General features: G+C 36.9%; 1 protein-coding gene across 1 annotated transcript; it reads right to left on the minus strand.

Annotated features, from left to right (window-relative positions):
• Positions 1–13,344: 13,344 nt before the first annotated feature.
• On the minus strand, positions 13,345–208,157 carry Ptprq (protein tyrosine phosphatase receptor type Q). Its single transcript, XM_052752881.1, is given in 45 exon segments — positions 13,345–14,594; positions 14,937–15,060; positions 19,555–19,690; positions 20,261–20,409; positions 21,967–22,092; positions 22,288–22,422; positions 39,538–39,614; positions 44,807–44,897; positions 48,395–48,476; positions 61,471–61,599; positions 64,538–64,637; positions 72,309–72,382; positions 74,757–74,979; positions 75,668–75,826; positions 79,810–79,876; positions 82,185–82,429; positions 86,294–86,480; positions 91,142–91,263; positions 109,620–109,943; positions 131,841–132,110; positions 134,648–134,789; positions 138,349–138,500; positions 138,873–139,148; positions 139,401–139,691; positions 141,986–142,154; positions 147,459–147,604; positions 148,279–148,439; positions 154,488–154,608; positions 159,078–159,120; positions 159,122–159,180; positions 159,909–160,091; positions 175,980–176,261; positions 176,447–176,554; positions 177,180–177,359; positions 177,462–177,623; positions 178,996–179,176; positions 189,190–189,362; positions 194,907–195,053; positions 197,659–197,787; positions 199,337–199,586; positions 200,632–200,831; positions 203,839–203,908; positions 206,177–206,403; positions 207,049–207,160; positions 208,032–208,157. Coding segments are annotated over 45 exon segments (6,948 nt in total). The 3' UTR covers positions 13,345–14,556.
• Between the last annotated feature and the right edge of the window lie 29,169 nt (positions 208,158–237,326).

The following is a 237,326-nucleotide window of genomic DNA, read 5'->3' on the forward strand; positions in this document are numbered from 1 at the left end:
TTTCGTTTCAGTGGGACTATTCTCTCAGGGGTTGTGGCAATTTAAGGTTTTACAAACTTTTGATAGGTCTCTTCGTTGGAAATTCTTTCTGCCTTCAGAGGACTAGGCAGCAGCAGCAGCAGCATATCACAGAGTCATTAGCACAGTTTACATCTAGTTCCACCCTACACTTTCACAAAGGGAAACTTTGGATGGACTTCCTAAGAAGTGAAAAGAGAAAAACCAGTTTGTTGTCTGGATAAGGGGCCATGGCTTATGAGAGCAGTAAATACATGCAAGAGCTTTGTTTTTAACCTGTAGCCATCTACATGCCTGACCTGAGTGCATCCAACAGAATGTGATTATAGTCTGTTTATAGATTTTATTTCTTCCAATGGAAGCCATGGGTGACCGAGTCAGTGCAAGTGAGCTCGATTCACAGTGATGGCTGGGGGCTAATGATTTTATTCCCTGTGAAATATGGTCAATGTTACTATGTTTTATATGAAATCAGAAAATTGTCTCATTTTAAGGTATTTAATAGGTATTTAATAAGGGCTGCAGATGCATATGGTATTTAGCAAAGAAATGAAGTCATACTATCAAGTAGTTGGCCTTTCCCATGACACAATAAGCATTTTTTCTTGTTCGTTTTTGTTTTCAGTTACCGAGACTCATTACATCACAAAGAAGGAATGCAAGAATAAAGGGTTGCTTTGCACTTTATCAATTTGTCGTGGTATTCCTGGAAAAGTTTATGTTTGAGCTTTGCCAAAAAGCAGCAATTATTTTATGGTTGGTACATTGAAAAATGATTGCAGTTGTGATGTTTGGCTGTTTTGACACTCTTTGGCCATTTTGTACAGATGAATTAATATAGCCTAGTCTTTCAGAATATTTGTTATGATTGAATAGCACTAAGAAAATATTCTGCCTTAAAAAACTCCATCCTTTCTAGATATTAATTCTATAATCTTACATATATGATTGAAAATAACTAGACCTCTCGTGTTTCCAAACCGTATCTTTGAGGATTTGATATTTTTAATATTTTTCTAAAACTTTAATAACAGATTTTTTCTTTAGTCTGATCCATGTCAATTTACCAAAACGCTTGTTTGTTTTTTTTCTGACTTTGAAGAAAATCCCAGGTTTTTCAATGGAATAAGCATCTTTTGAAGATTAAAGTCATGATTAGAATCAGCATGGGGAGTGTATGATAATACTGTAAGGCTAATTTTGGCCATGTGACTTACTTTAAGTTATATATAGAGTTGGTTTTTGTTTTTGTTTTTGTTTGTTTTTTGTTTTGTTTTGTTTTGTTTTTTGAGACAGGGTTTCTCTGTGTAGTTTTGGTGTCTGTCCTGGATCTCGTTCTGTAGAGCAGGCTGGCCTCAAACTCACAGAGGTCCCCCTGGCTCTGCTTCCTGAGTGCTGGGATTAAAGGAGTGTGCCACCACCGCCCAGTGTGTTTTATATTTTATAAACACATTTTCATAGTAAGAATCTTAACCAGAATAAAAATGAAGTATGATTGTAGAAGAGTTTATAAGATTAGCATAAAATTTTGTGAGGAAGCAGAAATCTAAATCTAGCTTCATAAGTGGACAGCAGGACTGTGTTGGGACTCAGAGTTTCAGATGACCTGCTAGAGCAAAGACAAATAATACGGATGGAAACAAGGAGAGAAAGGAGGAGGTGGGAGAAGAGAGGCCAGAAGGGGAAAAGGAAAGTTGCAAGGTCATTTTGAGTCCAAAATAGACTACTATTAGGCTAATATAAGAATCAACCCTTTAAAAAAGATGGTAAGATTCTAAAAATCCAAACATAATTCACAATTGACTTGAATATATACTATTTGTAGCTTAACATAAAATGGCTTCAAGGTTCAGTATCTCTATCTATTTATCTATCTATCTATCTATCTATCTATCTATCTATCTATCTACCTACCTACCTACCTGGCTTTAGGGTTCAGTATCTATCTTTCTATCTATCATCTATCTATCTATCTATCTATCTATCTATCTATCTATCTATCTATCTATCTATCTTTATCTATCTATCTATCTATCTATCATCTATCTGTCTATTTATCTATCTATCTATCTATCTATCTATCTATCTATCTATCTACCTACCTACCTAGCTTAGCATAAAAAGGCTTTAGGGTTCAGTATCAATTTATCTATCATCTATCATCTATCTATCTATCTATCTATCTATCTATCTATCTATCTATCTATCTATCTATCCATCCATCCATCCATCCATCCATCCATCCATCCATCCATTCATCCATCCATCCATCCACCCACCCACCTACCCACCCACCCACCTACCTACCTACCTAATTGATTTATGGTATAAGGATTGAATATAAGATCTCTCATATTGAGCCAGCTTCCCAGTAGGAAACATCTTTTAAATGGTTTGCTTCCTTGAACTAAAATTGCTGAAAACATGAGCCCATGAATCACAAAAATCTGGGATATACTTATTTGTCCTCGCTCCAGAGTACATGCAAGGAGACAACAATGGCATGTGGATCATCACAGCCTACCCAGTTGTCTTAATTGTCACTTCTCACAGTTGTCTTCTCACAGGGCTCACACAAGCATCAGTTTCTGGTTCTATGGTTATTTATATTCTACCACTGACCCATCACCATTTAATGCTTATTTGTCCATAGTACCTACATAGGGTAAGATGAGTAGAATCATTCATTTAGATTGGGAAAACTAGTAAATCTAAAACTGATACTATATAATCTTTGGAAGGAATGGATAAGAGTGATACTTGTCAAAAAGTTTATTTTCTCAGAGCTAAAGTATCAATATTCCTGATTAAATATAAGTATTTATTTCAATTTTATATTTGTTTAAACTGTACTGGTGCTTTGCCTTCAAAACTAATATCTAAATCAGTGAAAGACGTAATGCTTATTTACTCTCTGTGAAAAAGAGTTTCTGTTTCAGTAAAAGTCCCTGGAACTTTCATGGGACCTTTGTAAATTGCCACCTGAAAAGGTACTTTAAAATAAGACTTCTCGCCGGGCGGTGGTGGTGCACGCCTTTAATCCCAGCACTCGGGAGGCAGAGCCAGGTGGATCTCTGTGAGTTCGAGGCCAGCCTGGACTACCAAGTGAGTCCCAGGAAAGGCGCAAAGCTACACAGAGAAACCCTGTCTCAAAAAACCAAAAAAAAAAAAAAAAAAAAGACTTCTCTTTTTGTTGATGAGATAGCAAAACTTTAGACACAAGTGTGGCTGTCAAGATTCAATCAGAGAACATCACTTAGAGTTCCCAATGCATGTTTATTGACGGCTTGTCCTAAAAGCACAGTGGCGGAGTTTCTTATTCCTGGTCAGTCACCCACCTCCTGAGTTTTCATCATCACTAATGTCTCTCATCTCTATATAAGTTATTTTGTTTGGCTAGCCCAGAACCCAGGATGTGTTGTTGCTGTCCCACTTTCCACAACAATTTCCAAGTCAACTCTGTTGCTACCTTCTCACCTCCTGAGCCCTGTTGGCTCCCAAGGAAAAAGAAAAGTCCACGTGGGAAACATTCATTCCTACCCCTTAGAACAAAAAAATTCAATGTTTGTATTCACAAAGTCTTGGATTGATTGCCACAACATATTTTAATTTACCTTAAAACAACTCAAAAATATTTTAATGGGTCCATTAACTCTGTGAAATAACAAGGGAATTGTGTTCTACAAAACTACTATACAATTATAAAACAGGTTTCAATGACTAAAAATAGTATTTAAAATTTTGTCCAATATGCAATTTTCTTCAGAAATGATCCATAAGCTTAATACCTTGTGTTTTATATTTTGGATGTTGTCAGTAAATTAACTTTTCTTTCTTTGACAGACAGTTGCTCATGGATGAAATATATTTATTTTGCAGCCTGAAATATTTGCATGGTTTTTCAGTTTATTCATTTTCATCTTCTAGTCAGAAAACGTTTTCATAGTAACTCATGGCGATTTTGCCTCTTGCTGTTCTGTTTATCATTGTATTGGCTAGTTTAGTCCTAACACTAGATCTCTCAAGTACTCTGAATCTCTTGAGTACACTTCAATATCCAACTGTTTATTTATTCATTCACTCTCTCACATTTATTTGATGCCCAGGCACTAGGAAGGATATATGAATATACCTATATGCAAATATATAAGTATTCAGAAGGCAAGGGGATATTGAACTCTGCCTGGGTATCTGTTTTGTGTACATTCCTGAGAAGAAGAGCTACTACTCAGCCTAGCTGGTGGGCAGAGTCCGGCTGTCTGTTGACGCAGTTCCCTGCCTCTGGCTCCACTCGGATCAGCGTAGTGCCAGTTCCCAGACTCCTGTGAGCCTTGCTTCACCTGTCTGTTATGATACACTACCTCTTACCAAGCTCCTCTCAAGTGACCCGCTACCCTGGTTTTCCACCTGTTGCTCATTACTGTAATCTCTGGACCCGGTGTGGGCCTCTATGCATGTGCACGCTGGCAGCTCATTCCAGACCCGCCTCTCAATCTCCTGCACCTGTCTGACACCCGGGGATATCTTGTTTGGGGATAACTTGACACGGCCTCATCCTGTTTTTGAGTCAAGTTAGTTTTGACCAGGCCTTTTTAAAAATAATAGACTAAATCCCAGTTCATTTCTGTCTCCTTAAAGTTAAAATTAAAAGAAAAAAAATATTGCCTTTAGGACACAGATATATTGATGAGTATATATATTTTTTATTCTGTCCAGTTGGTATTGAAATGTGTTTGTGTATGTGTGTTTTATACATTCATAAGATAGCTCAGCAGTTAAGAGGGCCTGCTTGCTGTTGCAGAGGGCCCAGGATGGATTCCCAGCATGCACATGGCAGCTCACAAAAGTCTGTAAGTCCACTCCGGGGATCTGACCTCTTTTGGCCTCTGCAACTATTACACACATGAGGTGCTCAGCCATACGTGCAGGCAAAAATACCCATATACATAAAATAAAAATAGTTTAAAATTTTTTAAATGAATATAGCTGTTAGATTTGAGGTATCCACATGTCTGCCAACTGGGAAATTACTTTTTTGAAATGGCTACAATGTAAAACAACAACAAAACAACTCAGAACATTATGGACCTATAAATTGCCCAATCGTACAGAATTCCTTGTCAGCTTCAGTTGTTAAAGGTTCTCAACCTGTGGGTCATGACCCCCAACCCTTTCATAGGAGTTGCCTAAGACCACCAGAAAACACAGACATTGACATTATGATTCATAACAGCAGCAAAATTACTGTTATGAAGTAGCAATGAAAATAATTTTATGGTTGGGAGTCACCAAAACATGAGGAACTGTATTAAGGGTCACAGCATGAGGAAAGTAGAGAACACCTGATCTAGATAAACAGGGGTGATATAGCAGGAAAAGTATCTTTTGTAATTCAATTTTAATTCAATGTGCCATGAAGGGTTACTGAACAGATCAGTGAAATAATCAGAGGTATGAATGAGGGGCATAAATATGACAACAAACCACAGAATTTACAAAGTAAACAATATGGTTTGGTTAGGACCAAACATTTTTGGAAGAGGCAGCAAACAATGGACAGGATAACGAACTAGATATCTGAAGGCAAAGGCTGGCATTGACCACATGATGCAATCTAATTACATAGATTAGCACAGACAATACCCAGGAGCATCTGTTTTGAGAATGGGTTTAGTGTTCATGTGGATGTACTAAGTCCAAGCTGGTCATCTACCTGATGGTCTCAGGGTAATACAGCAGGATGTGGTGGAAAACGTGGCCTCCTGTGACACAAGGCTAGGTTTTTGGGAGTCTGTAAAAGGCCAATAATAGTACCTCATTCAAAGAGCTGTCACAAAACAAGTGAATTCCTACAAATGCCTTGGAAAACATCTTGGGACTTGCTATTGGTTCAATAAGGTTATTTAAAAGCAAGTAAAACCAAAATAGTCTATTTTATACATAGATTCTTACCATCATTTAAGTATATTCTTTAAAATTACATAATTTCTGATTTAATAGAGCAGGGCATCAGTAATAATAATCTTCCTACTGTCCATTATCTTTATGAGCAAACTACACTCTGATGAAAATTGTGTTTGTGAGAGTCCAGTGAGTGAAGTGTACCATCTCAGCCATGGAAACTCAGATGCTATAAATATTCTGTAGCAGTTGAATGCTCTCTCTGGAAAGTACTTGGAAAGTACTATGTCAAGTACTATATTTAATATTTAAAATATCAGTTGTTCATCAGAAATTCCCATGGAATGGAATAAGTAAATAACAAATGGAAGTTAATAATCATCTCCAAATTTAGCTTGTGCAAGCAGAAGTTATGTGAAACTATAATAAGTTTGTGAAAACAATTCATAGATATTTCATACAATTTATTATAATAAGTCAGTAAGGTAGAAAATTTATTCATTTTTAATAATTATGAGATACTTACATTACTTCAAAATTTTTAAAATGATACCTTTATTAATTAAAAACTAAAATTGCAGGCAATTGTCATACACACAATGTTCTGGGATACATGTACACTGTGGAATGGTTAAATAGAATTAATTACCAAATACTTTTGTGGCGCTAATAACAAATATCCACTCTCTGTATTTTTCAAGAATCAGATACATTATTATTATCTAGAGTCACGATGCTGTTCTCCTAAATCTAATTGTGCACCTTTGGAAGAAATCTTTCCCTCTTCCATTATCCCACAAAGCACCTCATCCTTTCAGAACCCCCTTCCCACTCTTTCTTCTCTGAGATTGACCCTGGATAAGTAAGCTTGTGCTTAAGCACATTAGGAAATATTGAAATTCAAAAGAAACCCATAAAGAATAAACTCCTTTATTAATCTAGCAGGTCTGACAATATAGCCAACTATGCTCCAAAAAAAAAAAAAAAAAAAAAAAAAAAATTGGAAACCGTTGTATATTGCCCGGATTATATCCTATGCATTCTCCCAATCCCCACTCCTCCTTCATAGTGGAAGCTATAACTTTTCCCATTCAAGGTTTTATGTCTGTATTAGGTTGGCACATTCATAAATACATAGGGCTTATTGTATCTTAAGTTGCTATATAAGTGACAAAATTTAAACATCTTGCGAATATTTCATCATTATTCTGCTTCCTCAATCTATTTTATTGTATTTATTTACACAATTTACACGAAGTAAAGTGCACTAATTGTGTGCCTCTTGTTGAACACATTTTGCACGTGGATCTGCCTATGTAAAACATCACTCCATCCAAGAAAAAAAAAGTTTTCGTCATCCTTCAAATTTTGTTGTTTGCCCATTTATTCTCCACATTACTCCACTCACAGAAACATTTATTTCTCACACTATAGATTAGTTTGACCTGTTCCAAAACTGCATACAATTTGTATGTAAGTACTCTTATTTTTTTATTTTTGTTCCCTTGGGATGTTTTTGGAAATTCTTTATTCCTAGAGGTACCAATAGTTCATTAGTATTTTAATGCCATTACATTTCATTGCCCAAATAAACCACAATTTGTCTATTCCCAGTGATGAGCACTCGACTTCTTCATTTTTAGCAACTATAAATAGAGCTACCAAGATCAATTATCCAGGTCCTTTCCTGTAAGTATATTTTAATTTCCCTTGGATCAAAGATAGGACTTAGGATTATGTGTGTGTTTTTATTCCTATAGGTCTCAGAGAGGTTCTTGAACCTGTAAATATAAATATGTTCTGAATATCTGGGGCATGTTTGGACATTTTTTTTCAAATATATTTTCTGACTTGCCTCTGAATTCTGTAATTCTGATTATAGTTGTGTTATGCCATTTGACATGAGGTCTAAGTTAACTGAGGACCTCTGACTTTTCCAAACTTTGGTTTGTTCATTTTGATTTTTGATTTTTGATTTTTTTTCTCCATGACTTTGAGTTTACTACACCTTCTGCAATGTGTAATGTACTCTTAATTTCATAAATTCTGACACTGACTATTATGGTTTTCATCATTAAAGCTTTTTTTTCTTTCTTGTATCTCCTTTTTCTTTTTCTTCTTCTCTCCTCCTCTACCTCCTCTTCCTCTTTCTCCTTCGTGTGTGCATGTGTGTGTGTGTGTGTGTGTGTGTGTGTGTGTGTGTGTGTGCAACTAATTTTAGCCAGGATTGTCTTTCTGTGAGAATTAGTACAGAGCTATCCACTGCAGCCCAGAGGGCTTACCCACTGGTTCTCATTGAAGGCAAAGACTGCCTCTCCTGTAAGAATCCATCCACATCCAATATTCAGTGTTGTGTGATATTAATTTAAGATGTGTTGTATTCATTTGTGCTATGGAATATTTGTTTAATGATGTAAAGATATGTTGTTCTTTTTATGCTGTGTTTGTTTAACTCTGCAAAGCTGTGTTACTTTGCCTGTCTAAAAAACTTGATTGGTCTAATAAAGAGCTGAACAGCCAATAGCTAGGCAGGAGAGGGATAGGCAGGGCTGCCAGGCACAAAGAATAAATAGAAGGAGAAAAAGGGAAGGGAGGGGAGCAAGAAAATGAGAAAGAGTGGAGGATGCCAGGGGTCCAGCCACCCAGTCAGACATGGAATAAGAAGGAAAGAAAAGATATACAGAAATAGAAACAGGTAAAAGCCCAGAGGCAAAAAGCAGATGGAATAATTTAAGAAAAGCTGACTTGAAATAAGCCAAGATAAGGCTGGGTATTAATAAGTAATAATAAATCTCCATGTGATTATTTGGGAGCTGGGTGGAGCCTCCCCCACCCCCCCAAGGAGCAAAGAGAAAAGAGTGAAAAAAAAAAACCTATAATTCAGTAAGAAGTGGTAGGGCCCCATTAGGTCTTCCCAAATCCAGGAATGGCTCTTAACAGGCCCAGTGTGGTGCAGGGCCAAGTGTAGACAACCAGCCACACCTGCTACAAGATTGTGATTACAATGGCTGTATCACACCCTTATCTATAAGGAGGAAATGGATATAATAGGAGAGGAGGGGTAAGAGTAATCAGAATTCACTCTATACACATATAAATTGACAAAGAACAAATTAAATCAATAAAAAAGAAAGTAACTGCACAAAAAGTTTCTTTATAGTATTTTTGTATTTTCCAGTTATGAACTGTTATGTTCCCTCACATTTAAACAGTTATATCAAAATATTTTTATTTCTCTTAATTATACATCTCTTTGTTGGTTAGCATTATTAACTTTACAGGATCTAAAATCACCTAGAAACAAGCTTCTGGCCACTGTCTTAGTCAGTGTTCTATACCTGTGAAGAGACACCATGACCACGACAACTGTTATAAAGGAAAGCATTTAATTGGGGTGGTTTGCTTACAGTTCAGAGGCTTAGTCCATTATCATCATGGTGGGGCATGGCAGCATGCAAGCAGACATGGTGCTAGAGAGGTAGCTGAGAGTTCTACATCTGGATCCACAAACAGTTGAAAGTGGCCGAACTATTAGGCCTAGCTTGAGCTTCTGAGACCTCATACCTCCCCACCCCCAGTAATCCACTTCCTCCAGCAGAGCCACACCTACCCCAGCAAGGCCACACCTCCTAATAGTGCCACTCCCTGAGCCTATAAGGGGCCATCTTCTTTCAAATCACTACAGCCATACTTTTGAGAGATTGTCTTGATTAAGTTCATTGAGACAGGAAGATTAGCCCTAAAAGTGGGCATTATCATCCTCTGAACTTAGGCCCTGGACTGAATACAAAAGAGAAAGCCAGCTGAGCACCAACATTCACCATTCTTTGCTTTCTGTGGATGCAATGTGACCCACTGGCTTCTTCAGTTCTTACTGCCATGATTTAAGTCATTGAGATGGACTGGACCCTCAAAATGTGAGCCAAAGTAAGCTCTTTCTCTCTAAAGTTGTGTGTCATGGCATTTTATCACAGCAAGAGGAGAAGTTACTAATACAGCATCTGAGCTTTAAGGTTTATTTTTATTATTTTTATGTATGTGTATGCATGTTTGTCTGTCTGTAGACGCATGCACACAAATGCAGGTGTCTACAAAGGCCTGAGACATTGGGTTTCTAGAGCTGAAGTTATGAAGGGTTGTGAGTCTCCTGATAATGGGTTCTAGGAATCAAACTCAGGCCCTCTGCAAGACAAGCAAGCATTGTTATTAAGAAAGCTCAGCCATATAAGCAGGCCTACAGCATCTGTTTTATTAATGTGTCATGATTCTGGTTATGGGTCACATGCATTTTCATATGTTCAGTAATTCATTGTTAGATGTTGTGTGTTGTGAATTTGAAAGTGTGTTTCATTGGCATCTTAATTTAAATAGAATTGAGGGGTTTTTCAGTGTAATGTGTTTTGATATTTCAAACCTTATGGTTTTGTTGGATAAGTCTAGTTTACTGGAGTCTCTGAAGATTTTGATTCAAACCTCAGGTAATTTCTACTCTTTAATTTAAGAAACAATCTTGGAATTTTGAATTTAGAAAGCAACTATAATACTTTACAATTAATTCAGAAGAAATTGATATATTTCTAATATAATCTTGTCCCCTAGAATGTGGTATGATTTTTCATTAACATGGATGTTATATTTTATTACTAGAGTGATCCATTTCCTCAAAAAATATGACTCATGATTGCAATTATCCTTGTGTTACTTTATTGTGATTAGCAGAAAGTCTCTAATTAGCTAATTGGAAATTGGGATGCAGCATAATTATGGTTTTCCTATAAAGGACATTTCGCATCATTCAAAGCATCCCATCTACGTGACGTAAGGAGATACTTGTACAGGGCAATAAGATTTTTTCAGCTGTGAGAGAAACTTAGTTTTAAATTTAACAGTCACTCTTATTTGTGAATTAAAGCATAGCAATTAATATTTTATTATCTTTAACTATTGCATAGGACCTGGGAACATTTAAATGATTTTGTAAGGATTAAGTCGAACAATAATATTAATATTGTAAAAAGTCCTATGAACCATCCAAATGACTTTTCAATCTACAAATAACTTCAGTGAATAAGAAACTATACTAAAATAGTTTATAAACATAAACTTGTTAATAGAGGACATTAATATATTTTTAGACTTTCTACTACATTAGTTTTATTTTCAAAGGACAATATTTCAGGCATTATTCAACATGTCAAGTTGAGTAATCTAAACTGAAAATCTTCTCAACTTGTTATGCTAATCACATTTTATGTTGTGTATTTGTCTATATATCCATTTAAACCCAAACATTCCGTTAGCATGTTTTTGACTTCTCATTTATAAAGTTATCCTTGTTCTAATTTAGCAGAAATCAATATCTCAGATAACATCTCTTCTTTGTTCTGTCCATATGAAACATACAAGCAAATATGAAACCACTATCATAACATTCAATGCAATCCTAAAATAGGATATTTAGCTTTATTGATCACATTTGCAGTTTCTATTAATGGATAATTTTCCTGGATATGGGTCACACAAACTTTTCACATGTTCAGCATTTTGTAGTTCTACATTAGATATTGTCAATGTGACATTGTTAAACTTTTTCTTGGCTTATTATTTAAAATAAATGTTGAAAGTTTTATTTTGTTCACTGTACCATATAAAATTTTACTCAAAGCCATCGTGGGTAGAAGACTGCTCTAACTTCATAAGGTTTATATTACTTTTCAAATCGTTTTCATGTGTGTAATCATCAGTGTTTCTTAGAATATCTCCAGTAGTAGCTTTACTAGACTGGAAGCTCTGTCCATATTTATGAAATCATTTATCCTGAAATATTATTTATTCTAAGAAGACAAGCTGTTTTGCTGAGGTTATGCTTAATAACTTTCAATTTTCAAATATTATATCATTCAGTAGAGTAATTCAAGTCATTTTGTGTTTCAATTCTCTTAAAAATATTTACTATGAATTTTCTGATAGACCTTGTAAATAGACTTAGTTATCCCCCAGTGACTGAATGGTTTATAGACTATTCGGCTGAACATAAATTCCATTTTAAAATTCAAGTGTTTGGTATAGCGTGTAGAGTATGATTCACTCTTGCAGAGGTCAAAGTTTAATTAGTGTTTTTGCCAAGGACTTACACACATTTCCTACAAAGCAACAGAAGAAACGTATGCATTTAAGTGCAGCATGAAAGAAGAGCCACTACCTCCAGCTGCTCAGGTCTCTGGCGAGCTAGTCAGAGAGGCTCCAGTTACATTTGGTTCCTGCGGAACACATGTTGCTCATTTATTGTACATGTGCTGCAATGAACTTGGACAAATTGGATCCAAAAAGCTACAGGTGCTCTTCATTTTAATTCACACTTAGTAGACACCCGTAGAACTTAAATATGCATGGGTCCTTTCATAATCTAATTAGGAGACCATTTATCTATCATTAGTGTGTGAGTTTCTATCCCCTTTTGGTTAAGGTTTCTTGATATGTCACTATGCTGTGCATATTTAACAACTTACATGTTGTTTTCTGGTAAAGAACTCAAGTCCTTTTGAAAAATTGTCTTCATTAGTTTCTGGTAGATCTAAAGCTGTTCTGACCCCAATGCCTTCTATAAATTAATTATTATTTAGCATATAGTTTGATATCAGACAGTGATACACTTGGAGTATATGCACAAGTGCTTCTCAAGGCTATCCTATTTTCACCGAAGCGGCTTTTTATTTTAAAATAATTTATAGGCGATTTAATTAAAAAAGTGTTACTATTCTTTTGCATTATGGACATTTACATGGAAGCATACAGGGCGACCCTGAAAAACTATTTCCCATGCATGTAATTTGCAGATATTAGAGACAATGGTCTGCCTTTGAATCAAACTCTATTTTTCTCTTTATTATCATTTACTATATTAAAAAGTAAATCCAATCAGTTCTTTCCAGAGACGATTTTCTGTCTTTCACGAACACAAAAACTGCTGGCTGCCATCCATTTTCAATATGAGTGTTTAAGTAACACTGAAACCTCTCAGACTTCTCATCTATTGTTATTGTTTTTTGTACTCTCAGTAGCACAAACATGTTGATTGGAGTTGTAGATGGTATTTGTTTATATTTCCTTCCCATAAAAAATGGTATGCAAATTTCCCACTTTTCCTGAAACTGCTTTTAAGAATCAACAATTTAATTTCTTGGCGAGTGCATTCCATATGAATACTAATTTTTGAGGATGCCTTTGGAAATAATCTTGCATGAATCATATATAACATATAAATTATAATTATGTTACACTTTAATAAAGAAAAGGTTTTATATGAATATGTCTTACCTATGATATAATGAATATATTTATTGATATTGTAATATATAAAGCAGCTAATTAATATTCAAATTAGGCTTCAAGTAACTCAATTCCTTAATATTCACTTTTATTAGCCATCACATTTTCTATATGTGTATTTCAGCAAAAATAAGCACAATATTTAGTTCCTATCTTAGAAGTAGAATCATGAATACCATTTCTTTATTATGACTTTGTGAAAAAAACAATTTCATACAGTTCAATTAAGTACATTATTACTCAGAGAAAAAGGGGTTAAAGTGATTTTATTTAAAAAAAAATCTTATTTGCTTTCACTTTGTTTATTTCTTTAAATTCTACCATTTACTCTCTTGTATAATCGGCTCCTGGGAATGAAGCAAAGGCAGTCCAATGTCATCTACACAGAATTTCTGTTGGCACCACAGCAGCATGTCACTCATCAGTTTACAAGCTTGCAACACACTATATGGTTTTATTGCCATTTTTATACATTTCTATTCAGAAACTCTTTAAAACTGTTGGTGTTGAGTGTAAACCTAGTGGGCAAATACTCTGACTCACTTGATTCTCTGTGTATTTCAAATCAAAAGAGGGGCACAACCTGTGCCTGGTGGTATGCGAATGTAGGCAGGCCAGAAAGATTCTCTATAACTTCGTATGTGAACTTGCACTTTGAAATTTTCCTTTCATTTTTTGCAAACTGAAGATCACAGTACAATTTAAATAGCCTTAAGTTTTCTCAGAGTGCTACTGTGTGCTGAATAAAGGCTGAACGATCATTGCAGTGTCAGGGGGTTACTGTTCAGCTGTTCAGGATCATGAGATGATATCTCAACACTCATAAAACAGAGGATTCAAAACACAGGGGCGTGCATGGAAGTACGGATCATTATGACAGTCTTGGAAGTCATCCACAAGAAACATCAGAACCCTGGAGGCCAAAATAACACTACCAAATTAACATTTACAGCTTTTGTTCAAAATGAAATCCAATACGTAGGGAAAATGCACACTGAAACACCTAACGCTAATATAATAATAATTTTATATTTGGCTTATTCCAAAAAGTATTGAGGACCTCAAATAACTTGCATGATGTATTTCCTTAAACATTTTAGATACATAATATTTAATTCTATACAAAACAAATAACTATCTTATACGAGCATGTCCTACAACTGTCCAAAAAGTGAAACCAGTTAGTGAGGCAGAGCATGGGAAGCATGATGATTTCCTTTGCCCAGTTCAATTCAGAAGCGAGAGGGGTAATTTTGGCTCCTGGGATCTGAAAATTCTGTCTTCCAATTGCGATCTTCGGTCCAAATTTTACATGGTAGTTTCTTCCCACTCAAGCTCAACATCACCTAGAGAAGATAGTAAGATTCCAAACACTATTGAAGTTAACAGTTTAAAAGGCTTTAATCCTTTTTTTAATTTTTGAGATTTTAATATACTTACATCATTTCCTTTTTATCTATCATCCCTCTTTATTCACCCCCCCCCATTAATTATTGCTGAATTTTTAATGGAAAAGTGTGATCAAGGCAGGAAGGCTAGTATCTCAACTTAGATAATAGAGAAATGAAATACATGACACCGGCACTACAGTAGCTTCTAAGGCATTTTGAAATTATAGTTATTATGACGTTAATAGTCCTGCAGTAGACAGTAAGCTAGTGAATGGGGTGTGCATTGTGTCTCCTTACCTTCCATGGCATCCAAAGAGTCCATCTTCTGGAGTGTGGAGTAGTTAACAAAGCAGACGGGTTGATGGTTTCCTTTATTTGATAAAAGATCCAGAATGCACTGGTGTAAGAAGATGTATTGTGCCTGGACAGCAAAGGAAGAAAGTTTCAACAAAGGGCAGAGTGGGGATGTTTCTTATAAAGAGGGTTATTTTGTTACTGTGAAAGATGGCCTGAATCTGACAAGTGTGAATTATCTAAGTGAGAAGCAGAATATGCTGTCGTTTATAAATGATTTTCTCCCATTTCCATTGTAAGATTTACTAAACTCTCAAGGCTTCTTACTGGTTTAATAGGCTGTTTTATAAAACATTTGCCATTAAGTGACAAGTATGAATATAGTCTTTCTTGCTGTATGAAAAGTAGTAAATATTACGGAACCTAGATGTGAGTTTCCTTTTTTATGTAAGACATACTTCAGTAATTCCTACTCATTTAAAGATAACCTTCTTGGAAAAACACAGATGCTGTATTTATGTGTGAAATTTATGAGTGAGCACCTTCATATAACAAGTAGCATTTTTAAATATATTTAGTAATTTTGCTAATCACTGGGACATGTGGCTAGCCCAATGTCAAAGACCTGTTCTCAGTTTGTGAATAGAAGTTAGTTGCTATTGAAGTATCTTAACATGTAAATTCTGGGCAAAGATTTCTAATGTTCCATTGCATGTCGATTGATCTAGGACCATCTGCATTTCAAATGCTAATGCCAACCTGTTTCCCTTACTGGCAAGTTTCTTCAGACTATGAAAATGTATATTTTAGACCATCTTTTTTCATGCCTGTGGAACACACCTGGCCTTAAAGGAATAGCATTGAATGTTTTATTTAAACATATGTATGTAATTGATATTGAGAAAATTCTTAAGAATGGCCATTTTAAGTGATTATATTTATACATATTAGTATAATGCTTTTAAATCCCTTTGGGAATTTTTCAATTGAAATTGTCTTCTAGGATAGCTTGTCATTATTAGCAATGCTTATTTCTTTTTGGGCTCTAAAACCTTTCCAATAATGCTTCGTCACTTGAACGTCATCTCCATGAGAACAGAACTCTTTGATATTCGGTGCTAAATTCCAATTGGCAATAACAGTGCCTGGCACACAGCAATTGCAAAATACACATTTGTTTACTTCATCTCATTTAATTTTCACAACTACCCAATCTTTACCATTTAAGGGAAGATGTAATTTAGACAGCACGCAAAAGTCATTAGAGATCAAGTTTTGTATTCAAGTTTTGTACTCACAGGTAATCAAATTACAGCATTTGAGTTTGTTAAGACATGAAGTTGAGGTCAGGAAATAATTTCCTGTATGTTCCTTGTCACAATAACCGTATTTTCCTCAAATTCCCAGTATGCAGTGAATAACATTATTAATAGAAATCAATGATTTCAAAAGAATTCACACTTAGAAATTTTGGTATCTTTCAAAAGCACATTTGAACTTGAAGTCACATTTGTTATTTGAGACTTTGGACTGTTGGGATCTCCTCCTCTCTCTGGAAAGAATGAGGAGTGGAAAACTCTGCCAGGAGCGCAAGCCAAGCTGGGTAAGATTCTTCTGTGGGCTCCAAGAGCCTTCTGGCATCAACAGTTATTGCCAAACAGGCTGTGGGATGTCATGAAAACAGGAGTTTCTCCCTTAGACAGCCACACTACCTTAAGAATTCATTTCTTTTTCCGATGCTTAATTCCCTGGTCCCAGAAATCATAAAACTTGTGCTGGGAGATTTAAAGGACATAACATACATAAAATATGTGGCAAAAGGATAATTAGTCATTTTCTTCTACCACATTGAGTTTATGCCAGCTAACTTCCAGGAGAACCCAGAGCAGGACTGAGACACATCCAGATCAACCCTTAATCAAAGCATCAATAGTATTCCAGGATGTAATAATACTTCAGAACCTTCTCTCAGAATGGCTATCGGATCTCTCTTTCTCCTAGTGATGATCTGTGTCCCTTGGGTGTCTTTCGGCGGCTGGATGATGCTGGGCTTCCTGCCTTCCCACTCGTGTTGTTACTATAGTATGTGCTGAGACAGGAACATCCCTCATAGAAACTGAAATCACTCCTCAGTGCAACAGAAGAAAATAAGCCATGACTCTTCAGCAATACAACAGCGGTTTATAAGGACTGGAACCAGGATATAGTCATTTTTTCTGTTTTTTTATTATAGAGAACATCTAGATAGAGCATAATGTCAGGGAACTAAGACAGATGAAAGGGCTTCAGAGCACTTGTTTTTCTTCAAAGAGGGGATGCAGGGAAACCTTACGGGATGCGTACAGCATCCTGGACGTGATACTCAGTACTTTAGACATTTGCTTTATTTAACATGGTTAACACACTTGTGTAAATGATAGAGTTCACTAAAGAAAAATAGCTCCAAGTCTCAGAGCCCAAAATCAGCACAGCTCAATTCTGAACTCAGTTCTGACTTTGAAACATGCCATTCCCCTATCCAACCTGAAAGATTTTGCTCCAGCTGGCTAGCATATATGCTACAAGAAGTTTATAACATATATCAAGTACTAAGCTGGGCATATTTATTAACTGGTGTTCTTGAACACACTCTATAAAGGTCACTTCCACAAAGTTGAAAATCCTAGCAAGTGATTCAACTTTTATTACTTGAAGATAGACTCTGGACTCTAGGAAACCATCAGTTTCACTCTGTCTTAGACGAGAGAGCCAACCACTAATTCTGTGAATGCTATTGGAAGTCAGCGTTTATCCTTAAGAATTTGAGAAGAAAATGTTAGCTTTCCTTTTACCCTTGTTTCTACTTTTAACTAAAATTAAGAAGGAAATTGAATTTTTATACTGGCTAAGAGTTGGAGTGATATTGGGGTCCTTCCAAGACCCCAGGATAAGGAGCAGCCATCTAATTTGCAGGGCCTACTACAGAAGATAGATGTAGTCTTTTATCATGCCAACATGGATGGGGGAAAGGCTCAGAAGGCCCCACCACTAGTTCAAAAGCTACAGACAGTCCATGGCTGCAGAGGCAGCAAGAGCCAGTTTTCTTTAGGATTGCCAGAGTTTACGCCCTAAACCCAATCCCATGTACATACAGCCAAACTACTTGGACTCAGTATTGTGTGTGTGTGTGTGTATGTGTGTGTGTGTGTGTGTGTGTGTGTGTGTGTGTGTGTGTGTGTGTGAATAATATTTATATAAATAGGACATAAATTTAAGAGGAGGATATGGCTGTGGGAATTTTGTATATTTTATATATTAAAATTTGTAATAATGGTGACTTTAGATTAAACTTGTCAAAAGTTTCTTTATCAAAAATAATTAAATGAGTGACGTAAAAATTAAACCAAATGCAGGGTGCTTTTGAGTCTGGGGATCTGTAGACTACTGAGGTTGTATGTCCATGAAGGTTGCCCTTGTCACATGTCAGATTCCATTTCTGAAGCAGCTTGTGGGAAGAGTGATGCTTCACCCACTTGTTCCCTGTCAGCTCATGAAGGAATGGACATGGACATGATCTAGTTTTAACTAGCTAATGCTTCCAGAATTGGAGTGTCTGTGAAAGATTCCTACAAAGACACTGGATTAAAATTCTACATGCAAGCTTCAGTGAATGAGAAGAAATTGTTATGCTTAGCAATCTTCATGCTTCTTAAAGTAAAGTTGCATCAGATCACAAGATTGTAATATAACAGCATCATTAACAATGATGCTACAATAAGACATGACAAAAACATATCACTCCTTTTTAAAAAAAACCTTTATTTTATTTGATATATATATATATGTATGTATGTATACATATATGTATATATAATTGGCCTGACTGAATGTCTGCACAGCAAGGGTGTACAGTGCTTGTGGAAGCCAGAAGAAGGTGTTGACTCCTCTGGGACTGGAGCTGCAAAAGATTGTGGGTGCTTGGAACTGAGTCGCTGTCTTCTGATAAAGTAGAGCCAGTACTACCTAGATTGTTGCTTGGTTTCCTGGCCCCTGATCTACCAATTTTACCAATAAGAATTATATTAGGACTAAACAAGACAATATATGTAAAGGATCTGATATGTGCTTTATTAACAAAGAAAAATTATATATAATCCAAAGTAATAAATAAAAATTCCAAGCTATTTAGCTAATAACATGCTGCAATAATCACTAATACTAATATGCAACAGACATAAATTCAGACAAATTAAATGCACAGCAATTCATTAAAGTCAACATTTTAGTCAGTTTTTTTCCAACTACAGCTTTTAGCACATTTTAAAGAGATTGCTTTTAATTTATTTTCTACACTTTTCAAAGTTGTTAAATATTAAATGCTAATCTGTGTTGTAAATTGCTTTCTACATGCCGACAAGTAACAATTAATTTGAATGAACAGTCAGTGGTGGTACTCAGTCATATCTTTAGCTCTCCCATAATCTGCACTCGCTCCCCCCACCCCCACCCCACCCCCACCCTGCTCAGCACTTATAGTACAGGAAAACAGGTTATCACAATGCAGGCTGCTGCAGGAAGCTGCTCCCATGTAGCAATTCTAGAGCTGACAACCACGAATTGAATGTGAGCTCAGATATCTTACCAGGTTCTGCACCATGCACATTCTTTCACTCCTTAGTTCAGCCACTAGTCCATAGATGTCCACAAAGTCATGGTCATTTATATGTTGTGTTAAGTGGTCCAGAGCAATAAAAACTCCGGTTCTTCCAACCCCAGCGCTGCAAAAAGGATGAAATTACAGGGACAGTTTTCAGCAACGGCTAAGTCGTGTTGAGGGTGATGTTGATGGTTAAGTACAGTACAGCTACATTTTGAGTTTCTTTGTTCAAGCTGGAGAGAGGTTTTTTTTTTTTTTTTTTTTTTTAATTTGGAGATTCTCTGGATATTGATTTTTTTAATCAAAACTGTGTTTAGGCATAGAAAGATGCTTTGCCCTATTACTTTTTAATCAGAAATACACACACATGCCAAGTGATGGGCTAGCATTTTTTAATGATTTAGGGGCCTCTGAGAAGTATCACACAGCCAATAGACTAAAAAAGTAAATCCTGTACTGGTTGAGATTTAACTTTGCTTTGTGACACCTTAACTCTGCACTTACCTTACCTCTGCCATTTAGACTTTTAGAAAGCTACATTCTGGTTTATCATAACCAATAAAATTATAGGCTGAAGTGAATCTAAATTCACCTTCTATAAGAAACAAAACACTATCATGATTCTAACAAGACCTCATCGGATTGAAGACCATACCAAGCACATACTGGGCTCTACAGACATCTTCCTCACCTGCAATGTACAACCATGGGGGTAGTGTCATGTGCTCTGCTTGTTCTCACCAACTTCACAAAGTGAATCAGAGGGGTGGTGTTTTCAGGAACCCCATGCTCAGGCCAACCAGTAAAGTTACATTGTCGAACAGTCATGCAATCTCCATGCTAGTCAAGGTGGAAGATTAAAAGTGGTAACATTAGACAGACATGCTGGACAAAGTTGACTGAAGTCTTAGCTTTCACAGGTGCTTCATCAAGATGACCCTTTACTAAACAGAACAAATTCTGCTTATGTAATTTCTAATGAGATCTTTTACTGTTACAACTAACAGGATTAAGGCCACCGATGGAGCTCAGTGGCAGAGTTTTTGCTTAGCTTACAGAAGACTGGGGTCAATGCCCAGCACAAAACAAAAGAAGGAAAAGGAAAACTGTGTGTTATCATAAATGGTATCAGTAAAAAATAGATCCTCAAATAGATCTGAAGGTAAATCATAAAATATATTGTAATACAGCATGACATTCTGCAGAGCTTAGATTTTGAAACCATTTGATATGAAACAAGGTATTTAAATTTATTATCTATATAAAACAAGGGTGTTGAGTGTGTAGTATGTTAGAAAGGGAAAAGACCTTACATAAAGAGTCAGTTAAATAATAATACAGTGGTAGCCAATACTGCCTCTTCTGTGGTAGTTCTGGATTTAATAGAAAATGCAGGGGCTGGAGAGACAGCTGCCATGAGGGGGGGAGGCAGGGTCAAAGACAAGTGGACCATTGAAGCTCATTGGCCACCCAGCCTAAATAATATATTGAGCCTGAACCTAGATGCTTCAGGTTTAGTGTGAGTCTCTGTCGGGGAATGAAAAGGTGACAGGCAATCAAATAAAGATTTCCAACATTGATCATTGGCCTCCACATGTATGTATATACCCACATGTACAGGTGAACCTGTGCACACACCACACAAAAATTTGTACATAAATACATGAACCACACATGACACACACACATACACATCAAGTCTTTAGGACTCAGGGATGAATGGTGTTGAAGAAAACTGTTATCTTAAATAATATAGTTTAAACCCAGTGTTTACTGTGTGATATTTTGACCCATTCTGACAATAAAGTTTGCTTTGAATCAGAGGACAGAGCTAGCTACTAGCTGTCCAAAATTAACCATAGAGGATTTGGAGGAGTGAGGACAGATGGAGAGATAGGAAGTAGTAGGGCGGGGATTAGAGAGGATCTTGGCCCTTTTGGATGGAGGAATGAAAGAGATAGAAGGTCACTGGTTGCTTCTCTGCTGTCTCTCTGATCATTCAGGTTCTTACCCCAATATCTGACTCCTGAGTTTATTTTTTTAATTTTAATTTTTATTTTGCAATACAATTCAGTTCGTTTTTATTGAGAAAGAATAATTAGATAAACAGATCAAGTGCTCTAGTAATTTCTTCCTTCTATTTATTTTTCAACTCATGAGTTTGATGCTAATTGGTTGATACAGACTGTAATCACATGATTTGGAATGTGACAGTTACAACAGTTACATACATACCTCAGTGCATGTATCAAAACATTTACAAAACAGTGGGAAAGCATGGTTAAATTCATAGCTATATGGACAAGGGATAATTCTGGTATTCATTTCATTTTGCATATTTAAGTCAGTCATATTTTATACCATATCCATTTCCCTCTTTTTAAAATTTTATTTTACCCTTTCAATTTTCAGATCCCTGATGGTCCAATCGATCTGAATGTCCTCCATAAGTTTTGTAATCACTATGTCTCCAAAGACTGTCACAGGCTTGTTGTCCTCTGGCCAATACTGATGGCATCTGATCTGCATCCAGAGAAAATCAGCAGTCGTGATCCAGCATCATGCTACTCTTTACAACCATCAATGTCACTAAGGCAAAGCTACTTTATAGATTGCAAAGACTTTGATGATCATACACAGCACTAGCTGGAACATTCACAAATATTAATATAATATATAAAGCATCACACTGTAGAGGATATTTCATATATAACTCACCCGTCCTTTCTCAAAACACTGTGTGAGCATTACTAATGTTTTCGCTCTGGTTTCCCATACCATTCTCCAAAAATCTCCAACTGTTCCTGGTAATGGGCCTTGGGTAGCAATAAACTCATTTGGACATAAGTATCCCTAGAAGGATGCAATTCCACACACAGCATCAGTATTTATATTGAAGCAGCATATTTTTAGTTCTGATCAATACCAGAAATATGTTAGTTGCAAAATGACATGATTATTTAAAAATATCGTCTACTTTTGAATGGCAAATAATCTTAGATACTCCAAACTTCCAATATCAACTAGAAACCTCACAATCCAATGTAGTGCAAGGAATTTGATAATAGGGGACACATAATAAATGTGTATGGAGCATGTAATAAACATATGAACCAAATAATGGCTCTGAAGAAAGAAGAGGAAGACTTAAAGATAAGGGAATTTGTGTAGAAAATCAGGGATTCAAATTGTGTGTATTGAATGTGAACTATTAGCTGTTCACATTGAAATGTTATACAACTAGGCATACACATTTGGAATAAAGGAAGAATCTCTAAGTAGAAAGATAATTTGACTTAAAGTCATCAGAACACCAGGAACATGAATTTAGGAGAAGAGAGTAAATTCAAGGATTGTTATCTAGATCATTACAAGGCTTGCAGGTCAAGCTGACGAGAGACAAACAGTGTGATATAGATGAAAGAATTGGAACTTCTGACATATCCAATGGAAGGGTGAAGGTGCTGACATTTGATTTAAGTTTCCTGAGTGGTTAGCCAGTGATCTCATAAGAAGCAGTTTTTGTGTCATGCTTCCTTGGCATCAAAGCATCATTTGAACAGTCTGAATAATAGATAAGGAAGAAGAAGAAGAAGAAGAAGAAGAAGAAGAAGAAGAAGAAGAAGAAGAAGGAGGAGGAGGAGGAGGAGGAGGAGGAGGAGGAGGAGGAGGAGGAGGAGGAGGAGAGGAAGAGGAAGAGGAAGAGGAAGAAGAAGAAGAGGAAGAAGAAGAGGAAGAAGAAGAAGAAGAAGAAGAAGAAGAAGAAGAAGAAGAAGAAGAAGAAGAAGAAGAAGAAGAAGAAGAAGAAGAAGAAGAAGGACGAAGAGGAGGAGGAGGAAGAGAATGGGATGTGAGCACACATAATTCTGTAAGGAACTCTAGTGTGAGTGGAGCACAGTACTGCAGGGAAAAGATGGGCGTGTTGGTGTAGGTATGTAATCCCAGCACTTGAGGTGTAGAGACAGGAGGATCAGGAGTTCAAGGTCCGCCTTAGTTACACAGGTAGTTCCAGGACCTCCTGAAGTTCAAGAAACCTTGTCTCAAAAAAAAAGGGATGGTAAGGAAGGCTGGAGAGACGTCTCAACAGTTAAGAGAGCTTTTAACTCTCCCAAAGGGCCAGATTTTGTTTCTAACACTTACATCAGGTTGTTCACAAGCATCTGTAACCCTAGCTCTAGGGTATTTTACACTCCTTCTGGCTACCATGGGCAGCTCCCCACTCCACCCCAACTCAGGTATACATATAAATACATATGGACATACATGCATTCACATAAAATTAAAAAACCTTTAACAAAAGAAGAAAGCTACAATGGGAAGAACATGGAGGTAATTAGTAATCTCTGTGAGTTCAAGGCCAGCCTGGTCTACAGAGTGAGATCCAGGATGGCACCAAAACTACACAGAGAAACCCTGTCTCAAAAAAACAAAACAAAACAAAACAAAAAAGAAAAGAAAAGAAATCTCTAATGTAATATTATGATGTTTATTTTTGTAAGATGAAGGAAATCACAATATGTTTGCTTGGTTTCTCAAAGAATAACACTAATGTGGCAGAGGAGAGAAAGAAAATCCCTAGCCTATGTTGTTAGAGAGGAGGGCTTGGCTAATTAGAGACCAGGAGAGTTTGTCTTGGCCACAGAAGAAAGAGTGCATCGGTCTATGGGTGCAGATAAAGATGATCAGGAGTTCTTTTCACTGTATGCATTGTATCAGTAAGAAAGTACAGTCATCAGACATAGGTGGACATGTGGGATAGGCCTTGGAACTGGGAGAAATAATAAAATAATATAGAGAGCTGGAACTCAAATAGTTAGGGGATTATGACATGATTAACAATCTCTGGTTAGGTGTAGAAATTGTGGGAGTTGCCAACCAATGATTGGTTCATCTTGAGACCCATACCGTGACAGGGAGCCCACTTCTGACTCTGCCTGGAGGGCCAGGACCCAGAGAGCCCAGAGACCTAAGATAGAACCAAACATGACTGACAATAAAAAAAAAGTCAACGAAATGATTCCTAATTATATTCTGCTATACTCATTGATTGTTGCCTAGCCCAATTATCATCAGAGCAGCAGCATCCAGCAACTGATGGAAACAAATGTAGAGACCCACAGCCAAACACTAGGCAGAGTTCGGGGAATCCTGTGGAAGAGGACGAGGAAGGATTGTGGAAGCCAGAGGGGTCAAGGACACCATAAGAAAACCCACAGAATCAAATAACCTGGGCTTATAGGGGCTCACAGAGACCGAACCACCAACCAGGGAGCCTGCATGGGGCTGAGGGAGGGAGGGAGGGAGAGGAAGTGATCAGGCGGGGAAAAAATAAATTAATTTCAAAAATTCTGGTTAGTTAACCCGAGTTTAAATTGGCACACGTTGGTGTGGTCATGAGTATTTCTCCAATCACATCTAGTGGAACAGAGAATTCATCGAATTTCCTATAAACAAGATAGGATCATCATCAAGGCTACAGACTCAGGAAAAACAATCATTGAAGAAATAGAAAATGAAACAAACCAAAAAAAAATGGACTATGAAACATAAACTTTGGAAGAAGGTGAAGTATCGATTTGTTAAGATTTACGGGCTACAGGTTACAGTAGAGAGGAAGAATTATCAAAATTCAGTGATTTGGGGGAAAAAAGATTTTGAAGGCTGCACTGCACATGGCAATGAGGTCTGTGTTGTGAGCACCTGATGACGCCAAGCAGAGGGCAAGTTAAGAGATCAAGAAAATGATGACTGTGACAATGAATCCACATTCTAAACGGATTTTGACATCACCAAGAATTAGGAGAGAGGTAGTGTTGAGAGCAGTAGTGATCCTGGAGCTAAACCTACGAAGTTTTGAGATAGTAGTTAAAACAAAAAGAGACATAGTATGTCCTGTACTTGATACTGTGAACACAAGCTGGTGGCTTCAGCCAGGAGGGAGAGAGATGAACAATGGGGATGAGGAAGGAGGAAGCAACAGCTTTGCCCTTCCTAATGTTTAGTGTCTATGGGTGAGGATGCAGGCTCGCTGGTGAGCCAGGTTTGGAAGGAGGCATCCTTAGAGAGGAACCGGGTTGGGTGCTAATACCACACGCTATCAACTATATTCCATGATACAAAAACTTGAGCATGCACACATATATGGTGATATTTTATTTGTATTAAAATGTTATTTGTATGTTAATAAATAAAGTTGCCCGGGGGTCAGAGCTATTAGCAAGCCATAGGAAAGCAGGGCAGTGGTAGCGTACGCTTGTAATTCCAGCACTTAGTAGGCAGAGCTGGGTAAGTCTCTGTGTGTTCAGGGATACAGCCATTATTGGATACACATGCCTTTAATCTTAATACCAATCATGGAAAATCTGGAGGCCTATACAGACAGGCTGTGAGGAGGCGGTCATGTGGTTGGGTTTACAACCAATGAGAAGGCAGGACAGGAACTCTATATAAAGACTTTAACACAGGGGTAGCTCTGGTTCGGAGAGGTAGGACCACTGCAGGAGGAAGGGTAAGGTTTTGGCTCTTGGCTCTGACCTCTTGGCTTTCTTCTTTGCATTGGTTCTGTGTTTATTGTTTGATGGGAAGGTTGGATACATCTACATTTGGCGCCCAACGTGACAAGAATTCATTAAAAACCGATTGGCTTGGCTTGGCGGCAGGTCTGGTTTCCAGCCTGGGCAGCCCGGCTGCCTAGCTTGGGCCCAGGCCTGACTGACCCGCAGCTGGAACTGCTACAAACAACTCAGACCTGCCCCGCTGAACAGGGCCCCTGCCTGTAAAGCCAAGGCTTGACTCGGCTCAAGTGGCTACACTTTCTCTCTCTCTCTCTCTCTCTCTCTCTCTCTCTCTCTCTCTCTCTCTCTGGATTCACACCTTGAACACCAGGTGGCTGTGAAATTCCCTGGGATTCTACTGTTCTACCCAGACTTGGTAAGTCAATTAACATATCTATTTAAAAGAGAATTTTTTTCTACATTAAAAAAAAAAATGGGCTTTATGTGTACATTGGAAGAAAATTGGGCTTTGTTTGAAATTTTAGGCACTCTGACAATGGAACAACTATATGAAAAGATTAATATTGATCGAATTATTCAGTTTATTACTTTTCTTATCCTCATTTTACTATTTAAAAAGATCGTCAACTTAAGTGCCAGGATAACAGTCTTAGAAAAACTTGTTAAACCGGTAAAAATGAATTATACAGAAATTCAAATTCAGACAGAAGAAATAAATAGTGAAGTTGTTTCAAAATTGGATCGTAAGGTTACAGAAAGAAAGCCAGTTTTCACACAATCACCCTTAATTTATCCAGTAGCCATACAGCAGCTACCTGATGAAGAGAATGAACAAAATACTTGGGTTCCAGTTGAAATGTTAGACTTAGGAAGATTTAAGGAGGCAATAGCATCTTATGGCATGCACTCCCCATATGTAAAGCAAATGTTAAACACCTGGTCAACTTGTAATAGGATTATACCAAAGGACTGGCGGGAATTGGCACAGGCTGTTCTTGAACTCGGACAAAATCTCCAGTGGAAAATGTGGTTCAGTAATGAGGCTAAAAATATAGAAAGACAATGGAGGGATAGCGGAATACAAGTCTGCCAGGATCAGCTTATTGGCGAAGGCCAATATGCTTCAGTACAAACACAATGTTCATATGATGTCCAAACCCTACTTCTATGTAAAACGGCAGCTTTGAATGCATGGGACAGAGTTGAAGAACCAGGAAAAAAAACTGAGTCATTTACAAAGGTTATACAGGGCCCCAAAGAATCTTTCACAGACTTCTTACAAAGATTGACTTCAGCAGTACAAAAAATGGTCCCGAATTCAGAGGCTAGTCAGATAATAATTGAATCTTTAGCCTTTGAGAATGCAAATGCAGCGTGCAAAAGAATAATTAGGCCGTTAAAGGCAAGATCTGCACCTTTGGAAGATTGGATTAGAGATACAGTTAATGTAGAGGCTTATGACCATGATGATATGTGGGTAGGAAAAGCAATTTCAAAAGGTTTGAGCAATGTTAGATGTTTTGGATGTGGAAAGCAAGGACATTTGAAAAGGGATTGTAAACAGGTCATTCCTAGAAATAATGTTTATTCAAGGAACACTGGCAACAGAATGCCCCTTCCTTCTGGAGTATGCAGAAGGTGTGGTAAGGGAAAACACTGGACCAACGAATGTAGATCAACAAGGGACAGACAGGGTAACCCTCTGCCTCGAGCTTCGGGAAACTCCCAGAGGGGCCTCAGGCAGGCCCCCACAGTAAATCCAGTTCAAACCTTTCCTGCAGTTGTAGAGGAAACCCCTACTCAAAGCAACTAAATAACCAAATGTCTATTGGAATAAATCATGTTAGTCGAGATGATGAAACAGAGAAAATAGGAAATACAGGAAAAAACATAAAGAAAATTTTTTGGCAAACTTCTATTAATGAACAAAGACCAAAACTAACAATAAAAATAAATGGTGTTTTGTTGTCTGGTTTGGTAGACACAGGTGCTGACATTACCATAATTGCACCAGAATTTTGGCATCCAACTTGGCCTCTTCAGGAGGTAAACATTCAACTCTTAGGAATTGGGACATTATCTACAGTGAAACAAAGTGTAAGATGGCTTGAATGTATAGGTCCAGAAGGACAGAAAGGAAAATTAAAACCATATATGGCTAACATAGCTATGAACCTGTGGGGTCGAGACTTATTACAACAGTGGAATACTCAGATTAATATCCCTCCAATCTCAGAAACAAATCATAAATTAGTACATGTTTCTGAGAGAAATATTAAAAGATATTATTCTAATGAGTGCTCACCAGCCATCCATGTCATACAAGAACAGGGCACAACAACTGATAATCTTCCAAAAACATTAACAGCTCTACCTTTAAAATGGTCAACAGACAAGCCTGTATGGGTTCAGCAATGGCCTTTAACAACAGAGAAACTCCAGGCTTTACAAGAGCTGGTGGAAGAACAGTTAAATGCTCATCATATTGAAGAATCAACCAGCCCTTGGAATTCTCCTGTATTTGTTATAAAAAAAAAAAAATCTGGTAAATGGAGAATGGTAACAGACCTTAGAGCAATTAACAAAGTAATTCAGCCAATGGGCTCTTTACAATCTGGAATTCCTTTACCTACTCTGTTACCAAAAGGCTGGCCTCTCATAGTTATTGATTTAAAAGACTGTTTCTTTTCAATACCCTTACAAGAAAAAGACAGAGAAAGATTTGCTTTCACAGTGCCTACTTATAATAATTCTCAACCGGTTAAAAGATTTCAATGGAGGGTTCTCCCACAGGGAATGTTGAATAGCCCAACTTTGTGCCAATATTTTGTAAAACAGCCATTAGAAGTGGTACGTAAAAAATTTCCTAAATCTATAATTTATCATTATATGGATGACATTTTATTAGCTGATTCAAATGCAGATACTTTAGAAAGAATGTTTGAAAAAGTAAAGAAAATTTTGCCTTGCTGGGGATTACAAATTGCTTTAGAAAAGGTACAAAGAGGAGATTCTATTAATTATTTAGGATATAAAATAGAACTTCAAAAAATTAGACCTCAAAAAGTGCAAATTAGGAGAGATCGACTACAGACTCTTAATGACTTTCAAAGATTATTTGGAGACATTTCTCATCTAAGAACTATTGTTGGGGTAAAAAATGATGAACTGAATAATTTGTTTAAAACCTTAGAAGGTGATAAGGACTTAAATAGTCCAAGAGAATTATCACCTGAAGCTGAGAAAGAATTGGCCTTGGTAGAAAAGAAAGTACATGAAGGGCACGTAGATCGTATTGATCCAAAGCTGGATTGCATTTTGGTTATTTTACCTTCTAGGCATTCCCCAACAGGAATATTAATGCAAAGGGAAGATATTATATTGGAATGGATATTTTTACCAAATAAACCAAATAAAAAATTAAAAACTTATGTGGAAAAAATCTCTGACTTGATTTGGAAAGGAAAATTGAGACTTCGTCAATTAGCAGGAATAGACCCAGCAGAAATTGTCGTACCTTTAACTAAGGAGGACATTGAAAAATTATGGATAGAAAATGAAGCTTGGCAAAAAGCTTGTAGTAATTTTTTGGGAGAAATTAACAGCAAATATCCCAAAAGCAATAGAATTGATCTTATAAAGAGAGCTGATTGGATCTTGCCTCAAATTGTGAGGAAAAAACCCATATCTGGAGTTCGTACATTTTATACAGATGCCAACAAACAAGGAAAGGCAGGTTACAAATCAGAAAATTTAAGTAAAGTGGTTCAAAGTCCTTATAATTCAGTTCAAAAATCAGAATTGTATGCTATTCTGTTGGTATTAATGGATTTTTCAGAACCTCTCAATATAGTAACTGACTCTCAGTATGCTGAAAGAGTAGTATTACATATTGAGACTGCAGAATTTATCCACGATGCTTCAAAATTAACTTCATTATTTATTCAATTACAAGATACAATCAGAAAAAGGAGTCATCCTTTATATATAACTCACATCCGATCCCATACTGGTCTGCCAGGCCCTCTAGCACAAGGCAATGATGAGATTGATAAATTATTGATAGGAAATGTGCTGGAGGCCTCAGAATTTCATAAAAAACATCATGTAAATAGTAAAGGTTTAAAAAAGGATTTTTCCATAACCTGGCAACAAGCCAAAGAAATAGTAAAGAAATGTCCTACTTGTTCCTTCTACAATCAAACACCATTACCAGCAGGATGTAACCCAAAGGGTACTCAGAGGAATGAAATCTGGCAGATGGACGTGTTTCACTTTGCAGAATTTGGAAAACTGAAATATGTACACCACACTATCGATACTTATTCAGGATTTCAATGGGCAACTGCTTTGAGTTCTGAAAAAGCTGATTCTGTAATCACTCATTTGCTAGAAGTTATGGCCATTATGGGTATACCTGCACAAATCAAAACTGATAATGCTCCATCATATGCCTCTGTTAAAATGAAACAGTTTTTTTTTTTTGTTTTTTTTTTTTTGTTTTTTTTTTTTTTTTTCCCGAGACAGGGTTTCTCTGTGTAGCTTTGCGCCTCTCCTGGAACTCACTTGGTAGCCCAGGCTGGCCTCGAACTCACAGAGATCCGCCTGGCTCTGCCTCCCGAGTGCTGGGATTAAAGGCGTGCGCCACCACCGCCCGGCCGAAACAGTTTTTTGCTTATTATAATATAAACCATGTTACAGGTATACCACATAATCCTACAGGTCAAGCAGTTATAGAAAGATCAAACAGAACTCTAAAGGATATGCTAAATAAACAAAAAGGAGTAACAAAAAACCCCAGAAATAGACTACATAATGCTCTATTAACTTTGAATTTTCTCAATGCCAATGAGAAAGGAACAACAGCTGTAGAGAGACATTGGATAATAGAAAAAACTACAGAATTAAATCAACCTATATACTTTAAGGATGTGCTGACCTCAGAATGGAAACCAGGATATGTGTTACGTTGGGGACGAGGTTTTGCTTTTATTTCTACAGGAGAAGATAAGCTGTGGGTACCATCAAAATTGATAAAGGTTCGATTTGAACAAGAGAGACCTCTTAATTAGAGGAGGTGATAGTTCATCAACTATCGTAAACATCCAATTTAAACTAACTTACACCAGTAACACATGCCTTTTCATTTAATCAGATAACTTGTCAAAAAGGAACATCCCCAAAAAACCTTGGGGAAAGGTTTTTGTTTTTGTCTTTTAGGAGAATGAAGGTTAACGAATTTGAAGAACACTGGACAAATGAGACAACTGAAGAAAAGGAACAAATCATCTATTCTAAGAAACAGAGTGAAATGGCGTATGGGTATGTTATCTAAAAAAATTTTATGTCTTCCTAAATGTTTGTTTCTGCTTTTCTTTAAAGATTTAACACTATTTAACTTCTAATAGTCCCAGTTCAATTAAAATTTAAAGCTGACTTTGGAGTTGGAGAATGGCTCTCTCCTTCTTTAAACTCAAGCATGTTGTTAAAAGGAAAATGCAAACTCCCTGTATCATGCCAGAGGAAAAGAGCCATCTTCTGCTATGGGACAGGAGAAAAGCCAAATTAATTAAGGGACTATTCTATTACGAATCTCAACTCTTTGATTCTATTCTGATTCTTTAAACTTTTCTTAAAGTATGAATTTTATATCAAAATTTACAAGATCAATATATATAGATATATATACATTTTAAACTTTGTTAAGATATAAATGGTCATATAGAGTACTAACTAATTCTAAAAAGTAGCATATATAGTCTTTGTGTTCAAGTCTCTTATCAGTTTTTTGCAGGAAATCACGGTTAGGCCTAACATCAACTGAAGTCTCCAGGAAGAAGATGGGGCCCCACAACAACAACAATTCCACGTGGACAATAATAACATCACTAAGCTGACAAACATCATCTACAGATCAGCTTTGAACTACAAAGTGCTCAGAGCAATTTTGAGAAGAGCTAGCTGAGATGATCCAGTCTCAAAGACTACTTGAATAAGGATTTGAGATAAACCCTGAATTTTGGCATTATACACAGACTGGATAACGAAGGATATATTTACCTTTCCTAGAATTTGACAATTAACCTAAAATTTTTCTTTCAGGATAAAGATACCTTCGCCCATACCCAGCAGGAAGCAATTTCAAGAATATGACGCCCACATTCCCAAAGAGGTGGTGTGGGGTGGTTGTTTTTTTTGGTCTTTTAATGGGTTTTGGGTCTGGGATAATTTTCATTGATTAGGGGGACTGGTTACAAGTTGTTGTCAAGGGTTAGGAAAAAGGCTAAGCAAAGGAGATTAGATTTAAGGTTCTTATTAAAAAAAAAAGAAAGAAAGAAAAGAAAAATGTAAATACTTTACATTGGATTGGATTGTTTTATATTGTATACAAATTATATATATTGAAATTGATATTGTTAGAAAATGTTATATATATTTTTCTAATTGTACCGTTCATCTAACAATGTAATGCAATTTTCTGATCCTTGAATGTTATTACCAGCTATTAGGATATAAAGAAATGAAAGTTAGTAGTTAGATATTATAATAGAACTTGTAGTTATATTAGGTATGTTTTCAAGATTGAGTAGATATATTTAGATAGACAGGTTATCTTCAAACCCTTCAGAGATCTACAGAATATGGCATTTAAAATGTTTTAATAACTTAGAAAATTTTTCTTTTTTGTTATGACTATGAGACATGTCGGCTCCTGGCAGTACCAATCTACTTCAGAGAAAATATGGGCATTGAAGAAACTGCATATGGAGTTAACTTTCATTGTGGCAAAAGTTAGCCACTGGACAACAAAGTATCCTCGAATCAACAGGACAAAATGGACAAACAGGACATAAAACAAAGGATTACTGATTCTTGCCAAAACAAGTGTGGTTATGGCTTTATCAAAAGGCATCTTCAGGGCCGGGCGGTGGTGGCGCACGCCTTTAATCCCAGCACTCGGGAGGCAGAGCCAGGTGGATCTCTGTGAGTTCGAGGCCAGCCTGGACTACCAAGTGAGTTCCAGGAAAGGCGCAAAGCTACACAGAGAAACCCTGTCTCGAAAAAAAAAAAAAAAAAAAAAAGGCATCTTCAGAGGCCAGGACAATATGGCACCATCCCTGAAGTGGCCTTCGCAATTCGAAAAAGGTACAGTGCCCTTTTCTTCGAAGGCAGCTGAACAGGCAGTGGGCCGATGGCCTCTGATGTGCAATGGAACAGCAGCTGAAACAGTTATTCTTGAAGAGTAACTAAGCTCACGCCTCTCAATAGTAGACTGGCATTTGATGGAGGGATATGGAGAAGAATGGGATGCTGAGATGAAGCCATATATACACAGCCAGGAAGAATGGACAGCTGAGTTGGAAAACCATCAGCAATTTCCAGAATTTGAAATCCTGAATCATGACATGACACTGGTGGAATTCAGGTGTTTCTGGTACATGGACTACTCTCACTCAATGTGAGGTTGAACTGTTGACCTTGTGTACATCCTGCTTCACAAATGAGTCTGTTGGATATGCTGGGCCTATAGGCTGAAGATGATGCCCCAGCACTTTGGAGAAACCTCAGGTGACTGTCCAGACAGCTGTCTGTTTCTGTCAACTCACAAATTTTTTGGAGGTTGCTTATGTGCACTTCCTGTTTTTATTTTTGTTAGCTAATATTATTTCCTTCTTGGGTCTCTGAGGGAGTTGAAGATTAGTTAGTTATAGTTGAAGGTTAGTTAGTTATAGTTGAAGATTAATTAGGATACATTTTGGACTTACCAAAATAGGATAGATAATGAAATTATTTTCTCTGAATTTGTCAAATACAAATGGACTAGACATTGTTTAGGTATTTATTACTTGTATATATTGTATATAGTTATTGTCCTTTTGTATATAGTTTTTCTTATATTAGTTATAAGCTTTTTCTTTTTTTTCCTTTTTATTAAAATAGAAAAGGGGAAATATGGTGATATTTTATTTGTATTAAAATGTTATTTGTATGTTAATAAATAAAGTTGCCCGGGGGTCAGAGCTATTAGCAAGCCATAGGAAAGCAGGGCAGTGGTAGCGTACGCTTGTAATTCCAGCACTTAGTAGGCAGAGCTGGGTAAGTCTCTGTGTGTTCAGGGATACAGCCATTATTGGATACACATGCCTTTAATCTTAATACCAATCATGGAAAATCTGGAGGCCTATACAGACAGGCTGTGAGGAGGCGGTCATGTGGTTGGGTTTACAACCAATGGGAAGGCAGGACAGGAACTCTATATAAAGACTTTAACACAGGGGTAGCTCTGGTTCGGAGAGGTAGGACCACTGCAGGAGGAAGGGTAAGGTTTTGGCTCTTGGCTCTGACCTCTTGGCTTTCTTCTTTGCATTGGTTCTGTGTTTATTGTTTGATGGGAAGGTTGGATACATCTACACACATAAATAATTTCTTTGAAACTTTTAGCAAGTATTTGTAAAAATAGCATTAAATGATCCTTATTTTCCTGGATGGTAAATATGCTTTGTACACTATTATTTTTGTTGTAGTCTTCTTCTTCCTCTTCTTCTCCTTCTCCTCCTCCTTCTCCTCCTCTTCTTCCTCCTCCTCCCCCAATTTTCTTCTTTTTCTTATTCTTCTTTTGGTCAAAGAGTAAATTTAATTAAATTGTCTTAAACAAGAAATGTATTAGAGATGGCAAAGGTCTATGGTGATCCATGAAGGCTTTGTAGTCAAATGATCCGTGTTCTAGTCACCTCTCTTATTTGCCAGGGTGAGTTTTAAATGTATAAATCTTGTTTTTAATTCCTTCTTACTACACCATATATGCAGCCCCATTACACCTTGCTTTTCATATAGAGAGGACAATCAGATTTAAGCTTTTCTCTGACTAAGGCGACTTGATTTTAAAGGAAGGCTAAGGAACCGTGAAATGCTGCACAAGCGGAAATGCTCGAGGCACTTCCTTCATATTTTATTAGAGTTGGGGAAGCATGCCATTTCCTTTTACTACCTAGCCTCTAATTTTGAGTATTGGTGTATAAAATTTGCTTCCTCTGAGAAGAGACCTATTAGCTAGAAAGCTTTCTCTGAATTGGAATATACAGTTTAACTGGTTTTAAAGTTCTATAATAATTAGAAAAAAAAGTGTGAGTTTCATGGCAAGTTTCAACTCTCATCATCATCACTGACCCTACATGGCAGTTTTTACAGCTGCCCTTAAGTTAGTGTCTAAGCTTTGCCTCTGGGTTACTAGTCAAGCAGTGTAAAATCTACTGTAACTAAACACCCACTACAATAAAAGTAGCATACATTCATTAGGTGCTTCTGATGTGGCACACAGTGTCTTTAGCTGCTTGCACATGTTAACCTCTTTAAACCTGCTGCAGCCTTTAGGGAAGTTATTTTTCTTTCTCATTTATAGATATAGAAACTTGGAGCACCAAGGGTCACAGACACAAAAATGACAGAGGAAGTAGGTCCACTCAAGTTCTGAAGTACATGTACAACACTCCCACCTAATACATTAAAAGTTCCTCTTAGTGATTCCATTGGCTCACTGTGTGCTATGTCCCAGGAATTGCAGAACATGTGAAAATGAAAAAAAAAAGAGAGATTTAAATAAGTATTGCCAACAAAGCAGTATTTTTCTCTATCTGCTGGGGATGCTGTGAATGTGTTGCTCTGATTGATTGATAAATAAAATTCTGATTGGCCGGTAGCCAGACAGGAAGTGTAGGCAGGGCAAGCAGAGAAGAGAATTCTGGGAACAGGAAGGCTGAGTAGGAGTCACCAGCCAGACACAGAGGAAGTGAGATGTAAAAGTAACGGTAAGGCACAAGCCACGTGGCAACTTATAGATTAATAGAAATGGGATAATTTAAGATATAAGAACAGATAGCAGGAAGCCTGCCACGGCCATACAGTTTATAAGTAATATAAGTCTCTGTGTGTTTACTTGGGTCCAAGTGGCTGGTCGTAGGGCCACAGGAGCCGAACAAACCAGGAAAACTTTAGCTACATCTATCAGTTTTGAATACATAATTATTTAATCATTCATCCTAGTAACTCCCAGTAACATGTCATTGTTAATAATACACACAAATGCACACAATGCTAAAATCTGTTGACAGAGAATTTCTGGTATCTACCCTTGGCAGCGGAGCCTTCTGCTTGCCCATAAAATCTCATTTTTACTATTGGTCCCATTGAACTGTTTCTAGATGTATTGGTACAACCAGCTACCTGTGAGGCTACAATCTTTCATCTCCTTTTTTTTCTCATGGTACATCCTTTATCAAAATGTTCCAGTCTCTCACTAAGTGCAGGACAAAGAAGCACAATTCCCCAGCCTGGCCCAGGGCAGAGGAACATGGGGATGTACTGTCACATGAGCCTAGTGTTAGGTCCTGGCTTTCAGTATCTCCTGAATGCTACCTGCTGCTCCCCTTTCCCTTTCCTGGAGCCTGGTTTTCTTCACATAGACAAATTAATTTAGTACTCCCTTTAGTCCTCTTCCCTTTGCTCCCAGATCCAAAGAAATAAAAATCCTAAGGCCATATCAAGCTTCTGTCATTTGCTCTTGGGGATACTTCATGAACCTTCCATTGAAAGTGTCAGCTGGGTAGCAGTGGTGCACACCTTTAATCCCAGCACTCTGGAGGCAGATGCAGGTAGATCTCTGAGTTCAAGACCAGGCTGGTCTACAGAGTGAGTTCCAGGACAGCCAGGGTTACACAGAGAAACCTTGTCTCGAAGAAAAAACAAAAATCAAAACAAAATAATGTGTCATATAACAAAACTTGGAAATTGGGGGAAACTGAAGTGTCACATGTGTTTTCTGAGGTAAAGACAGCCCCAGTTGGAGGTACAGAAGTAAGGAACACTATGGTATTGTTGATATGTATTTGTCCCTTGTTTTTAGTACCTCAAGTAATGGATGCTATCCTGGAAAGTATTAGCAATGCAATACACTGCTCACAGTGCTATGCAATCCCACTTCCATATGGAGTTTCTTTACCTATTCCTGCTTACCATGTAAGTCACAGGAACACTTTTTTTTTAAAAAAAATAGGATTTCATATATTTTAACATTATCTTATTGTAACAGAACATATGTCTTCAGGCTTCTTAGTTTATTGATTAAAGTATCTCTTTTAAAAGTATGTGTTTATTTTATGTATGTAAGTGCTTTATCTGAATGCATGTATGGGCACCATGTACATGGCTGGTGCCCTCTGAGCTCAAAAAAGAGTGTCAGATCATTGTGAGCAACCATGTGAGTGCTGGAGCAAAACCCAAGTCTTCCTCAAGAGCCACGGGTGCTCTTAACTACTGAGCCATCTCTCTAACCCCTGCTTAAACCACCTTCTCACTTGCTATTGGCTGTATACTGACAACTATAACATTTAGAGAGAACACTAGAGGTTCATAAATATTACCTTGCTATGTCATCTGTATGCTTGTCATGCTTACTAGAATGCACTGTTTCCTTTTTTTATTGAAAATAGATTCTTCCCTCATACAATACATTCCAACCACAATTTCCCCTCCCTCCATTCCTCCCAGCTCCCCCCGCCTGCCAACCTCCCCTCTCTCCCAGATCCACTCCTTCAGAAAAGAGCAGGCTTCTAAGAGACAACAACCAAACAGGGGGGAAAAAGGATACAATAAGACAAGGCAAGTCCTCATATCAAGGCTGGACAAGGCAACCCAATAGGAGGAAAAGAGTCTCAAGAGCAGGTAAAAGAACCAAAGACATATCCACTTCTACTGTTAGGAGTTCCACAAAAACATCAAGCGAAAAGCCATAAGGCACATGCAGAAGACCATGTGCAGACCGCTGCAGGCCCTGTACTTGCCACTTCAGTCTCTGTGAGCTCACATCATACCATTTGACCATTTGTCCCACATTTGAAATAACATTACAGAAATGAGGTATTGATTTGGATCTACTTGTTGGCAAGTTGAAAATAGTACGATGACTTAGCTTGGTCCTATTCTATAACATTGCAAGACATTTGATCAATAGGACAGTGGTTATTTTTAAAAATCTAGATATCTAGGCATTATTGCATAAAGTGGGACTTCAACAGGCTGTAGGGCCTAGCCTACAATTAGAATTAGTCAGCATAAAAGTTCTGTATAATTTTTAGAGAAGAATTGCATACACCAAAGGCTCGATTATTTGATGAAGGAATAAAACATTACAATAGTAAATTCACATGGTCATTTCAATAGAGACCTAAAGATTTAGTATTAAAACTAGATGAAAACCATATCTTTGCCAATATAATCCCTAATATGATATGCAAAGAAGTCTTCACTTCTCCATTATTTACTCTATTGACAATAAGACCCAATAAAGGATTATAGTTTCAGAGTTAATATTGACTAGTAAGGAATTATTATGAAATCTACACACACACCACTTCACGGAAGTTTGGGAACAATGAATACAATACAGGTATGTTTGATGTAAGGAAAAGGATGAAGTATCATAGAAGGACCTCAAATAAATTGAAAGAAATGGCAGGTCAGTGAGTAGGAAAATACCTAAGAATAGGAAAATAACATAAAACTTGAGAGTGTGCACAGCAGCAGAAATCTTTGAATATCTGTAGGCTCACAAGATGACAATGATTAATCTTCCAGCCTAGCTGAAGCCAGTAGGAAAAAACCATAAAGGGACTACCTTGAAATTGCATAATAGAGTTGTTTAGAGATAAAGCCATCTACCTTAGGAAAAAATTAATGAATTGATGCCTGGAAACACTTAACAAATAATTAGCAGGGATATTTGGAATACATCCCAAGGTGAAAGGCAAATTAAATGACCATAAGAGCTCTTCCCACTATAAAATGCAGTCCTGGATGACCAGAGGTTTCTGAGCACCAACAGAATGGTGATGAATATTGGCAGAACAAAGAACCACAGAGAAAAAGAGGGATGGAGAACAAATTGGCTTCATTCAGTTTTCAGTCCAACTCAGTAAGATTGATTATCTCTGATATGCCAGAGACTATTGTTTCCATGTCGATTCATCTATGTTTACTGAGTGGCTAGATGGAATACACATTTTATATCATCATCATCCCTTCGATGGACTCCATATCTCAAAGGAAAAGGTATATAACAAGGTTTTGCACCATATGAACATGATTGTCAATTTGACTGATACTTCACTGACAAAGTGATTAGCTGACCCTGTGTTCAGAGAATATATTAACAAAGCATGTGAAGTGGTGCAAAGGTCAGGTATAGTGAGAAGAAATGTTCTGTCTGCACAAACTAGTGAAATAAATAACAAATTAAAAGCCTACATAACCCCTGTCTCTCAAACACCTATACATCAAGTTGCTATTAGGAAAACAGCATTTTCCATTCCATGGTGTTTTAATGAATTTGTTGTCTTAAATATTTGGAAATGTATTCATGCTCCATCAAATTATACCATCTATGAAAATAGTAACTTACAGAAACATAGCTGGCATTAATGTAATCTGACCCTGGGATGCTTGCATCAGCAATCAGCTTCACTCTGTTATTATTATCTGAGGGGAAAAAAACATAAGAAATTGTAATAGGATTTTCAAATTGCTAAGACTTCTGTACTACGAAAGTAATATAAAAGTGCATGATCTAATAATCTCCATTCATATATGAGTATAACATTTTAAAAATATTCTCTCATGACCCATATTTCTACTATACAAATTATCAATAAGAGCTTGCACGTATTTGTAGAATTCCTACACGTATCATTACAGAATTAGTTTCAAATGTTGTGCCATATGCTGTGTTCTGAAAATTGTTTTTATTTATCTTTCTACATAATCAAAAGTATATCTGGTTTGTGTTTTTAAGAAGACATATAGCACTTTAATATAGCATACCCTATTTAATTACGACTTAAATTGATCCCAATTATTATTCAAAATACTGGAAAACATAATAGAGTTAATCACATAACTGTAAAACTGTATTTGTTCAACATATTGCCAGAAGCAAAAGTCCCCAAATCACAGGTGTACCTTTTGTATGTGGAAAGATACTGTCTAATGATCTCTTAATTTTATCAGTACACACTCTGAGAATTAGTTGAACATTTTTTAGGGCATTCATTATACTAATATTCTTATTTTTGTACAAGTTCATCGATAGACTTTTCTGAAACTTGAATATATTTTTCTAATTTACATTTCAGTATTTCAGACTTTCCCTTACTCAGATTTTTTTTCTAAAAGTAGTGAGGTGTAGGTTTACCTTTTGCTATTTATTATTATCTGTAACACAATAGTCCCATTTAAAAAATATTCCATTCATTTTTTTCCTTGATTTAAAATATTACTTTTATCATATACTACATTACCCATACATTTAGGTCTAGTTTTAAATTATTCTTTCCCATTACCTATTTTTCCTTTAATGTAAAATTTCTAGTTATTCTTCTTGAGACTCTTTTAAGAAATGCATTCACCAAGTAGATATTCTGTGCCCACTAATTTCTTTTTTTTTTTTTTTCCAAAAAAGGGTGCCAGAGATGTTCTTGGGAGTGTGTACCAAGTTGGTTTTATAACTGTAACATCTACTGATAACTTTAAATACAGGAAATCAGAAAGTATCTTTGAGTAAATAATTCAGAAGTTTGGCTGGATTGTGCGGCTAAGTGGTCCGGTACACGCTTAGCCTTTGCAGGGCTTTGGGTTATCAACACAGGGAACAGAAAAGAAAGGCTTTGTGGAACTCCATGGAAGACACATAAGAGGAGAATTGGTTATGAATATCTACACAGACTTGAGTGAATCATTTAGCTTCTCTGGTTCTTACTGGCCTCAACTGTATCATGCAGTGAAAGTATTTATTTTGTATAACTCTCTTGATGAAATGTAAAAGCTTACAGGAAATATTCAATACTGTTCTCATGTTCTCCAAGTTTAAGCATATACCCATATTAACTATCTAAACTGTTTTAGTTATATTGTGAGAAATTATGATCAATGCATTGAAACTTAGAGATTCCTAATGTTTAAACAAATTTCTGCAAATGGTTTGTGTGCTGGTGTTACTGTGTTACTGCGTTTTTTAAGATCTGCCTAATGACATTGTAGCTAGTCTTGTACTTCAGGAGGGAAAGCCATTGGGGTGCTATTCACTCGATATGCCTGTTTATAACAAGCTGAGTCAACAGCACTCTCCATTTTTTCTCATGGTGTTGGGATATTAAGGTCACAGTGTCCTGTCAGACAGAGATTTGGAAATCATGTCTGCAAGTATTCGCTGCTAATTCTAGTGTCCTAAAGCCCTGTAAGCTAATATCTTCCAAAAGGCACTGTGATATTTGAAATTCTCTTTCACACATTACTCAGGGGAAACACAGCATTACTCAAAGCTGCCTCAAGCAAAACTTCAGATTCTATTGAAATATATTCATTCACTATGGCGAAAGACACACTTTTCCAGTTTTATGAGTCCTGTGCAAGCACAATGACAACACATAGTCACAAAATCTTGGTTGCTTGCCTAGCAACCATTCATGTGTCTATCTCTGTGTGGGTTTGTGTGTGAAAATATGCCATGCCTCATACAGACAAGGCTATGACATTACAGATGGACTTTAGCCCTAGCTAGGGATGGGGTCTTGCTGTCTTCAGAATTCAGTGCCTGGGATGTATCACAGTCTTATCCACTCAGAAAGTTATCAGCATTTAAAAGAGAATGATCTATTGATTACTAACCATGAGGGCTAACATTTGCTGAATGCTTTCTGTGTTCCAGTACTGGGAAAAGTGATTTATGTGACTATTTTACTGAATCCTTCTATTAGCCTTACAAAGAACAGACAGTATGTTGGCAGTCACAAAGAACAGGCAGCTACAATCCAGAACTGTATCTCAGGAAGTCTCATTGTTTTTTGTCTTAGCCTCAGTATGGAGGTTTAAGACATTCATTCTCCTTACTCCTTTTTCTTGTTTTGAGGATGAGCATTTACTTCCACCAACCACTCTTGTTCTCTTCTCAACATAAAAGCAATAAGCTTCAGGAGGGGAACAGGATGGTGGAGCTGGAACAGGGACAGAGTGTGGGAGCGATGGAAGAGATACCATGATAGAGGGAGACATCATGGGGATAGGGAGAAACCTGGTGCTAGGGAAGTTCCCAGGAATCCACAAGGATGACTCTAGCTTAGACTACTAGCAATAGTGGAGAGGGTGCCTGAGCTGGCCTACCCCAGTAGTCAGATTGGTGAATACCCTGTTGTCATAGAGCCTTCATTCAGTAACTGATGGAAACAGATGCTGAGATCCATAACCAAGCACTAGGCCAAGCTCCAGTTGTCCAGTCGAAGAGTGGGAAGAGGGATTCTATGAATAAGGGGGGGTTAAGTTCATGATGGGGAAACCTACAGATATAACTGAACCAAGCTAGTGGGAACTCATGAACTTTTAGATGAACAGCTGTGGAGCCTCCAAGGGACTGGACTAGGCCCTCTGCATTAAGTGAGACAGTTGTGTAGGTTGGTCTGTTTAAGGATCCCCTGGCAGTGGGAATCGAATCTATCCCTGGTGCATGAACTGACTTTTTGGAGCCTATTACGTATGGTGGGACACCTTGCAAAGCCTTGATGCAGGGGGAGGGGATTAAACATGCCTCAACTGAATGTACCAGGCTTTGCTGACTCCCCATGGGAGGCCTTACCTGGAGGGGATGGGGGGTAGAGGTGGGAAAGGCTAGGGGCAGGGGAGCGAAAGGAGGGAAGAGGGGGATCTGTGGTTGGTATGTAAAAAACATAAAAAATTTCTTAAAGAAAAAAATAGTAAGCTGATGGTCTGAATTTTCTTTCAGCCAAAATGGAGACTAGATTATTATCTTCATTACAAAAGAATGAAACATTACAACAAACTATTAAGGAACTCAAATTTTCATGCTTCAAGTCAGAAACTTCTTAGAAATTAGTTAAACTTATTTGAGTTACTTTATATGTGTTGACATACTGCAAATTAGTCCCAACTTTATAATATAGCTAGAACTAACTACTAATGAATTCATGGTAGTTGCCTTTTGATAAGAGTATAATATTTACTGGCACCGAGTGCCACTTGAATAAGCATGCTGCAAGCAGTCTAGAAAAAATTCAGTGCAAACACATCTAACAACATGGACATTACCACTTAAATTGTATCCAATCAAGTAAATTTTCTTAAAGTTAGAATAAAAAGCATGTTACACTACCTATGGTGGGACAACTTGCACAGCCTTGAGGCAGGGGGAGGGGCTTGGACCTGCCTCTACTGAATGGACCAGGCTCTGCTGCCTCCCCATGGGAGGCCTTACCTTCTTGTAGGAGGGGATGGGAGGGATTGGAGGGGAAAGGCTGGAAGGGCAGAAGGAGGGAAGAGGGGGAATCTGTGATTGGTATGTAAAATGAATAAAAAATTACTTGATAATAAACAATGTATTTAAAAGCATGTTAAAAATGGTCAGGCATTTAGAGATTATCAGTCATATTCTTTACTTCTCACATCACAGTTTTGCCGTCTTGCTTCTGAAGTCATTTTCTTCTCATTGGTTTTGTTGCAGAAGGAACCTGCAGTGGATAATGCTATTTATTTTTCATTCTATTCTACTTCCTAGACACGACAGGTTGTGTGGATTATAACCTCTGATACACAGTCCTCTAAATTCAGTTGCCTTCGTGAATAATTTATTCTCTAATACCAGCCTGTGTTCTGCTTCTTCCTATATAAATTCTACATGGGATTATAGTCGCCTTTAAGTTAACACTTCCCTAGCTAAAAGGGCTGTAGGAATTTCCTAAATATGTTTATTTATTTGTTTGTTTATTGAAGTGCTAAGCTTGTGCATGCTGGGAACCCTTCTATCGATGAACTATAATCTCAGTTCTTTGCAAAACCTTTTTAAAGATCGAGGCAGGGTTTCACTACGTTGCTCAGGTGGATCTTGAATTCCTTAGGTAGAGAAAGCTGTTCTTGAACTTTTGGTCTCCATGTTCAAGCCTCCCAATTACTTGAGAGTACAGGGCTGCATTACTTGGCCTGCTTCCCAGTATACATTGGAACAAAGTTTCAGGACATCAAAATTCTTAATATCTTAATATAAAATGCATTGGATCAGAATTCTACTAAGCAGGCACATGCATTCAAAGACTACAAAAACAGACATATTGGTAACACAGGGATATCAAATCTTTCTCTACAAGTAATCATTGATTCTTAAAGCAACAACACTTTTTTTCCTTGAATTGAAAAATGGAGTTGTCCTACAGCAAGGTATAGTACTGCCTCTCTGCAGAAACAATTCCAGTAAACACACATTGACTCTATTCATCAACTAGTATTTTGCAAGGCATTTTAATGTTCCATAAGACTACTATGCTCTTAGGGAAATTTAATACACAAAGCAAAGTGTGAATTTCCCTTCGATTTAAGACATGCTCAATAGGAAGATGTTAAAAGAGTTAAATTACAAAGCTAAGAAGCAGGTCAATCTACAGTTTCTTGCACCTGCATAAATGAACCTTGTGTGAACAAACTGAAAACCATGTCAATTAACTTCAGTAATTAGGAACAAAGCAAACGTGATACAACTTGAAAGTCACCACTAATGCTATGTATTATTGTAATTCAATTAACGCGTAAGGAAGCATTAAACAAATGCTAACAGTTAAGATGGTGGGCATTTGGAAATACTTCATATTTAAAACATAAATGAGACTTGCACATACATGGTTTTATGTTTGGAAAGCGATTTTTTGCTCTGTTCCAAGGGAGATCAGCATCAGTTGAAGAAAGATCTTGAAGAAATTTCGGTAATTCCTGTGAAAAAAAAGTCATTGCCAAGTTTAAACTTGGTAAATATGAAATTCTGCTTAGTAAAACACAATCCCTTATTCTAAACCCTTCGTTTGTTTAGTTTGTATGTATATGCTCACGTGTGTGTGTGTGTGTGTGTGTGTGTGTGTGTGTGTGTGTGCACATCTACATGTTGAAGGGTAGGGAACAACCTTGGGTGTCATTCCTCAGGGGCCATAGGTCCATTTTATTTTATTACTTTAAAGAAAAAATCTCTCATTGGCCTGAGGCTTACCAAGCCGGTTATACTATGTGGCCAACTAGCCTCAGGAATCTTTCTGTGCCCATGTCCTCAAAGCTGAAATTACAAACGATAGGCAGCTTTTACATGAGCTCTAGGTATCCAGTTCATTGGCCTACTGAACTATCATTCCAGTCATAAATGTTTTTGATTTTTATTTATTTTTAATTTTGTGTCACTGATACCGGGGATTGAATCCTGAGCCTTGTGCTTGGCATACAATCTCAGTTGCAGAGCTATTCTCCCAGGCCACAGTTTTTAAATTTTCAAACATCTCTGTCATAGATATGGGAACAAGGTAAAATGAATAGCATTGGCTTTCCCTAAATGTCACCATTACTATTCTGAATGATTTTGATCAACTAGAATATGGCATTCCCTTGTGATAATTTCATTGAACTCTGGAGAGCACTAAGGTGCCACATGCTACCCATGGCTTCATCAGGTGCACACAACTGTTGTTATTTAATATGTTAATGCCTCTTTAGAGGGAAGAAGGGAGTTGAATGATTTATTTTTTGTTTTTTCTCCCCAGACAGTGTGATTTCATGCCTATTAATTGGTACAACCCTGGTCATTTTGAGAAGATGTCAAAGGTCAATACTGCACTCCGTTGGCCTCGTTAAATTGATAGTGGAATGCAAAGGTGAGATTTAGAATGAGCCAATACAGATGATGGGTTGGAAAGATCTACTGTTGACATTTGAAAGAAAAATGCTGCAGTCTGTCTGTCTTTCTCTTTCTAGTGCATCTTTAAGGAAGCTGGTGGAAGAAAATGTATTGATTATTTTCTTGGGCCGATGATTTCCATTCATGAAATTATTCTAATTTCTGTAATAATACACTGTGTTTTCCACTTTAATGTAATTATACATTATTTCTTTTTATTCAACAATTCTCCCTTCTACAAAAAGAAAGATCCTAAAGAGTTCTTTTCATATGGGTATATATCATGGGCAAGACTGGGTATAACCAGCAAGGCTTATTAAAAGTTAACAAAATAAAAAGACCCAAAATATCTTCTCTGTGTCAAGGTTTTAGAAGTATTGAAAGGGGAAGTGGGAGGACAGATGTGTTGGAAATTGACTTGAAAATGATACAGTTTGGAATGATTTCACATCTAAGTTTCCATTTACAGTTTTAAGTGACTGTGGCTCTGGTGGCCCACACTCAGTCACCAAGCTGATAGTTTGAATTAGCATCATGATACTGGGTGGTCTTATTCTTATTAGGATGTAGAACGTCAATGATCTTCCCTAAGTAGGTCTTTCTGCTCCTGTTTGATGTCTTCTCAGTGGGAACAAGATGAGCAGATTATTTTGCCCTCCTCCTGCTTTTGTATTTATTCTCTATCTCTGGAATAGTTCCCCCTTTATCTTCTCATTGGGATTCAGCTCATGCTACCACTTGTCTGAGACATCACCATTTTTATTAGTCTTTCCTAACCAGTGTTCGGCGTTGATCCTCACATCTTTATACACATCTCAATCATGACACATTTGTCCTGTTTGAAACATGTCTCTCATCTCTACAGTTCTTACTCTAATCTGAGTTTATGTGTGGTAGAGAGTATCATCCTAGTAACTGATATTTGTACCAAGCACTTTCCACACATTCTATACATAGTAACTTTAGTATTCCCAATTCAATGAGGCAGATATTATTATATATTTTTTGCAAATGAAGACACTGAGGGGCAGAGGAATTAGGTAACTTGTCTAAAGCCATTTAGCTTGTAAATGCTAAACTGATGAATACCAATGTGTCAAACACATTGCATGCCATAGTACAAACTCTAAAAAAACACTAACTAAAGGACAAGAAAATAGAAAATGAGTTCAAAGATCAGTCAAAATTGTGCATCCAATATATGTTTATTATGTTATAATAATTTTGATTTTAAAAAAATTAATAAAGCATTAGGATAAGAATAATTTGTTTTTTAAAAACAAAAGAATAGCATGGCTCCCCCCAAAAAAGCTAGAATTTTTCTTAACACACGAAAATACATTTGCTAATAAGACTATTCATCTACTTAGTCATGAATAATTCAATTATGTTTGCCCCTATTCTAGTAAAATCACACTTTTGCTCCTGAGAAATGGAAATTTCTTTCTATATAAATGCTAAGGGAACTTCATGGCTCCCTTGATTTTGCGAAGTCCAGACCAGTATTACTTAAGAAGCATAACCAACCAGTGGCAGGGGGCCCCATTCATCTTCTCACGTTCTCGTTATTACTCCCTGAGAAACTGAAATTTTATAATCCTGAATTATTTAAGCCAATTGTCTGACTCTTTGTTTCAGAAGTTCACACACTAAGAAATTCACAGAAAAAAAGTAGAAGTAGACTTTGGGTACACTATAAAATCTACTTCACTTTCGCCATACAAAATAGATTGCCATCTCGATAAGGTACTTACAAATCTCAAAATAGATTATGGCTCTAACCTTTACGTTTCTTAATAATTTCAATTTTATTGATATACAATACTCAGCTAATTAATAAAAATACTGTATCAAAAGAAACATGAGAAAATTGTTAAAAAGTGAAATTATTTTCAACTTTAAAATAACTTAAACAATGAAGTCTTAGTTTTACATATCTCCATGTAGGATAAAGCATTTATTTAATCATAACTTAGAAAGACTGTATTGAATGTAGACATACTTGTCTATATTCTGATAGTCCTAGAAGTTGTAATGATATTTGCAATATCTACAAATATCCAGCTCTGTTCCCTGATCATTTTACACCATAAATGTACATTAAGTAGCACTCATTATATTCGGTATTCAGTGTACTTATAATAAAATGCAACATGTGATCATTAAGGACCTAAATCTGACACAATTATTTCAAAATAAACTACATTTACAGTACTATCTAAAGCTCATACACAAATACAAACTAATGAATCCATCACTCTGCATTTCCACCTCCATCAGGATGAAAGAGAAAGGAGCTGGGGCCAGCCTGCCATTGCGGGGAGGCCTGAAGAAGATCACCTTCTCCTAACACAGTAGGTGAATATTCTGATGAGGTTGCCCCAAAGGCCACCCAGGGTAACATTACTATCTAAACAATCAACCTGGTAATTGGGTATTGATTATCAAGGCCAGAGTCCTTCATGGCCTTGCATGCTTAAAATGGACGTGAAATGTGACACAGGAAACTACTGGAGGTCTTGCAATGTTGTGACAACTGCTGGTAACATACCGAAAATTCCTCTTGAAACTTTAGGTTGTTGTTTGTGCAAAGCTCTTCGACGTGTTGCAGGAAGGATTTCTTGCTTATTGGCCTCCAAGTAAAGAAAGGTATTAAATGGAACCATGTTAGCTTATGTTCTTTCTCTTAAGGGAAACCTTGGGCACTGATTGTACTGTTAACATTCAAGCAACAAGGACACTGTAAAACCCTAGTCACACAGTCCTTTCAAGTCAACCTGTCCTGTTTACAAAAGGAGTTTTTCCTCTTTAAATTCACTTTCTTTGCATTCATCACGCAAAATTCTTTCAATTTTTCAGTGACTTCAAAAGAAAGACTTAGCATTTTAATGAACAAAAGTTTTCAAGTAAATGTGAGGGCATGAAGTTATCATTGACTCTTAAATGCACATAATACCTCTCTGTCATACAGAAGAATTTTACACATTACAAGGTTTTAGAAGATATAAAATATTGCAGTGACCTCATTCTCATAATGATATGGCTTTTAAGCCCAAAGGAGTTTAAATATCCCCATATTACTTCCCAAGTTAAAATACAGACATGCAGGCTTCACCCCAGAGAGAGAGAAAGCATTTCTCCAGTTACCATGCAATTAGTCATGCTTTTATGATTTATATCCAGCTTAAAGGTTTTTCCAACAAACATTCAGAAAGAGAGCCACACATTAAGAGTCATTGAGCCAGTGAATCTAAAAAGTTGATATTCAAAAAGAAGGGGGAAAAGTTCACAAACTTACTTGATGGATTTTCTATAACTAAGTAACCTGCAACAGAACCATGTTAGATGTATTGTGAGTGGGAGTGGATGGCTCATTCTCAAAGAGTTCTAAGTTAAAATCAGAAAATTATTGTAAATCAATAATGTATAAGTACAACATGGCTTCAACTAACATGCAATTCTTAATTTCAAAATTACATTAATTTTGACTAGGTTAACTTCTCTTCCCAGTTATAAAGGTAGCATTATCATTTAAGACAGTGCATTGAAAGAAGGCTACCTTTTAATATATTGTAAAGAATAGAGAGTTAATACAGATTCAAGAAATATTTTATTTATAAAGAGTGTGGAATATGTGAAACAGAAGTTATTCAAAATTACATTACATTGCCCAAATTTTGTTTCATGACTGAGTTTTGGTTAATATACAGCCAAAACAATCACATTTTATCCATTTCAACTACTTTATGTACATTTTGTGACAGGTCATTGACAAAGTTAAACTCTGAAACATGAGATATTTTAACAGAAAAACAGATAATGCAACACACACTTAGAGATATGTTCCCTGTTAAATATCATGCACAACAAATTTGCACTGCAAAAAAAGCACAAAAGGCACAAATATATACACAACCAAAATGCAGAAGGGATATTACAAATTATTTTACAATGACCTTCAAGTAAAATATTTCTTGGAATATGTGTTTTTAAAGTCATGGATGCATGAAACAAAATAATTGGATTGAAGAACAAAGAAGACATGATGACTAATTATGAAAATTATCCCGAAGACTTGTGTCCAATGGAGAAAACAAATAAAAAAAGAATGTATCTTATGACAAATAAAAGAGTTAATGGAACTTGTCGGGATGAAGTAGCAGGTATTATGAAGCTGGATATTAGAATTCTAAGTCAGTGGTGGGTATGTCAAAGAGAAAATAGCCTCCTACTTTCTCCCAGTGTGAGCTGCTAGGGCATCCTAGCATCATCCTAACACAGACAAAGCGGTAAAGGCTGAGCTGAGGATGAGCCAGATGAGGTGAAGAGTTTCCCACTGCAGCCTAAAGCACTTTCAAGAAGGCAATGGAGAGCTCCTTACCATAGCTTCAGGGATTCAGAAATGGCTGAGTGGGTTGTTCAATCAGAAAAACTTTGGTTTAAGTGGAGAATATAAAACAGAGCAGCTGGAAATGTGAGGCACTGGAGGTAATAGACATATGCCATAGAGACAGGTGCAATAATCCATGCCTGTTGGAAATGTGTTAGGCCAGGCAAATCTTGATTACCTGCACATGAGAAATGACGGGGATCTTTGCAATTGAGACATCCATTTTCACACTACTGCATGGAAATGGGAACTCTTGATCTGAATGTAGATGACAGATTCTGTACCTAGCAGAGCCAAGATTAAGGCTGGACTAGAGAAATGTATTTTACTTGTATAATTGAACTCTGAGATGGATGCTACTTTTGGGGAGTTATGAACAAGGAATTAATAAAATCAATTCATGTTTGTGAAGAGATATGAAATATTAATAACATGAAGTATAAATAAGCAAGACCGAGAAAAAAGGTAGTATTATTCACATTCTTGCTTTTTCAGTAATGAACTCTATCCTTCACTTACAACTTATAAATAAGGAAAATATTATTTTTCTAAGGCCATTTTTTCTCAGTGAGAAATTATAAATATCCTTTAATTTTACTCTTTATTTTTCATGAAACATTCCTCTATAGATTCTAATTTTAAATTTCAGCAGCTAACTATGAAATTGGATTGTTGCATTCACGCCTCATTATAAAATATCATCTTACTGACTTCAAATATTGCTCCATCATCAGCTATGCTCTCTTGAACAGGTTTCTTTCTCCCTCCCCCTCCCCCTCTCTCCCTCTTTCCCTCTCTCCCTCTCTCCCTCTCTCTTTATTTGGTTTTTCAAGACAGGGTTTCTCTGTGTAGCCCCAGCTGTCCTGGAACTCACTCTGTAGACCAGTCTGCCCTCGAACTCAGAGATCCACTTGTCTCTGCCTCTCAAGTACTAGAAATAAAGGTATGTGACACCACTACTCCATTAGCAGGTTTTTAACGTTTTGGTACTGACCTTGACTACAGATCCACCTCACATGCTGTTCCTCAGATCCTCATTTTCTTCTAAGGGTCCTTCATCTTAATTCTATGTGCTTTATCCACAACCAAATTCTACTTATTTCTTAATATCTGATTCCAAAATTAGCGCCCAGTGGGCCTCATCTAATGGCAAAGACTAGGAAATAATGTTTTCTTTCTGTGCTATCTGATTTATAAGAACAAATAACTTTATACTGTGTGCGATAGATATTTTAGTCTATGTACTAAGAGTGCATGCATTTATATTCATATATACTTGACAGTTCAGACAGAACTAACACTCAGCTTACTTGATAATCTTCATAATTTATTTATAATACTAATGAACCCATTATTAAATATAAAATCATGACTCCAGACACACTGAAGGCAAGTTAGAAATGCTCTACCTATTGTGAAATGATACTGGAATTGAATGGATTTTTTCACTCAATTCTTAGGAAACTGAATTTTCAGGAGGTCATAAACATTTGAAATAAGTGTAATCATTAGATTTACCAATAACAAATAATGAATTCTTAATAAAGCCCCTATATTTTTTTATATTAGGTCTCCTAACATTAAAATATAGCAGCTGCTAGACACTTAGAAATAGAACAACAAAATTGTGTTTGCCTTCTCAAGTGAGAAGAAAAGAAAAGAAACTTCCTAGATATGGTAGAACACACCTTCCATAGCAGCACTTGGGAGGCTGATGCAGGAGGATCTCAGATACCCTGCTACAGCCCCACAAATGAAAGAGAAGAAAGAAAGAAAGAAAGAAAGAAAGAAAGAAAGAAAGAAAGAAAGAAAGAAAGGGAAGAAGGAAGGAAGGAAGGAAGGAAGGAAGGAAGGAAGGAAGGAAAGAAGGAAGGAAGGAAGAAAGAAAGAAAGAAAGAAAGAAAGAAAGAAAGAAAGAAAGAAAGAAAGAAAGAAAGAAAGAAAGCAGCAGGAGGGAAGGAGGGAGGAAGGAAGTAAAGAAGGAAGAAGGAAAGATGGTTGGCTCAGATATGGCTTTATTTTCTTTCCTATCACTTATTTTATCTAAACTCAATAACCTTTTTGTAATCATTTTCACAATTATCTTTATGTTACATAAGAAATAGGGCTTCTAAACTCCTAAATTTTTGGTAAATTTTAGTCTATGCTTATGCCACAATTATGTATAAATAAAAAACTTGAAATCTTTATATAAGTAGCTGAAATAGAGAAGGTATTTCAGAATATATACCCAGCTATCTCAAATAGAAATTTGGTTTCTCCCTCTTGTTGATGTCTGTACTGCCCACACCATTGCTCTGATTCCTTAGCATCATGTTATGTGGCTGTATTTGATTCCTATGTGCTGCATAGCTATATTTTTACCTTAGATGATTCCATTTACATAATAAATCATAAGCAATATTAATTATATTAATTATTAATAATAAATAATAAAAATAAAATTTCTTTATCTTCAATATCCTGAATTTTTATTTTTACCAGAAAACATTAATTTGGAAAATGTATGGTTAGAAATGAAGGTGTGACCAACTGTTAGAAAAATGCATTGACATGCTTATCACTGATAGAATAGTTGAATTCCTTATAGAGATAGACTGGTTGTATAGGCCTTAAGAAACTCACTGAGATTGTGAGTAAAACCCAACAATATTAGTTCAATAATGATACGTTCAAATAAAGTAACCTAAAGGGGCATCTATACTCAAGTATAGAATTTATTTTAATTAAAAATTTAAAACTTTTAAAAATCATTGAATGAAACTCATTTTCACATTAGGACAGTGCTCATATTCACTTTTGGTAGTGAGGATAACTGTCAAATTATATTAAGTTCATTTAGTGGATAAATCGAGTTTGGAATTGGCCAGATTTTTGTAAGATTACAGACCACTTTTCAATATAAAGGGCTAAATACTTTTATTACATGAATCTTTTCATTACCTAAGTTCTAGCTGCCTTAAATCCTATGTCTTTCAGTAGAAAGAGTATTATTTCACAGCTCAGCTCATTACTTGAAGGTCTATCAAAATCTTAAATTCTGCTCAGATTACTCTTATGGACCCAGAGAGGAACCATTTATTTATGTTGGCAGTGGTGATGAAAGACCATATTGTCAGGGACTCAGCTTTCTCTCAAGGCCAATTAGTTGAAATCTATAGGGAATTAAAATATAGTGTTTATAGAGATAAGTACACAATGAGAGCAGAGAAACAGCTCAAATCAGCATTAACAGTGGTACAGGACAAGTTGAGAAATTTGTTTTTCCCCCTTAAGCAGCTTAATAAGGTTAAAAATAAAATAAGATAAATTACTGATTTGATAAAATATATGGATTGAACACTAAACACGTCCTAACTATTCAAATAACAAATTAGAAAAGAATCTCTCCAGTAAAATATATGTTAAATTTTCTAGGTTTTGAGAAATACTGGTTTTGTGAAATTATAAGTTTTTTAATATGTTTTTAACTTTATGTATTTCACCAATCCTAATTATTCCTAGGGTTTAATCTGCCTCTTTGATGATATTCTGTTACTTGTCCGAAGTATCATCAGTCTTGATTTTAGATAGTTCTTAATTCCTTCCTATCCTAATGTTTTAAATCTGTTTTGGGCTTTTTTCAAATCCTTTTCATTCTTTTGGCAAATCAACCAGTAATTGTTCTGTGGGTCTCAACAAAAATTAAAAAGATTCTGAGCATTGGCTGTTAACACTGATTCTAAAGCATCATTTCCTAAAGGAGGCATAACCTTACTCAGGGAGCAATCAGTGACAGACAGGTTGCTATTCCTCTCCTTCGGGCAAGGGGAATGGCATCTAGATGAGATAAGAAGGCAGCATCCTCCCTGCTGCTAACCAGTTGAGGTGAGACTCCCTACGTGGTAGGCATCACACTTTACTTGTTACAGAGCCACTCTACATTAGCACATTTTAAAACAAATTCTTGACAGATGTTTTATTTCACTAACTGTGGGCCCAGATTATTTATCTCAAAAGCAACTAGAGAGGAGCAGAGAGTCGCGAGAAGAACTGTGCACAGCTGTGTTAAGACATGGGTGAGTGCCCTCAGTGCAGATGTAATGGAAAGGAAGCAGAAGACATCACATCCTGTACAAGAAGTCTTCTGCCCTGAGCTATCTGCAAGGGCTGCAGGTAATCAATGGAAGCCCTGGGTAAGAGCTGAGGAAGCACCACAGAAATCATATGTAGAAGATGAGATCTATTGCCATCATGTATGGGTGGGAAGGAGTCATGTGAAAACTCATTCACCCCAAATACTAAGCTCAGACCCAGTCTTCACCAATTCTGGGAGAACCCCTGAGGTACTAATTGCAAGAAGGGAAAACAACAGAATCGTTCTATTTTATGATGATGCCAAACATTAACTGGAGTTAAATTAACCAACCAATACGCCATGAATCAATTCCCAAAGGTCAGCTTATAATGCTGGTTAGAAATGGATAGTTTATGTGTAACATGATCAATGAAGTCTTTAGTCTAAGAACATCTTACATTGATAAGCATTATGCTATCAGGGAAATTCTTTGAAAATAAAATGTTTCATAGAACTTCTAATTCTGTCTTTGTTAACCTGCTCCCTTGTTAAACTAAAATAGATTAATGCTATTTTTAATTCCAAAATATCAAGTGTGCCTAGAGCAGAAAAGGCCTATTCCCTTTTATTTTAATCACAGTGTGTATTATACATTATCAAGGAGGATGGTGGGTGTCATGGTGTCATATTGCCTTATGGTTTATGGATACTCACTCCTCTCTAATAGGTTTGTGATTTTGAAATCAAATGCCATTTCATCCTCTGCTTCCATCCAAACAATTCACCTCTAGACATTTATTATCTCTAGAACTCTAATTTAGCTGTGTGCCATTCCCTGCTATTATTAATAATATTATTAAATTCACCCTGCTATACTTGTGCCAGGACACAAATTGGATTACCTAGCATTAGGGTAGTTCCTGTAAGTGCATGTGGTTGGTTACCTACAGGTCAGGACAGAAACTAAAGTTTCATAAACGATAGTTAGAGGATAGAGGACAGGAAAAGCCATTGTGTTGGTCCTTACAGATTGACACCTGCGCTTGGAGAAATGGGCTTATGTGAAGTATTCTCCATCATCATATGGGAAATTAAACTCTTACATCCAGAGGTATGGTAGGAGAATGAAAAGCCTGTGAAGAAATCTAGATGATAACCCAATTTACCATCAAAACTATCCCATCATAGGAACACAACATATTCTCATGACATACACATTGTAAGTCAATGTGCATTTTGGTAAGAATTTTACCATAGCAACAGCATGCAGTCTTAGAGAGAACACATCACAAGAAGAACGCGTTTTCTTTTCTTTCTGACCTCGGAAAGAATGGCATATTAAGCAACAAAATGCTCAATATCAAGTATTTTAAAATAGACAGCACACCACCTGGCAAAACCAAAATAATCACAGCAGAACTCTGCATTACCACACGACTTACTGGATGACAAAAATCTCCTTGCGTCTAAAGAAAAATGAAGAGTATCTGGAAGTAAAGATTCATTATTCATTTAGCGCACAATACCACATTATCTTCTATTTGCCATTATGGAAAGATGGGCATTGGTTATCTTACTGTTCATTCTACTTGCAAGGAATTGTATTATGGACTCAGATATTTTTGCCACTGTTTACAAGGAGATCTTAAATTCAGAACAGATGTGAAACTAATGATCAGAATCTGGCAAGCAATGATGGCAATCTATGTGCAAACAATTTTACATTTAGTTCCTTGTGTCTATTACAGTTTATTTTATTTTGAAACAGCACTTCACTATGTAGCTCTGGCTCACCTGGAATGCACTATGTAGACCAGATTATCTTCAAGTTCAGACATCTGCCTGTCCTTGCCTAACAGGTCCCAGGATTAAAGACTTGAACCACCAAACCCAGTAGATACTTGCTAAAGTCAAAATAAAAATTGCTCTTCTACAGTTTTCTAGTTTTCTCGAATTTTTTCTACACTAAAAACTTGCTTATAAAAAAATAGTAGCTATTACGTTGTTCATTTCTATATATGATAGTAGAGTGGAACAGTTTTTAATTTTACAAATACATGTAACAGTAATAATACCAACTGCATTTTGACATATAGTTTGCAAAGCATATTCATACAATTATATTCTTTATTAAATTAAATTATATTTTTTAAGTAGCGGAGATGAGTCTATGGCTTCAAGATAGGTAGATAAGTCCCATTTGACTTAGTTATTTGCCCAGGATTTTTTCTTTTCTTTTCTTTTCCCTTTCTTTCTTTCCTTTTTATTTTGTTGTTGTTTGGTTGGTTGGTTTGGTTTGGTTTTGTATTGTTTTGAGACAGGATTTTAGTAAGTTGTACAATCTGGCCTTGAATTCTGACTAAGGATATAAAACATTTTCTTAGCACATCTCTTAAAGTTCTCATAGATTTAGTGGGTATTAATTTTTTTTTAACTTCTTTGGGGAGAAAAGAGTATAATGTGGAGAATGGATCCTTAAACTCTTTGTGACACAGAGTGGAATATAATTAAATAATAAACATTTATATAATATGACAAGTTTTAAAATATAAGCACATGGTAGAATGCATACACGTTAAATAATTTCATAATATAAACCCTCAAGTCTTCAGCATGATGCACTACTAAGCATCTTGACTTTGTTTATATCAACCACATAACTCCTTAAAATTAATACTGTCCTTACTGACGAGTGCTTTCGCTTGGACAGGTGAAGAGATACAGCACTGAGGATAGATGCAAGCTCACTTAAACAAGAAAACGCTGGCAGTTTGGGAGAGTGCACCCATGACCTGGGTAGAAAACACGTGCAAACTGATAGATTTCAAGGACTCTGTGCTCCTTCTTGCAGATAGTTGGCATTTGGCATAAGGTACCTCGCCGTTTAGGGAGAAAACCTGAACTCCTTGACTCTTCATTTCCGGAATTAAACTTTTATTTCTGACTTAGAACATACTTATATTGTGAAGCACCTCAAAGACTGCCAAGGTTTTCAGCAGTCCACTGATGACCAGCTCCCATGCAAATGTGCCTAATGCACTAATTTTCAGTCATTATTTTTTTTTAAAACTTGTCTTACCTCTCAGTGACTTTACTAGCATGAAAACTTTAATAATTTTCTGTACTAAATCCAGCAGATAATATTTATTATGGGTCATTGGTACATATAATTCTTTTTTTGTATTGTTTCAGAATGGATGGGACCCAGCTCTGTGAAGGACATGCAACAATGGAAAAAAGAGTAGAGAAGGAAAGAGAGAACGTTAACTACAGAAGTTCAGTCGATCCATAGAGATTTTATAACGTAAACTCTGTGGTTCTACACGCAAATGGTAAAGCAAAAATAATGGAAATTAAAGTTTCAATTTCATTACTATTCGAATAATAATTTTCTGTGATGCAGAATTAAAATATTCTTTTGCTCTTTTAGGTTTTAACAAATATCGTGATATATAGATAAAATAACACGAAGCAGGAAAGTCAATAAAGAGCCAAAGCCCTTGAATTATAAATGCCCACTAATAAAGAACTGGTAGAGACCTGGCCTACATTTCTATGACTCGAAACCTCTCTGTAACTGCCAAGACAGTCATTACCAGAATAAAAAGTCAAAAAGAAAACCACACAGTTTCCTAGCTGTGTTGTTGAATGGTAAGAAGTAGAGAATGGTTATGCTCTGAAAACATACCACATTTAGAAAAGCCACCCCAGCACTGATGTTCGCTGTCAGGAAAAGTGACCTCAATGGATGCTTTTTCTCATGTTAACTGCCCCCCTCCACACACACACACTTTACTGTATTGAACTTCTCGAGATCTGCTTACTGTGGATTTCTACTGGGTTCAATAAAGACACTTCAAGACAAAACAAAAATGGTCATAAAGAATTGTTGTGACCTTCCTGTAATTCACATCAGGATGGCAAGATTCCACTATATTTTTCAAGTAGCTCAAATTAATCTCACTGAGAAACTTGAGGTTATTCCCTTATACACATTTAGAAGGACTGTGGCCAGCCTGCCCCTGTGGAGGAGACCCAGGGATTGAGAAAAGAGTGCAAAAAGAAAGGAGTGCTGAAGTTCAGTTGGTCCAGGGAAGAGAAGACATTTCTACTGCAGATCATGACCCTAGAGGATTAGGAGATGAGCTGGAGCTGATGATGCTCTAGAATTCGGTAATATGTTTTACTGTGGAGGCTATGTTGGGAATCTATTGTTCTCTTACATATAGTTTTCTTATATAAAGACAAACTGACTATGTACTAGGTAATATACAGTTCTACACACAATCCTTTACAGTGCCTCTTTTGATTGTAATAGAATATAAATAATTATCAATATGTAAAAGTTAAAAGGTTATCCCACAAACCAAGTATCCTTACAATGTAGTGATACTGAATAACTCTCATTTCCTAGGGTTTGGGAAGACCTCCCTAGGCAGCACATCTTCTAGACGTGAGAACAACATGCTTATGAAGCTGATCTATTAAATGAAGATCAAGTTTGATAGGTAGTATCCACACATTACTTTTGATGCTCAATATTTTAATGCCACCTTGTAAAAATTAATTATAACTTTTAAAATGTCAAGAGGGCTTTGCCAATGCCTTGGAATAGTCATGTGCTTAATAAGAACTACATGTTATTGGAGCTCATGAAAGCGTAAATTAAAGAAAATCTCATTTTCAAGAGGTCCCATTGATTGAAAGGATACGGTCAACAAGGCAAAGCGACAGCCTACAGAATGGGAAAAGATCTTCACCAACCCCACATCTGACAGAGGACTGATATCCAGAATATATAAGGAATTCAAGAAATTAGACATCAAAATGCCCAACAGTCCAATTAAGAAATGGGCTATAGAACTAAACAGAGAATTCTCAACAGAGGAAACTCAAATGGCCGAAAGACATTTAAGGAATTGCTCAACATCCCTAATCATCAGGGAAATGCAAATCAAAACAACTCTGAGATACCACCTTACCCCTGTCAGAATGGCTAAGATCAAAAACACTGAAGACACCTTATGCTGGAGAGGATGTGGAGCTAGGGGAACTCTCCTCCACTGCTGGTGGGAATGCAAGCTTGTACAACCACTTTGGAAATCAATATGGCGCTTTCTTAGAAAATTGGGAATCAATCTCCCCCAAGATCCAGCTATACCACTCTTGGGCATATACCCAAGAAATGCTCAACCACACTATAAGAGCACTTGTTAAGCTATATTCATATCAGCATTGTTTGTAATAGCCAGAACATGGAAACAACCCAGATGCCCTTCAACTGAAGAATGGATAAACAAAATGTGGTACATATACACAATGGAATACTACTCAGCAGAGAAAAACAATGGCATCATGAGGTTTGCAGACAAATGGATGGATCTAGAAAAAATCATCCTGAGTGAGGTAACCCAGACTCAGAAAGACAAACATGGTATGTACTCACTCATAGCAGGATACTAGACATGAAACAAGGATGACTTGTCTGCTACTCACATCACCAGGGAGGCTACCTGGAAAACAGGACCCCAAGAAAGACACAGGGATCGCCCAATGACAGAGAAATGGAATGAGATCTACATGAACAGCCTGGACATGAGTGGGGGTAATGAAAGGCGAGGGTTGAGGGAAAGAGAGCTTGGGGGAGCGGGAGATCCCAGCTGGATCAACAACAGAGAGGGAGAACAAGGAATAGGAGACCATGGTAAATGAAGACCACATGAGAATAGGAAGAAGCAAAGTGCTAGAGAGGCCCACAGAAATCCACAAAGATACCCACACAACAGACTGCTGGCAATGGTCGAGAGACAGCCCGAACTGACCTACTCTGGTGATGGGATGGCCAAACACCCTAATTGTTGTGCTAGAAACCTCATCCAACTACTGAGGGATCTGGATGCAGAGATCCATGACTAGGCCCCGGGTGGGTCTCTGGGAGTCCAATTAGCGAGAATGAGGAGGGTTTATATGAGCGAAAATTGTTGAGACCAAGGTTGGATAAAGCACAGGGACAAATAGCCAAATGAATGGAAACACATGAACTATGAACCAATGGCTGAGGGGTCCCCACTGGATCAGGCCCTCCGAATGGGTGAGACAGTTGATTGGCTTGATCTGTTTGGGAGGCATCCAGGCAGTGGGACCAGATCTTGTGCTCATTGCATGAGTTGGCTGTTTGAAACCTGGGGCCTATGCAGGATTGTTTGGCTCGGCCTGGGAGGAGGGGACTAGACCTACCTGGACTGAGTCTACCAGGTTGACCTCAGTCTGTGGGGAAGGCTTTGCCCTGGAGGAGATGGGAATGGAGGGGGGTTGGGGGGAAGGTGAGGGGGACGGGAGGGGGGAGAACAAGGGAATCCGTGGCTGATATGTAGAACTGAATTGTATTGCAAAATAAATTAAAATAAATTAAAAAAATAAAAAAATTTTAAAAAAAGGAAAAAAAAGGAAAAAAAAAAGAAAATCTCATGACAGCTTTTATTAAGTATTTGGGAGATTATATTGTTACAAGTTTTTAATTGTGCTAATATTATAAACAGAGTAAATGCTTTTGAAAAGATTTAAACTTATTTTTTTAAATGTTATATAGTTTGCTACAATGATGTCACTCATTCAGTACACACATTGATATTTCTCTTTCTAAGTCAATATGCTTTTATTTTGCATTGGTTTCTAAATTCTAAGTAAGTTTATAAATATAAATGCCATATACACTATAGACCTTCATGTAATTTTATGCTGAAATAAGGAACTATGAGCAGAGCTTTTCATAAATGGTAATAAATGGCATAACAACAGCAAGCTTTTATGAGCATGATTAAATTAAACTTAAGATAAATATTTGTGGACATTTCTAGAAAAATCCAAGTTAGAAAATCTACTATATGAGAAGAATTATGAAACAAAATGTTAAATATTTAATGCATAAAAATATTTCATCTCAGGGAAAATGTCTTGTTTGAGTACCATAGTCCGAGATTCATACTGAACTCAAAATATTAGGTAGATTCACTGAGTCTCTGTGCAGCAGTGTGTAGAAGACAGAGGTTACCCTTTGAAAGAAGATCTCTGTGACCCGTGTAAACTGGAGCCCCACAAACACTTCCAACAAGCATAGGTCAGAGGAGGGTCATGGCTCCGGGCCCTCTGTACCTCCGCTTGCCCAGAGGAGTGTGCTCACCGCGTTAATCTCTCGTCCTTCAGTTCCAAGTCTGCCACCGTGATGAGCTGGTCCAGCTTGAATTTAGTATCAATAATCTCTGCCTCCCGAGGAGAGTACGTACCACCTTCTTTCTGCTTCTGTCTAATTCTGAAACAAGGGCAAGGCAATCGGTGTACGGTCATGGAAAGCGTGGCAGATCAGGTGGAGAGTTTTCTTTTTTTTTTAAAGCAAAATCATTTAGACAAATAATTCTTTTGTTCCATGTGAACTACCCTTCCTTACTTTAGCTGCTCCTTTTTTTTTTTAATCACCAAAGGAAAATGAAATGGAAATAACTAAGGACTCTGAATATCGGTGTTAAAAATCAGTGGGTCATTGTTTCTTATAATGGAACATTTTACATGTATCAAATATATAAATTGGTTTTTAAATTGTCTCATTTAATTTTTATGGATATATGAGGTATAAAATATTATCTCTATTTTATAATCAGAAAACTCAGGTTTTAGGTTCAAAATTGGGTAATATGACCTGGAAAACCTAACCAAATCATTGGGATTTTTGTTTGTTTGTTTGTTTGTTTTTATAGACAGAGTTTTATTGTATTTTATAGTTCTGACTAGTTTGAAACTATTTAAATCTGGCTGGCCTTGAACTCATAAAATCTTCCTGTCTCTGCCTCAAGAGTGCTGAGACTAAAGGAATGCGCTCCCACCAGCCCTGTCTTTTTAATTTCAGGCCTTTATCTACTCATTTGTTTAAGGTATGGTATGATATATTACAAGACACTATTTTGATCTGTGTCAGTCATTGATATTTCACATGTGTTGTCTATGATAAATACTGATATCTAGGATAATATCAGGAACATAAAATGACCGGGCAGTGGTGGTGCATGCCTTTAATCCCAGCACTCAAGAGGCAGAGCCAGGTGGATCTCTGTGAGTTCAAGGCCAGCCTGGTCTACAGAGGGAGATCCAGGACAGGCACCAAAACTACACAAAGAAACCCTGTCTTGAAAAAACAAACAAACAAACAAAAACATAAAATGTAGCCCCATCCTCAAAGACATTATATATTTGATCAGTGTATTCAAAATGTATAAAAATCAAAGAAAAATATTGAAACTAAACTCAAGAGGCAGTACTTGACTCATTGATAAAGTATTTTGAGTGATTTCAATTATTAGTATTTGGAGGACATAGAGAAGTCCAGTTTGACTTAGGTGCTCTGGAGCCAGAGGTGGGAAAGAGAACATTTAAGATGAACTGAACTAAAAGGGAGTTTTCAGAAATCGTAACTCTTGATATTCACACAAGAACACATTCCCTTTGGCCAAAAGAAGATCCTGGGAGGCTGTATTGAATAGGAGAATCCTTCCTGCCCATTCAATGGTTTATCTTGCCAGAAAATGGAAGATCAAATGCAATTTTGGTGCCAACAAATCCTTTCAACACTGAAGATGAGTACTTCTTATTAGCAAGGCCTATAACTTGCACAATCTTTTTTCTTCATTTTCTTGTGGTCTGAGAGTCTTCCTTCATGTCAAGGCATTTTGATAATGTGCCAAAACTCTTACTAAAATATAAATTTTTCCTAGTTGACTAGAATAATGACTTTTTCTTGTTATCAGAATCTGCTAACAGTCTGTGTTACAGGTAAGATGTCTTTTAATAGACACTTTCAAATCATATACTTAAATGCTGACTTGAGAGACTCAAAATGAAAAAGATGGCAGGTGGAATCCAAACTACCCAGGCAAGTTTTGGTTAAAAATTAAGCCCATAGAGCTATTCAGAAAACTAGTAGGATAGTTATTTTCATGAATAAAAAAAATTATTTTAGCAATTTCTCTGACAAACCTCCATATCAGGGGATTGGAGAGAGAAATTTCCCCTGAGGTTGTATAAAAAAATGAGAGGGCTGAGACTGAGAATGGGAAGAGAGACTTGAAAAACAAGTACATGCATGATGATTATGAGAAGGAACGATCATGTGAAAAACCCACTAGGAAGTGATGTCTTTAAAGTTGTCTCTTCTGTGGAATAATCCTTCCATACACTATGAAGATGTGTTGCTCTCATTGTTAACAAAAAGCTGATTGGCTGATATCTAGGCAGGATGTTCAGGACAGAGAGAACACTAGGAAGAAGGAGGGTAGAGTCGGAGGAGTTTCGAGGCAGAGGTATATGAAATAACATGGGAAGTTCATATATGAGGTAAATGAGCCTTGGGGTAGCATATAGATTAATAAAAATGGATTAATTTAAGTTATAAGAGCTGGCTGGACACAAGCCTAAGCTATCATCAGCCAAGCATTTATAAGTAATAATAAATCTCTGTGTGTTTATTTGGGGAGCAGCTGGCGGGACAGAGCTGATTGGTGGTCTAGATGGAAAACTCTACATACATTGACTTTCATTTGTCTTCTGTGATAATTAAATGAGCCTTGATTGCATTTCTCCTTTGTCACCTGTCAGAATGCTAAACTTTGTCCAGAGGGACACTACAGTAACGTGACCAGGCAAAGGGGCCAGGGAATTGCTGTCTTTCTGGCTCTGGTACTGAATACTTTATTTCATTTTATTTTATTTTATTTTATTTTTGAGAAAGGGTCTCATGTTTCAGCCCTGGCTGACCTGGAATTCACTACATGGCCTGGAACAAACAGAGATCCACTCGACTCTGCCTTCCAAGTGCTCGGATTAAAGGCATGCACCATATATCCGACTGGTACTGGAATTTTAATGTGCCATGTGGGGGCCCAGCGGCCCACATGAGGACTTTCTCTCAGCTCTGGGTCCCTTTTAGTTTTCTTTTCCTCACTTTCTCTCTAGTATTTACATCAAACATTTTCTATCAAAATAGCAGAACTTACTTCTTTAAGGCTAGTTTTGTTCAATTCATATTGTTTTATATACTTAAAAACATCATAATATATATATTCCAGGCAGGTTGGGTACTTTATAAATTTAAGAAAAATTAAGCATAAGTGTTTCCCATTTGCTTAACTGCTGCGGTTATTGTTTCTTGACTGGACCATGATATATATAATGCCCACAGAGCGTTCTGGGACACATCTTACCTTGCAAAGGCAAAAATAGCTGTTCCAAGGAGTATTATTGAAAGGATACACAAAGTGACTGACAGGATGATCTCTACGGTTCTTTCTGAAAGCCCTTCACCTAAGAAAGACAGAAACATGATCATTAATGCTACCCTGGAGTTCTATCATGACCACATAGACTATTTCTTGGCATATTACTTAAGAACACCATCAATGCCGGGCGGTGGTGGCGCACGCCTTTAATCCCAGCACTCGGGAGGCAGAGCCAGGCGGATCTCTGTGAGTTCGAGGCCAGCCTGGGCTTCCAAGTGAGTTCCAGGAAAAGGTGCAAAGCTACACAGAGAAACCCTGTCTCGTAAAACAAAACAAAAGAATACCATCAAAACAAATTTAATTTGCTGCTTCATCCTCTCTTCTTCCTCCTTCTCCCCTTCCTCTTCTTCCTTTTAATTTGGAGGTTCAGTCCTTAAATTTTTTCCTTACCTTTACAAACTTTATTCCTCCGTGAGCTTACACAGCCTCGTGGTTTTATAATTCCATCTATATGATAATTGCTTAATATTTTTACTAATAAACTCGGGCCTTCTATTTACCTACCATATATTTTTATTGGGACTTATGGTTATAATTTCATAGACAGTATGTCCGAAATATGGTATTTTCTCTTTTTAACTGAATTCTATTCTCAGTTAAAGAAAACTCCATTACTCTAATTGCTCTGGTCAAAAAGAAACCTTAATGTCACATTTGACTCTCTTTCTTTGGTACTTTACTGCCCATTGGTAGTTTAATATAAATCTTTAATATCATATATTTGATATATATGTGACTATATACACATGTAGTCACGCATGTGCTTCTTACTAAGTGAAATCACAGTCTCTTAGAAATGTCATCAATTTAATGTGAGAGAATAAAGAATAAAATAAGTTCCAAGTATCGTTGGGATGGAATTACATGCATTGTAAGCAGCCTGTTGTAGGTGCTGGGTACCTAACTCTTCTCCTCTACAATATAGCAGACTTTTTAAAAACCGTTTAACCTTCTCCACAGCCCCTGGTCATCTCATTTCTTGAAGGGGATTGCTCAATCATATCTCAATGACTTGTTATAGAATAAATACATACGTCTCTCTAACTCATGTGGGAGAGTCTTTACACTCATATACTGTATTTGGAGAAATTTTAATTGATGTGATTTATAATTTTACTATAAAAATGTTTCAGTTCAATGAGAAAATAAGTTCAAGGTCTGTAAATAAGCAAAGATTCATGTTTTATCTTTTTCCTCTAGATCGGTGATTATAAAATGCTACCCAAGTTCCTGTAGCTATTGATCTGAATGGTAGAGTTGAATGAAAACTGAGTGTTAAACATCAGGGTTTCATGGTCCCCTAGTATATCAAGCTCCATTTAAAGGATGCTATAAGACCAAGTATTTCCTATGATATTAGCTACACCTTCTTACTTAATAAAATCCCAGTGCTTTGTTTCATGAATTTTTTTACATGCTACATCTAATCAGATATTCCTGCCAAAGGAAACCCGAAGATGAATAAGGAGTCTTGTTGATCAGGTGATGGGACGCAGAGCCTTAAGACTCGGTTTTCAGAGACCACAAAATGAAATTTCAGACTAGATTACCATTTCAAAGCACTGGACCAAGTGAGGAAATGACATATAATATATTAATAAGCAGCATGTAATCCTCTGAGCACATGTATTACAAAAGTGCCCTCAGGAGGGGACACAATGTACCGTGATTGTCGGACACACTTTCTGATTCACTGCTGTGCATGAATGAGATCATTTCTCCAAATCCTGTCATACAAAGTGGAATTCTTTTGTGTGACTTTCTTCATAATATACACAAGCCATTTCCTCACTAGATTTAGCCTCCGTTAATTAAATTATTTTGTTTGAATAATATATTCTAGCACTGTAATTTAGCAATTTATAATTAAAAAGCACAGATTTTTCATAACTATTATTTTCTGACTGGAATTATGATTACTTAAATTTAGCAGAGGGATCTAACATTTTAAAATGAGAAATTTAAATTGAGTTAAATGAGAGGTATTAATCTCATACTACAATATTGGTCTCCTCATTGTAGTTTCTCCATTCTCTGTATATGCTCTTAGAGTTAATATATGGGGAGACTGTCCTTTTATTAAATTACTAGTCTTTTGGGATATTAAAAAACAACATGAAGAATAACTAAAGTTAATTTTATGATTCCATATTTTTTAAAGTATTTTTTTTTTTTTTTGTGTGTGTGTGTGTGTGTGTGTGTGTGTGTGTGTGTGTTTAGGCATGAGCATGCCAAGGCCAGCCAGGAGAAGTATGAGAACAATTTCTGGGAATTGACCCTACTGTGGCTTGTACATCACACTCAGGTAGTCAGGCTGGCACAGTAAGCTATCTTGCCAACATTAATGTCAATATTTTAGAAATATAGTTCTATAGAAGAGAAGCCTGATAAGGATTTGAGGTGATGCGTGCATTAATTAGCATGATTCAGTATTCTACATTATGTACATATACCATGGCATCATTGTAAAGCTCAAAATAGGTACTGTTCTAAGGGTCAACCAATTCCTTTGAAAATAAGTATACCCTAAAATGTTCCACAAGAACATCCTCCAGTCAGACTGACAAAATTTTAAAAGGAGATAAACAATGCTCACCAGAGTGTGAGAAAAAGTCATGTATTCATTGGTTAAAAAAAAAATTAAAAGCTATCACCAAATCTTTGTTCACAAACCAAGAAAACAAAACACCCATCCAGAACGTGCTTATATATGAAATGGTAACCTTAAAAGACAAGACAAGATGGTAAGACGTGAGAACAGCTAGAAATAATTTAAAATGCTGAGATGAGAAAGGGGCACAGTACAGCAAGCTGAGGCATCCATCCACAGTGAAACTGAAAGCAGCTTCAGAACATAGTGTTGTTTGTATGTTTTATTTTGTTTTGTTTCCCCCTTCCCATAGTGTCTTGCAGTAGTTAGTAGCACAACACTGATCAATCAAACTGCCTGGATCTGAAAACTGATGTGCCAACTACTCCTTTGCTAGGTTACAACACAGTGCTTCAGGTTTCTTGCTTATGATATCCTATTATCTGTAGGAATGCATGGTCCAGAGTTAAGAGTGGACAGAGGGTCTTATTTCTAAAGCTACTTCCCAGTTTTGAATTTATACAACAATGTCAGGTGTCTTTGTTAGTAATCATTTCATAGTCACACATTCATCCCCTAATCTGAACAAATCTCTCAGCTGACTTACAAAGTAGGTATTAGTATTGCCATTGTAGAAATAGGATTTCAGAAGTTAAATACTTTAAGCATTTGCGTAGCTGTCTTGAGGTATCTAAATTCAACGCATACTAAAAGCATATTAAATACACCTGCTTCTCTACTACCTTGGAAGATGTGATCATTGCTGCAGATGAGATAGTAACTCTCTCTCTCTCTCTCTCTCTCTCTCTCTCTCTCTCTCTCTCTCTCTCTCTCTCTCTCTGTGTGTGTGTGTGTTTTTGTGTGTGTGTGTGTGTGTGTTTTTGTGTGTGTGTGTGTGTGTGTGTGTGTGTGTGTGTGTGTGTGTGTGTCTGATCTCCCTCCTTCTCTTTACCGCTTCTTCCTCAGCTTGAATACATTGGGACAAATTTTTTGCACAATTTTAAATGAGAAATGTTATGACAACAGAATGCCATCAGAGTCCCTTTGTCTTGGGCTTTAGGACCTCATCTTGCTCTGCTTTCACAAGGACCCTGCAAGGTCCTGAAAGGGATGTCTGGTTTTCAAGTCCCAGAAAACTTCTCCTCTGAAATCTTACAAACAGCACATTGCCTACATGTGGTCTCCACAAACTCACATGCCTTGGGAAGATTTAAAAAGCTGGAGAGAGTTCATACAAATGATGAAAATGAGGATGCTAAATGTTCAATCTAAAGTTAAAACAAAATCAACTAAGTATAATTAAGGTGTATATCATTTCCCATTTACTACTGTGCCACAAAGATTATTCTCAATGCAAGATTTTCACTCAGCTTTAACCCTTTTAGTTAGTTGGTATGTGATGATTTTTTTTTTGGGGGGGGGCCCTATTTTCAATCCTATTTGCTAACCCCTATGAGAGGGACAATTCCTGATGGCACGATCTCCCGAAACACAGCCTTGGTAAATCTCTCAAGTATTGAAATTTTAATTCATAGGCTACTCAGTTCAGTGCTTGTTGCCAATGGTATGCAGATATTACTAAAGGAAGGCTTATCTGCCTGTGATTGGATAACCTTGATGGGACCTATACTCCCTCCGCTAACGTCTGGGATTACATTCATGCATGTGCCTTAACGGGCTTGTCAGCAGCCCTGGGTTCCACTGGTTGGCTGTAAATGATGTAGATGATGACACGTGGCATAACTGGGACAGAAAATGACTCAGGCTTCCTTTGCCATCATCTGGTTACACAGAGGTATTCCTGCAAATACATGCCCCTTTGCTTGCCCGCAGGTGCACAGCGACCCATTCCATCTGCGGGCCTTTTCTCATTACTGAAGCAGTCAATATTATTTCCTTCTTGAGTTCTTCTGCTTTATCTTCTGGGCAGCGCTCCTCTGCCAAAAGCGCTTTTTCTATTTCATGGCCTCTGTTAATGTCCTCCCCTCTCATCTGTCACTATCTTAAGAGCCATTTGAACATTACAGGGCAAAAGCCAATTACAGAACCACTATCCATCAGGAGGGAGTCCCTGAAAGGTCAGTCTAAGAGAGAGTCCGAAAGGCTTTCCTTACATCGCTGAAATATGAAGATTACACTGAACTTTGAGGAATTCGATAATACATACATGGGACCCTTCTTGGTCACTACCAGCCCACTGGCACTCAGTTGGCTATGTCCAGTCTATGTCCCACTGGTCCTTTCTTTTGTGGCCTCTCTGAGAGCCTGAGCTTCCTCCTTCATTACACATCAGTCACATGCTAAAAGCCCCCCTCCATTTATAGGGTGTGTGGGAATTCGTGTCTGGATGCTTTGGTGGTAGCTGTTACGTTTCCAAACACAATCAGTATGTGTTTCTGAAATGTGTGTTTGTTTAGCCCCTTCCCTTGGTTGCAAGTACAGAGAATGAAGAGGAAGCCATCGTTGACAAGTGGCTTAAGACTGTGTTCTATATTACGCCTTTTGGAAAAGTGTAAGTAACCATGTCCTCAGACTGCATGGTTCCTGATTTTTTATTATCCCCCTTTCTAAGGCAGCTCTCCTCCATAACACCCTAATGTCTTTTCTCTCCCACACAAATGACTGAGCCTGGCTTCCACTGTTCGTCTACACAAAACCACCCATTTAGTAACAAGCACGTGACACCCAGACAACAAACCTAGCTCCCCCATCTCTTCTTTATAGAGAAGGTACTAGAGTTCTGCATCTTGTCTGCCTTCTATCTTCCATCAGTAAATGCACCAGAACAATCATTATTTAGCTGCAGGAGTTGCTGCCAAACTCTGATTGGTTTGCTGACCACAGTGCACACAGTGTGCTGTGGTAATATCAGGGCATGATAAGATCAGCTATCAAATGAAGAGATGTTCCACACCATTTCAAAACCACAAGTCCAATCAGCCTGCTTTCTCATTATTACACCTACTGGGTACAATTAACCAAGACAATGATGTTGTAGCCAAACACTTTAACACGAGAGATCTGTTACTCAAACAAGCCTGTAGGCAGCGTATCTCTTGATTTGATTCTTCAGGATGCATTTATTTTTTTTTTACATAGAAGTGATGGAGGCTGACTCTTTAGCCAGCTTACACTTGCACATCTGAGACAGACTCAGAGCAGTGGAACAATCTACTGTTATGCACCTACAGTTCTCACTGAACTGTGCTGTATGTGGCTCCTGATGTACTGATAAACCACCAAGATCAGCGCCATGCATAAACTTCACACATTTTCAAGCAATATTCCAGCGATATCCCCACCGGAGTATTTTGTTAAGTAGCTTATAAGTTTTGAAGCCCTGGTACGATTATTTAAAAATTAGTGATTCCTTTCAGGGAAATGCTAGGGAGTTAATGAAGTAAAAATCCCTTTAAAATCTTTGATTAGGACCCATCAAAAGAAGCTACTAGGGGCTAGAGAGATGACTCAGTGGTCAAAAGCACTTTTCATTGTAGTGAACCCTGGTTTGGTTCCCAGCACCCACGTAATGCTTCACAAGCATCTGCAACTCCAGTTCCATGAAGTTTGATACCCTCTTCTGACCTCCCTGGGCACCAGGCATGCATGTGGGGCACATGCATACATGCAGACAAAATATTCACACACGTTTTTAAAAAAACTAAACTTTTAGAAGCCATTAAGCACTGAACAATTTAAGAACTACCGTTTTTAATATTTATACATTATTTTACTTAAGAACTTAATATGTTCTCAGATTTTGAACAAGAAGACATATTAGAGGAATTATATTATTATTTCAAGTCACAGAGCTAAGATTTAAATCCAGGTCCCTACGCCTTGATTTGTAGCATGGTAGCAATGGAATCCTGAGCTAAAATGCTGAAATTCTGGCCAAGCACTTAATGACTTAAACAATGTGATCACTGGTTTCCTCATGTGTGAATTGGAGTGAAGAGTACCACTTCAACCGGTGCTTCTCATTCCTGGCACAACTGACATTGTGGGCTGCTTTGTGTGATGTGGAAATTCAGATGCCATGAGAAGCAATCGCGATGGATACATGAGCAGGAACAGTGCCGCCACCCACCACCATTTCAACTTCCTTATTTCAACTCAAAGGTGTTCCAAACATCATTAATTCTCCCTTGAGACATAAAAACACACCAATCCAGAAACACTGATCCAAATTAAAATATAATTTTGAAGAATTTGACAGCTAATACATGAAACGAGTCAGGTAGGAGGTATGCTTCATTCAGAACATCTAAGTTAGGATAAAATTATCATAATGGTGCCAATGAGATGGGTTCACGTGACTGAACTGTGTTAGTTAGGTCCAGTTTGTGTGGATGTGATTCAAAGTAGCATGAAAGAAAAGAAAAACTTGTAGTTTTGAGAAATTTTCAAAGGAAAATATTATCATATGATTTCTCTTTTATGAAGACTTTTAACATATGAGACCATATATTTAAAGAACCAAACATCTACTTATTTAGAATGTCATCAAAGAATGAACACTTTAATAAAGCTTATAGCCAGATGTGAATAGTTGAAGCATCTATCTTTTAGAAGAATGTTGTAAATATTTTTCCTTAAAAAGCTTAATTATCTTTAAAATATATTTGTACCAAAGACTACAGCCATAGATTAGTGTATTTCCCAAACATTTAATAACTGCTATCATCATATAAACACATTAAGATCATAGATAAAGGCTGAAGGGACAGATTGGTGGATAAAGTCTGTGACTTGCATTCATGAGAACCAGATTTTGGATCCCCAGAGTTCGTGTTAGAAGCTTAAGCGGGCATGGTAGTGACCTGTAATCCCAACACAAGATCCCTGGAAGTAACTGGATGGCTACAACAGGCAGAATCTGAAGACTCTGAATTCAACAAGAGGCCCTATCACAATACATAGAATAGACAGTAATGGAGAGAAACACGATATCACCTTCCAGCCTCTATATGCACATGGACACAAATGCATGCTCACCTGCATATACATGTGCACCCACACACAAGCAGACATGCATATATACATACATGCAGAGATGCTACACGCATACACATGAAAAAGAAAAATTAGACTATAAAATCTTACCTAAAGTTTTAATAGGGTCAGAGTAATCAGAGTCGGTAAATTGTCCCATGACATTTGTGGCTCTAAATTTAAACCTATTTAAAAAAAAAAGAGAGAGATTCATTCTAAGATACTTTTAGGCAATAGTGAATGGTATTATTTCCTGCTTTCTTTATGAGCCTGTTTGTCATTTCTGTGTAGAAAGGCTGCTGATTTTTGTGTGCTAATTTTTATATCCTGGTACTTGGATAATGTTTTTGCTGGTGTTTATCAGCTGTAGGAGTTTTCTAGTGGAGTATTAAAGGTCACATACATAGATCAAATCATATTATATGCAAATTAGGCTACTTGGTCTTTTCCTTTTCCAATTTGTATCCCTTTATATCCTTCACTTGTCTTATTGCTCTAACTAAGACATCAAGTACTATGTTGAATAGGAATGGAGCGAGTGGTCATCCTTGTCATATGCCTAGTTTTGGTGGAAATGCTTTGAGGGTCCTATTTATTGCTTTTATAATGTTGAAGTATATCTCTTGTATCTTTAGTTTCATTAGGACTTTATTATGAATGGATGCTTGATTTTGTCAAAGGTCTTTTTGTGTGACTAATGAGATGATAACGAGGTTTCTGTTCTTGAATCTATTTATGTAATAAATTATGTTTATTGATTAACCTATGTTGAACTATCCCTATATCTCTGGGATGAACCCAATTTGATCAGGGAGGATAATTTTTTGATGTGTTCTTGAACTCATTTTGAAAGTATTTTATTGAGAACTTTTGTGTCTATGTTCATCAAAGATATTGGCCTAAAATTGTAAAAGAAAAACAATTTTTATGTCCCATTATCTTTTCCACAAATATTTTAACAAATAATTATGGAAAATCAATAGTTTATTCAAGAAAATAGTTATTCAAGAAAAAATAAATTTACAAGACATGAATTTAAGACTAAGTCACAACGAGGAAAAGTCTATACTTTAATCTATATTAAATGAATAATTATCTTGCTCTCAGGCTCATTGAATTTCATGGGAAAATGAGTAGGAATTTGACCAAACTCAGTAGTCAAAAAACATTAAGCAGATAATCTAAGTCATAGATGTGTTTAGATGGAATAATTTAATATGAGTAACAATGTGACTACTGTAATTAACAAATATAAAGCATAGTAGCTGTTGTATCTTATTTTTGGAAATATTGCAGAATCAAAGGACAAAGATTATATAGAATTGTCTTGTTCATATGTACACAAATTAAGACTAATGATGGCTATTTTCATTATATGCCTAGTTGTATTTACCCATTTTTATAAACATAAAACAGAAAGAGTACAGAAGATCATCCTTGAAGACACCTGAAATTACCTAACTTGAAAACTAAAACACAACCGTAACAAATTTGTAAGACAAGTTACAGTGTATGATTTATTCTCCAGCATTTTATCAAACTCTTATGATAACATCTATCATGAAAAGAATTGTTGACAAAACAATATGCAAAAGAAACAATGAATAAGAGTAAATATGAAATTTTTTTTTTTTTTTTTTTTTTTTTTTTTTTTTTTTTTTGGTTTTTCGAGACAGGGTTTCTCTGTAGCTTTGCGCCTTTCCTGGAACTCGCTGTGGAGACCAGGCTGGCCTCGAACTCACAGAGATCCGCCTGGCATTTTAAAAATGTTTAGTTCAAATAATAACCAAAATTTAAGCTAATTGCCTTTGATAATAAATGATACAATATTATTTTTCAATTGCCGAGTTTTTCTAAATTTTCTAATTCTAACTCAGCCAACAACATTCAGAAGGAATTTAATATCATTTTAACTACCATGCTGAAGTATGAATACCTACATATTTAAAAATTAGTAATAACAATAAGCTTCGGAAAAATAAAGGCTAAGATAATTCTCTTCTTAACTGTAGCCTTATTTTATAAAATAGTATCTGTAATTAAATAGAAAACAATATCAATAAATTCAATAAAAATTAATAAAGCATTCATTCAGATGATTGATCGGATAAAAGAGATATTAGCATTAGCATCATAAAAGGAAATCTTAATTGATTAAAAGACTATGAGGCTGTTTCTGGAGGCCTATGTATATCATCGTCTATGGCAAAGAGCAAAACACTGAGTTCCAACACATCAACCATATTGTTCATTACAGAAATAAATAACTTTTCCCACATTGCATGTTCTCCATTGCCATACCTTTCAAATTGCCTTTAAACAACTTATCATATCAAATCATACTTACTTTCAGAATTGTATGCCTTTCCTATAATACTGTATGCCTTTACAATGAATAGATAATGCTGCATCTAGCTCTTCATTTCTAGTGCGTGATAGTCAGCCTCAGTATCCATGGGAGATCCCTTTGCTCACCAGAAGGATGGATAGGTTAATAGATAGGTGACATACATTAATGAACTTGTAGTTTAGTACATGATTGACATACACTATACTTACAAATACTGCTTTTTTGGTTTCAGAGGTCCATTGCAAATTTTCTCTTCATTGCCAGGGATCATACAGGCATTATCTGCACCTATCACGTAGATTTCTTCATTACCACTGAACTTTGTCTTTCCCTCTATACATGGGGGATTAGGGAATCCTTCATTTGTAAAATATGGCCTCGCTTTGTTGAAATACGCATCATACCATTTTGTCACATTTCCGTCTTGCTGAGCTAGTACAGGGGAAAAAGAATGTCCACCACAAATCACATTGAATGTATCTTTGCATCAGTGCAGCACTTTTATGATTGTATTAGAGAATTCTAGATGCAGCAAGAGTCATGCCATGAACCATTGGCACAATTCAGCTTATGAACCTGGACAGTCTCCATCACACAGGAATCTGAAGGGCTGTGGGGGCTGATGTAGCAAGTAGATCAGTGGTTCTCAATCTGTGGGTCAAAACTCCCATGGAGGTTGACAGACTCTTTCATAGGGGTCACATATCAGATATCCTGCATAGCAGATATTTATATTATAATTCATAACAATAGCAAAATTACAGTTATGAAGTTGCAATGAAAATAACTTCATGATTGGGGGTCACCACTTCATGAGTAACTGTATTGAAGGGTCACAGCATTCAGAAGGTTGAGAACCACGGCAAAAAATCAAATCACTCCAACCAGTACACACAATAAATAGATGACATATTTTGATCAGGCCTTTCCTCATTTGAGTATAGTATTTTTTTATGTAAGTTATTAATATAATTACTGAAAATATTAATTGTCTATTGATGACCTTAAATCGTATTAGAATCATGAATCAACTTTACTTGATAATTTTGAGCAGAACTTTCTTTAGCATTCAGAAAATCACATTTCACAGTCTCCTAAGGTAGACTGAAATCTGAGGTACCTCCTGTTTCTGCCACAAGCACCTGGACATTTTTGATCGGTCCATGATCGTCATTGTAGTAGCATATTGGCATTCTGATTGTAATTGTTGTTGACGTCACAAGCAGTTTTCCTGTGGCATCATGGATAGGAATTGGCTTGGTTTTTGGTCGTGCTGGAGCTAAAAACAGTAAAATATGACTAACAGTTTTCTGAGCAGAAAAAACAACAAACTTCACATTCTCAATTCATGTAGGTAGCTAACAGATAAAGTGACAGCTCATGCAAATATCAAACTAAATAGTTGTTTTGGGGTACAGTGGATGTACAATAATTATTATCTCATAAAGGTATAATTATGTATTTGAGACTTTCCTGAGAAACTAAAGCCCAGGTGCAACTTTTCAGACATTCAACTCTTCGTCGTGCAATAAAAACACTCAATTTACAAGTGCTGTCACAAATAATTTTCAAAAATTGTTTACATGTAACATTTTTTGTGTGTTCTTTTTCTTCACTTTGGTTATCTGGTTGATTAATTTCTATCCTAATCATGGTAGCATCTTTTTTACTGTTCATCCATGTCAAAACCTGGATAACAGTCTCCCTTATTTTTGGTCATGTTCACATTATCAGGGAAAATTTCAGATTCATATATAACAGATTTCTTACTATTGAGTTTTCTAATACAGATCCACTGTACATTAGAGTTGCACTGCATATTGGTTTCTTGTGTGAGTCTTTCCCAAACAGAGATACAATGCTAACTCATGCTTCTTCATGACTATAGTATGTGGTACAGCTAGCTGCATAATATTTCTTCAACCACGGTCCAAGGGCGAGAATGTACTTTTCTCATAGTTCTCAGCATTTCCTGTAATAATTAACCTCAAACAGTTGACTTTGTTTGTCCTTTTATTTCTGTAGAAGAGATTCCAAATATAGAATTTAAGAAATGTGCATCTTATGTATATATGGAGGTGGTATATGTCTAATGTGTGTGTATAGGTGTACAACTGTGTAGGTGTGTATGTGTGAGTGTGTACATTCATGAGGCAGCCTGAATTTGATATTACACATCTTCTTTGTTCATTTTTCACTTTATTTCATTAAAAACATAAAGAATCCAGGTAGTCTAGCTAGTCAACTTGCCCCAGAGATCCTCTACCTCTGCCACCATAGTGCTGGATTACAGGCAGCCACTATACCTGCTTAGGATTTACATGGGATCTGGGAGTTTGAACACTGGTCATCACACTTGTGTGGCAAATATTTTATCCACCAATCCATCTCTCCAGCCCACCAGATATACATCTTTAACATTAGTGGATATTTTTAGAATAATTTCAAAGATACCATAGTACTTAATATTTTGCCGTCAATACATACAAAAATCCCCAAAGCAGGATTTTTAGGGTTTCTGCTGGTTTCATTTCTTCTGATAGTTGTGTATGTGTTTACATGTGTGTATACACACACATATACATATTTGCTATTTGAAAGTTACATATCCAAACTTCAGTGTTTAAAACAAAAATAAAGAAATTCTCAACAGTTTCACAATATTTGCAATATTGTTTCCTTTTAATAGACAAGAATTCGGCCAGCAGATGTAAAAGAAGAATGCTTCTGACTTGAGTCTTTGACTCACTCTTTCTTGTGCATTGGATCCAAGAGCAAAGCTCTTAGCTGATACATCACATTGGCATTCTGACAAGAAAAGGTTGGAATGAGACTGGATATGGATGAGGTCCATTGAGAGTAAAATCTGTGTCAAATGAAGAGGCAAAGCACAGGAGTAGGTGGTGAGAGTCTTCAGATACAACTGCCTGGCGTAGCAGTCACAGAGTGGAGAGAAGGAAGGAAAGGTTTACCAGGAAGAGGCCTGGGCCTTTTTCTGTTCTGAACCCTCAACGATGTCACCATGAGTCCTCAAGAGCAAATCTCAATAACAGGAACCCATTACTTGGGTGCCATGATCCAGCAGTATATTAACCGTCAGATAAAAATTTATTGAGACTGCTTCTAATTCAATACACCATGTAGCTAACAAAATCATGCATAGCACTAAAGACAAGTTATCTCTATGAGTCTTCACTACAACCCCATGCTGCTGTGGGATGGTCTGTATGTCAAGTGTGTTGCTGATTGGTCAATAAATAAATCACTGATTGGCCAGTGGCCAGGCAGGAAGTATAGGCGGGACAAGGAGGATAATAGAGCTGGGAAGTGGAAGGCTGAGTCAGAGAGACACTGCCAGCTGCCACGATGAGAAACAGCATGTGAAGATGCCGGTAAGCCACTAGCCACATGGCAAGGTATAGATTTATAGAAATGGATTAATTTAAGCTGTAAGAACAGTTAGTAAGAAGCCTGCCATGGCCATACAGTTTGTAAGCAATATAAGTCTCTGTGTTTACTTGGTCGGGTCTGAGCGGCTGTGAGACTGGCGGGTGAGTGAGATTTGCCCTGACCGTGGGCCAGGCAGGAAAACTCTAACTACACCATGCCCTTGCATCTCTCTGTAGGCAACAGATGAAGAGTGGAGGTCAGAAGCATTTTCGCATTTTCAGTCAAGCATAAAAATACTGTGTAAACTGTGCTTGTACATATGGGTGTCTATAAAAAGTGATGAAAAAATCCAGATGGTGTGGCTCGACCTCTCCTTTGTGTTTTCTGAAGCTGTTTTGTGAGAAAAATTACAGCTGAAACAACTTATTTGTTTGTATATTCCAAGATATAGAATTACTAATTAAAAACATTAATGTGTATAAGTGCCTGCTTGTCTGTATGTGTACAGTATTCATGCAGGAACCTTCAGAGTCAAAGAGGGCATTGGAACCCAGAACTAGAGTGAATAGGTCATTGTCTGCCACCCAAAGCAGATGCTGAGAACTGAACCTAGGGCCTTTGAAAGAGCAGCAAGTGCTTTTAACCACTAAGCCATTGCTCCAGAATTTAGCAAATAAAATAAATAATGCTTATAAATAACACACCTCTACTAATTAGTTGTTAGTAAAAAGATAAAATGTAAAATTGCATCTGTCAATGACTCTTTCATACTCTTGATAATAACAATTTTCAGGTCTTGTTTAAAAGGTTTTCTCAAAGATGCTCACTCTTAATCCTCATAATTAACAACCTGCAAGGTAGGAACTAATAGCATGTGTACTTTCGAGACTTATATATGCTGAGAAGGTTTCCTAAAGTCAAACAGATATCAAAAGACCAACCCAGGATTCAGTCTCAAGAGTTATCTAAACAGCCTGAAAGGCTGGCACTCTAGCCACTGTCCTCCACTGACCCTTCCAAAGAAAGAGACACTATACTCTCCTTTAGAAAGACATACTTGGAGAAATTCTACTCCGGGTAGTCTGGAACTAATACTTAAGGGGTTTCGTTGTTGCTTTCTTTTTTCGCCCCTCCATCCACTCCTCCCAATCCCCACCCCACTCAGTCCCCTCTTCCCCCAGATCCACTTCTCCATCATTTCTCCTTAGGAAAGACCAGGCCTCCCAGGGGTATCAACTGAACACAGCATAACACGTTATAATAAAACTAAGCACAGACCCTCATATCAAGGCTGGATGAGGGTTTTCTTAAAAGTCTTGGGACCTTTTGTTTTCTTTCATTTTTAGTACTTCCTTATGTGATAGAGGTAGTACAAAAAAAATTGCTTGATATCAATATCTGGTCAGGCAGTAGATGGTCAAATGGACTTAAACTACTCTTTGGGGTTTTGTGGTTACTTGCTGGAGGAGAATTTTCTAAAATACCTGCCAGAATAGTGAAGTGGTAGATCTACTTTAGAATTAAATTTACAAGGTTGGTTACATGGAGTTTGGTAGTCAGTATTTGGTCACCTGAGCAGAATCCAACTCCTAACACAAACAGAGACTCAGTCTAGGCAGATGCAATTTTAAAAAGCTCTTCCCAATAAAAATAAAGTTTAGGTGACACCCTTTAGGACAGACATTCTCTTCGACAGTAATTCATGTCATCATTTAGATGTTTAAACTTCTAATTATGTGCATGTTATTACTTAATTTATGCATATCCCATGCATATTCATCATGTAAAGGTCAGCCTCCTGCACATGATTCAGATTACAATCACCCTCTGGTTAAGAAAACAACAATTTAATGGAAGGTAGTTCGTTTATACCTTTAATATCCATGGTTATTCGCATCTGCACTTTAGGCCCGGCGCCAGCGCTGTTGATAGCGTAAACCTGGAACCAAAAAAAGGCTTTATCACTACTCCAAGCTTCCTGTCTATGCATGTGCAAGTGAGCATGGTTATAAACAATTTTTAAAATGATCTCGCAGATACCTTGCTCACCCTTGATGCAGCATGGAGGACCTTGGTCCTGCCTCAATTGAATGTACTAGGCTTAGCTGTCCCCCCCCCCCACATGGAAGAACTTACCCTGTTGGAGGAGGAGATGAGGGGTGGGTTCGGGGGGGAAGTGGGGAGGAGCCAGAGGATGAATGAAGGGGGGGGGGAATCTGTGTTTGGTATGCAAAGTGAATAAAATTTTTTTAAAAATGATCTCTCTTTTAAAAACAATTTTATCTGCCTATTAATTATATTTTCTCAAGCCTGCTTAATCCCATAAATATCAGAAGAACACTAACAATCAAGAATTTCTTACAATTAATATTCTGGAACTAAGTCATGAGACTAAATGCTAACTGACACCAAGGTCCCTACCACCAAGCCTAGGAAGGCTGTGCTGCCGGCCGTTTGAACCCACGGGAGGAAAATAGTAGAAACCATCAAGCCTATACCACCTCTCCCTCTACTTTAACATCTGTTACTTCTCTCTGTAGCCAGCACATTTTGCCCTCCTTTAAATCCATATTCAAGATCTTCTTCTTGTGTCTGAAATGAAACCCAATTCCTCCTGCCTCCCTATTTTCCTGTATTAAATCATCCTCCTGAAAGTTGCCCTTTATGCCCTTCTTCACCCCTGCCCCAAAGTATCTGATGCATAACCTGCATAATGCAGCATATACACATAAAACATTTTTGTTTGTGTGCACAGTGGGTGATTTACACAAATGGGAATCCTTTCAATTAGCTTTGTGCTCAGGAAACTGAAGACCCAGAGTCCTTGACTTCACCTCATCTAGCTGAATAAAACAAAAGACCACAAGAGTAGTCCAAATTCCCTGTAATTAGTAAATACAATTTGGCACGTGTAACATATTCTTTGGAATTAACTCATTTTATATATTAATGGGTCATCTTTGCATTATGTCAATATTTTGGAAATGTTTTTGTTGAATTAAACTTAAAACAATACATGGTATATGGTAGCTATATTAAAAATGCCAGTCCTAAACACTTTGGTTAAAATAACTAAAAGAAAAATTTGGTGTCATTTGTAACTTTTAAAAAGGAACTATTCAAAATAAGTGATGGTCTTTTCTTTATTATATGATTTAAACTGTGGTGATGAGTAAGAAAAATTGGTGAAAAAAATTGAAAGTACTTCTTAAATAGCAAGATGCATAGAGATACTTGGGAATCTTTTTAAATACAAATATTCGTGATAAACTTCAATATCCTGAGATGTTTATATTGCAATTTGTAAGCAGTTATATTTTTCTTTATAGACCAGCTGTTCTTTGTTTTATTTCTCATTTTCTCTTATTTTCAACAGTCAAATTGATACAGTATTTCTTTCTATGCTATCTATATTTCTATATTTCTTTCTATACTATATTTGTTCCTCACAGAATGTCCCGCAAGAAGTTACCATTCCTACGCCAAATTTTCACTTGCAAAAGTTGAGTCACACATTTGAAGAAGTTTTCCAGATGGGTTAGAAATCAGGATTGAACTGAGGTTCAAATTACCACTCATCTTCTAGTAGATATTTGGTAAAACTTAGTTGCAATTGCAACAAGAACCTCAGGAAGACACAAAGTTGAAGCAAGGAACATATTTACCTGTTATTAACAATGTTCTCATAACTAAATTGATAATTACAAACAATTGCTCTGAGAAAGGGAAGCTATTTTAGGCATTGTTATGTTGGATGATAGGTTGCTGAGAGGTGATATTTCTGAACCAAAACAATCTTGCTTATATTTCCTAAGGTGTGACACAAAGTAAGTATAGGAAGAAATAATTTGGGCATATGTTCATGCATGTGAGCTTGCACACATTCTTGTACCTGTCTTACATCCTTTGTAAAATTATTGTAGCATGCTAACAGAAAAAAAATGACTTAGAGGAACGAAACGATGAAATGGCCTACTCCTGCTATTTTCTTCAAAATTTGTTTTTGAATGTTTCATTTACAGTTTTCTTTTAGGCAACGGTCACTCTGCATGTCACTACTCCATTATGTTTAACCTTCATTTTCTTTCTTTACTTCAAGGTGCCCGCTGTTCTTGTACAAGGTTCTCAGTTAATAGTACTTTCTATATTGTTTTTAGCAGGAAAGAGGCTGAAAGGTGGTATGCAGGCATATTGTGAGTGTTGACTTTATAAGCTGGTTTAGGCAGTTAAAAATGGTGGCTGCTTACGCTGATGTTGTATGTATGTCCGCCCTTCAATCCTTCCAACACTGCAACGACAGATGTGTCTGTCTTCTGGACAATGCTGAGGTTATGAATTTGGACAGCAGTCGGATCATCTTCTCGGTAAACCAATGCCTGATATCCTTGGATATTTCCATTGGGTTGAGAAGGTGGAAGGAATGTTAACTGAAACTTAGTTACTTCATCTGGTATCTTCTGAAATGTCATATTGTTAGGTGGGTCCTTGGGCACTAAAAGAAAAAGTTGACAATTATAATTTTTAAATCTCAATATAAAATGTATTTTCTGCACACTTGTGTTTTGAAAGACTGATTACACATGCTGTAAAAATCATGTATTATGGAAACTAGAAAACTGACAAAGCACTGACTTTATTTTCCAGAAATTCTAGTGGTACTTTAGTTTGTCTGTTTGCCTTGTGCATGTGCTCTGTGATTAGTACTGGGGATTAAATCCAGCACCTCCTATTGCATAAGCAGCCCAGCATCCACAGACTTACACAGAACATGCCTCCTCGACTTTTCAATCACTTTATTCAGAAATAACACAGAGTCACAGGAAGCTGTCACAAGAGGATCAGAGCCCCACATAACCTTCCTGGAGTTCCCAGTGGTGACTCTGCATATGGCTTTATTCAGTGCCAAACCAGAAAACAGGCATTTACACGATACTGCTAACTAGAAGGCAGGCCTTGTTCTGATGTCATCGATGTTTTCGTGGTTTGGTGGGAGATTTACTTTTGTGGAACTGTAAGCCAAATACAGATTGCTGCAATCACCAACATGGAAAAGATAGAACGATCCCATCACTTACAGAACTCTCACCTTCCATACTTTCGTGTTTTCCTACATGCCTCCCTGTAATAGCAATTTTTCCTCTGCTCTGTTGTCTTGTCATTTTCAACATATCAATAGTGTGATGTGTTTGAGGTTCACTAGGCTTTAGATGTATCAATACTTCATCCTTTGTCAAAAAATTATTTCTTTAGTTTTTTTTCTTGATGGGGGATCATGTGAGTGCCACATTGAGCATGTGAAAGGTAGAGAACAGCTTGCAAAATTTAGTCCTCTCCTTCCAACCTGAGGGTCCCTGGGATGGAGTGCTGGTCATTTAGTCTTGGTGACAAATATCTTCCCAGATATAAAGTCTCTAACCACAGGAGAAAGGGACAGCAGCCCTGACTGTCACCAAGAAGCATTTCATTTTGTAGTTTAACAGGATTTGGTTAGCATGGAAAGACATCTGTGCTGTTTACATCTTTTGCCATTCTCAGTAAGGATGACATTTCTATCCATGCATTTATAAACATAAGTTTTAGATTCTTTATGATCATTGTTGACTATTAATTGCTTGGCCATATGGGAAGTACATGTTTAGTTTTACAAGAGAATGTCAAATATTTTTCCATGTGTCTATACCACTTTATATTCCCACTGGCAAGTGTTAGAGTTCAGTTTGCATCTTTGCCATCATTTGGTATTATCACTGTTTTAAAAATTATTATGTAATTCTGTTTCAGTAGCTGCACGGTTATATAATGTTGTGTGTTTAATTTGCATTTATATTAGGACTAATGGTCTGGAAGTTTCATCTTATTGTGTGTTATTTCCTAACCATACCTCCTGATGGATGAAATATTTCTTTATGTCTTTTGACAGTTTTCTAATTGGATATTTTTTAATTGCTGAAACTTGTAAAATTCCAGTTAATTATACTAAAATAAAAACACAGCAGGGCAGTTGCACATATAAACGCATGCTATTTGTGATAGCATATACAAAGCTTGTGAAAACCCTCGTCAGACCAAATTTCACCATGAAGAGGGGAGTCGGGCACAAAGTCCCATCCCTAGCCAAGGAGCTATTGGCAATAGCTAGCTGCTAGGAGAGAAAGGGTCAGTTTTCTCTAAAATTGTGGGCCATGATAAGTTGAGTGCATTCCAGTAGAAGGCCAGACATCCAAGAATATTTATGCAACACAAATTGGCTTGATTAGATGGAGGCAGAAAATGGACTAAAAAGGAAAGGGTGTACCTAGGAAGAGCTGGGATATGGAGGCAAATACGATCAAAAATCATTGTGTGAAATCCTTAAAGAAGTAATTAAAAATTAAAGAAAAAACTTTTTTTCTTTTAAAAAACTATTATAGAAAGGAGGGTAGTCATGAAAGGGAGGGTAAAGAAGCTACATATGATCAAAGTGTATGCAGGTGAGATATTGTCACAATGACACTCAGTACTCTGTATAATTGATACTCTGTGCCAATGAAACACTCCCTTATTAAAACACAGCAAAGCACCCACAAAAAGACAGCTTAGTATGCCACTAGTTACAACAAATTATAAAATAAAGTGACACATGAGAAAACATTATTTTAAGATTATAAAGTACTGTTCTTTACATCACATCATTAAAATGAATTTGTGCATCTATTGTGATCTGAATGATACATGATATGGAAACATTTCTTTTCCGTCAAAATTGTCTGTGAGAAGACATAAGATGCAGTCTCACAGTCCAGGTGCTCAAGTTTCATTAACTTCAAACTTCTTTGCAGATAGAATCTTGCAGTACCCTCAAATGTGGATAAACAATCGTGAGCAAAAAAGACAAGCAGAAAAATTCATCATTTGCGAAATATCCCATGTTAAGTAGAAAGTTTTATAGACAAAATAAAGCTTAGTTTGGTTTAAACAGTTTCCCACTTGTTTTTACACATTTACATTACTTAAGAAATGTATCCTTTTTTTATATATAGAAAGTATTTCCACAAATTGAGGATCAGGCTTAAAACTGGATAAGGCAAGGAATTCTCTCAGTGCTGGCAACAATTTCCTATCCCCAAATTATGCAAGCCTTTACAGAATAAATTCTATTCTCAGAGGCTTAGTTTGCTCTTTTTTTTCTGGTAGTAGTACTATTAATTACCTCCTAGGGCAGTGGTTCTCAACCTTCCTAATACTGCAACCCTTTAATACAGTTCCTCATGTTGCAGTGACCCCCAAAACATAAAATTATTTCATTACCACTTCATAGCTGTAATTTTGCTACTGTTGTGAATCATAATGTAAATATCTGATATGCAACCCATAAGGTCACGACCCAAGGTTGAGAACTGTTGTTAGAACAAGCTTGACAAGTTGTGTTTTTTGGTATACGTGTGAGTGTGGTATACGTGTGAGTGTATTCGCCAACCCTTTGTTTACAGAGAAACAGGAGGAAGAAATGTGAGAAGCACAATCAAGATATAGATCCCTGGGATACTTGGCAGCAAAAGAGAAACAAATGGAGCCTTAGTACAGGAGAAGAAAAAGTACCTTGCAAATTAGAGTCCTCACTTTGCAGTAAGTATAGGAAAACGTAGCATAATAAAGAAACAAGCTAAAAACTATTTTTGCCTCCTCTATGTACCTTAGAGACAGCAGCAAATAGACAACAGCAACACAACCCTTCACTTGATCTTTCCCATGACATGTCTGGTGGAAAAGAACCTCAGAAGTCTGAAGAAGGTGGGCAAGCAGGCCTTGGGAGATTCACTCTCCACATTCACTTCCTACTCCCTTTTATGATCTTGTTAGCCATTCCGACCCTGTTCACAGAGCTAGAGGAAATCTGTATGGAGTCTGACATTTATGAAACAATCACCTAATATAGCATGTCACTTGACTAAGAAAACAAGTATATGTGACCTGATTTTAATACCAGATTACTTAATATGATTAGTCAATTTTCATAAAAAAGTCAGGACAGCCGTAATCAAGGTGAAATTCTAGATGAAACATTGTTAGCTGAAAACATTTAGGCAAAGTAATTCAGTTTCTAAAACAGCAGATTTGATAAATACAAAAAAGTACCATGGGGCACATTTAATTTGGTTCCATATTTACAAGGATTGAATGTTCTACACATCCTACCTTGCCTCAAAAGTGTAAACAAACTTTATATTTGTCAACTGCACCATCATTAATTTGATTTTATTATATTTTATCAATCTCATAGCACATACATTTTCTCCAGGAGAGTGTGAGGAACTGTAAGAAAGACCAACAGCCAAGCCTCAGTTAATGGTTAGGAATGGTGAGAAATATTCCTTACCTGATTCTAAAGTAGTAATTATCACTTCAGCACTTGACTTCCCTTCTGCATATGCCCCACTAACATTTCCAATAAATGCCGTAATCACCACAGAATACCTTGTGAATACTTTTAAGTCATTAATTTCTATTGTTTTGTTTTCTTCATTTGACTTCACGAAGGAAATATTAAAGTCATCATTATCTACCTATGGAAAAAGTAGTTAGCAATTAAGATAGATAACAATCCAAAGCTACAGGTATACTGATCTGGCCAAATATTTATTCATTTGCTTTAAAAACAGATCACTCTCAAAAATTCAAAGTACTTTGATAAGTTTATTCATTTATAATTATTTTAACAGTTGAAAGTGAGAGAATGTAATCAACCCACCACGATTAACCAACCTATCAATTGAATAAGCAAAAGTCACTTTCAAGAGTCACTGAAACTATTTTCTACTTCAATAGCTTATAGAAGAAAACACATAGGTTTTGGTGTCCAATCGCCCAGCATTCAAATTCCAAATTGGTCAATTAGTTCCATGTGGCAAGCCAATCCTGCAGTCTTACTTTCTACTGGGGTGATAATACTGAATTATTCTATCTTCTTGAGAATTTAGAAATAATAGATCTAAAGTAGTTGGCATGGAGATTTTGATTTTTGTTTAATGACTCTGTAAATTATGCATTTATAACATAACTCAGAAGGTATAGATACTTATATTACATTTTTGTACTTTCTAACTGAATTATAATTGTGAGAAGACAACTTCCTTTTGAAATGCACATTGATATGTTCTGCCCTTTTAATTTTTTCTTTTTCTAATTTTATTTGTTTTTATCTTTGAGATTATGATATAATTGCAACAGTTCTCTCTTCTCTACCTTCCCTCCAAATCCTTCCACATGCCCCTCCTCACTCTCCAGATTCCTTTGCTTTCAGCCTCTTTTTTTACTCATTGTTATTGTATGCACATGCATTTAAAATTGTGGTCATAATTACAGATCAAAGAACTTCTCGCCTACCACTGTTAGATATAACAGTGGTTATGGGCACAACTAACTATAAACGTCATAATTAAAACACATTCACAAATGAGGTGTCTTTAGGTGTATTAAATGTGGCTATGGTTTGTTCAAATATAGTTTGTCTTTGATGGAAGGTTTTGCTCACCACTCTAGACATTAAACATGGCTAAAGCTTTTAGTATTAAATAGAAGGGCCTTGGGCAAATGGCTTAGTACGTAGGTGCTTGCTATACAACCATGAAAACCTTAGTTTGGATCCCTAGCATCTGTATAAAAGGCATGTGGGGCGGGCCACATCTGTTACTCAGCACTGGGATAGAAGAACAAAATCAGGCAGATCTCTACAGTCCATTTGCCAGCCAATCCAGTCAGACTGCAAGATACAAGTTCAGTGAAAGATTTCTCAAACCATAAGATGGAAAGTGGCTGAAAAGAGACCCATGTTGACCTATGACCTCTACAAGTATGTACACATGTCCATACATACAGAGAGAGAGAGAGACAGAGACGAAAAGACACACACACACACACACACACACACACACACACACACACACACACACCATGTACATATATAACAAATTTAGAAGGGATTTTCCTGATGTAAATTTGAGAAAATTCATAACCATTCAGGGCATATTATTCAGAGGTAGCTGCGCTGATTACTGCATGTTTTATATATAGTTAGCACTGTGGAGATAAGGTTTAACTTGCCCATCCTTTGAAACACAGAGAAACAAATTTTGGAGTTACTCAGTTGTTCCTTTAAATTTTGGTTTGTAAGAGCTTTTAACTTAAAGAAGATGCTGATGCTGATATAAGAAACAGACTAAAAGGCTAATCAATAACCAGCATCACAGTCAAAAAGTTCATTTATTGTATGAAGCAGTGGAGGGAAAAAGCCCTCTTCTCTAAAATGGTAGAAAACCTTTCAATATACACATTCTATTCATCAAGCACAATAGTAATGGTACAAAATATATGAGTATTTAATTAGTCATCAACACTTGAATTCACATAAAATATGGATTTTGAATTTTTTCCTCATGATTAGGCTCTTATTCATGCTGAAAAATAACTATCTAGAGATAACAAACAGTCAGTCACTGTAAAGGAGTATAAGGAACCCATACTCCTAGTACTTACAGAGTGAATTTATTAACAGGAGGTAAATTTACCAAGTTTGGGTGACTCCCTCAATCTCCGTAGCTACAGGACATCTGAGATAGAATTTCAGTCTAGGTCTTCCATGAATCTAAAACAATCTATCTTGCAATATGATGAGTGAGCTCTGATCATGTAAAAATACTCTATTTATATATTAAACTATCCAATGTTTTTCATTTGTACAGTAGACAACAATATCAACTAATAAAACTCTATCATGACACACGTCCTCTACTGTATATTTAGGATATTTTTTAAAATCCTGAAAGAATAATTGTGGATCCTCAGACAGCATCTACAAAAGTGTACTACCTCTTCATCCATAGACCTACTCCACAATGGTTGTTAGTGACTGCATCCACTTACCCATGAATGAAGCCTCAAGTCCTGTGAGTCCCCAATTGCTAGGTTGCTTACTCATCATTTTATTACCTACTCTTGTTATGAAACTACTCCAGTCAATAACTATAACATGACATAACGTGGTTAGTAACTGGACTCCAGCTTTTCTCTCCCAACTCTGCTTCCTACTTATGTTTCACTTCTTGACCCAGGGAAAGAGCCTTTCCTGTTTGCTATAATGCTGTTCAATCCTCAAGTCTCTCCATGAGTTTGATTTACTCTGCGAAGCCTCCTTTATGTTCTGTCCTAACAACAGGAATTTCTAATTACTTCATTATCTCCCCCATAATATCATACCTTACCCTATAATTGTTCATGTTGCCATGTGGACTACTACAGCGTGAGCTACATGAAAGCCGAGCTTTCATTGCCCATTCCTGCCCTAGTGTATAGAAGTTATTCAAATATGACTTAAGCCAGAGAAGAAAGATAATAAAAAAAATCATAAAATAGATACTGAATTTCTAGTGGGATTAACTGAGTTGGCACCTGTGCCTGTACATCTCCCTACCCTGCTTTCCTTTATCCCACCTGCTCACTTTTAAGGTCAGGAAGAAGGCTGTAACAATGAGATGACAAAATCATCCTAAAATCTTTTGTTTACCTTTTCTGTAAGCCTAACCAAATTCCAAAGGATAATTTCTTCCTTGAATGAAGAATCATTCATAATTATCTTTTTTATCATTTGCACTAAATACGCATTCCCAGGGCCCTCACGTTATTTGTTTTTATCTGTTCGTGTACCAAGATCGTCACAAATATAGGCTACAAAAGAAGCAAAGCCGAAGAATGTGTGAGAGAAGACGTTAAAATCTCATTTGATTTTAATGATAGCAGAGCTTTTGAGGCAGAAGCACCTCCTTTAAAGAATTAAGCTATTTACCTGTTCCACAGTTAGTCTCCTCTGCCCCTAGAATACAAGCTATTTTATAATAAGTAACAATTATTTCTCTCCCCTGAGCTCTACACGTGTGTGTAGTTCTGCTATTGCAGCTGCATGCAGAAGATTCATTCCCAGGCTTCTCAATCTCATGTCTATGTTGTGTTCATTGCTTCCCTTCTCAGATTTATTCCTTTTGTTTCCAAGTAATACACCTCACAATCATCCTCGCTTCCTATCCTCACTCACCACCAAGAATTAGTTGAGTTTTCAACAATCTCACAGACTTGTTATTTCTCATCTGGATCCTTTCCTATACTTCCTCTGCTTTTATCGTTATCTTTTTTTTTTTCCTTTGCCCATTTATTCTTACAATTTCCTGCCACTGACCTAGACTGCATCCCAAAGACAGAACACAGAATATCTAAATGAGCAACCAGTCTGCCAGTGTGATAAAATCCTTAACACACCGCTGTTTTACTTATTCAAGTGGCCCCATGAACATAAAAGTCAGTGTCCATTGGTGGGTGATGGTGCTCTGCATGTTGTGAATGTGTTGCTCCCATTGGTTGATAAATAAAATGCTGATTGGCCAGTAGCCAGGCAGGAAGTATAGGGGCGTGGGGATAAACAGACAAGGAGAATTCTGGGAAGAGGAAGGCTGAGTCAGGAGTTGCGAACCAGACACAGAGAAAACAAGATGTGAAGGCAGAATTGAGAAAAGGTACTAAGCCATGTGGCTAAACATAAATAAGAATTATGGGTTAATTTAAGTGTAAGAGCTAGTCAATAATAAGCCTGAGCTAATGGCTGAGCAGTTTTAATTAATATAATCTTCTGAGTGATTATTTTATAAGCAGCTGCGGGGTTTGTGGGGCTGGGTAGGATCAGAGAAAGCTTCAGCTATAGTCCATAATGTGGGTCTAGCTTCATGTCTCAGTACACCAACTTTTGAATGCCATGACATGGAATGATTGTATTATTTGTTTTGAAAAAAATTATTCTTTTACTTTGATAGTTCTCTTCTCATTCCCCTTTCATGCACTCCAATTTTTTTCAAGATTTATCTCTTCAAACCTTATCTGGGAGATGGCTTCTTGAACACCTCTTCCTTCTCACACTATTCCAAAAGTCCCCTTTCACTTTATTTTAAATCAAATTTCACAACTTTATGACATATGCATAGTCTTTGCCCTCAGAATAAAAGAAACATGCATTGAAATAAAGCTATTGTTGTTGAGCATTTGGTAACTATAGGATCAACACCTAAGCTAATCAATCTATAAAAGGTTTAAGGACCATGGTACAAAATCAAAACCTCTGACTAAATAATCTGCATCATGAACTGTGTTTTATGCTGCCTTTCAGAGTAGGTAAGACATGCCTTACCGATTTGACATCAATCAAATAGAATGTTGGTCCTGTTATGACAGCAGGTTCACTCCAGCTGATATTGATACCATAGGGGGACGTTGCAACCACACGCACATTTTCAGGAGGACCATCGGGAGCTGCAACAATAGGAAATCAATTACTCTGCCCCATTAGGTAGTCCTTCTACAGTATAAAAGGAAAGACCATAGAAAATGGATAGACACAATGAATTAATTCTACATTCATTTACAGGTCACAAACATGGTAAAGGTTAATCACAAGACCAGATTTGTAAAAACTAGTTACTATACATAAATGACTTCCACATAAAATAATTCAAATCATAAGGCATGGTATTTAAATTTGACATAATGTGTTTAAAAGAAAGCGTAACTACATCATTTGTATAAATAAATATTTTATTTAAAAGTAAATAACTTGGCACAACTGTCTTAACACAACTCTTTCAGAAACATTTGATTACTGAAAGAGGCAAAAATCATAGTTGAAGATGGGAACTAGTATAAAATGCTGGCATTGTTTAAAATATTATCATGTGATTGCAAACTGGGTTGGTTTTATGCTTTTGTTTAGAGGTAGAGTAAGATAGTTATGCAGTAATTCTGATCTTTAGTAGATACATCAGTCATATTCATGATCCACTACAATTTTGGAAATTTATCGAAAGTCGTGTGTGTTTTCAGTTTGTGAGACAACTAGAATTAGAAGGGTGCTGATGTAGAGTCATGAAGGGATGCAGCTTTTTCACTTGCTCCTCATGGCTTGCTCAGCCTGCTTTCTTATAGAACCCAGGACCACCAGCCCAGAGATGGTACCACCCACAATGCACCCCCCATCAATCACAAATTAAGAAAATGTCCTACAGCTAGAATTTTTTTTTGTTTTTTTGAGTTTTTGTTTGTTTGTTTGTTTGTTTTTGGTTTTTCGAGACAGGGTTTCTCTGTGTAGTTTTGCACCTTTCCTGGAACTCACTTTCTAGACCAGGCTGGCCTCAAACTCACAGAGATCCGCCTGTCTCTGCCTCCTGAGTGCTGGGATTAAAGGCGTGTGCCACCACCACCCAGCTACAGCTAGAATTTATGGGGCATTTTTTAGTTGAAATTCCCTCCTCCCAGATGACTTCAGCCTGTGTCAAGCTGACATGAAACTAGCCAACACATTAAATATGATTTAATATTCTTCTCCATTCCTGCACATCAAAACAGCAAAATGTTGCTGCTTAGGATCTCGCTGCAAAGGTTACAGATAAATTACTCTGGAAATGAGCTCCTAAAGTCTCCCAGGCTGACAGAGAGTCACACAGTACCAGAAAGATCCAGAGTTTCTAAATTCAGGAAATGTAGATATCACAGGAATAAAATAGCAGGAACAATGGCATTAAATATCAGGAACAATCCCCGAAGAATAACTTTGAAACCTAGTCATGGAGCGCTTGATCTCTACATTAAAGAATGTGAAGTTCATTCTGTAAATAATAGGATGTCACAACTGAGAAGAGGGGTGTTTGTTCAGCATTTAGGAAAAAACTCAGGTAGCTGAGGAACAAATAAATGCATTGATATGAATTAACTCAAGCCACTATCAACAGCCAATAAAATTGACTGGTGCCATGATGTTGGATTTCATAGCCTCTGCAAAAATGACTTAAAAATTCAGGAAATCTGTTATATGTTGAGATGTCTTCAATAAGGCTGGGGCATGTAGTACAAGTGAGTAACATTCCCTGAAAAGACCCAAATTCATTTCAATATCAAATAGGTATTTATGACGTTGCTATACTTTGTGTGTGTCCCTCTAAAACTTGGGTGTTGAAACATTATAGTCAAAGGGATGGTATAAAGGAGCATTGCCTTTAGAGATGATGAGGTCATGGGAGCTCCTCATATAAGGAGTAGGCTTAAGGACTATATACAAGAAGCTTCACAGAGCATTCAGTTAATTTGCCATTCAGCCTTCTATCTTGCGAGGATATAGCATGTGTCCTCCCCAGAGATTGCAAACCTCCCAGATGACCAAATATTCTGGTGTTATCTTTCATTTCCCATCCTCTCGATTATTATAAGTAAATAAATACATACTCTTTATTAGTTATCTGGTCTCACAGATAGCAGCATGGGGCATAGTGTGGAATCTGGGTGGCAAAGTTAGTTCATGTAATATATAGATATGTTTTAATAATAGCACTGAAATGCAAAATGAATCTTGCTTATACATTGAGTGAGCATGAAAGAGGAAGTGAGGACGTGAAGATCCTGTGTCTTCAAGGGTAGTGCTAGCGTCTTTTTAGAATCTCCTGAGCAAAAAAATATCTAAATATCATAGATTATTATCATGAAGTAGAAGAGGCCACTGTAGATTAAGGCTTCTGATGCCTACTTCATACTTGAAGTGTTCTGTCCTTACATGCTAGAAAGCAGAAGGGCAAGCTAGCTGAATGCTCTATGAGGTCAGTTTTACAGGAACCTTAATCACACTTATGAAGGGAGGAGCCTTCATGCCCTGCTTACCCCATGAATCAAATAGATCAAAGGAGAAAAAAAAAACTCTTGATCCTAGCTGATTCTTCTTTATGAAATGACCAAGCTCAGAGCTGCTAGGATTGCACTTTAAGACAAGTGCCCCACCAGGCAAGTTCTTCTTCTTGCTAGTGCCCTGACATCATGAACAATTATTGAGAACTGTCCTGACTTAGTAAGGGTGGTGATTTGAGTTTTGTTTCTGTATTGATGGTAGCTTGGTTTTGGAAATATTTTCAAGAGAATATGTCAACATCTTCTTGGTCTCCAGCATGCATCTTTTAAGTCTCAGCTCAGGGCAGATCCAGATCTCTCTCCCAGGAAAGATTGGCGAGTACATCTGTGTACCAGCTCAGAAAGAAGCAAAATGCCCTGCTTTGACTTTTTAATCTCTCACTGTAAAATGTCAATCCTGCAAGCGTTCCTTCAGTGCAAGCAATCAAAGCCCCCATCAGGGAGTGCAAGCTACCCCAAGCAGAGCAGAGAGAAACATGACATTCAGAAACCACTCATGACAGGTCTACTCACCCATGCCACTAAATATTTTATGTTCCACACACTGATCAAATTTTTTTTTCAAGTAAGCTATCCAGCCCCTTGCTGATCTATGCAAAAATGTCATTTCTTGAATTCTCTGAACTTGTTCTTCTTTCGTAGTTTCTTTTAAGAAATAATCACTCTAAACTACATTGGCATTTCAGTAAATTTTAATGATGAAATTGCCTGTTTTACACAAAAGTAACCTGCATCAACCACTTCTGTGAAAAATTTCATATTTCATCAACTAGAGCTATGAAAACTTAGAACTCCTAAACTGAAACCATGAAATACAAATAAATATACATAGCAAATATATGAGTCTAGTATTTGTATAAAACAATATGTAGTCTATCTGAAGAAATGAAAAATAATTATTTAATTCATAGTAAATTTAAAAGAAATATTTAAAATATCAAAAGATCATCCTTTATAAACATGCATTTAATTATTTTATCATCTTTCACATTGTATAAACACTCAAATACCTCAAAGGCTTCTAGGTAACGCTTGTGTGGAATTTATTAAAATTCCAAAAATGCCTAATAAAGTACAGCGGCATTATTTTCTTCCTTGGCTAGAGTGTGAGGTAATCTATTACTATAGACACATAAAAAGAAAATACAAAAAATATTTAGCTAAATACTAAATAAAGGAAGCTAAGAGAGGCAAAGCTATGAAGAGCTTAAACTATACCAGTTTGAAAGCTCAGTAGGTTTTAAGCATCTTTGGGAGACATTGTTTGTCTCCCCGTAAACTGTCACATTCTGATTTAGGATTGTTTGTGAAATGAATCTAGTCACTAATGGGCCAAGATATCACTATACCCTATCTCTTATAAATCACGGCAATTTACTCAGTAGGCATGATCTATCCTTATTCTCTCATTCCCCATAATCCAATCACTTCCTCTCATGAGTACTTTCCCCCTGGTTTCCACAATAATGCATTTTCTGCAACTAATAACCATCATTTCCTGATTTTCATGCTTCTATCCTTGCACAGGAATGTGGGTCTTATGTGGGTCAGGGTCATCTTTCCCATCCATCTGTGTCTCCGTGCTAAGTGTGTTAGCTGAAAGGTGAGTCTGGATAGACCATCATTTTGCCTAGTCCATAGAAAAGTTTGACTGCCCCCCAAGCCTGAATGACCTTAATAACCAATATCTTTTGGTGTGCCTGATATTACACTTATCAGGAGTGTCACACTCAAAGACTTATTCAGAGTGTTGCCTTCTACATATCGCTATAGATTAATGTTGAAACCATTATAGTAAGTACTTAATAGTTATTTTAAGTGTATCATTCTATGGGTGAATTTCCTAAAAGTATACATGTTAAATAAAAATAAAAAGTGACAGCAGTTCACAAGGTAGAAAATCTCAAGGTCTATGAACCGTAATTAAAATTTTCTTTATGTCTATTTTCATTCAAATTCAGTTTAAACTTTGTTTAAAAATGCCTCCTAGTTAGGTTATGGTAGTTCACAATCTGACATGCTGGACCACAAGATTCCTAACCACCATCATCACTAAGTGAAGGGTTCTGTAGCTTCTCTGTTGCAAAGGTATCAATCACCTCTAGGATTGTGGGCTGACTTTGACGCAGGACCTGGAAGAATTAGCTTTGTGTTTCAGGTATCTCTAAAGACTAGAGAAAATTTAGTTGGTGTGTAGAGTCTTTGTATGTATAGGACCTGAAGCATTAAAGGCCCCCAAAGAAACACAGCATTAGATTTGTAATGTTTCTATACAGTAAGAGCATCGTAGTGCATGTCTCTGTCCAGTGGTCCCATGAATGTGATATCAGATTGTCTTTCCCTAGAGACCCATGGTTTCCTTGGCTGGAATGGGATAACACTGTTAGTATATAAAATATTTCCTGTCATTTTACAAACCTTAATTTTGCTCTATAGTTACTCACAACAACGTGTAGCACCACAAAGAGCAGGCACTGAGAACCTAAGAATTTGTCAAATTATACCATATAATAAGTATGGAAAATGATTAATGGATGCTCACATTTTTAGACTTTACCATATAGTTATTTCATTTAATTCTTAAAGGCATTATCTGTCATTTCAGACCAGTTTACTAAAGAAATGCAGTGAAAAAATACAAATTCCACTATAACATTCGCATTGCCAGATAAGAATTAAAACATTCCAATATTGTACTAGATTTAGAACAATATATATTTTTCTAGAATTGTATTGTATTTACAAAATTACTTTGCAAAATAGTGACTTTAGACCAGCAGCATCTGTATTATCCTCAATAGTCATAAGAAAAAATAACTACCAACTATGCCGTACTTCACACTAAATCAATTGAACCCTGGGGAAAGGCACAATCAATTAATATGCACCCAGGACAGTTATTTATTGTCCATATGTAAGTAGCATTGCTTTCTAATGTCAACTACCTTTGGAAATTGTGGGAGCCCATTTCTGGGTTCCTCGTGGCTTTACCCAGCATGTCCGCATAGAGGATGATTAGGACCACATGCCTGAGTGCAGGTGTCTGAGATGGTCTGCACTTGGCTGTGCTGGGGGAGGAGGTCTTTTGCTCCACCCCTTGGCGTCTCTATAAAAACCCTGGGGCAGAGACAGTCAGGGCCCATTGGAAAAGGTTCCAGGCCCTCTCAAGGCTATCCTTTATTTTCTATCTGTTTATCTCCGCGATATTCTCCGCAATAAATCCTTCTATCTAATATTTCCTGCTGCTCGCACTCAAGAAAACTCTGGGGAACTGTGGGGGTGGTGGGTAAACGCCCCACAGGAAATGTAGTAGCAATGGTAAAGATGGGGATAGATTAGCTGTTTCCTGCCTCTGTGATGGCTGGGAGGATAGCTGTATAGGAGTTTGGGAGCTAGTGATCAACCTGGGGACACATGCCTCTGAGAACAGTCACTCCACAAACTGGCCTACTGCTATGTCATCTTGGTGAGGGATAAACTATGGAATAAGGTCACTACTACCATGGCTTCTTCCAGTCTCCAAAGTTTCTAGAACATGATAGGTCATCGTGTTCCATAAAAGCATAAGGAAATGTACCCAACTCCAGTCTGTCTTGGAAAGAGACATGTAAATAATGAAAAATCATTCAAGACTAGAAGCAGAATAGAACATGAGGGCCAAAATAAACATGGCTGTTTTGCTCTCTTGATCATTTGTTACAGGCATAATTTAGGTATTATTAACATTTGGTTATCATTAAAGAAAATTAAAAAGCAAGGGATTAAAAAAAACTCGAAGGTATACTTTGAGGGTATGTGTGTTACAGAGAGCCCCATCTCACTCATTTATAATTGGAGACACTTGAATTACTTGCTAAAAATGTGGATAAATGTATCCAGATCTTTCTTAGACCAATTAGTTAGAGCTATTAATATCACACAGTGATATTTTTGTAATTTCACCTATCTTTCATTTCTAGTATTTTAGAAAAAGGCATACAATTTGCTTATACATATGAGAATTTAAAATAATTTTTATTTATATTCTGAAAACATTAAGACTCTGCAAGAACCCCTTTTCTGACAGTATACTGAAATGTATTTTAGTAGATTAATTTTATAACCTTGATGATAATTCTTGTCAATACTATCTGGGCAGATGCTCTTTGTAATAGTACTTGGCACTATTCCACTCTTGGTAATGTCTATACTGTTACTGTGCTTTTCTTTTTTACTATATCTTTCTTTTCAAGAAAATGTCTGTTTATTATAGGCTGCTTTTGAAGTCAGTATGGAGACTAGAATGACCTCAAACTCATTATCTCTCACTTTCACTTCTCAAATGCTGAAATTTCATGTACACACAGCCATGCTCAGTCTACTAGTCATTTTTACAGCACTCAGAGGAGGATTTTCCCAGTCCTGTTAAGGTGTGAGAAGGCAGGTTCAAGGCCACAGATGAACAAAGTATGTGACTGTACAGTTGTGTAGTCTTTAGGGCTGTGTGAGTCCAAGACATGACCATGCATTAAGATTACTGTTGTGATCATTGTTCTGAACAATGGAACCCATAGCTCTCAATTTAGTTACCCAGCTGGAGAAAAGTAATTATCAGTATCACCCAGCTAGAAACCCTGAAACCTACAGCTGAGACCAGACTGTAAGAAATACTGATGCTACGGTGGCACAAATGTTATGGAAGGAGCCAACCATGTCTTGATTTTATTTACCAATTGCATAATATGGAACCCATACCTCACATGCTAAGGTGGCAAAGAACCGCAGACAACATAGGTCAGGGGTCCTAAAGGAAAATCTACTAATGTTATTCTGTTAAAGGACCACAGCAAGAGAATGCCACTTAATAGCATAATGTTATATCTGTAGATCAATACATCACTCAACTCCCATCAGAAAAGCTTCTTCTTGGAGTAGACAGGAATTAACAGAGACCCGTAAGTGGTCAATGTGCAGAGAGTGATAGACTTTGGAGCACCATTCTTAAATGGGGTATCCTTATCAAACCCTTCCCCTCAAAACTCAGGGATCTATATGAAAGATGAGCCCAATATATTGTAAGAGGCAGAGGTCATGGATGACCCCCCAGAAAACTGTTCCATCCCAACACAACAGTGTTGGCGCATGTGTGAACTCACAGAATCTGTGACAGCATGCACAAGACTTGCACAAGTTCAAACCAGATAAAAAACTACCAACAAGGAAAAGGGGAAGTGTATACAAAGTCACACCCCTAATCAAGAAGCTATTTACAATCTGCAACTGTTAGAAAAAGGAAAATCAGTTTTCTCCAATTGAGTATCATATCACTGGTATACCAACTATACTGTAGGACAGGTTCTATTCCCAAAGCACTTGGCCAACACAAAACAAATTCCATATCTTTTGTGCGCCTTTTGTCTTTTTTTTATAGTATTTTTTTTTGCTTGCTTGTTCTGATGATTTTTTATTTTTATTCTTTGTGAGAGAGAGAGAGAGCTTGAAACTATGTGAGTTAGGAGGTGGAGAAGGAGGATCTGGTCAGCGTTGGGAGAGAAGAAAGAATATTATCAAGATATATTTTATGAAAATAAATAAATAAAAAACATTTTAAATAACAAAAATGTACCTGAGACCTGACGTACAGCAATCATGTTTCTTTTTATTTAGAGTTTTCCATAGTCAACTGTAGGTTTTTATTATATCTTAGAAAATAAAGAACAGTTGGATTTTTGCCGATTTGATAACTAATGCTGGTGAGGTAAGGTTATAAACCCAAACTCCCACTGTACTAATCCTCGTTCACAGATCTTTCTGAACCAAATGAAAGACTATTCTCTGTAGAGTGAAAGCAAATCCAACTGAAAATGAGATTTGAAGTTGGTGCTGAGAAAGGAGGGGGACTGTTCTAATTCTGAAACAAACTAGAGTTGAGGGACAAATACGACAGAGGTTATTATTTCCTTCTTACTCTGAAGAGTGGGCTCTAAAAACATTGATTTAAAAAATACAGTGATAACTTTCATAATTTCTTTTGCTTTAATTTAGTATATTTGTTGCAAAACAGTCTTTTTGCTTATGTTAATGTAATTTCAATAAAAATATTTTTAACTTTTTATTGATTCTTTGTAAATTTCACATCATGCATCCCAGTCCCATTCACCTCCCCGCCATCCCTTTGTATCCACCCTCTGCCCTTGCAACCTCTTCCCCTCACGAAAAAAATTAAATTAAATTAAATTTAAAAGAGAGATTAAAATCTCTTTGTGGAATCTGTGGTGTGACACAGCGAGCCACGCAGTATATATTTTAGTCTATACATCTGTACTTGTAAGTGTTCATTGCAAATGAGTTCTGGTTCAAAGCCTCTGTCTTCCGTTACCCTATCGATACTGGGCCCTCACTGGGACTCTTCTTGCATATCCTGTTGTTTGTATTGAATTCTGGGACATTTGTTTAATAATTTGGAAAAGCTCATTTGACACTAATTATTAAGTGATATCATGAAACGTTATTTGCTTAGTATCCGTCTCTGATGATTCCTTTACCCAACTGTCTTTTACTTGTGTGGCCGCACCCTAGGTATCAGCATCGTGCTTCCCCCTTGTTTCCTGTGTGAGTAATCTTCCTTTACTATGTACATTTATTATACTTCATTATTTTAGCAAGTTGTTTATGAACTTGGAATTCTTCAATCATTCTAAAGGGCATCAATTATTGTTAATGTTTAGATTCATTTTAGAAAGTTATTTCTTCACTGTTTGGGATCCTGGCAGAAATATTATGTACATATTATTTCCTGTACAAAAAAATCAGACTTATGCTGATTAACAAAAAGAAAATCCCAAATTCTTAAAAACATTAAGTAGACCATGTCTTAAAATAAAAAGGAGATAAATCCATCCTATGTGGATAGTAACTCACTGGATGAATTTTACTTTTAACAACACCTATACAAATATTTGAAGGACAAGATTCAGAGAACAACTAAAGAAAATTTAAATCAATTAATCTGAAACATAAATTTGAATTTGAAATGTTTGTTCACCAGGTCACATGGCTTTCTTCAATATCTATAGTATATTATAGGTACAAATACATGAGGGATGGAAGGATAACCATAAGTAATGGTTACCTGATTATTTCTGTTTTTAAGGCACTTGAAGTCCCATCAAAGAAAAATATAAATTATGATGTAATTTGTTTAATATTTTAGAAACACATTTTGGGAGCCACAAACCAGAAAGAAAATGTCTTGAAGACTTTTTCAAAAATATAATTTGGAAAGAAAAGGTAGCTGGCCTTAAAAAGAGGATGAGAAGAACACTAAGAACAGCAGAAATCCAGGAGCATAAAGGCATAAATGGCAGTATAAAAAAATTACTGAAATTACACATAGGCAAACAAAAGCACCTAAAAGTTTTCATCATAGAAGTGGTGTGGTAAAAATTAGGAAACAGGACACACATTCAAGTATCTTTTGTACTAATCTAGAAGATGAATATGAAGAATACTCTTGCAGACCTCACTAAAGAAAAATAAATACAAAGACAAGAAAGTTTTAAACATGAAAGTCCATTGGCCTCAGATAATGACTCATGGGTAGTGACAATCGCCAAAAATAAGAACTGAGAATGATTTCTCAGTAGCTACATTCAACAACTAGATAATCAAGTGTTCAATACGTTGAACCAGGAAACAGAAAACAGGGTGCAGAGGGGGCTGGTAATTGAACCTTTGGAAATCTAAAATGGTTAGATCAGTAACATCAATATACAGGTCTAAAGGAGACCCATTTTTAAAGGACAGATTTGAGAGTCCTAGGTAGCTAATATAGACAACTTTCAACAGTGTCAGACTAATTTCATTTATAGAATGAATTATAACATTTCCCCCTTGTGACAGCAGGATAGAACTATTCTAACAGTGTACTTCTACCCAGTCAGTGTATTTTTTTGTGTTTGTGTTTGGATTCAATGTTCCAATTTATGGCTAACATCACTCTGGCATTGTCTCTTTATTTGTGTTGCTCTAACATTGCTTGTATGCATATTTTGCAACTTAAATTAAGAAAAGTAAATATACGGCAATGCATTCACATTTTTTGAAAACACGTTAAGGTGTGTATACTCAGCCCTCTGCTTGCCTTTTCTTCTTTTTTAGTTTGTAAAGTGACATTCCTTAGAAAATTCTTTGATGAGGCATGTTTTGTTGAATTTTTTTAACCCAACAGATGTTTGGGTAGTTAAAATTCCTCATGAGTATGGTATCCTGTGGTTTTCACAACCTAAGCTCTATCCCAGGAATTTTCCTTTCTTACAGTCTCTGTCCTGGTGGTCTATAGGAGACGCACATTATCAGATTCCTGTCTCATTCCACACTAATTCACACCAACACTTCTTCAATGTTGTATATTTCCTTAATATTACACATGTCTGTTGTGCAACACAAAGATTTAACAGATTTCGGTGCTATACTCTCCCAGCACACAACTCAACTTGCGGGTATGGATAATCAGGAAAAAAATGGATAGATATAATAATATGCAAGTTGATGTTTTAAGTTAAATATCTCTGCCTTGTAATTTTGTGCTTTGTGTCTATATACACACAGAATGAAAATAGAGATGTGATTACTATAGAAATGACTTAAGGAGAAAATGTTTGCTTCAGTTATGGAGATCACAGGACAAGAGAGAAAGAAGCATTATCTTGAATTGGCTGGGTGTTGTTTCCTCTGTTCATTCTGGTTTATGTTTGCAGATTCACAGTCAGAGTAAGACAATTTAGCTCTCAGCTTGCATCCTAAGTCGATTCCTGAGAGGTTCTGTCCTGTTGCTCTTCTTTATGAGCCCAGGGAGATACAATAATAACATTTTCTTATGCTGTACACAAGCCTTTACCCTTGTGATTCATACTTTGACATTTTTTGTTATTTAAATTCTGAATGGTTTAATTTCAGATTAATCATCAAGCATTATCACTTTTTTTAAAAACCTCCAAGTGTTGGTAAGATGTTGTATTAATAAATGCTTAGCTACAACTTGCCACAGTTAGAGCAAGCACACACTTATATGAAAGATTGATTTTATATTGTTACTTCTGGTTCATCTAATTCAGTTACAGGATTAAATATTTTGTCTTAAGTTATATCATGGAACAGCACACCATTTTCTAATTGTAGGTAATAATATAAAATATTAATTATTTTTAATCTGGATTATCTGTTTTTATAAAATGTTTACTAATTTTTGATATGAAGAAACTTAAATAACATTATTTAAGTGCTGAAAACTTAGCTTCTTTTAAAGAGATTTTTGTTCAGTCATTTTAATTCCTTTTTATTGTTTGTTTGTGTTCTCTGGTTTTCTTTGAAACAAGGTCTCACTATGAAACTCTGGTTGTCCTGGAATTCACTATGTAGACAAGGCTGGGCTTGATCTCACAGAGGTCCACCTGCCTCTGCCTCCCAAGTGCTGGGATTAAAGGTGTGTACCACATATCCACCTCTAATTCCTTTTTATTTTAAACGTTATTTCACCACACAAGCATACATGTAGTACATGTATACATCTGTTATTTATACATATATATGTTACGATATGTGTAGTTTATTTTAGTCTTTTCTATAAAATAAAATCAGATTCTCCTTGGCTTCACAAAATTGTACTCTATTGTACATATATGTAACTCAGAAATTAAAATATATTTATCATTAGAAAATGTTTCTTCTCTTATATCAAATTGCCATATTCCTTAGAATAAAAGACAAGTAAATAATTAATTTATAAAACCTATGCACAAAAGACTTCTCATTTTAAGGGCTATGAAATTTATGAATGCTAAAAACATGTATTTTCACAAAGCTAAAATATGCACACATACACATCTATAACTTTATGTATATAAATGATTATTTACTAAAAGTTATATATCCGAAGTCTTGATTTAATTGACTACTTGAAATATAACTGCTCTTTAAGATTTTTAATATTTGACTGGACTAATGCTTTTTCTTTTAAAATATTATTTCACATATATATGACACATGTAGCAAAGGTACATATATGTTAAATATATAATACATGTAGTACCTTTTTGTTTTCTATATCTATATATGTATGTATATCTTATTATATGTATATTATATTATTACATTATAACTGAAAATAATATAGTTGCATAGTGACTATATATTTTTGCATATATATACACATATTCACTATGCAACTATTTTATTTTTCCAATTATAGTAATATGAAAAAGAAAATAGTTACATAGTGAATAGGACAATATATGTTTATTGTATACATAATATGTATATTTTACATTATTTAATAATATATGATATACACATATAATAAGATATACATACATATATTGTCCTAATTACTATATAACTATTTTCTTTTTCCAGTTACCAAGATTAGCATAATTATTTCTTTTCCACACCTGGAGGGGTTGAAAATATCCATACATCTTGACTGACTAATCTCAAAATGAATGTAATATTTTTCATCTGTTTCTGCAAACTTAATATGGTAATAAAGTCTTAACAATGGGTAAGAAGTGTCAAAAAGTGGGGTATGGAATAGTATTTAGCTAGAAACCCAAGCACATGGACTGTTAAGAATCCAACTTTCTTACTTTATTTGCCAGATTCTGAATTGATATGATATGCTTTTATGCTAATTAAGCAAATCTCTAGTAGCCTTAAGTGTCTCTGCAAGAGTTCATGCATTTGGAGAGTTTGCTTCCCGATACAGTGAGGGGGTAGAGGCAGGCACTTCATGAGCAAGCCGCTCACAGGCTGCAGGATGGAACCTTTCATAGAAGACACTGAGAAACAGGCATATTCTAACCCAAAGTCGCAAATGAACAGGCCAGCTGTGATGTGTTTGGGATACACAACCGAACATATTTTTAATTTTTAAAAATTAACTGCAAGTTAAAAAGTCAATGTGTTCACTTAAAAATATCTATCCTTGCTATTCCCTACCAAACATCAGAGGACCTAATAGATGGACCAGAGGAAACACGGCCTTTAGATAACACATTCTCTGCTCCTTTTACATTGTTCCTATCCTTCAACTGTCTTAGATCCGCCCACTTTATTCTGTGTGAGACTCTTTCCAATAACACACAGTTTCCCAGGCTATAAAGTTTCTTCGTTACGTGGAACGTTCCACTTTCTGTCAAAATTTAGTTTGTCATTTTGCCTACTCCTATCAGTGGAAGCACCTTAGGTCATAGCTTTGCCAACGATTTCATCTTTACCTGTCTATTTCTTTATGCTTTCAGTTTTGCTGTGACGGCAGAGGTCATAGACCTCTGAGAGGAAAAGCTATTATTGCCATTTTCCTAAACCAAAAGAATTTCGAACAGTAGTCTGAATACTTATCATCATACCCATAGTTGCTACACTTCTTCTCTCATCCAAGAAGTTTCTTTTGGCCTCAGATGGTGATTATTACAGAACATTCACAACTGGCCCAAATGCGAAGAACAGGCGAGCAAGGGGTGCCCAAACCCACGTGGTTAAATGTATGCTGCAACCCTGTCCCTAAGGGTCAGGAAACACCATGGTAGAGGGGTCGGAAGGTTCTAAGAACTGCAGGACCAGGATGCCTTATATGAGATAGTGTCTTAAAGACAGGATACGGCAGTCAGGTTGGATATCTTTTCCACACACAATTTTCTCCAGTGAGCTATACACAGTTACAGGTGGGAGAGTAAAGGAATCCTCTGTACCAGTTCTTTGGAGAATCTGCTAAGTAAATCTGGACACTGAGACTTCTTTTACAGGTTAATTGTATTAACTTGGAGATAAAAATATTGGAAGAACTTTAGCGTCTACACTAGTAAAACCAAATTAACTCTGAATGTATTAAAATGGGAACTCAGCCGGGCGGTGGTGGCGCACGCCTTTAATCCCAGCACTTGGGAGGCAGAGCCAGGCGGATCTCTGTGAGTTCCAGGCCAGCCTGGGCTACCAAGTGAGTCCCAGGAAAGGCGCAAAGCTACACAGAGAAACCCTGTGTCAAAAAACCTAAATAAATAAATAAATAAATAAATAAACAAACAAATAAATAAATAAATAAATAAATAAATAAATAAATAAATAAATAAATGAATGAATGAATGAATAAATAAAATGGGAAAGCGTAACATGCTTTTCTCCCTGTAACTGAAGAGGAGTCATGGGGCTGGCACTGGATAAAAATAAATTTTCATGTAGAATATACAATAAAGCTAATTGCAAGTGTATAGTGATGTGCTGCGGGTAGCAAAGGATGATAAACTTTTCAATGATTTGTTGATTGACTAACTGATGTGCTGAGAAATATGGAAACATACTCATGGAGATGAAATGACACAGACTCTTTTGAGTGATTAATAAATTGATGCAGGATAGTTAATAAGTAAATACATCACCTAAAAAAAAAGACATGATAGGGAAGCTGCATTAATAAAATCTCAAGAATGTGGTTGTCTAAGCACGATTAACATAATGGCAACCAGTTGGCATGCCAACGAAGATGGGGAAATTTCACAAGGTGTCACCTCTAAATGAAGAGCTATAGGCAATCAGCAGCTGCTGAGAGGGGGAATCAGTTTTCTCCAGAGATGAGCATCCTGATAGATTACCTAATCCCATGTGGTCAACCCTAAACACAGATACATAAGAGCAACAGTAAATGGAATCAGTGGTGTGTGTGTGTGTGTGTGTGCGTGAGTGCGTGCGTGCGTGCGTGCGTGCGTGCGTGCGTGCGTGCGTGTGTGTGTGTGTGTGTGTGTGTGTGTGTAATAATAATTCAGGAATTATGGAAGAGGAGATCATGGATTTGAAAGGAAGAATACTGCAGTCATTGAAAGAAGAAGAAGGGGGACTAGAAATGATGTAAATATAGTACTTGTATTCAAAATTATCAAAAAATTAAAAAGCATAGCAATGTCTTCTTAAATAATCCATTTAAAATAACTATTCTCATCAACTAATCCAAAAATGAATCTAATTGGTTTCCACATTTCATTTCTCTCTCTGTCTCTGTCTCTGTCTCTGTCTCTGTCTCTCTCTCTCTCACTCTCTCTCTCTCTCTTTCTCTCTCCCTCCCTCTCTCTGTTTTAGCACTGGCATCTTAACTATCACCTACATTGGACAACAATTCCTTCTCCCTTATCAACTATAGATTATTCAGTCAACTTTCATTTGTTTGAGAAATGCCTATGGAGTATCTACTTTTATCAGAAATTATCCCAGCTAATAAGGTAACAGTAACAATCAACAGACAGTTTTAAAATAGCTAGGTAATTATTTATTCAATTGAAGATAGTGCTATAAAAACTTGGTCCAGCCCCAAAGTAGTATGCCAGCCTGTGTTGGCTACCCAAGGGAAGCCTTACGATCTATGAGGAGGTGATGGGGGCAGGTTAAGGGGGAGGTGAGAGGGGGCAGGATGAGAGAAGGGGAGGGAGGGAGAACAGGGGTTGGCATGTAAAATGAAAAAATTTAAATAATAAAAAAGTGCTGAAAAAATAACTACATGGCTGTTTTAGATTTAGTTGTCGTGAATAAGTCTAAACATGAATCATTAAATAGATGATTATATAAATATTTTCTTCTGGTCATGCTAAGAAAGACAAGGTATAGCATTTCATCCAAAACCAAAAAAAAATAGGGAATTTTAGCAGTAAAAATATCATAGCATAAATGGGAGCTAAAGGGAAGGCAAAGTGGTTACAAGTCAGCTATTTTAGGATTAAAAAGTCGGTCTCAAGTTTAAGTAGCCACTCAAGATAGCTCACTTGGTTAAATTAGTCGTGGACAGATGAAAGAGCAAAGGAACACTATCTGGATTTTCATTTTCTGTGAGCAAATCAATAATAGTATCTATGAAGATAACAAAGGATAAATATGGGGAGATTTGGTGTTTAGATTGTACTTATTTCAAGAGGTTTATCGGACATACCTGCCTAATACTATCAGTCGTAAAAATATACTGATCTACAGTTCTTGGAAGCATTTGGGACTATAAGTAGAAAACTGAGGATAATCAATATGTAAGTAGACTTAAAGCTATAGGACAGAAGAAAGCTACTAATGTAAGAGCTCCTAGATGCTCTGTAATATTAAAGAAAAGGACAAGTATGGATTTCTGGGTATTCCAACATTTAGAATTAATAAGACAGGGCAGGAAAAATTCGCAAGCGAGACTAAGAAAGGACTGATAGGAAGGTCAGGAAAAAAAGACCAATCAAAAAATCCAGGGGAAAGTCTTCCAGAAAAGCCGAAGTATAATAGAAAAGGACTGGGATAAGCCGTGTGTTGAAAGCTTGAGTTTTGGGGTTTCTACGTCAAGTGCAGAATTACACTAAACAACATGTGTTAATCACTATGATAAAAATGACGCCAGGCATTCCAGGGAACTGTAACAAAAGACACATTCAGGAGACCAAAGAATGCTCTAGATAAAAGCTTATTATACTTGCTATAAAGACCTACAACAGAATCCATTTGTCACTAAAAATCATGTGTGTGTGTGGGTGTGTGTGTGTGTGTGTGTGTCTGTCTGTCTGTCTGTCTGTCAGTCTTTGCTTGTCTGTCAGTCTTTGCCTGTCTGTCTGTTTGCTAATAAGAACAAACTCTTTCAGGGAAATTTAATTTTAATTTGAAAAGAATCCCTAAAACGAGGCTTGATCAAGAGAGGAACGATACAAACTCCGTATTTAAAGAGTGTTGTCTTTTAATATAAAATGTTCCTGACCAGTCCATGTTTGAATATTTCATGACCAGCTACTGGACTTTTTTGGGAAGATTGTGGAACCTTTAGCGAAAAGAGGCTTTCAGGAGTAAGTACCTCACCGAAGGGCGGGTCCTGGGGGGTTTATAGCCTGGCCTACTTCCTGTTCTTGCTCCAGTCATCGGCACACTAGTCACCATACCTTCCCCACTTGTGGGCTTTATATCTCTGGGGAACAATATGCTAAATTAAGTGCCTTCTTTCTTAAATCACTTTGGTCAGGTATTTTGTTACTGTGTATAAAGTAACTAAGAAGGAGGACTTATTACATTGAATAGTGCTGGTGTGAGCAGCTATGTTGACTCTGAAGAGGTAGGACTGGGCCCAAAACAGCTTTTCAGAGAACATCTCCATAAATGCGGCATTTAAAATTTGACTTGGAAGTTATTTACATTTCATGGAAATCTTCACACTTCTATGAGAACAGGAGTTGGAATAAATAATAGAAATTGATTTACTGAATCATGGGTGTTAATGTTTTTTTAAGTAAATGGGTTGGCCAGTTATTTTAAGATATGAAACTTAAGTTCAAGAACAATCTTTATCTATGTATACTCAATGATTTCCAGAAAAAAATTTATGACTTCTCCCTGAATATAAAAGTGCTAAACTGTAGATATTATTGTGAGAGATTATGCTTTTTTATATTATTTTTCTTCTTCTATCTTCAGGTGAGTATCAGATACTTTACATTATTTTCCCAGAGACTCACATCTATTAGGGTCATCACGTTTACAGGGTTCATGTTATGTATGTTTGTGTGGGTCTGAAGTCAATAAAAAAATTGAGAATTCCATTTAAAAGCCCCCAAACCAATATAATTGAAGTGAAAGTGTAGACACCACTCCAGAGCAGCATATGGCTAATCAATATGGCTTAATGGTATTCCACAGAGAGTGTTCCCATAATTCCTTGTTGTAATATAAGACTCTAGATGCTAACACAGGTTCTAGGGGTATATAAAAAGCTCTAACAATCACTGAAATTTAATTTTATATTCATTTCTGTTTAAATTAAAAACAAATACGTTGTTGCATAACTTGGTTTGCATAATGATTTATTTTCCCATCTGGTGATTTTTACACAATGGAATAAGTAGAAATTATTAACACAGACATAACATAACAGAAAGCAGTATGAATAAATAAGTCATGACAGTACTTACGACCAGGCAGCGTTTGTGTAGAAATCCAATTAGAAGCGTTGCCATACCCAGCATTGGTGCTGGCAGCCACTTGAAATCTATACCATCTATATTTCTTTAATCCATACACTGTTTCTTCTGTTAAGTTTGCTTCATAGATGAATTGAACTTTTTGATGTTCAACACATTCTTCAGATTCCCATCCTCTGCACTTCTGAGCACGCAGTTGAGTGGTTATCTTGTAATTTTGGAAATATCCAAGGATACTATCAGGTTTTATCCATGTTAGTGTTGCACTAGTTGACTGAACATTAGAAATAGCTATATTTGTGGGAACACTGGGAACTAAAAATTAAAGGGAAAAGTTACAAACTATTATAATGCAACCTGTGGAGATCAGTCACGTGACAACAGCACTCATATCATTATCTTCATACTTTAATGAGCAGAATTTCTTGTTGATTCTTTGGGGGCCCTCATTTCAAAACGGAAGGGGAAAAACATTTTGGTTATTTTTCATTTCTAGTTTTCCTGTACAACCCTCTCTGAAATGGTTATAGAAAAGCACTCTGGATTTGCATAGAAAAATTTATTAATTCAAAGATAATCATATGCTTACATCATCCTCTGAGCTTCCCTAGATATAGCCTGAATTTTTAATGTTCTGTTCCTAAGGAAGATTTTTGTTTATTTATTTATCTAGAAAGCAATAGGCACATTCTTTATATTGGAAGTTTTGATTAAAAACTGTTTTAAATAAATAAGCTTACTTAATGAATTCATGTAATTAACTATAACATCATTTATATTATGTATAATGGAAATTGACACTTTCTGTAATACCACCCAACACACTAGCATTACTGTACAGATTAGAGTAACCATATATTGTCACAATGGTGTGATCTTAGTAGGAGCCCTACAATACTTTAATTTCCTAACTAGGAACCATTAATCAGACTCGGAGCCCACTATTGGGGAATCAGTATCCACTGAATTAGTATACACTAAAGCCCATGTGTTTAAAGGCAATGTATTGGAAAAGTAATAAAAGCATATTATAATTAGAAATATGAAAGATCAATAGGCTAAGTAGGATTGGAACTGTTCTCAACCATGAGTGCTCATGCATACCTTCAATATCCTTTGCTAAGATGATATAAAAAAGAATGATTATGACCTTTGAAAATTGCATGATTCATTTAAATTATGCTAATATTCAGATGAAAATTAAAGTTAATACATGTTCAGAAAACTCACTCATTCCTAAATACATCAAATTAGTAAAATATTTGATAAATATGTAAAGATAATCTACGAGTATGGATAATATTGTAGGTACCAAAAATATAGTAAACAAACCTAGACATAGTTCTTTGCTCAGTGAAATTTATATTGAAGAAGAATATGTACAATTAAAAATACAAATAAGGTGGGGAATGGAGAGATGGCTCTGTGGTTAAAATACCATTTTGTTCCCTGAGAAGACCCTGGTTCTCTTCCCAGCACCCACAGATTTGCTTACCACCTTCCTTGACTGCAGTTTCTAGAGATCTGGTGCCCTCTCCTAGTCTCCATATGCACAAGGGACTCATGCAGCACACATACATACATACATACACACACATACATACATACATGCACACAGAACATTCATATATATATATATATATATATATATATATATATATATAAACCTTAAAATATACAGATAATGTTAATATGCTATATTGGTTGTTTTTTTTTGTTTTTTTTTTTTTTTTCTTTTTTCGAGACAGGGTTTCTCTGTGTAGCTTTGCGCCTTTCCTGGAACTCACTTGGTAGCCCAGGCTGGCCTCGAACTCACAGAGATCCGCCTGGCTCTGCCTCCCGAGTGCTGGGATTAAAGGCGTGCGCCACCACCGCCCGGCAATATGCTATATTGGAAGGCAATCACTGATGTAGAAAAAATAGGCAATGGGATAATGAAAGAAGGCTTCATAGATAATGACATGTTAAATGAAAAGATATTAAGTTCCCGAAAAAAGAAAGGGAGGGAGTTATATAAATATTTCAAGGAGGAATACCTCTAATGAAGGAAACCATGATAAAAGTGCCTATCATGGGATGATGCTTCAGTTTTCTGCAAAATAACAAGGAGCGAGGAGTGACTAGCGGGAGGGAAGATCTGAGAGTTGCAGGCCAGAGTGTGTACATTATTGAAGAGTATTGTTATGGCTTTCCCATCAGCAGAGGACTGACAGGCTCCAGCATGTTTCCACAGAACCATTCGTGCTACTGAGTTAAGATAGACTGAAGGGGACAATGATGGGGATGGGGAAATGAATGTGTAGGCTTTGTAATGTCAATGCAAAAGGCCCCAGTGGCCAGGACCCAGATGGTAGCAGGAGTAGGAAAAAAGAAGCTTTCAGATCTCAAATATTTCTTGAAGGAGAGAGGACAGGATTAACTCCTGTGTGACTTGGAAGGTGTGAGAAAAGGGAGGAGAAATGAATGTGCCTAGACCTTGGTACTGAGCAAACTGAACGATGAGAATAAATCAAAAGATAGGAGCTCTGTGGAAGGAGTAAGATTCGGGAGAAAGAACAAACTTTTATTTTCAGTATGGTAACTCTAAAACGCCTCTCAGATACCCAAAAGGAAATAGAAATGGTAGACATATATGTAAGTCTGGAGTTCTGTGGAAAGGTAGATAGGCTTCATGTCTTAAAATTTTTAATTACTCATGACATTTGTGCTACTGAGAGCTAATAAAACCCTTTTGATTTGGTTCTTAAATTTTTACTAAATCATTTATAGACCAATTATCTATATATTGGCATCAAACTACAGATAATAGAAGGCATACATTATTGGAAAACATTGTTATATTATTTAAAGACACAGAATCTGCTTCTGCTGATCACTTTAATAATGTTTAACATCAAATTTTATTGCATAAGGACATTACTTTAAAAATAATGTATACTCAATAAAATATTTGACATGCTACTTATAACACAATATGTTTTATCTTTACATATTATAAAGAAAAGCAATCAGAGAAAACATTCTAAGGAAATATAGAAGAAGCAGTTTTAGAATTAGCTCTTAGCAATTCCATGGCTTATTCAAACATTTCAGTGACTCATTTTTAACTGAGGTCACCTGAACATAGAACATATCTTAAAACCTTCTTACATAAAGCAGGTAAGTATACATGTCTTAGGGAGTCAAGAGAAGTTTTCAGAGAAGAGTCAGCATGCGGGACAGAATTTCTCAGGTGGTAATGGTGGAGATGCTAAAAGTCAAGTTTGATCTAGTTCTAACAACAACAAAGAGAAGAATTGCACAATAACTTGGGGACTTTCTGTGAGGGACTTACAAATAGTTTGTGTTGCAATGAAAAGCTACCAAAGTTTGACAGGGAAAGGCTCAAAAGGGCATTTTAACAAGTCTAGCATTTAATTATTCAACAGGAAAAAGGAAAATTCACAGAATCCTTATTTGTCAAGGAAAGAAGTAAGACGGTAGCAGAAGAGTGAGATCTGATTTTTATCTCTGCATTGCTGGTTAAATCCAAAAGACAGGGAAATGAATGACAAAATCATTGACTCTGAGAATTTGAAGGAAGTGGAGAGATAATGATCTTGGTCAACTTCTCTCCTTATACGTAAAGGTTTCTGCAAGGTTGTTTGTATATCCAGTATCTTCTTGTTTTACCAAACATTGACCCAGGGATAGAAATGAAGTAACACTGTTACTATAATTAAGAGTTCAAACCCATAAATTTAAAATCAAAGGATAACCAGTGGACCTGACCATGAGTTCTTCAAAAGTCGAGCATTTATTTGGCTGTTACAGAAGAGTGAAGAAGAGACTTGAAGAGATAAATTTACTGTTTTAACAGCAACACTAAAACAAAGCGCCTCTATTCCTGCGCTTGATAAAAAAAGAGCCTGGTGATTAAACCATATAAGTCACCTCTCAAATCTGAGAACAGGAACCAATCAAGAAACAGGTAATTGTTGCCTTCCAGTAACTGCATTCTGCCACAACTCTGTGAACTTAGAAGAGGAATTTGAATTCCATATGACAAAGTAGAAACTCAGACATAGAACGCCTGGATTTCTGGTTACAGCATTAGAAATTAATTATTTGCTTTGTTGAAAGCCACCCTGTTTGTGATAGTTTGTTATACAGCATTGGGAATCTAGTATCATTTTCTTCTATAAAGTGATCAGTTACGCCGGGGGTGGTGGTGGTGGTGGTAGCGGCGGCGGCGGCTGCGGTGGTGGCGGCTCACGCCTTTAATCTCAGCACTCGGGAGGCAGAGCCAGGTGGATCTCTGTGAGTTCAAGGCCAGCCTGGTCTACAGAGTGAGATCCAGGACAGGCACCAAAACTACACAGAGAAACCCTGTCTGGAAAAAACAACAATAGCAAAAAATGATCAGTCACTACTTCTGCAGCATTTGATACAAAACTCAGAACAAAGTGAAAGTCACAAATCTCAAACAGGTCTTTATAATTAACTCAGAAAGAACTCTATTAGTTTCTACAGATTTTATTATTCTGAACTGATGTCTAGTGTACCATAATTATTCAAGTCTGCATTAAAAATACAATCTAAAGGAGTTCTATCTATTTCCCTTACACTTTTACTCTAATATTCTGTATAAAAGATCTAGAAAGCAGACAGGGAGAAGCCCATGAGATCTCAGCCCTACACCAAGATCTGCAAGTAACTGAGGAATGCTGAGTGTAGAAGAAATAGTCTTGTCCAGGGAAGAGCATGCCAACTGGTTATCTAATACCAAATGGTCAGCCCTGAAAACATACACGTGAGTAGCATTTTACATACTGAAAAGGATGCATTTATTAACATATATGTATATAAGTATACATATATGCATGTAAGCAGTAATTAGTGAGAAGAAAAGAGGCCATGAATTTGACAAAGAGCAAGAAAAAGTATATGGAAGGGTTTGGGGCAAGTTTCAAAGATTTTTAGAAGGGAGAAATGATGGAATTATATTATAATCTCAAGATCTCTAGATCTCAAGATCTAAAAAAGAATTGCCTCTGAACCCATACCAATAAAATATTAAATAGTAATTATACAATATGATGAGCTACCATACACATAAAAATATCAGTATGGATACTGGCTAGTGTCTACCATGACCTAGACTAGTCATTTAATAAATATTTTTGAATACACAATTAAACGAATACATACAATGGGGTTTTATTTAGATGGCTTGAGCAAGCTCTGCTGCTGAGAGATAATTTAGTAAGAGAGCAGACGTGAGACAAACACCATCAACTTATAGTTAGACTCAAAGGGAAAACAGAGCACGGCATATTGGGAACATTCCATGCACAAGGAGAAGGATGGGAAGAAAGGAAGTTGGATACATGGGGGTGGGGCAGAAACGCATCATGTGAAGCCTTCTAGACTGACTTAAGTTTTTAGCTGTAGCCTAAGTGCAGTGAAGAGATGATACATTTTTTAAAATCTTATTAAAATTTACATTGCTCTTTGTCAAATTCATTGCTTGTTCTGCTTGGGAGCCAAGTAGTATGGCCCAGATACTTTTCTTTTAAGTCTACCTCCAATCACTCTTCCCATGTTTTTTTCCCCTCGAGGATTTTAAGCCACTAGGGGTGGAGCCAACCAAGAAGGTGGAGACTTGCAAGACCCAGGTAACTGCGGCTTTCAAGGGCAAGAATTTAAACTCTGCCACAACTATGGGTTCTAGGGAGAAGACTCTGGAGTGCATATGAAAATGCACACTAAGGAGCAGACACTAGTCAATGAACTAGAAAAGGCAGAGGAACTGGCCCCTTCTCATTGTAGACGCAATTGCTATCTGTAGCTGTAGGAGCAACATTTTCTTTCAACTTTCAGATATTAGGAAATGGGACTTACATAACAAAATTTGATGCAGAATAAATTTTTCAGGAAATTACTGGTTCACAGAATCTAGTATTCCCCAGAGAAGGAAATTTTAAATTGAGTCACACTTTTGCCTGACAAGGAAACAAAGTCCAGATATAAAGTATTCTTGCATTGGGCAGAGGAAACATCCACTCATGGGCTGTATACTGTTCTGTTTCATACCATCGGACAGCCACATAGAATCAACACTAAAGAGTGTGGCTGCTCAGCAAGTATTTGTGTGAATAAATTATAATTTATTGCAATAGTCCTTAGATTTTGATGTGGTGTCAATTACAGCACACATTTTTCCATTAAATGTATCTAGAAAGATGAACTAGAAATGATCAGACCCCAAATGTGTGCTGTTATGCATGGATAATCTATAACAGGGCAACTTCACAAGTACTCATAAGCGACCAGCAGTAACCCTTATTTAGAACGAGTATCTTCACTTTGATGAACTGTGTGTGGAACTGGACCATTTCAAGGCAACCACCCTATTAAATTACAGATACAAAGAGGATTACACTCGCTTTAGCATGGAGAATCAGATTTCCATTCTTGAAGAATGACTAAAAATCTCAAAACCTTTTCTATCCACAGATGGTACTAATTTGAACACATCATTCCATGTTTCCTGGAGTAATCACACAGCTTGCTTAAATTTTCTAAACATGACTGAACTGTGATGAAGCGATCAACATTAATGGCCAAGGCATTTAGGAAATTACATTTTTATTCATAAATTATTTGTATCAGTAAAAACATGTTCATCACAGTTGAATTGAAGAGTCTGAAGAATTATGCTTGATACAGATTTAAATATTCCCCAGACTTCAGGAACTGAATTATAGTATCTACTTAGAAGATGAAATTTAATTGAAATTTAAATATTATGTTAATTTATGAGTGTCACATTTTAGAAATTGCCAGCCTCTTACCACAGGATACTGATGGTAGTTTGATTTGCTTTCCCACAACCTCGTTAGGTACACTAATGTGCAAAACCAAGTTTTAAAACTTCTTTATTGTAACTATGCATTTTAGATATATTATCTATCTTATGCCTCATCTTGTATAGATGTTTACACTACCTGATCTTTTTATTTATTAATTATATTTACAAAAGCTAAAAATAATCACCACAATTTTCAGAGTTTGTTAAGAAACTTTCAATTGCTAGAATGTTTATATGACCTATTTTAAAAGAGAGTTACAGAAATACAAGCACATACAAATATCAGTTTGCTAAAACTAACATATATGGCTCAATACTAATATCAAATTTTCAGTATATCAAGTATAAATTTTGCACTGACTTGAATTTGGTCAAAACCATGCATTACACTGTGCTGATACTGTGTTCCCCCAAATATTGTGCACCCTAATAAACTTATCTGGGGTCAGAGAACAGAACAGCCACTAGATATAGAAGCCAGAAAATGGTGGCACACACGCCTTTAATCCTAGCATTCCAGAGGTAGAGATCCATCTGGATCTCTGTGAGTTCAAGGCCACACTGGAAATGGCCAGGCGTGGTAACAAGAGCCTTTAATCCCAGGAAGTGATGGCAGGAAGCAAAAAAGGTATTTAAGGCATCAGGACAAGGAACCAGAGCAGGGTTAAGCTTTTAGGCATTTAGCTGCAGTTCAGCTGAGATTCATTCCGGATGAGGACACAGAGGCTTCCAGTTTGAGGAAACAAGATCTGCTGAGGAATTGGCAAGGTGAGGTGACTGTGGCTTGTTCTGCTTCTCTGATCTTCCAGCATTCACCCCAATACCTGGCTCCAGGTTTCTTTTTATTAATAAGAACTTTTAAGATTCGTGCTACATTACACATTCATCTAGATTTTTGGTTTTTCAAGACAGAGTTTCTCTGTGTAGTTCTGACTGTCCTAAAACTCACTCTGTAGACCAGGCTAGCCTCAAACTCAGAGATCCAGCTGCTCCTGCCTTCCAAGTTCTTGGATTAAAGACATGCCCCACCACTGCCTGGCTTCATCTCAGTTTCATAGGTTACAAGTGTAAATGTATAGGTTCTTTTTCATAGATTCATAAAACAGCTTATTTTATAGAAACCACTATAAAAGGTCTATGACAACAGGCAAAATTCAATAGAAGGTATTCCAGAAGCTTGAAAATGAATAGCCATATATAAATGCAATAAAATATTTTCTAAGGGATGGTAATCAGCCTAGGTAGATGAAAAATAGCTGTCATAGGATGCAATAAGAAACTGGAGGCCAGGGGTGTGGTGTTATTAATGAAAGGCAGTGAAAGATTGGGAGAGGCGTTTAGATTATGACCATAGGTAACAGATAAAAACCAACAGAAATTCTTTGGTAAAATATAAAGTTGGACAAAATGCAATATGTAATCTAGCTGGTTATAATGAAAGGTAATTTTTAAATGTGCATTTATTTTATTTTATGTGCATGGTATTTGCCTGCATGTATGTATATGTGTCATATGTATGAAGTGCCTGAAGAGGACAGAAGAAGGCATCAGATCTCTTAAAACTGCAGTTAGAAATGGTCGCATTTTGCCATATGGTGCTGGGAACTGAACCTGGATCCTCTATAAAATAGGCAAGTGTTCTTAATCACTGAGCCATCTAGTCAGCCTGTGAAATGTAAATTTTATCGAAACCAATTGCATGTGGTGTATGTGAAATATAATGAAGATGATGATGATAAAGAAAATTATAAATATTGCTAAGAGGAAATACAAAGGAACATGATGATGTATTGGGTAGAGAGGATACTGAAACACAATGAAATTAAATGAGCCCAGCATTAGGTTAATAGAAACATGGATATTGCAGAACTAAGCCATGAATTTGACTCTGATATAAAAATAATTCAAAGAGAAAACTGAAGATTATAAATCTCCATAATCATAAAGACAAAATAAATGAACAAAATGCAATAATCTCTGGCACTGAAATATAAAATATTTACATACATTCATATATCTTCTACAGAATCATATAAAGAGCTTATAAAAATCATATGAATGTTTAGTAAGCAATATCTTAAATAATAGTTTTATGCAGTAAAATGTGTATTTAAATTTAATTGTTAGAAGGAACTCAGATTAATCTATAATGCCTTGCCAACATTTGTACCTAGTAAATTTTATTTTAACAATTAAGGGTAGAAGTGGAAAAAGTAATGCATGTATAGCTAAATTAGTGGATTCCAACAAGAGGTGTGCCACAGTACTAACCCTGACTGAATGATTATTTAAATTTTTCCTATCTTCAAAGGACTATATCTCTACTGAAAGAAACATTGATTAAAAGATGTATACACAAAAATGCCCTGGCTCTAAAGTGTAAGAAAATATTCATAGTAAACAATTAAGAATTTTAAATCTTTAGGACTCCTACGAGAGGTAAGATGTGGAGGAAGAGAGAAGAAAAAGATCAGTAGAATCTCTAGTTAGCAAAATACGTATAACAGAATGTGAAATAATATATTTAAATACATATAGACCACTAAAATGTAAACACGTATCTTGCGTACCTATCATCAAGTGTTCAATGTGATTTTCTACACAAAATACTTCAAGTGATTAGAATTGTCAGAATAATGGAGCTCAGATACATTGACTTGCAAAAATAATTTTGTAATGATCCAAAACTAATAAAAATATATTCTAACCTCTACACTGGATAACTTTAGGGAACTATGATCTGATCGTGCAGACAAAACATGCATACATGTAAAATTAAATAAATAAATAATAAATATCAAAAAGTCAGTCATAAAAATATCTGCTACAATACAAAAACCCAAGGCTAGATGACTTCACGAGGTAGCTCCATCAAACAGTCTAGATTGAAAAACATAAAACTATTTGGGGAAACAAGAGGAAATTATTTCCCAACTACTTTCATTAGGACAGTATAAATATTTACAAAATGCACTACAATGAAAAGAAGTAACAATTAATAATTTGATCACAGATACAATTTCACACAACATATCAGCAAGTCAAGTCTACCTGCATATACTAGGATAATACATCTGATCATGTAGATCTCTCTACAGAATGCAAATTTCAGGTAACAATCCAACTAAGTCATGTCCATTTTCATAGCAATGGGATGAAATATTTTTATTACCTCAATAAATTCAGAAAGTCAAGTCCAAAATTCAATACCCATTTAACAATAAGTCAGCGTGGTGAACTAGAAAAAGCATTTCTCAATATGAAAAATGCCACTAACAGAGAGCCTACAACAATAATACATAAAATAGTTAAAGAACTAGTCCTTTCCTATACCTAAGGAAAACAAATATGTCATGATTTACCCATCTAGCCAGTGTAATAAAACAAGAAAAGAAAAGTCACAGAATTAAAAAAAGAGGTAAAAATTCCTTTCATTGTAGACTATATGGCATTTTAACATATTAGAAATTCTAAAAGGATGGATTTTAATGGTCTTCTACAACTAAGAAATGAATTTATGAAAAGTACTGAATATGAATTTATCAAAAGCACTGGATATAATTATCAATATTAAGATCAACCGTTTCTATATTTTAAAGCAAAGTGATAACTACAGTTTAAGGACTTCATTTTGAGTAACATAAAAACACTAAACAGGAATGATTTGAGTAAAAGACAAATAATTATTTACTGAAAATTATTGAAATTAAAGACCAAAAAGATGAAGAACCATTCTCATTGTGACTCCAAAATGTTAAGAAGTCATAACTCTGAAATGTATATCCATTCATTGCATCAATTACAATGCCATATCTGTGTTTGAAAAACTTAACAAGATGATTTGAATAATAAAATGTATATGGAAATGTAAAGAATTAAATGTAGCTAAAATTTTGGAAAAGAACATGTTTGTAGAACTTGTATCTGGTGATTTCAAGAGTTGCTATAGGAGCTGAGGATGTAGCCCCAAGGATAGGATGCTTGCCTAGCATACATGAAGCCCTGACCTTGAACCTCAGCACCTTTAAGCCAGGTGTGGTAGCACAAGTTTGTAATCCCACCATTCTGGTGTTGAAAGCAAGATGATAAGATCAAAGTCATCCTTGCTGTATAGTGAGTTCAAGGCCATCTGGGGTTACACAGGATCCTGTCTTAAAATAATAAGGCCATTAAAAGCTATAATAATCTATGTAGTGTAGTTTCATGATAAAGATGGATAAATTAATGGAAGATAGTCTATCTAAAATAGACCAAAGTGGTAAACTCAGTTTATTTTTGACAAAACTTCCATAAGAAAAAATTTAGAGAACTATTTATCAAATAGTTTGGAAAATTTTAATAAAATTGAGAATAGTATAAAAGAATTAATTTTTAAATCATACTTCATACAACATTCACAGAACTTTAGAAGCATAATGGGCCTGGATGTATATATTCAATATATAAAATAAAACTTAAAGCAATATACTTGTGGTGATATTGTGTTCCCCAAATATTGTGCACCCTAATAAACTTATCTGGGGTCAGAAAACAGAACAGCCACTAGATACAGAGGCCAGAAAATGGTGGCACACATGCCTTTAATCCTAGCATTCAAAGGCAGAGATCCATCTGGATCTCTGTGAGTTCAAAGCCACACTGGAAACAGCCAGGTATGGTGACTCACACCTTTAATCCCAGGAAGTGATGGCAGAAAGCAGAAAGGTATATAAGGCATAAAAACCAAGAACTAGGCCTGGTTAAGCTTTTAGGCTTTTGAGCAACAGTTCAGCTGAGATTCATTCTGAATGAGGACTGAGAGGCTTCTAGTCTGAGGAAACAGGATCAGCTGAGGAATTGGCAAGGTGAGGTGGCTGTAGCTTATTCTGCTTCTCTGATCTTCCAGCGTTCACTCCAATACCTGGTTCCAGGTTTGTTTTTATTAATAAGACTCTTTAAGATTCATGCTACATATACTCATGATATTGAAATGCAATATACTAATGATATTCAAATGAGCACCAACTTCTTAGATAAGAAAGTAAATATATTAACATGAGAATAAAAATTTCAATAGAAAATAGGCACTCCTGAAAACATACATACAAATAACATTATACAGACTGATCAGGTTATATTTAGGATATCTACCTATTCATATATGAGTGTAATAATAACTTATAAAAATAGGCTATGAACCTGAAAGTAAGCAAGAAGCTCCTAAGGGAAGAGGAATACATGGGGGTATTCAAAGGTAGGTAAAAAATATATAATTATATTATAATCCCCAAAAAAATCTTTAAAAAAGAAAGTCAACCCAGCAAGTGAGAGTAATATTTGCCAACCTGTGCTCATAGGAGCTCAGAAAACTGAACCAACAACCAGGGAGCCTGAATGTGACTGACCTAGGCCCTCTGCATATATGTGACAGTTGTGTAGCTTGATCCTCTTGTCGGACTCCTAACAGTGGGAGCAGGGCCTGTCTCTGACTCCTTTCCTGGCTTTTGGGAACCTGTTCCTCATACTGGGTCGCCTTGTCCAACCATAATACAAGGTGAAGTGCTTAGTCTTACTGCAGCTGGATGTGCCATGTTTTGTTGATGTCCATGGGAGGCCTGCCCTTTTCTGAATAGAAACATGAGAAGTGGATGGGGAGACAGATGGGAAGTGGGAGAGAGGGACTTGGAGGAGAGAAGGGAGCAGAAACTGTGGTCAGGATGTAAAATAAATGAATAAATAAATTTTATATGTATATTATATATATATATATATATATATATATATATATATATATATAGAGAGAGAGAGAGAGAGAGAGAGAGAGAGAGAGAGAGAGAGAGAGAGAGTCTTGGATCTTAAGTGATCTCCAAAAGTTCCATATGCTAAAGAGATGGTCTCTAGCCTACTGGAAGGTAAAGATAAGCATTACAGACATGCCATTGAAGAGGACACTGGGACTCTATGTTTCTCTCTTCACTTCCTGGCAGTCATGAGGTAAGTGTCTTTGCCTTACCATATCTTCTCCTTCTTTGATGCACAGACCATAAGCAATGTGTGGCAAGTGCTGATGGACTGAAATTCCTGAAAACATGGACAAAATCAATTTTTACTCTTTTAAATTGTTTATTTGGGATATTGGCCCCAGCAACAAACAGCTGACTAGCACAAAGATTATATCCAAAATATGCAAGGAGCTCCTGTAACTTAATGTTTAAAAAGACAAACGATTGAAGATAAATAACATTTGTCAAAGAATTGAATAGAAACCTCCCCAAATGAGGTAAGGAAGCCTTCACTTTATCTTTCCAGTATGAATGAATTTCTGTTGCTACAGTTTGATAACCTGTCCCTCAAAGCAGGGTTCATGTTTCTTGCAAGGATGTGGTAACTATGAATAATTCTATGAAATAAAAATGGTCCTGTTAGTCCTCTCATCATGAAATCACTACTAAAATTTAACAGATGAATGAGAAATTCATAACTAGTCATATTTCTTTACTTCGCTTACTGTTCGTTATGAATTGATTTTTCAGTTCTAGCCTAGGCCAAGAATGATGCAATTATGTGAATTCCTTGTCTCCTAGCAATAAGTTCATGTGTCATGCTGGGTCAACCACTATGGTTGTAAAGCATTGGTTGAGTAAGGAATGTTTACAATGCTGTTTGTTGCACAAGAACTTTAGATAGGCAGCCAGAATAACTAATGGAGATGAACGGGATGTAAATGAAGAATGTGGTTGTGTTGAAGAAAATAAAGGATGATGACCTATAGGAAGTAATATCAGCCGGGCGGTGGTGGCGCACGCCTTTAATCCCAGCACTCGGGAGGCAGAGCCAGGCGGATCTCTGTGAGTTCGAGGCCAGCCTGGTCTCCAAAGCAAGTTCCAGGAAAGGCGCAAAGCTACACAGAGAAACCCTGTCTCGAAAAACCAAAAAAAAAAAAAAAAAAAAAAAAAAAAAAAAAAAAAAAAAAAAAAAAGGAAGTAATATCAACAAAACCCCAACAAAAATGCAAAGAATAGCCAGGTAGTGGTGGTCCATGCCTTTAATCCCAGCACTCGGGAGGCAGAGTCAGGCGGATCTCTGTGAGTTTGAGGCCAGCCTGGTCTACAGAGTGAGATCCAGGACAGGCACCAAAACTACACAGAGAAACCATGTCTCAAAACAAACAAACAAACAAAATGCAAAGATAAAATGTCAGAAAATCCAAACTCTGAAAACAATATAACAGTTGACCAGAACACAGACAATATCCTATTCCTATGTCTAAAAATAACAAGGGAAAATCCACTCTTGATAAATTTTTGAAAGAAATAAAACAGGAATTTATGCCAGATATGGCAGCCCATGACTTAATTCTACCACTGGGGAGACTGAAGCAGGGGCATCATAAGTAGAGATGTGACCTGTACTACATAGTGAAGTTCTGTCTCAAACACAACCAAAAAAATATAATTAAATTAATAATTTTTAACATTTTAAATTGTACTATGCTGAATGATAACTGTTATTTTTGGTAAGACTATAAATAATTCTATTATTTTTCATGTATATTTATAACTGGTAGTGTGGTGGTGTGAATAAGGAGAGTCTGCATAGGCTCAGGTATTTGAACACTTGGCTCCAGATGGTGGTGTTTGGGGAGAATGAGGAGGCACACTTTGCGGGAAAAGGTGTGTCACTGGAGGTGGGATTTGAGAGATGGAAGTGTTGCTCCACTTAAGAATCACTCTGCTTCATTCTCACACATGAAGATGTGAGCTCTCAGCTTCCTGCCCCTGCCGTCTTGCCTGCCGCTTGCTGTCATACCTCCTTGTATGACTGTCTGTTACTTCTCTGGAACCCTAAGCCCAAATAAACTCTTCCTTCTATAAGTTGCCTTGGTCCTGGTGTTTTTATCACAGTAATAGAAAAGTGACACATACAGACAGTTATAAGTACAGTTTAAAAAAAAAACACTTAAGATCAAAGGACATTTATAGTTTTCCCATTTACAGCTAAGGTTGGTTTATTGGAGGTGAAGCATGCCTTTAATCCTGGTACTCTGGAAGCAGAGGAAAGTGGATCTCTGTGAGTTCAAGACTGGCTTAGTCTACATAGTGAGTTCCAGGTCAACCATAGTTATATAGTATATATAGTAAGGGCTATGTAGAAAGACCTTGTTAAAAAAAGAAAAAGGAAAAGAAAGACTGCGAGAACATTGTTATGATCTCACACTAGTTTGCAAACACTGACTGCTCACATGTGAATATTCAATAACTCCATGAAGTACAAAAATTTATTCATGACACTAAGTTCAGAAAAACTCAGGTGTCCACCAAAAGTAAAAAGAATCATAAATAATGGAATGTTTCTATAATAGAAAAGAATCTAACAATGAATAAAAGTTCCTGAGGCTATAACATTATGAATTTCTTTCTAATTTGCATTGGAAGAAATGAGAAGACATAAAAGAGAACACGAGGTTCAAGAACAACTAAAATTAATCTTTGTGGATTGACATGAGTCCGGTGGCTGCCTTGAGGAGTAGGTATGTAAGCAGAATTTCGGTGGAATCAGGAAGCAGTCTACATGTTGACTGAAAGTGGTAATGTGGGTGGTTATATGAATCTTTCAAAACTCACTGAACTTTTACAACTAAATTTTTGTGCTTTTAGCCATATGTAAATTCCCCATTAGTATAAAGTACTATAAAAATGAAACGAGAAAAAGCTTTCTATAAAAGCACAGAAAATACTCTAAATAGGTTCTAATTTGTACATCTTACAGACACCAAAAATACTAGATATTGGTGCCTCTGGATATAAATCTGGATTTTTGAAAGAAACACACACACACACACACACACACACACACACAAGCTTTAAGATAAGTCTAATATATCCACACCAAAGGAAATCTGAGTATGTTTGTTTCCTATTATTTTTTACGTTTAATTTGCAGGCAAAGTACACACAGTACTTTTGACAATAGCTCACAGGACAGCTCTTAGGGAGCATGGCTTCTGCACTCAGCCAGTAACAGCACAACATCCTAAAGACACACTTTGTATTAAATTTGGAGCCCATACTTTAAAAATGTTAAGCTTCTTCTATGTAACACTGTATCACTAATGTGCTTGTATATAGGTAGTTTTAAAATGAAGGCAGACTTGCTGATTCATACCTGTCATCGAAACCTTCCAAAGACAGGGACAGGAGGTTTGTTACAAGTTTGAGAACAGCCTGGTCCAAGGAGCAAGTTAAGGCCAGCCAGAGTTACAGAGACCCTATCTCAGAAAAACAATCAAGTAAAGTTACAACACTTATTTGAAAGAAATATATCTACAAAGAATTAATATAAATAGTAACAAATTTGAAAACTAATTACTAATTTTAATGCATCCTTTAACTGGTATAGATTTAATTACTTTATGTAGGCTTTTTATTACTTTTCTAAAACTGCAAGTTTTAAGATAGTAACTCTTCATAATAAGTTATTTAATCACAGAACTAAGACAAGATTTATTTGAAGATGTAGTTAACATATGGTAAAATTCAAATTAAAATTGTAATATACTAATATACTAAGAAATGGGACTTTTATTCTATTTGAATTTCAAAAGAATTTTATTGTGGATAATATTTATTATCTTACATTAAAAAATAAAATTCTTCTTTAAATTTGTAGTTTTGTGAGCCAAGGAGCTTTAGTATTTGAAGTTTACTAAGCTGTGATTAATAGTATTTGTATAACTTATATGAACAAATCATTTATATAGCATTGATTTTAAATTAAGTGGAAATTAATATATTCCTTTGAAACATGCTTTTTCTCAATTCATTTATTGAACATCTCAGAATATTTATACTACTGTTAAATGTTGTCTATACAGTTTATAGTCTCATAAAAGTAATAAGTACCCTCCTGAAGCTTTCAAGTACTATATTTACTAGAAAGGAAAACCAGATTTTACACATACATACAACTTACTTAAAACTGGAAGTAAAAAAGAGCAAGGGAAAAATGAGGGAGGAGGTTGATATGTCAAGGCTGTTCCAAAGAGTATCAGCTACATAGAGCAGGAATGGAAAATAAGGTAACAGGATATGCCCTGACTGCTAAATAAGTCTTTAAAAACTGCCTGAAGAACAGCTGGCTTTAGCTGGAGCTTGGATGAAGCCAAGAATGCCTTCCTGGAGTTCACTTAATGAAGGATATTAGAGTAACCTGGAGGTCAAGGAGAATTATACATAGTAACCCAAATTCACTTTTCAAAAAATTGTGTTTAAAAGAACTTTTAAATTTAGAATTTGATACCTAGGACTGTTTGAAAATACCAAACATTACCTCTTTGGAACTGGTCCAAGCTAAAAATATGTGGCACAAGTCTAGGAATGTTAAAACATTTCCCACAATGCCTCTGTGTGTTAATAACTCTAGGCACACTAGCTTGCAGTACCTTTTGTTTTGTAGATCAAGCACAGATTTGAGATTATAAATTGTTTGCCTAAGTTTTCAATCCATATTTGAACAAAACTGTATTTACCTTCATCTCTATAACTATTACTGTAGGCTTTTAAATAGAAAATTCTCATGATAGAACCAAAGTTTTCTATTTTACCTTGTGAAAGAGTGGGGGGGGGGGGTGGAGTTCCAATAAATACAGATAATGTTCCAAATTTCTAAGGCAGGGAAGACCACGAGGCAGGAGGGGTGTTCTGGATTAGTGCTAGCTCTGGTCAGAGTCGGCCACAGAAAGCCAGTGCCCACTCAACCTCCTCCCTTCCCTTCATTCCTCATGCTTGCAAAGCAAAATTGCTGAAGTCATTCTCAAGATGCACTGAAGGTCAAACTTTGCATCATTAAAACTTTTGAAGCACAATAGGTATGTTTGCCTTTTCACACTTCTCTACGGGTCCTCGTACAGTCCATCAACTCATGTCTCCTGGAATGGGTATAAAGATCAACACAAAGGAGTTTAAAAGGACACACTAGATCAGACTTGGAAGATGGCGAATTTGTACTTTCCCACTTCCCCCACTGTTGACACCCACAAACAGTAAGGAAGAACAGAGTTGACAGAAGGACACATGGGACATCTAAAAAAGGGGCGGGGAGCTGGGACAAGGAGTTGGGGAGACCAGAGGAGCCTCAAAGACAATTTTTGAATGAAATATCATAATGATATCTTATGCCTTATATGCTACTTTAAAACCTCAATCAAAACATGCTCTGTCCAAGCAAGGTGCTCTTGTAATCATAGCACTGAGAGACGGAGACAGGAGGATGGACACCGTAGACAGCTAACCTGGCCCCGGCAAGTTCCATGCTAGTAAGTAGCCCTGCCTCATAAAACAAAGTGGATATCACCTGCTGAATGACATCTGAGATTGTCCTATGCTGACTTACACACATGAATGTGTGTTTATGTACAGAGAGGAGAGAATATGAGAGAGAGAGAGAGAGAGAGAGAGAGAGAGAGAGAGAGAGAGAGAGAGAGAGAGAGAGAGAGAGAGAGAACCCCTGGAAAGAATGTATGTATGTCAAGGTCAAACATCAGACAGTAAGTGAGCCAAATTTGATTTCTTCTTATGACAGGAATAAGAACAGAGTCTGTGACTCAGAGCTAGCTGTACACTGTGACTAATTTTCCACCATAAATTAGAAGCTTGCAACAGCTCTGAAACCGCTTCCATCCGAACAATGAGTTCCTAGCTCTTACTAGTGTCTCATCAACAAGCAATCCATGTGAATCCTGATAAAAAATTAGATACCTAACGAGGATTGTAATCATAAATATAATTATATACTAGACTCAACACCTAATTTTAAAGATGAAAAATACTTTTGAAGCACAAATTAATATTTCATCTGAATGATTCTTCTTAATTATGAGAAATTTTACATTTGACTGGTAGAAAACAGTTCTACTTTTGCCTGATGGGTATGTGGAAATAATATACAGAAATAGAGAAAAAGCCTTGATAAAAATAACTACCAGAATAATGCAAACCATTTCTTTCTTTTACCAACTTACAAATGCCTAGATGACAAGTTCCTTCTGTCTTGGGACTTTCTGCCAGAAATTTTGTGTAAACAAAAACAAAACCACATGGTTTCTCTAAGTAAACAGCAAAGAGTAGAATTAAGTGGATTATTATCCACATCATCTCATTTAAATGAAAAATATTGGTGTGCTGATATATAAAATTCTGACTCCAGAAATCTGGAATGAGGCTTGGTGGTTGTTCATTCTGAGACAGAGGTCAGAAGAGCAAACTGTGTGGGTGCACAAGAAGTCGTCCAAGATGCCAATGACTAACCCATTCTTTATTTACTATACCTCCATTACCCATCTAGGTGGACTTCTAAACATGAATTAAGATCCATTCAAACTCTTGAACAAAGAGTTGTGACAAAGATTTTGACTCTGAAGTCAGGTGCCTGTATATCTAATGTACACTGAACTTTGGTTGTATCTTGGCTCTGTTAACTGAAATCTGCTCTGTTCTCTTAAACTGGCTTTAATCCAGAATGTGAGTATAGTTAAAATAATAGCAAGCACTCTCTCTACTTTTTGAAAGTCTGAACTTCTCATTTATTTCAAAATTATCATCCTTTCTTTTTTTGCCAGTTCTCCTGTCTAGACTGCTTATGGACTTTTTTTAAAACCTGGTGCTCCCTCATAAAGACCACCTGTGTAGAGTTGAAAATATTTCCTTCTAGCAATGATGTGCTTTCCACCCACTAAGAAAGTATTTGTCACCCCTTGTTGGACCTATATGAAGACGTTCTTCTGTCCACAGACATACCTGTATTCTCTAGTCCAGTACTTCAACAAATTTATGAATGCCCATGGAAGGCTTCAGTGTATTGAGTCAGATACTTCATCACTTGAGGCTTTGATGCAACAAGATTGGACTATAGGAATCTGGACCACCAAAGCTTGGGATGTTATTGAAATCTTTATTACAGATCCTATATTTGAGCTGAACTTTACTAGTCTGTAGTAGGTGCTTAGCTACTGTTTCCTAGAATGAATGGATGAAGTTTATTGTGCTGAATAAATAAAGCTGGGCTAGAGACATCCACTATATGAGGAGGGATGGTGAAGGCGTAAAAGTACAGAGTACTAGAGGAGAGAAAAATTATAATTGGTGATAAGTTCTGAGATAGAGTTTCTGGAGTGTGAGAATAGATGAAGCAGTTGAAAAAGTGGGCTACCCCCATACTGTGACTTTAAATAACACCTCTACATTTCAAATAGCCAAGTCTGTTCTTTAAGTAACAGATCTAAACTGTCACAACATAGGCGATCTAAATTGTATGCTAGAACCAGTTCAACTGAAGCCCTTAAATGGAAAGACAAAACTGAAGAGCAGGCGGGATAACTGTGGATGATAAGACCTCGGCAGAGGCATCATAGGAAGCAGTAAAAACACAGCACAAAGAACTCTTTAGTCTGCCATGTTCTTTTTCTTTTCTTTTGAACCTGACTGCTACCATTGTATGCTAGACTCTTAGTTTTCGATGATCCACAGTCATATCACTCCTATATGTAAATATGTTCCTCCATAGGAAAACTGGTAAAGTATCAACCCAAGACATATCCAAGATGAACAAGCAGCTGCAACCATCATGAAAGGGGAATTTACAGCTGAACCATTTCTATTTTTTTCCAACAGTATTCAGCAGCTTGAATTTGGGTAAAGAGTGGGATCTTTTCAGAGTTAAAGATCTTCTTCAGAGAAAGATCATGACATTGTTTGAAACCTAAGAAGCAGAAGATGCCATTGCAATATGCCATTCTAACCTGCAAAGAGAGGATATTGTGAGCTCAGAGGAGCTTTGCATTAGAAAGGAGAGTGGGAATTAAATGAATGCTGACACTGGAGAGGAAGGCAGGCCTTTCTAAGATCTGAGTTTGTATCCTCAAAGATAGAAATGTGAAGTCAAATTAGGTGATGCGGCTTTCAGCAGGGGGCGGGGCTTGTAAGACAGTCCCATGATGAGGAAGTGCAAGTGAAGTGGTAAAAGGTTATGGCCCTACCATGGCTCTCATCAGAGCTGACAGCCAGAGAAGCCGTGTTATGAAGAATGAGTCCAGTTTTTCTCTATGTAACTGGTAGAATATGGGAGAAGGTAGAAGGAAGGTAACGGCACAAAGAAGCAGTGCTGAGAAGCTGTGACAGTTTCTTCTTACAGACTAGAGCTGAGTAACATTTTCCTTTTGCTCAGATGGTCTGAAAGGAAGATCTGAGTGTTTAGAAAAGGAAAAATGGATGCACAGGACTCTGATACGTAAGTCTTAAGAGTCCACAGAAGCACCAAGAATACCAAGAAAAAAATTATTAAGAAGATATATTCTGGAAAGTTTGCATGTTAATTTCTTTATTTAAGTAATGATAAAACACACTCAATACATTAGAAGGTTTTATAATTATATAACTGTCTTTGTTTCTTCCTTTCGATGTCTCATAGTGAAGAAGGTTAAATATGCACTTAGTTGGTACTCAGAGATCACATATGCACATGCTTCCTTTTCTAACAAAACTTCCTTTTCATATAAATGTGCTATAGTGGTAGTGGAGGTGGCTGAGTGTATAAATCACCTGTCATTCAAGTGTTAGAAGCAAAGTTTCAGTCCCCAGAATCTATGTAAATGCTGGTTGGACATGGCAGCCTACTTGTTATTTAAGAGCTTGGAAGGAGGAGGAGATGTGGGATCCCGAGAGCATGCTGGTTAGCTACAGTTGCCCTATCAATGAGCTCTGCATTCAGCTGAGAGATCCTGACTCAATATAGAAGGTGGACATGGATCAAAAAGACTCACATGTTAGCTTCCGGTGTCCATAACCACACACAAGTGGGCATGTATGTGTATGAACTCATACACACATCCTCAGACACATACGAACACACATACACAGAGATAGGCATACCTACTACACAGACACTAATCAAAACCAGTGTCACGTAAATACTACTGACAAATGTATGATATTATTTATGAATAGCTAATAGTTTCATATTAGTTACCTGCTTCATACTAGTTACCATTAGACCTATCAGGCTAGTCCTATACTGATGAACTGCTCAGGTTAGTTACCAATTTTATACTACTTATCTATTTCAGCTTTGATACCTGTTTCAAGTTATTTGCCCATTTAATATAAGTTACTTGTTTATAACTAGTAAGCTGTTTCATACTACTAATAGTTACCTGTTTCATGTTGTTTACTATTCCATTCTAGTAACCTGCTTTCATGTAAGTCATCTATTCAAGGTCAGTTACACACTTCGTACTATTTCATGATATTAATGACCTATTTTGGCTTAGTTAACTATTTTACGCCAGTTACCTGTTTCAGGTCAGCTACGTACTCCATACTAGTTACCTGTCTCAGGGAATGTGCTGACATTACACATGCCTTCCTTGCCTTCACCAGCTGAGGTTGATGCTCTTACTTCAAAGATGTACGATGTATTGGCAAGAAGTTTGGTGAAAGTATACATGTGGTCTTGGGGAGAAACTTTTGTAGAATTTCCTTCAAATGTTATCATATAGTGGATAATTATCCCATTTGCTTTCCTGGGTGGATTCCACATCACTAATACTGACTGCCAGTTACGTGCCATACACTCTATATTCTGTACAACATCTGGAACTTAAGAGAAAAACATTTGCTCAAAGTTAAAATTTATATACACATAGTAAATTGTCAAACTATGAAACCAAGAGCTAAGATGAGATTTCACAAAGAAAAAAGTAAAAATTTAGTATGTCAACTTTTCTAATATGTGTGCAACAAGTTCTTAACATAAATGGCCAATGGACCATTTTCTCTCCCATCTTGCTAATGCTTACAATATTGAGTCTTTAATGGAATATTTTCCTAGGCCCAACAAGCAAACACATTCTCATAGTTTTGGAAATGCGTTGGCCTCAAGTCCAGGCAGTCACGGATGTCAGCTTTCATAATCAGGATGATGCAACCTTCTCAATACTTATTACTGAACATTTGCAGAACAAAACTGTCTACTGTCACTGTTTCAGGCCCAACAGTGATGGGAAGTCCATAAGCAAAATTTTATTGGGGTTCTTTGGAAGAACAGGGACTATTTTGGAAATGACTAGAGGTATTACTTGAAGAGTCTCTGGTTTTTATTTTAGAACTTCTATCAATTTATTTAACAATAACTTCTTTTCTCTGATGTCCATTCTATGTAGTTGACATGAATGAAGAGTATTACCCCATTCATGAGAATGATTATAGTTTAGAGACACTGACTACTTTCACTGGAAATAGCCAATAATGCCCTTTAGTTTTAGTATTAATAGCATAACTTCTTTGTTATGGTAAGATGAGGACAATGGAAGAAAATCAGTATATGGTTGATTCACAGATTACAAACTGTTCACAGCAGGAAAAAAAAGGAATGTTGCTGTTACATAAATGTGATTTAAAGAAAATTCAAGAAATCTATGACTTCTCAACAATTGTTCTTTGGTCCTAAATGCGTCTCTTATAAACCTTTCTTCTGTACGATGAATACATCAATGCATAAAGGCAATACTAACATGTGTCTGACATACACAAATCACAAGTTTGGGGAACATCTGCTTAACTGATTCTGAACTCCCAACAAATGATTAGCAATTAATATATAAAAATGAGTCAGGTGGTGGTGATGCACACCTTTAATCCCAGGACTTGGGAGGCAAAGGCAGGTGGATCTCTGAGTTTAAGGACAGCCTGGTCTACATATACATATATGTAAATTTTATGTCACTTTTGCAATCAGAGCATTATGTTTTGTGACATAACTTCGTAACTGAAAAATATAAGCTTATACAGTTTATGTAAGATAATCCTCAACTTTTATTCATTCTGTGTGAACACTACTAAATATTTTATAGGTTGAAAATCTTTAGATATTTTCCCTCAAGTTGATGCATACTTCTCCCAGTTATCTCCATCATTTCCTCCAAAAAAAAAGAGACAAGGATGGTGTTCCAGTTGGATTGCCAATAAGTTTTAAAAGTGTGTTTCACCTATTCTGTCTGGATTGTGGCTTCTTCATTCAGAGCAGGGAATGCTTATAATAATATTTATACATAATTTATTGCATGATAAACTTGCTAATAAGTAAGATCTAACAGATCTTTTTAAATGTTTTAGACCACTCCTGCACTGTATCTGACTAAAGTGTGCTTCCTTTCCGTTGAAGCTATAGAGCTCGGAGGAACCCTGAGCCTTTGTCAAAGTTACACACCCAACAAGCCATGCAGCTCAGATTCTAATTCAGACACTGATTGCCCAGCTCAAGCTTTATCCACTCTAAATACTAGGGATCTGATTTATCTGTAGGTAGGCTGTGAGAGAAGATCTCAAGTGTCTCTAAGTTCATGGGGAAATTACTGGTTTAGCATCTTTAACCTTTCATGTGGAGGTTCATTAATGCAAGTCCATCTAGAGCTACTATGAACTGACTAGAAAATGGATTTTCAGTCATTCAGTAATAATTGTTAAAAATAAAAGAGGAAAAGGAGTGTCGTCAAATATATGATCCAGTTAGTAGAAGGAAAGGGACATGTCTAACCCACCATTAACTAATTCACAAATGAAAACTATCCAAGGCCTACACAAAGTCTAGATGGGGCTCATACCATTGTGCTGCAGTGGTTCGGTTGCTGGGAGACTAGGCCAGTCGCCTTTTATAGTACTTCATGTTATGAGGGGACTGTTTGAAGTACAAGAGGCAACATAGACTCCTGAATCTCAAATCTTTTCTGGAAGAAAAGTCCTAGTCACAGTTCATGAAAATCTAAATGGTTGTGTTAGAAGTGACTGCTGGTTCACTTCCTTGCTCTTCCCAGCCCCACAGGTAATCCTAAGAATTAGGATATTTTCCCTGATGTGTACAAGCCTACCTTGTCACCTCCTTAATAAATAAGTAAATAAATAAATAAATAAACAAACTAGTCTTTGTCTTACTCAGGTCTAGGGGAAAAGTTGTATGTAAATATGCGTGTATCGATACATATATATGATTCCAGAAATGACCAGCCTAACCTTTAAGCACCGGAATTCAATTCCCTTTGAGAGGAATACTAAACAACATTTTATTAAAAAGAGAGGGATGCTGAAAGTCTTGATTAAATATGAGAGCAAACATCGTAGAAGCAGAAACTGTGACTAACCAGACTCTTGAGTCGTGAATTTCACTACATTACTGAACTGATTGCCATTTCCGACTTTGGTAAATGCAGACACACTGATTGAGTAGGTGCTGACAGGCTCCAGTCCAACAAGCTTGGCATCAGTCTGAAAACCTGAAATATTCTGAAAAGCAAAAGATCCTTAAGTCACAAGGCATCTTCAAATATTTATTTGTAATTACCTGATATATTTGAATATAATGAGATTTCCTCTTAGTTATTAATATTCATATCCCCTTAGTTATTATTATTCATCATTTCCTAAGAGTAACAATTATTAATATGTTGTGCTGCAGGGCATGTTGAGTGTATGATGCAAGGATGAGCTGCGTCTTGGAGAATCTCATCATTTTTGGTTTTGAACGGTTTTTAGAATCATGTGTTTATTCATTTCCTTCAATTTGCTAAGTGAAAGTTTCAAATTTAAGTACAGTTTCTGACCAAGCATTAGTAGTCATTTCTTCCAAATTCACATCCACCTGTTTCCTAATATACAATGTATCTGTATATGATTACGTATCTGTCAGCTACTACTATTCAGTGAAAAGAAAGTCAGAGATGAAACAAAATCTCTGTCTCCATGGAACTTATGTTGGAAATTCAAAACAACTCCTAAATTTCTATTTTGACAATATTTTTAGGAAAATGTGGGGGAAAAAAACTTAAAAAGGTATGACAGTTGACCAGAGAAGAATACGCTTTCTTGTAGAAAAACTTCCTGCCAATAGTAAAGAGCTTTATTAGAAAACGCATCCTAATCAAAGTGAAAAGTCAAGTCATTTAACAGCCTAACAAATACTAAACTGTATCTCTTAAAGTATAAACTATAGTGACTGTTTATTGCACGTTTCCCTAGGGAATTTTACCAAGAACATCCTTCTAGTTGCTTATGTGTGTGGGGGTGGGGGTGCCAGGGCATTTGTGTGGAGGTCAAGCTCTCTCCTTTCACTGGGTTGTTCCAGGGGTTGGATTCAAGTGGTCAGGCTTGGTGACAAGAATCTTCACTAGCTGAGCTACTGCGCCATCCAAAGAGCCTTAAGTCTTAAGGCACCTGCACTGATAATAACGCTAGATCACATTTTAAAATCATCTCCATGAAAGCAGGTGTATTTAGAAATAGATATGTATATACGTGTACATATATTCTTGCAATACTAATTAATGAGAAAGGAATTCATGAATTTGGAAGTGAGCAGAAGGATACATGGGAAGGTTTGCAAGAAGGAAGAAATGCTGTAATTATAATCTCAAATTTGTTTTTAAAAAAGAAAATCTGAAGCTCACTAATGCTATGGCGACTTTTTCCACTACTTCTTTCTTATGTCACACTATTTACAAACTATGCTGAGAGATGATCCGTTGAATATAGGAATTACTAAACATAACATGGTCCCCATCAGCAAGAAAACTTTATATTAGCTATTAAAGTCCACAAAATGTACTACTAATAAGAAATGAAGCATGATAAAAATTCATTTTGATTTTTCAGAAGAATGATGACCAGGGAAGTGACTGAACTTGAGAGTGTAATCATTCACTGGAATAAATTACTTTATTGGCTGCTGAATACATTTACACAAAAGTGAGTCTTTAAAAAGCTTTTCACTAAATAAAGGACTTCTTGCAGCCCATCAGAGTGACCCAAATTTCTAAGTGATGTCAATGTCAGTGTGGGCTGATGAAGAGGTATCTGGAGTGGCTCTAATGTTCGTCTGCCCCCACAAAGAATCAGGTAATAGAGAACAGAAAAAGAATAAAGCAGCAGACAAAGAATTAAAAAGGACATAAAGTGATTCTGGCAGGGAAAGCTGAAAAACAGGGTAGCAGTGAAAACCAGACAGAGTGAAAAGAGTCGGCATGGTAAACGAAATATTTAGAGGTGGGAATGACATGAGAAGAGATTTAAAGAAATCTGAAGAAAAATATAATCATTAAAGAGGATTAAAAATAATGGCAAACAGAAGTAATCAAATGTAGTCGATTTTTAAAAAAGAAGACTGCTTGCTCTAAAATTATATACTTAATATTTTGTGGCATAAAATTGTATGTTTGCTACTAGTGAAATATTAATGGAAAACACATAATAGAGAAAAAGAATGTTTAAAGATATTGAAATCATATTCAGGTAACAATATAATGTTCTTTCATGCTCAAAGCTACCAGGACACTACAGGGAATTTTTGTTCTTTTTCTAATCTGTATGCAATGAACAATAATATATTTATTAAATGACTAGTATTGTCCAAGGTATTTTCTATGGTTTTACCCTTGCAATCTTCAGTAACATATGAAGCTTTTTAATTCATATTTTGCATTTGAAGAAAATAATCTTAAGAGGATAAGTAATTTCTATAAGGCATCACTGTGAATCTCAATAGAAATATTTGAACCAGGTAATTTGATGTCAGAGCCTCTGCTTTACTGTTCTGCTAAGAGTGTTTATATTAAAGAACATCATTCAATGGAAATTAGGTCATATATATACATGCACATTCCAATGCACATACAAGGTAATCTCAAGGATGGGATTACTCCAAGAAAACTATTTCTCTCTTGTGAATATTTTCTGTAGCCCATACAAACAATCCAAAATTATGAGGAAACACTGAGATTAAACTTGGGATAGATAATAAAGGGCTAGACATCTGTGTCACTAATACAAGTTTTATGGTTCTGGGAACCATTCCACATTTAGGAAGTTACAAAATGACAATAATAAGCAAACAAACCATAATTGTTGCTCTGGATTTTCTGTCGTCTTTGTAAGCTACACATTGTAAAAAACGGATTTAACATAGAAATAAATTATAATATATATAATATTGAATGTTAACTCTGTATTTTGCACTCTTCTAGCAAATAAAAATATCCCAGGACTTCATTTACCATTGAGAGAGAGAGAGAGAGAGAGAGAGAGAGAGAGAGAGAGAGAGAGAGAGAGAGAGAAATTTCTTAAGTAGATATTAGTTCATTGTAACATATTTTGGCAATCAAACACTAGAACTTATGCACCTAAGGTTCAAATGTATTGTTTTATTGGTGCTTTGCATATTTCTCACTGATTCTATGTCCTAAAAAATGGAAGAAGGAAGAGCTACTGAGGATTGAAATGAATTACCACTGAAAGTCACAGAATAAGAATTTATCTTAAAAGATCAGGATGGGTAGCATCACATGCCATTAGAAAAGATTACCACAAGGCCAGTATAAACATTTTTGTGAAAAGGTTAAAATGATTCATTTGATACTTATTTTATCAATAAAATTAGTATAGCATATATTAGATTTTAAATAAAACATACAAATTACTGTATATTTCCTAGCATTAATTAAATGGTACAGTTAGTTCTTAAAATGTAGAGACCGTGAGAATAAGTAAATTGTTCTAAGAAGTATTCAGCTTTCATATCTGAAAAATGGTTTCCTATATTTTCCACAAACATCCCATGTTTCAGGGAAAAAAGGGGGCTTTTAAACCAATGTTACCATTGTTCAATTAATCATTGTAGCGCTTTTGGTCTAATCCAGAGCTTTGCACATAAGAGGCAAATATCCCACTGCTGATCTATTTCTCCTCCCCCTCCCCTGTTTAATATGAAGCAGCACATTTTCCCTCAGCTCAAAACATTTTAATTCAGTTTCTGAGTGTCTGCAATAAATATGTGCTGTTATAATCAACCTACCTTATAAAATACAGTATCAGTGTCATGCTCATGAATTTTAAAACTATATACTTTAACAATACCGCCTGGAAGAGGACTTGGACTCCATGTCAGCCATACAAAATCTGAAGTGTAGTTGATTAAAGTCAAATTCTGGGGTGGTGCTAAAGGCACTGCAGGGAAACACATTATAAAACTTGTGTTCATAAAACACGTAGCACAGAAATACTATCTTGAGTCTAGCTTCTTCAAGAAACTAATTCAGAGAGGTTTATAAAAATGACCACACATTGTAATTCTAGAAACGAATACCATAAGCAATTTTGCTCTTATATTTACAGCCCTATGCTTCAAAGCAGTTTTAAACAGAACAGGTAATTCTGAAGCCTGAAATGGGAAAGAGAAGAGATCAGCAAAATAGGCAAATGATGGTAAGTTGGCTACAAGCTGGATCTAAAGTTCTTCACTGTGCAGGCTGTTCCTTCACAACAGAGAGTGTGAGCTGAATAGAGAAATCACTTGAAGCGGCATATCTCCCGGCTTACCTGATTCATCTGTGTAAAAGAAAAGAATACTGGAAGGACCAAGTCCTTTCGTAGTTCTCGCAGCAGCAAAAAAACTATATAAGGTAAATGGCGAGAGTTCTTCCAGGACTATATGGTTCCCAGAAGTGATGAAAGAATGGTTTGCTTGTGGTCCTTGTAAAGTTAAATGGTAGCTTAGTATTACACCATTTGGCTTTAATGGGGGATCCCAAGATAAGAGAATTGAGGTAGAGGAAAGGTTTTTAAAAGTGTTGATTATTGGTGGAGTTTCTGGAACTATAAAAGAAAAAGAGAATGTCAAATGAGATAACAAATTTTCATTGGTAAAGAAGATGCTTCAATTATAATTGGACTTAATTTTATTAGTAGACTTTTAATTTTAAGCCCCTTAGGACATACTATGTCTATTGAAAAGATAATTACCTGAGAACATAATTATAAATAATGTCTTTTGTTAAAAAAAAACGCAATACAAACAAAGAGGACATTAATAATCTTCATAAAAAGCAAAGACAGGGTCTTGCCTACCGTCTTCTTCAGTTTTGACATGTAGCCAGGCAGTATAGGTCTCAGAGAATCCCTTTTCTGTTGACGGTGTAATTTTAAATATATAGTCAGTATATTTTTCCAGATTATCAAAATATATGCTGTTTTCATATGTAATCAGAGGCGGTCTCATGGCGTGAGGACTCTGCCGTAAATTCAGTGAAACATAGTAGAAGACAAGGCCATTTGGTCGGGCTGGTGGCATCCAGCTCACGTTTATTGCAGTTGATGAAATGGACTCAAAAGTCAGATTTCCAACAAGCCCTTCGGGTACTGAGGTAGGTAGTGATGAGAACATAAAAGCCATTAGTTATCCCAGTGATAACAATTTATAAATTGAATGTAATTATTGAAACATCAACACCAGCTCATGCATGTATATTATTTAAATACAAAAATGTATATCCTTATTAATATGGAAATTTTTCAAAATAAGCCTTATCATTCTTAACACATGTAGTAATTGTGCTTCTATCATATTCTTCTGACTTTCCTTTCTTACCATATGAGGATTACATGTGTTTATATGCAACATGTATTTCTAAGTAGAATCAATGGTTTAATAATTATCTAAATAATATGTTGATTTCCTTATTCCAGTGATTATCTAAATACACAGAGATGATGCTCAAAGTCAATAGGAGACTTGCTCAAAGCCATGTTTGGAGTAAGAATATTTAACTCTAAGATTTTCTGACTCCAGTAACAAGATGTCTCCTGCCAATCAAACACTAACCTGAAGTTGCACTTTAAGAAATTATTCCACTTATAAAATTTTAATTTTCAGGTATCAACTAGACTCAATGTAAATTTGAAAGTCTCACAAGACACAATACACAGCAAATAGTTATTACTTATGGTGCTGCAATTATAATTGATAAACTGTTATGGGGGTTGCAGTTATCTTGGGAGCAATCTACAACTAAAGTGTCTGAAATGATTTTGACCACAGTATGATAAAAGGTTTTGTTAAACATTCATCACCTATACATTTTACCTCGTTGATTGTATTCTCCAGGTGAACCTGTCCACTACTCGAGTTATTTTTGCCAAGAACAAAGAAGTCTTTCATATTTATATTGGTAACATAATGATTTTTTTTCAAACAGTGAACATTGGGATTTAATTCATCAGACATTTAAGTCAAAGTCATTTCTCAATAGGACAGTAATATTTAGAATACAAACAAGTAGAGGGGCTGGAGAGATGGCTCAGCAGTTAAGAGCACTTTCTTCTCTTCCACAGGACCTGGATTGGGTTCCCAGAATGCACACGATGTCCCTCAATCTTCTCTAACTCCATTTGTGGTGCAGGGGAGTTTTATGACCTTTTCTGGCCTCCAAGGGAACTCTAATCACCTGATACACTCACATACATGTAGGCAAGACATCCATACACATAAAAAATCCTTAATATTAAACAAAATGGAAACAGAAGCCACATGAGAAATGGACAGTAGTCCAGCTTTCATTGCATTCTGAAAACTGAAACTGAAACAAAGGAAAAATCAAAATCAAGAGCTCAGTCATCATAGTTGTGTGAATGTTCAGCATGAACAGCCTTCTGAAGAAGCTGCATATAAGAAATTTCTTTTAATTGAAAATAGGTATTTTTATTATGTTCATCACAAAGACAATTTAAAAACTGCTTCATGAAGTCCTGTGTGGATTCAAAGTCAGAAAAGAAAGTTAGCCACTGGGGATTTCAAAGCAACTTCTGAAACAAATGAGCAGGTGTTTTAACTATCACAAAGGTTATCCAGGATTGCAGGAGTGTTCTTCCCTGTCGATTCTGGATGACTGTGACATCTCTCAAAGCAACAGAAGCAACAGGATTTTAATGAATGGATGAAAAGAAAGCCTGAATGAGCCTGTCCAGTATTCAAAAGCTATTTTTACCAAGAACAAGCAAAGTATTCCTTTGTCATGTTTATATTGCTCAATTTATGATTTTTTTCAATCTATACAATTCAAATGTTATTATAAATACGATGGGCAGGAACTATGGCACTTCTTATATAGTAGGCTGAAACAGAACAGACCAGTGAAATGACATTTAGTGGGCATTAGAAGTAAAGTCATAGCCGGGCGGTGGTGGCGCACGCCATTAATCCCAGCACTCGGGAGGCAGAGCCAGGCGGATCTCTGTGAGTTCGAGGCCAGCCTGGGCTACCAAGTGAGTTCCAGGAAAGGCGCAAAGCTACACAGAGAAACCCTGTCTCGAAAAACCAAAAAAAAAAAAAAAAGAAGAAGAAGAAGTAAAGTCATAAAGAGCACTCAACTTCCAGGTGTTTACGAAGAACCCTCCTGTAGAGACCCCTCAGTTCATTCACAGCACAGTGTTAAAATAAAAACCATCAACCCTATGAAAATATTATGCAGGAAAAATGGAAGAAGCTGTTATAGTTGTAATAGTCAGAGCCACATTAGATATATTTAAATTCCTAGGACAAGAGTTAAATATGTCTGGCAGATTTTAATGCCAATGAACACAAATAGAAGTTCCTGACATAATTATGAGATTGTCAAGTTTTCCGATTAAAGATAAAGACATGTTGATTTACATACTGTCTTGGTCCGTGTATACATGAATTATGTCACTGCTTTTATTCCCGTCTCCAACTGAAGTGCTTGCTGTTAACCAGAATGTATAGTAGCTGAATATTGCTAATCTATATATTTTTACAGACACTGTCACGTTGTCAGGCTCATTAGTTACTTCCAGGAAGGTAAAATTCTGAAAAATAAGCACATTATTGTAATAGTTCAGAGTGTGTTTTAGCAGGCATGGATGTTGAAAAAGAGTTATTGACCAGGAACTGTCTGCTATTATTTTAATATTTTAATTCTTAGGAGAAACAACATAAAGTAATGTTACCATAAAAATTAAACTTGAATTACATTCATACTAAAAGGGAACTAAATGGTAGCAGTTTTTCTTACCAGATCAATACATAAAATATTAAAGAGAAAAGCACTGACACTTTATCCTGTAGAAAATGTCAAATGGCCAAGGGAAAACTCCATGGCTATGCTGGCCCAGATCAGTTTCCCTTGGGAAACTTTTAGGTATTTTTTAAGGCATTGGATATTTTCAAATAGATTTGAAAAAAAAATTAGAACAACTTTTCATTTTCTTTTTTTCCATTAATAATAATGGAAGTGTGGAAGTATTTGACTTATCTACAAACTCAAACCATTTCTGTTATTTATCTTCAGTGACTCTTTATTGTACTGTTGTAGGGAACAAAGAAGAGGCAGTTAATACACTCATATACAGAGTTAAAATAAAATTCAATATTTTTTCAGTATTTAAGGAATTTGTGCTACAATTTCCTTTCTGGACAATATTTAAAATTTAAAAAAATATCATTTAAACAAAAAGAATTCTAAAGTAAAGGAAAATGAATTTAAGCCAAACCACAAAGTTAGCGAAGAGTGGTGCACTTCGTAATTCCAACACCTGGACAAATGAGTCAAGGGGATCCCTAGGTCAAGGTCAGTCTGCACTATATAGTGAGTTTCAGGGAGCCCGAGATACCTAGTGGACCCTGCCTCAACAAAAGTGTATCAATATCAACACTTTCATAAGAAAAATGCGTCATACAATTTACACCAATTACTTTAAATCTTACAGACCTAAACTCAAGTATAGCAAAGCAGGGCTTGACCAAATTCTAATCTCAATGGTTCTCGGCCCTTAACAATAAAATTGGAATAATTCTTCCCACTTTATAGAGAATAACTCTTTATAGAGAGTTACTGAGGATTAGACTCAATGATACACACAAACCAATTAATAGTGTGCTTAACGACAATAAAGCAAGAATAATTTGCTTAACTAATTAATGTAGGAAACTCTGTTTGAGTATGTTTACAGGCAAGATGGTTCTAAAATTTATTGACTTAAAAAGTCACAAGTTTTGTGGGGTTTTTTTGACATTATCTGTCAGTACAACAAAGGCTTTTCTTTGATTTTTGTGGTGTCTTATTTGAGAACAGACATGTTAAAGCCATGTAAAAATTCCTCGGAAAATGTAATTTATGAGCTTGGATGCCTTCTAATACACCAACTGTACACATAGAGTAACTGTATATGTAGAATAACTATACATATAGAATAACAGTACACAGAATAACTGTACACATAGAATAACTGTACACATAGAATAAATGTACACAGAATAACTGTATACATAAAATAACGGTACACATAACATAACTGGCTGATGTAGCCACAACTTAAAAGTATTAATTACTGCAAGGTTATTAGAATGAATCTTAGTTTTTCATTGAAATAGAATTCATTCAAATTATCTATAAACATCACAAATAAGCAATGAATTATTTTGAATCACCCAAAATTTGTTCCAGTTGGGTGTATGACTAAGCATGCATAGACATGAAACAAATTCATAAAATCTTAGACATTATACCGGTGACCATTTTATTAATTTCTACATCTCATATACCTTATTTTTGCCTCATAATGTCTTTTGGCTCAAATTATCTAATTAAACCTTACACTTTATTCATGTAAATATAGCCGGAAGGTATCCTACAAGTGCTTTCTAATTTAATTATTGAGCAAACTTATTTTAGCACTTTTAAATGTATATGGCATTCTGTCAGAGATATTAAGAAATTGGAAACATAGTAGAAACTGAATAATGTAAGTGGTAACTTCCTCTACTACACACAATGTGTGATAACTGAATAAAGGTAAATCATTTACCAGGAGCAAAGAGCTTATGCTACTCAAGAAGGCATGGAAAGATGGCTTCAGTTCCTGCTCAAATGCTTCTGAATCATAGCTAAGTGCTAAAAAGCTTGCATCATGGCAATAATTTTAATGTTATTTCAATTAAAATATTTGTTGTTCATTAAACCTATACATGAAACTGCTCCAGGAACATAGATGGAATATAAATATCATATGTCCCATTTTTTCAATGCATTAGCTATCACAGAAGGATTCTAAAACATGGACCAGATGTCCGGAATAGGAGGTAAATAAAGAATGCTAAGTGTGGGGGTGTTCCACAAAGTTCTGTGGGAAGGAGAAAGCAGAAGATAAAAGCTATATACATAATCTGCTACATAATTTTTCATTCCAAGTACTTCTTCCACCAACTAAAAAAAAGATAGAGATGATATGCTACTTTGAACATTAATTTTAGGAGTGCATTAAAGCCTGAGTGAATGTCAAGCAACATGAGACTGTCGCCTGAAAAGTTTTAGGATCGTTAGCCTGTGCCCTCTTGCAGCTGTTACACTTAAAAGCATTCTTAAAATTATTTGATAGGAGATAACCTGTTCTAAAACTGATGAGTTGAAAATGGGATCATATTATACATGCAGGTTTGAATATGTAGACTTGGATGATTGTGCTGAGACCGTAGATAGATGTTCAAAACTGAGGTGCAGTTGGAGCCAAAGAGAATCAAAGTGTAAATTTGCATGAACTGCAAGTATAATGGACAGAAGTGAAACAATTGCTAAGATCTCAAACTACACAAACAATGCATTTAGCATAAAAAAGGAAAATCTTCATGTTGAACGTCTTTCATGGCATAATGAAATAATGTTCAATCTGTGAGTGAATCTGTGGTAATAAATAATTGCCTTGCTTCTTTTCAGTTTTCAAAAAGGGATAAAATATCTGCTTGATGTACAGAGGAAAAAAGCAGACATTTCTTTTGTTCTTTGTTCTTAAGTCATTTGTTTAAAAATATCTTTGCCTATAATTAGATATATATCTATATTTATATATCTTTTATAAAGTAGTCTTCCTATTAAATATGGAGTTATATAATTCCAGTTAGAGAACAACATGTGAACAAGACCTGACCTCTGTACATTAAGTTCTACTGCATTTGCCTGAGACAGTTTGCAAAGCTCTGTCCTTAACCTATGAACTCAGCAAGCCATACTGCAACCTAGTCCTAGAGACAGTCAATCACAAGTCCTGACTCTCAGCTAAGTGTCCTGAGTAACAAATGGAACTCAGTCACTGCAAAGTACAGACTATCTGCCTTCTCTTTCCATTAGAAAGACACCCTGAAATGGGAACTGCCAAGTCACCATCAATTCAGTCATTTTGCCCAGTAAGAACCTTACTCTGCAAATTACAGTATTTTTTTAATTCATGTTTCTCAGATTATATTCTAACTCCCCTGTCTTTGATTGAACCACACAACTGTAGCTGGAGCTTTCCTGCCTGGCCCACAGTCAGAACAAATTTCTATCACCTGCCAGTCCCACAGCCACTCAAACCCGACCAAGTAAACACAGAGACTTATATTGCTTACAAACTGTATGGCCTTGGCAGGCTTCTTGCTAACTGTTCTTACAGCTTAAATTAATCCATTTCCATTAATCTATACCTTGCCACATGGCTCATGGCTTACCGGCATCTTCACATGCTGTTTGTCATCATGGCGGCTGGCAGTGTCTCTCTGACTCAGCCTTCCACTTCCCAGCTTTATTCTCCTCCTTGTCCCGCCTACACTTCCTGCCTAGCCAATGGCCAATCAGTGTTTTATTTATTGACTAATCAGCAACACATTTGCCATACAGAACATCCCACAGCACACAACCATAATTTTCTCTTTTTTATATATTAGAAATCTGAAAAATATTTAATTTGGAGAAATCATATAACTGTGCTGGACAAACTGAAAACATTTCTCTAAATTAAATTCATCTTGGCTCATTTATTACTGCTATATTCATATTCAAGATAATTCCCCCCTGCAAACCACAGTCCTGTGACCTACATTCTGCAGACTAATAACCATGTGCCTATTGGTCTTTGTTATAGCTGATGCTAAGCAATAATAATATCATTGCAACTATAAAAACTTCCTTCCTGATAATAAAAAATTTCATTTGAGGAAAAAATACTATACTATAAATATTTGTCCTTAAACCCACAGATAAGTGTCGTCTTCAGCCCTCATCAATAAAACTTTTCTTTCAACAGAAAATATTAAAGAAAACCACAACCAATCAAAATGCAGAGTTGTAGAGGCAAGTCCCAGTGGACACACCTACAAAAGGGAGTGAACATTGTTAGCCAGAGAGTCGGAAGAGTTTACTATGAGATTCTCTTAGTAATGTCAGAAGACACGCCTACAAAGTCTTATCCACGTGACTTCCCAAATATGAGCTGAACAAGGACAACATCAATGGAAATGTCAAAGCAGATGGGAAAAGTCTGCAAGGCCTCAGCCCTACAAAAAGAACTACAGGCAACTAACCAATGCAGAAAGTGGGAGAATTAGTTTTCTCGGGGGAAGAACACACCAATTAATTATCTAAAACTAAATAGTCAGCCCTGAAAATATATGTATGAGTAACGTTACACAGATTGAGCAGGTTGTGTTTATGTATTTAGGAGTACATACAGATATACATATATGTTTGTAACAGTAATTAATGAAAAACAGAGGTCATGAATTTGAAAGAAAGCAGGGAGGGGTATATGGGAGGCTTTAGAGGAAAGAAAGGAAAGGAGAAAATGATGTAATTATATCATAATCTCAAAAACTAAAATAAATAATTAAAAATATGTGCCAGGTGGTGGTGGTGCATGCCTTTAATCCCAGCACTTGGAAGGCAGAGGTAGGGGAATCTCTGTGAGTTTGAGGCCACCCTGATCTACAAAGGGAGTTCCAGGAGAGCCAGGACTGTTACAAAGAGAAACATTGTCATGAAAAAATAAAAAAAAATGCAAGAAAATTTAACCACCGAAACTGTGTTCTATACAAACAAAACTAAAATATGTTTTCCGCTAAGAAGTGAGAGTAAGTGAAACCATTGTTGTTTAAAAAGAACAGTTATTAGAGAAAATAGAATTGAAGTTTGTTTATGTGATACCACCTTCACTGATGTAAACATGTAAAAAGCAAAAGTACTTGACTTTTCTCCACCACTATTTTATATATCAATGAGATTTTCGTAAAATACAACTGTGCACAATTATCAATATAAATAGTCCACAATATTAACGACATAAAAATTAATACTCAGCTCTTACCTGCACATAAGTACCTGAAGTATTCTGGTAGTAAACAGAATAATATTGTATGATACCATTAGGTTTTACAGGAGGCGTCCAAAAGAGAATTATTGATGAAGAACTGAGATTCACATAATGGACATCTTTGGGAGGGTCGCTGGGTGCTATAAAACAAACAATTCAGAAACTTTGCAGTCAGGGATACAAGTTAAGCTGAAGTGTCTAAATTTTGCAACAGCTGATAAGTTAAAAATGGGAATAATCATATTTGAAAAAAATCTTAAATTAGGAATAGTATCTACATGAATGTCAAAAATGAAATGCATATCATGCCCCACTCTTTTATCATGATATCCACAGAAGGGACTTTCTTACTCATACAGTATATCCTGTCTCTAAAAGATTGCCACTGCTTTTCATTTGTAGATAACACCATTGCCAGTTTCTAGTAGAGTACATGAATATGAAATCCTGTTTTAATGTACAGTCTTGAATTAATAAATGCTAAAAGCAGACAGAAAGTCAACATCAGTTAGTTTGTTTTTCTACATTTAGCCTACAGATAAAATATTGATGACATGTTAAGTCCTGGGCTGAATCCATCCACAGATCTTACTCCTTAGCTCCTCATCGGAACCCTGTGATGTCATACACTGTTTCAAACAGGAAATTGAAGCACAGACAGATACTTAGTTTTCCCAGCCTTACACAGGTAGGAAGCAGACACAATTTCGCATCCAGCTAATGGGGACTGTTAGGCTTAGTAGCACATGTTGATATTTGATATTATTTTTGAGCTGAATAGTCTTTGAATTGACTGAGATCTTTGAGAACTCACCTCCCTCTGGTGTTCGAAAGTTAATGATACTGCTTCTTCTTTTCCCATCTCCAAATCTGGTACTAGCTGTTACATAGGCACTATAGTCAACATTATAGTCCAAGTCTGACAATTCCAGTGAGGCTTCAGTTGCATTAATAGTTTTTAATGATGATTTATCCCTAAGAGAGACAGAGGAAAAGTAAAACTGACATTTTCATTAAATGCCACCAGGTACTTTGGAGAATTACTACATCAAAAATATGTATCACTCATATACAGTAATTTATGGGCTTAACTTGATAGAGATGCCACTTATTCTGAAATATCAAAAGTAGCAAATATCAGAACACTTCAATAAATTAACTTCATTAGCTTCCAAGTATATTTAGTAATTCAACCAAGTGTTAAGTGTTTATAATTACAATTGGCTTGGGCCAATTTTAGTGCATCTGGGGATAGTGCAACTTCACTGGATTGAGTCGCACAAAGGAAAAGCACAACTTTGGATATGTCTGAGAGTGTGTCTTCAGAGAGGATTAACTACTGGGGAAAGATAGTGTGAAAGTGGATGATGTCATCACAGTGGTTGAGGGTCAGGGTAGAATAAATGTAGAAAAGAGAATAACTAGTACAAGCCGTATGTAGCTCTCTCTTCTTCCTGGCAGCCATGAGGTGAGATGTTCCTATAAAATCATGTACCACAACTGAAACTTCTAAAACCATGAGCTCTGAGTCATTCATTCGCTCAACATAGCACTATAGTACATCCCATAATGTTACCTTCCAACCTCTTCAGAGTCATGGTGACTTCATCCTTCATATGCTGCCTCTGCTGAAACACTCTGTGACTCATTAACCTATTATTACCACCAACATTCCAAAATGAGAAGTCTGGTCAAGAAAGTTCCGTTGGTTTATATTGAATGCTTTAAAATTTAGGTATCATTTTTTTTGAGACATGATATCACTATACATCTCCTGCTGGCCTTGAACTCATGATTCTTCTGCTTCAAATTCTCAAGTACTAGTATTATTTGCATTATTCTATTAGGACATTTCAATAGGATGAAAATCTTGTAGTAACTGCACAAATGGTACTATGTATAGTTTTATATCATACTAATAGTAATGTATAAAGATTAGATTTTATATTACTCTGGAAATTTTTAGATCCATAAATTTAATAAAGAGCTGTATGAGAATTGTCTTAAAACCCTAATCAATGGCCTTCAGCAAATACTTTAAAATTATTTTACATTGGCATATTATTACATACTTAATAAATCTACAACCACTTTGAGATTCTACACATTTTTATTTCTATACATGTGTTGACATATATCTGTCAAACTGTGGTTCAGTATTCCTCCTCATAGTATTTGGGAAAGAAAATAAGCTAGAATCACAATATCACTTTTACTCCATAGTCTTTTACCTGTACCTGTTAGGATATCCCTTTAGCAATTTTGGAGAAAACTATCTCTCAATTTTACTGACACACAAAGAGACAAAATTATTAAACAAATCCAAGCTTCATTCAAGAATATAGCATGTAAATTAGCTTTGTATGATTTTACAAGAACATTGTATCTCAATTCAAAGTGCATTGAAAGAATAAATATACAATGTTCTAATAAAACTATTTAATTAATGTATTTGCCCTCACCAAGGACTGTGCATCATTGAAAACATATAACTTGTTGACATGAAGGAGGGAAAATGTTACTTTATCATCTTGATATGATGAGCATTATTTCGTGATGAACAGTTTAAAGGAACACATTATTTTAAGCTGTAAAAGATTAAGACAGATTTCTGAATAAATCATCTGTAAACTGTGACTAGTGTGGTAGTGGAAACAGAATGATTGCACATCAATCCTCATGAGTAGTTTTGTAGAGGAATATTCATGACAAGGAGAAGAGTCACCCAGAATGCTAAATATAAAATCATTCATCTCAAAAACACAGTGAAAGCAAGACTATCCAAAGGGATGGTTTTATGAGAATTTTGAATTATTAAAACAACTGGAATGATAGAAATTTGGTATCATGGGAGATACAGAAAGCCTGGAATAGAGATCCTGCTCCACATAGCACACATCACTTTTAGATTTAAATATTTTAGATTTAATATTTTAAGGGAACCACACATAACTATGTACGTATCAGAGCTAGAATTCAATCCTATGTCTCACTAGCTTGAAATCCATGAGTTGTGAACGATGATACCTGCACCATATCTTCTCAATTAAACTTATAATGGCAAAAGTTCTCTAAAACATTAGTCATCAAGAAGCAAAAATCAAAAACTATCACCTCTTCATAGCAACACTGTCCAAAGCTTACAAGAAATATCTCAGTAAAAATTGCTGTAAATTAAAAATACATTTTTAGCTACTTCATTATCATGCATATATGTTTCATTATGTAGATTATCTTCTTGAATATGTTGTAATTTTTTTGCTTTACATTTGTGTAAAATAATCACCCCACTAAAGTAACCATTAGTTGTATAAAGTGCATTATTCATATGGCAAACACCCTAAAAGAGTGAAGAATAAGCTTTGAACCTTAAAACTATACTTTTCATTTATTCATCTACTCAATATATAATAAAGTTTCAATTAATTGTGAATGGTAGTTTACTGTCTTAAGTTCAGCAACAAACAAAGCAGATTTCTATGTAAGTGTATGTAGACATGCTAAGTGTGTTTTTGTCTGTATCTGTGTGTGCATCGCTATGTGTGTGGTTAGCAAAGCCAAGTGTGCTGGCAAATTTTCTATTTACCTTTTGCATATTGAGAGTCAATCTGAGGGCCTGGAGAGGTGGCTCAGTGGTTAAGAGTAATGGCAGATTCTCAGAAACCACATGGAAGTTAAAAACCATCTATAACTCAAGTTCTGGGGGGATCTGATGGCTTCTTCTGACCTCCTCAGGCACCAGGCACACATGTAGTACACAGTTATCCATGTAGGCAAAACATTCATACGCATAAATTTTTAATTAAACAATTAATGAAAGGAACCAATCCTGTATAATTTGAGACCCCAAAATTTCATAACCCAGAATGAGAAGATGAATCAGTCGACAGGAAATTCTTGTTCTTTAAAAATGAGGGCCTGAGTTCAAATCCCCAATACTCATATAAAAAGCTGAGCAATGGCTCTGGGGGCCTGGAAGCTCTGCATTTGGGTGAGTGTGGATGGAGACAGACAGCTACTGAGAGCTTTCTGGCCAGTCAGTCTGGTTCAAATATTGAGATCGGGTTCAGTGAAAAAATCTATCTCGAGGAAATAGTATAAGAAGGATAGAGGGAGACAACCCATTGGCCTTCTATAGCATGAATATGTATACCACACAGAAGCAAGCACAAATATGCACTGCACATGCATGTACAACACACACACACACACACACACACACACACACACACACACACACACTCATTTTTTAAAAAAAGGATCTCTTGCCATCTGTCAAGAAAAAGGAGTATTATCATGAATAAAAAATTTCTGAGAGATCAGACTGGGAGGCATAAGCTAGTCATATTGGAGTGTCTCAGGGGAATAAAGAAAATACCGAAGTAGATTTGTGAGGGAAACCCCATGTAAAGAGGCTTATTCTTGCAGCAGTGAAAAAACTTTAAAGCCCTTTGAAAATCTCAGCATGGTGTGTTACCCTGTACAGCAAGGTCTATGGGGTCCTGAACCAACTAACCAGAGTGACCGGAAGACGTGGAGGAACCTTGCAGGCACCACACAGTTGCAGACTGCAGCTAAGGCAACAACCAAAAGAGTCTATTATCTGAGGGCCAAGGGGACCTGCAGACTTGGATAAGTCTTGAGAAAATCAAAGATAAAACAGAAAATAAGAGCTTTCAAAACTGGAACTATAACTGTAAGTCAGTGTCAGATAAATTCTCAACAGAGGCCAGGTTCATGGAGCTACAATAGCATACACTGGAGACACGGGCACCTGGCTTTCACCAAACTTCCCTTGTGCTCAGGTCTATCTTGAAAGGAATCAGGGAAGAAATACCTCTTCAAAGATGAGAGAATAAGTATTCTCAGAGAGGAGTTGAACTTTGAATTTATTGTTTGCCCTAGAAAAATTAAGCTAATTCCATGGAATGTGAAAAGCATGAGTTGCCTTAAATGTTCCCACAGTCCTCACCATCATTACAAAAAGCATAATGAATAAGTTATTGAGAATAAATGTCTTGTTTTATATAACATGTGAGTCTAACCTTACTAGAATGTTAAATATAAAATATCTGCCATTGCTCACATTCACAAAATCCTCCCACTTTATACACTTCCATATTAAAGACAGACAACTAGAATTATAACCATGCTCCTAAAATAGGTGGTTAGTATAGATCATCATCATCCAAGCCCAGAAAGATATAAATCCAATACAGCTGTACACCTTAGTATTCTCTCCAGGCTCCTGTGTACTGTGCTGAGACTCCCAGATGCTTTGTGAAGAAAGGCATGGGGATAGCACAGAAGAAGATGTTTTACTTACATTTTACTAAAACATCAGAAATTCAGGATTTAACATGCATGGTTCAAACATCAGGAAGCCACTGTTGATTCATCTCTTTTATTTTTTAATTTTTACTCCTATAACCAATCAATGTATCACCAGGTCCACTGGGCTCTTCTTTCTAAATTTAGCACAAAGCTGCCCACTCCCTCCTCCGCTGCCAATATCATCTCTTGCCTACACTATTGAATAACCTACTTCCTGGTATCCTGCTAACAATTTCATCCTCTACAATTCATTCTCTGTGCTGGGAATGCTCTGGCAACTCTTAAGTTAAAATGGACAAGCAGATTGTCTTCATGACTTGGCATCTGAGCTTTATCAGTGCTCTGTCAAAATTTTACTCTCCTCTGATTCCATACTCCTTATCAAACCTAACGCTCTGGTCTTCAAAATGACAAATCGTGTTTTCCTATGGCCAGGGGGGTGGGGTAGGGGAGTAGAGTCAATATTGTGCCCTCTTGGAAAGTTCCCTGCAGATCAATGCAAGACAAGAGGTGTCTTCTTGTTACTCAGATCATAAAGGAAGATAACTTTATGAAGTTCTCTTCTTTCACCTAATGTTTTCTCCATTGTCTACTTCTGAGTATACAATCCAGCTTTCTCTTTACAGTAGACTCACTGAGACAGGGCCTTGATAGTGTCTTGTTCACAGGTACAGAGATATGATGAATGGATGGATGGATGGATGGATGGATGGATGGATGGATGGATGGATGGATGGATGGGTAGATGTGTAAACTAAGTGGAAAGATGGATGGAGTAGAATTGCTTTTTCCTTTCTATTACTTCCTTTTCACTAGCAATTCATGATATTCCCAGTGTCACCAAAACTAGACAAAACAACCAGAAAGCAGGTATTTATGTAAGAAAGATAAACTTTAAGGAACAGTATACACAAGGTCTACAGAGGAATTGGAGGAAATCTTAATTCAGGAAAGCTTTTGAAATGGGGTAATCTCTCCAATGCTGGTCCTTCTCAAATTCACATTTACATTTCTAGGAAGTATCTATTTTTAACAAAATACTATATAAATTTTATTTTTTGAGTTAAAATAATTTAAAATGTCTTTAAAATGTGTTACATGCGTAGTGGGATCTGTTTAAAGAACATAAATTAGATCAAAAGGGGAATTCTAGTCTCCTGGGTTGTCTTAAAGCAGTATAGCTGTTTGTAAACTCATATGAGACACACTTTGGACACCATCATTTTCAAAATTGAAGGATAAATAAGTAACTAAAGTTAAAGTGACCAGTAAATCACTGCTTACCATTAATGGAAAGCTGACCTTAATATATCTAAAAGCATATCTTTGATTTATATTTCAATCAAAATTATTTTATGTAAGAAAATGTGTATAAAGCATTTGTTTTAAAAGTTTCAAATATTTTAAATTATACACTTGTAATCATGTAAGTTGATTATCCAGATCTTCAAGAATATACATTTAGTATAGTTTTCCATAGCATAATTTTTTTGTTTTAGTTGCAAAGATTTTTATTTGCTGACCCACTGCATAATATGAGGTAAACTTATTTCTTAATAAAAGGCATTTTAACCCACCTATTAATAATCAGGGCCCTAATGCAGCATCACATTCTGAAATAAACACTACATTCCTATTATATTACAAATTAATATTTGTTCTCAGAACTACTTCCAAAAAAATTCTTACCAGACATAAACTGTGTAATAGAGGATAATTCCATTTGGCTCCAAGGGTGGTTGCCATGACAACATCACAGTGACACCAGACAACTGTTTCACAGAGAAGTTCTGAGGGGGAGAATCAGGAGCTAGAAATTTGTGACAAAGAATGACACATTTCATTAAATATATATGGAAAGTGTGAAAATGAAAGCACATAGTTGTTGGGATTTTTTTGTCTGTTAAATTCTATGGTAAACGAAGCGAGTTCAGAGCTTCTCTCCACAGACAGGAGAGCCTGATTGTTTATGTTCAGATGAAATGATGAAAGAAGATTTTCATGGTGCTCTTGGAACATCTGCTCCTGTGATTCAATGGAAAAAAGTATTTCATGAGAAAATACAACACGGGTCTGTCACAGTGACTCATTGACTGATCAAGAACATCTTGGTAAATTAGCACCCTCTAGTAAAAGCAAATATTTTATCAGGGTGAATAAATGTATCACATACTAAAGCTCTCCCCAGATAATGAAAAGTTGGGAGAAAAAAAGGTGTCATACATTCAAAGAACAGTAAGAAAAAGAGTTTGATGGAAATTAGAATGACTAACCTCACCCAGACCAATGGCATTCCTCAACCTTAGATGTGTCAGAAAATACTAAATAAGACCAAAATCTAATCAATGAATCTTTATAATTGAACGGATCCACAGGAAACACCAGTGTAGCAGTATAGCACATGAATAAGAAAATGGTTAGAATCACTCTTAGATAGCAGAGAATGGCTTGTTTTATAAAATGAGCGAATGCAGTGGTGACAGCTATAGTTGGTATTTCTGTTTTGGTGTTTTCAATGGCACTACATTGGAAAATGCTGTCGAATACTGATTATCCCATGAGTCTGCATATCATTTAGAGACATGTGTTTCCTGTGCTATGAATCACATTCTCTCACTTATCAAAGCAAACCTGTAAATATTCTCTTATCAACTTTCTAAAGGATAATTTGTGTTTACTTTTAGAAAAAAGGATGCCAGTCACCAACTGGAAGTGATTTAGATACAAACATCCAGCAATCCACATTTTTACTCCAAAATAAACTTTAAGATTCTTGGGAAGAATGCCAGAAAAAGTACATATATGCCCAAAGTATTAATATATTTTATATATACAATATTATATATTAATATATAATATATTATAATATTTATTACTACTTTGGGCATTTCTATTATCAAATACAATCCAGAAAAACTAAACTTTAGCCCAACAATAGTGACCAGCAGATAAAGTCACTAGTTGCCAAGCTTAATATCCTGAGTTCAATTCCCAGAACCTACATGACAGTAGGAAATAACTCACTCCCAAGAGTTGACCTCTGACTTCCAGTGAGTACAACACACACCGACGTGAACATATACACACATACACACTAAATATAGTAGAAACTAAAAATAAATGAATTTTTAAAAATTAAGATCTTTTACAGCATAATCAATTCAGCCTGTCAGATCTTCAGAACACATGAAGGGTCTTCCACTGACATGATCTCACCTCACTCATACCCTCTTCACTCAACTTCCTTCAGGTCCCCGCTTAAACATAATGCTTAGCTCTATTTTCCCAGATGCCCTGGAGTAATATAACCTCCTCTTTATTCCTAGTGAATAATTTTTGGAAGCACTTCTACCAGTAATTAAAAGTACACAAATTACTTGTTTATACACTTGTCAACTATAGGTCACTTCTACACTGAAAACTCTCTGAGTTGAAGTGTCTAACTCAGCAAAGTCAACTTCCCCAGGCCACTTGTCATTTGCTGAAATTTTTTAGGAAAGGCAGAAGGAATTTTTTGTCTATCTCTCTCTTCCTCAGTGAACATACAATTGGGCCAAGAATTCAGATGAACATTTGCCTTGACAACCGATTTTTAATGACCTGAGTGACCCCACATGATAATAAGAATTGCGTTTACAGGCCAGCCATTTTAAGTAAACAAGAAGTCAGGCAGCACACGCCTTTAATCCCTAAGCAGGCAGGATCTCTGTGTGTTCAAAGCCAATCTAGGGAACAGAGCCAAGTGTGGTGACACTCGCCTTTAATCCCAGTACCAACCATAGAGACCTGGAGGTCTGTACAGACAGTCAGACAGTGACAGAGCTGTGTAGGAAGAGGAAATGAGCTAGCTGGGCTAAGAGCCAATGAGAGGGCAGAAAAGCAAGGCATATTAAACTTGGGTAGATAGGAAGTTGTGCTCTTTGGAAGTTGTGGAGTTGGTGAGGTGAGGTTAACTAGTGGCTTTCATATTTCCCTGATCTCTCTAAGGCTTTAACCAAAAAAAAAAAAATTGCTTTTACATAGAAAGCCAGCTATTGGGCTGGAGAGATGCCTCAGCGGTGAAGAGCACTGGCTGCTCTACCAGAGGTCATGAGTTCAATTCCCAGCAACCACATGGTGGCTCACAACCATCTATAGTAGGATCTGATGCCTTCTTCTGGCATAAAGGCATACAAGCAGATGGAACACTCATATCCATAAAATAAATAAATAAATAAATAAATCTTTTTTAAAAGCCAATTGTGTCAAAATATATAACATATAAAGCATAAACTCCAAAAAACTATTCCAAAGCATGTCTCTCAGAGTGATTTTTAATGATCTTTAATTTGTGCCTGTGTTTTGTGGAAGTATCAATGCAAAGTGATCTCAGCAATATTGTTGATTTTACTCAAGTTTGGAAAATACATGAGTAAATGTTTAATATTATTCTGCTGACCACCAAGAGAGAAACCTGGATACCAACCTAGCCACAAAACCTTTGATCTATAATCTGCCCTGCCTACAAGATGTGCTGGGGCAATGGTGGTCCAGAACTTGTGGAGGTGGCCAACCAATGTCTGGTTTAACTTGTGGCCCATGCCATGAGAAGGAGCCCATGCCCTACACTGCTTGGATGTCCCGGAACTGTAGATTAGATAGCCCAGAGCCCTAGGGTAGAACCAAGCATGACTGGTTAAAAAAAAATCAATGAAATGATTCCTGATGATATTCTGCTGTATTAACAGATAAGTGACTAATCCAGTTATCATCAGAGACTTTTGCTGTGGATATCTGCATGCTGTGAATGTATTGCTCTGATTGTTTAATAAATAAAGTGCTGATTGGCCAGTAGCCAGGCAGGAAGTATAGACAGGACAAAGAGAGAGGAGAATTCTGGGAACAGGAGTGCTGAGTCAGGAGATGCTGACAGCCACCGCCATGAGAAGAAAGATGTAAAGGCAGAACTGGGAAAAGGCACCAAGCCACATAGCTAAACATAAATAAGAATTATGGGTTAGTTTAAATGTAAGAGCTAGTCAGTGGTAGGCCTGAGCTAATGGCCGAGCAGTTTAATTAATATAAGCCTCTCTGTGCTGACTTGGGTCCGAGCAGCTGCAGGACTGGCAGGTGAGAGAGATTTGTCCTGACCATGGGCCAGGCAGGACCAGGAAAACTTCAGCTACAGACTTTCTCCTTCAGCAGATAAGAGCGGGTACAGAGACCCAGAGCCAGACATTGCACAGAGAGAGAGAGTCTAAATTGGAGGTCTCCATCTGGTCCCTCCCCTTGGAGACCAGGGAACCCCATGGAAGGGGAGCACTATGAGTCAGAGGGGATGGAGGACACCAGGAGAACATGGCCCACTGAATCAACTAAGCAGGGCTCACATCAGGGAGACTGATGTGGCAAGCACAGGATCTGCAAGGGTCTGCACCAGGTCCTCTGGGTATATGATATGGCTGTTGGCTTGGTGTTTTTGTGGGACTCCTAACAGTGGGAGTGGGTGTGTCTCTGACTCTTTTGCCTGCTCTTGGGACTCTTTTCCTCCTATTGTGTTGACTTGTCCAGCTTTGGTGTGAGGGCTTTTGCCTTGTCTTCATGTATCTTGTTGTGTTATATATTGGTTGTTGTCTCTTGGAGGCCTGTTCTTTTCTGAAAAGAAATGAAAGAGGAGCAGATGTGGGAGAAGGGGAGGTGGGGGGAGCTTAGAGGAGTGAAGGGAGGGGAAACTGTGGTCAGGATGTGTTGTATGAGAGAAGAATCTATTTTTGATTAAAAAAGAGTATTAACGTTCATTGGTAGCATATTGGCTAATAACTAAAGAAATCTAAAACAATATCCTGATTGTATTAATAAGCTAATCCTAATACTTTAAGACACGTTGAAAGTTACATAAATTATACTCCAAAACTTCTGTAAATGTCATAAAAATGCTGAACACTGTTGGATTATAATATTCACACTATTCAACCTAAAACTTGGGTCTTAAAAACTCCCATGAAGTTGTTACTTAAATTTACCTAGTACAGTTGGCTTCAAAGGCAAAAAAAAAAACCAAAAAAAATGAAGACTGTTTCTGGTTTTTCTCCATGTAAATCTAACTTTTGTAGCTGCTCTTACAACGTAACAGTGAAATCTCTCTATAATACCAGTGCTGTGCATCGTTGATAGTTTAGAATTTTTACACTAGGTTTCATTTTGTATATGTCTCCAATCTATGGTCACATTACCCCCACTCTCATCTCTACGGGTTCCCTGAATGTTAACAAAGTGTATCAGTATACAGGGTAGTTTTACCATCTTCTTCAGTCAGTATGCTTATCGGCATACTCCGAACCCCCTTCACCTTTCAGTGTGCTAGCAGACACCTCGATCACATAATGGGTATATTTCCTCAGGCCTAGGCAGAAATAAAACAGATAAATTAACGCAGAGAATATATATATATATATATATATATATATATATCCTTTAGCAATATGCAGTAGGTAAACAATTAAAACAACTCTCAATTCAACACTCTTTCAAAAGTAAGAGCTAAATAAACTAGGATTGATTAGCAGTCTAAAAGTCCTAACCTGGGGCTGTGGAGATGGGGTAAATAGTAGCTGTGTAATCCTGGGGACCTTAGTTTGAATTCTCAGTAAAGGTAAGCAGAGTACTGTGTAACTGTAACCCCAGGGTTCCCAAGGTGAGATGGGAGGTACACACAGGAGAATCCACAGAAGCTCACAGGCTATCTAACCTGGCACATTCAGGTCAGAGGCAAACAGCAAAGAGATCCTACCTCAAACAAGGAGGCAGATGAGCACAAACACCTGGGATTGTCTTCTAACCTCTACATGTGTGCAGTGACACACACACACACACACACACACACACACACACACACACACACACACCATGCACACAAAAAAATCCCTTCTGTTGATGAACAAGATATACGACACTGTAGAAAATGCCAGACCTGGTATATTTTCATGTATTCCCACATTGTTTTGCCAAAAAGAATTCTTATTCCTGGTATATAAATAATCACAATTAAGTTATTTCAACATGTTAGGTTAATATTTTCCGGCCATGCTGTCAATATAAAGGGAAATATCAAACAGCAGAATTACATTTTACCTCTAATGTTCTGAGTCAGAGAGGTCGTGTTTATAATTTTTGCCTCATTGCCGTTACTTCTCTTGAGGTAAATTGTGTACTTTTGTATGATTCCATTTGGACTGCTTGGAGGAAGGAAGGATATCTCAATCTCTCCCGAGGAAATGTTTTTGTAAGTAATATTTTCTGGTGCACTATCAGGCACTGGGGAAAAAATTAAAGATGTGTTTTTATAAAACAAATGCACCCTAAAAAGAAAGGATATCTCAATCTCTCCTGAGGAAATGTTTTTGTAAGTAACACTTTCTGGTGCACTATCAGGCACTGGGGAAAAAATCTAAAATGTAATTTTATAAAAACAAATGCACTCTAAAAGTTCTTGACGAAAAGTTTCACATAATTGCAAGAAGATATTTAAATGCAAACACTAGACACAGGTTGACAGTTCTATACAACCTAACAGAGTGAGGTACATGGAAACCATAGCAACTAACGTAGAGGGTGAAAAGTCATCTCAAAGGAAAATACAAGCTATGATTCTGGAGTTTCAAATTGATATTTTTTTTTTTTTGGTTTTTCGAGACAGGGTTTCTCTGTGTAGCTTTGCACCTTTTCTGGAACTCACTTGGTAGCCCAGGCTGGCCTCGAACTCACAGAGATCCGCCTGGCTTTTTATTTTCACACAATGAGCACACTATTGAATCTCAATATAACTTGAGTCATTTTAACCTGAGAGAGAAGAATTCATGATCTTCTGTTTGTGCAAACACACACAAGGTAAAAGCAGAAAATTGGGCTCCCACTTAAACATCAACGGATAGAACCCATGTTTGAAGTTAAAATCAATGTTCTGGTTAAGTTTGCCACTCAAAGGGTCACTTCTTGGAAAAACAAAACAAAACAACAACCTCATATTTAAAAAAAGAGCACTTAATCAAGTACTTTGTTCTAGTACTTAATAATAAATTGACTGTAAGGATATCTTTTATTAAAAGACTTTGGACTGTACTAAGCTAAACACTGTTGCACAAAGGAGAAGCAAAAATTGTTCTGAAATGACTTTGACCTTCACTTTCAATACCCTTTCCAAAGATCAATAAGCTAGTTTGGCCCAAAACAGAATCAATGAGAAAGCAAGCAGCTGTCTTGATTGTTCCCAGGTTCTGGAGAGCATGCCTGAACCCGCCATCTCCTGTCATTGGTGACTACCCTAATTGTCATCAGAGAGCCTTCATCCAGTAACTGATGAAAGCAGATGCAGAGACCTACAGCCAAGCACTGGGTGGAAGACCAGGAGTCCTGATGAAGAAAGGGAGAAGGGATTATATGAGCCAGGTGGGTCAAGGTCACGACAGGGAACCCAGAGAGACAGCTGGCCTGAGCATATGGGAGCTCAGGGACTGGACCAACAGTTAGGGAGCCTGCATGGGAGTGATCTAGGCCCTCTGCGTGTGGGTGACAGTTGTGTAGCTTGGTCTATTTGTGGGACTCGCAGCAGTGGGATCAGGACCTGTCCCTGGCACTTTAACTGGCTTTTGGGAACCTTGATGAAGGGGGAGGAGTTTGGTCCTGCCTTAACTTGAAGGCCTGCCTCCATTTCTGAACCAAGATGGAGGAGGAGTGGATGGCAGGAGGGGAAAACAGAAGAAAGGGAATGGGAGGAGAGGAGGGAGGGGAAACTGTGGTCAGTATGTAAAATAAATGAAAAGTTTAATTAATTAAATAAATAAATTTTAAAAATGAAAAAGAAAAGAGAAACTATCTTGGATATGAGGCTAAGTAATATAACCTGAGAGTAAAAACACCTCCTAAGAATATAAGATATTCCTAAATAAAAGACCTGGTGCTCTGTATTCAATGGTCCCATTGTGTTGAAAGCAATGTAAAAAGTAGTTCTCATATGCATGGTATTGTAATTCTGGCAATGGAGAAAATTGACAGCACCGAAAGAATACTTTACCTACAATAACTGAAACTCCATGTGACATAAAAACCGTTACTAAATGAAACCGGAGAGCTATGGCAAGAAGATGGTTCAGCAAGAAAAGCATTCTCCACACAGGCCTGATAACTCACACTGGGGCCCTAGAACCCATGGAAAACAGTCATGTTGGTGTTACACATCCCAGCACTCCTACAGCAGCACGGGAGGTAGAGACACAAAATGTCATGGAATACCAAGGGCAGCTAGCAGGCTTACAAAGTATAGCACAAACAGCCAGGAAAGCCCTGCCTCTACAAGGCAGAAGCAAATCCAAGTCCTGACTCTGGTCCTCTGACCTCCACAAACTTGCTAGGACATACATATATCCATTCTCACTCATATGCATCCACGAATGTGTACACACACACACACACACACACACACACACACACACACACACGGGCGGGGGGGGGGGGGCAGCGGGTGAGGGAGGAAACTGGTACAACGTCAAACTTGCCTACAGAGTGAATGCAATGCCTTGGGACAACTGAGGGCTAAGAAGCGCCCCTGCATGAGGAGTTACACAAGGGCCATTGTACCAGGAGTCTAGGAGCACACTGAGTTCCTCCAGGGGCATCACAGGCTTAAGCGATCAGTGGTTCCTCTACTCAGGTGGCTGGTAAATTCATTCTCAGTGATAGGAAGGGAAAAATATCCACCACCACCCCAAGCAGAGAGGACAGAAGAAGAAAAATGATTCCTATTTTTTTGTTTGTTTGTTTGTTTTCGAGAGAGGGTTTCTCTGTGTAGTTTTGGTGCCTGTCCTGGATCTCACTCTGTAGACCAGGCTGGCCTCGAAATCACAGAGATTCTCCTGATTCTGCCTCCCGAGTGCTGGGATTAAAGGCGTGCGCCGCCGCCGCCGCCGCCGCCGCCGCCGCCGCCGCCGCCGCCACCACCACCACCACCTGGCAAAAAGTGGTTCTTTTTGCCATTCCTCTGAGCTATGAAGTGCAAAGGATGGCTATTCTATTTCCCCTTTGATGGGTGGGGGAAGTGGTCTGGTCTCGATGGGAGGTGGGGATGGAAACTGGAGGGATCTGGTGGCTGGGGGTGTGGGGGAATGGAGGGAGAGAGTACTTGGAGAAACAACTGGAATCAGGGGCATCTCGTACAATGGAAACTCCCAGGAATCTATGAGAATGACTCCATGTAAGACTCCTAGCAATGGGGGATACTGAGCCTGAACTAGCCCGCTCCTGTAGCCAGGCAAGACTTCCAGTGGAGGGATGGACAGCAACCCAGTCACAAAACCTTTGACCTACAATTTGTCCTGCCTTCAAGATGTGTTGGAGTAAAGGTGGTACAGAAATTGTGGGAGTGGCCAACCAATGATTGGTCCAGCTTGTGACCTATACCATGAGAGGGAGTTCACCCCTGACACTGCCTTGAGGACCAAGACCCAGAGGCAGGATAGCCCTAGGTTAGAACCAGACTGAAAAAAAAGTCAATGTAATGATTCCTAATGATATTTGGCTATGAGAAGTGCATTTTGTGTGTGTGTGTGTGTGTGTGTGTGTGTGTGTGTGTGTGTGTGTGTGTGTGTGTGTTTTAAGTGTTAGGGAAGAGGGAATAATGTAGTTTATTATGATTTCAAAACATATTTATACCCACAGTTATACTTATAATATGTTATTTGTGTGTGTGTGTGTGTGTGTGTGTGTGTGTGTATTCCTAAATAAAAAATACATACAGCTCAGTCCATATAATGTGACGTACATGTATATGAACTCAGGGCAGCCCTAACCATATTGTAAACATTTATCCTTATATCCACAGATAAGTGTTCTACTTACCCCTCATAAAGGAAACATTTTTTTGCAACAGATGGGTACATTTTGAAAGGAGGTATTTATCAGAAGGGAGTGCTCATGGTTGCAACAGCAATGGTTTAAAAGTTCCTTCACACAGCAGTAACAATTACGACTATTCAAGAAAGCAGTTCAACAATGCAAGCAAAGTATCTGAACATTATTGCATTTTATGGTCCTATTATAAGATTTTTCTCCCCGAAGAAAGGAATTTAATCTTTTATTATTGATATTCTAAATATAATAGACACAAAATTCCTACTTACAAACATAGTAGAATAATAAAATTCAGAAACGCCTGAAAGCATGGATTTCCCTTGTAGTGGGTAGCCATTCCAACCTTGATCTGGAAGTTCCAACCCCCATTGAGGCTTCGGTAACTGTCACGCCCACAAGGCGGGGCCAAGAGAGGACCTTGAAGACTCAGACCCGAGATCTGGATGTACTGTCTCTCTTGGTTCCTGGACCCTGGAAGCTGGACGTAGACCGAGCAGAGTTGTCCAGAGAACACCACTGGACTGCGCTGCGTCTTTCCCAGACCCTGCAACCTACCTATCCCTTCATTTGTAAGTTACGCCACTAAATAAACCTCCCTTTTAACTACGTGGAGTGTCCTTAATAATTTCACCAATATTCCCTCAGTGTTTTTCAGTTATAGGTGTTTATTTGTAGTTAAGGCATTAACTACAAATAAGCAAACCTGATGCAAATAAGAAAACCTGATGCAAGAATGTAAAACTTTGATAAAATATTGTAATTTAATACATAGATATCAGTAGCAATACATACCAATTACAACTCTATCTTCCCTTCCTAAGAATTCTAAATTCTTTAGTTCCGTCCCAACCCAATCTGCTGCAGTGACAACAATCCTCAGCAACCACCTTAACTGCTTCTGTCATTCTCTGTATCTGAGTAAAGGTTTAAATTGGCTGAGAACATGAGCCCCAAGGATTCTCAGCTACTGGATTTGCTTTTCTTTCATAATCCCGACAGCACTAGGGTCTAAGACCTGGGAAGCTATATTTATGCCTCCTCTCTTCTGTATACAGTCATTTTCTATTTTCTTCTTCCTGAAGGATCACAGATCCTTTACAATCCTACTCCATCAGATATTGCTTCATTCCTAAATCACATTGCTTAAATAGGCTGCATTGTTTTCCTTAACCACTTCTCCAAAAATCTTAAGGACCGTTACCACCCAAGGAAACTAGCTTTTTTCTACCACCTTTAGATTGTCAACAACCACACAAATGATGCAAGTAATCCCTTGAACCCTGTATCCCTTGATCTCTTTAACTCTAATAATATTTTCTTCCACTTCATCTTAAACCTGGCTTTCATAGCAACACCTGAGACTTTGTGATTACCAATGTTAGTCAGTCTTCCTCCATTTATCTACCACCTCCTGCCTTTACAGGCTACTGACTCTCATACTCCTAATTCAAAAATTCTCTCTCTTTCATCAAGTTTTCATTGTCCATTGTCTTTGGTGTGTCCTTAGTTCCCTACAGTGAGGCTAGTTCCCAGCAGCTATTATAATCACTCCACAGCCATCTTCATCAGCTCCAGCTTCTACCTTACTTTCTTGGCCAAGTCTCACTTTAGGTATAACCCAACTCTCTTCAGTATGAACATTCCCGCTGTAACAGTTGCAAACGGCTACATGAAATACCTCTCCATGGGGAAGAGCCTCACTTGAATTTGTACCTTGAAATTACAAGTAGATCTTTTTCATTACTGGTTGCCTACATTTCTTTTAGTTACTTCAGTCTTCTACTCTTTTATGTGCCTTTTCACCCTGCTTATCTCCCCCAAAAGGCCAATAAACTCTCCCTTCCTTATTCTAACCTGATAAGCTTATAACCCATTTCACTGATAAAGAAAAAAAAAAAAACAGAAGACATCTTCCTACCATAAATCTCTATAAAATGCTTACCCTCATTACTGCTTCCTAAGGCCTTCATTCTTCTTCTAGATTACATTCCCCTGGCTATTCAGACTTCACACTTCAAATGACCTAGAAATGCATGTTAACACACATGCATTGTAATATGTATCATGGTAAGCATAAAGTCGGCCTCCGTAAAACCTTGTCCCCTCAAACATGCATGGTTCTTTCCTATCTGTCATTTAATATCTAAATTTCTTGAAATTCCACCCTCTCCTACCAACCATGCTCTCTAAATTGTAACTCCAATCGGGCACTTTCCCCAGGAATTCTACTCCACTTAAGTCATGAATGCCATCCATCTCTTACCACAGCATCCCTCAGATGTATGTCTTCATCTCTCTTCACTCATCAAGAACATTCGACTTAGTAAATAAGTGACTTCTAACTGCAAATAAGTGGCAATGGGTCTTTCTCCCACTTCATGGGTGATGGTGGCTGCTTAGGTTTTCGTTGTTTCATCTTCAGCCCCTCCAGTATCATATAGCCCAAGGTATTTTATGCTCTTTGTTCTATCTTGCTCAACTCATGAGATTTTTTTTCCTTTGACTTTGTATATCAGAGCTATAGTGATGTTTTCAAACTTATGGATTCTTTGAGCTTTCAATGTGTTTGCCTAATTGCCCATTGACAGCCACCAACCTCGAAAGAGAATTGAACTTTCTCTTAAACAGCTGCTTCCTTGAACTTCTCCATCACAGTAAATGCCACTACCTTTCTCACAGATACTCAGATGAAAATGTTCCAGTAATCGAACTTAATTTTTTTCTCTTCCCATGTGTAACACACTCAACAGAAACCTGCCAAAAGTGTCAATCAGATCATTTTCTTGTGTCATCATTCTCCAACAGTTTCACCTTAGCAAGAATCATTAGACTTCCTAGACTGGTACCCAGGAATCGACTCTACCTATTTCTGCCTGTCTACTCACAACTGAGAGGGCACTCTACTCCCTACCAGCTCCGCACAGCTTGAAGGAGACAAGCATCTCCTTCTTCAAACACAGAGCATTTCTTCCTATTTCCAAAAGTTGGCAATTTCTCCATCTGGAAAACCTTTTTATCTTTATTTTTTCCTCATTTAATCCCACACATAGAATTATGAATGTCTCTGGGTAAATAAAACCTCCCTAGTGAGAACTGTTTTCTGCCTCCCACTTAAATGAGCAGACTACCCGCTGTGACCTTTCCTCACATTCTTCACCCATTCCCAGGGGACTAAGCACATCTTGGTGGAACACTCTGCTTTTGTCCCTTCTGTGGCCCTGCTCAGGCTTCCTTCCTACCCCATCCCATTCCTAAGTGTCAGCGCCCAAAACCTAGAAACGTATTTTGCCTGGAGTCTTCAGTGGCCACGCATGGCAGGATGGGAGACGAATTCCCTACCAGGCAATGCACATTCACCACACCTTCCTAAGAATGAGAGAGAAGACAACAGACACAAAGGGGAAAATCTACCCAATAAAGACAAGACCAGATATCAGCACGTACAATCACAATCTTTCCAAACCCCGATGCCTAGGAGCGAGTATAAAAACACAATCAGTAACAGTAAAGACATAGCGTCTCCACTAGAGCACGGTAAACCTACCTCAGGAGGCCCTGTGTATTACAACATAGCTGAAGCATGATACAAACGTGTTAAAATAGCCATGTGGATACAATAGAGGTCAAGAAAGAGGAATTGAATAAAATCTCTTAAAGAAATCTATGAAATCCAGACCTGCCTCGCCTGAGTCTACCAGGCTGGACTGACTCCCCAGGGGGAGACCTTGCCTTGGACGAGGTGGGAATGGGGGTAGATTGCGGGGGGAGGGCTGGGAGGTGGGAGGAGGGAGGAAGGCTGATATGTGAAATTAACTTAATTATAAAATAAAATTATTAAATAAAAAATAAAATAATTTAGATGATTTAAAAAAAAGAAATGAAATCACAAACAAACAGTAAAAGGAAATAATTAACACAGCTCAAGAGCTAAAAATGGAAATAGAATCAACAAAGAAAACCCAAACTAAGGGAAATATGGAAATGAAAAATTTAGGAACTGGAACAGGAACCTCAGAGGCAAGTTTCACCAGCAGAATACAACAGATGGAAGAGAAAAATCTCAGGCATTGAAAACACAATAGAAAAAATGGGTACCTCAGTCAAAGAAAATGTCAAATCTAAAAAAGCCTGGCACAAAACATCCAGAAAATTTGGGACACTAAGAAAAGACAAAATGTAAGAATAGTCGAGGAAGGAGAGGAATCCCACCTCAAAAGCTCAGAAAATATTTTCAACAAAATTATAGAAGAAAATTTTACTAACCCAAAGAAGGAGCCGTCTATCAAAGTACAAGAAGCAAACGCAACACCAAATGGACTGGACTACAAATGCAATCCCCTTGTGATATAATAATCAAAACACTAAACATACAGAACAAAGAGAGAATGTTAAAAGCTGCAACAGAGGCCGGGCAGTGGTGGCACACACCTTTAATCCCAGTACTCGGGAGGCAGAGCCAGGCGGATCTCTGTGAGTTCGAGGCCAACCTGGGCTACAGAGTGAGTTCTAGGAAAGGCGCAAAGCTACACAGAGAAACCCTGTCTTGAAAAACAAAAAAACAAAACAAAACAGAAAAAAAGCTGCAACAGAAAAAGACCAAGTAACATATAAAGGTAGATCAATTAGAATTATACCTGACTTCTCAATGGAGACTCTAAAGGCCAGAAGGGCATGGACAGATATGCTACAGACTTTAAGAGACCACAAATGCTAGGCCAGACTACTATGCCCAGTAAAACTTTCAACCACAGTAGATTGAGAAAATAAGACATTCAATGATAAAACCAAATTTAAGCAATATCTATTTACAAATCCAGTCTTACAGAAGGTACTAGAAGAAAAATTCTTACCTAAGGAGGTTAACCACACACAAGAAAAGACAAGGAATAAATAATTCCAGACCAACAAATCAAAAAAGAGGAAACACACACACACACACACACACAAAATGACATTGCTATTCTTAACATCCATGTACCTCACAAGGATACCCAAGTTCATCAAAGAAACATTACTATAGCTTAAATCACGTATTGACCCCTACACACTGATAGTGGAAGACTTCATCTCACTCTCACTAACAGACAGGTCATCCAGATAAAAATTAACCAGAAAGAGAAAATGCCAGAAATAACTGAAATTATAAACCAAATGGACATAACAGGTATTTACAGAACAATTCACCTGAACACAACATAGTATACCTCCTTCTCAGCATCACATGGACTTTCTCAAAAAATTGACTACATATTCAGACACAAATCAAGTCTCAACTGATACAAGAAAATTGAAATAACTCCTTCCATTCTATCAGACCACCACAGATTAAAGCTGGATATCAACAACAACAGAAAAAAAAAAAGCTTTTCAAACTCATGGAAAGTGAACAACTCATTACTGAATAAAACATGGATCAAGAAAGAAATTATGATAGAGGTTAAAGACTTTTGAGATAAATAAAAATGAATACACAACATCACCAAGCTCATGGGACAGACAGAGAAGGTGATTCTAAGAGGCAAGTTCATAACACTAAGTGCCTACACAAAGAAAAAAGAAAAGGAATGATCTCGTACTAGTAACTTAACAGCAAACTTGAAAGCTCTAGACCAAAAACAAGACACACCCCAAAGGAGTAGATGACAAGGAATAAGATCAGGGCTAAAATCAATATAATAGAAACAACGGCAAAAAAAGAAAAAAATAATGCAAAAAAAAATCAATGAAACACAGAGTTGGTTCTTTGAGAGAATCGATACGATTGACAAACCCTTATCCAAATTCACTAAAAAGGAAGAGAGGGAGTATCCAAATTAACAAAATTAGAAAGGAAAAGGGGACAACAACAGACACCGAGGAAATCCAGAGAATCAGAAGGAGATACATTTAAAATCTATACTCCACCAAATTGGAAATAAAAAAAAGGATAATGTTTTCAATACATACCACTTACCAAAGTTAAATCAAAATCAGAGAAGCAATTTAAATAGACATGTAGCCCCTATTGAAATAGATGCTGTAATTAAAGTCTCCCAAACCCAAAGTCCAGGGCCACATGGTTTTAGCACAAAATTCTACCAGCTTTCCAATGAAGAGTTAATGCCAATACTCCTAAAGTTATTCCACAAAATCCAAACAGAAGGAACAGTGTCCAGTTTGTGTTACAAGGCCACAGTCACCCTGGTAGCCAAACCACATAAAACCCAACAAAGAAATAGAATTAAGGACCAATTCCCCTTATAAACATAGATGAAAACACTCTCAATTGCAAACCAAATCCAAGAACACATGAGAAAGATCATCTACCATGATCGAGTAGGCTTCATCCCAAAGATGCAGGGATAGTTCAATAGATGAAAATCTGCAAATGTAATCCACCATATAAACAAACTGAAAGAAAAAAGCCCACATGATCATCTCACTAGATGCAGAAAAGGCCTTTGACAAAATCCAACTCCCCACTAAAATAAAAGTCCTACAGAGATTAGGGATACAAGGAACATACCTCAACATAATAAAGGCAATTTACAGCAAGTCTATAGTCAACATTAAATTAAGAGGAGAGAAATTCAAAACAATTTGTTGTTCGAATCTTAGGTGGTCTTTTAATTAAAATACCCAGAGCCAGATATTGGGGTGAAAGCTGAAAGATCAGAGAAGCAGAGCAAGCCACAGCCACCACCTATTACCTCACCAACTCCACCAATCCTCTGACTGAAATCCTCTGAGTCTTCATCTGAAAGGGTCTCTGCTGAACTTATATACCTTTCTCCACCCTGCCATCACTTCCTGGGATTAAAGGCCTGTGTGCTTCCCAGTACTGGGATTAATGGTGTGTGCCACCACTGCCTGGCTTTGTTTCCAGTGTGGCCTTGAACTCACAGAGAGCCAGACAGATCTCTGCCTCCCAAGTGATAGGATTAAGGGTGTGTGCCACCACTGTTTGGCCTCTATGTCTAACCTAGTGGCTGGCTCTGTCCTCTGATCCCCAGGCAAGTTTATTATGGTATACAATATATCACTACAACAATTCCACTAAAATAAGGAATAAGACAACATTGTCCACTCTCTTCATACCAATTCACTGCAGTAGTTGAAGTCTTAGCTAGAGTAATAAGAACTGAAAGAGATCAAGAGGATACAAATAGGGAAGGAAGAAGTCAAAGTAACGTTATTTGAAGATGTTATGATAGTATGCAGAAGTGACCCTAAAAATTCCACTAAGGGAATTTTTAGCAACTAATGGCTACAGAGAGAGGGAAAATTAGTCTTCCTCAAGCATGACTCCCCTAATTAATTATCCAACATCAAGAGGTCATCCCTGAAATCATGTAGATACAAGCAACACTAAATAGACTCAACTGGCTATATTTATATATTTATACGTGTGTGTGTGTGTGTGTGTGTGTGTGTGTGTGTGTGTGTGTGTAAAACAATAATAATCAATGGAAAATAGTCTATGAATTTGAGAAGAGTAAGGGTTTGGTGCATGATTGGAGTAGGAGAAAGGAGAAATGAGATGGTTTTCAGGTAGTAAAAGGAAGGGAAGAAATGATATACTTTTCCTTTTTATAGATTATAATTTAATTATAACATTTTTCCCTTCCCCTTTTCCTTCCTAACCCTACCGTATATCCCTCTCTACTCTCCTTCAAATTCATTGCCTTTTTTCTCACTAATATATGCATATGTAATATATCACATGAATATATAATATATTATAATATTATAGATATATAGATATATATTCCTAACCTGTTCAGTCCATATAATGCTACCTGTATGTATGTTTTCAGGACTGCCCAGTGCAAACTAGACAACCAATCGGTCTACTCTGTCCTGAAGAAGACCACCTTCCACACTCCCAGCTTTCCATGGTTTCCTTTAGTTCTTCAGGTAGGGTTGAGGCCTTATGGGCTTTCTTTACCCATTTTGGTACTGGGCAATCATGTTGGCCAGACTTTATGGGTGTAATTTTTGGTATTATCAGGAGATACAAACTAACAGTAAACTTCCTGATCTCCTAGCCCTTACAGTATTTCTTCCTCTTCAATGCTGTCCCCTGAGCCTTAGGTATGGCAGTGTTTTGTGTATATATTCATTAGGACTGGTCCCAGAAGGCACCATGAAAAGGTGAGAAGCAACCAAGAATCCTACCCAACTGTGATGCCTATGAAGTACATCAACAACTGTCACAGCGCAATAACCTGACAGATGAAGTAGTGGCACAAATACCTTAGTGGTAACCAACAATACTCTAAATGGACTTAAGACCCGTTCAACGGGAGTGATACCATGCCTAGCATAATCCCTACCAACTATCGGTAAACATTTGTCCTTATACCCACAGGTAAGTGTAATCTTGACCCCTCATCAAGGAAACTCCTCTTTGCAACAAATTGAGAATACTGCAGAAATCCAAAACCAATCAATATGCAAATTTGCAGAGCCTAGTCCCAATGTAATTATATTTTAACTAAAAATATTACTCTTTTTAAAGTAATAATTTTAATTAAAACATAATTACATCATTCCTCCTTCCCTTTCAAAAAGGAAAAAAAACCCTCTAATTATAAGGAGGGGTAAAGCTATTTAAAATGCTATGGAAATAAAGCTTTAATGTAGTAAAACTTGTGACTTTGAAAGACACTTTGCAAAGGTGTCCCTCGGGTGTCGCTTGCCTACCATCAGTAATCAGGACAAAAACATATCCCTGAACTCAGCATGACAGCCTTTATATTTTATTCATTCATCCTTAGGAGATAACCAGAGCTGAGTCTTCAGGCAGAGAAATGACTCACTGATTTTGGAGAGTGAAGATACACTGAGAATTTTCTCAGCTAGCGTTCAGAGCACTCCCAATGGTAGCAGCAGCACAATGGTGCTTACCAGTTGGAATAAACTGAATCTATTCAAAATCTAGAAACAAAAGATAAAATTTGATTTGTGATCATAATAAAGGATGTTATTGCAAAGATGTCAGAAGACAGGATGCTTGGTATATAAAATTGTGAAGTATGTAGATAAATTTAAAGATGCTCTTCATTAATACATACAAATTCATAGAGTTCTGTTCAAAATTCTGGTATACAGCTGTGTCAAATTGATTAGTGGTTATTCCCCCCAATCAGAACAGTTCAAAAAATTTACTTAAAGGCTTACCATAAAAAAAGTTATGTGGTAAGAAGGAAAGAGACCCTATCTATGCCATTAAAGGAGTCATTCTCACTGGTTCTTGTTATTTTGGTGATTACCATACTGTACTAGGCATAAGAAAGCTAAACTTGTTTGTTAACTGCCCGTTCTGTAATGAACACATACCTACACACACCCAAACTCATTCATGCACATGAACACGAAATCAGCCTGGATTGATCTCCCCTACTGGAACTCCACATGTTCCTTCCAAGTATAAATAAACTCGGGTTCTCTAAACCTGATGAGGCTCTTGAACAGATTAGTTCTCTTATTTGTAATTAGCAGCATTATCCTATCAATGAGTTTTCACAACATTTGTACATAGAGCTTCACCTGAAAGCATGGATCTTTTATAAGAAAAAGATCTATTTTTTAATGATATTATTAAATTCTAAGAATAGACAGATAGCTGTTTTGAACTCATTCGTTTTCAGATAGTATCCTAGAATCTTACAGGACCCCTCCTTCTTCTGCCAGGGGAGCAAAAGCTGGTAGCTCAACAGGAGCCTGGAAACCTCCCTGGTGTCACTCCACTGTCTTCTTCTAAACAGATGGAGAATGTGCAGGAGACCTAGAGACTACTTCTACAGGGGAGTGGGCCTCTCGAGCATTAAATACAATCCTCCATTAGTGAGGTCTCCTACTTCCCAGAAGGCTGTCAAGCCAGCCTAGTGTGACCCATCAGAACAGGTGGGCCAGAAAGCTCAGGGGTAAGTTTCCCCATCCACATTGTTATTTCATAGCGTTATCAGGAGCTTAATAAATGAACCCTGAAATGGGGCTCAGGGGACCTACCATCAAGCCTGAGCTTTATGTTATCTGTGGTGATTTATTGGTCATTTTATTAAAATAGTCCCACCTCGCCTTGTCTGCAGAAAGTTCAACATGTTTTCTTAAATATTTTCTGGAACTGAAATTCTCTCGTTTGAAATTACATCTCAAGTTAAATTCTAATATTCACTTATCCCTGCCTTAGAAATAAGCTCATAAGACAGATAATGGAAAGGAAATTAGCGTGCTTTACCAATACAAAGTAAAATATCACATATCTGTAATGTTCAGAAAACATTTTTTTACAATCCATCATTAAACTGTGGTGTCCTCAATATGATAGTTACATAAGAAGTAAAATATCTGATAAGCATCCTGCTTCTTCAAAAGTCACAATAGAGTGAAACTTAATCATTTTCTTCCTTGTGCTATGTAAAACTCAGATAGCCAACCACCACTGTGAACTGAGAGATCCTCCTCACACTTTATACTTTTTTTTCCCAGCATGTAGTTTGAGAGTAAAATGGACTTTATATAACTAATGGGGTTGGTTTCAATTCCAGCTTTATCACTTGCCAGCTGGCTAGCCTTAAGCAATTAAATTCCCACCAATTAATATGAACTGTAGAGGGAAAGGAAAACATTTCCTTCTATACTGCTGTATGCAAAATAGATTATGGAACATTGTATATGTTTGCTGAATGAATGACCCCCTGGGAGCCTCCGTTTTTTGTGATGAAAAACAATAACTCGGTGCTGTACTCTACTCTAGAATTAAGATGATAACTTACTTGAAAGCCATGAACAGAAACTGTGACATATATATAACAGGCATTCAAAAAAATCTAGCCCAAATGTAAATAAAACGAGTCACAAAAGAACAATTATCCTTCTTCTAAAAATTTTCTGCCTTTAGGATCAATATTCGTAAGAGCAACAAAGCATGCCAATGTGTAATTTGATATCAATTAAGTTTGGTTCAAGGGTGTAGCAGCTCTTCAAAGCTATAAAGAACTGCTTTTGTCACTCTTAGTCTTGCAGTGGTAATTATGACCGTCATTCTGTATCCACAATGTTGTGACATTTCCTCAGAGTAAATCTGTGCAACAATCTCAAGAGATTACTGTCAGTGGAGGTATACTGTTTTTACTAGATTTCTAGATTTTCAAGGCCAAGGACAGAACTTCACATTTGTATCTGACTACCCTAAATGGGGTTGCCGATAATTGGCGACTTGTAACTTCCAAAATGAGAATTTTCTGGAGTTCAGACAGTAGCTCGTCAGTGTAGGTTTATTTATTTAAATGTGCAGATGAAAGAGTAACTTTACAACTAGATCTTACTTACCATAAATTGCAGATTTGCCCTAATAGTAATCACTCCAATATGTGTTCATGTCACAATGGAAACAATAAACCAAGATTATCTGGCAAAATGTTTGTCTTGTGCTAATTGCTCATGTACCACTGAAACTGTGATACAAATGGCTTTTTGCTTATATTATTTCTGGCAAAAAGCCATTTTTAAAAAATTGTTTAAAATCTTCCAAAAATAACATTCTTAGATAAATGCCATTGACCATAGGGCTAATGTGAATAGTTTATAATAGTTAATTGGGGCATGCCTACCACACCCGTACTTCTACATGTCTTTTCAACAACCTCTACAAAATTCTTCCTCCTATTTACCCTCATCATTAAAACCCAGGCTGAACTTCACCTGCTCCCCAAGCACTGTCCTATCACACACATGTGTGCACAAACTCTGCATTGCTACCTTTATACCCCTTTTAGAATACAGGAATCCAGTCTTCTGAGTATCTCTGTGTTTATCTAAACTGATAGCAAGTAGCTACTCAGCCTAGAATCTAGTCTTCTGAGTGTCTCTGTGTTTATCTAAACTGATAGCAAGTAGCTACTCAGCCTAAAGTCTGCAGACACAATGGATGAGTCTTTGGTATTTTTTTTAATTAAGAATTTTTTTTATTCATTTTATATACCAATCAAAAATCCCCCTCTTCCTTCCTCCTGCCCCTCCAGCCTCCCCCACACAACCCATCTCCCATTCCCTCCTACATGAAGGTAAGACCTCATTTAAACAATTCATGGATTTTTATTAAAAGATCCTTTATATAGGAAATTAGTTTTTAAATTTTTAAACAGCTCAGCCTTTCCCCTATATTTTTGCCAGAAAAAGTGAATAAATTTCTTTTACACAAAAAGTAACAATGAGGGGTTTTTTTGTATCATAAAAATACAAACATTAAATTGTCAACTATGTTTACTACATAACTAAGAATTATTAAGCAAACAAACAAAAACACTTACTTACCAGTCTCTGAAGTCCTTACAGAGAGGAATGAGGATGACTGATTGCCATGGCCAAGTCTAGTATATGACCGGACAGAAATATTATAGAGGGTGTAAGGTTTTAGGTCACTTAAAAGTATGGTTGTTGTTGAGGTGTTCTTTATTAGCAAGGTGTCTGCATTTTGGTAAAGCACCTCGTAAGCAATAATAATCCCGTTAGGCTTCTCAGGTGGGGACCATTTCAAGCTCACTTCACTTGGAGACACATCAGTTACTTTGACATCTTGAGGTGATGATTCTGGCTCTGGGAGGGATAGAACAAATGTTTTAAAACATGTAATTTTTCATGCTTATTGTTCTAGACACTGAAGCTTCCATTAGGTAGAGGCATCAAGAGAACAATATCCTTTCCTTTCTTCCTTCCTTCCTTCCTTCCTCCTTATCATCCTCCCCACCTTTTTAAATTAAAAATACACTGCATATTCTTACCATCTTCTGGAGTTCTCACAAAGATGTCATTTTCTTCTGACAAAGAACCTTCCCCAACAAGAGTTGAGGCAGCTACTCTCATTTTATATCTTGTATATTTCTTCAACCCTAAAGGACAACAGAAAAAAATTGTTTAAAATCTTCCAAAAATAACATTCTTAGATAAGTGCCATTGACCATAGGGCTAATGTGAATAGTTTATAAGACTGACTCTCTCAGTCAGCTTCCATATACTCTTAGTCTCCCAAATTCCTGAAGCTTCAAGGTTTTCCATGCAGATAATACCAGAGGACTTTCCTGTAATGTTAAGGCAATAACCTAAAGCTTAAACAAAAAAAGAATTTTTGGCACACAGCGAGGAAAATTGGCACACACACACACACACACACACACACACACACACACAGAGAGAGTCAACTGAATTGTCTCAGCTGATTTTCATGTGAATTCACTTGTTCAAGTCTTCAATAACGAATTATTTTCATGCACTATGTGTGCCATTTCTTATGTTAAGTGTATTTCTGTGATAGTTGTGACAATGCCTCTTTTATTTTTGTGAATATATTTTGAAGAAATACGTTGTATCATTATTTCCATAAACACTTCTAAGATATCCAAGAAGCACACATCAACAAAATCTGGAATGTGTCCTGCAGCATTTAAGGTGGATAGAAGTGCACACTTTCTATCAGAGGAGGAGGAGTTCACAAAGAAACAGGGCGTTTCCTTCTACCTGTGATGAGAAAGCTGGTATCTACAGTAGTCATCTGGAATGCTCTGTGTGTATCCAACTCCATTGCATAGATTGTATAGTGAGTGATTTTCCCATTGGGATATTCTGGAGGATCCCAATATAGCAAAATAGATGAAGAACTAATATTTTTATAGTTTATAATTTGGATGGGGCTTGGCACTTGAAAAGAAGAATGAACAATTAATAGGGAAGAAGAAGCAAAAGGATTAATCACATGAATAATACTTTCAAGTAATTGTTTCAAAGGGGAGGCATTTGTACCTTGCTCACGTGTCCTAACAGTGAGAACCGTTGGTGGTCCTTCGCCCATGATGGTGAAAGCAGATACGCTAATCGTGTGCTCAGTGAATGGTACAAGCCGCCTGATAACGTAAGACAGCTGTTCAGCAGTGATGTCAGTAATATACTGATTCTTGGTGGTTACTATTTGAAATCAACAAGAAAAAAAAAGAGATATTTGGCTCTACAATCAAAGTTATTTCTTCTCAATGAAACCTAATAATATGTATTAATATCTTTGTACCCTCTCATATGCAGAATAGTACACATACAATTTGTAATAAATATGAACATTTTATGAATTCTAAAGACTCCCCAATATCTATAAACATCTTGTGGTTTGTAAGTTGTTATATAATGTTTTATAAAATGATAGCAGTGTTTTGAGAAAAAAAAATATATATATAACTTCCCAAGACTGGCTGAAGTTTTTCTTTCCTGAAAGAAAACACTAGGCAACAATATAAGAAGGAAACATTATAAATCAATGCTAAGCATTAATTATAGAATTCCAGAAATGAAAGTTTTATTTGGACTCAAAATTCATTATACATTTACTAGTCCCAGTGGTTCCTCACAGCAAACATTCTTGCTTAACATTTAACCGACACACACATGTGCCTCCAAAGAGGTCTGAGATGTTTACTTTATTTATAAATTTTGCCTGTGAGTTTTCAATTAGAAACTAAGCTAAATTTGAAATATGTAGGGAGAGCAGCTGTATTAGAACCTGTGTGTCTTTTAGTTTTTAGTGTTGCCCCAGTTGGCTTTGTAGAAGGAACATAAATCCACAAAAGAAAGCTGTATTGATTGCAATGTAATTTCTTTTACTAATTCTGCCATGAACAGAAGACCATAAAACTTTTATTTTGGAATGAGGCAAATACCAGATCATAGAAAAGGCAGTGAAATTGCTTGTTCCTTCCCCCTAACATTTTTTTAAAAAACAGAAGAAACAGTGCAGCCCTGTGTTATCTCATCACGTACCTTCAATTCACCATATATTACATTCTCCTTTTAGAAACAATAAGACTCACTGACCCCCGAAGAGCAAGTCTGTATGCTAATGACATCACCACATCCCAGGGACACCTACACCTGTTTATTACACTGTGCACTAGAGTTGTAACTTTCTGACCTATTTACCTTTAGTGACATTTGAAAACCTATTCGTCAAAAGCTGCAGAGACTGTGAGGCCTGTAAATGATTTGAAGATATATTAATCCCTCCCCATCACACCTGCTTTGGCAACTGTAATAACTGATTGTCTATGCAGCTTGGCTAGAGACTCTGGGGTGCTACTTTCTCTAGGAAGAAGGTCAAATGGGTTAGAAAGGGCCAGTCACTGCTTGTGTGGCATTTCCATTTGTTTCATGAGGCTATCCGACAGTTAAAAAGAAATATCTGACTCCAGCCCACGGACCATTAATAACATGGTTGAACTCTGAGCTCAGGTTCATACCTCTGCTAGCTGTTGGTTTCAATGACTTCAGAAAGAATTAAATTTTTACCTACCAACTGGTGAACTCAGGTCTTCGGCTCTAGTCCGGCCGGGAAAGTCACTGTATGGGTGGCTGTTATAAATGAATGAAGCCAGAGAGTGCAGGTCTGGAGAGATCTCTGCTGAACCCTCATAAAATCCTATCATTGGTTCCATCAGGTTCATCATTTCTGGAGACATGGGGTTGTTTATATACTGCAATTAAAAGTCAGTATTGACAAAGATTGAAAACTCAATGCTTCATGACTTAAAAGTTTGTCACTTGGGAATTACACATTTATAAGAAAATAACATTTCTATATGTATTGTGTTCTTACTCTCCAAGATTTTGTTCTCAACCAAGTCCCTGCACTGTGGTAACATAATATGGTTACTCCAGTTCTTATTAGATTGGTACTGTATTTGTGGGGGGAAAGGAGGCATTAGTTTCAGACATGTGTTGTTTTCTGCATGGTGTAATTAGATATTTTCATGATAAGTTTTCATATCTGAAATATTTTAACTTCTCATTCTACAAATAATGAGCATCCTGAGCATATTGTTAAATGCAGATTTTTTTTCCCTTATCTGATCATCCTCGTTTGTATATTACTACTGAGTGGCTGGCTATCTGCTTACTATCAATATTAGTGATGCCATAATTTATCTTTAATCAAATGAATTACAGACAACAAGAAACTTTTAATGAAATAGATTTCAAGCAGGGTTCATAGCACACCTGTCCATAGTTCTAAAGTAACTGTCAGTAACTGTCCTGGTTCCTATATTCCACAATCAAATCCATACATGTCAAATCCACCATGGTAACAGACACTGAAGTGAAAATATCAGAAGCACATTACAGATGTAGATAGTAAAGGTGGCGATGGGGACAGCTTGATTTCATTTTCTTTTGTTAATCCCAATGCAGTATAACCCACAAAAATAGGATGCAGGAAATCTGAGGGTCTACATAAAATTCTAACTTTGAAATGAATGTTAACCACTAATATAAAAGGTATTGCTTCAAGAAGGTTAAGAATCACAGCAACATGTGGACTTTGGGTTCGAATTTGAACATACTAGCCAACATAGGCATTAGAGACGAGCGGGAACATTTGATTATAGTGTAGATTAGATGATGCCAAGACAATATCAGTAGTTTTCCTAGTTGTAGCCAGGGGATTATTAAATGGTTGAAAATGCCCATTCTCTAGAGATCCATGCTGGGTAGACATAAAGAGCAAGCGTGACATAAAGTCTGAAGTTCATTTATAAATAGGTCTGCTGCTCAGCACCAATGGGAGCCAGCTGAGGGAATATTCAGAATGGTGCTAGTTGCTGAATCTAGAGAGTGGGCTGATAGGGTCTTGCCATGCATTTTTTTTTGTCCACCTTGCCACCATACTTGCTTGAAGTTTCCAAAATAAAACTTTAAAAAAAAATAAGTATTTAAAAAATTCTGTTTTAGTGAATGTCTTTTTTGCTTCCAAACTCACTTCTAAAAACCCCCTTTAAAAGAATATATTCTATTCCTTACCAACTAAACAATCTTATGCTTTCAAAATTAATCATCAATTAATTATGTGTGCTCTGATTATTCTTATGTTCTAGGACATCTGCCTCTTAGTTACCTTATATATTTTGGGTTGTCTTTATCACTGGAGGCAAAACTAGTTTTTTTCTCCATTATAATTAATTTGTTCAGTAGTTTTAAAGTAATAGTAATAGTAGATGCTCAAGAAAAAAACTCAGATGATAAAAAAATTAGAGTAGTTCAATTAATTGAAATATCTACAAAATGTGTAATTTAAATGCCAACTTTTCTGATAGATTAAAAAAAATGGGGAGATGATTTAAGAAAACTTCCAGCCTCCAAAATAACATTACTAAAATAAAATCATCTAGAACCTAGGAAGATAACCAAGGCAGTGAAATGCTTATTGCATAATCCTGAAGACCTGAGTTCAGATCCCTCCAGCACCTACATAAATGCCAGGCAGCATGGTAGCCTGCCTGCAAATTCAGTACTCAGAAGGCTGAGACAGGAAGTCCTCAGAACAAGCTGCCTAGCTAGACTAGCTTTGAAAAAATCCTACCTCAACAAAAAGAGTGAAAGAGATTGAGGGGGGATACCTACCATCAACCTTGGACCTCAACAAGCTTGTGAACATAAACATGCTTCCATACATATGTGAACATGTATTCATACAGCACATGCTAAAAATAAAATAATAATAAAAAGAGAGGTGGGTGTAGTATTTTTACTGATCAGCCAGCATGGTCAAAACTGTGAGTCCTGATTCAGTGAGAGATCTTGTCTTTAAAACTAAGATGATGTCTCTCATAGGACAGAGTCAATTTACTTTAAGGGTGTGACCTGAGGTAGGTCAACAACACTCCAGTACAGGCCTTCACACCCTGAAATATATGGACAGTGCAAACTGAAGTCAATGGGTTATTAAATGCAAATAAATAAATTATAGACATGAAGTTGGGTACGGCAGTGATGTGGGAGTGAATCTGGGAGGAATAAAGGAAAGGAGTTGGGGGGTGAATACGACCAAAACACATTGAAAATTCCAATGAATTAATAGAAATGTTTCTAGAACTAATGAATAAGTTGGGAAATACATCCTGATATCAATCTCTGTTATCAACTTTTAAACGAACTTACATGGGAAGACTCACCCATAACATACACACACACACACACACACACACACACACACACACACACACATGCACACACACACACACACACACATACACACACACACACACACACACACACACACACACACACACACACACACACACACAAATCATTCTTAATCTTGCCACAAAAACGTTTTGGGGAAAAGTAGAGGACCCCTATACGACCCTCATAATAGTATAAAGAAATTAGCAAAGAGAACCTGTGGTAGAGCAAAATAAAGATCTTTTGTCTTCTCACAGCTCATTTGAGCTCTGACTCTACAGGGAAACAGGGAAGACATGAACCACAAACATGTAATTCAGAAAACACTCTGGTATTGCAGCCAATAGGCTATGTTGGAACCACACAGCTGTTCCCACTATCAATCATTTGCCCTGGAAAATCTACCATATAGGAAGCACTGTGGATAACACCATGAAGCAGCACAGGGAGCTTCCCCTTGAACTGTGATTTTGCATTAAATCTCTCAATAGTTTCTAACACATGTCAAATAAATTTTGGTGAGCCAACCATAGCATTCCAACAATTAACTAAGTTGAGCATACCTGTTGACAAACTGCCATTTTGATGTAAGAGTTGCCTTGAATGCTTTTGATTCTGACCCTCACCCCAATTCTAATTTTCATTGGAAACTCCACTTCAAACCAGGGCAAGGAATTGAACTCTGGCTTCCTATCAACCCAGAATGTTATAGATTATCATTGATTTCTCCATGCTGAGAATAGTTCTGGCACGTTGTCTCTTTCAAAATGGCATTAGGTTAGATGTTAGGCTCTTCCAGAGAGAAAAGAGTGAATTTTAAGAGCAAAATTGAGTAGAAGCAATTAGACTTAAAAAAATGTAAAAGGGCAAAGGGAAATAGGTAGAAAAAAAGGGACTAGAGTGGAAAAAGAAAGCCCAATGCAACACTCACAAGTCTAATACCTCCTGAGTGCAAATGACTGGCCGTGAAAATTGTAGGCTTTCTGCATTAGGTAAATTTGTTACTGGTCTTATGCTGCCCTGCATATTACAGGATGTTTAGTAGTGTCCCTGACCCCTACCTACTAAAAGTATATTCCCAGTTGTTACAAGGACAATGTCTTCAGAGCTTACCCTATGTTTAAAAAGAAAAGCAAAGTTGCTCCTAGTTAAGAACCATTGAGTTAGGGAATGTCACAATTCATCAACATGAAAGGCCTAGCATATGTTACAGAGGAATCCTTGGAATTTATGAGAAAGAACTAGAAGTCTGAGGAGTTAAATTCCTAATCCACCTGAATAAACCAACTTGATTTTACATGTAATAACCTTCATTGCAACAAGTGGGATTTCTCTCAGCTTAGGCTCACTGGGATTCTGCTGAATTGAATTAATGGGATGTCTGACTTCTTAAGAGATACTCCTATTTCAATACATCATTTGTGTTGTTATTTTTTTAAAAAAGAGTAAAAGGAAAGTTTATAATTAATATGTTTGAAAGCATCCTAAAAGATGCTAACTCTAGACATTACCCAGGTGAGCAAATGCTTCAGGCTTTAATCAGGTTTGTTCTATTTGTGCTCAGTATACTCTTGTTAAAGCATTCCTAGCTACTCAGCCTCCTCTGTCCCAACTAGTCAGGCTCTCTCCTCAAATTTACCAGGCAAAGACACTGATATCTTTGAGAAAGGTGTAGGATGAAAGATATCATCAATATTGATCTCTGAAGTTCGTAATGTTAGCAACCAAGTTGATGACTACTAGAAAAAGATGCCTCAGGCGCTATCAAAATGTGATACTCCACTAAACATCATTTCATGGAGGGATGACTATAGGGGTCTTTAGACTTCAGTCCAGAAATAATGAGGTATCCAAAACTTTAATTTTAATCTTTGTTTTAATAGGGGAAAATTTACACTAATGGAGAAATTAGTTCTGCTTGTCGTGGTTCCAGTTTAACTCAGTATAGAACACAGTGCTCAGTTTGGTGAAAGGATCGTTGTCACACTACAAAACACACATAGGAGATGAACTTGGTAGAGATGATCTGGAAAGAAGAACTAATGAGAAAGCTATTGCTTACGAAAACTGTCCATCCACAGCAAAAAGTCAAATCTGCATTTATTATTGTATCAATATATAGGTAGCATTTTAAGATACCATGTGTCAAATAAAATACTGAAAACCAATGCCATGTCACTTGACACACTATGAAATTTCAACTTCCTTCTATTGTCATGTGATCAAGTCAATAAATCTAGCAGAGTAGGTTAGATTGTATTTTCATGGTTTCAAATTCCCAAGAGCCACTATAGTAAATAGTACAGATCTAGAAAGGACAACAGGGAACAGGACTCACTAGTAAACATCACCAAGCAAATATCTCAGCCTCAAACATAAAAGAATAAAAATGTCTTAGTCACTTATGCATATTCTGGGTTTATCAGAATATATAGAACCTCATAGTCACAAAAAAAGTCACCAGTGTGCCCATATTGAACAATGTTCAATGTTTTAGAGTTTATTGTCTAGGAACGGCTTATCCCTTATCATCACAGTTGGTGAAACATTTAGCTGGTGCTGAATTTTCAGTTGCTCATTAAAAATACAATAGATGAGATTTAAGTATATGTTGAGAAGTTGAAATAAAAGTCCTCAAGCTCTGGTATTCAAATTGCAAATATATTTTTCAAATGTTTTTTTAGGTATCAAACCTAATATCCTAAAGAGACCTCGTATTATTTTGATAATCCTTATTTATAAGTAACAAGAAAGACACAAAGGGACAGTAGGAAAAAATTCCAATGAAGATCTTGAGACCAGTGACACAGAGCATAGAATAGCTTTACTTCTATATAATTTTCATTATAAGTGTCCATGGACTGTGGGGAAAAATGGAATAAAAGGAATGATAAAATATTATAATGACAATAACAATGTCCTGTTCCTACCTTCCCTTCTCCTGACTTGTTCCTAAGAAGTATTTTAAGCATTTCTGGTTTGAGTTCTTTGTTTATTTCTAAAATCACTGAATAGGAATATGTTCTGTCTTAGTCTTCTTTACTATCTTTTGACTTTTGGCTATAAGGAGGGGCTAGATGACATATACATACACATATGCATGTATGTATACATCTTCCTCATCAGTTCTCAGATCTCATGTGTTTACTTTCATTAATAATATACTAAGGGCCAGAGTGTATGTGAAATTTTCAGTGAGCAGCCCCTCAGCTAGCCACCCATCATCTGCCTCCTTCATATAATCTCTTCCCTCTCCTGTTGGTGAGATGGCACCCGTTACTGTTACAAAGGTGATAGGATGTGACCACATGGCATTGTACAGACTTTCCTTTGCTTGTTTGATGAAGTAAAAGGCTAGACTGAACAGACCTAGGTCGGAAACTGTAGTGTCTTCAAGAAGTAAAAGGAGGTACCAACTAAGAACAAAAGTCAATGAGAAGCCAAGGCCCTTAACTCTACAGCCAAAAGGAAATTAAATCGGTTAAAACAATGAACAAGCCTAGAAGTAGACTCTTTTTCAGCCAAGCCTCAGGATAAGACCACACCCCAGTGAGCCCCTTGACTGCAGCCTTAGGAGACCCTATGCAGAGATCTTGATTAAGCTATCGCCGTACTCTGGCTGTCAGAAACTGCAGTAGAACAGGTGTGTACTATTTAAAACTGCCGAGTTTGTGTCAAACAGTCACATAACAGTGGGAAACTAACATAATGGGACAACAATGAAAGTCTAGGAAAGAAACTGTAACACTGAGTGAAGGTGGGAACACAGGGGTGAGACAGAGATGCATTAGAAATACACTGTGAAGGTAAAAACAGCTGGCTCTGTGTCTATTGAATACTAAGGAGAATGTAAGTGGAAGAAGACCTCAGTATTTCAAATATTCATGAATGGAGGACAATAGCACCATTGTTCTAAAAGAAAAATCAGGCACACAGTGTCATTAATGTTCATTTTAAAGTCTTCTAGACCATTCTTCTTAAAAAAACAAGTTTCAAAACCAAATCAACCAAGAGATGAAGTAATCCTCAGCCCGTAGCTTGGTGCTCAAGCTTTAGGTCAGCCCCTCTTCAGACAGAGTCCTTATCACATGAAAACTATTAATTGCCCTAACCAGCTTTCTTCTGGGTATCCTGTAGACTCTTCACATGTCACTATCATTTCTGTTCTACAGTCTCTGCTGCTAGGATCCCAACGGCCTGCTTCCTACCATCCTGTTATTCATTGGGGGGGGGGGGGGTTGTTTGGTTCCGTTTTCTGTTATTTTGTTTTACAGGGGTCATGTTTAGACACACTTGAACCCTGGCAGAATCATACCAGGTAGACATTTACAATATCAGAAATAAAAGGTAGAAAACAGGAATACAAGGAGGAATCAGTGATTGAAAACACAAGATCATTTTTAACAGAGGCTATATTCAGGGTTCAATGGTGGTACACACCTATAAGTTGAAGACCTGATATCAAAAAAAAAATTTTTTTTCAAGATAAAGTACTGAGATGTAAGAGTGCTGCAAAAAAAGAGCTCTCTGAAATATCTCTATGAATATGTTAGAAAATAGTAAGGACATTTGTTACCTTGGCTGTTTTCTTTAATCATTTAAAACCAAAACATTGAAAAGTTGCAGTATATAAAAGCAGAGGAAATATTAAGGAAAAAATGGTATAAAATGCTGTACAGTAAGGGGTAGAAGGATGAATTTAGGGAAAAATATATTCTTTTAGAGAAGAAATGCATTAATATCATGAGAATTGTTAAAGATATTCAACCCCTATATTTGACACTGAGGTCACATGTAACTCCTAAAAAGATTCCAAAGATTTAAAGTGCTCTTGAGACAGAAGCGGAGGTAAATGGGAAAAGAGAGTGCCTAACCTGAGAGATACCCATGACAAGAAAACAAGATAATCAATGAGGATAGTAATCCATGGATTTTTATCTGTTATGCTACACTCCTACCCCTGTAAAATATGTGTGGGGGGGAATTATTAAAGGGGAAGCATGAATTGGCAAGATCACTCCATTGGTAAAGCAACTGCCTGGAAAGCCTGATTGCCAGAGTTCAGATACTCAGAACTTACTCAAAAAGCTGAGCATGGTGGCATGCATCAGTGTTCCCAGTGATGGAGAGAGAGGAGGCAGAGTGTCTTAGGGTTTCCATTGCTGTGAAGAGACACCATGACCATGCCAATTCTTATAAAGGAAAAGCATGTCATTGGGGCTTTGAAATGAAAATTACATTTTCATTTAGTCCATTAGCATCATGACATGACATGGTGGCATGCAGTCAGACATGGTGCTGGAGAAGTATCTGAGTGTCCTACATCTTGACTTAGAGGCAACAGGAAGTGGTCTCTCTCACTGGGCATGGCTTGAGCACATATGAGACCTCAAAACCTGCCTTCACAATGACATACTTCCTCCAAGAAGGCCATACCTACTCCAAAAGGCCACACCTCCCAATAATACCACTTCGTTTGTGGGCCATTTTCTTTCAAACCACCACACAGAGATATGCAGATCTCTGGAAACTCCTGGGCTAGCCATCCTTGCCCATGTAGCAAAGTTCTGGACCAATGAAAGATCCTGCCTCAAACAAAAAAAGGAGAAGTCACATAAGGACTTCCACTGAGTGCATGGCACATGTATGCCTTCAACGACACATACACCTCTCACATATAATCACAAACACACACACACACACACACACACACACACACACACACACACTTTTAAAAAACATGAAACTAGAAATTCTTTGTAGTTTGACTTGTCCAAGGTCACAGTTGTAAAAGCACAGCAAAGGCAGGTCAAAGACTCAAGGCCCCTTGGTTTAGACCATCTGTTATATCCTCCACCCCATATCAATGTTCCAAGGTGAACACAGTGACCAATCACATGAGGAAGTAGAGTACCTGAAATGAATTTGATGTAACAAGAAGTGATCCCTTTACAGACATAAGAATAGAATAGGGTCTTCTTATTAAGAAAGGTTTAAAAATTGAATGTCCAGTAGAGTGTAAGTTCTAATGCCAAGATTAATTCCAACAAGTCACAAATGCTAGGAGAGAACTTACTACAATGTCAGCTACACTGTTAAGCTCTTTACACATATCATCCATGAAGTCCTCATCATTGACCCTTTGTTAGAGGAAATCATGTAATTCCTAACTTACATGTCAAGTCAGAAGAGTCAGGCCTCCTTTCCCAGGATTAGGCCATTGATAATGGCAGACCAGGCACTGAGCCCTAACCATTTGCCTTCTGCACCAACACTCTTAACTATTTTATCCTGTAATCGCCAGGTCCCTATCTAAATGCAGATTGAATGGGCTCTAATAATAATGTTCCTTCTACTATGCTACAGAATCTCCAACTGGCCTTTCCAGGACCTTTTAACTTTTAGAGAAAAACAGGTGTGTCTGGCTATTCAACAAATGCCATTAGCAAACTTGGGAAACCTGTCACCTGGTTCAAAGAAAACCACATATCTATTTTAAGATGTTCTCAGCTGCAGCAAATGCTTAAGCTTCTGCTCTTTGATGAGACGCCAACTAGAATATCAGAAAACATATAACTCACCATCCATTACACAGAAGAAAGGACACGACATAGGACTGAAGTTTAACCTGGGGATGATGTGGGTAGCAACTTGGAGTGAGAGATCCTGCACAGTTACATAGCATTGAGTACTATGGTGACATCAATGCCAGAGTTAAAGGAAGTCTCTTACCAGAAATAGAGCGAGTGGGGAGAAGGGAAAATAGTGCTATCGTACAAGAGTAGCAATTCTGAACTAAAAACAGCAGAAGCCAATTTCTTAATAAGCATCACATATATCTCTAATGGCCCACTGATTGCTACTCTGTTCCTAAGTACACTTAGCCTTGGAGGGCCCAGGGAGCCGCCAACGTGAGGTTATAAGTGAGAAGTCTGGGGACTTCAAGGGTCCTCACAGGTGAGTGGCTGGCTTGGCTGAGGAAGTAAAGACAGTGCCGAACATCAGCTGCCTGTACTTCCTAGCAAGAGGAGAGGAGAAAATAAGATAGCCACGGTGCTTAAATGTAATGTATTAAGAAGACCAAGGCCTCTCGTGTTAAATGGAACACTTGACTTTCTTTCTATGTAGTTACATGTTTTCATGAATAAAAGGCAGTGCTGAGGCTATTAGCTTCTCAGGTTCAAATAGGACAGAATTACTTGTGGACAGTAGTCTTTGGGAGGGGCAACTGTTTTAGATTATAAGCCTCTGGAAGAGCATTTAAATCACAATCATTGTCTCCCAATAACTCATTAACCAGATTAGAATAATAAAACCCACATATAGAAGTACCATTAGTCTTGTATGATGATTCAGTGGACATTTTTCATATAAAAATGAGTAGTAATATTTAATTAAAAGTCCTAAAATAAACTATGATCTAGTTAAAATCTCAACATATCTCAATCTATTTTACTTCCTGGTAGCAAGTTTGCCAAGAACCAACAGAAAAAGGCCTCAGCAAAATGGGAAATGAAAAATGTGATACCTCATCTTGTCCTGTGAGCAGAGTATTTTCCAAAATGACACCTGTCTCCACCAGTGACACTTTCACACGGTATTGGTTGATGATTCCATTTGGTTGTCGGGGTTTCCTCCAAGTAATTCTGATTTCTGTGGCTTCTACTTCTGTGATTTGTAGATCAAACACTACACCTGGAACTAAAAAAAAAAAAAAAATTAAATAGAATTAGAAAGAGAAAATACATTCTCAAATGCAAATATTCCCTAAATCTTTAGCACATGATATTAGATATATAAATAGCTCTGGGGAAATTGACTAGAATAATTACTAACATATTAAAAACTCAGTGTGGCAAAAGATTCCTTAAATGCATGGAAATTTAAAACTAATTTTATGTGCATTCTTCTTAAAAATATGAGGAACAGGATAACATGGAATCATTTCCCCAAAACAAAACATCATACCATTTGATCAGACCATATCACTAAAATAATCTCCAGACTAGTGAGATGCTCAGGGGCTAAAAGCACCAGCTTTCAAGCCTGACAACCTGAGCTTGAGCATCTAAGCTGGATCCACAGAGCTCCTGATGAAAGGAAAGGAAGAATAGGCACCCCAGTGTTGTTCTTTAACCTCCACAATCACAACATGGCAGGTGCAGGCCTCCAAGAGTTCACAAACACAATAATAAGAATAAGAATAATCATGATGATAATGATGATGACGATGATGGTGATGATGATGATGGTGGTGAGGAGGAGGAAGAGGAAGAAGAGGAGGAGGAGGAGGAGGAGGAGGAGGAGAAATTTCCAGAGAAGTTCTTATAAATAATTAATGCCCAGTCAAAACCTTGAAGTATTTATTAAAAAAAATAATAACATACCCCAAAACAGTATCTGGCACAGCCAGGATACAATGAGATATAGTCAACAAGCGCAATTCACTGTCTCTTAATTTATTACATGAACTTGTGTAAAGACTCAGCTGAATTAATATGTCTGCTGAATTTACATGTTAACCATGTAGGACCAGAGTTTAGGTGTCCTCACTTTTTGAAGTGGGAAAAAATAAGACAAGCAAACAACTGTTTGCATAAAGCACCAAGTAGTTAAAACAAGATTTATGTATATAATGGTCAAGAGTGATATCTAGAAAACCTCCCAGTGCCTCAAAGACAAAGTAGCAAGGATAAATAAGGCTGGGCATTTCACCTGTTTTGTGAATAATCAGTCAATCAAGTCACTTTCTTTACCTATAGTACAAATGCATTTTTATCTTCCCCTTAACTCCTATAAAGTTACTATATGCATCAAAACTCAAAGGAACTTCTAAACTACAGGTTTGAGAGAAAATATGACATGAAAACATCACCCTTTATGGTCAAAATATAATAGCGCACTAAGCCTACGTCCCGTCACCATCTCATAGTGCTCTATGATTAGCAAAATCTAGTTACAAAAGATTCACACTACCTCAGAAAGAAACAGAGAAGAAGGACCCCTTCCCTCTCTAAAATAATAGAAAAAAAGCTGAAAATAATGACACAACTCCCATAAGTATCATTATGATCACAGAACATATTTCTATCTATTCCAGACATGTAGTATGCTATAACTGTAGATTTTACTTCCAATAGATTGTTTTTCTGTGTCTCCATGAAATTATCAGTACAGAAACCCCCTAGACAATGTAATAATATAAATATTTCTATTTAGTTGAATACTTATGACTGGTGAATCATTGTAGTGGTTAAGATTCCAGGGTCTAGCATGGGCAAAAGCTGTAATGGAAAGTGGCAGGTACACTCAACGTAATTAGCTATAATTTTGAGTCTGTAATGAAGGATAACTCTTCAGACACCTTTCCCCACTGATGCGCTGATCTGAGGAGTGCTCATAGCTTGGTCCAAGAAAGATGTTAGGGAAAGGGTTCTAGAGTAGGACCCCACAATCAGTGAGTCACTCATTCATCACTGAACACTGGACATCATGGTCATTGCTCTATGCACCTGGAAACACAAGGACATAAGAGGCATAAAGCCTTCTGCAAAAGTTCACCTGTTTTATGTAAGTAAAATTATTATTTTATAATAAAAGTTTAATTTTTATCATTAAATTATATAAAAGGAAGTTTTATTCCATTAGGATGATTGTTTCTAGGTATTATGTTGCTATCACTGTGTTTACAAACCCTTTGTATTATCCAAGAACAGAGAGACTTTTCAAGTAACTGTAAAGTAGCAGAGTGACAGACACAGCTGACCTCTTTTTACCTTTCTTTTCCACCATTTTGGGTGTCGTTATGTAACGAAGACCTTAGACAGCACTATGTAATATAAATCACAGAAGAGATCAGTCATTGTTCCGTTAAGTTAAATTAACATATAACTCATAACTAAGCTTTGTATTTAACCAGACAATAAATCTTCTACTTGAAAAACAAGTGAATTGTCCTTTCTTCTTTGTGAAATCTAGTGGGAACACACCGAATATATCAATACTATAGAAAAATACACATGTACTATAACTGTTAATATGTAAGGCAAATTTATGAATAATAGCAGACATTTTTATATATATTCATCCACAAAACTTAAAAATTACATCATGACACTAATGCCTACTATTGTAATTCAAGTAAAGGTTAAGGGGCTACATTGTTTTTATTGACTACAAAAAATTTAGTGGATGAAGGAAGTGGAGCAGACAGTAGTTTTCTCTTTAAAAAGACACTTATCTGGTATCCCACATACTCTTACGGAGAAACCAGAGAAGTACGGATTAGGTTGATCCCTTTAATATCGATACAAAATTAAAGAAAACCAAGCACGCAGGGCAATTATTCACAGTGCAGAATCAATTCTGAGGATGTTAGCCACAGACACTGAGTCATTCTCAACACAACACATTTAGAAATTTTATGAAAAAAAAATAAGAAATAGAACAGAAAAAATAATACAAGTAAATTCTGAATAATTTGAGGTTTTTAGATGAAAAGTTACTAGAAGAAGTGAAACAGGACAATAATACTGTTTCACTGCGAAGAAATGCATGAAAGTAACCATTCTCCATAATTTAATCCAGATAGGTTAAACTTCTATTCAAAGAGCATGAGAGAGCACCAAATTAAAATCCATTCACATTCATGAAAAACATGATGTGATGAGACTCTCAGTGGTTTTCCAACAATTAGATAACATTTGGAACATTGGACATTATTAAATTACCATCCCCCGCCCCCCATCATCTCTCTTCATGCCTAAGTAGATACATGCTCAGTAAAAGAGTAAGTGATGTATGTACAAAAACCTCATGGAAAGATCCTGGAGAACGACTATAGAAGTAGCATCTTTTCTCTCCTAACCAAATAGACTGTGGATATTAAAAGTCTTGGTGTTAATGAAATCAACCACACTGAAATGTGATAGCACACACCATTCTCTATAAGAAGTCAACTAAACCTTTGTCTATGACTATTTGAACACTGGTCAGAACAGTAGTTATTTTAAAAGGTAAATTAGGAAAAATAAGCTAGTTCTAATTATTCTAATTAAAACAGAATAATTAGTACTTTAAGACATGGGGCAGCGAATAAATAATGTTAATTAATATACAATGAAACTTATTATAACAATAAATTATAAAGAATAAACTTTAGATATCAATTTTCTAGACTATAGCAAGTGAGTTAGCTATTAGGATGTCTCACGTAGTTTCAGGATTCTTTTATGGAACAATTTCATTATTGGGAGCGGATTAATTAATTCAGAAGCTGAAAACATTTTGCAGTTGTTAAAGCCCACGGAAGCCCTTCCTGAAGCTAAATGAATGGTCATGGAGCCCCATGAAAGAAGGTGGGCTTGAGCAGGTATGATCCATGCCTTTCCAGCCTTTGTAGGGTCCCATGTAGCCAGTGAATATTTCACTAAGAGTCACCAGGATATAGTCTCTTAGATAAGCAGTTGTTGGAGATGGTAAAATGAAATTCAGGACAAATTGCTTTTCATATTCAACAAAAGAGTCATCCACTCAAGATAATTCAGTATGAAACACAGTCCATGTGAAAATTCTGGACAAAGTTACTTAGGATTCTATGTATTTTGTGAATAAAAGAAATGCAAATGCAGGGAAATAAATTTTAAGTAACATCCAATTCAAGCAAGATAGCATTGTCTGCGGCAAAATGTTATCTAATTCTTTATCTTGTTCAAATGCCGGAGATCAAGATTGATCATAAAAAATAATAATTTCATTGATTTTTTTAAAATTTGTTTTGCTTTGATTGTTTCCATGCTGTAGATCGAACCTAAGTTCTTAATACATGCTAAATATGTGCTCCCCACTGAGCACTTGCAGATAAGCAAGATCAGACAAGTTAGACCCTGGACACAAAAGAACCAGAGCCCACACCAGAAGGTTCTTCCTTGATCATCTCCACACATGTCCCTTGGCACAGAGGCACACACAACACACACACACACACACACACACACACACACACACACACACACACACACACACGATGTTTAAAATTTTTTTTTAAAAAGTGGGTCAAATAGTTTGAGAAAAACCTCTGCTGTGTTTTATGACCACTCAAAAATCCTTTAACGTTCTGGGAAATGCTCAAGAGCACATTTTGGATTGAATTAGCAAAACTTTAGGAAAATCACACAAAGCAAAGACTCTTTGAATGGGGCAAAACACTAAAATCTCAGCATCAAGTGAAATCTTTTTCCTCATGAGTATACATTTCCATTTTAATCTGCATATTGAAACCACACATATGTATGACCTATACATACATTTTAATTTTAAGTCGATAAATATAATATTTTTTTACATTCTTTCAACAACCAAATAGTATCAAGGTTTAATTTTTCTTTGAAGGGAGAAATGGAGAGAATTTCCTGATGGTTGCTGCCCTCTAATGGTCTAATCTATGAGTGATAACATAGTGAATGCATACCCAATTGAACTGTGTAGGTGGATGGGGGCACATATATGTACATTTAACTTACCAGTTATTGTATGTTAGTTACCACACAAACAAACTCTGGAAACTTTTTCAAGTGTTAGTTTATTCTGAAACATGATTCATGCCAACAATTGTATCTAAACAGAAATGAAGCCATTGAGCAAGTTTAGGGTGTACCATGAAAATGTGACTAGCACGTTAACAATAGATTTCACCAAAAACGTTGGTGTTTAAAAAGCAAAAATATGATAATTTCTTGAGATATATTATTTTCATAATTTCCTTAAATGCTGAAAATTTTGTATTTTGTTCCCACCAGGAATCCTTACTAGTTCAGAAAACCCTTTGATTATCAAAATACTTTGTTCTGAGTGGTAAGAATATAGTGATTTCTCCAGAAATGACTTTTGTGAGAAAACACATTCCATGTCTGCCTAATACTGCATTTAGGCAATATAAAAATATGTGTTATTAATTTATGACTTCTTGGCATTCTGCTAAAAAGCCATTGTGAATCTCTGTCACCTTCAATGTCACCTTCTTCTCTAGTCTTCCTTGCTCCTGGATCCTTTCCTTTATGAAGCATGCTGCAGGTTTAACATTCCAGAGAATGTAGGTTCATAGTAAAGAAAATAGTAATTTAACAAGGAAAATTATGGGATTTAAGTAGACATAAATCAAATTCCTTCTAAACTTACATTTTACCAATAAAATTCACAAGGATTTCAAATATATCATATTAACTCCATATAGGAAAAAGTTCTTACCATCTGGAGGGGTAAATACTGAAAGATTTGACTTGGGACCAACACCTGCACTGGTTTCTGCCGCAACATAGACATCATACATCGTAAATGGTGTCAGGTGCGTAAATGCAAATCTGAGGTCTTTTGTGCTATTATCCAAAATCCGCCCTGCAAAAAGCAGACCAGACCAATGGGCTATTTTTGTAAATATGCAATCATTTCATATAATGTATAGAAGGAAGAACAATAATCAAATTGTTAAACTAAAATTTTATTATGAGTGAATATATTTTAAATATTTGGTTAAGTTGGATACAAATTTGAACAGTAGAAACAACATGAAGATCTTTTAGTGCTTAAAATAATTTTTCTTATATTACAGAGTTGTGTTGGGATTTGATTTTTTTAATATATTTAAATGGGAAACAGAGGCTATAAATATAGTTCATTTGGGATACTGTTTGCCTAGCACACACAACACTCTGGATTAGGTCCCCAGCATATAATGATGATGAACATGATGGTGTGTGTATATAATTCAATATTTCAGAGCTTGGAGGAAGAGACAGGAGTGCCAGAGAGCACCACTGCTCTTCTTCCTTACATAAAGTCCATGGTTTTCAAGCCCATGTCAACATGATATCCATTAGCCTCAGGTCACTCACTTTCATTCTGTACATGGTGTATAACTCAACACTATCATTTTAGCATATGTGGTGATTTTATTGTCCTGAGAAATAAGCATTAAATTATAACTCTTAAATAATTTTCTGATCATAAATATCATTATCAATAACTACAAAAATATATTGTCTCATTTTCATGCAGCTATCTCCTGCCATGCTATTCTACCTGAACTCCAGTTGTTCATTAAATTAATGAGGAAACATTAATTTCCCTAAAGCCTCCCATTCAAAGATCTTACCACTGACTATACTTTTACTTTGTTTGGACCTTCAACACTGATGCCCACTCCACCCGACGTCATTGCCAATAACGATTGCCTCACATAAAACTTCAATCCCCTTCAACTGCTCTTGTTGAAGGAGGAAGAGAAAAGCACAAATGTATTCCAACTTCCATGACTTTGACCTTGACTACATTCCAAGTGAGTCCTAAAATGGTGGCTTGCATTTTCTCATCTTCCATAGGCAAGTAGTCTTACCTACTTAGTGATTGTTATATGCTTTCTTTTCAGACCTCCAAAGCCTCTGTCCTCTCTTCAGTCTCAGATAGTGGTCTTTTTCCCATTACATTGAAACACTTAAGTCAATAAGAAAACATCTGCCTGCACAATCCCACCAGCAGAACCCCCCTCATACGCTATACTCTGCCTTACTATAGACCAGTGGTTCTCAACCTGTGAGTCAAAACACCTTTGGCAAACTTCCAAAATAATTTATCTCCAAAAATATTTACATTACAATTCATAACATAGCTGCAATTCAGCTATGAAGTAGCAAAGAAAATTATTTTATAGTTAGAAGTCACTGCAACATGAGGAACTGTATTGAAAAGTCTCAACATCAGGAAGGTTGAGAACCCCTTCTATAGAGAAACCATATTGATATCTTAATCCCATCCCTGTATTTAAGGAAAGATCTTCTACTACCATCAGAAGCACCCTTTCAACAATTCTCACTTCTCTTATGTCATTTCTCCTTTTGTCTATCATTTTTTAGCAATTTACAATGTGGGAATATTTATTCCCAGTCAAATTAAATTTGTCAACTCTGCTTACTCTCACACCTACTTCCCCCTCCTTTGATTTTTTTCAACATTCAAGCTTCCAATTAAAAGAATGTATATGTCTTCCAAGAGTTGAAAAATATACCAAATAAAAAAGATGTGTGTGAGTGGATACTTATGTGCTGTGTGTGTGTGTGTTTGTGTTTGTGTGTGTGTGTGTGTGTGTGTGTGTGTGTGTGTGTGTGTGTGTGTGTACTGGGGCCAGGTATAGGAGATGAGCTATCTTTTACTTTTAGGAACTTCATGTTTCTCAGATTTTTAGAAGTATAAGTTGCTTAGAAATATGTCTACTCATGCGATGCCTACCATAGACATTTCACAAGGAAAAGATTTGCAACTTTAAGGGTTTTTTTTAGTGCTTTCAAATAAACAACAATGCGAGAGTTTATGTTATTTGATCATTGCTTGAAATAAACTTTCACAGGAACTACGGGATCTCTTATTCAGTAAGAAATTGATGACTTAATTTACTTCCAGCAGTGTATCTGAACTCCTCTGGCTGCCTCTAAGAAGAGGATACTCAAGTCCTGCTTGTTTATAAGATGGAGAATTTGTTACCATTTAAAGCCACCAATATCACTTTGAATAACCTCTTCACAGCAGATTTAGGGTCACAATAACATTGCACAGAGTACAGGGATTCCTCATAGTATGTCCAGAGAGCACCGGTGATTAGAAGTGAATATCCTGGTCTATATGGGAACCTGATTTGTCACTCTAAACTTAATGTTCTTTTGAATGTAGGTCAAGATCTTCTGATTCAAATGCTTGAAGGTACATGTCATCCCTAGGACTTTCCTGAGGGTCTGTCTCTAGTTCTTTCTTCCCCACAGAGAACATGAACAGCACTTTAACATCCTTTTATCCATGCGTGGTTTTAGACAGAAGAACTAAAGAAATTAGTTTCCTCATTAATTTTCTATTATTCACCTCAATTTAGGGTATTTTCAAAAAATTGTTTCCTTTTACAGTTAGAAATTAGGTTTTATTCTAAAATGTAAAGGCAAAATGGAATAAGTCATACCTAATGGTCCATATAATTCAACTCTGTAGCTAAACTTCCCTGTCACAATAGTTGGTGGGTCCCACGAAATTGTAAAGGCCTTTCCTGTGACATTGCCTGTTATACAGTTTTGTGGTGGTCCTTCAGGCACTGAAATTAATATAGAGAAAATAAATATTACACATATATATATGATAAAGAGATATCCTGTTAGATACAAATAGCACAATATGAAGTATAAAAAAACACACTAAAAGCAAAGTATGTTAAACTTGAAAGAAAAACGGAACAGTCTAGAATTGAAGAATTTGAATAAGGCACATGAAATAGTTACATTAACTTCTTTTCACAGTTTTCAAAATGTACTTAGTACTGTATATGATAATGTAATATACTTCATTCTTTAAATTATTGTAATATAATTCTTGCCAATGTCATATTATCCCAATGTAGCAATACAAATATTAGTTATACATAACCATATATAATATATAATACATATATTCATCTCTCTCTTTCTCTCTCTCTCTCTCTCTCTCTCTCTCTCTCTCTCACACACACACACACACACACACACACACACACACACACACACACAAATACTTCCAACCAATGTAGATATTTGGCTTGAGAAACTCTTTCTTGTGGACATACAGATAGAAAATTAAGATAAAATCCCTCAAACTTAGGCACAATGACCTTTATTTTTCACATCAATATTTATCTTTGTTCTAATGAACAACTCTGGGTATTTACTCAAAATTCTTGTTCAACAAATTTCATTTTCTATGATTCACATGAAATTATTTTATACCGTATATGGGGTATAAGAGAAGGATATACTATTATTCAAATATAGTTATTTAAATAGAGACAATAATAGTCTCAAACTAACACGTGAAGGAAAATAATAGGACCCGACATGTATGCCTTTGGACAAAAAGATAAAATTGACTTACCATTAATTTCCAGTATCCTCAAAAATTACCAATCATATTTGATGCTTGATGCTATATTACAATATACATATCTGACATCTATTTTGTGTCAAGATGTGTACTAAAATATCAGGTACATATTATGCTCATAATATCTATACTACTATGTTATGATACTGTATTGGTATCCACATAAATACAATCATAAATAAATATGACCTCCAAAAAAAAAATGAATAATGTTAATGATGTTTAACTGCACTCATTTAACCCTAAAACTCCAACACACAGAAGGTCCTATGACTGCCTCCATTTCTCAAGCAAGAAAAATACTGTGCATAAAGATCTGAGCAGTTATATATTTAGCCATTGTTATAACCTGATATTGAAATGCTGATCAGCATTAGCTCTGCTGTTTCAGGTAGTATCTTGCACATCTGTTAATAACCATGCCAATGAGGAAGATTATAGATAACTAAGATGCATCGGAAGAGCAAAGGCAATTAGGAAGAATTACAGAGGGCATGGACTGATAACTGTCATTCATAGTAACTGAAGAATTTCCTCTTTCAAACCTCTTTTTCTTTTTGTCTTTAGTTTAGCATTGAAGATATTTCCAGTGGATGCCTATTATCTAATATGGGTGAAAGAGTTACTTAAAGGAAGTAAAGTTAACAAAAAAATTCTATGGACAGAATGAAAGATTATTCTATAAATAACTTCAGGTCAGTTTCTTTCTTTCTAAAAAAATCAAATCATACCTGATTCTGGTGTCCTAACAATGGTACTGTCAATATACCCTGCTTCCGTGGTAACAGCTGAAACTTCAAAGAGATATGTTGTATATGGCCTCAAGTGAGTCACCACAAAACTGACAGGCTCTTTCCACACAGAGCTGATTTTATTCCGTGCCAACGTGCTGGATGAATGTGTAGTACGAAGAGGAGGCGTAACTCTACCAAGGGTTGGAGAAGGACTGGTGGTACTCCACAGAAAAGATTCACTGTTCTCCTAAGGAGTGAAGGAAATTGCAGTAGGAATAATCACATGATATCTCTAGGTAAAGGCAAAAAACACAACCCATTTATTTTTTCTTTATACTATAAATGTTATTTTTCAATGTGTGTGTGATAAATTTAACAAATTGAGTTTCAGAAAAAAATTGCTAAATTTTAATTATGGTCACTAATGTCTATAATATTAGGACATAATATTAGGATATAATACCTATTATATCCACTGTACTTTAATCTTGAAATCCAGTGTAGAATTTAAAGTAGCATAAAATTAAGGTAAAACAACAGCTAAATCACCAACAAGAATTTTTTAAAGTTCATGTTAAACATATAGAGCAAAAGACCTAAGAAATTTCAATCTATGTTCTTAACTATTCCTACCATTTTTTAAATCATAAGTACTCAAATAAAGCAAAACAACATTAATATTTTTATGTTCCCAGATAGGGTGCATATGCAGATACATATGTGTGTATTCAAAATAGGTTGCAATTCAAAATAAAAGATTTTTGAGACTTTGCTGCCCTATTTAAAACAAAATAACTTTGCTTGGTTTTTTCTATATCAGTAATATAATAAAAAATACCAAAGACAATTTGGAAGAAAGCATTACAACAGTTTGCATAAGTTTCACATCAATGAAAAAAATGGCAATATTTTCACAAAGATATGCCACCAAACAGCCTACCAGTTTAATCTTGCATTGACTATGTATTTCCCTACAGGTACCTTCTCCTATAACACATGGACTTATGACCTCTACTCCAGTAGGGACTACACTTTCACACCTCAGGGACTTAAAAAGTGCCCCCCTCCATTCTTCTTCCATTACTGAACCAAATGCTGCCCCTTTAATGTAGTATTTCAAGATCTGCCTTAGAGATGTTATCTTCCAATCTTTAATTCAAACCCCTAAAATACTGCCAGTTTCGCATAACATGACACTTATGGCCTTTATACTTTATGCAAGTATAATCTTGCAAAATATGAAAACTTGAAGATGCAAGCTTAATAAAAATTTTGATGTGAAAAATACTCACATTACATTCAGGCAATTTCCCAGTCAGAATATCCTCTACTTTGATGGAGACATCCTTCACTACTATGCCACTTCTGGCATGTTTGACACTGATCTTGAAGCCGGTGATTTTGCCATTTGGTTGCCGAGGCAAATACCAAATCAAGTTTACTGCGGAATAGTTTAGGGCTTCAACTGTGAGATTGACCACTTTACCCGGAGCTGAGGGTAGAACAGGTTGGAGGAGAGGGGAAAATGTTGTAAAACTTAAGCTGTTTACGTTCTTCAGAGATACTAAATTTCTACATAATATGTAACTAAATATGTAATACCTTGAATAAAATCATCTTTCTACCTAAATATATACGCATTTATTTCATCTTAAATTTTTTTACAAAATGGACTTAACCATATCTGCATATTTCAGAATTACTGGTTTAGCATATCCATTCATTCGATGAAGCTTTTCTAATACACACGAAAACTATTCAATCAACAGTTAGTTGTGAATATACAAACAAGTATGGGCTGAAATTTTACTTCCTTAAATATTTTTTGGAATTATGTAGGTACTGTAGAAGTTGAGTAAAAGTGATAAATTCAAACTTGTTGCCAAAATACAAAGAATTCATATCTGAAAAGTTTATAAATATCTAGTGTCTAACAATAAGTTAATAGATATCCAAATAATAGTTCATGATTTTTTTATTTTGAGTTTCATATTCCCTCAAAATCAACCTTTCCCCCAAATTTCTTACTATCAATTATTAACTATCTATAATGGTAATCTGTATGTTTAGTTTCAGTGACAACTATATTACATCAGAGTGAAATGAAACTGTGTACATTAAGTATGCAAATAAATTATCAAGATATTTCAGATTATAGAATAAAACAAAAATGCTTTCAGTAAAACTACATCTAATAATAATGGTGACTGGTATTAAGATGCCAAATGGCTAGAGTTAAGGTTTCCACTGTTCCAAAAATGCCAAAATCTGTAGTAAAAAAAGTCTGTGTAAATCATGCAACAAGTTGGGTCCTGAGATTCAATACAAGTTAGACAGTAAGAATGAAGAATGACAATGTAATGTCAAAGTGACATTAATAACAGAAGTAAATTAACCACAGTTATTGAGAGTGGTTACTAATAGATAAAATAATAAATGGAAAGTTTAAAGAGAATTGATGAAATGGAGTTGAAATTTAAGAAGTTTGTTAAATAGTCAATATTTAATTTATTGGAGGTATACAAAATACAATAAAACAAAGGAGCAGAGGCTGTTAAATGCATAATACTGTACAACTGCAACATCCTGTTTACTTAGGTAATATTGTAGCCTTCTGAGGTCTTTGATGTAGTTGAAGACTAGATAGTTATAATTATAATTTTCCTTGGTTATTATAAAAGATAAATTAGATACAATATTTTAGATTCACAAATATAGGACAGATAAAATATTTTCTCTAATTTTACAAAATACAAATAGACTAGATATTGAAACTGTAATTCTTGCTTGATATATGTAATTTTACTAGGTTTAAGTTAAAACCTTCCTTTTGTTTAGAAAGAAACGGGGAAGTGATGGGGGAATGTCTTCCTGTATGCTGTGAAAATATGTTGCTCTGACTGGTTGAAAAATAAAGCTGTTTGGCCAATGGTGAGGCAGAATAGGGTTAGGCAGGACATTCTACCTAGAAAGGAAGGAGAGAGGAAGAACAGAGAGGACGCTGCCAGCCGCTGCCTTGAGAAACAAGATGTAAAGATACCGGTAAGCCACGAGCCATGTGGCAAAGTATAGATTTATAGAAATGGGTTAATTTAAGATGTAAGATCTAGCTAGCGAGAAGCCTGATCCAATAGGCCACACAGTTTGTAATTAATATAAGCCTCTGTGTGTTCATTTGGGTCTGAGAGGCTGTGGGACCACAAGGATGCAGGAGCCGGGTGGGCACAGGAAAACTTTCAGTTACAACATCCCATGTATTCCATAGAATTTAATATCTCTTAAACCAGTAACTTTGCTGAATGTACTACACATTTTTTTTTCTATACTGACTGTTGTATCCTCTACATGTACCAGGATGCTAAATTATGCTTAGCAATTGGGAGAATTTTACACACACACACACACACACACACACACACACACACACACACACAAACACAAACACACACATATGAGTAACATATATATCATTCATAATTTCAAAAACCATAGAAATTACTGTATAGCCTTATAATCTACCTGGCATATTAATACACATATTTGTTTATTTTATCCCATTAGAATATAAGGTCCATGGTAAATATTTGTTAATTGGTGATACGATTGTCTATTTTTCTATACATTTATTTCATTCTAATTGGATTGGAAGGTATTTTGGTCATCTAAGGAGGAAATGAAAGTGGGCAGGGCAGCAAGATTTGCAGTGTGGGTTAAGACACCTTGGACACGATTTATTAAAGTGCTTCCAAGGATTGCTGGTAGATTTAGATATTACTTGGTGGGAGGAACTGAAGATGACATCAAAGATTACTCTCAGCCACAAGAAGGGAGATGGGTGAACTAGTTTGGTCGTGGCTGAGTGTTACAAAATGATATGTTAATCACCAAAGTCCACATTTTCATGTCTAATGTCACAAAATGCTTATCAGTGGTGCTAATAGGAAAAGATATATACACCTACTTGGCAATAGTCTATTTGCATCACTACATAGTCGTGGGGACATATATGTACGGGAAGAAAAAGAGATGAGCCACCAATGTACCAAAATATTCATAAAGGTGTTTTATAAGCTTGCCTACTTGTAAGCCCAGCAGGCAGGACACTTAATGAGGAAGATTCTAAGTATGAGGTCAGCCTGTATGGCATAGTCACTTCAAGGCTAGCCTAGGCTGCAGAGAAAGAATTGTTCTTAAAAATAAATAAATTAAATTAAAATAGAGCTGTTTTGCTTGACAAGACAATATATGATTTTTTATTTTATTTTTCTTGTGCTTTCAAACGTTTTGCTCCCAGTGTTATACTAAATAGCTGTTATCATTAGAAAGAACAATTTTGTTTTTCACAATGCTTTTACTGCCCCCAAATAACTAAAAGGAATTGAAAGAGCATTCTCAATAATTTTATGCGTTTTGCATCATATTTTCATCATGTTCCAATTTTTTAAACGTTAAGAACTCATGACTAAATTACTTTAGAATTAATGACTTAGGAAAGTTACCACTTTCTGCAGTTTGGAAAAGAAATGGGTCACTAAACACTCCAATGCCAGCACTGTTTTCAGCCGCAACCTGAAACAGATCAAGAGTTTGAAGTTCAAATTCTTTGCTTTCTAAATACACAGAATCTGAAATGATACATCTTTCATTTCCCACCACCACCAAGGTAAGCTCTAAAAGAGTTTTCCTATAATCCTTACAATATTCCCCAAACAGAAAGGACATGGGTGGATAGTGAGTAGGTCATGTAATCCAACTAAGCTAGTCTGGCCAACATCCTTCAGATGGCTTGGCCATGTTCATAAAAGAAATAATGGTAGAGCATGAATTCAGTTGAAATATTTTTTTCCAAAACTCAGTCTTTACCCACTATATGTACTATACATAGGACGGACTAGTCATATGACATCAGACATTAAGATTCAAACTCTATAATTGGGCAAATGAGTACTCGGGAAAAAGTACCAGTGAAAAGTAAGTTGGATTAACAACATAGAGAACAAAGTCAAAATTTAACGGGAACACTATTTTTAACTTGCGTAATTTAGTGAGATAGATCAATGGGCAGAGAAGACACAGTAAATGGCAAAGAGACTCCTAAGCCTTTACAAAATGCCATGAATGAAACCGGACCATCTTGTAGTTATTCCACTTGCCAGTCAGGAAATTTTAGGTAATTAGCTTAACTCTTCTAGGGCACATGTTTTTCTCATATGTAACTGGGAATAATAATATGTCACAGGGTTTTTTTCCAAGACTAACTGAAATAATATACGTAGATCACTTTACAGGATTCCCCCTTAGGTGTTACTTATACTGAAGATATCAAATGTACCATACCAAATTCCCTTTGGAATTCATCAATGGCTAGCATTTATTTGAAGAAAGCAAATGTCACAATAGTGATTTATGAAGTGTTGGATGAAACATAGACTACAGGCTTCTTAATAAGACTGAAATGAGAGAATTCAGAGAAATAAAATGAGAACCCATAAAAATAGATCTAAGCAGAACTAGCCTGGGCAAATCAACTTGCTCTGAACAATAATTTCTTACATCCCATTAAATTTCATATTTATTTATTATACCCAGGAGTTCATGTTGTGATACTAGTTAACCCAAATATGCACGTTTCTAGAAAACACATTTTGCAATTTTCAGATATCAAAAACCTTTCTTACAAAATCTAGCTTCATGTTTTATCATCAAGGAAGGCCACCACAGTTAGTAAGGCCACACACTCAGCTTTTACACATTTCCTTCTCTATACTCTCTTATTGTCAAGACTAAAAGAAAAGACACATGCCAGGGCTGGTGAGATGGCTCAGAAGGTAAGGACTTTTGCCACCAAGCCTGACAACCTGAGTCAGAGCACTGGAACCCATGAGGTAGAAGGAAAGAATCAACTCACGCAAGTTGTCCTTTGACCTCAACACATGGCCACTTGTACCATGACATGCACATCCCCTGGAACACACACCTCGTGTAACACAATAAATAAATAATAAATAAGTGGTTTTTTTTTTTTTTTAAGAAAAAAAGGCGTTGGAAATAGCAAGGAGCCGAGAAGATGCCTCTGTTCTTTACTTCCTCGTCTGCAAATGTCATAGCTCTCCCTAATTGCAAACATTTCTACTTAATGTTCCCATACAGCACTGCTTTGTGTAAGTTCATCTTTAGTATTCAAATAAAACATTAAATCATGAATCGTTAACATTGTAAAGTAACACATACTTTTAGAAATACAAAGTAAGAGCTCAACAATAATTTCTTGAGTGAAACAGACTTGAACACATTATTTTTAGTAAAACTGCATCTTCAATAGTTTTCAATCCACTATCCAAAAGTTTAGCAATGTACATTCAAGCTCAACAGGGTTAGAAGAAAACACCAATGTTAAATTTAAGTCCAATTAAAAAGAACCTGTAATTTAGTCTTGAGATGTAGATTGGCAGCTGAGCATTTGCCTAACGTACATCAGGCTCGGGGTTCCATCCTTGCACCGCAAAAAAATTAGAATAATCAATATGTGGCATGTAATATGTTTGTTTTGAAACCTGAAATATTGAATTTAAACTTAACTTGCTTTCCACAGAAGATATTAAGCTAAAGCTTTTCAAAGTGGATAATATATAAATATATTCGTCTACTTAGAGATGGAGAAAGATTACAATTACTTCACCAGGTTTTACATTATAGTTGGGTGTTGAACACATGCAACCTGACACTCTTCAGTGACTCAGAGCACTTGGCTAGCACATTTACACTGTGACAAAAACTCTTGCACTTTTCTCATGGATTTACTATTTAATACTAAGTATCCATTCACAAAACATTTACCTTAATCTCATAGGTTGTTCCAGGGTTAAGGTTAGTAAGAAGAACCTCCAGACTGTCTGGCTTTGCTCTTGCTCGGGTGTATGCTGTCTGCATCCACGGACACACTTCCTTATATTTAACAACATAAGATAGGATCCTTCCGTTTGGGTTAGGTGGGGTATTCCACGAAAGAAGAATCCCAGCAGATCCAACTCTCTCCCCAGCTAGAAAGACTGGAGGCCCTGGTTCTATTTTTTAAAACATACATTATTAAATGATCAGATAACTATTCTATTTCTACAAAAAAAGTAAAAAAAAAAAAAGTATCTATAAATGTGAATGTTTGAAGTTCCCAGTAACCAGTATGAATTTATTCTCCCGAGACCTTTGCTATTTAAAAAAAAAATGACTAAGAAATAAATTTTTTGAGGCAATACCACATTCTTTTGTAAGAATGTAAAAAATGAAATGCTACTAAACACTACATGCCAAATATACTTTGATGCCAAGTCATTTTTTGAAAGAATTTGTTCATACAAGGTTTACCTGCAAGAACTAAGAAAAGAAAAAAACAGCCTTTTGAACTGAATAATCTCTCCTTAACAAGAATGGCGAACTCGTTTTCTTGGCTCTAATAATCCAAATGTCACCATTAACAGTCTCTCTGATCCACTTCACAAGCAAATATAATTACCTTTTCTCTTTGAAAGTAAAAGAAATCAAAGAGCCCAGAGAAGGCAGGTTCTAAATATTTTCTCAACTTTCCACTTGACTTTTAATTACTCTATACTGATTTCATAAATATAATGCAAATGCTGCCCATGTAGGTATTTTTATCCAACAGAGTTATAATGAGGAAACACACTAAAAAGTAACTGAAAGCATGGACTTACTTGTCACATTTATCGTCACTGTTCTACTCACAGGTGAGCTGTATGTTGTAGCAGAAATTGAAGACAGCGTTACATCGTAACCAGTGCCATAAATAGCTTCCGAAACATCAACCTAGAATGCCAAGAGTAAATACCACCACATTATTTCTGAAAAGCAAGTTACAATAATAAATCTACAATTATTTTAAAAGTTAACACTTCTCTACATAACTGTACTGTTTAAAATTTCAAAAGCAAAGTTCCATATCATTACAAACTTTGAATTTGTTATATCTAATAACTGTTTAAGTATTAAGTAACATAAAATAAGATGGAAACGTACAAAATGCCCTGTGTTATCAAAGTGTAAATCAGTATTTCTACCTACGCCAGCTCTTTGTCAACAAGGAAACAATGGCATCTTCAAAGCATTTACAGCCTTTTACTTAGCCCTTTATATTTTAAGAGTACATATAAAATACCTGTGTCTCTGAAGTTCCAATAAAAAGGAAAAGGAAAAAGAAAAGAAAATCCATCATTATTACATTTTTTTTCATGCGGTAGAATCACATTGACGGCTCTAGAGAGAAATGTTGCCTGCATTAATGATTTAAAGTAGATTCTCCTGGCAAGTACACAATTAATGAGCCTGGATTACTCAATAGCTCTGCCCTTTCTTTGTTAAACTATTCATGAACCCTTGGATGGATGGCTGTAGGTTCAGTTCACACACACACACACACACACACACACACACACACACACACACACACACACTGGAGGAGACAGAAAGAGAGATAAGACAGAAAAGACATCACTAAGATAAAACCCCAGGATGCTGAAACTTACACTCATTAATTTGACATCGATGTTTTTTGTCTACATCTTATGCTTTTAAAATCCATTCAAGGAAAAGAATTTATGAGTTTTTTACAGAAATTTCCTTCCAGGACCAAATATAAACATACACACAAGCTGACCAAGTTCGAGAATGAAAACTATACCTGATATTCTCCACCTCCAAGATCTGTGATAGTAACAAAGCCATGGCCAGGAACAAGATCCACTAGAAACATCTCCCCATTGCCTCATGGCAGGCTCCAGAGCAAAGAAAAGCATCTTGGAGGCATAGTGAAGTCTTTATTATGGTTTTTCTCTCAGATTTTTCTCTTTGCTCTTGGGTTGTTTTCAGTTCTGATGCTGAAAAATAGAGGTTTACATACAGTATATGTTCCAAAACTTTTTTGAAAATCAACAGCCTACAGTGGCATTTTTAATTAATCAAACTGTTAGAAAACAGTGACTCCTAAATGACCTTTATATATAGATGTATATTTTCAATGACATTTAGTTTCTTAATTTTTAAATGTAATTATGAGAATTAACATGAATTTATGTTTGTTCCTAGGATATTTCTGAGTTCATATAATCTGTTGGTTAACCTGCTTGGTTTTTTTTAAGGTTATGTTCTATTTGAGCATTAAAATCATTTTAAAATCAATGTAGACTCCCTGATTGACTAGGTGGTTGATCACAGAGGATAATTGGGAAAATTGTGACAAAAATTCATACATTTCTGATTAGGATTGAGGTACATGTTTCTTTAAAGGAGTAGTTTTCTTACCGGAAATGAAATATGAGTTTTTAAATGATAAGTGCCCATTGTCCTCACCAGTGCGGGTGTGTTATTCCACCTATGATTCCGCTGCTGTTTCTGCTGCCTGGAATCCTTAACTGGAGCTTCCACACAGAGCGTGTGGCCAATGAGTCATGTAGGTGTTCTGCCTTATCTCAGAAGTGGATTCCAAACAATATAGGTGGAGGGAGAGAGGCAATGAAGCCAAGCCTATCAAAACACACTGATACAGACTCAATTCAACACCAAAAGGATGGGGTCTGGAATAACTCATTGGACTCCATTTTTTTCATTTCAAAACTCCACTCCTAGGGATGATTTGACAATGATATAATAATAAAAAAAAAAGATGTACACTTCTCTTTTTTTCTTATTTTTATTTTGCAATACAATTCAGTTCTACATATCAGCCACGGATTCCCTTGTTCTCCCCCCCTCCCACCCCCCTCACCTTCCCCCCAGCCCACCCTCCATTCCCACCTCCTCCAGGACAAAGCCTTCCCCGCGGACTGAGATCAACTTGGTAGACTCAGTCCAGGTTGGTCCAGTCCCCTCCTCCCAGGCCGAGCCAAGCTATCCTGCATAGGCCCCAGGTTTCAAACAGCCAACTCATGCAATGAGCACAGGACCCGGTCCCACTGCCTGGATGCCTCCCAAACAGATCAAGCCAATCAACTGTCTCACCCATTCAGAGGGCCTGATCCAGTTGGTGACCCCTCAGCCATTGGTTCATAGTTCATGTGTTTCCATTCGTTTGGCTATTTGTCCCTGTGCTTTATCCAACCTGAGAATTGTTTCAACAATTCTCGCTCATATAAACCCTCCTCATTCTCACTAATTGGACTCCCAGAGATCCACCCAGGGCCTAGCCATGGATCTCTGCATCCAGATCCCTCAGTAGTTGGATGGGGTTTCTAGCACGACAATTAGGGTGTTTGGCCATCCCATCACCAGAGTAGGTCAGTTCGGACTGTATCTTGACCATTGCCAGCAGTTTGTTGTGGGGGTATCTTTGTGGATTTCTGTGGGCCTCTCTAGCACTTTGCTTCTTCCTATTCTCATGTGGTCTTCATTTACCATGGTCTCCTATTCCTTGTTCTCCCTCTCTGTTGTTGATCCAGCTGGGATCTTCCGCTCCCCCAAGCTCTCTTTCCCTTGGCCCTCGCCCTTCACTACCCCCACTCATGTCCAGGCTGTTCATGTAGATCTCTTCCATTTCTCTGAATCCATCTCCCGCAAGATCCAGCTATACCACTCTTGGGCATATACCCAAGGAATGCTCAACCACACCACAAGAGCACTTGTTCAGCTATGTTCATATCAGCATTGTTTGTAATAGCCAGAACCTGGAAACAACCTAGATGCCCTTCAACTGAAGAATGGATAAACAAAATGTGGTACATATACACAATGGAATACTACTCAACAGAGAAAAACAATGACATCATGAGGTTTGCAGACAAATGGATGGATCTAGAAAAAATCATCCTGAGTGAGGTAACCCAGACTCAGAGAGACAAACATGGTATGTACTCACTCATAGGAGGATACTAGATGTGGAACAAGGATGACTGGACTGCTACTCACATCACCAGGGAGGCTGCCTGGAAAACAGGACCCCAAGAAAGAAACGGGGATCGTCCGATGTACACTTCTTAACAAAAGCATTATGCACTCACATAAATTTGAAAGTAACCTAACATGATTTTTTTTTTTAGTATTTTAAAGATGACATTTTTATCACGTCTTTCTTATTATTTGTTTTGTGTGCATGTGTGCAGCGGTTTGTTCCCCATAGTCTCAGACGTTTGAATATTTGGTCCTGAGAAAAGATGGCAGCTAAATTGTCCAGTGGTGGAGGCGCACACCTTTAATCCCAGCACTCGAGAGGCAGAGCCAGGAGGATCTCTGTGAGTTTGAGGCCAGCCTGGGCTACAGAGTGAGTTCCAGGACAGGCACAAAGTTACACAGAGAAACCTTGTCTCGAAAAACAAACAAACAAACAAAAAAAAAAGCAGATGAACATGCTCAATATAAAAAAAAATGGGATAACCAAGAAAAGACAGACCATTTCTGGCATTGAGTCTGGTGGTCATATAAAACATACAAGACATTTTAAATTTGTTTTCCCCTAAAGAAGTGGGGAAGGTTTTCAGTAGAAAAGCAACAGCCTAACTTACTTTGATTGTTTTAATGACTGATTTAGAATACGGCATATGAATTCAGAGTCGTAAAAAGTGGGAATGGGAGACTAAGGTCCAGGGTTCCATGAGACCTTAAGGAGAGACAAGGGGGAGATGGAGTTATGCAAGATTCAGGGGATAGCTTGAAGACTGGATTCACTGAGAAGGCTTTGCCATAGTGAGCCTATAAGTAGCTATCCATGGAATTTAATCTCCCAGGTATAGCAAAAGACAAAGCAAAGATAGTCTCAAACGTCATCATTTCAGAAATAATATTGAAAAAAATCAAATGGTAAAATTATCTGGAATTTTAAGAAAAAAATAGCACCATATTAAATTTGGCTGGGGCTAGCCAAATGAGTTCTGCTCTTAGATTTTTATCCTGGATGATAATTTACTAGAAGTTAATCTTCAGTGGCTTCGCACATCAAGTGATCAATCATTTTATTATATAAGTCCTTTAAAGTTAGCTATTCTTTTATTATGGTGAATTTCTGGGATCTAAATATTTCCCTGCACCCTGTGGTCCTTTAAGGCTACTCTGACTAGTTAGCCTACAATATGAGCTATAGGAGGAATTTTTCATTTTCTTGTGACTGTATTTTAAGGTGAAGAAAAACATGTAAAATGAACTTTAATGTTTCATTTAGCCTAATCTATTAGAACCACCACTTTATATGTATCAACATAAAACTATTAATGATTTCATTAATTTTCACATTAACTCTGAAATGGTGTGTGGGTTTGACATTTATGGCACATCTGAACTTTCTGGCCACTTGTCAAGATTTGATGGTAACAAGTCACTAATTGCTACGTGTTAGACAATGTAGTCCACTGTAACCCTTAAATGTTTTGGCATGGAAGTTTAGCTGGAGAATAACAGAGATTTGGTCAGTGTCTATAAGGAAAATAATTCAAAGATATTAAGGGTTTGTTTTGACACAAATGACAAATAACCTTTGAGGAAAAAAAATAAAATACAGAATGGAAGTGAATAGCACCATTGCCAGGACTTTGGTGAATTCTAACTTCAAAAGAATATATGCAAAGTAGAATCAAAGGATGACATACCTCGAGTGCCACAAAAGATTCACACAGGTTTATCAAAACGTATTAAAAGTAAAGACTATCAAGTTTCATTTATATTTGCAGTGTAGCAAAACTATCTGATAAGCTTCAAATGCCACATTTAAATATTTCTGTAGCTAAACCATAGCTTGGGCAAAATATACGCTATGTCTGATAACTAATGTATCTAAGCTTAAGAAATACAAAACAAAAAGAACTCTTGGAAAAATTATGATGCACCTTTATATACTTGCATCAGTTCAAGGAACAAGCCAGGCAGTGGTGGCACGTCTTTAATCCCAGCACTCAGGAGGCAGAGGCAGAGGCAGACAGATCTCTGTGAGTTCAAGGCCAGCCTGATCTACAGAGCGAGTTCCAGACAGCCAGGGCTACACAGAGAAACCCTGTCTCAAAAAAAAAAAATTCAAGGAACAATATCAATGGATACTATTATTTCCATGTAAATGGTAAATGAATTTAGGTATTTTTACCCAAATATCATTTAAATGGGTAAATAACAGAGCCAAAATTTAGACCCAGAGCAATGACTTCAAGTTTTAATTAACATGATAGCAAATATTTCTAATTTTCACATAGTAGTTAATAAATAGCAGCAGCTCTCCCCACCCCAAGAAAAAAGTATTGAACAAAGCCACATTTAGGGGACACTTAAGCACCAAATACGTTGATCTATCATTCTCCTTTCAAGTTGAAGGCATTGTATAAGCTTAAGAGACACAATCTAAATGTCATATGACAAGGTATCATATATTCATCTAGTCCCTTTAACACCCAGAGTGGCTAGACTTGAACTATTTTATCAATTCCCTACTTTAAAAGACTTTCCAGGAATCCCAAGCAGCATAGAGGAGTAGAACATGATGTCATAAGAAGAAGGTAATAAGAGATAGCAATGGTGAAGCCAGAGCCCTATGGACAGCCAGAACAATGACCCACAGGACCTTCCAGCAAATTCATACATGTTCCTAAGGAGAGAGCTACATATGGACATTATTAAGCATATGTCACTGAAAACCAGCCCATGCATAAAAACCAACAACAAAGAGAGTTACTAAAATGCACAGCCAAAATCCAAAAGACCCCACAAAACACTGTGAAGAAAATCAATGAATGATAAATGACATATCTCATGCCAGTCTATCTTTCACATAACCTGGGCCAGGTCACTAAATTGCTCATTAAAACTTTGAGAATCCCCATTGACTTTAGATATTTCCAGTTCTATAATCTGAGAGTTCTAATAACCTGAATATTTTTTTTTAAATTCACTGAAGGCTAATCATCCCTGTCTTTATTTTTCTTCACTGCATGCTTCTACAGCTAAATAAAAACAATTATAATTGATTTTATAAATTATTTAGACTTTATTTGTTTGATAAATAATATGGTGTGTGGTAGGGTTAAAAACAGTTTCCTTGGCAGAGATACTCAACCATCTTCTGAAAATAAAATTTTCTTACTGAAAGAGGGAAAATCGTAAAATCTAGAAACATTTCAGTGCTTAACTGACTAATAGGTGTCACTGACAACATTCCTTGCTTGTCTGGCATGGGAAGATAAGGAGAGTGAGTAGAATGCTGGGAACCTGAGGTATGAGAGGCGTAGCAGCAGAAAGTAACACACAATTACACATGGATATTATCTTAATGGAATGCTACATTCAGACACAGTGAGTCATAGCAACACATTGATGAAAGGTAGAAAGAAAAGAATTTTACATGATCTAAACATAAAATTTTGTAACCTCTTAATGGAACAAAAACACACAGAGTTATCATCTCCCAAAAGAGCATACAAAGAATGCACAGGCATCAGAACCCAACTGAGGAAAACATAATTTGTGCCTTAGTTGAACTCTCAAAGGGTGTTTGGAGAGCTGGGATGATAAATTTTACATGAAGAGAGAAACGATCCCAATTATGCAAGCGCACTTCACTGAGCAACCGGGATATTGTTGCCCAATTCATTAAACTTTAACAAATAATCTCATTGATTGCGAATGACTCGGATAACCGTTAGCAACATAATGTTATCCATAACAATAATATAAATTCTAAAGATCAATATGCTTCTAAAAATATCATCTTTACTTAATAACAATTGCATAATTTTCAGTCTCTGAAGAGCATGTAGTGAGACACCATGGTGGGGTTATATATTCCATCTTACAATGAATAATTTGAATTGGCCTCAGCGTAACACATGAAAAGATCATTCCCTGTGGCATATGACCTAAAATGTAAAGTTTAGGACAGATATGCAGGGTAAGAAATGAGAATCCTTTACAATTAACATTAAAAATTCTTGAGTATTTACCTCCAAATACCTGCACTGCATATAGGAATGAAGTGAATCATTCTATAAAGGACAGAATTTTTCATGAACGATCTATTATTCAGGATGTCTCTGTCTTGAATGACATTTACAAATGACAAATAGGATGCTCGCTCCTGACTTCATGACCTTGCTAATATAGAATATCCTGCCCTCTTTTTCATGAGTCTGATGCTATGGCTTAGTAAAGGTTCATCTCAAGTTCATCTCTTCTCTAATATTGTCATTCAGAATTAATATCTGCTTTTCATAGTCACCCCAAACATATGTGGAAATTACTTTGTGTGTGGCATTTCGTTATCCAGCAAATACTTATTGAGCACATACTAAAAGGGCAACATGATTCCAGGAACCAATTTGTTTTGGCAAAACAGAAAGGCTTCTGGGTGAAGGGAAGTTACTCCCAACGTTGGCGCCTGCTGACAAATGACTATGTAAATGAACAAATCAGATAATCAAATCACAGATGCACTAGAAAGAGAAGTTTTATTTAAATTTGACAACCAGGGAGGAAGATAAAATTATATTTAAACTGAGAGAGCAATGATAGGGGAAAAAAAAAGTGAATCCAATCTGGATGTGGAATGTCCAAGCAAAGTGAATGTGCTTGTCATCTAACAGGGATGTGGTTAGAGATCTGAGGAACAAAGAGATATAAACAGCTGCTACGTAGTCACTCAGTGGGCTGGAAAATTAAATAAAGATCAATCAGGAGAGGTCTCCAAGACCATCGTTCAGGATGTATTTGAAAAGCAAGCAGACAAATGTTAAAACCGATGCTGTATGAACAGCAAGGAAGTCTAAAATGGTACTCATCTGTGAGAAGGGAGGGTCATGTGTCACCTCGGTTGTCTTGGTGAGAAAAGGAAAGGGACTGCAGGGGAGATGGGAAGAAATGGACAGACTCAGGGTGTGCTTTTTAAGATGAATGTCATGCTTCTGAAACTGAGCAGAAAACTAAATATGTTTCTTCAGGTATTGAGAAGATGGTTCACTCACTAAAATATGCTTCTCTGGTTGTGCATAGCCATGGGACTCATAATCATACAAAACAGTGAGAAAAGTAGAAGAAATTCCTGTCCTGGAATTTGCAAAACAGAGCATTTGCTGAACATCATCTTGATGAGTTTTCTCAGCCAAACAGTAGAAAGCCCTTTCATGGGTAGGGAACTAGGAACAGAGAATAATAACCAATCCAAGGTTTTGCACTGGGCATGAAATCAGAATTCAGAGGACAGAATCCCTAGCTCATGACTCTTCCACACAGTCTACCCGCCCACCCTTATAAAATCTCATACAAACTGACCAAAGATAAGCATACCAAAATTACATCAAATGACAACATTTTGTAGCTATCACCTGGGGTTTTGAAAGAGGAAGCTGTGGAGAAAAATACATCACTGCATTATTTAGGACACAACTCTAGGACTCTATCACTAAACAGGTGAAAGTTTCCTCAAGAAAAAGACATGAGGAGGTTAACATTTAAACATCAATAGTAACAAAAGACATGCTCAAGGAACACGGTACAAGTTAAAAGAAAGTTTTCTGAGAGGCTATACAAGAAAATATCATTTCATAGTGATAATATCAGACAGCCTTCAAAGATATGGGATTTGAGCTGGGCATCAAAAAAGAGATTTTTTGACAAACTTCCATTTTATTATTAAAAATGCATGACAACAACTACTCTCTGTGGCTATTCTGTCAGTGATTGCCATTTGCCACCCATGGCTATTGAGGGCCTCAAATATGCATAATGTGAATGTGAAATGTGTTTCAAGCACAAAATAGACACCAGATTTGAGGCAGTCAATACGAGGGAGAAAAAAAAGATGTAAAACGCCTCAATAATTTTTATGTTTGTTACCAATTAGAATTTTGAATACACATTAGGGTAAAATATATTACTTAAATTATCCTTATTTCTTTTTTACTTTTGAAGTTTTTACTACAAAATTTAAAATTTATTGTCTCCCATTCCTGATTCATTCATAATGCTATTGCACAGTACTGATCTGATAGACTGTAGATTTACTCCAGGTTCATAAAATCCAATGAAGGATGAAAAAACTGAAATGGCAAAGTTCTGTAAATATTCTGTGTCAACTGCTTGCTCTTTTGTCTAGATTCACAGGGAATTCTCTCAGGTTTTAAATATGGGAGCAATTCTTTTCATGCTCAGAATAGCTATTTCCTCCCCTTCTATCATAGTTATGAGACTCCTTAGGGGATATAAATCTTCTTTCACTCCCCATGCTCAGGGAAAGAATGCCAGAAAGCTAATCATTTCAAAGAATTGGCAAGTGGGACAAATATTTGGTGTTTAATGAGTTTCAGTTTATCTGTATTAATAAATATTACTTATCTTTTAAACTCTTAGCATGCTAGGCAAAACAAAATAGCAACTTCAAGTTCTGTTTTATAATAAGCTACAGTATAAGACTGTTCTTAAAGAGAGTCTTTTTCTGACCCTCCCAAAGCTAAAGATGTTGGGAGACGTTGCCTCACCTCTCCCTACCTTTCTTGAGCTGTTATTGTAATATTATTTCTTGAGCATCCTTCCCCATAGTTGTGGTTCTGCCAGAACATAGCCACTCTAAGGATAACAATGTGCTGCTAGGAAATGACCTCTTCCAACATTGCATAATGAATCTGTTAAGGGAATGAACTCTGTCCCAAAGTCATTCTACATTTCAGTCTAAATGCATATCAAACAACAACATCTTTTTTTAAAAGATCTCATTCTTGCCTTTCTTCTGTGCTTAAACTACAATTGACTACAGCATTATAAGAGAGAGGCCAATTACATATTTTTGCTGTGGGACAATGCTCTTCTACACTGTACAGAGTACTGTTTGGCCAGTCTCAAGGCAGAATAAGGCTAGGCAGGTACATTCAAACTGAAGACAGAGATAAAGAAGGGTGGAGTCAGAAGAGATGCCAGCCCACCACTCAAGGAGCAACATACCAGCAGACTGGTAACGCCATGGCCACAAGGCAATACATAAAGGGTTAATTTAAGATAAAAGAACTAGCTAGCAAGAAGCCTGAGCCATAGATCCAACAGTTTGTAAATAATATTAAGATTCTGAGTAATTATTTTACAAGCTGCTGTGGGCCAGATGGGACATAGAAAAGGTTCCAGCTACAATTGGTACCCAGAAGTGGTGGCAAGAGTTTCCACCTAAAACCTGAGAGAACTTAAGAAGAGATTCTAGAATGGAGCCACACTGGGCTTCCTGGTCTCATAGTCTCATGCCAGCAGCAACATAGAGACGAGTCTCCTGACAGCTGCCCGCCACCATGAGCTAAGTAGTGTGGCGGGCTCCCATAGCCTCTCATATAGGCCCCAGTATAGAAGGGCTTCTCCCAGCCCCTACCACTGCCTGTGGGCTTGAGAGAACAGTCCTGGACTTAAAAATACAGGCATGCTACTTAATACTGCTTCCCAGAATTGGGAAAGTAAGTATGACTCCTTGGTACCTGTGCCATGTTGAAAAGCTGAGTAGAGTGGAGCCAGTGGCCAGGACTGCTGCTTCAGTCCTAGCCATGCTGCAGTTTAAATCAATGGTCAGAAAATTACAGATACACAATAATACAGACTCAGATGGGAAAAAAACCCTAACGGGTTACAGTGTGTTTAAAAAATAAACTTAGGCTTGAGAAAGAGAAGAAAGGGGGTAGAGAAAGTCCTTAAAAAGAAATAGGGTAATAAAAAAAAAGCCACAAAAAAGATAGAAAATACACAGGATCTGCATACTGTATATTATTGTGTTGTCTTTGGGATTTTTAACTACAGAGAGATATTTGATTGTGGGAGCTGCTAAGGTACACCAACATATATATTTTAAAGGTATCTTGACTTCAAAATTTGGGTCTAAGGATATGTTGCTTTGGAAAAGAGGCTCTGCTTTTGTTTCCACAGAAGAGGAGAACCTTCAGACTGCTTCCAGGTTAATATGGTTTGATCAAACAAGACCCTCTGAAAAATCTCCAATGGGAACAGGTGGCCCAGATGATCCATCATTTCAGAGTGCCTCTGTTGCAGTTTCTTCTGAGTTCTGCATCCAGAAAGGCTTCAAAGCTGCGGGCTGAAATGACCCAGTCTCACAGACTACTCCAGTCAGAACTTGATCATAATCCTAAATTTTTTCTGGATCCCCATAAGATTACCAGTGCCCCCAATCAGCAGGAAGTAGCCTAAAATACTACGACCACATTCCCAAAAAATGGATTAGAATGTTGGTTATAAATTGTTATGGATAATGGTCAGGAAAAAAGCTAAACAAAGGAGATTAGATTCAGGGGTTTTGTTTTGAATAAAAAGGGGGAAATGCTGTGGGATAATGCTCTTATACACTGTAAAGATTTGTCATTTCTATTGGTTTAATGAAACACTGATTGGCCAGTAGCCAGGCAGGAAGTGGTAGTCATGGTGAACAGACCAAGAGAAGGCTGGGGAGAGGAAAGGCAGAAACAAAAACACCAGCCAGATGCAGAGGAAGTAAGATGAGAATGCTAGACTGAGGAAAGGTACCAAACCACGTGGTTAAACATAGACAAGAATTATGGGTCAATTTAAGTGTAAGACCTAGTTAGTTATAAGCCTAAACAATAGGCCAAACAGTTTATAATTAATATAAGCCTCTGTGTGATTATTTGGAATTGAGTAGCTGCAGGACCAGGCAAGACAGAAACTTCTGGCTACATATTTTGTCTGATTAGATCAAGATTGGGTACATACCATGTTTGTCCTTCTGAATCTGGGTTACCTCATTCAGGATGATATTTTCTAATTCCATCTATTTGCCTGCAAACCTCGTGATGTCATTGTTTTTCTCTGCTGAGTAGTACTGTATTGTGTATATGTACCACATTTTGGAAAAAGTACGGAGACAACTAGCAAACTAGTGGAAATACATGAACTGTGGACCAATAGCTGAGGAGCCTCCATGGTACTAGACTAGGCCCTCTGGATAAGCAAGAACAGTTGTTTAGCTTGAACTGTTTAGAGGGCCCCCAGGCAGTGGGATCAGGACCTGTCCCTAGTGCATGAGCTGGCTTTTTGGAAGCTAGTGCCTATGGTGGGACACTTTGCACAGTCTTGGTGCAGGGAGGAGGGCCTTGGACCTGCCTCAACTGAATGTACCAGGCTCTGTTGACTTCCCATGGGAGACCTTGTCTTGGAGAAGGTGGGAATTGGAGGTGGGTTGTGGGGGAAGGCTGAGGGGGGCGGGAGGAGAGAGGACAGGGTAATCTGTGGTTGGTATGTAAAATGAATAGGAAATATCTTAATAAAAAAGAAAGAGCTTGAAAGAAAAAAGATTGGATATCTACTTCAGTCTAGAGCAATCATATTCCATTCCTTAGAGATTTAGGTAGAAAATGCCCCTGTGGCTGCTCATATACCATCTATGCCTAGAAGGTGAGTAGGGCAATGTTCTACTTAGCATTTGAGCTGTTTGGTAGGGAAATTTGGTCTTTGGGGAAAAAGAATAAAAAAAAACAATAGTGTAGTGGGTAGGTGTTCCAGCCTTGACCTTGAAACACTGCCCCTAGTGTGACAGCAAGCAACTGCCACACCTGCCCCTGGGGCATGGCCAAGAGGAGACCCCTTAAGACCCAAGGTATAAATGTGCTTGGCTCTCTCTCTCTCTCTCTCTCTCTCTCTCTCTCTCTCTCTCTCTCTCTCTCTCTCTCTCTCTTTCTTGATCCCTGGTGGTTCTGGAGGCTGGACTGTACCTCATCTCTTCCAGATCCTGTAATCAACCCCTTATTGGCTGTAAGTGACCCCAGAAATAAACTTCTCTTGATTACCAGATAAACTACATAGAATTGCATTAATAATGATACAATAGCTTACACAAATGAACAGAAAGAAGTAGAAATACAGAAATGAAAATTGTATAGATTCTCAGTGACTTTTTATCTAAGGATTGTTCTTCCTAACATCTGGCCCTTGTTTTCTGCCTGGTACCCTGTGTTAAAATAATCAATATTCCTCTATTGTTTCAACTTACCAGGTTGTTGTAGGTTATTTGCAGCTAATTCTACAGGACAAGATAGAAGAAGCTCTTGTACATTACCTATCTTAGCCCTTGTTGTCTCTGAGCTAGCCTGCACTCACACCAGCTTAAACCCTGTTGTCTCTGAGCTAGCCTGCACTCACACCAGCTTAACCTCTGTTGTCTCTGAGCTGGCCTGCACCCACACCAACTTAACCTCTGTTGTCTCTGAGCTAGCCTGCACTCACACCAGCTTAGACTCTGTTGTCTCTGAGCTAGCCTGCACCCATACCAACTTACCCTCTGCCCAGCCTACAAGTCAGTGCTCAAAAAAAAAAAAGTGATAACTGAAGAAAATAAAATTCCCCAACTACATTGCCTGTGTTTACCTGATGATATTGTTTCTAAAGTATGATTTAGATGACACAGGACACTCAGGGTTTCCTAGCAGATGTTAGCACCACATGATCTGGTGCAACCAATTTCACCAAAGCCAGGAAAAGAAAAAAATAATGTCACAAAAGCCTCTTCCAAGGAAAAAAAAATGTATAAACTATGGACTTCTATTTTTAATTTTTCATAGAAGAAGTCTTAAAAAGTTATTAGCATTATGTTTTCTAACATAATTTATGCAGTGGATAAAATCAGAAGGGAAGAAGGTCCTGTTCCCCTCTTGGAGCTCCTACTCCTTTTCCCAGAGTCCATAAGTTTGCCTTCTAAGTTGGGGCCACACCCCTATTTCTACTTTATGGTCAACGTACTTCAGTTCTCAACAGAAAGAAATCTAATGTTAAACTTTTAGTGGAATAATTATGTCACTAAAAGTCTGTTTTTACACGAAATTTTGGTCTCTATGAGCACACTGATTGGTTTAAGTTGATTAGAATTCAGCTTGCTGGTCTATTTAAACCTGTTCGCCCATTCTAACCCCCCTTACATTCTAATTTCTGTGTTAACACATTTTCTTCTAACTGAAATTAATTTTTATTCCCATAATATATGTTCGTTCCATTTGTTTACTTACTAATACTCTCTCTCTCTCCATCTCAATAAATTTAAGAGGGATCACAAAGAAAGATATAAAAAGAATTATTAATACACTGTAGAAGACAAAAGACACACCGCAAAATGAGGCAGATAAAAACGAAAGTTTCACACCCCCTTTAGAGTCAGGTAACTAGATTAAAATTACACATTTAATGAGTTCTGAGTCACTCCAAACCTTATGCTACACTCGGGAAATGCACACCTGTTCAGTGCAGCCACTTAAATACACAATTCCACGCTGGTGTGTAATAATTGTTCAAACTGTTTTACTCCCCACAACTGATATGACTAGAGTTGCATTTCGAAGTCCTTTCCTGAAGTCACCTCTCACAACTAAGTAAGCACGGGCACACAAACATACTTTATTACAACCAGGAGCCCCACAACTTAAAGGGGTCGTTTATTTGATTTTACTTGGTTGTATATGTTCAAGCAGGCTTATATGTAAATGATGTTTATAATGCTGGAAAAAGCTAATTGGATCCAAATCCTGCAATTAAAAGGCAATACCTTCCATTTTTCACATTCCAAGACATCTTTTTTCAAAAAATATTAATAGACATAAATAACCAAAGCATTCAGAAAATTTTGAGTGTTTCACCATAATGATGCCTTGGGTTTTGAGTACTTTGCATTTTCCCAAATAGTTTTGCATTTTATTTTAATAAGGTTTCCTTACCTAGGTAAGGATAATTGTCCTTATTTTCCAAGTGGGAGCTTAATGGTTTTGCCCAGGATTGTCTAACTGATATGTGGCCAAGGCGGGAATATTACTCAGACATTCTCCATGCAAACCAATGCTGCTTCTCAGGTTGTTAGCATCCACGTCTAAGTCCTTAATATTTAACAAAATATTGGATCTAAACATAGCTATTCCCTTGCTTTTTAATCCTGTAGATTTAATTAACTATAAAGTGAACTTACTAGTGTTGACCATGATGACATTAAGACAGCTTCTTTTTAGTCTCTCTTAGTCATAACACTAATTAAAAAGTCCATCCCTGGAGGAATGCTATTAAATGTGAATGTTCTCCAGGTTAATGAGAAGCCACTTATTAAAACATTTATCTCAGAAACATTTGGAAAACTATTTTCTCACACCGTCTGTGGAAATAACTTTATTCACGCTTTGGTTTCTTTTCAGATTGTCTATTGTGGAAATATATTTTTGTGCCGAAGAACAAATGGTTAAACTATATTTTCTTCATAGAGAAATTTCATTTAAATCAAAACTTCATGTTATCTGTATTAACATGCACATGCCTTGAATTATTACTTATTCACCCTGGTAATACTGCCATGTGATGCTATAAGCTGTTCTGGTTTAGTCCAATAAAAATACCTAGAGTTTGTTCTAACCTCTGCTTGCTTAAGTACATTGACATAGCTTTCATGAACACATTCACACATACAATGCTGATATTGTAATCTAGGTAATTTAATAACTATTACTTTTCAGTATTGTCATAAATTTTAGTGGAAGGCAAACCATTTTCATTCATTAATATGAAACTATTGTCCTCATCCAGAAGACTATTGCTGTGGGCCAACTAACAGCTCCTATTTTCAGTTTCTATTGTGGTTCATAAACTCAACTTCGCTTGGGGCTACATCATTTAAGACACAAATAATAAAATCAAACTTCTATGGCATAAACTACTGCTTTCAAACAGCCCTGAAACGCTCATCATTTGTGCTGACTTTCTGTAATCTCAAAGAGTAACTAAGACATTTCTTGCTCTGCCTAGCAGATGTGAGGAGGTAAAAGTAGAAAGAGAAACACCTCAGCAAAAAATCATTTTAAACTTTGAGCTAAAGGTGATATGTTTCTCAGTAGTGTTGTATCTAAATGTTCCCAATCTCCTAGTGTGGGGAATACATTACATCTTGGTTTTGTGCAAACACCACCTCAGAAATATCATTAGTACATATCCTAAGTAGATTCCAAACCGTGACAAAGTTAATCATCAAGAAAAGTAGTGGAAATTTAAATAAAATGTCACCCTTCTTTCATGAAAAGAAAAACTTTAAATCACATAATGCTTATTGCATCTTTTTTCCTCCTTAATACTTCTCTGCATAATAAAGGACCCAAATTGCCAGTATACTCATCCCTGACTTATTTTAAAACAGTAAAAAGCCGGGCGGTGGTGACGCACGCCTTTAATCCCAGCACTCGGGAGGCAGAGGCAGGCGGATCTCTGTGAGTTCGAGGCCAGCCTGGACTACAGAGTGAGTTCCAGGAAAGGCGCAAAGCTACACAGAGAAACCCTGTCTCGAAAAACAAAAACAAAACAAAAAGAAAACAGTAAAAGAATACCAGCCATGACCAAGTTCTAGGTCCATAAATCCAACAGCGTCAATGTCAACTCAACTAAAACAGTTATTTTCGTAGATATTAATAGTTCATAATTTAGTTCACTGGAAACCTGACAATTTTTATATATTCTCTGTACTTTTTTTTTTAATCGTCTTTTATTTCCTGTGACTACCACAGTGTAACCCGCCATCTGCTGCTGGAATGCTTGTTTGCACTGGAAAAGTGGTGCCTCATTCTCTGCTTAATGGAACAATGGAGAAATTAAAACACAAATGAAAATCTGGCAGCCAGCAGATAGTTAGCAGCTCTATTGTCTGGCAACACTCTCACAAAAAAAAATGCAAAGAATGTGGAAGTTCATATCAGGGAAACAGAAAAAAAAAATCAGAGTCAACGCTCACAACCTAAAACTGAGAATAGTCTAATTAATTATTCTTAAAGAGGCAGAGACATATTTGAATATTGAAAAAGGCAATATGCTTACGTATAGCCTTTGTTCCTATTTGTATTTCTTGTGTTTTGAGGACTGTTATTGAACAGTTTTCAATCCAAATAGAAACCATGTACAGGGTGGCCAGACCCAAGACAGAGAACTGGGCTGTTTCTTGCATGTCCGTCTGGACCTATCAATCCAAAGAACCAGTTACTGGGTGTTCACTAAGGAAGGACCCCACAGCTTACATGAGCAAATAAAAAAAAAATCAGGCATATTTAGTTTCATTCCTGTCTGATGTGAGAATGCAGCAATATTGGTTTCAGCATGAACAAATCAAGTTTAATTCCTCCAAAACGCCCCTAGTAACGTACCATGAAAGCAGAAGTACAGTGTACGCATGTGATTTCATAATGATGAAAATTTCCATCAGCAGCTTCCAGACAATGGCTGTGAAGAGTCACTCTCCCCTCACGGATATTCGCTGACATGCCGGAACTCTTCAACATATAACGCACTACTAACAAATTACTCTGGAATGTTCCCTACTTCCTGTTTTTTTTTCTTTGTTCTTGTTAAAAAATATTAAATGCACAGCAAGGAAAAGATGATAAAGTTTATTAATCACTCTATTCTTCTTTCCAAATTGAAAAGTATTTTTTTTATATATTCAGTATCAGTTTCTGAAATGTCCTAATGAGTTACAAATAATGGGAGCTGGGGTGATATATTGTGTACCCCAATAAAGCTTGCCTGAAGATCAGAGAAGCAGAGTAAGCCATAGCCACCAACTATTACCTTAGCAACTCCATGAATCCTCTGGCTGAAATCCCCTGAGTCTTCACCTGAAAGGGTCAGCTGAACTGCTTTAGTTCCTGTTTCCTCACACCTTATATATCTTTCTCTGCCCTGCCATCACTTCCTGGGATTAAAAGCATGTGTGCTTCCCAGTACTGGAATTAAAGTTGTGTGCCACCACTGTCTGACTCTATTTCCAATGCCTTGAACTCACAGAGATCCAGATGTCTGCCTCCCCAGTGATAGGATTAAGGGTGTGTGCCACCACTGTCTGGCCTCTGTCTAATCTAGTGGCTGGCTCTGTCCTCTGATCCCCAGACAAGTTTATTAGGGTACATAATATATCATCACAGGGAGCCACTTTAAATGCCATGGCAAACATCTAATTTTGGTGTGACAACATAAATTACATAAAAGAAATCCAAAGGAAAAAATATGAAACTCAAAGGATAAGAAATAAGTGAAAGTTTTGTGAAAGTATGAACGTAGTCTAGAACATTGGTTCTCAATCGGTCACTACCCCTTTGCAGTGGAATGACCCTTTCACAAGGGTTACCTAAGACCATCGGAAAATTAGATACTTGCATTACAACTCATAACAGTATCAAAATTTCAATTATGGAGCAGCAACAAAAATAATTTTATGGTTGGAAGGGTCACTACAACATGAGAGCTGTATTAAAGGGCTACAGCATTAGAAAGGTTGAGAACCACTGGGCTAAGATGCATGAAGTCTAGACAAAGAGAAAAAGGATCCCCTCTGTATTCAATATCCACTGAAGAAGAAAAAAGCACCTTTGCTGATAGAATGTAGTGTGCTTTCCCACCATTTTGAAGGGTCCATCTATCTTTTAAAGAATCAGAATTATCAGGGCTGGCTATTGGGAGTTTGACTGTGCTCCGGTGAGTATATGGGCAACACAAATTGGACTTGTTTTTTTTTTTTTTCTTATTTTTCCTTTTTCTTATTTTGTTCAGGGGAGATCACAAGTTGGAGGTGCACCTGGGAGGACTGGGAAGTGAATTATGTGAGACTCCCAAATAATTCATAATAAAAAAAGTCAGAATCATCTAGGAAAATGTCATACCCTAGATTATCATCTTATATATATTTATTCTGCCAATTCATATCACCTATTGACATTTACATAATCAAGAATTAAATACTTTGATAAGAGGGATACTATTCAAGATAATTTATAATATACGGGAAATAGAGAATTCTGATATTAAAGGGGCATGAAAAACTGCAAGCAAAGGCTGGAGAGTTGGCTCAGAGGTTAAGAGCATTGGCTGCTCTTCCAGAGGTCCTGAGTTCAATTCACAGCTCACAATCATCTATAATGAGATCTGGTGCACTCTTCTGGCCTGCAGGCATACATGCAGGCAGAACACTGTATACATAATAAATAAATGAATAAATAATAAATAAATTAATCTTTAAAAATAAAAAATGCAAGCAAAAATAATGTTCTGAGGGAGGCCAGCAAGATGCCCCACTGAATAAATGTGCTTACCGTCAGGCTTGATGACCTGAGTTTGATCCTCAGAACTGCCATAAGAAAAGAGTAAACTGGGGCTGGAGAGATGGCTCAGTGGTTAAGAGCACTGACTGCTCTTCCAGAGGACCTGAGTTCAATTCCCAGCAACCACATGGTGGCTCACAACCACATGGTGGCTCACAACCACCTGTAATAAGATCTGGCGCCCCCTTTGGCCTGCAGGGACACATGTAGGCAGAACACTGTATAAATAATAAATAAATAAATAAATAAATAAGTAAATAAATAAATAAATAAGAAAAGAGTAAACCTGCAAAGTGTCTTCTGACATTCACATGAGTGCTGTGGCATGAATGTGTGTGTGTGTGTGTGTGTGTGTGTGTGTGTGTGTGTGTGTGTGTGTGTGTGCATGTATATGTATATATATGAATATATATATACATAAATATGCAATGTAACTTAATGAGCTGACAATAAATCGACTAAAATACTAACAACATAGTGAGGTTTTGTGACATCAAATTGTGTTATGTCATGGAAAAGTAATTTAAACAGAGATAGAATGATCATGGTTCTGAGTGACAAATGGTGACAATATGGCATGTGAAAATAGAGAATTTTAAGAGAAAATGATAAAAATTGACATACTATTTTCAGATGTACGTTTCTAGGACATTTTGAGGTTTTACTGGGGCATATATTATTGCTTACCATTCATGTGTACAACCACTCAATGGCTATTTTATATGAATTTCATGCACCTCAAATCCTCAAAATTAATATCTGTAAAAAAAATTAAGTGAGTTAAAGAGATAGCAAATCATTATGACTTTCAAGAGCAATTACTTGGTATGTAAAAACCATTACATAGTAACAAATACTAATTTCAAATAATCAAAGAAATAAAAAAAAACTCTGTACTGATTGTCTATGGACAAACTGCAGTGTGGAGAGTGATCACAGCTTTATATTATATAAAGTGCAGCTGTATAATTGTGTAAGATGCTAAAGGGGGTCCTGGACTCAAAAACACAATCTAGTTTTCATATTCTGCTTAAAATCAGTTACTTTCCTCACTCTTGGATTAAATCACTGAAAACTTGTTAAAATGCAAACTGTGTTTTGTAATAGACAGATAAAAATTCTTTATTTCAATTTTGTATTTGGGTAGCTTCACCTGCATACTGGAACAATGAAAGTTCCTGCTCTCAAGTGAGATCATAAAATCACTGTGAAAAAAAAGTCTTGAACATGACTACAGTAATGTGTAGAAACTACTCATTTGACACTCTACACAAACCAAAATCAAGAAAATGTTTGGGTGGTTGGGCATAATGGCATACACCTGTAATATCGGCAGTCAAGATGGTGAGGCAGGGGAATCCCTGTGTGTTCAAGACCAACAGTGCACCATGTCTCAAAGAAAGTTTATGCAAGTCATAAAATACATGATTACTCTAAGCACATAATACATATTCTTTTCTTTTCCCCAGAGCTGGGGACCGAACCCAGGGCCTTGTGCTTGCTAGGCAAGCGCTCTACCACTGAGCTAAATCCCCAACCCCTCATTCTTTAACTTAGCTCCACTGATGATAGGAATGTATTTTGTTTCTAGTGTTAAATGTCAACCTTTTTTTTATCTTGTTTTATAAACACAGTTATAGCTGCCCCTTCTTCAGTTGTAATAAGTATAGCATCAAATTGTCCAGACTGGGCATTTGAACAGAGAAGGTTATAGAGTTACCACAACATTCATAGGAAATAACAACCTGAAGACAGTTGGGATCTGAAAGATTAAAAAGAGACATTTATGATGAACATTTTTTAAGTCTCAAGACTGTTTCTGTGTCCTTTGTCTAGCTGATTCTTGAATTTATGACAATAACAAGTATCCATGCATTACACTTTTATTTTGTATCAAGAGAAATAAGATATTCTCAGAGATTATATGTGCAATGTGCATAATCTATTTTCATTTTTGTTTTTAAATAGTATTCTGAACAAATAAGAATCCATAACTTCTCCATTTTTTGTCTTCTTAAGTATTAAGCAAATATCTCTGATATATGTGCTCAAATGAAGTAAATAAAGTCCAACTCCTGATTGGTTCTTAATCTCAGAAAAGCGATCACTTAACCACAATCCAAAACACTAGAGCTGAGCTAGAGACATGCTAAGCATTTAGTTCAGAGCATAGATTAAAATGATCCTTGTTAAAGACTTCCCAGAGGCAAACATATTTATATTGTCTGAATCTTTCAAGAGATGACCAGCTTCCCAGAAAGACTATGTGTGACAGGGTAGGGGTAGCGGCCAAGGAATTCCAGGTAAATGCAAAACCATGAGCAATGCATAAAACCCTAAGTGAGCATCATGAGTGCAGTAGTTCCAATTTTTTTTTCAGTTATTTAGTTTCTCGGTGTTCTGGGTTTCTCATCCCTAATGTAGTATCTACATTACAGAGTCATGGGGATGGTTAAATAAAATTCATTCACAAACAACACGCTCAGGGCAGTGCCCATCATGTGGCAGGCAATCAAGGTAGGTAAAACATGAGGTGTGCATGAGAAACGAATAGTTCTGTGTGGCGATACTTGGTGTCTGAGCTCACAAATAAAGCTTGCCTGAAGATCAGAAGGCAAAGCCAGCCACTAGTTAGCCACAGAGGCCGGACAGTGGTGGCACACACCTTTAATCCCATCACTAGGGAGGTGAAGACAGGAAGTGATATGGCTGGGCAGAGGGAAGAATATCAAGCAGGAGGAGACAGGAGCTCAGTCCTTTTGGCTGAGGAGTTGATGAGGTGAGAGGCGGCTGCGGCTTGCTCCTTTGTCTCTTGGATCTTTCAGCTAGACCAATTAGGATTCGTGCTACAGTTCTGGGCATGGAAGTGCCACTTCTCCAGGAACTGTCTGTGAGAAGCTCTGCAGGCTGGGCCATTGAGGTCAGACCGTATCCTGAAGGCAACAGGGGCTTTGAACAAGCATGTCATTTCATTTTTAGAAACATGTCCTGGCAACAGTTTGAAGGAAGAATTTGTTCATCTCTCGCACTCTGACCTCTGCTAAAGAGCTGTTGTACTTTAATTCTCTGTTGTGCTATTTAGAACAGATTTGAGTCTTCAGATGATTTATGTTCATATTATTTTTCTTCAGGTCAGTTTTTATTTTGCTTCTATTTACGGATAGGTGGAATCCATTATCCAGTGTTTCCTTAAGTCTGTCTTTCTTACTTAGCAGGTACCTCCTCCTAAAAATATACATTTTGGAAAGCATTTTCTCCCTCTAGAGAATACTCTTTCTCTTTCAGTTTTCCTTGTAACATCTGGTTTGATGCAATGGAATTTACTCTAAGTTGTTAAGTAGCTGCTAATGCTGTTCTGCTACTTTGCCCACACTGTGTGGAAATTCCACACAGTCTATAATTAGCATTCTAAGGCATGGAATCGATGCAATATCTCCATCCGTTCATCCAGCTGTAACTTGGAAGCTTCTTGCCTTTTCCATCCTGGGTGGTAATGAGGAAGTAAGCGTTCAATAAACTCCCCATAACAGATTCCATATGGTACCTCCTGGGTTTCAAGGTGCATTTGCCAGGCTTTCCCCCCTCCAAATACATTTTATCCGTCATCACTTGCGTGTTTGTAAGTTCCCTCTTTAAATTTCATACAACCCTCTTCAAAGACCTTACAAAAACTAGGGCTTTTTCAAGGCTGACACCCAGAAGCAACTAGTCCATCTGGATTTGAGGACAATGCTGTGAGAAAGCTTCCAAAGGTATCTTTATCGGGGATTAAAGAACCCGGGGATGGGAAATGAGTGGTCAGGATAGTCTTTGAGACCAAATGTCTTCCATGCTCTGAGTGCTAAAGAAATTTCCTAAAAGAAACCAGTAGGCATAGTCAGTGGTGAGAAGTATATGAAGTGAGTGTCACTGCCTCTGGTAGATAAGAATGGCAATTTCCACTAGTCTTACTTCTCCTGGGACTGAAAACCAACCAAATGGAAACAAAGTTCTGTCTTGGCTTCAAAACACCTGGAAATTCACATGACGTGTTTTGAAAATAATAATAATCATTAGGAGACTTCACACAGATTTCTGTCTCTCTTGGTTATGACATCTGCCCTTGTGTATCTGTATTAAGACGAGTGACAACACCAAGAATTTCATGGGCTTTTTGATATAAAGTAAATGGAACTAAACTAACCTGAAAGATTTTTAATTATAGGCAATGTAGAATGAATCTGAGGGACCCCTGGTCTATCAGAAAAATAATTCTACACAAAGGTGGGAGGCAGAAATGAAGCCCAAACATCAGGTCTTTTATAGCTTCCTCACCCTCTAGAAAACCTGACTATAGTCAATCACTTCAGTGGAGACCCACAGATGCCGCAACGTCTTTATCTCCCACTTTGCATGTCCACTGCTCCCCAAGGTTTCCACTCCTCCCTGCTTGAGAAATAAAAATAACAAGCCCTCTCACAGTGCTTACTGATTTCAACCAATGTCAAAGTTGTTCATTATAGTCACTTCACAATGTTCTTAAGAATTTCCATTCCCATTTTAGGGGGAAGGGAAGTGCCTATGAACTTTGCCAAAAATATGTGGTAGTTTGAATGCGTTGGCCCCCATAAGCTCATCGTGAGTGGTACTATTAGCAGGGGTGACTTTCTTGGAGTAGGTATGGCCTTGTTGGAGGAAGTATGTCACTGTAGGGGTGGGCTTTGAGGTCTCATATATGCCCAAGCCATGCTCAGTACTTGAGTCTACTTCCTGTTGCCTTCTGATCAAAATGTAGCCAGCACCACGTCAGCCAGCATACCATGCTCCCTGCCGTGATGATAATGGACTGAACCTCTGAAACTGTAAGCAAGCCACCTCAATTAACTTTTTTCCTTATAAAAGTTGCTGTGGTCATGGTGTCTCTTCAAAGCAATACAAATCCTAAGACTAGGTGTAAGTTAGTAAATCATGGGGATGGAATTCTAACTCAGGCAATCTATCTTCAACGTCTATGTGCCTACAAGTACTTCCTCCCAAGAACACATTTTAAGGTGTTCACAATCATAGCTGAAGAGCAAGCTCTGTTGATTATTTTCAATACAAATTAGAGACACATGCAGGCCAGCATGTTTCAATGGACAGAAAAATACACAACATATACATGTGAAAGCTACATTTTTCTTTGTATGACTATACCAATTCATTGAAAGAAAAAATTCTTTTCCATGCTTGACTGCTTCAGAATGTGCTAAAGAGAGAAAAATACAGTGTCATAGATGAGAGATGGGTGTGTGTCAAATACTTTTTGAATGACTACAAGGAAAATACTTCACTTCTTAACTTGAGCCTATGCAGTTTGGGAAAGACTGATATTTTCCTTATGACCTTGAATGAAGGAAATAAATATGGTGATAGAAAAATATCCAGTGCTAAAAGTGATTATCAAGCTTAGGAACAAAGCAATAATACCCAACAAAAGTGTGAGATGTGTTGGGACTCCTGAAGTACATAGGAATAATTTTCCCAGAGAAACAACAGAACAGAGCAGGAACCAGGGCCACCTAGTGGGTGTGCAAACATTTAACAGGCTATCAGTGAACTAGGGAGGAGGTTTGCCATGGAGTGCCCTTAAAAGGAGGCTTGATATCCCCCATGATGTCTCCCTCTATCATGGTATCTCTTTCATTGCTTTCCAGCTCAACCATCCTGTTCCCTTATGTCCTCATCTCCCATCCCCTACCCTCCATGGGCATAGCTAGAAACTGGATTCTAGAGGAGTTCCCAGGAATCCACAAGGATGACCCAAGCTTAGATTACTAGCAATAGTAAAGAGGGTGCCTGAACTGGCTTACCCCAGTAATCAGATCCGTGAATACCCTAACTGTCATCATAGAGCCTTCATCCAGTAACTGAGAAGCAGATGCAGAGATCCACAGTCAAGCACCAGGTCAAGCTCCAGGAGTCCAATTGAAGAAAGAAAAGAGGGATTATATGAGTAAAGGGTGTGTGTGTCTGTGTGTGTGTGTGTGTGTGTGTGTGTGTGTGTGTGTGTGTGTGTGTGTGTATGTGTGTGTGTAGATCAAGATGGGGAAACCTACAGAGACAACCAAACCAAACTAGTGGAAACTCATGAAATTGAGACCAACACCTATGGATCCTCCACAGGACTTGGTCTAGGCCCTCTGCATAAGCAAAACAGTTGTGTAGCTTGACCTGCTTGAGAGGTTGTAGCTGGAGTTATCTCCAGTCCCGCCTAGGCCCACAGCCACTCAGACCCAAATAAACATACAGATGTTTATATTATTTAAATTGTTTGGCCTAATGGCTCAGGCTTTTTGTTACCTAGTTTTTATATTTTTAAATTAACCTATTTTTTATAAATCTATACCTTGTCACGTGGCTCGTGGCTTACCGGTGCTTTACATCATGCTTCTCATGGAGGTGGCTGGCAGCTTCTCCTGACTCAGCCTTTTACTTTTCAACATTCTCCTCTCTCTTTGTCCTATACTATACTTTTTGTCTGGCTACTGGTCAATCAGCGTTTTATCAACCAAATCAGAACAATACATTTACAACATATAGATATTCACAACAAGGGGCCCCCGGCAGTGAGATCAGGATCCATTCTTGGTGCATGAGCTGGCTTTTTGGAGCCCACTACCTATGGTGGGACACCTTGTACAGTCTTGATGCAGGGGGAGGGGCTTGGATCTGCCTCAGCTGAATGTACCAGGCTTTGCTAACTCCCCATGGGAGGCCTTACCTTGTTGGAGGAGGGAATAGGGGGTGAGTTGAGGGGGGAGGCTGGAGGGATGGAAGGAAGGAGGAGAGGGGGATCTGTGATTGGTATGTAAAATGAATAAAAAATTCCTTAATAAAAAAAAAAGGAGGCTGGGGTGGTGATCTTGAGGAGTAAGCCATGTGATTATATAGGGATTTTAAGGCAAGAGTCCATTGAAAAAGAAATGGGATTTTTGGTAAAGTGTTAAGTGAGGTAAAGGAGTTAGGCACACGTATTTGTGGAAAAAGAGTATTAATTAGACTAAAGAAATACATGTGCCATGGTCCTGCAGCCGTCTGGGGTGATGTCCACGGCTCCTATTACCACTGAGGCTCTGCACATGCCCAGGGTCTGGGACCATGTTGGTGTCTGAAGTCCATGCTGCCGCCACGGCCATACTGATCTGGGCAGCCTGTGCTGCCGCTAGGGCCATAGTGATGTCCGGGCCCAAGCTGCTTTTGAGGGCTATATCTGTATCCGCAGTTCTGCTGCAGGTAGAGTCTGTGATGATGTCCTTGGCCAGTGTTAGCACAGGGGACATAGGAACCACGTGTGTGGAAATCCAAGGACTGCACTGAGCCAGCCCCGCCCTTGCTGACCCTGAGATGGATGGCCCTGCCCTTCCCTAGATCCTGCAGCAGTATGAGAAGCCTGGTCTCTCGTGGGAGAGCTGCCCCCTATCCCCCCACAACCTCCTGCCACCCTGCACTTGGGAAAGATGGCCCCACCCCTCACCACAGGCATGCAACTCAACAGGGCAGCACACTTGAGCTGAACCTCAGGTGAGAGCAGGAGAGTTGACCCTGCCCCACTGTGACAAGGGTAAGAGAAACACACACACACACACACACACACACACACACACACACACACACACACACACACCCGGCTCACCCATTGCTACCTGCGACAGGCATGAGAGCTGGTCCCAGGGTCACAAAAGCCGGAGAATCCGCCCTGCCCCCTCACAGGCTGCAGCACTCAAGAGAGTGGGCTCCACATCCAGTCTGGGTCGCTCACTAGAGCTAACCCTGTTGTCAGGAAGCAGGTGAGCCAGCCCTGAGGGCATGAGAGCAGGAGAGCTGACTCCCCCACCCCCACCTCATATCCCCCCCCTATAACAATGAGGAGAGAGGGACCCACACCTCAACTGAGCAAAACAGTAAAACTGGCCCCGGTGCTGTGAGTGTGAGAGGACTAGATCTGGGGGACTGAGAGCAGAAACGGCCCCATCCCTTGCTGTAGGCTGCGAGCTGAGGCAACGCTGGAGAGCTAGCCCACCCAGGTACTGAAGATGAGGGAAAGTTGTCGGGCTGACCAACCCAGCTACCAAGAACCGGGGCCATGAGTTGGCCTACATCCACCTCATCGATGAACTGTTGGAGCATGTGAAGGAAACGAACCTACAGATCCAAAACTGCAGGATCTCCATAGCACTGGACAGCAACAGGGTATTCAAGAGGAGCCACATTATCAATAGCGTAACAGAAGCCAGCCTTGAATCAGACCAATGACTCATAGCAATGAACACTTACAGGTAAAGATGAATGGACTAAAGGGTAAAGTGTGTGACTCAAAGGGCCACACTACAACTTCCACGACAAGATTCCTCTCCTTTTTTTTTGGGGGGGGGGGTTCTATTAAATTTTATTTTGATTTGGGGAGGGAGGTTGCATGGGCAGAGGGCAGAAGCAAGGGGGTAGGGAGATTAAGTGGGATTGGGATGTACGATGTGAAATCCATAGAGAATCAATAAAAGTTGAGAAAAATAATACATTCCCAAAGCCTTAAAACTGAAGATTCCTGAAGGCATTCAGGAATGAAAGAACGCCAAAGTGAATGATGGAAAACGCAACAGAAGGGCAGAGGTTAACAGAAAGCCACACCCTCCAAAGCTACAAAGGCAGCAGCTCCTATATCAATGGTGCCCAGAGGCATGATGGTTCCTAAGATTTAATCATTAATTGCAGGGACAGCAACAGAGAACAGGAGAGGAGTGGGCCTGCTAACCTAAGACAGGATGGAAAGGTAACCTGGAAGAAACGGTACCTCGGATGGTGGGGAGAAGTGGTATGATTCTGGATGTATTTTGAAGACAGGAGAGATCCGATTTCCTGTCCAAATGGCTGTGGACTGTGTGAGAAATGATACTCAAGGGGAAATTCAAACTTTTTCTTTTAGCCCTTTTTTTCTTTTAGATGAATGGAGTATCGTCATACACTGAAATGAGACGGGCTTTGTGTACAGCAGATTTGGGGGAAATGCCTGGAGTTCAGTTTAGAACATACTGAATTCAAGATACCATGAACACACCTCCAAGACAGCCCAGTGAGATGAGCAGAGAGTCAGAAGTTGCAATTGAAGTCCAGGGTAAAGATCTGTGCCCTAGATGTGACTTAAGGACTCAGTGCATAAGCCAGTGGTTCTCAACCTGTGGGTCTCAACCCCCTTTGGAGTGAACGACCCTTTCACAGGGGTCACATATCAGATATCCTGTATATCAGATATTTGCATTACAGTTTATAACAGTAGCAAAATTACAGTTATGATGTAGCAATGAAGTAATTTTATGTTTGGAATCACCACAACACAAGGAACTGTATTAAAGGGTCACAACATTAGAAATACCACTGGGGTAGATGAATATTTCTAAAGTTTCCGAACTCATATTCATTATAAAGGAAGTTCCAACTTTCTCTATATGGCTTCCCTGATTTTCAAAGGTATAAAACATTCAGAAACAGACAAGAAATTAGCAAGTTATGTATTATGCAGAAAGAGTATCATTGGAGAATCTTCTTTGTATTTTATCATAAAAACAGAAGAGGGTATTTCAACTTTTTTCCTTGTCCAGTTTATCTGAATAATAAGCCTTGTGGGTTTTTTTGTGGCCTCATAATTCTCATAAAATTATTTACATCTTCCTTATAGTTCTCATTGCCTCATAGCTTTCTCTCCTTCTCAGACACAATGATAAATCATCAGCTCATGCACAGAAGAGCAGTTACATGATTTTAAGTCAATTAACGTTTTTCTATAAATAACCTTTAAAGAACTATTTGTGGCTCTTATAATCAGTTTCAGAAACTGTTGTTTGATCTTGCATCTGTAATCAAGTTTGTTCTTTATCAATGTAAGCAACACACTAGCCAGTTGTGGTGGTGCGCGCCAGTGGCATTTCCTGAAGGAGGGGGAGGCAGGAATGTCACAAGTTTAAGACCAGCCTGAGCTCCATTTTTAATGTCTCAAGAAACTGTTGATTCAAAGCAGGCTACCCAGTCTGCTCACCTCCATATCACGATGTCACCTTCACAGCCAAAGTCTAAATTGATCACTTATATAAAATTACCAGAAAATGACAGACTAAATCCAATTAGAAAACTTATCCAACAAAATTTCCAGAATGAAATAACTTCAGACCTTTATGTTTGTAAACGTGATTTTTGAAAACCTACAAGAAACATTTGCTGTAATGTAGGGCTTACCCGAGACAACACTGAACCCTGAATACATAGAGATTGAGGAAGAGCCCTGAAATTAGTCACAGAATTTTCTGTGAATATGTTTGCATTTTTAGGGTAAAGAGTTAAATCTTTTTTTTTTTTTTTTTTTTTTTTTTTTTGGTTTTTCCAGACAGGGTTTCTCTGTGTAGCTTTGCGCCTTTCCTGGATCTCCCTCTGTAGATCAGGCTGGCCTCAAACACACGAAGATCCACCTGCTTCTGCCTCCTGAGTGCTGGAATTAAAGCCGTGCGCCACCACTGCCCGGCGAGTTGAATCTTTCTATGGTCTCAAAAACTCCATGACTCCCTATAGTAAAGATTCAGTGAATAAAATGTACTTTCCAAGACACTATGTGTTCTCTGCTACTTCATCTTTCTAGACTCTGCCTGTACACTGTCCTGGACTCTGGCCTTACCTGTTTCAATGTCAATGTCTTTAGGAAAGCTCTCTGATTTCCCAAATAGAGATAGATACGTTTTCTCTCTTCAGTCCTCTCTGATAATGAGCTTGCTGCCTGGTCTAGTTGCAGCATCCCTCTTCCTTCCTACCCCCACCTGCTGGCTACCTCCTTCTCTTTCTTTGTGACCTAGCATGTCATTCATGAAGTCTTTGGGGGATACAAATGACCCCTGGCACTGGGTTACTTTCTTCTTCTCTGT

This window comes from Peromyscus californicus, unplaced genomic scaffold (genome assembly GCF_007827085.1).
Source record: "Peromyscus californicus insignis strain IS unplaced genomic scaffold, ASM782708v3 Scaffold_24__1_contigs__length_46423439, whole genome shotgun sequence".
Classification (NCBI taxonomy): Eukaryota; Metazoa; Chordata; class Mammalia; order Rodentia; family Cricetidae; genus Peromyscus; species Peromyscus californicus.